Genomic DNA, 272,618 nt, shown 5'->3' on the forward strand with positions numbered 1-272,618 from the left:
GGAAGAAGCCACCAGGAGGCTGTGGCGTAGGAGCACGTTGCTTTCCTGTGCGGCCCCCTCGGATGCCACCCAGGAGGGACGGGTGACTGTCAGCTGTGCAGTGTGCCACAGCCTTGTCCAGCATACGGACTTCACTACTATCTTTGGAGTGAACTTTGCTGCTTCCAGTGGACAGAGGAAAGCTGGGAACTGAGCCACCAGGTGGCACGTGGCTCCTTCTTGGTGGTCAGATGGAGGCGGCAAGGTTGGGGTGCCCATTCTTTTGTCTCCATGGCACCCTGATGGGGTTTCCCTGGATGGGGCTTGGTGAGAGAGGTGGATCCCGGAAGCCCGCCAGTGAGGGGCGCTCTGTGCACCGGATGCAGGGAGGGGCAGGGGGAGTAGCAGGTGGGCTGCCCACTGGGGGCAGGAGCTGGGGGCATTTGGGCTGGCTGAGACCGAGGACAGAGGTGGGCGCTGCCAGATCACGTGGAGGGCGCCGGGCTCTTCCCAGGAATCTGTTGGGAGCACCCAGATCCCCACTGAGAACCACCTTCCCGGCAGCCTGGAGAGGATGGTCTGCACCACTTGGTGGGCCAGGGCCAAGTGTATGCCCACAGTCAGTCTTTGGGCTGAAAACGCCCAGGTAAGGGGATCTACCCAGGCCTGCCCTGGGCATCCTCGGGAGAGAGGGTGGCTCCACCCTGGGCCCTGAGGTGCCCTTGGGACTTTGGACCTGTGAATATCTTACCTGTTATAAGATCTTCCATCCAAACAGATTCAAATTCAGCTCTTGGACCAACAGCAGGTTCTCCTGGCCCTGCTTCTGTGCCTCAGAGCCCTTGGCACCTCTGTGCGTTGGGGCCTGGAGGGTCTAGTGGAGGGGCCGAGGGCTCCGGGAGGAAGGGGCCGCCAGAGGGGCCAGGCAAGGCCTACCGGTGACGGCAGTGGGGCAGAATCCAGAGAGGGTGGATTCGCCCAGAAACTCAGTGCCAGGGGCAGGTGGGTGACACTGGAGCGGGGTCCTGAAGGAGCGAGGCGCACGGTGGGGAGGCGGGACACTTTCCTGCTGTTGCGTACGTTCTAAACGTTGAGGGTTAGTTCCCTACCCGGTTGGGACGTGGGTGGGTATCGGACAGCGATACTGAGGGAGCCTGTGCTGCAGCAAGGCCGGGAGCGTGAGGGCTGGGGCTGTGTCCAGAGCCCACCTGGGGCTCACACCAGGGGCTCTGAGGGCTGGGTATGCAGGGGTCTGTGTGTGTGTGGGGGTCTTCCGGGCCATACCTGGGCCTTCTCTTCCTGGGCACCTGTGTGCATGCAGCCACGAGGGGCCCTGCGGTGTGGAGAGGTGGCGTGTGCTCAGGGGTCACGATGCTGAGAACACGTCACCCAAAGTGCAGAAAACTGGGCCCGCAGCCAGTCGCTGCCAGGCGGAACCGGGTCGCGCCGGCTCACACGCCAGCTGCTGCTCGTTCGTCTCTCAGGCATGGCTGTGTCTGTCCCGAGTGGCGTCCCCGATTTTGTGGGGTCACAGGCAGGGAGCCTCGAATCTCTCTCACTGCCCCTCGTGGCCGTGGCTTCCACATGGACTTTTTGGTCCCCTGCCCAAGTCACGTGTGGCCTCAGGGTCTGGTTTTGATGAAAGTAATGTTGCCACAACATTTCTGAAATAAGCTGTTTGTTTTGGAAGAATATGAGATTTACGGAAAAGTGTTGAAGACGGCCGGTTTCCCCAGACCCGGACACTGAGGTGAGCGCGGTGCCTCTGTCAGAACTAAGAGTGCTGTGTTCCTGTCGCCTACCCCCCAGTCGCAGATGTCACTCAGGTCCCCAGCGTCCCTGTCCGGGTCCCACGCTGCGCTGAGCGTCACAGCTCCTTTGTCCCCTCTGGGGTGTGCTGTGTCTGGGACTCTCTTGCTTTGTCATGACCTTGACGGTTTGGGGCGGACCGCACAGGTGCCGGGTTTGTCTGTTGTGTTTCCTCGCGGTCAGAGGGAGGTTGTGGCTTCGGGAAAGGACACCCCAGAGGTGGGGTGGCCCTCTTGTCACAGCCTGTCGGGGTCACGTGGGCCCGGTCACCTGGGTCGGGTGGTGCCCGCCGGGTGTCCCTCTGTCTTCCGGGGCGGCTCCGTTGTCACTGCTCCCTGCAGGGTGGGAATGGAGCTGTGCCTCCCGGTGCGTGGGGGGAGGGGGGCGCTGTCGGACTTGGAACCCGGAGGGAGGACGTGTCCCCCACGTGCGCATGTTGATCGGTGGCCCCTTCCGCCAGCGGGGGCTCCTGGGTGTTCGTCGTGCACCCGGGGTGCCGTCCAGCACTGCGGTTGTGCTGCTGCCCTGGCCCCAGCCTTGGCAGGTGGGGGGGGTCCTGCATGGGTCTGTTTGGGGGGCACCGCCTCACTTCCTGGCACTGCCGGCGGCTCCAGGTGCGTGTTGCTGTGCGGCCGCCTCCCCTGGGGGCCCCGGTGCCTTTCACCGGAGGGCGGTGTCGAGGCCCGGGCCCCGGGGCGGTGTGCGCCTGCCGCCGGCGCCGCTGCCTGGGTCTCGTCGGTGGACGAGCTGGCTGACGTGTGCATGCGTACTAACGTGTGCATTTGTAGGTGTCATGCACACATGTCCTGACATGTGTACACGTGTGTGCACTAGTCAGTGCACGTGAGTATTGCTAACTCATGCTTGCATGGGAGTGTGCTAACCCGTGCACACACGTGTACAAGCCACATTTGCTTCTCCATCTAGGCATCTGCACCCGCCATTGGAACATGACCCTGCTCTGGCTTCACCGCTCTGGTCTGGGCCCCAGCATCTGGGTTGACCGTGCGGCCTGCCGAGAGCCCACCGTGGCCCCCGGACGGTTGGGGAAGTGGTGCTGGGCTTCAGCTGCAGAGCAAACGCCAGCCTTCCCTGCCGCCCCCAATGTGCCCTGACGCCTCCGGCACCACCGTTGGGTAGAGTGTGTCCCTGTTCATGGCGGTGGAGCCCTGCCCGCCATCCTTGAGTGCGTCCGTCGGCCCACCTGGTCTGATGTCGCCCCTCTGCCCGCAGGGTGGACGTGAACACGGACATGAGGATCAGCGCCAGGGAGATGCAGCGCTGGATCATGGAGAAGACAGCAGAGCACTTCCAGGAGGCCATTGAGGAGAGCAAGGTGCACTTCCGCGCCGTGGACCCCGATGGCGACGGTATGGCCGATGGGACTCCGGCTGCCAGGAGGGGGGCGGTGCGCAGAGGGCAGAGGATGTGGGGTGCCCGCCGCCACTGCCCACGAGACAGGCCTCCCGGCTTGCGTGTCCCCTGCGGGCGAGGACGGGGTGCAGGGGACGGGCTGGGGCTTCAGGCCGGGGTCTGGCCGTTCCGCTGCTTCTGCTCCTGTAGTTGCCTGGCATCTGAAAACAATTACATACCTCTTTTCATGGATTTGTCCTTTATTTTTTTTGTAAGTTTACTTATTTATTTATTTATTTAGAGAGAGAGAGACTCTGTGCGCGCACGTGCGTGCAAGTGGGGCAGGGGCGCAGAGCGAGAATCCCCAGCAGGCTCTGTCCTGACCGCTCAGCGGGGCTTGAACTCCCAAACCGTGAGATCGTGACCTGAGCTGAAACCACGAATCAGATGCTTAACTGACGGCCCCAGCCAGGCGCCCCTGCACGCATCTGTGTCAGACTGTCCGTTGTCCAACAACCCTAGCAGTTGGTCGTTTCTTCTAGGCCGTGTGTCATGGGACGAGTATAAGGTGAAGTTTCTGGTGAGCAAAGGCCACAGCGAGAAAGAAGTTGAGGAAAAGATAAAGAATGGCGAGGAGCTGAAGGTCGACGAGGAGAGTGAGCACCCAGGCCCTGCTGCAAGCCTGGAGGGGGAGGGGCGGGGCCGCAGGGGGAGGCGGGTGGGGCCCGGCGTGTCCCGTTCCTCCTGCAGGCGGGGGCCACCATCCCCTCCCTTGTCCCATCGTGTCTTCTCTTGGCGGATGTGCGTGCGTGGGAGTTTCTCTGCGGCATCTTTGTGCCCACGACGTGGTCCCTGTTTGTCGCGTGTCTGCCAGCTGCTCAGGTGAGTGTGCTGGCGGCCTCTGCTTGGTGAAGGCTGCTGCTGTGTCCTCCCGGCCACAGCTGTTCACTGCCGTTGTGTCCCCAGATGAACGGTGGGTGCCCCTGCCTGTGCCAGAGTGCGTGTTTCTAGGCCTGGACCCCGTGTCCTGTGTCAGGACGGCAGCCATACCTGCTTTCTGTGTGTAATTTTCCTGTAGTCTTGAAGCCCGCGCACAGCGAGGAGTGTGACTGGCCTTCCCGCGTAACTTCTGTCCTGTGGTCTTGATGCAACTGCTTAGTGGTTCCAGGTCTTTGTCAGCATTTCTTGGTTTCCTGTACAGGCAGGTGTGACGTCTGTGAAGCAAGAGAGTGTATTTCTTTCCCCCCGTCTGGGTGTCTCTAACATCCCTCCCTTTCTTTTGTGTTTGTTTATTTATTTTTTAATGTTTAATTTTAGGGAGAGAATGTGTGCACTAACGTGGGAAGGGCAGAGAGCGGGGACAGAGGGTCTGAAGCGAGCACAGAGCCCGATGAAGGGGCTCAAACTCACAACCTGAGAGATCCTGACCTGAGCTGAAATCAAGAGTCAGTGCCTAACCGACTGAGCCCCCAGGCACCTCTTTAATTTCCTTTTCCTATCTTATCACATTGGCTGGAATTTCCCGTACCGTGTTGAAAAGTACCTTTTTCTTGTTCTGATCTTTGAGGCAAAGTGTCAATTTCCTCACTGCTGAGCATGACATGGGCTGTAGGGTTTTGTAGACGTTCTTTGTTAAGTTGAGGAAGTTCTTGTCTGTTCCTTGTTTGCTGAAAGTTTGGCTCACGAATGGGTGTTGGATCGTGTGTAATGCTTTTTCTGTGCTGGTAAGGTCATATGATTCTTCTTTTCCAGCCTGTTGAGGTGATGATTGTATTAATTGTTTTTTGGATGTTGAATCGTCCTGCGTACCTGGGGTAAACCCCACTTGGTCGTGGGATGTAATTCTTCTTGTGTTTTTGGATTCAATTTGTGGATATTTTGTGGCGCATTTTTGCATGAGAGACTCCAGTCTGTAGTTTCCTTTTCTTGCAGCGTCTGGTAGTGTCTGAGTTTCCAGCTGACTCCTGGAGGGCCGCCTGTCAGGGGCACCTTGTTAATGTCTCATGCCTTTATTTTTCCTGCTCAGTCCGTCCATGGGGAATGTGTAACGTAGAAGGGCCTCAAGGTACACAGCACAGAGGCTCCTGGACGTCCTGTGACGCCGGCCGGCCTTTCCCGCTTCCCCGGAGGTCATCCACGTTCCCGTTCTGTCCCTTTTAAACCCTGTACCTTGGACATTACTACTTTTTTCCTGAAATGGTTTCCCTTTTTCGTATCTGTTTGTGCTGTGTGTTCTCATGGTTTGTCCTGAGGTTCTGGCTGTCCCCCGAAGGTGTAACTTGGAGGCGTCTGGGCATCCCGAGGGGCCTCTGCCCTCTGCCAGCGTTGGTGACTTGGCACTGGCTTCTGCGGTGCCCGCTGCGGCTTGGGCTGCTGGCCCCCTGTCCTTGCCCCTCTCCGGAGCTAGTCTGTCTTCAGTGCCTTTCCCTTGGGTGTGTCTGGGGTCAAGACCCGTCCTTCAGGGGCGTGAGTTCTGTCACCTCAGCACGTATCTCAAGGTCCGTGTTCCCTTCTTCTGTCTGGGTGGGGCACTGCAGGTGAGGCGCAGTGCAGAGGGCCTGGGAGGCCGGGGGCGGGCCAGCCGGGGCTGCAGGCAGGCGTGAGGGGCCCCACGTGGTGGTCTGCCTCCTCCGGGGGCCTGCACTCGGCAGGTGGCTGTGGGCTCGTGGGGCTTGCAGGGGTCTGCGCCCGGCCTCCCTCCAGCTTCTGGCGCCGCCGGCATCCCTGCTGCGGTGGTGTTGCCTCAGTCTCTCATGCTGGTTTCCATGCCCACCTTCAGTGCCTGGTGACCTCACCCCAAGACCCTTAAGTGGCTCCAGCTGCATAGACCTTTCTCCAGGTCAGGTGCTCCTTGCAGCCCATGGGCCGATGGGGCAAGTTTGTGCTGACCCCGTCAGTCTCGGCCCCACACAGGGAGGTGGCCACCGGTCACCCCACTTTCCTTTAAGTGGATTCACCATTAAAAGTAGGTCACCGTGGGATCTTCTGTTCATCAGAAGGCTCTAAGACTTGAGATGACAGGTGCTGTGTGGGCTGCAGCCGTGTCCCCTGTTGCGATGTGCCAGGGCCTGGGGGTCCCCGTTCCCAGTGACGGTGGCGCGGGTGCAGGCCGGCCTCGTGCTTGAGCCCTTCCCCCTCGCCTGGCCTCGCCCTGGACCGCCCCTGAGCCTGCGAGGCTGCGGGCCTTCCCACGGAGGGAGAGTAGGGATGTAGTGAGAGTGTGCGGGGGATGCTTGAGTCATATCTGGAAGCTGGGTTTTCCTCCAGGGCCCTACTCTCCATGTACAGCGCACGTGAAGGAGATGGAAAGGAGCGAGGTTGTGCTTTGTTCCTTTAGGTGTGCGGGAGGGTGAGTCAGCCTATACTGTGCTTTCCATTGCTCCTGGGGAGCGAACAACAACAGTGAGCCGGGGCGGGGGGGGGGGGACTGTGGGGAGGGCTTTGTCTGGAGTGGGGTCAGCACCTGTATTTGAGGAGCTGTCTGTGTCTGGGGGGGAGGTGTCTGGATCTTGTGGGATGAGGGTCTGTGTCTGTCTGCCAGCTTTGTACCCTTTGCCTCCCTGAGGCCCGAGCTCGGCCTCCCTCGCTGCGGTGTCCTGAGCTGGCCCTCCTACGCGGGCAGCGGGCCCCAGCGCTCTCCCGGGGGGCCGGGGGCATGCGGGTGCGCGGGGGCCTCGGTCCTCACGGAGGTGCCTCTCTCAGCACAGGAAGTCCTGGAGAACCTGAAGGACCGGTGGTACCAGGCGGACAACCCCCCCTCAGACCTGCTGCTGACCGAGGACGAGTTCCTGTCTTTCCTTCACCCCGAGCACAGCCGTGGCATGCTCAAGTTCATGGTCAAGGAGATTGTCCGGGACCTGGGTGAGGCCCCACCCATGGCCCTAGCGCCCCAGGGTGGGGGTGGGGGGCAAGGGCAGCTGGGCTGGAGGGCAGGGCCTGTGGCACCTGCAGCGACCCTCCTGCCAGGGGCTGGCCGGGGGGTCTCCGAGGCTGTGTGGCCCCCTGGTGAGGGAAGGTCAGGGCTTGCCCTGTGCCATCTGACCTCCGCCAGGCTCCTGGGCAGGTCATGTGAGACGTACCTGTTTAGGGTAAAATTTAACAGGCTAAAAATTCGGTAGCAGACCTGTTTGGTTGACTTTCTTCTGGGTGAGCCTGGGTGGTCGCGAGCCCACTTGGGGTCTGAGCGTCCGCACCTCTGTCCTGCAGACCAGGACGGCGACAAGCAGCTCTCGCTGCCCGAGTTCATCTCTCTGCCCGCGGGCACAGTGGAGAACCAGCAGGGCCAGGACATTGACGACAGTTGGGTCAGAGACCGGAAAAAAGAGTTTGAGGAACTGATTGACGCCAACCACGACGGGATCGTGACCATGGCAGAGTTGGAGGTGCGCGCGGGTGATGGGGGGCGTGGGAGCACCCCTGGCGTTGGACACAGGGCCCTGAGTCGCTGCAGTGGAAAGGAGGCGGCACCGGTCCAGCTGGGACAGGTCACTCAGTGGCACCTAGAAGTGGGCAGGGCTGGCGTCTGATGGCTACAGGCTCCCTGGTGGTGGCAGGGGGTGTTCCACCCCACCAGCCTGGTCGCCTTTGACGCTCAGAGAGGATTCGAGTGGAAAAACAGGGAGCCCAGTGGTGTGCCTCTGCCTGCCCCCTGCTCGGGGTGTCTGGGATGTCTTAGCCTCTCGAGGTTCCAAGGAGCCACTCCCCAGTGGGCCGTGGGCCGCGTTGGAATCCACCATCTTCCCCTGAAGTGTTTTCACTGGTACCGTGTGGGCTTGTTTTTTCCCATTGCTGGATGACTCATTTGTTGCACCCCAGAATTCTCTGATCCCTGCTGATACCTGGCGGACAGACACCTTGGTTCAAGGATCGAACGGTGGCTGATTTGGTCCATGTCCCTGCCTTTGTCTGTGCCCCGCATGACCTGCTGTCAGGCCCTGGGGGGTGCCACGCAAGGCTTCTTGCGCTCCAGGAGAGCTTCCCCCCTCCTGTGGTAGGGGCTCCCTGGCGAGGACGGGGAGGTAGTGAGTCTCCCGCACCTGAACAGGTGAAGGCTGCCTGGCCTTGAGCCACTTGCAGCCTGATGTCTTCATTCCAGAACATTCAGGAACACACCTCTATCCCCTTCTTGCTGCTTCTGTGCTCTCAGCCAGTGGGGGGGTTTTAAACAAGGATTTGCTCTCTGTGGCTGTTTAGAGGGTTCAAGCCCTGCTGCCGCCTCCCTGAGGCACAAGGTGCTGAGCTCGCCGGCCAGGCATCCATGTGGGGCGGGGGCCTCCGCCTCGGGGTGGGGGGGGGGTCTCAGCTGTGTCACCACGCACCGTAGTGACGATGGCGCCTGAGGTCTAGGGGCCCCAGTGCCGCCGGGGAGTGGGTGAGTGGGGGAGGGCCCCGGCGGCCAGGGCCGCGGTGCTGACGCAGTGTCCGCGGCTGCCGTAGGATTACATGGACCCCATGAACGAGTACAACGCCCTTAACGAGGCCAAGCAGATGATCGCCATCGCCGACGAGAACCAGAACCACCACCTGGAGCCTGAGGAGGTCCTCAAGTACAGCGAGTTCTTCACGGGCAGCAAGCTGATGGACTACGCCCGCAACGTGCACGAGGAGTTCTGAGCCTGCGCCCCTGTGGCCTTCCCCCCGCACCTCGCCGGCCTGCCCCTCCTGGAAGTCTCCCTCCTCCCTGCCACCCGAGGCTGAGGGTCCGGGCTCCTTATACGTGTGCTTGAGCAGGCCTGAGCCCCCGAGGTGGGCCGTGGGCTGGCCGCCCCCGTACGCGGGGCCCCACGTGCCGCCGCGTCTCACTTCTGAGAAGCGGGTGCTGTTGTGCGAAGGCACCAACCGCAGTGGCGCCCTGTGGGCTCCCCACACCCGTGGGACGTAACGTGGCTCCTGCCGCTTCCTTGAAAACCGAGCGGTGGAGATCGTGCTCGAATGTGCTGCTGGTAGCCAGCCGCTAGGGGTGCCTGCCCTTCCTGGGGCGCTGGGGAGGGGCTGTCAGGATGTCTGGTCTCCAAAAACACAAACACTTGTGACAAGAATCTTATGAATTTACTTTAAAATATAGTTGCCTTTTTCTCCCAGCTTCTTTTATTTTTTTAAGCCCATACAACGATTTTGGAACATTTGTGGCTAGGTGGCTTCCACTTAGCGCTTTTGAGGTGGGCGATTTGGTGAGAACAGAGAGTTTGGTCAGGCAGGTGCGGGAAGGACCAGCTGCATGTGACGGATGTGTTTACCGGCAACGGGGACGTCTGGGAGCTCGTGGGAGACGGCTTTCGCAGGGAGCCGAGGGTCTGGGTGTGATCCCCTGGGAGGGGTGGGGGGGCCAGGGAAGCGGAGTTTCTGGTAGAGCAGGAAGGTCTAAGGACAAGCCCTCAGGGGAGGGGCCGAGGGGAGGAGGCAGGAGGCCACTGAGAGCAGCCTCGGAGCCCCCAGCCTGGCTGGTTGTGGGGGACAGAGCAGGGGCGGCCAAGGGGCCCAGAGTCTCGCTGAGCCAGTGGCCAGGGCCTGGGGACAGGAGGGGGGTGTTGGCTGAGGTCCCACCAGACCTGCAGTTCACGCTTGCTGTCCCAGCCCTTCCTGGGGGTCAGCTGTGCCCAGTGCTTAACTGGCGCCGGGGGCAGAGGGCATTGAACTGTGAGGTCTTGAGGGTTCCTGACCCCACGCGCCGCTGAGCTGCCACCCCCAGTCTGCCCTCCCTGCCGCCCCCCTCCTCGCTGGCCATCCCCTCAGGAGCCTTGCCCCGTGGTCTGTGGCTCCTCAGTGGGCAGTTCACCCAGCCAGTGGGTCCACCCTTGCCACAGGGACCCGCTTCCGAAAAGCGTGGGGTGGGGCTTTTGCAGAGGAACAAGGGCGCGGTGACACCAGGGCAGGTTTCTAGGCAAACAAGAGGAAAGACTTGAGAAGGGACGGAGTGCGTGGTGGGAGGGGCCCCCGTGGTGGCCAGGCCCACGCGGGTGCATCAGCAGCAAGCAGGTGTGTGACGCTTGGAGGAGGCGTGGGCTGAGCCCGGGGTGGGGGGGTCAGCTGGGCCCACAGGATGGGGGTGGAGCCTGTGGGTGATGTACAGTTGTCTGTGCTCCTTGGGTCACTGCGGACAAAGGCCCGGGCCTCGGGCCAGGTGTGCAGGGCCTCAGGCAGCGGAGGCAGCCCCGCCGGAGGGCAGGTGGCCCGGAGGGGAGCGCTGCCCACCAGACCCCAAGTTCCCTCAACCTCAGAGGCTCCGGTTTGTTTCTGTGAATTTAAGAAAAGGTTTCTCTCACCCCCTATGGGCGATGGTGCACACGTGCACACGCACACACGCACACCCGGCTGGCTGGACGCCCTGATCCACTCCCTTGTGTGGACCCCGTCTCTCACTTTGGAGGCACAGGGAAGGCGGGCCCTGCGTGGCCCCCTGCCCCTGGCAGAGCTGCCTCTCCCTCCGCACCTGCTGCCGTGGGCCGTGGCCGCCTCTGTGGCAGCCTTGCCCGGCAGAGCCCAGGAGGAATTTCCCCGCAGATGGGCCGGGGGCGCGCAGCTTTCTTACCTGTTCTTCTCGGGGAGGGGGGTTTCCAGCTCCTACCCCCTCATGTCCCGTCCCCAAGGGAGGCCCCTGCCTGAAACTTTTAAATTAATTGTTGAATGGTTAATTTCATCTCATGGTTACGATTTGAAAGGTACAAAAATGACACAATATAGCGTCCCCTTTCTCAAGGACACCCAGTGGTGTCAGAGCAGCGTGCAAGAGAAAATCACACATGTATGCACACGCATTCGTCTGGTGTGTGCACATGCATGTGTGTGTGTGTGTGTGTGTTCTTCCCCTTTTACACACCACAGAGGCCCTGCACACGGGCCCTTCCCGCCTGCCCTGGATCCACCTGGCTCTGTGTCCGAGGACGCCACGCACTCCGTGAGATCATTGCGGCGTCGTTCTAGTCTTTACTGTTGCCTTGGTGCTGTGGGGACACCCTGAGCCCAGGGTGGGTGTGGGGCGGGGCAGGGCGGGGAGAGCCTGATGTGGTCTCTGAAGTTCGTGGGGGCGGCAGAGCTGGCCCCTGCCCGGCCAGGGCGTCGGATCGGGTGCTGATGGTTGGTTTTCCCAGCACCCCCCCCAACACATACCTGGGTGCTCACACACGTCCCGGCACGTGAGACACACACACATGCGCCCCACACGGACACAGGTTCACACATGCTCCCAGGCACACGGTGCACCCAGGACACACCTGCAGGCGTTTGGTCTGTGGCCGTCCGGGCAGCGTAGCATGGAGGGGGCAGCTTAAACGGCAGTCCTGGGGGCCAGACATCTCAGGTCCAGCGTGGGCAGGGCTGCTCTCTCCTGAGGCCTCTCTCCTTGGTGGCAGATGCCGCCTTCTCCTTTGTCCTCACGGGGCCTCTCTGCAGTCTCCTGGGGTCTCTCCCAAAAGGACACCAGTCCCGTGGGATCAGGGCCGCGCCCTCTGACCCCATCTAACCCTAACCGCCCCCCCTCCAGGCCCCACCTCCAAACACAGCCACATCAGGGATCAGGGCTTCCACATGTCAATCTGGGGACACAGTTCAGTCCCTGCCACTTGGGGTGCTCAGGCAGTCAGCCGCTCACACACATGCTCACACAGCAGCACACCCCTGTGTATACACTCGCGTGCTTGCCTACACAGCTCCACGCCTGCACACGCTCACACGCGGGCCCCACACAGCTCCCGCACGCGCACGCTCACTGTGTGACCCCTGCCTTGCCCTGAGCTAGTTTTGGGCACTTGTGCCACAGACTGTGCTCTGGAGTCGGGCGCGCTGCTCTTCCTCCCCCTGAGCTGCTGCCAGTCGTGGGTCCAGGTGGTGAGGGGCCTGCCTCCTGACCCGGCATGTTGCCGCAGTTCACCCATGTCCTGTGTACATTCTTCTGTGAGGAGGCAAAGATTGGCATGAACGTGGCCTTTTGTGTGTGTGTGTGTGGGAGGGGGCGTGTGGGAGCAGTCAGCCACCCGCTCCCCGGGGGGGCCGGCCCTGCCCTGCGCAGGGAGAGTGGCCGCCTAGAAGGAGCAAGCTTTGGAGGGGTTCTGAGACTAAGCCTCTTCCAGGGGGCTTGGTTGGGCTGCGGAGGGGAGGAGGGTGTCCAGGGTGCCCAGCCAAAGGGGCTCCACTTCCCTGGTGCGATGGGAGCAAGAGGGGTCTGGAGTGGGGGGGGGGTGCAGACCAGATGCAGGCCCAGAAGGGGTCGGGGGGCTGCTGGTCCTCACCTTGGCCCCGGGGTCTGCCTGCTGCAGGAGGGCGTCCGGGCTGGTGCCCAGCCGCCAGCTGTCTGAGCCCGAGGTTGGTAGGTGTAGTTGAGGGGAGGGGGCCGGGGGCCCAGGGCAGAAGAGAAGCCCACAGCCTGGAGAACTGCTGCCCAGACAGGCTGCCTCCTGGCCCCAGCCTGGGTCAGGGGGTCGCCAGCGTGGGTCAGGGGTCGCCAGCCCTTCCTGGGCCTCCTTCCTCCTGGTACCCTCCTCCTCCCTCCCTCCCCACCCCTCCCCCGCAGCCCTTATAGCCACATCCTGCAAGGAAAACCCCCAGACTCCTGCACCACGGGCGGAGATGAGGAAGCTTGCGGAGGCTCGGCAGCTCAGGGCTCCTGGCTCGGCCATCCTGCTCCTGGGGCTTGTGCTGGGCACCGCGGCGAGGCTCAACTGCACCGGAGACACCTACCCCAAAGACGGCAAGTGCTGCAGCGAGTGCCCACCAGGTGAGTGGCCTGGCCTCAGGACTGGGGAGGGAGACACAGAGATGAGGTGGGGGAGGGGCACGTGGGGACGGGGACAGAGGGAGGGGCGCGGAGGCCTGGGGACGTGCAGATGGGGGTCTCGGGACACAGGTGTCACGGGCTAGTGGACTCAGGCTGGTAGAGTGGGTGGCCTGCACCAGACCCAGGCCAGTGGGCCGGCCAGAGGCTGGGCGGGCCGGTCTGACCCCCCGGCCCTGCAGGTTACGGGATGGAGAGCCGCTGCAGTCGTGACCAGGACACCAGGTGCCGCCAGTGCACGTCCGGCTTCTACAACGAGGCCGTGAACTACGAGCCTTGCAAGCCCTGTACACAGTGCAACCAGAGTGAGCGCCACCCTAGCCCTGACCCCTGGCCCCCCACCTGTGTCCCGCTGCCCCCCGCCCAGCGCTCTCCTGAGGCCCCCGGAGCCACAGAGCCGCAAACCCCAAACCACAGTGGGGGCCGAGACCGCGTGGAGCCAGGGAGGAGCATGTGGCTGCCAGGTGGCCTTTGGGGGTAATGGGCCTCGGGTCCAAGGGCCACGTAGGGTTCTGGTGCAGGTGGGAAGGGAGGCTGGGGCTGCCCCAGGGATGCGCCCCGGGGGCCAGGGGAGTATGGGCTCCAGGGACTGGGGACAGTCAGAAGTGCAAGCCAAGCTGTGTGTGGGGCTGCTGGTTCGGGGACCCTCGGCTTCGGTCCTCTGGCCTCTCTGCAGCCCTGGCTTCCCTGCCAGCTGCGTGCCTCACCCGACCCCCTCAGGAAGTGGGAGCGAGCCCAAGCAGAGGTGCACAGCCACGCAGGACACGGTCTGCCGCTGCAGGCCGGGCACCGAGCCCCAGGACGGTTACGATCGCGGAGTTGGTGAGCCTCAGGCAGCGGGCCGCGGGTGGGGGGCAGCGTGTGCGGGAACCCGGGAGAGGGCGGCCAGGGTCACGTGCCTGTGGGGACCTCGGGAGCTGTGAAAGAGGGGTGTCTCCCGCATCACGCTTCTCATTTCCCTCTGTGCCCCCATCCCACTCCGGCCAAGTTCCTTTCCCCCAACAAACGGGCGTCCGGAAGGGGGTGGGGCGGGGCACTGGGTCAGGGCCAAAGGGTGGAGTGTGGGCAGGGAGGGGCTTCCAGAGGCCACGCCAGGTGAGCGCCTGGCCCTCCAGGGCCGGCCCCCAGCGGCCGCGGCGTCCAGGTCCCTGGGGTGGCGGCACTGGACGAGACTGTCCTTGTCTTTGTTGTAGACTGTGCCCCGTGCCCAGCAGGATACTTCTCCCCGGGCGACGACCAGGCTTGCAAGCCCTGGACCAAGTGAGTGTCCTGCGGGTCTGGGGACCCAGGGGCCAGGCCTGGGAGCAGGAAGCTGCCGGCTGGGGGTGCTCCCGACTCTCCCCCCCCCCCCCCAAATGGCCCCTGTCCCCTCATGACTCCTGTTCCTCATGGCCCGTGACCCAGGGCCCCACCACGGCCCCTGCCTGCCTGCTCAGCCCTGGGCCAGCCTCCTCCCCTCAGCCTGGCTGCTGGGCCGGAGTGAGGAATGTGTGAGACTCTTTCCCAGGCCCCCTCTCAGCTGTAGCCGGGGACCCCACGGTGGGAGCAGGAAGAGAAGGGCAGGCGGGTGGTTTGAGAGGTCAAGATGTGGCTGGAGCCGGTTGGGAGGAGACGGTGTGGGGGGCAGAGGGAGGGGACATGGGGAATGAGGGTGTGAGCAGGTGCGTGGCCTTGGAGACCCTGCAGGCTGTGAGGTTCCCTGGGGGGGGGGGGCGGGGGGAGAGGGGCCTGGGCGGGTCTTTGGCCCTTCCCCGAGGCGAGAGTCTAACACACCCAAGGTGATCCAGTGTGAGGTCCCCATATCTCCCTGGTCCTGTCTCAGCACTGGGCCCATCCAGTCAATCTGGGAGGCGTCAGGGGAGGTGGTGGTGCGGACCTCTGGGCTGACCAGCACCCCCTGCCCTTCTCAGCTGCACCTTGACTGGAAAACGCACACTGCGGCCGGCCAGCCGAAGCTCAGACGCCGTGTGTGAGGACAGGAGCCCGCCAGCCACCGTGCCTCAGGAGACCCAGGGCCCTCCAGCCGGGCCCCCTACCACGCAGCCCACCACAGCCTGGCCTGGGGCCTCCCAGGGGCCCTTCACACCCCCTGCGGAGCCTCCCAGGGGTAAGGCGGCCTGGCCTCGCCCCAGCAGGGCCCTCCCCCACTCCAAAAGAGAAGGGGGTTGTGGGGAGGGGGGATAGGGGAGAGACGCCCTCTGCCCTCACCGGGGCCCTCCCGGGGCGGGTGGACCGCTTCCTCTGGCGGACCCACCCCGGCAGGCCCGCGTCCCCACAGGTCCGCAGCTGGCCGCCGTCCTGGGCCTGGGCCTGGGCCTGCTCGCCCCCGTGGCCGCCGCACTGGCCCTGCTCATGCACCACAGAGCCTGGCGGCCCCCTGCTGGTGAGTGCTGCGGGTCCCCAGCCCGGGCCGCTTCCCCGAGGGGTGAGGTCCCTGCCCACCACCCACCCCTTCCCTCCTCCCCAGGTGGAAATAGCTTCCGGACCCCCATCCAAGAGGAGCAGGCTGATGCCAACTCCACCCTGGCCAAGATCTGAGCAGCCAGTGCCCCCACCCCAGGCCAGGGGCCCAGAGTGTCTGCTAGACAACGAGGGGCAGTGGGGGAGCCCCCAGGCGCGGGCCGCCACACCCCACCACCCACCCTGCGCCGTTTTAGGTGCTCCTGGGCTGACACCCAGGGCTCTGCTACGTATGCTGTGTGTACTTCATGCCCAGGGTGGTGCCCCCCCAATAAACGACATTGGCACATGTGGGTCTCTGACTGGGCACTGGTAGGCTGGGGGCTGCACACCTGTGGTGCCAGGGGCAGTGGGAGCTGGCACTGTACCCGCCTCTGGCTGGAGAGGGGGGCTCAAGCTGACCGCTCAGAGACCCCAGGACCCTTGCCCTCACCCCTTCTCTGGGCATGCCCCAGCACCTGTGGTGGGGCGTGGGGGCCAAAATAAACATCCTGGAGGGGGATGGACACCCCAGCAGCTTGTTGGGGGAATCCAGGAGCTGCTCCTCCCAGACCCTAAACCTGAGCGGGCCTGAGGCACCCCCCGTGCCCATGGGAGCAAGTAGCAGGCCTGGGGCCCCGGTCCGGAGGGGACTTCTGAGAGCGCCCCTGCAGGTCTATGTGCTCCCCTGAAGAGAGAGCTGAGGGGCCGTTTGCTCTGTCTCAAGGCCCCTCCAAGCCCCTGCCCTGCCAGGCCTGAGTGTGCACCCCCGAGATAGCACTTTGGGGAACGAGGGGTGGCAGACTGCGTGGCATCTTTCTGTAAAAGGCCCCAAGGCAGAAAAAATCCAAATGCCGGTCGACAGTACAGTCCCACTGACCTCAGCGCGCCTCCCGTGACCACGGGGCCTTCCCGCTGGGGCGCCAGGCCACGTGGCCAATGTCCTTCACAGCTGCTGGGCGTCCTGCGGCCGACGTGACTGAGCCCTGGTTTCCGCAGAGCCTCAGCTCTGGCCACCAACCCTCCTTGTCTCCTGGGCCATCTTTCTCCCCAGCGTTGCCCCAGAGGCCTTTCCAACGTGTCTTCAAACCTCCCACGGCTCCGGCCCCGGCCCGAACTCCCCCAAGGGGAGACAGCGAGTCTCCACAGTCTTCTGGCGTGGGACCCAGCGGGGAGCAAACCAACGTAAACCATGCCCTCGAACAGACAGCAAATCCACACCACTGGTTTGGGGATCAGGGGTCCCCAGGACAGCACGGGGGCTGTGGAGGAGTGCTGTGGGGCCTGGTGGAGGGGCCAGGGTGGGGAGAGGGGAGGGGCCAGATCCTCAGGGCCCAGGGCTTCCCCCCCACGCCCCCCAGCTCTCCCCCCAGCAGGACACCCTGCCCTTGCTGGCCGCACCATCTCTGCCATTGGATGGAAAGGTGGACAGGGTCATCCTCTCTACCCTCAGCACACTCTCCAACACCTCCTCCCCCCGCCTGTCTGCTGAAGAAGCCCAGACGTTCTCTGCCCCAGGCCCCGCCTGGCCCCCAAGCCTGGGTGTTGAGCCTGGTGTGTCCCCAGCTTCCTTCTCCCACACGGCCCCTCCTCCGCGCCCCCGCCTGGCTCCCCATCCGGCCCACTGTGGGTGCACGTAGGGGCGGCTGTGAGATCCCCATCTCCACGCCGCCACCACCCACCCCTTTCTGGTTACTGCCAGGCTCCTTGAAGGGCCGTCTGCTAACAGGAACAGGAGTCACTAAGCTGGGACAGGTGGCTCTGCGGCAGTGTGGCAAGCCGCTCGTCAAGTGCTGGAAAACACAGACGAGCAGATAAAGATCATCCCTCGCCTCACTGCCCAGTTACAGAAACCCTACCCATCCTTGCAGCCTGTGGCTAGGGGTGGGGGGTGGGGGCTTCCGGAGGGGCTGGAACGAGAAAGCAGACGCAGGCACTGACATTTTGGTGACATCACTTTTGCCTTTTGAGGGGGCTTGCTCATAAGCCACCGGCTCCGTGGGCATGATGTAATCTGGGCCCTCTGATTTCTGTGTTCCTGCAGCTGGCAGCCACGGAAAATCCTTCTTCTTCCCACTCGGGCCCCTCCCGGGGACATTGGCTGCATAGAGCTCCTCCTGCCAGCCCATCTTCACCCCTCCCCCACTGCTTCCAGAAGTTTCTAACTCTACCCCTGCTTCCGGAAGCAACAGCTGATGCATGGCACGGGCCGACAAGCAGAGTTTTAGGGTATTCATGGTATTTGCCTGGGCCACTTAGCAGAACTGGGGTGACCCTGCGCTGCCACAGACGGGGGCCCTCAGGTCTTTGAAATGAGTGGTGGACGAAGGTCCAAAACCACCCTGTTCTGTGCTTGGAGCACCTTTACCTGGTGTCCCGTATGGCCAGCGTTCAGCTGAGCGGAGAGCTCAGGCTCCTAGAGAGGGCAGCCCTTATCTCAGCCCGCCCAGAGCCCCCTCCCTTCCCTGCAGGACCAGGCTGGACCGCCTGGGGAGGGGCTGTGCTTCCTGGGACTTAACAGGTGAATCACAAGCTGCTAATTCCCGTCATTTTCCTCCGGCCAGGTGGCAGCTGCAGGCCTATGTCACAGCTGTCAGCACACCTACAGGCCTTGGGTCACATCCCGTCCCCCCGAGAATTCCCAGAAGCCTCACCAGCTTCCCTGCCAAGACTCAGCTGGAGGGCTGGGAAACATGGCTGAGCTTTCCAGGGGGGCGTCAGAACCTCTCTGTGCCACTCGGGGATGTCAAGGCTCAGAGAAACAAGGGACAGTGAATTGGAGGCTGCGTTCTCTGTGGTTTGAGAGCTCCGTCAGGGGCTGCCTCCCCCACCCAACACTTCCCGGAGGACCCGGTTGTCTGGAGAGGCCTGGGTGGGAGCGGGCCCAGCAGGTAGAGCTGTGATCTGAGCGGGCCGCCTTTGGCCCAGAGCTTCAAGTGACTGGAGGCTCAATGCCCAGCCCTCTCCTTGCCAGCAGCCTCTCCCAAGATCTGAAGAGGTCCTGGGTTGGGAGGTGTGAGGGGCTCCCCTGGGGGCTCTAAGCCATGAGCAGGATGTCTGCACAGCTGCAGTCCAGCGTCCAGGGGTGTGTGTGTGTGTGTGTGTGTGTGTGTGTGTGTGTGTTGTAGGGTGCCACTGTGTGCATCTGCAGCCCATTCAGACCTTCTTGGCCAAGTGAGGGGGCTTGTCCTGACCCCTAGAAACTGTGTGTGTCCTGATCAGGGTGTCCTGATCCCTGGAAAGTGGGGGCCTCTTGGTGTGGGGCTGCAAGCTGAGGATCAGTGAGCAGGGCCATGATGCTGGTCGGTCTCTAGGATCCGGACATTTCACAGAGGCTGAGAGACTTCACTCTCTGGTGGTTGGAGGAGATCGTTATTTTTTATTTTATTAAAAAAATTTTTTCTAATGTTTGGGGCACCTGGGTGGCTCAATCAACTGAGCATCTGACTTCGGCTCAGGTCATGATCTCACCACTTGTCGGTTTGAGCCTCGCATCGGGCTCTGTGCTGACAGCTCAGAGCCTGGAGCCTGCTTCGGATTCTGTGTCTCCTTCTGTCTCTGCTCCTCCCCAACTCACAGTCTATCTCTGTCTTTCAAGAATGAATAAATGTTAAAAAAAAATTTTTTTAATACTTTTTCTTTGGGGGGGGGTGCAGAGAGAAAGAGAGGGAGACGCAGAATCCGAAGCAGGCTCCAGGCTCTGAGCTGTCAGCACAGAGCCCGATGTGGGGCTCGAACTCACGAACTGCAAGATCACAACCTGAGCTAAAGTTGGATGCCCAACCTACTGAGCCACCCAAGCGCCCTGAGGACAAGATCTTTAAAAGCCCACAGGGCCCTCCAGAGAAAGTTGGAGCCAGAGTAGGGGACCCAGCCAGGCATGGTGGGGACACAGTGGGGGTGCAGTCCCTGGCCAGACCATCCTACTAGGGGGCCCTTGCCCCAGTCCACCTGTGCCACCTGGCATCCAGCACCCACCCTTCCTGCCCACATCCCTCCCTACAGACCTGACAGGCTGCAGGTTTTGGAGAGAAAACTTTTTTTTAATGTTTATTTATTTATTGGAGGGGGGAGGGTGAGAGAGAGAGAGAGGGAGAGGATCCCAAGCCGACTCCACACCGCGCACCGTGAGATGGAGACCTGAGCTGAAGTAAGAGTCAGACCCTCAACCAACCGAGCCACCCAGGTGCCCTGAACAGAAAACATTTCTGATCCTCGCCGCAACCCCCCGGGTCCTGCTCCAGACATAGTTGGGGATGTGGGCTGTGTTCCATGCCCCGCTCAATACTCACACATTTGGGGACATATTTAGTTTCTGGGTAGGAATTCCTGGACCAAAGGGCATGAACACTTAGGAACCCCCCAAGGTCGCCCCTGGCCATGAGTCTCCCCGGGGGCCCCCACCCCTACCCTGTGTGGTTGGGCTCTTCCCTTCCTTTAGATACAGCTGGGCTCAGTTGACGTAAAAAAAGTATTACTAAGAGCAGTTTCGGGGTCACATAAAAATTGAGGTGCAGCTGCAGAGATACGCCACGAGCCCCCGCCCCCACCAGCAGCTTCCCCTCAGAGGGGCCGTCTGTGGCCCGGACAAAGGACATGGACGTGGCATCGCCCCCCAGGGTGCCTGGTCTACAGAGGGTGACTCGCTGCTGTGCCCTCTGGTTTGGACGAAGCTGTAATGACGTGCGGCCACCACTGGGGTCACACGGGGTAGCTTGACCGGCCCCCCAGATCCGTTGTGCTCTGCTCGCCCCGGCAGTTGAGTGGCCAGGGGTCCCGGGGCGTCCCGGTGGGAACAGGCTCTCTCCTCCCTGCGGCTCGGCCGCTGCCCCGGGGCCGGGGGCGGGGTCAGGGTGTGTCCGGATGGGGCGTGGCGGCGCGCGTCCCCTAAAGTCTCCTAGCTCCGCGCGCCGCGGGTGCCATGGGGGCGAGGGGCGCGCGCGCGGCCCTGTGCGGCCTGACGCTGCTCTGCGCGCTCGGCCTGGGCGAGCGCCCCGCCGGGGGTCCGAGCTGCGGGCCCGGCCGGCTGCTGCGCGGAGCCGGGACGGACGCGCGCTGCTGTCGCCTGTGCTCCCCGGGTAAGGCGAGCGCGGGCCGCTCCCTGCGCTCAGACTCGGCCTGGGCGGGGCGGCGGGCAGCCTTCAGGGTCCGGAGCCCTCGTTCCGGGGGAACGGGAGAGGGGCGTGTGGCCCAAAGGGGGAGTCAGGGGCTGGCGCGTGAGAGCCTTCCTTAAGGGGAGCCCTAGGTCCCAAGGTGGAGGAAGGCGAGTGGATAGTGAGCTCTTGGCCGCCTTCTGCCCCACCCCCTGCCTCAGACCTACCTGTGTGGGTGAGGGGCAGGTGGGACGCGCCAGTCTGGGAACGAATACTGCAGGGAAAACACCCCCAGAGAGTCACCCTGCGGAGCTTGGGGCTTGAGAAGGGGAGTCTCAGTGTGGCAGGCAGGGGACGGGCAGCCTGCCGCAGGGGCGGTGGCAGCGGCAGCGGAGGGCAGTGCAGGGTGGAGAGAGGAGGGGGAGTAGGCCCCCAGGTGATTGCCTTGTGCTGCAGGGACACGTTCTGCTCACCTGCCAAGTCACAAGCATCCCGGGTGAGAGCAGCCTCAGGGCAGCAGAGGACTCCGCCAAGTCACACGGGTGGAGGAGCTGGGTGTCTAGGGAGGAGGGAGACGGTTGGACCAAACTGGGGTCCTGGCTCCCAGACAGTTGCCCTCTGCCCCCTGGAGCTGCCTGAGGGTTCCCTGTCTCTCCCCCTTCCCCCCGCAGGGCCTGGGGGAGTCCTGGGGAGGGAGGCGCTTGGCCCAGCCGCTAACAGGGCTGGCCTTCCTCTCGTTCAGCTGAGGTTTGTCCTGAGGGGGACTGCACATGCGTCCAGCCCGAGTTCCACTGTGGAGACCCCCAGTGCAGCACCTGCAAGCACCACCCCTGCCCGCCCGGCCAGGAGGCTCGGCCGAGCGGTAAGTCGCTGGCAGCTGTGGCCAGAGCAGGTCAGGGGGTTTGGGCAGGGCCGAGCCAGAGCTCATGGGAGCAGCTGTGCACAGTGGTGTGTGGGTGTGGAAGGAACATGCGTGTGTGGAGGGTACAGACGTGTCCCCTGGGCAGGCAAGCACTAGTCTCCCGTCCTGCAAACCCAGGTGGGTGGGGCCGCTCCCCGATCGCTGCTGCAGCCGCAGCCCAGATATGAGCCCCAGCATGCATGGGGCTCCGGGGGTCCTTCCCTGTCACAGCCTGGGTTTCTCCATCCAGAGAGGGTCCTCCGCAGACAGGATGTGGGGGGCGGTACAGGTGTCCAGGGTCTGTCCGGCCCTTGGGCCCTGGCTCTGACTATGCCCAGTCCCGCACCTCCCCTGAGCGTCCGTGTGGGGACAGTCCTGACTGAGCGAGGCCTGCCCCTGTTGCCCTGTCTGGGGGTCAACCCCTTGCCTGGAAGGAGCAGCTCAGATCCTCCTGGGGCCTGTTTACCGTAGTGTGGACTGGGGTGTTGTGAGGTGGAAAGGGCAGGGTCCAGGGCCAGCTGGGCCACGAGCCTCGCGTCCTTTCTCTGGGACCCACACTGGCCTCTTTGCCCTCGAGGCTACTGGACCAGGCACAAGGTCCGTCCTGGTTTTTGCTTGGTGTCTGCTTCCAGTCCCCTCCACCCCCCTCCCCGCCTCCACCACCGGGCCCCTCCCCCTGCAGCCTCCAGGGGGCGGCCCGTGCCCTCCCCTCTGGCCCCCCTCTGGCCGTGCACCACACAGCTCTCCTCTCCCAGATCCCTCCGTTCAGCTTAGGGTCACAGCCTTGAGGGCCCCCCAAGTCTGCGTCCCCCGCAGATGCCTGCCCTGGAATGGGGCACACGTGGGCAGTGATTGATGCCGGGTCCCGGTCTTGTAGGCATCAGAGACCTCTGTCCAATGGAGAAGGTGTGTGTGGGTCACGCTGCCGTGGCCCCAGCTGGATCCCATCCCATCTACCCCAGCCAACCGGCTGTCTGTCTGTCTCCAGGGAATTTCAATTTCGGCTTTGAGTGTGTCGACTGTGTCGCAGGGACCTTCTCTGGGGGCCACGAGGGTCGCTGCAAGCCCTGGGCAGAGTGAGTCCTGGGGGGGCCTGCGGGTGGAGGGAGGTCCCCGAGGGAGGGGGCTCTCCTGTCCTTCTTGGTGCGGTGACCCACACACTCAGGACAGCAGCCACGCGGAGGGGCTGCCCCGGTGGCGGGGGGGGGGCTGACTGAGGGCTCCGTGTCCGTGTGTCCCAGCTGCTCCCAGTTTGGGCTTCCCACCGCGTTCCCTGGGAACAAGACACACAATGCCGTGTGCAGCCTGGGGCTGCTGCCCGCTGAGCCACAGGACCCGCTGACCGCCGCCCTCCTTACCATGGCCGCCTGCGTCCTGGTCCTGACCGCCGCCCAGCTCGGCCTGCACATCTGGCAGCTGAGGAGGCAGCGCGTGTGGCCGCCAGGTCAGTTGTGCCCTCCGTCGGGTGGGGGAGGTAGGCCCGGGGCTTGCCCGGTGACCGAAGCCCCTCCGCAGAGACCCAGCCGCTGCTGGAGGCGGGCCCGCCCGCCGAGGACGCCCGCAGCTGCCAGTTCCCTGAGGAGGAGCGCGGGGAGCAGCTCCCCGAGGACAAGGGCCAGCTGAGGGATCTGTGGGTGTGAGCCCTGGCTGTCCTCTGCCACCGTGGACCCAGAGCTGGACCCTCCCGGGGAAGCGGCCCAGGCTGACCCTCGGGAGCTAGGGCGCTGCACCCTGCTGTGGGGCCCCAGCCCGGGGCCCGGCCCCGCTCCCCTCGATGGCGGAAGTGGGTGTGGGTGGTGACAGTGACCGGTCCTCCAGAACATGCAGAAGAGGCAGCGGCTGTGGCCACACTCCGCGGGAGATACAGACACGGCCACTCTGCCTCCCTCCCTCCCTCCCTGGCCCTGTTGGGGTGGGTCTATGGGCCCTCGGCTCCCAGGACGGGAAGCCGTGCCCAGCGCGGGACCCGGCTGCAGGCCGTGCTCAATAAACACTTGTCCAGTGACGCGAGCGGACTTGTTCTGGGGAGGGGGGGGGGGGGGGGGGGGGCCAGGGAGACGAGGCTGGGGGTGGGGCCGTGCCGGCACAAGCACTTAGCCTGCTAAGGGACTTGGAAGGCTTCCTGGAGGAGGGGCACCATGAGGGACGCTTGCCCTCCGTGCCTCTTTGCTGCCCTGTCCACAGCCCCCCCCCCCGGCGGTCAGCGCCCCTGGCACGCTGGGACAGCTGGGCTCTGTGTCCAGTCTCTGGGTCACTGCTGCTCCGAACCCTGGGCAGGTCACACAGCCTGCTGGCTCCCGTGGGGGGCTTGTGTTTGTGTCGTTCCGGCCCCGAGTCCAGGGCGAGGTCAGCTCCAAGCCCTGCGGCCTGCCTTCACCACCTCCCAAGATCCTGCTCCCTCGGGCCTGGTTCCCGGCTCCCAACCAGGGAGGCGAGCACCCTTCTCCCAGCCTCCTGGCAGGGCGGCCACCTGGCGAGTTTGATGACAAGGGTTCCTTGGCACACCTGCCTGGGGCGTGGCAGGCAGGCCCGGGAGGCCGGTCTCCGCAGCAGCACCTCCAGGCGCCGGCCCAGCTGGCCACCGGCCCGCAGTCCCGAGGCTCCGGCTCCCCGACACCCCCGTCCTGCCCGGGAGAGCGCCTCGACTCCTCGGCCCTCAGCCCCGTCGCTCTCGGTGGGCAGTGGGCCGGATGCGCCCAGCTCACAGCAAGAAGGCGGTAGGGAGCCCTGCAAGCATCGCCCCCGGGCATCGCCCCCAGCCCGCCACACCCCGGCGTGGAGCAGCCCACCTCTCTCGTGGAAGGAGGGCCGTGGACGAGTCCTTCGTGTCCCACTCACATGGGAAACACTCGTGCTCCCTGTGCCTGCTGGGTCCCAGGCTCTCGGCACTCCCACAGAGCCCCGTTCCAGGCGAGCACCCAGGTAAGTTAGCTAATAAATGCGAGAATCCCGGGGGCACTGGCTGGGCCTCAGGAGACAGGGAGACACAGTGCCGGCCAAGCCGGGGGTGCCCCAGGAGGGCCCTCAGCAGACCCCCCTGGCACCTGCCAGCCACACCCCCTCACCCACCCTGCTTCGGGAAGCCGGCTGTCCTCTGGGCTTGCTCTTGTCACCTGGGTCACCTGACTGCTCTGCCCCCATGGGCAGGGAACATGGGGTGCCCACGGCTGCCCTGGGCCCTCCTGAGGTGCTGGCTGAGGCTGCGCTGGGGCAGAGGGTTCCCCAGCCCCGGTTCAGCTGTCCCTGCGATGGCGGCAGGGGAGTCAAGTCGTCTGCAGTCATGGACCTTCCTGACTGACACCCAGGTTCTGAGGGGCCTCTCGGGTCGCTGACTCAGCATGGAAACTCCCCAGCCCCCACCCCCCCACCGTGTGAGGCGACAGCGCCCCAACGTCAGCATGGGGGCGGCACAGAGCAGCGTGGGAGATTCCGAGGCGCAGGTGGAGTACGGGGAGGATGCTCGACTCAGGCAGCGGCAAGAAAGGGGGTGGGCGAGTGAGGCCTGGCTTGGGGGCCGGGGGCAGGGCTCTGGCACCCGAGATCTCAGGGCTTCGGGGGGCTCAGAGCAACACTTGTGGGTGCTGGATTTGCCCCCTTCTCTCCACCTCTCCCCCGCTGCCCCTCACAGAGATGCCCCCAGTCCTCATCCCAGGTCTGTCTGCCCACTCCTGCTCCCCTCCCTCCTTGGAGCCCCCAGAACCCCATGATCCGCAAGCCTGGCTTGGTCCTGAGGCACCCCAGCTCCGAAGACAGAGCAGGGAGGGGACACGTGGAGGGCTCCGCCTCTGCGATTCTCAGGGCAACTCTTCTGTGAAAAGGGTCTGTGCAGGGCCCTGGGGGCACAGCGGCTGGGCAGTCAGGTGGAGGAGACCCCAGGGCGTGGGTGTGCAGAGGGTACCGTCGGGGGGCTTAGGTAGGAGAGGCCTGAGCTAATCCAAGTCCTAGGAATGGAACTGGGTATGTGCCCACCAGCAGAGCCTGCCAGATCACCCGACCTGGGCCACCAAGCCCTGAGAGAACCCCGGCATGAGACTGCCTGGGGCCAGCTCCAGGCCCCTCACTGCTTCCCCTGGAAACTCCCACCCACAGGAGAGCAGCTCTCCAGCTGTTCCGGAAAACCGCAGCTCCTCCCCCCGGGGCGGCAGTCCACATTGTTCAGCCTTAGATAAGGGACTGGAGGCCGCTCTTGGTTCCCAGAAGTGTTTCCGCCACAGCAGGTCCCCACCAGCCCCCTCCCCTCCCCTTGCTGGAAAAGGGCCCTGCCTCGCCCTTTACTGAGATCTGGACTCAGCTAGACAGAGGGGTTGGGACCCATCTGAGACAGAACTGGACACTGGCTCCTCTTAGGCCACCCCAGGCCTAGGACAGCTGCAGTGAGCTGTCCAGAGTCCCTGGCTGCCCCCAGGTGCTGGGACGTGCGCCTGTTAAGAAGATAGGTCCCTGATGATGGGCCTGGCCACTCAGGAGCTTTGGCCAGGACTTGGGACTATCAGTGCCCGTCCCCCCCCCGCCCGCCAACCATGGTTTCCTGAACATTTGGGAGCAAGCCACTGTTTCTAGAGGGGTTGAGTTCGAGGTCAGAAAAGGACTGGGTCCTAGAAGGGCTACCTCTGTGGCCCTGTGGCCGCTGTGGCCGCCATGGAGGCATGACCACTTCCACCCTCATGTGTCATGTTTCCAGGAAGCTTTGGGAACTGAGGTGCTTTCCAGAAATCTGATTCGGGCCACGTCTGCTCCAGACCCCTTTCCCAGACACACATTCCACCGGAGACAGGCTTGGGGGTGTATGCGGGGGCTGAGTCTTCGGGGCTCCACAGGATCTTTGGCTGAAAAAGACACATGGCTGATGGAAGGTGCTCAGCCGACCCTGGGCCCAACGCTGGGTGGTCCTCCAGATGGAAGATGCAGGGACGGTGGGGATTTCCGGGTGAGTTCCACGCCCACCAGCAGGGCCCCAGGACTCATCCCTGGAGGCCAAGAGAGAGCCAGGGAGGGGGAGAGTGTGGGGGAAGGCAGAGGCATAGGGGAGAGTGGAGGGGGGAGAGATAGACCCTCAGCTTTCAGGAGCCCATATTCACCTTGAATTACAGACTCTAGATGGTGGTGGCAGCCCGTCCTAGCACTGGGCATGCTGTCCACTCTAGTGCCTGCTGCCCATCATAGCTTTTGAATATTGGGGTGCACCCGGTACCTCCAGATGCTCAGGTCCATATGGTTCTGGCCCACAAGGCCACTTCTGGGACCCGTGAGCACTGGGTGGGGCCAAGGGAGGATCCAGATGGGGGGCGGGAGTATGGCTATCACTCCTGGGGCAGGAACAAACAGCGGTGGTTCTTGAGAAACTCCCTTTATTGACATTTGTGCTCCTGTGGGGGTGGCGGGGACCCCAGAGCAGCAGGTGGCCAGGTGTTTGGAGAAGCCCCAGGAAGGGGCTCGGTCTGGACAGAGCAGCCATGCTGCCAATGTGCACGTGTCATCTTGCCCCCACTCAGGGCCAGAGAAAGCAAGCATGTCACTGAAGCCTCAGGTCACTCCGAATGCCACGCCGACAGGCGAAGCAGCCCCAGTGTGGTGGCTGGGGACAGCGGAAGTGCTCTGGGACAGCATTGTTGGGCCACCTCGACACAACACGTGGGGCAGATGACCTGGGGGCAGGGGCTTGCAGGCCGGATGCCATTCAATGCGAGGAGGGGGCAGGAGAGGCCTGTGAACTAAGACAGGAGGTACAGAGGTACAGAGGCCCCAAGGGGTATCAGGAAGTGCCTCTGCAGTGACATGGCTGTGTAGTGGCCTGGGTGCTAGCAAGGAACATGGCCCTGACCCCAAAGATGCAGGTGTGCATCTTACAAAGACCTGGGTGTACTCGGCCTGCCCAGGAGGCCACTGCACTCCCACGCCCACATGGAGCTGGTTTCCTTCCCTCCCTGGCCTTGGGGGGACAGCAAGCAGTGGCTGAGCTTGGCCCCTCGCAGACTGACCACAGACAAGCCGGGAGGGGAGTTAGGGTTCCCGGACCCCAGGCACATGGTGTCAAGTGTGTGCTTCTTGACTTGTGTCTGGGAACCCTGTCATCCAGGCCACAGCAGCAGGATGAGGGGCTGGCAGCAGAGTGCGTTGGGAGCGCAGGGGTGCGGTGGGTGGGCTGTGAGCGACTGGACAGGCAGGGCTGGCTTTTCTTTGCTCCCTGGCCCGAGACAGTGGTGCGCAGCGCCCTCTAGTGGGTCTTCAGCTTCCACTTTCCTGGAAAGGGAGCTGCCCTTCCCAGCAGACCTCTGGTGACCCCAGGTCCCCGCAGCACTCCAACGCAGAGCAGAGAATCGTTCCAGCAGCCCCTGACCCAGGTCAGGAGGAGGGCCCTTGTGACTCGGGGGTAACCATGGAGAGGTGAGGCAGGGTGCGTGCGAGGGAGCCAGTGAGGAGGATGCGTGCAAGCTGTGGTGGGGTTGCCCGGACCCTGGGGTCTGGACTGGGGAGGGTGCGAGTGGCTGTAGGACCGGCCCTGGTCACCTGGTAGTCGTGGTCGTAGGGGGCTTGGACACACCAGAGGCCCCGAATCTCCCCCAACCCGAGGGCTGGGCCCACGAGGGATGGGAACACCTGAAGCCATGTGTGCACTGGCCAGGGCAGGGCCAGTGCCGGCTCAGCACGTTGTCCTGCAGGGCTGTCCTGCCACGGCGGCGCCCCCTCCCCGACGGCCTAGGCGCTCCGGGGCTCTGCAGCTCCAGGCCTTCGGGAAAGTTGGGGCCCATGGAGGTGGTGGAGAGTGTGGGGCCCAGGTGCCCGCTTGGTCCAGAAAGGAGCTGTGCACAGGCAGGGTCAGGGAAGCCCCAAGGGGCAGCGTCTGTGGAACAATCTTGCGTTTGAGCAATCCTCCTTTCCGTGGGGATCCAGATCCTTTCCTGGGGTCACAGAGCCAGGCAGTAGGGCTTATGCGGGCTGTGGGACTGCGGGAAAGTCCTGGTCAATGAGGGACACAGGCTGATGGGGCGGGCTTGCGCGTGATAGGGCAGCCCCACCCGGGCAGAGCGGGCAGAGCAGGCGGCTGTGGGGAGCTCACCCCCTTCCAGTAGGACCCCCGCCCCCCGCCCATTCCTCCACCCTCTGCCTCCAAGCACAGGTCCCAGCAACCGAGTAGGGGCTTGTGGGGCAGAGCACCCCCCTCCCGCCGTGGCAGCGTCTTGGGGAGCGGGCGCTGGGGACGCCTGGGGCACCCAGGGGCTGCGGGCGGGCCACCTGACCCGCAGCACCGGCCGTTTGTAACAAAGTAGCCTTTATAGGTCCCGAGAGGGCGCTGCTGGCCCGCCCGCTAGGAGCCGCGATGGCCCGCGCTCCTGCGCTCCGCCGCCGCCAGCCCCGGGGAGGGCTCCCGCGCCGGGCCCCCCGCTCCCGCTCGCAGCCGCTCGGCCCCGGGCTCCCTGCTCCGCGCGCCGTCGGGACCGGGGCCGGGGGCGCGCGGCCGCCGGGGCGCCGAGGGGGGCCGCGCGTGCGCGCCGCCGGGGCCCCGGGGTGGTGCGGCCCTGCGCGCGCCCGGCCCGTCGGCGGCGCGGGGCGCCGGCGGCGCCGGGCGGTCGGCTTCGTCCGTCGGTCGGGGCGGCGGCGGCGGCGGCGGCGGCGGCGGGCGCAGGGCGCTCCGGGAGCCCCCCAGGCGCGGCCAGAGGTCCCCCTCGCCGTTGTGCAGGAGCACGAAGCGGCTCAGTGACAGCAGAGGCAGCATCTTCTGGCCGCGCAAGCTCTTCTGGAAGGTCTCAAGCGCCAGGTCTGGGGGGGAGGTGGGGGGTGGGCGTGGGAGAGGCCGATGGGAAGCCTGGGCTGGGGGCGCGCGAGGGGCGGGGACTCAGCCTCCCCAGCCCGGGGGCTGCAGGGCCGAGGTTCTGAGGAGGGAGGAGTGGTGAGGGGGAGACCCAGGCAGGGATGCGGAGGGTGGGGTGGGCACAGGCAGCTTTTTTCTGTTGGACGTGAGCCGAGGGGGTGGGGTTTCCACGCAGGGCCTCCGCATATTCGAGAGCTGTGGGGGGGCCTCCGAATTTGGGGAGCGGGTGGGATGGCGCATCCGGGGCCGGGCAAGCGTTGAGGGGCCGGTTCGAGGGCTCTCGGGGCTGCACGAGGGCCTCACCCAGGGTTTCCATGACCACGCCCGGGATCACCTCCTTCAGGACCTCACAGTTGGTGTGCAGGGCAGGGTTGGAGTTCATCTCCAGCAGCCACACCTGCGGGCACCCCTGGTTAGGGTCCCTCCCCGCCAACGCTTGGTCAACAAGTGGCTGAAGCCCTGGAGCCCGTTAAGTCTGGTGATCCTGGCAGGTCACTTCTTTTCGGTGGCCTCACTCCTACTTGGCCAAGGAGCTAAGAGTCTGACGGTTTGAGGGTCTGAGGGTCTACTGCCCTTCAGGAGCTTGGCGGGGGTGGGGGTGGGGGGATGGGGGAGTCTGACTGTAGACTCCACCCCAGGGCTTGCCTGGGTGGTCAGGGTATACACAGATGGCCCCTGCTTCCTTCCACCTGCCCACCAGGCCCCACTCACCCTGGGAAACCCCAACAGTACCTTGAAGTTTTCATCGATCAAGAAGTCAGCCAATGAGGTCGAAGTAGCCCAGCTTGCATTGGAGCTTGGACTTGACAGCCTGGAAGCAGTGAGCCATGATCTGCTGCATCCGCTTCTGTAGATGGGGCAGGGGGCAGCGGCTGGATATCACCCCTGCTCACGCCTCCCAGGCCTGGGACCACAGCACCCCTCACCTGTGCTCCCACCAGGTGCCCTACCTGCACAGCCACACTGCCCACACTTTCACGCGGAGTCACAGGCTCACAGCTAGAAACTGACTCACTCCCAGTTCACTTCTTCAGCAAACATGTGGAGCCCCTCCCGCACGGCACGTACTGGGCTCAAGAGTGCAGAGGGCTTTGGGCAGGTCACTCACAGCAATAGTGACAGAAAGCAAACGTGGCACACAAACCACTGTATACTTTGAAAATGAAAGAAATTGAAAAGAAAATGAAGCAGGGTTAGAGAGGGGGGTTCTGGGGTGGTGGTTGTGAAAAGGGGTATGGTGTGTTGGGCCTCACTAAGGAAATAGTGAGCAGACTGAAGACTGAATGGAGGATCTGGGGGGAAGGGGTGGGGAATTTGGGGGGAGAGCCACAGCTGTAAATGGGAGCATGCCTGAGGTGTCACACAGCAGAGTGAGGCTGCTGGGGCTGGAGCCAGCTAGGGGGGACGGCAGGAAATGAGTCCAGTTACATCAGGGGGGCATGGGAAGCCCATTCCCTTTCATGCTGGGATCAGAGCTGTTGGAAGGTGGGACACAACTAACTCATGCCCTAGTAGGGTCTGCTGGCTGCTATGCGGAGAGAAGTGCAGAGGCCATGAGGAAGTTGTTGTAATAATTCAGGTGGTGGGATGGATTCTGAATATATTTTGAGGCGGAGCTAACCTGATTGGTTTATGAATGGGTTATGAGCTGTGGAAATAGTTCTCCCTAAGTGCTTGGTCTGAGATTCTGGAAAGATGGAGTCCCTGTCAATTGAGAAGAGGAATTGAGATGTTTATGAGCTTGATGATGGGGTGTGGACGGGCCCTGAGATATAAGGCTGGGGAGAAAGATCAGGGCCAATGTTTAATTGTGGGGCCAGGAGACTTTCATCCCAGTGGGTGCAGATAAAGAGCAGAGCCCTGGGCCTCTAGAGAGCAATAGGTGGAACATGGGGGGCCAGCGCGAGGGGCCAAGGGGGGGCAGGCAAGGTCCTGGAAGCCATAGAGGAAGAGCAGCAGGGGGTGAGCAGTTGTGTCCAAAGTGGCTAACAGACCAGGGAAGAAGAGGAAGACTGGGAACTGGGTTTGGCAGCATGGAGGTCACTGATGATCTCAATGAGTATTTCAGTGACACACAAGAGAAGAAGCCTCGCTTGAGTGGGTTCAAGGGAGGAAAGAAGAACATCAGCAAAAATGCAGAGGAAGCACATCTGAAAATAAGCCACTAACCCCCCCCCCCCAAAAAAAAAAAAAAAAAAAAACCCTGGCAAAAACAATCATCAGAATCAACTTTTCCAGAACTCTGGAAATTAACCAAAGGCTTGCAGCAACCTGAGGCGTGCTTAGGAAAGAAAAGTCTTGAATCTTGGTAAGAACAGCAAGCTTTGTTCAGGTGTTTTAATTTGCCCTAGTTTTATCCTCTACTTCCCAGCTCAGTGCTGGCCTTGAAAAAGGCTACATTCTCAGTACTGAAGAGAGCAGAATGGACTTGACTTGCAAAGAACTGTAGCTCTTTGTTGTGATCTCTCTGCTGTTCCCCTCCTAACCCCGAAAAGACCTCACTTGGAACGAACTAAAGGAAAATACGAGAATGATTTCTTACCAAATGGAGAATATCAGGGAAGAGACAGAAATTATAAATGGAAACCACATAGAGATTTGGGAGTTTAAAAGCATAGCAAATGAAAAATGAAATTCACTATAGGGGCTCTACAGTACATTTGAGTTGTTTGAAGATGGGTCAGTTGAGATGATCCAGTCCAAGGAACAGAAACAAGGGAATGAAAATAAGCAAAGCTACAGAGACTTGGGGGACACCATGAAGCTGACAAACACGCATAACGGGAATCCCGGAGGAGAAGGGAGTACGAGACAGGAAAAATAGTTGAAGAAATAACAGTAAAAAAACTTCCCAAATAATTTGATTTAACAACAACAACAACAACAACAAAAAGTCTACATACCTAAGAAGGTCAATGAGCTCCAGTTAGGATAAACTCAAAGAGATCCCCCATACCGGAAGCGAACTTTCAAAAGACAAAAAGAGAATGTTGAAATCAAGAGAAAAGTGATGAGTCATAAAGGGTCCCCGATAGGATTAACAGCCAACTTCTCGTCAGGAGCTATGGATTCCAGAAGGCAGTGGATGACACATTCAAATGATGATGTGTGCCCATCAACATAGATTTAGAATTATTGCTTTATTTAGTTGTTTTTTAAATAAAAGAAAAGCAACTGCCAAAAAATACATTTGCACGGCCTTTTACATTTAACTATGTGGTTACCTTTATGAGTGCTCTTTATTTCTTCTGAATTCAAGCTACTCTCTAGTGTTCTTTCATTTCAGCCTGAAGGACCATAGGGCAGTTCTACCAGTGATAACTTCTGGTTTTTAAAATCTTAGAATGTCTTAATTTCTCCTTCATTTTTTGAAGAATAATTTTGCTGGATAGAGAGCTGTAATTTGTGACAACAACAGCTTAAAGGGACGTAAAGAACTATGAAAGAACAAAAGGGTTTCTGTGTTTTTTTTTAATTAAAAAAATTTTTTTTTAATTTCTGAGAGACAGAGACAGCGTGAACAGGGGAGGGCCAGAGAGAGAGGGAGACACAGAATCCGAAACAGGCTCCAGGCTCTGAGCTGGCTGTCAGCACAGAGCTTGATGTGGGGCTGGAACCCACAAACCGTGAGATCGTGACCTGAGCCGAAGTCGGACGCTTTACCGACTAAGCCACCCAAGTGCCCATGTTTTGGCTTTTTTTTTTTTTTTTTAATACTATTGAAATTAGCTTAGGATTAGTCCAAACTAAATTGTTATAAATTAAGATGTTAATATTAATCTTCAGGGCAACAACAAATAATTTAAAAATATATAGTAAAAGAAATGACATGGAGTGCCTGGGTGGCTCAGTTGGTTAAGTGTCTGACTTTGGCTCAGGTCATGATCTCCCGGTTCTTGGGTTCGAGCCCCGCGTCGGGCTCTGTGCTGACAGCTCAGAGCCTGGAGCCTGTTTCGATTCTGTGTCTCCCTCTCTTTCTACTCCTTCCCCACTCATGCTCTGTCTCTCTCTGTCTCAAAAATACACAAACTACAAAAAAAAAAAAGAAAAGAAAAAAAGAAATGACACTAGAAATGGTATGCTAGGAAATATGTATTTAAAGCAAAATGAGGCAGTAATGGAGGAACTGAGAAGCAAAAAAGATATGACATATAGAAAATAAATATATTAAAAAATTAAAACAAAAAAGGGGGCGCCTGGGTGGCTCAGTCGGTTAAGCATCCGACTTCGGCGCAGATCATGATCTCGCGGTTTGTGGGTTCGAGCCCTGCGTCGGGCTCTGTGCTGACAGCCAGCTCAGAGCCTGGAGCCTGTTTCAGATTCTGTGTCTCTCTCTGACCCTCCCTTGCTCACCCTCTCTCTCTCTCAGAAATAAATAAAAACATTAAAAAAAATTTTTTTTAAATAAATATAAAAATACAAGCTGTAAATCCTACCTTATCAGTGATTATATCAAGTGTAAATGAATTAAACTTTCCAATTAAACAACAGAGGTTGGCAGAATGCATAAAAAACCCTTGATATACTGTTTCTAAGAGACTCACTTTAGATTCAGAGACAAAGGTTGAAAGCGAAAGGATGGAAAGAGATATATTGTGCAAATAGTATCAGAGGGCTGACATGGCTATACTTATATCAGAGAAAATAGACTTTAAGACAAAAATTGTTACCAGAGAAAGAAAAGGGCACTGTATAATGATAGAACAAGAAGATGTAATAGTGATAAATATACATGCACCTAACAATACAGCCTCAACATACATGAAACAAAAACAGAATTGAAGGGCAAAACACACGATTCAATAATGATAGTTGGAGACTTCAATGCTCCACCTTCAATGATGGATAGAACATTTAGATAGAAGATCAAGTGAATGGAAGACTTGAACAACACTACAAACCAAGTAACCCTATGAGAGATGTCTCTAGAACACTCCATCCACAACAGCAGAATGTACATTCTTCTCAAGTGCACATGGAACATTCTCCAGGGTAGAAAATATGTTAGGACATAAAGCAAGCCTGATAATTATTAAAGGATTCAAATCATAAAAGTATGTTCTCTGACCACAATGGAATGAAATTAAAAAGCAATAAGAGAAAGAAAATTGGAAAATTCACAAATATGTGGAAATTAAACACACTCTTTAGTAACAAATGAAATGAAAAGAGAACATACAAAATTTTACAAAATGCAGTAAAATCAGCGCTCAGAGGGAACTTTATGGCTGTAAACACCTATATAAAACAAGAAGAAAGATCTCAAGTCAATAACCTACTCTTCAACCTTAATAAACTAGAAAAAGGAGCGAAAAGTCCAAAACAAGCAGAAGGAGGGGCGCCTGGGTAGCTCCGTTGGCTAAGCGTCCAACTTCAGCTCACGTCATGATCTCACAGGTCGTGGGTTCTAGCCTCATGGTGGGCTCTGTGCTGACAGCTCAGAGCCTGGAACCTGCTTCGGATTCTGTGTCTCCTTTTCATTCTGCCCCTCCCCAACTCATGCTCTGTTTCTCTCTCTCTCTCAAAAATACACATTTAAAAAAAATAAGCAGAAGGAAGGAAATAATAAAGATCAGAGTGGCTATAAATGGAATAGAGAATGGAAAACAGCAGAAAAAAATAAATGAACCCAAAAGCTGGAAAGATCAACCAAATTGATAAACTCTTAGATTGGCCAAGAAAATGGAGGTAGGCTCAAATTAGTAAAATCAAGAAAGACCTACACAGAGATGGAAATGGTTATAAAAAGGATTATAATTGTTCATAGAACAGTACGAACAGTTATATTCCAAGCAAATTAGATAACTTGAAAGAAAAGGACAAGCTCTTAGAAAGATGAGCTAACAAGCTTGAGGCGATAAAAAATAGAAAATATGAATAACCTATAACAAGGAAAAGTTGAGTTGGTGATAAAAAAACCTTCCTATAAAGACAAGCCCAGGATGAGGTGGCTTCACTGGTGAATTATTCCAGACCTTTAAAGAATTAACACTGATCCTTCACAAGCGTTCCAAGAATAGAGGAGAAAAGAAATATGTCTCAGACCAGACAAACATACAAGAGAGTGCTATAGACCAGTACTGCTTACATGTGTAGACACAAAAATACTCAATGAAGTACTAGCAAACTAAATCCAGCGGCACAGTCAAAGGCTAATATAGTATGTCTGAGTGTGACTTATGCCGGGAATGCAAGAGTGTGTCTACAAATGACAATCAGTCAATATAACACAACACATTCATAGAATGAATGAAGTGACAGCAATCAAAACAGTGCGGCACCGGCATCAGGACAGATGCGCACACCATGGAACAGAATGGGATAGAATAAACCCACACGTGTCTCAGCAACTGATTTTTGTCTCTTTGACAAGTGGTGCTGGGAAAGCTGGATACCCACACACAAAATAATAAAGTGGAACCCCTACCTCACACCACACAAAAATTAACGTAAAATGGAGCAATGACCTAACTGCAAGAGCTAAATGATACAACTTTTAGAAGAAAACACACGGGTACAAATCTTTATGACTTTGAATTTGGCAATGGATTCTTTTTTTTCTTTTTTTTTTTAATGTTTATTTATCTTTAAGAGAGACAGAATGCAAGTGGGGGAGGGCCAGAAAGAGAGGGAGACACAGAATCCGAAGCAGGCTCCAGGCTCTGAGCTGTCAGCACAGAGCCCGACATGGGGCTCAAACTCACAAACTGTGAGATCATGACCTGAGCTTAACCGACTGAGCCACCCAGGCGCCCCTGGCAATGGATTCTTATATGTGACATCAAAGGCACGAATAACGAAAGAAAAAAAATAGACAAATTGGACTTCACCAAAATCTAAAATTTTGAGCAAGAAAAAGGACATTATAACCAAAGCGAATCATGGTACAGGAGAAAAGATTTGCAAATCCCATATTTGATAAGAGTCTAGTACCCAGAATATATAAAAAGCTCTTATAGCCTAACAGAGAAGATGGGCAAATGATCTGAATAGAAAATTTTCTAAAGCAGACCTACAAATGGCCAATAGGCACATGAAAAGATACTCAACACCTCCATCATTAGGGAAATGTAAATCAAAACCACAATGAGACACAGTTTCACACCTGCTGGATGACTAAAAAAGAAAAAAGAAAAAGAAAGAAAGTAACAAGTGTTTGGTAAGGATATGGAGAAATTGGAACCCTTATATATTGCAGGTGGGCATGTGAAATATTACAGCCACTGTGGAAAACAGTTTGGCAGTTCCTCAGAAAGGAACTTAAACATAAGTTACCATATGACCTCATAATGGCATTCCCAGATGTATACCCAAGAGAACTGAAAATATGTTCATGCATAAATTTGCATGAATATTCATAGCAGCGTTACTCATAATAGACACCCCAAATGTCCATCAGGTGACAAATGTTTACCAAAGCAAATTGTATGTCCCTACAATGAAATATTGTTGAGTCACAGAAAGGGATAGAGGGCTGATGCATGCAGGAAAGACCACGTCTTGTATGATACCATTATTACGAGATGCCCAGAACAGGGACGCGTGGTTGCCAGGGCCTGGGGCGAGGTGACGAGAAGGGTCTGGTAATGGGTATGGGGTTTCTTTTTGAGGAATTAGGTGGTGGTAACTGCACACCTCTGTGAAAATATTACAAACCACTAAACTGTATGCTTGAAAATGGTGAACTTCATGTCATGTGAGTTATCGATAGAGAAAGAGAAGGAGAAAGAAATTGGAGCCCCCTCCGAGTGGCCAGCGTCCACACCCACAGCACACACGGACACACACTTGACGCACACTTTAGTGCAGATGCACGCCCCCGGGAACTACTGAGCGCCTTGTGCCCAGCGCCTGCCCCTCACATAGCATAAGGGGTCTTGACCCTGCGCCCCTCCCCCCAACAGGCTGGCACTGGGGAGAAGCACACAAACCGTAAAGGTAGTAAAGACCCAGTCCCTAGGGAGTCCCTTGGTCTTCCTGAATTTGTTGTTGATGTAGCGGTTGAGATGGTCCATACTCCACACCGTGTCCTCCTTGAACAGCATGTACAGGGGGCTCTTCTTCTGCATGAACTGGGGGTGGGGGGGCAGTGCAGCACCTGGAGACCACCCCAGAGGGCCTGCCCCTAAAGAGAGCCTCACGCCAACCCAGCTACCCTGTGGGTCCACAGAGGCCCTGCGCACCCCAGGACACCCTGCAGTGGCACTGCCTGCTGAGACCCTCCTCCAGCACTTTCTCCCATGAGACCCTCTCAACTGTCAAGCCTCCCACAGATCCTCACGGGAGGCCCCCACCTAGATCCTCTCATTAAGACCCTTCCAAAGAGATCTCTGCCTACAGGATCTCTCCACTGAGGTCCTCACAGAGACCTCACCCCACTCATTTTCTACCTCTACCCATGCCCCATCCACACTTAGAGGGAGCCAAACTGGGGGTCGGAGGCACAGGGTTCAGTCATCGGTCATTTCACCAGGATGCCCTTCCCTGGCTGAAGGTGAGAAGTAGTGCTGACCGCAAACAGCGCAGCCGGGGGCCACCTCCGGACCGGGCCACTTCTGGGTCTGAGCTTCAGCTTATAGCTGAACTCTCCTCTGTGTTCCCAAGGAATGATCTTGTCCCAAAGCTGTAGGAAAGGCTCTCATCTGTGGGGTGCCCTTACCTGGTTGGTCAAGTGGCCACTGAGGTCGCTGGAATGGGGGTCATAGAGGCTGAGGGTTAGGCGGGCATAACCATGACCAAAGAAGACCATGTATGGCATGGCACAGGCAATGAGCAGGTAGGAACGCACATCAAACTTCTTCCCATCCAGTAGCAGTGGGTTCTGGATGTACCTGGGGGGACACATGGGGGCTGAGCACGTGGCTAGCCTGTCCTGTGTCCCCTTCTCCACCCACCCCAGACCAGTTCCTCAGCACTACCTGTCCCAGCTGTGACCTGTGGGCCCTCTCTGCTGGCTGAGTGAGTGTCCCTCCAGTAAGGGGACATTTCTGAGCCTGAACAAGTCAGGGAATTGGGAAGGAGGGCCTGGCTCCTAAATCTCAGCCGACTGCATGGCCTGGGGTGCCCCAAGTTTTAGTTTTCACTAGGAGCCCTGAGGGTGTGAGCAGATTGGGGCTCTGAGGGCAGGGAGGATTGCGTGGAGGAGGGAGGGCTGACATTGGGCCTTAAAGGGTGAGTGGCTTCAGAGAGGCCGGAAGGACACATCCCAGGAGGAAGGAGCTGAGGGCGTAAAGACTCAGAGGGCCAGCGGGAGGGGAGGAGCAGGAGATGGTAGTTGTGGCAGCGGCCACCCTGGCAGATGGCGAGGTCCAAAGGAGCATTTTTGAGGTCAGATGCCACCCCATCGCCTCCCCCATGTGAGGCTGGGGGTCTGGACCCTGGCCAGAGGCACAGGGAGCAAGGGAGGGGTGGTCAGCTCTGGCTGCAGGCCTGGAGGCTGCGGCTGGTGGGGCTGCGGATAGAAGAGAGGCTGGCCTTCCTGCAGGAGCAAACTGACCAAACCCTCTCTGCCCCTCCCCCATGTCCAGGGGCCTGTGTGTGTGTGTGTGTGTGTGTGTGTGTGTGAGGGGGCATCTCCTCTTCAACCCGGACGAAATGTGACACGGCTACCTCTGCTGGCTACACAGGGGCCCAGCTGGGGGCACCGCAGCTTTCCATCTCCAAGGACCCTTCTATGGGCCTTTTGACTCCCCCCCCCCCCCCCCCCCCCCCCCCCCCCCCCGCCAGCTTTCCCGGGCACCAGTGGGGCCCAGGGTCAGCCCCCGTGGGGTGCCCATGCCCAGCACCTCTGCACGACCCGCGCCTGAGGCGCCCGGAACGGCATCTTGCGGTAGATGGGGTCATCCTCCACCATCTGGGTCTTGACTTGCAGGGCGGCGACTTCCTCCTGGCTCCTGAGCAGAAAGATGCCTTTGCCCTGGTTGGAGGCCGTGGGCTTGCAGATCCATACCTGATTTTCTGTGGGAAGGGCCCCCTGAGCTCCTGGCTGGCCCCGCCCCGTTATGACCACGCCCATCCCAGGCCCCGACCGCCCTCCCGGCCAGGGTCCCGCCCCCACCAGACTCCGCCCCCACAAGGTCCCGCCCACCGCGGCGGCCTGAGCCCAGACCACGCCTACCTGGCTCCAGCGCCGCCCCCCCCCCCACGCCCCGACCACCACGCCGCAGGCCGGGCCCCGCCCCAGTGCCACCGGGTCCTTGGTCCGTTCCCGAACCCATCTTCCCGGAGCGGGCCTGGCGTCCAGTGGCCTCTCACCATCAAAGAGACTGAAGAAAGCCTCTCTCTCGTCCCTGAGGTCCAGACGGTAGGTCTCTGGGAAAAATTCTTCCATTTTCAGGACCCTGGGGGAGCAGGGAGGTGGGGAAGACACAGGGAAGGCTGTCCGCTCCCCCTAGGCTAGGCCAGCCAGCCTTTCTAGGGGTGCGACCCGGGGACAGCTGGAGGGACAGTGTCCACTGGAAAGCGGGTGGCCTCTGCCGCCCGCCCCCAGCTGTTCCCTCTGCCAAGAGCACTCTTTTTGGGGCCCTTGCACACCTGGCTTCTCTACTGGCTGCAGGCTGCCTCTCCCACCTCCTTGCTGGTCCCCACACCCCCTCAGGCATTGTGAGTGGACAGTTCAGAGCTGTGTCCCCAGGCTACAACAGTGCCCAGCATGCAGTGCCCAGCATGGGTCCTTGAGCACCCCGGCCTAGTCCAGACCTCTTCCCCTGGCTTGGGGTGCCCTTTAACCAGTTTTCATCGACCGCCGGGCCATCCTTCAGTTTAGGGCAGAATGGCTCCTCCCAGCTGGGCTCAATGCTTCTACCTCTGTGGCCCGAGGAATCCTGGGCTGGTCCAAGTGAGCTCCTCAGGGGCGGATGTTGTGTCCTTTCTAGATCTGTACCCCAGGGGGACACAGAGCCTGGCCTGAGTGGCCACTCAGTCGTGTGTGAATGGATGGATGGGTGTCTGGAGAGGTGAATAAGTGGGGATGTGGAGAGGTGGGTGGTTGGATAAATGGCTTTTGGGTCGGTGGTCCGGTGGATAGACAGACGCTTGGAGGGAATTGATTAGGTTTATCGACAGAACCAGGTAGGGGGGAGGTGGACAGCTGGACATGTGAGGTGATGTCACGGATGGCCAGGTAAATGGGTGGGCTGCCTGCCTGGTGGAGGGTGGACGGGAGAGACAGATGGTGCACGGCTGGTTGTATGGGCAGGCAGATGAGTGGACGGTAGTTGGACGAATACCCACAGTGGCTCAGGCCCGGCGGTGTGGCGGGTGGGGGGAGGGGACAGTGGCGTGGGAGGCTCTGGGGAATGGATTAGGGTGGGTGGACGATGGTGGGTGAGCGTGCCGATCGCTGGCTGGTCCAGGGGGGTGGGCAGGTGGAGTGGGTGGCAGGTATTTGGGGGTGCGTGGATGTAGGTGAGGAGGCAGAGTGGTGAGCGGCCTGGTTCCATGGAGGGTGGTCAGGGCCAGCGGCTGACACGTCCGATGGATGGCCGTGCAGCTGCGCAGAGGGTGACGGGAGGGTTCGTGGGCCAGGGTGTGTGGATGGGGAGGACACATGGGTGTGCGGTGAGTTGATGGTGGGTGCCCAGGGGGCCAGGGCAGTTTTACCTGGCCTGGGCACACGGTGATATCTTGTGGGTCTTGCTCACAACCCTCGAGTATTCCCTCAGGGCGCTGAGCAGCCCGATCTTGGTGGTGAGGACCTTGTTGTTCGGGATCTGGTAGAGCAGCTGCTCACCTGGCAGCGGTGGGGGGGTGGGGGGAGGGGGAGGGACACGCAGAGGCCTGGCTGGCATGTGGTGCTGCGGGGCCAGGGCTTCCCAGGCCACCACGGCCTCCCCCCGTGGCCTCCGTCTCCCAGAGTAGAGGGCAACGGCACCATCTGGCCCCTGGATTTGGCCCGGGAGGCTCCTGCGGGCTGCAGACCAGAGCCTGTGGCCCTTCCTTCCCCGGCTACCTTCCCGAAAGCTGCAGTAGTTGTCTCTGCACTTGACCTCGCACCACTTCAGCTTGTAGTCCTCACGCCGGCTGTCCTGGATGCGCTGCCAGCCCTTGCTCTTGCAGTAGGAACTGATTCTGGGGGGGCACAGGGGCAGCGGTGACCACGGGGGCCTTGGGAGCCTGGGAGTGGGCAGGTGCGCCAGCGGAGGGGGCGTGGGGCCCTGGGGCAGTGGAGCAGGGCCCAGCCTGAGGCCTCCCACTCACATGGAGGCCCCGTTGGTGCCTCCGATGTAGAAGTAGGGCCCCTGCCCACTGCCGTGCAGCTCCCTCTCCCCCTCCAGCAGGTGCCTCTCCAGGAGAGTGGCCCGAGGCCTGGCAGCATCAGCAGCATCCAGGAGGTCTGTGGGCAGGTGGGGGGTCAGAGGCTCTGGCCTGGCTGGAGGGCTCCCGTCCCCTGGTCCTGCCCCGAGACCACCTGTGTCCTGGCCCAGCTGGCTTGGCGGGTGCAGGGGCTGGTCCTCTTGGCTGCTCCCCATTGGTCTCTCGTAGGCCCAGCCTGTGAACAGGGCAGGGATAGAGGGGGTGGCTGGGGTCGCTGTGAAACTGACCATCCTGCCCATTTCTAGCAGCCCCTGGGAAGCACCCCTGGTCACTGGGGCCCATTTCAGCCCAGACTGAGTCCTGACCAGTAGCCCTGAGCCTATCTTGGGCAAGAGGGGAGAGTCATCACCAGCCAGGGCCCACCTTGGAGAGGGCAGGGTCCCTGCGTACCAACAGGCTGGGGGCTCCATGCAGCAGAGGGCTGGGGTGAGGCTGCAGCTGGGGGGAAACGTGGTTCAGGCACATGCCCAGGAGAGTGGGGGTCACAATGTCTATCATGATGTCATGGGTGACCCATGTCAGGCAGGGGAGATGGGGCCAGGCATGTCCTGGACAGGGGCTGGGTTCTGGACCAGGCAGGGGTGGTGCCTCCAGACTGTGGAGTGCTGCTCTGTCCCCTCTCTGTGCCTTTGCAGACCCTGGCTCTGCTGTCCTCTCTCCTGCTCAGCTGGCCCAGACCCCACACCCAGTGCATGGCTTTCTCCTGGCCCCCCCTCCCAGGGAATGGCTACATGTGATCCCCTGATGGGAAAGCCTTCCCTGGGGATGGGGCGCCTGTTCCCAGGGAGGCACCGGCCAGTCCCAGGGCTGCATTCACCTGGCACCTGCGTGTGGCCCCGCCGGATTCCTGCAGTCCTCGGTCGCTTGCCCCTTTGCCTGCGGATGTGGGTCCTAGTGGGTGGCCCCCGACGGTGGATGAGGCGGGTGTGGCGGCGGGCTGCAGGCGTGGGAGCGCGAGGACGGGGACTCCTCTGGGAAGACACCACCCGCAGCCCTCTGTGGGACCTTTGGGCAGCCCTTGGCCCTAGCCCCGGGGAGGGGTTCCTCCTGGGCTCCTGGACGTGCGCTTCCGCTTGTGGCTGGCTCCTGTCTCTGTGCTGACCGTGGGGCCTGGTGTCCTGTGGAGGCAGGGCCATCTCAGCACCCTGTTTGTGCCAGGCGAGGTTCTCCCTGCAGGGACCATCTATGTGTCATTGCCGCGCTTCGCCTCGGTGGTGCCGGCTGTAAGGAGGTCTGCTATCAGGTCTTTGGGAGTCCGGAGGGGTACCCTGGCCCCAAGTGGGTGCCTCCTCAGAGTTGAGGGTGGTACCTGTGTCTGAGGTGGGGCTGGTCACTAAGGTGTCCGGCAGCATCTGCACAGCTGCCCGGGGCCCTGCCCCTAGACGATGCCTCCTTTTGAGTCCCCTTTCCCCGTGGCCACTCAGGGACATCTCAGGGAATTTTAGCTATTCTGTGATGGGTCCTTCCCAGTTTGGGGGCTGCTTGGGAGATGAAGACTTTGGAAAGGATTGAAAAAGACAAGCAAGGGAGAGGCAAGCTCACTGTGGAGTTGCCAAGACAGAGAAAGGACAAACCAGCTGCCGGCAGATCACTTTGCAAACAAACCAGCTGCCACCCAAGAAATACTTTAGTCCCCACTTAGGAGAGAAGAGGAATAAACTGAACAGCTGTCAGCATGATTATGGGAGGTGGGCTGGTGGCTGGGGCTGGGGGAGCCTCACACCTCTGCTGAGAGGTGGGCTGAGCACGTGTGGACACCCCAGAGTCCCCTGCCCCAGCCCTAGCCCACCCAGACTGGGAGGGCTCCTTGGAGGAGGCCGAGTGTGGGGGCTGGACCTGGTCCGGCATGGCTGGGGGGGTACAAGCCTGCCCAACACAGGGAGAACATGCGCGTGTGCGTGCGTGCACCCAGCCGCCTCCCACTTGGTTCCCAGAACCCAACAGCAAGTCCCAGGAGCCCTGCTGGGATACACACCTCCCCAAAGGTGCTCATGTCCAATACCATCCCTCCGCACTCTTGAGTGAGTGGCCATGGTGTCGACAGGCATCCGAGGGAGGCCCCCCGAGGTGTGAGTGAGTGTGCCACACACGCAGAGTCATGCACATGCGCACAGGAAGTGGAAGAGGCGGGGAGAATGGATGACACGGGAATGAAGGAAGTCACCCCCTGGAATGTGCTGGGTTGTGAATGGGAGAGTCGTCACCCCTGAAAGAGGGCCGGATGCCATCAGAACAAAGGGGCCCAGACTACAAATGAGTTTCTGTAAATAGAAATGCAATAGGAGGGTTGGAAATTCAAGGCAAGGAAATTGCCCAGGAAGAACACAAATATGGGAGTGGGAAGGATATCGAGTTAGGCTGGCATCTGTGGGGCATGTGACACTGGACTCACGGGAGCCCTGGGAGGCAGAGGGGTCAGAGGGGCCCATGCAGGGCATCTGGATGAGCATGGCCAGAAAAATCCCGGACATACCCCCGCGGGGGAATTCCTGGGTAGTTCACCTAATCTCTCCGTGCCTTGCTCTCTTCACCTGTAAAGTGGGCTGGCGGGGACAGCAGCCTGACAGAACTGCTGTGAAGACAGAGGGCTTGTTATACACAGGACGCGTGTCAACCTGGGTTAGTGGTGATAATGGCGAGGAGGACGTGGCGACTTTTGGGCACGACTGGAGGCCAGCCGTGCAGAACAGAGCGGTGGTCAGCTCCGCAGGGAGCGGAGTGTGTGCAAGAGAGCGAGGCCCACCCTCCACCGTCCACAGTGGACGGAGGACTTCTGCAGCGGATCTGGAGCCCACCAGCGTGTGCGCGCTCTGCGGAAATAAGAGCAGCCACCAGAGGTGGCCTTACGCCCCCATCCGGCTTCCCGAACTCTGTACGGGAGCCCCTCCACCCTTGCTTTCCCCAAGTTCGAGTTATCCGCCTCACGTTTACGAAGGACCCACGTTAGTACCTGCTTTTGCTAACTGAAAGAAGTCTGAAGAGGCCGTTTGCCTTTACAAAAAAAGGCGAAAAGAGAAAATAGCGTTCGGCTCTTTGGTTTGCAGCGAGCCCACAGAGGCAGTGGACAGCCCGACAGCCCGCACAGTTCCTTCCCGGGAACCACCCCCAGCGTCCCGGCGTCCAGCCCTACAGCCCTGAGCAGTGTCTGTAAGCATCTGAGCTTTATCTTGATTTGTATTGTGCATCCATTAGCAAGAAGTACCCTAAGGTATGAGAAAAGCCTAAGAAAGGTTATTTTTTGGGTCCGGATGTGCTAATATTTTTTTCCCAGATGCCTCTTTGCTTTATATCATCTTGGCTTACGAAGGGTTCATAGGAGTGCTCTACGGATGGTGGGGAAGCCTGCTTATTACTTTCACAAAGAAATAAGCCATGAGTGATCATTTCTTGTCATTCAAATTAACAAAGGGGGAGAAAAAAGGCCCCAGGTGTGCACACAGGTGGGGAAATGTGGCGTCTGTCTGCGGCTGGCAGGGCCGTGACCGGTGGGGGCGGGGGGGGGGTCGTCAGACCTCCCAGCCCCCCGAGCCTTCTCTCTAGTGCTTGCACTTGTCAGAGTTTCTCTGAAGGACGTCATTCTAAATACAGATGCAAAGCTTTATGCTCAAAGATGTTCACGGAATGCATGGATCACAAGAGCCACAGGACGGGAGCCCCCAGCAGCAAAGGATGACCACCGACTGCACGTGCGGCCTGCGGACGCAGGGACAGCACTGCCAGGGGCAGGCGAAAGCTCGACTTTAGAGTAAATTTTGAAATAAGCTTTTTACCTGGTCAGGTAAAAAGAGCGGCAGGAAGCAGCGCCCGGGTAGGATGGAAGGAAGCCCCTGGTGAACCTTCAAGGAAACAAGAGGAGGTCGGTGCCCTGCCACGCGTCTCCTCCCCGACACACGTCTGTCATCACGGGGTGCTCGGCGGGTGCTGACATTGTTCGATGGGCTGGTGCCTCCCGGCGGGGGGCGGGCTGTCTGGGAGGATGCCCTTCGGGGAACTGGTCCAAGGAGACAGCCCTAGTCCTGGGCAAAGGGGCTTGTCCTGAGGAGCCACCCCCCCCAGAAGACAGGCCCCTTGTGGCCTGGCCTGGGGGTCTGTGACCCTCACGCTGTGGCGCTGGGGGGGTGGGCCCTCTGCAGAGGGGGCTCATCTCAGCCAGGACGCCCCTCTCCTGACCCTCCTTCATCTCCCTTCTGCTCCTGGGCAGAGAGACTGAGAGAACCCACAGGCGGCCAGGTGGGGAGGGGGCACGGACGGCAGCCCCAGCCCTCACACTCAGCGAGGACCCCTGCTGGTGGCCTGCCTGTCCCTCTTACCTGCCCAACAAGGTGGTGTAAGCCCTCTGCCGGGGAAACAACAGTGGTGGCCTGGCAACCGTCTCTGGGCAACAGCCAGCCAGTGGCCCAGAGGCAAGCAGGTGGATGGGGAGGGGCAGGAGGTCAGGCTCCGTGGGGAGCTAGTCAGGGGGCCCTTGGTGGGAGGTGGGGGGGGTGGGCCTGTGGCTGGAGCAGGGGCGTTATGCGCACAGTCCCCATGTGGGCCTTGCATCGTCCACGTGATCACCCCCGAGCCTTCTGAAGACCCCCAAATCCATGCCCAGACCCCAGGGCCTGACCTTCTAAGGGTTTTTGTGTTCCCTATGCTTCGCATGCTCTCTCTCACCTCCCCTTACCGCAGCCACGTGGCCTTGCCACCCTCCAGAGTCTTGTGTGGGCCTCAAGGGTGTGTCTCTGCTTAGGGTGCCTTCACCTGCTTCTTGTAGGACTAGATGGTGTCCCCCCAAATGTGTCCATGTCCCGAGCCCCAGAACCTGCAGATGTGACCTTACTTGGAATAGGGGTATTTGCAGATGTGATTAAGGGTCTGGAGATGAGATCCTCCTGGATTATCTGGTGGCCCTAAATCCAATGGCCAGCGTCCTCCCGAGAGGGAGGCAACGAGCGGAGACCCAGGAGAAGTCACGTGAAGATGGGGGACAGAGGCTGGAGTGGTGTGGCCACGAGCCCAGAGATGCCTGGAGCCACCAGAGGCCGGAAGAGGCAGGAAGGACCCTCCCCTGGAGACTCTGGAGGGAGTGCGCCCCGCCCCCCACCTTGCTTTCTGACTTCTGGCCTCCTGAACGGGGAGAGAAGGCACTTCCGTTGCTTCAAGCCCTGCAGTTCGCAGGCATTTGTTATGACGGCCCCAGGAGGCTGACATACCCCTTAAACCGCTCCTTACTTTTGAGTGTCCCGTGGGTGACCCCGCTGTGCAGAGGCCTCCCTGACCCCACACAGAGGCTGAGGGCCAGCCAACCACCCTGGGTCCCTGTGTGTTCCGGGGAGGTGGCCCCTTGCCTGCACTGACACAAGAGCTCAAACTCCAAAACCTTGCCTAATAACCCGACAAACTGGATGGTGTGGGTGCCGCCCCAGCCTTTCCCACGATGGTAATGGCCTGGGGCCGAACGCGTCACTGTGCATCATTAACCTGCCATCACCGTGGGGGCAGGTGGGCAGCTGGGGGCCTCTGAGCTGGGGGGCGTGCTGGTGGTCCAGGGAACGTGGGGAAAAGCCCAGCGGTGGGTGGGGAGTTGGTGCCTCTGCTGGGGCGAGGAAGGCCTCCTGTCGGACTCCATGCAGCCTCTGGCCTCTGGTACCCCTGGTACTTCTGCTTGGCCCCTGAAGGTGTCCGCATGGTCCTTACTTGGCCATCTGCTCCCAGGGGACTTCCTGGGCCGCTCTTACCCTCCCCCACCCCCAGCCACCACCTTCTGGATTGCTCTGGCTTCTTCGACACTGACAGCCCTTGTAGTTGACGTGTCCTGCTCCCCAGCCTCATTGCGCCTGCTGGAGCACCTGCTGCCCCCTCTCAGGGACACCCCCTCCCCGGCGTCTAGAGCTGTGAAAGTTGGCCAAGGTGCTCAGGAAGTGGAGCTGGTGGAAAGGTGGCAGCCCTCCCCCAGGGCCCCCAGAGGTCCCCTCTTCCCCGACTCGGGCTGTAGAGCACCTGGGCCGGGCGCAGACCCTAGGACCTACTTGGAATTCTCAGGGGAGAGAAGGGGCTTTGGGGGGCAGCCGTGAGACTGAAGGTGGGGTCAACATCCAGAAGTTTGGTTTCGGGGATAGCTCTAGACAGAGGATGTCTCCATGAGCCTCAGTGGGTAGAGCAGAGGGGAGCAGGGACGGGCTGCGGGCGGGGGGTGCTGAGACCAGCTGAAGATTAAGGGCTGCCTGCCCTTCAACTCCAGGATGATGGTGTGGCACCTGCGGGCCACTCCCTGACTGACTGCCCAAGCCTCAGGGATGGGCCTGTGGGGACCTGGTGGGGTCCTGAGCTGAGGCCCAGGAAGGGAAGCAAAGGTGACCGGTACCCCTCCCCTGAGCTTCTTGCTCTAGGCTGAGGGCAGGGTCTCCACTCCAGCCCCCTCAAGGGTCCTGGTGCTGCCTGGGGTGGGGGACAGAGTGGCCCAGGGAGGTGGCCGAGTGCTCTTCCCTGCCCTGGGTTGGAGGTTTGGGGGTCTGGGGCTACTTCAGTCTTGTCCTCCTCAGGACCCCCTGCCTGGTACAGGTGAGGTGAGAGCGCTCTAGGTGGGGCTCCAGGGGGCTAGCTGGCTGCGGCCCCGGGGGTTCCTCTGGCCCCACAGCGGAGCCAACAGCATATGACACCCGCCTCCTCACAGACGGGCCCTATCCACCCACACACCTGAGATGAACAGAAGCCAGCCGCCTCCCCACCTCTCACCCTTTATTTCACCGACAATCCATTATGGCTGTGTCTCCATTCTGACCCGCTGAGGGGTCAAAGGGCTCCCCCACTCTGGGGTCTGGAGGCGGGGAAAGTCCTGCGCGACCCATGCCCTGTGGGGACACCCGGGTCCCGGGCCCGGGCAGGTGTGCACTGCCTGACTCAGGGCCACCAACGGGCCCATAAAGGACCACGGCCCCGCCCTCCACCCAGTGTCCCTCCGGGGCCCCTCCTCCAGCGGCGGTCAGGCCATGGATGGACGGCATTACCAGACAGTATTAGACAATGGAACCCAGATCTAACCGTGTCTGGTAAGACGCCCATCGGCAGGCTGTGGTGCAGGCAGCCTCCAGGCAGCGGCAAGGCCTTCCAGGACGGGAGTGCTCCGCCCATCCCGCAGCGCCCTGAGGAGGCCGTGAGACCCCTGACCATCCTGAGTCTGCAGAGTGGCTCCCAGAAGTCCCTGTGACCCGAGGTCTGGCTGGAGCCTCCCAGGACCTGCCTCGTCCCGGGGCTGCTCTGAGCGGGGCTTTCCTGTGGCCCTGAACCGCGGCAACGCTAGCACGCAGCGCCCAGGTGCGTGTGCTCGTGGGTGTATCTACGGAGCCAGCGACCTGGTTTCCCTGCACTTGAACCTGAGTATGCTCACTGTGGCACCCTCGCCAGTTTCCTGAATGGCTCTTGGTCGGTTAATGAATAACAGTGAGGCCAGGGGCAGACCCCTCTTCCCTCCCAAGAGGCCGGCTGGGACCCGGTGCAGGGTAGGGTTCCTGGGGCCCGGAGGGGCCGCCCCTGTGCAAGTCAGCTGGGCAGGTCTGGGGGCTGGCATCCTGGCTTCAGATCAAAAAGATAAAACAAAGGGCCATCCTGGCCTCGCCGATTTCGGACAATGGTCTCATTCTTGACCATGACACTGTGGAGGCTGGTGGGGGGAGGGGGAGACTCTGTTCTCGTTGGGAAACAGCACAGAATGTCTACTGCCTTCTGGCTGTGGGTTTGGGCCAGGCCACCTGGACACACCGCTGTCCTTCCTGCATCCCTGGTTGACCAAGAGAGTGAGTTCCCCTTCGCAGAGTAAGAGTCCTGGTGTGAGAGAGGCCCCGCCCATGGCTGGCCTCGCTTGACTGGGGCCTCTAAGGGCAGGGCCAGCTCCCAGAGGACCAGCCAGGGTGCCCGAGGACAGCCACAGTGGACGTCTGACCCGGTATGGTGGACAGGAGGGGCAGAGAAGGGAAGGGGCTGCCTGCTGCCAGCTCTGTTCCAGCCGGAAAATGCATTTCCTCAGGTGGCTGCTGACCTGGGCCCAGTCCCCGCTTCTGCTGAGAGCCCCCAGAGTTCAACCGAAGCAAACACATTGGAGCAAAGCGGGCAGGGCTGGGTGTGCGGGCCAGGACCCCAGGACGAGGCAACGTCCAGAACATGACTGGTGGCCCTTTTCCAGTCCTAATGTCCCAGTCCTAATGGTCTCTCCTGGGGGTCAGAGCACCCTGAGAACTCGGCTTGGGAGGGACCCAGGGGTCCCCAGCCTGGGCTTAGTGGCACAGCAGAGGGGTACCCACCTGCAGGTGGGGGCTGCCCTCATGGGCCGGGCCGCAGAGCTGAGACAGGCTGTCTGCCCAGCCCCAAGCCAGCCCTGGGCCTTGGCCCATCGTTGGAGTCCAGGAGCTCAGGACGGGGTGCGTCCTCGGGCCGTTTCCTGGCAGGCAGGCGGTGGGTCACCTTTGAACATCGTTACCAGACAGTGTTAGAGTCAAACCAAGAAATCCAGCACTGTCCGGTAAGATGCCCACAGAGGCCCAGGTGAGCCTCGGCCCGAGGACAGGGACAGACACCTGGTGCCCACCTGTGTGCAGGCAGGGTCCAGGCGGAAAGGGGTGTGGATCCCCTGGGAGGGGGGGGGGAGACACCCGAGCGTTCCTCCCAGCTTTCTCCGGAGCAAGACCTGGGGCTAAAGACCCAGGACCAAGGCTGGAGACATTGTCGGTCTGCAAGGTGGCCCGCCTGCCCCGGAGCCGTCTCCTGGCCGTCCAGGGGTCACCCCGAGGCCCAGGCTGGGCCTTTGCCCTCCAGAGCCCTTTGTTGTGGCCCACTCAGCCCACACCTGCCGGGGGCGGGTGGGGCGGCACCTGCTGGGATGTTGTGGGCAGGGCCCGATACCTGAGTGTCCTAATCCAGGATCACTGTCTGGGGGGGGCGGTGCTCAGTGCAGCTGCAGGGCACCTTTCACCCTGGGGGGCCAAGAAGGGGCACTCAGACATGCCTGGGCCCTGGGGAGGGGTCACCTTTCTGCCCCACAGCCCTACCTGGCAGGAGGGGATGGAGGAACTCTGGCTGGGTGGGCGGACTCAGGGTATCTGTGGGAGAGCTGGGGCCTGTGTGGGGAAAGGGAGGGACCTGGGGTCGGGCTGGGGGAGGGCGGCCCCATCGCTGCGTGCAGGGCCCCGCCGTCATCATTACCAGGCAGTATTAGAGACCTGACACCATCCAATGCTGCCCAGTAAGATGGCGATGGCCGCCCCCAACTGGGTCTGGGGGCCGCCCCACTGGGGGGGGGTGATCAGCAGCCTGAGGTAGAACCACGTCCATCCTCTTAGGACATGGAGGTGGGGAGGGGACCTGGAGGGGTGGGGGCTCAGGAGCGGCCCCGGACGTCCCGAGGCCACAGCGCCGGGCTGACCCAGGGGAGCCTGGGGAGGCTGGGCTGCAGCACCGGGAAACCCCTGAGGGCCAGGACCACGGGGTGACCTCCTGCCCGGCTTGGCGGGGCCATCGGCTCTGGACACGGCCCCAAGGAGGGCCAGGGTGTCCTGCCTGCGGGAGGCAAGGACAGAGGGGTCCTGAGGAAAGGGCTGGACATCAGGCCCTGCCCCCCTCGGGGTCCAGGTGAAGGTGAGTGTGTCTAGAACCAGAAGGGCTGCTGAGGCTGGACAATGAGCCTCTGTCTCCCAGACGCCGCCCCAATGTCTGTCTCCAGCCCGGCCCCCTGGTGCCCTTTGTCAAGGGCGTGGAAGGGTGTTGGGACAAGGACGGGGTGGGCCATGGCTCTTGAGGCAGGACAGCACTGGGGGCCCTCTCAGCCCCACCCCAGCAAGCGGGACGGGGATTCCCCAAGGCCCAGGCGCTCCACCTCGCTCACCGGCCAGGCCAGGGCTGGGTCTGTCTGCCCGCCCCACTGCTCCGTGGCGCTGGGCTTCTGGCTGCGGCTGGCTGTGGGGTCCGAGGATGAGACAGCGTTGGGCCCGGAGGAGAGAGCAAGGGGTACCCGCCCAGCCTGTGCCCGAGCACAGACCGCAGGAGGAGCCCCCCACCCCCACCCCGTGCCAGTGCAGGCCCAGCCAGTCCTCGGAGTTCAGAGTGGGGTCAAGGAACTGGACCACTCTGTGCCCACACCTGGGGCCCTGCCTGGATCTGAGAGGACCCTGGCCCCTGCCCTGGGGAGACTGAGGGGTCCCCTCCTCCCTCTCGCCCCTCCTCTGTCACAGGTGACACCTGGACCTGGAGAGCGGGCCAGAGCAGCTCCTCAAGTTTTCCAGCACCTTCCGCCCACAGAGGCTGTAGAGAGGGGGTGTGGGCCCCCTGCTGACTCCCCCCAGGCCACTCAGCTGACCACAACAAAGACTGTGTCCACCTGTCTGACCAAGGCCAGGTTCACCTGCTTCTCCAGCTTTGTTCTCAGGAACAGCCAGCATTTCTCAGAGGACCCGACGGTGGTAACACAGGCCCAGCGTTGGGGGGACTGGTGAGAAGCCTGTCCTCCGCGGGGGAAGGAGGCCTCACAGGAGCCTGGACCCTCCAGGTGACTATGTCCAGGCCCAGAGGGTGGAGTCTACAGTCAACCTCTTGCCCTGTACCCCCATCACCCTCTCCCCTCTTCTGGGATCCACACCTCACCTTTCCAGGTCTGTCCCACGGACCCTGTAAAATCAGTGTGCCTTAGGGATGCAATTCCACCTCTTTCTCAGCTACGTGAGACCGTCTCAACTTTGCTTTCAGAGCTGAGTTAAATTTCAGCTCTGCTCTCAGCTGCCAGGCCACAGGGGGAAGGCGGTGGGGGCTGGGGGCCCCGTGTCCCTCCCTTGTAGCCAGACCGCTGTGCACAGACTGGCCTCCCACTGTGTGGCCTCTGGAGCTAGAGGCTGGGGTGTCCCTAGTGTCCTTGGCCGCTCAGAGCCAGCCTGACTCGGGGAGCACCCGAGGCCCTGGAGACCCCACGGGCCCAGAGCTGTCCTGGCCGCAAGCCAGGCTCACCAGCCCTTACACAGTCACCTAGAAGGTGAAGAGGTACGCAGACAGATGCACAGACAGAGCTGGGGCAGGTGGGTGGGCAGCAGAATGCCCCCTCCTACGTTCCAGGACAGAATCCCACACTCTTCCTGAACTCAGAACCTGTAAATCCACAGGGAGAGACCAGTGCCTGGCCTTGGCCTCTGAGTGCAGCTCAGCCTGAGGTCCAGATCCCCAATGACCCTGCACCTGGGGCAGGGAGGAGTGGCAGCCCCGATGGGCATATATGAAAAGTGAAAATAAACCTTGTTTCAGAGCGACTACATGGTGCTTTCTCAGCCCCTTGTTGGCAGGGGGTGAGGCCGGCCTTGTGTTCCCAGATGTGGGGTCTGGTTAATCATCACCGTTCTGAGCAGGCTCAGCTTGGGAAAATCAAGGAAATGAATCAAGAGGCCCCGGGCAGCACCCTCCAGGCTCCTCTTTGCAGAGCGGGTGCCCCACCTGCCCAGCCCTTGGTGGGTCCCACCTATGCAGGCGTGGGGTGGGGTGAGGTGGGGAACGCGATCCCAGCGTGAAAAACTAACTTGCCGGTTAACCTGCCTGACGGGCCTTAATCAACGTTGAGGGCCGCACGGAGAACAAAGCGCTGAAACCCAACCTCTGTGTGCCGCGCTGGATGGGCCAGCGGGGCCCAGAGGCCGCTGGGGGGGCGGTGGGGGTGGGGGCGGCCGAGCGCGGGCCTGTCCACACGCAGGGCAACTCTCGCCGGCCCCCGGGGCCACGCGCCGCCCGGGCCGCCACTGCCCGCCATTTCCCCTGCGCATCGGGCGCGCGCCCACGCTGCCCCAACCGGAGAACAAACCAGACCCCCAGGAGGGGGTGACTCCTGGGCCGCTGCCCTCTCAGATTCACCAAAAACATTCTTACCTACCGGTTTTGCAGACGAAGTATTTGCAAATTACCAAAATGTTGGAAAATTAACAGTGGACTGTGTCCCTGTTTTACAGTTGCTTTGCACTTTCATAAATGAAATGTTCTGCACTAATTTTGGCTAATTCGGCATGCTGCCAATTGCCCTGACTCGCAAGCATTTCATCTGGGCTACTAGAAAAAAGCAAAACAAAACCGCCCCATTTTCCCAGATGCTCAGGCTAATAAGGCCTAAAATGCCCCCACTGGATTAATCAGCACGTTGTATACCTGTGCCCTCAGAGTTTTGTTCTCCAGAACAATGGAGTCTATATGAAGCCTCAGAGGAAGTTAGCTTTACATCACATCAATGTTATCACCTCCTAAACTTTAAGACTGTCTAAAAAGCCAACGATCTGGACTGTAAAAGCTGCTCTCAGGTAGCCACGCGGCAAGTTCAAAGCTGGGTGTGCACGGCCGAGGCAGCGAGGGCCATACTTTGCCAGAATGAAGTGTTCGTGTGCTGTGATTGTTGCTGCGCTGCTATTTTGCACTTAGGTAAGAACCTTGAGAAACGCTTTGGACCTGACCCTGAGTAATGGTGTCAGGAGGGGTCCGGCCGACACCTTCTCCAAGGTGCTTCCGGCTTTGCTGGCGCCTCAGACACAGGCGGGTGGGAAAGGGCCTGAATCCAGGCCAGGCTGGCCCTGGCCCCAAGTTCCGACCCTCACCAGTGTGGCCTCTGGCAAAGCCAAGCCCTTCCCGTCAAGAGCAAACTCCAGAAGCCCACCGCCAGAGCTGTGGGTGCCCTTGGGCCCAGGCCCCCAAGTGCCTCTTCCCCACACCCCGCTCTGGGGGAGTAAGGTACCTCAGGAACTGTCACATCAGTGGCCGATTTGCCAGGTTTCCAGAAGCTCCTGTCACCAGGTGGAAGGCAGGAACCCTTTACCGTTGGTGACCCTGAGCTGCCCCCCCCCCCCCCCGGAGGGCTAGAAGACACCCACTGCCCAGGGCTCATGCCTGCCAGACCCCAGCAGCCCTGGCCAGCCCAAGATGGCTCTGGATCCAACACTCGGCGTGCTCGGCCCGAGGGCCCACCTCCCCAGAGAGGAAGGACCACCCTTCCCCGTGTCTGAGCCCATCGGCCACCAGGGCTCTGTCCTCTCCGGGTCAGCCACTCAAGGGCCTCTCCCCACGGGGCGGCCTCGGCAGACTCCTCCGCCTCCACCTCCTGCGCTTACCTGCCCCGACAGGTTCTGCGCCTGGAGGAGGAGGGTGGGAGGCCGCTCCCGACCCCAGCCTGGCGGCCAGACCAGCACGTCCGGCACTGTCCCTGCACCCAGGACCCCCCTCTAGGCCTCAGGACAGACATCAGAGAAGCCTTGGCACCAGTCACCGCAAATACCTCTGAGCCCGTGGCGAGCGGCCTGGGTGCCCAGCCTGACCCCAACCAGGATCCAACCTTGGAGCAGCTTGGGAGGCCAGCTGCCCGCCTCCTGGAAAAAACCAGCGTCCTGCCTCCCGCAGCTGAGGCTCCTCACAAAGGAAAAACTCAAATTCACACATGTGCAGGTGGACAGCGGGCCTGGTCTTTCGTGAAAGTTTGAGAGCGACGGGGAACAATGGAAGCTGTGGCCGGGTCCTTCTGCAGCTGTGAAGGGCAGGGCAGGGAAGAGACGGTGGCCCCAGGCTCGCCTTACATGTAGGGCCTCACCCCGCCCCATGCAGGTGCCTGCTCCCTGCCGACCAATCTCTGCTCCTGGCCGCCAACAGGTGTGTCCCCCGGGCTCCCATAGGCCAGGAGGGAGGCAGCGACGTGACGCAGGCGCAGGGCGGGCGGCCGGCCCCGCACACATTCCTGCCCCCACCTCGCCCAGCCCGCCTGCCCGCCTGCCTGGGCCCAGCTTGAACAAAAACCAGGGAGCAGAGCCGTGGGGGCTGCAGTGAAGTGTGCAGGCCAGCTGCTGGGAGGCCCGGGGGGCAGCTACTGTCCTGGCCCCTGGGCACCGCCTTGCCCACGAAGACGGGGGTGGGGGGGTGGGGGGGTGGCGAGTGAGGTCACACCCTGCAGCCTCTGCTCTGCCCCAGGGGTGGCCCTGGCAACGGCTGTGGCTTCCATGAACAGAGGGCTGAGCCTGGACCTGCCCCTCAGCTCTGGGCCCCCAGCCCTGAGCTGTGGCAGCAATGGACGGGTCCCATCTGCCTGAATCTCTCAGAATCCCTCCCTTGGGTGCCCCCAGCAACACCCCTAGGACAGAAGGCCACAGAACAGGACAGGTGTTGGTTACGTAGACTCACATGCTGGGGGAGTGAGGCTGTCGGGAAGAGGAGCCCTCCTGGAGGGTGGGGGGCTGGTCTGGGGGCTGAGGCCGTGGCCATCCCTGCTTACCCCCATTTTGGAAGCCCTAGGCTAAGGGATGTAGGACTGCACACTGGGGTTTGGGAGGGCCTGGGGGCCACGGCCGCAGGGTGGGGAGGGTCAGGGCCCTGGCCCCCGTTTGGGGAAGTGGGCCAAGGGCACCCCCCACAGAAAGTCCCGCAAGGAAACGCAGCCCCACCTGTAATTAGCCCCACCAGCGGAGATCCCAAAGGGCCCGACTGTTTTCCATCGCAAACTCTGGTAGCTCCGCCTCAAGCTCCCAATCACAAAGGGCCTGTCCCCAGGGCTGCCTGCTCTCCGGCTCGCTCCAGCCCAGGAGCTGGGCTTTGTGGGGCCTCGTCTTTCTGAACTCGATCTGGGCTTTAGACCCAAAGGCTGTCCCGGGGGTGGACATGGCCAGGAGAGTGGCTGCTGCAGACGGCTCCGGGGGGTGCTGGCCACCCTCCATGATGGCCTCCTGGCCCCACACGCAGGGGATCCCAGTGGAGCAACCTGAAGTCCCTTGGGGTGGGATTCTGAGTCCACAGTCCACCCCAGTCCACTCCCCAGCCAAGCTCAGCCTGGCCTCCTGCCCCAAAAGAGCTGTGCTGGGGGTGGGGGCACCTTAACCAGGAGGGCTCACCTCGGATGGGGCAGCCAGGAGTTGGTCTGGTGCCCCTGGCCCCCAGCGGGGCATCTGGAAGCTAGTCCTGGGGGCATCAGTGACCTCTGACCCTCTGACCTCCAGCCCCTAGGGCAGTGCTGACTAGGTGACCCACCAGGCACTCCCCTCTTTCAGGACTGGCAAGAGCCCCACCCACCCAATGCCCACTCAGGGGGTCTGTTCCTGTGTGGGGCCGGGGTCAGGATGCACCTGCCAGTGGCATCCATGTTTTGGGGGAGACCGAGGCGTTTGCTGTTGGACGGGAGGGGGGTCTGCTGGCTGCTGACCCCCTTCTCAGGCTCACACCCTGCCTTCCGTCCACTGCCCTGTCTGCTTGGTTGCAGGACAGCTTAGTGCTGCCATGCTCAGAGCCACCTGGCTCTGCCCGGAGATGTGGGGTCGCGGCTCACGGTGTGTCATTGCCAGACTTCGGGAGCTCCCAGGAGGACAGGGGTGGCTGGAGAAGGCCGCAGCCAGTGCTCGCGGAGCCCAGGCACTGGGATGTGTTGAGGACCAGGTGAGGCCCCACTCAGGTTTGGTGTCTGGGACCGCAGGGAAGGAGCCCCACTAGGGCCAGGGAGGGGACAGTCCCCTGAAGAGCGTTGCGGGGAGGAGGGCACCTAGAGGGAGGCAGAAGGGAAGCCCTGCCGAGCGGCAGGCCCAGGTGGTGGCTGTCTTTTGCCTCTGTGGCTGCTGAAGCGGCCCCTGGCCTGGCCTGACTGCCTGGCCCTAATGCTGGCCGGGCGAGGACGACGCTGTCCTTTCCCATTGGTTCCAGGGCTCCACACTCGGAAACACCTGGATCACAGTGAACTCTGACTGGTGATCAAAGACCACACAGTTCTCTGTAGAGGCTGAATGAAGTGGCTGTCCTGGGAGGGCGCTGTGCTTGCCCCGGGCAGGAGCCCTCTTCCGCCCCGGGCAAGGGAGCAGCAAGCTCCCTGTCCTGCGAGAGGCAGCCCCCGCCGGCCAAAGCTGTGTCTCGGAGGAGTGCTCCTAGCCCAGGAGCGGGAAGGCCGAGCAGCAGCTGGGCTCCGTCTGAGTGGAGGCCCAGCCCTAACCCCAGCGCAGGTCGGGGGGGGGGGGGGGCTGAGGCGCTGTGCCGCACAGCCAGGTGGCTCGTGGCCAGTGAAACCTACACTGACTGTCTCCACTGGCTGTCGCTTTGAAGAGGAAGGTTCTGGTCTGGCTGAGCACCTGTTCTCTGACCCGGCCCTGATACTCACCATTCTCCTTGCCCTGTTCTGCTTGAGTCCCAAGGGGAGTAAAAATGACCCAAGTCACACCGTGGAACCTGCACCGTCTGCCACCCTGTGCTGGTACGGGGGCCCAGGAGGGCCCGGCGCACGGGCCGGGCCCTGCGACTCTCAGGCGCTTCTGAACTGTGCTGAGGGCCGGCTTCAAGACCCTGAGCCTGGGGCGGTCACTCCTGGCCAGGCAGCCAGCGCGGCCACCAGTTCGTGGCGGCCACAGGACAGCAGCTCCTGCCCAGGGCAGGCCTGGGGCCTTTGCCCACACAGGCCTCTCTGGGGGCAGCACACCCCCACCCGTCAAGGGCATGTGGGGGGGGGGGCCGGACCTGGAGCCTCTGGCGTCCTCCAAGGGGAGAGGCGCCAGCCAGGTGCCTGGGGCCACCCCGCACGGCACATCAGGCCCGGCCTGGAGGGCGGCAGCTGCACTCTGTGCCAGGATCATGGAGAACCAGACAAAGGTTCTGGCCCAGCCCACCTGCTGGGTGCGGGCGTTGCCATGGCAGCGGGAACGGGGTGGGACAGGAGACACAGGCTCTCTAGGGACAGGGAGGCCTGACCTGGGAGAGTGATGAAGGCCACCCTCATGCTTGGGGACACAGTCTGGTGGTGGCAGAGCTGGCCTGAGGGGGCCCCGCCTCCAGTCCCCCAGCCCCGGTGCGCCAAGGCCTGCCTGGGCGGGGCAGCGGGACAAAGGGCCATTGTGCCGTGGCTCCCGTGGCTCCCGGCTACTTCCTGCCTGGCCGCCAGCCACAGATGGCCTCAGGGTCTCTGCACCCGCCAGGGCCCCACTTTGGCCTGGAAACTGGGCTGATGGGGACTCCCACCTCCGCGCCAGGGGATTGCCAGCCCACTGGGGCTGCGCTGGGGCGGAGGGAGGGCCCTGGAGCCTCCAGAGCCTTGGATCAGGGGGCGGGGGGACTCTCCCAGCACGTGGCCAGCTCTGGGTTCTGAGAGGACCCAAGCTCAGAGACGCTTGTGCAGGTACCCGCACTGCTCCTCTGCACAGGCTGGTGTCCGGCAGCTCCAGGCTCCTCTGTCTGACTCACCTTCTGGCCAGCGCAGAGCAACACCTGGGGCAGGTGTGGATGGACACCTGGGACATGTGCTCCACTTGGGCAGCTGTCCCTGGGGTCAGGGCCCCTCACGGGAGGCGAGGGGGCAAGCGGTACCAGTCACCTCTCTCTCTCTCTCTCTCTCTCTCTCTCTCTCTCTCTCGGGGGTGTGGATCTGGATAGCCCCCCCCCCCGCCGGGCACTGCCCTAGAAACTGGAAAGAAGGCCAAGTCACAGACTCAGCAGAGCCAGATCCTTGTGTTTGGGGCTCAGACTTGGAGGTGCTGCCCAGGACAAGGGCGCCCCTCAGGGCACCGGCTCTGCCTTCTCAGGGTCCCCCAGTGGTGTCTTTCCCAGCAACACCCCCTTCCCACTCTGAGCTCACTGACCCCGCCCACCCCACCCCGGCAGGGAGGCTGAGCAGAAGCACTGTGCTCCGGAGAGGGTGGGGCCGCAGCACCCGGACTCCAGACCTGCCCAGCAGCCTGGCTTCCTGCCCCTGGCCCTGGGGCGCTATCCTGCTGTGCTGACGGAGAAGCACAGCCTGGTGCAAGCAGGTGGGCCTGCTGCAATTAGATGCTGCACCGAGGAGGTCCTTCTTCACCCACCTTCTGATTTCCACCCCTTCAAGCCCTGCCTCTGCTCACCTGAGACAAGGACCCAGGGACCTGCTTGCTACTCCAGGCTCCGAGCACAAGGGCGACGGCCAGAAAACCCCTCTCTTACCCCGAGGCACCGCTCCAGCCCTGCCTAGCTCAGCGGGAAGCCTGGTCATCACTTGAGGCCTCAGACCTGCCCACACATCGGGCTAAGGTTAGCTCCGCACCGGGGACCTCTCTCCAAATCTCCTGGATATGTCCTGGCCACCCCTTCCCCCACTCTCCTGCCCCAGACAGTGATCTCAGGCCCCAGTGTCCAGGCAGGGCCTGGCAGTGACACCCTCGGCACCCCCAGGCCCTCCGAACTCTGACGCGTGCTCCTGTAGTCCGACTCAGTCCTGACCTTGACCCCTGCTGCCTGAGGCCCTGAAGCACCCGTGTTGTCCCTGAACCCATCTTCCCAAGGGCCACACTTGGTCATGGCACCCAGACAACACCAGGCCAGAAGTCTGGAAACCTGTGACACTGTTCTTACACACAGCCTTCTGCTTGGTGACTATTTTTCCTGATTCTTGTTGTCCATTTCCTCCTTCCTAAGTACTCATCAAGAACCTGTCCCAGTCTTCCACAGCCACGGGCACTGAGGTCCCTAGGGGCCTTAGGGTGTCAAGTCCATTGCTCAGCCCTCAGACCTGCTTGACTTGGCCTGTTGGCAACTGGTCACTCTGTTTTCTCGGCATCTCTGCTCTACTGGGTCACCAGAGCCCAAGGCGTTCTGAGTCTCCCCATCTCTGGAAGGCGGTGGGTCAGGGTGCTAGTGCCATGGGAGGGGGGTGGGTGCAGGTAGAGACCAGGGGCCCGAGGACAGGGTCCTGGGCACCCCAACACCGGGAAGTTGGGGAGGACTCAGGACACTCTTCCCCGGTGTCCTGTGGTTTCAGCTCACACCGCTAGTTCCGATTAGGCAGGGGAACTGGAGTGGGAATTTTCCGAGCGGAGATTCCACACTGGCTGTTGGAAGTCAGCAGAGAACCCAGGCAGGAGATACACCTGGTGTCTCCTGCTGATGGTGGGAATGGAGGCCACAGTCAGGGTCCACCGTGTTCGGAGGAGTCCCAGGATTCCTGGTTGCAAAGTGGGCGGTGGACCCACAGTGGAGACAGAGGAGTGAGAGGGAGAGAGAGCCCCGTGAAGGAGAATGTGGCCAGTGCTGGGCTGTCTCTCAGCAACAGTGGGAGGCCGAGGCTCTCAGGCCAAACCTCCTCACGGAAAACAACCAAAACACTAAGCTATCTTAAAAAGCTTTGGTGAACCATGGAACTGGTAAGGGCATGTCAGGCTACTACTCTGGAAAATCGTGGCCTTGAGAGGCAAACGCACAGAAAGGCCACTGTCCTGTGAGGTCAGATGAGAGTTATTGTACTAACAGCCTTGAAGAGCTGGGGGACAGAAATGAAAGCTCAGGGTCCCCACTACGTGAAGGTATGGGTCTAACAGGACACCCTCCCCACAGGGAGCTGGGAGCCCCAAGGTTTCCACTGAAAATGAAGTGTAAGTGCAGCTTCCTTCAAGCTGCATGGATCTTTTTCAAGTCAAAGTGGTCCCGAACTAGGCAGGACCCTGGTGGTTGGCAGAAGGAAAACAAATCGAGAAGGCGCTTTCATCCCAGGCATCAAATGGTTCCTACAAATAACTTTTCAAGTACAATGACTGGCATACAGTCAAAGATAACCAGCCATGCTAGAGTATAAGACACCGTCAGCAAGACCCAGCAGAAACAACAGAGATAAGAAAGACTTGCAAAGACCTCAGATTTGGGAATTATCAGATACAGGCTGGAAAAAAATTATTACGAAGGAGAAGAAAAAGATAACAAGTTTAATATCTGCAAGCAGCTGGAACTTATAATAATTATATAGTAGATTAAAAAAACCAAATGAACCCTTAGGAATGAAAACATGTAGCAGCCACAGTTTAAAACTCTATGGACATGGGGCGCCTGGGTGGCTTAGTCGTTTAAGCGTCCGACTTTCGCTCAGGTCATGATCTCGCGGTTCGTGGGTTCGAGCCCCGCGTCGGGCTCTGTGCTGACTGCCAGCTCAGAGCCTGGAGCCTGTTTCAGAGCCTGTGACTCCCTCTCTCTCTGACCCTCTCTTGCTCAAGCCGTCTGTCTGTCTCTCTCTCCTAGAAATAAAATTAAAAAAAAAACCAACAACCTCTATGGACAGGCTTAGCATCAGGTTAAAAGGAGCTGAAAAGAAGGGACACCTGGATGGCTCAGTTGTTGGAGGCTCTTGATCTTGGGGTCAGAGTTGAAGGCCCACACTGGGTGTATAGATTACTTAAAAATAAAATCTTAAAAAAATTTTAATGTTTATTTTTGAGAGAAAGAGAGAGAGAGAGAGAGCGAGAGCGAGAGAGAGAGAGAGAGAACAAGAACAGGGGAGTGGCAGAGAGAGAGGGAGACACAGAATCTGAAACAGGCTCCAGGCTCTGAGCTGTCAGCACAGAGCCCAACGCGGGGCTCGAACTCCTGAACAGTGGGATCATGATGTGAGCCGAAGTCAGATGCCTAACCGACTGAGCCACCCAGGCGCCCCACCTTTTAAAGATCTTTTTTAAAAAAGTAGCTGAAAAGAAAATTGGGGAATGGAAGATAGGTAAGAAGAAATGTCCAGTATGGAGACTAGCAATGGAAAAAAAAGACAAGAAAACTACAGAAGGAGGGTAAGATATATAGGTAAAAGGTATATATAAAACATGCAGAATTCAAAGAGGAGATAGAAGACATTAATGTTTGAAAGGATAGTGTCTGAAAATTTTCCAGAACTGTTGAGAGACATCAAAATACGGATTCAGGAAGCCCAGTGAACCTCCAGTAGGATAAATAAACAGAACCCATGCCTTGCCATCCGAGTGAACCCTCCAGAAAACTAAAGACAAAACATTAAAAGCAGCCAGGGTAAAACAATACCGGGCAACAGTGGGGGTGGCTGCCCCTGTGGGGACAGCACTGATGGAAACATGACAGTGGAAGAAGAACCCAAAGTAACAACCAACCAGAAAGCCTTTCCTCAGAACAGAGATGGGACACAGCAAAACAGACAGAAGCCAGAAGAACTGGGAAAACTTGCCACCGACAGCGTCTGTAAAAGATCCACGAGCGCACGTATCAGCAGGAGAACGATTCCAGGGAGAAGGTTTGAGGTGTTAAACGTGGGTCCATCTAAATTTTCACGTTACACAACAATGATAATAACAGCGAGCATTCGAACTCAAAGAATATCAGAATTAAAACACGAGACAATAAAAAGCTCCCACGGGTGGCGGAACTGTAGCTGAGTGGCCGGGGCCGACATCGCGGTGATGAGTCTCCCTGACGCGACGTGGAGAGCAGGGCACCTCCGTGGGCCTCCCCCAAACCCGCCCCGGTCTAACCGCGAGAAACACATCAGGGCGGGTTCCACAAAACACATCGCCGGCACCTCCCAGAAGCGCCAAGGTCAACAAAAACAAGGGAGAAACTGTCACAACCCAGAGGGACCTACAGAAGTGTGACAACTAAACGTCATGTAAGATCCTGAACGGGATCTTGGGACAGAAGGTTGATATTTTGGGAAAACTGAGGAAATCTGAATAAAGTGTGGACTTTGGATAATAGTGATGTATCAACAGTGATAATATTGGTTCACTGGGACCGATGGATGATTCATACTGGTGTAAAATGCTCACAGTGTGGGGAATGGGGTGTAGGAACTTGGCACTATCTTTGTGACTTCTCTGTATATCTGAAAATATTGGAAATAAGAAGTTTATTTAAATACATTCTGAAGAGTCCTGCCAGTGACCTTGGCAGACGTCCCTTCTGTGGCCTGGAACCGAAGCAGGTTGCTATGAGTGAGGTGTCAGGGGAAGCTGAGGAGACTGAGATGGGGACAGGAATGGGTGCCAAAAATGAGCCCTGGGCCCTAAGGCGAGACAGTACTCAGAATGGAGCTGGGGGGCCTCTGGGTCTGAGGCCCCCTCTAAATCTCAGCTGGGGCCGTGAGGGAGGGCTGCTGTCAAGGTCCCTCCATCCCTCACCTGCCTGTGGTCAGGCTGGGTTTGGTGTGTGGAGCTCGGGGGACCCTGAGCCTCTGGTCTACTTTGACCTGAATGTTCCTGGGACTCTGACCTGACACTCAGCGCTTTCACGGTGACCCCCACATGTGGTCTGTTGGGACCATCACTGGGCAGCCCTGACACCTGGAGTCTGCACAGGCCCATGTCGGGAAGGGCTGCTAGGTGCGGCCCCTGAGAGATTGAGGGGGCCCAGGAGAGGCCAAGGGCAGCTGTGTGAGAGGTAACCCCAGGAGCAGAACCCCGAGGGACAGACCCGGGGAACCAGGTGGCCATTCGGCATCTAACCAGTGAGTCTTCTCTGCCTTCCTGTCCATGGGAATGTCCAGAGGTCGGCATCAGAAAGCAGACTCTGATGGGGCACACAGGCGGGTCCTCGAGCATATCCTGAGCTGAGGGGTTCTGGACAACGGTACCTCCAGACCAAACCCCTGGGACCGAGCCACGGACCCTTCCAAGGATGTGCCAGGAATCTTGGAGCTGTGGGCCCTAAGTGCCCCCCAGTCACCATTCCGGGGGCTCAGTGGGTTCACAGGTAGCACCTGCCAGAAACAGAACTTCCGGAATGGAGCCGGGCGGGGAAGTCGGGGCAGCTGAAGCAGCCGTGGAAACGAAGATGCAGACCCAGCATGTGCTCAGCCCTCCCCACCTCCCTGGCCTCCTCTTTCCCTCCCTTCCAACCTCCAGAGGGCGCCCTGGAGACCCAGGGCCTGAGTGGGGCAGGTGCTCCCCGCCAGCTGCCAGCCCCCACGGAGCCCTGGAGTCCGAGTACCCTGCACTCCCAGAGGCCTTGAGCAAAGGCTGGCCTGTGGTCTGAGCAGCTGGTGGGTGGCCCTTTTGTCCTTCAGAAGGAACAGGAACTGACCACCGGCCTGGGGCCTTGGTGTAGCAAGGAGGGTCTGCACCCTGTCTCCCTCATAGCCCCTCAGCCCAGGACCCCTCAAAGCCCCTCTGCTGGAGAAGGCTGCGGAGAGGCGATGGGGGAAGGCCAGCTCAGCCCTGCCACACTCTGACCTCAGCCAACCCACCCCTTGCCCTGCTGACCCCTGGCCTCCCTCTCTGTTGGCCCTTGTTTCCACTGCCCACTGGTTTGGCCAGCCAGGCCAAGGCTCCGTCAGGGACGGCCTCCCAGCCCCCACCTCCGGCGAGGTCACCAAAGCCGTATTTCCTGGTCATAACTGGCGGGTGGCCAGGGCAGACTCCTGGCCTCCCCGTTGTCTTTGAGGGAGACGACAGGGGCCAGACATGTGAGGCCCCGGATAGGACAGGGAGCCCAGCGTCCACGCGGAGCAAATGCTGCTGAGTGACTGAAAGGCGAGGCTGGGCCCCGTCCTCCCCTGTGGGCTGCGTGGGGACATCACATCTGCACAGCTGGGTGGGCCACCCGCTTGCTCTTGACCCTGCCCCCCACCAGCTGCAAGGAACCGCCTACCCAGCAGGAGATCAGCCTCCACCCGGGGGTCTCGAAGTGGTGAGGGGCTCCAGGACCCCAGCCCATGCTCAGCAGGCCCCAGGCATGGAGAGCCCCAAACAGAGCCAGCCTGAGGGGCTGGTGGACCCTAGGTGAGGCTTCCTTCCTTCTACCTTTTCTGGCCCTGGCAGCAAAGGTGAAGCCAGAGCTTGTGGGCAGGTGGGGATGCTCAGGGGGGACCCTGAATCCTGGCTCCTTCTGTGTCCATGGGCCCACAGTGCTGGCGGAGCAGGGCCCCGGGGGTGGGGGCCCTCTTCCTGAGGCATCACTCCCTGCCTGCCCTGCGGGGACCGGGCAGCCCAGACTCTTGCAGGTGCTCCGGACTCCACCTGCTGGGAATCTGAGCCCTGCCTGCCCTCTCCTGCCCTGCGGGGCCGACGCCAAGTCGGGCCTGGCCTCGGTTCTGGTGCTTAGGTGGGGCCGGGCCCCGTGGTTCAGTGGCCTCTCAGGAAGAAACAGGGAGCCTGGGGGCCCCGGGGGAACTTTTCCCAGATGTGCAACACGGCCCAGGCATCTGTGTTGGCTGCACAAACAGGGTGTGGCCAGAGGCCCGAGGTCACACACTTGCCCAGGGAGACAGGTGGCTTGGCACCGCCCACCCCAGCCTTGGCCAAAGCTGGAGGGTTATGAATGTCGTGTTGCCCTGAGAGCCCACAGTCCGCAGGCATCGGCCCCACCCTGGGCACTCAGGAAAGGAGTCCTAGTATAAAGGGGCTCCTATCTTCCAGATGCAAGGAGAGCCTTAGACTTGGGAACGAAGCGGGCTAGGGAGGCCCAGGACCCCGCCGCCACCCCCTGGCTCTGCGGAACTCTCTGGAAAAGGGCCTGTAGCTCTTGCACCAGAGCAGACCCACTGAGGCCCTCGTTTCCCCACCACACAGCTGGGTCTAGAGCAGCAGCGAAGAGCCTCCGGTGTACACTTGGCACCCTGGGGTGGGGGTCTCAGACCAGATCCCCAGGCCTCTGCCTCATTCAGGGGGAGCACCAGGTGCCCTCCTAACCCTCACAGCCCCGAGACCACTACAGCCCCCAAACCAACCTCTTCCAAACTCGGGATTCCCAGGTCCTTCCTGGCCTCACCCCCATGTGGTACTGGGCCCCCCAAGCTCCCAAAGCACCCCCCTTGCTGGTGCTCCCCTCCCGTCATCACCTCCTCACGCATCACCTGCACCTCTGGATGCCTTTACTCCCTGCTCTTTGATGCCACTGGTCCTAGCTGTTCAATGGTGTCAGTAACTGCAGCCCCGAACCCCAGTTCCCAGCCCCTCTCCACCACAGGCTTCCAGAATCTCCCAGAGCAGGGGTCCTCCCTCACTCCCCAAGACTCCCTTCTTGCCACAGGCCGACTGAAGCCTGGGGAGGGCCCAGCCATGTTTGGGACCTTATTTTGTTTTATCTTAAGTCTTCCCTTTGTGGCATTTTTTCCCTTTTTATTTTAAAATAATTTCAAACTCGCAGGAAAGCTGCGGGTACAATACTGTCTCAGTCCTCCTGGGTGGCCGTGACGCGTCGCCACAAACCGGGCGGCTTAGACAACGGACATGTGTTTCCCACAGTTCCCGGGCCTGTGAGGTCTAAGATCAAGGTGCCAGGAGATGTGGTGTCTGGCGAGGCCCCTTCTTGGCTCACAGGTGGCACCTTGTCGTGCTGGTGTGTGCAAGCAGAAAGGGAAGAGCTCTCTGTCCCTCTGTTTCAAAGGACACTCTTCCCACCATCGTCATGACCTCATCTAACCTGATTTCCTCCCAAACGCCCCCCTCCCAATACCAACACACTGAGGCGTTAGGGCTTCGACGTGCAGATTTGGGTGCTCTTCTAGGACATTTGAGGGTGAGTTGCTGGCTGGATGCCCCTCACCCCTGACCTACAAAGACACCCCCACCCCCGCCAAAGCGCCACAGAGCCACGGACCCCGGGAATTCTCGCCACTTGCCCCTACGCCCTCCCGCTGGCCTCAGGCCCTGTCGATGTCCCAGTGCTGTCCTCCCAAAGGGTCTGACCCAGGACCTTACATTGCACTGAGCTGTGGTGCCCCCTAGTCTCAGTAAGTCCGGAACACTCCTTGGCCCTTCCCTGACGCCTGGACCCCTTTGAAGGCTGCAGGCCCGTCCTTCCGCATGGAGTGCCTCCGTGCAGGGGTCTGACAGGCGGTGCGCCTCTGGCGCAGTCACAGCAGAGGCTGTGGCTTTGCTCACTGGTGGTCGTGACTGGCAATTTTCTCCTTCATGGCTCTTCTGAAGGAAAGGTGGTCCCCCTGCCCTCCCCCCATACCTCGCTAATACCCTCTGTCGTATCACCTGGGTCTGTTCCGGCCGGCAGGACTGCCAGGCTGGCTCCCTCCCTTCCACACTTTGAGCATCAGCCCTAAGACATGTCTTTCCCGGTAGCTGGGCGCCTTCCACTGGAGAGTGAGCCCTGATGGCTATGGGTCTCCTCCCGCCTCCCCCTGCCCACTTCCAGCACTTGGTTCTCAGCCACTGCCCTCCACCTCCTGCCCTTGACCTTCTGACACCATTGGTCAGCCGCCCCACCTGGCAGCATTTCTTTCATTGGTTTCCAGGGACACCCCCCTCTCCTGTCCTTGGTCATTTCTCCTTACCTTTAATCTGGCCAGGCCCCAGTCTGTCCATGTCTCTATCTCCCTCCCCCACACTCTCTCTGTTCCCCAGACTGAACAGCCTTTATGCCAACAGCTCCCAAACGTACTACCCACCTGCCACACCACGTCCAAGAGACATGACAGACTGGTCTGGGCCTGCCCCATGTCCACCAGGCTCCCCCCCCTCCCCCATCTCCTTGCACCCTCTCCAGCCCCAGCCCTTAGGAGAGCTGGCTGGACCTTTTCAGGGCACCCAGACCTGGGAGTCCTTCTGGCCTGTGTCACTGCCTGCTCTGACCACCACGGTCTCTCCTGGGTCAGTGCTGTGATCTTGACTGGCCCCTGCAACTGCCCTCAAAAGCTGTAGGCTCAGCTTCCCTGAAGCACAGAGACAGTGTGGAGACACATTGTCCCCTGCTCCCTGGCACGCCCCCTCCCCCGGCTCAGAATCCATCACAGCCGGGCCCACATCACCACCCCATTCCCCTGCCACCTTCCCGGCCTCTTCCTGGGGATTTCTCGTGGCCCCTCACCCTCTGGCTTCTTTGGTCACGTATTTCCTCTCAGTGAGGCCCCGACACCTGCTAACTCCAAGCAGGGCCCACACTCTACCCAGCACTTATTTGCCAACCACGTGCACAGTCTGATGCAGGTCTCACTACCAGGCTGGGGCTTTGTTCAGGGCGGACCAGGGGACCAGGTGACACACACAGATGGCAGAATGGATGAGTGAATGCCGCTGGGGTGTCTGCTCTGTCCAGGTCTCCAGGTGCACTGCAGGGGCGCTCACCTCTGGGCAGGGGGCATGCCAGCACTCTGGGGTCGGAGGGCAAGGGTAAGGTCTTGGGTGCAGGACCCAACAGCATCAGTTTTTGTGCCCCTCCCAGGCTGGCACCAGGCACCATTGAAGTCACTGTGAGCTTCCCCACATGGTGGCAAAATGACAGCAAAATGTCCAAGGTCAACTTGTAACCAGGGCTGGCTTTATTGAACAGTGGCCCTGGAGCTGACCCTGGTGCTGACCCCCTTCCTCTCCCGTGGGCAGAGGCTGCCTGGCTCTGGCCTTCGCAGGAGGAGCTGGAGCAGGAAGCCAAGCCCGCTTTGAGGCTTGGCCCAGGACCACAGGCACAAGTCTGTCACACCTTGGAAGGTGCCAGATGCAAGGGGTGACCTTGTGTCCTGGGGAACCCGATTTGGGGAGACGCCACCCTGACTCCTGGGGCCCCACCCTGCCCCCAGGGGCCACAGGATTGCAGGAGCATTTGTGTGGGGTTCAGATTTGAATTCCAAATCGAGCAGCTGCAGCTGGCATTAGCATCTAATTTGAGTGAAAATTGTCACATCCAAGGGAGAGGGTAGGGCGCCAGAGCCCACCCCACAGCTGGGCTAAAGTGATGGTGAGGGGCCTTTGCAGGGTGGGAGAAACTTGCCCACCAGCCTCCAGACAGTGCTGGGGGGGGGGCTCCCAGGGGATGTCCCACCTCCCTCTCACCCTCAGTGCTCTGAGTGGGGCCCTGGGCTCGCCAAGCCCTGCCAGGATGAATGTCTGTGGCCTCTATGTCCCCAGGCCAGCCACCGCCACCCCACCCCCCAACCCTTCCTGGTCTGGCTCAGCTGCAGTGCTTGTGCTGCTTCGTGGACTCTTCTCCGACCCCTGACCTGCCTTCGCCAGCCTTGGTCACGGTCATGCGTGAGGAGAGCCCACTGTCTGCAGCCACAGCCCCACTCGGCCTCCTCGAGCCTCAGCGGTGGTACAGGAGCAGCGGCAGCCCCAGCGCGGTGCCTGGCGGGGGAGCAGGTGCTGCCTGCTGCTGCCTCTCCGGGCCACTCCCACCCGAGGTCCTCAGTGGTTCGGGGGACTGCGGGAGACAGAGAGACCCCACGTGGCCGCCCTGCCCACTGACCGCTCTCTCTGGCTCTACCCGACCCCGCCTCCCAGCCTTGTCCCCCCTCTAGCCGTAGCCTTCCTGGGGGCTTCCCTGGCTGGAGACACGCTGCTCCTCTTCTGGAATGTTCGCCTTCTGTTTTACGGCTTAGCCTCTGAAACTTAGGGCACCTCACCCCCCAGCAGGCTGTGGGCCCCATGAACCCCCAGGTGTCCCCAGTGTTGACAAGAAGTGAAGGCTCAGGAAATCCTGATCAGAGGAAGGAGGGGGAGAAGGTCGGGTGGGGTCGGTGTGAAGGTCATGCAAGGTCAAGTGGGGTCAGCAAGAAAGTCAGGTGGGGTGAGGAGAGGTCATCTGATCGCAAAGAGGTCAGATGAGGTGAGAAGGTCAGGAGAGGGTCAGCCATGAGGCCAGGTGAGGTCAACGAGGAGGTCACCCCAGGTTGTGCCATCCTTTCCTTGGGGTCCCACCTGGGGAGGCCCCATGCTGCTCCTGGGTGGCCTCCTGGTTGTTTCTGTCTTGTTCCCGTGGGGGCCTGTCCTGTGGGGCTTCTTCTCAAGGTCCAGCTGGGGAGGAACTGGGAGCACAGGCCTTGTCCTGTGTCCCAGGTTAGATTCTAATACGACTCCAGGGTGCAGGGAGCTAAGGGGCTTGTCTAGGGGTGTGGGGTGACCCCTAAGAAGGAAACTAGGGGTGCTGTGGGTGAGGCCACTCTAACTTTCTGGGGGCCCAAGCCAGGGGGAAGGTCCTGGAGCCACAGCCAAGTCTTCCCTGGAGATGCTCATCTGCAGACAAGCAGAAATAGGGACGTCGTGTCCCCAGGTTTTCTGCTTCAAGGTGGCCAGAAGGTTCTGTGGGCTTTGGGGAGAGGTACCTGGGAGGTACCTCTCAGAGGGTGATGGGGAGCAAGAAGGCAGAAGGCCCCTTCTGCTCCCATGGAGGGTGGGCAAGGGGTCGGGAAAGGCCATGGCATTTGGCTCCTACTACGGGATTCCTCTGAGAGGGCTTCGGGGAGTCAGTGGCCTGTTTGGGAAATTGTTCTGGAACCAGTCTCTGGTTTGGCCTTGTCCCCGATCAAGTCTGAGCCGACTGCCTTACAGACCATGGAGAAAGAACCATCCGGAAACCTCATATTTATCAGCTAAGGCGGCACCAGGGGACAGATGGTGGCTGTGGCAATCCCGAAGGGGACAGAGCCCGACTCGCACAGCCAGGCGCCCTCACCACTGTGAAGCAAGGGTGCGGGGACCCTGGGCCTTCAGGGCGGGGATCGCCCTGTGCCTAAGGTGCTACCGGAGCCCCCAAGGGGCCCCTTGTCTGATGCAACCCCAGCACCAGGAAAGGCAGGCGTCAGCTGGGCTGTTGCCACGGCAGGGAGGGAGCTCTGCACTCCTGCACCCCCGGGCTCCCCGCCCCCTCCCTGAGCCCCCGGGGTGGGGCCTGCCCTTGGCTCCCACTGGCAGAGGCCTGAGCTCACCTGGGGGCCCTGGTGTGGTGATTTCCTTCTGCACCTCCAGGTCCTTGGGGCCCCGCGAGCTGCCTGGGCCGTGGACCAGCTGCCCTCCCCGGCCCCCCTCCAACAGAGAGAGCAAGCTAACAAGGCCATTGGGCCCAGCTATCCCCCTCCACCTGGGTAATTGGTCTCCAAAGGCAGGAAAGTGTCATGGAGATGCCTGAGGCTGCCATCAGGGATGGGGCTCAGGAAAATTACCACCCTCTTTTTCCACTCGTTGGAGTCTAATTGTGCTCTGGGGCCGCCCACCCGGCACCAAGCAGAGTTGTTTTTCAGACACACACAGGGGGGAAGACTGGCTTCCCTGTTTCCAGGGGTGCAGACGCCTTCCTGAGCTGAGCCTTCAGGGCTCCCTCAGACAGAAACTGTGGGGGGCAGCCGCCTCAGGAGTGAACGGGCCCAGTGGCCCCAAGCAACACCTGGATCCTATTCTGATGGGATTTGGTTTGATGGGGGACGTGTTCATCAAGAGACTATTTTTCAACTGAGGTGAAATTCACATAACATGAAACTAACCATTTTACAGTGAACAACTCAGTGGCATTTACTGCTCTCACAGTGTTGTGCCACCGCCACTGCATCTAGTTCCAGAACATTTTACCCCCGTGAAGAAAAACCCGCGAGGCAGCCCCCCGGCCAGGAGCCACCGGTGTGCCTCTGGCTCCGTGCACTCGCTGGTCTGGACACTTCCCGTCAATGACCCCACAACGGCACTGGCCCTGCACCATGCCTGTGCTGCTCAGCGGCTCCAGCAGGAGACCCCACCCTCCTGCCCCCCCCGCGGGTCAGGCAACAGGAGACGTGGACCCACCCATAGACTCTTTGTCCACAGTCTGGGCCCTGACACCGGTGGGCAGCAGAGGGGGAAGCCGGCAGGGCTGTGCCAGGGGGCAGTGCGCCCTGAGAGGGAGGGGTCTGCAGGGTGGACGGGGCCGCTACCAGGGTGGGTGACACAGCACAAGCCAGCTGGTGGCCTTGGGGCAGGGCCGGCGGGGCTGGGAGGACGCAGCTTTGGGTGACACGACGGCCGGCCGGACCCACTGGGGAGTCCGTGGCCCGAGGACCAGCTCCCAGGAGATTCTCGGGTAGAGATCATTTGTGAAGAGAATCTATGCCCTTGGGCAGCTCGCTGGGCAAGTGAGAGAGGCGGCTGGGGGAGGGGGGTCTGTGAGCTACTGTAACAAGGTGCTGAGGGCTCACCCCCGATGAGAAGGGTAGGGCTTCGCCGAGCCTTCTGCTGTGCTGACGCTTTGCTTAGGACAGGGGGGCTCAGTTGGTTCAGTGTCCGACTTCGGCTCAGGACGTGACCTCACGGTTCGTGGGTTCGAGCCCCGTGTCGGGCTCTGCGCTGACAGCCCGGAGCTGCTTCAGGTTCTGTGTCTCCCTCGCTCTCTGCCCCTCCCCCACTCATGCCTGTGTCTCTCTCTCTCTCTCTCTCTCTCAAAAATAAATAAACATTAAAAAAATAAAATAATAAATAAATAAATATTTAAAAAACACAAAAAAGACCTGTTGGTGGGACTTCTGCTGGCACAGGGCTTGAGGGGCTAGATCTGGCCCGGGTTTTCCAAGGCACCGGGTTACTCTATCCCAGGATCCTGGGCCCAGTGTCTGGGTGTAGTAGCCGGGAAAGAAGGGCCCTGGGGACCAGCCTGGGCCTGCCTGTCAGTGGGAGGAAGAGGAGGCCCACCTGGCCGCTGGTGCATGGGTGCGGGAAGCCGAGGAGCCCCAACAGCATCAGAGGAAAGCATGAGGCGGGGTGATGGGGGGCAGACCAGTGGGAGAAGGTCACTGTGACCTTGGCTGCAGTGGGAAGGAGCCAGGCTGTGGGTTCTAGAGGTGCTGAGCGGGGAGGGAGTGAGGTTTTGGGTTTGCAGAGAAACAGGCTGGAAGTAGAGACATCACTGTGGCCAAGCAGGGTCTTGTTTAAAGTATATTTATTTTGAGAGAGAGACAGAGAGAATCAGGGAGGGACAGAGAGAGACAATCCCAAGCAGGCTCCTTGAGTCAGCACAGAGCCCGACGCGGGGTTCGAGCCCACAGACCGTGAGATTATGACCTGAGCTGAAATTGAGTCGGACGCTCAACCGACTGAGCCCCCAGGTGTCCCAAGGAGGGTCTTGTTTAGAGAGAAGAGGGGTGCACTAGGGAACCAAGGGAGCTGGCACCTTCTGACACTGGGGTGGGGCGGGGCCCCCAAGGCTAGGGAGGGACAGCGTAGATGGACCCCTGTGGGGCACTGACCGGGGGCGGTGAGGGGATCACAGGCTGCAGGTCTGGGGACTGTTCATGGCGGCTGGCATGTCCCAGGGCCCGGCAGAGAGCCCAGCAAGCTGCTTTCCGTGAAGGCAGCAAGCGGTGGGAAGGTGTGGGAAGGCCTGTTAGGACAGAGGGTAGACCCTCGTCCCTGACTGGTGGGGACAGGAGTGGGTGCAGTGAGGCCTGTTTGAAAGCAGGGTTACGTGGGTGGGGGTGGAGGAAGTGGACGGTGGTCATCAGTGATGGGGCCATGAGCAGGGGCACGTGCCAGCGCTCAGCTCTGGATCTGGAGTCCAGGACACCCGGGGGCCTTTGGGGAGAGGGAGTGGGACAGCCTGAGTGAGAAGCCCAGGGCTGCTTTGATGACAGTGATTGGCCAATGTCCTCAGCCAGATGCAGCAGCTGGGCTGGGCGGCCCCTCAAGTCCTAACTGGAAGTGGATCCTGCCCCCATCCTGGGTCTAGGTGCAGTCTGGGGGGCAACACAGGCCCCTTTCTGGTGCCTGCACATGTGCCATGGGTGGGGCCACCTCTCCTCCCCCATGCTGCGGGCCTCTGGTCCGACCGAGGCTTAGGACCTGACCCCATGCAGTGCCTCGGGGACCCCTGCATCGCCTTGGGATGCATGATCTCCGGTCCCACACATTTCTGCCTCAGGATTGGGTGAGGGCTGGGCCAGAGTCCCAGGGATGTGGCAGCCTCTTGAAGACCCCTCGGCCCCATTTAATTGCTGACTGGCCTTGATTGATGGGCGTCCAGGGCTGCCAGGCATGACTACTGGAGCCAGATGCAAGGCGACTAGCAGACCTTCTGCCAGGGATTCTGTCTTTGGCGTGGGGGTGAGGGCTGGATGCTAAACTAACCTGTCAGGGGCGACTGGGCTGCAAAGCTGGGTTGGGCAGGATACCCCATGGCCTGTGGTGGAGACAGAGTATGGCCACATAGCCACTTAGGCTTCTGGAACCATCCAAGCAAAGGGCAGATGTGTCTGCACCAAGTAGTGATCACTGTGGAAGCTGGAGGTTACAGAAATCACTTACAAGCAGCTCTCAAGTGGTCGACAGGGAGGAGGCCACAGGTAACACGGATGCCGTGGGCGAGTCCAGTGACTAAATTTAAGGGAATGTCATGCCCTAGTAGGGCAATAAATGCTTATACGTTCTAATAAACAGCACAAGATAGAATGATAGAAACCGTCAAAGTGCTAATTGTCAGCTGGGCAAAGCACCACAGGACACGGAAAGGGCTTCAGGGACAGTGTTCAATTTTCAGCTAATGAACACCTTCTGGGCTTCAGGTCTCTCAACGAAAAAGTCTGGGGCTTTTCCATCCTCAAACCTGCCTTGGCCACACAAGGAGGCCAAAGGCACCCACGGCAACTCTGTCCAGCAGACCTGAGAGCTCGTGCTGAAGTAGAAGTCGCTGGGGGTCCCGGGGGATGGTCCCGGTGCCTAGAATGCTCAGCAGGGTCTCTCACCCTCATTCGGGCTTGAGCCCTGAAGCTGCTGCCTCAGAGATGGGCGCACATGGCAGAGGGTACCCCATGATCATCACCCTGGCTGCTTTGCTGCCCTCAGGGGGCCCAGGGCAGCTACCTGAGCCTCTTAGTCTGAGGACCAGACCTACCCCATGAAGGCAGTTCTCACCTGATGCGCAGGGACCCCTTGCCCCACACCCACTCCTGGTTCGCATCCTGGGAAGCTCCCCAAGCTCCAGCCCCACCTGCTCCCCGCAGGGGCACAGATCTCTCTCAGGAGTGTGCCTCGGGCTGGGGCCCCTGGGGCCACACACCCTGGAGAAGGGGAGAGACCCTGGGGTTCACGTACTCACCCCCGGGCCCCACCCCGGTGCACTGCCTCCCGTCCCCACAGCTCCCCAACATCGCCGTGCCTCCCTGGGGGCATCTCCCCTCAGACCTCACCCTTTGGACTCCCAGAGCCTCCCCCATGTGTCCCCCTAGCGCTGCAGGAGACTGGTCAGCTCTGCCTGGACGTTGAGAAGCACTGGGGTCACATGGGGGCACCCCAAGTCCTATTTCTAGGGTGGAGCAGTAGAGGGGGCAGCTCCTAGCCCACTGTCACTCAGCTGCCATCCCCTGGCCCAACTCCCTCTGGCTGCTCTCCCTTCTCACGGTCAGATGGGGGGGTCCTCCCTCCTCACGGTCAGATGGGGGTCCTCCCTCCTCACGGTCAGATGGGGGGTCCTCCCTCCTCACGGTCAGATAGGGGCCCTCCCTCCTCACGGTCAGATGGGGGGTCCTCCCTCCTCACGGTCAGATGGGGGCCCTCCCTCCTCACGGTCAGATGGGGGGCCCTCCCTCCTCACGGTCAGATGGGGGGCCCTCCCTCCTCACGGTCAGATGGGGGTCCTCCCTCCCCACCAAACACACTGCCCCTTCTGAGGAATTGACTTCTTCCTCATGTCTGGGTCTCATACCAGCGCTGCTCAGACATGACACACGTGTGACCATATCAGCACCCGTGTGTCCTGTGGACGGACTCAGGGAGCATCTGCGAGAGGCTTGTCTGGGGTCACAGGGTCCTGATCGGACTCTGTGTTTGGGGCTGAGGTCAGGGCTGGGATACAGGTAGGGGCCTCATGAGGAGAGGCTCACACATGAGTATGCAACACTGGCAGAGAAACACCGGTGAGCACATGGAGGAGGTAGACAGGTGTGTGACACAGGCATTCGTGTGCAGGGCTGCACACACATGTGCACACTCACTGTCCCTGGGACTCTCTCCCCTCTTCCAGATGTTAGCTGGTAACAGTGAGGGAGAAACTGCGTTCGGCCTTTGAGGACGCAGCTTTGCCCTGGTGCCTCAGAGGAGCGGGGCGGCGGGGGCTGGGGGCACCTGGCACGGGTCTCTGTGCTTCTGTCTGCTTGTAAAGGGAGGCTTTCTGTGTTCTTTTCCTCAGGGACCCCCCCGCCCCAGCACCAGAGGAGACCAGCTCGGACCTGGGGCCGTGGACAGGGGGTCTGTGGTGGCTGGGAGGGTCATGGCCACCATGGCCTCAGGAACCCCCTCACCCTGGAGCTGACGGGCGCTGCCCTTGGGCTTCTCATATGGGGCAGCCGTGAGATGCCTCCCAGAGGGGGCTTCCAGGGCCAGAGTGGGCCAGGAGGCAGCGGGGGTGGGGGTGTGCGGTGGGAGCTGGGTCTGGGTCAGCTCACCCCAGGCAGCTGGGGGGGGGGGCCCAGTGGTCAGATGCCTGCCCTCCCCAAGTCTCTCACACCCCAGTGCCATCCCCGTCCGGGCTCTGCCGAATGCAACATCCGCCAGGTAAAGGAAATGGGCAAGCCCAGTTGAGACAAACCTGAAAGGGAAGAACGGTTTGGGGACATCAGCCCTGACAGGCGTCCCGGAGGGAAGGGGCAAGTCCCCGCTCCTGGGAGATGCGGATGCAGGACCAGAAAGACAGAGGAGCGGACCCAACGGAGACCAGAGACAGACCCACAAGATGTGGGACTTCCTACAAGAAAAGGAGGGGCTGGTCAAGCACACCCTGGTGGGGGGGGGTGCAGATGAACACAGTCTCCCCTCTCCTGATGGATTCACAAAACAGGACACTATTCTCAGGACAAAATTCTCAGCGCTGCCGTGAGAACCGGTGCAAATTTAGAAGACCACATAGCATGTTGTATAATATAATACAAACAACACGGACACTCACAAAGAGGAAAAATGTCCCAGTAAAAGGCACTGCACGAAGAAAGACACTGTGAGCAAAATTAAAATTCAAGATAAGGCTGATAGAAGAGTTGCCACAAATCTTACAAGATCAGGGTTAGCGTGTAGAGCGTACCCTGCCTCCTCCCACCCCCTCCTCCCCTTCAAGGGCACCCCTAGGCACATTCGCTGGAGACGCCTGGGGGTGTCCTGTGTGTGCACAGGACCCAGGAGTCCTGAGGCCACCCCGCTGGGCCCTCCTTGCTAAACCTCCTCCCACGGGTGAGGGACACCTCTCCCCCTTCCCCTTCTCTGACTTTTGTCTTTTCCGAAGCAAATCCCAGCTAAGGGCCTGAAGCGAGAAGCAGCCATCAGTGACTGCAGCAGCAGGGAGCCCAGGAAATGCAGCTGGAGAGACCCTGCTTTGGTTTCTAGGCTAAGGCCCCGTGCTGTCAACGAGCTGTACATACATAGGAATGAAGCGCATCTCTGTCTAAACACAGAGCATCTAAATTTTCATCTGCGGTTCCTGACATCTTAAGTCCCATGTTCTCCACCGTGTGCCGCTCATGACCTAAAGCCAGCAGCCACCGCTCGGGGCGCCCTGCTGAGCTCCAGAGCCCAGATTCTCAGAAGCTAGGCCAGGGCCATCCGGTGACTTCCCCGACGGCTGCCCACACTCAGGACAGTGCTGACCCCAAAGCCAGAGAGAGCTGTGACCCCGGCTGGGCAGTGAGTGGACTCCTGGCCCACAGACTCCTAGTGGAGAGGGCAAAATGGGATCTCTCAGGTCAAGCCGGAGCCTGCGTTGAGCCCTGACGCAAGAAGTTAAGGGACCACAGCTACCAGATCTCCGGGAGGCCGGCACCAGCTGATGACACCCAGAACTGATAACAGGCAGAAGCAGAGGATATCTGCAGGGGTCCAGCCAAGACCGATTAAAAAGAGGGAAGGTTGGGGCGCCTGGGTGGCTCAGTTGGTTAAGCGTCCGACTTCGGCTCAGGTCATGATCTCACGGTTCGTGGGTTCGAGTCACACGTCGGGCTCTGTGCTGACAGCTCAGACCCTGGAGCCAGCTTTGGATTCTGTATCTCCCTCTCTCTGTGCCTACACCTCCCCCTCTCAAAAATAAATAAACAAATAAATAAAAATTTAAAAATAATAAAAAGGGGAGGGTTTTTGCAGCAAACTGACAGACTTCAGATCCCTCTGTGCCCGCCCACTTAACAAAGGCAGGCTGAGACCCCTCACTGCTTGAACATAATAAGCAGTGAGCACCGGGAGCTGACTCGGACGCGCCAACGCCTTAGCCCAGCTGTGTGCTCACAGACTGACCTGAGTCTGATTCCTTAGCTTCCTCCCCTCTGTTACCCTGTTTGCCGTGTGCCTTGTCTTATGTTCTGCTCTGTGTGCTGTATAAGAAGCCAAGTTTAATCACCTGGTTGTCATTGAGTTTGGAATCCTGGACTTGCTTTGTAATTGTGATCAACTTTGCTTTGTGATTGGATTGGCTGACACTGTGGAAAGACACAAGCGGTGTGTGCGCCTAGCATGCTCATGACGCCAGGCAGGACGGCCCCCCATCCTCCGGGGGCTACCGCGCAGGCCAGGAACACGGCTTTTGGCTACTCTCTGTCTCTCCCTTCAAAAAACACAGCCCTGGCCCCACTGTCCTGACTTTGGGGGCTAGCACGTATTTGTTTGACACAAAGGGCGTTACAAAACGCCGCCATCTACACTTGTCATTTTACAAAGCGAACGAGGCTTTAACACCCATCAGCAGGGAGGACACGATCCTGGGCTGAAGGATGATGCTTCCTTTAAATTGCACACACTTAAAATCAGCTTTCTGGAAAATTAACTGCATTCCATAGACTAGCAAAGCCAGGACTGGCCCTGTTTGCAGGGGTGGGGTGCTGCCTCGGCTCTGACAGCGGCCTGGCTGTGTGCCCCCTGTGCCTGGGCTCCTGCTCCCCGGACCACAGGGCTTGGAGACCCCCCTCCCCGTCTCTCTCAGGGGTTCCCCTACTGTGCCTTCCCAGAGAACAAGGTTGCTGAATTTCCAGAGTGTGACAGAAGCTCAGGGAAGCGGTCAGACCCAGGGAGAGGAGGGCCGCGCCCTGTTCCTGAGAAGGTGGAAAGCAGGAAGGAGCTCATGGCTTCCAGCCAGGTGGAGCCCGCGTGGGTGAGACTGGCCTGGCCTAGCCAGCCGGTGAGACTGGCGGCGGGCAAGACCGCTCCAGTCCTGATGAGATCCAAGAAAGCAAAGCCTGTAGTCTGAAGCCTTTTCTCCATGAGGCTGATGTAGTCTGTGTTGCAGCCTCCCGTGCCCCTGGTTCCTCCATAGACAGCAGGAGGCGTGAAGGCCACAGCTGGGGGATTGGGGGGGGGAAGGCACTCTGGAATTGAACGGGATGAGGGGTGGGTCACCCGGGACGGGGCCAGAGAATGCTGTGCAATGCTGTGGCCCGGCCCTGGCTGCAGGTACACCGTCCTGTGTGTGTGCGCACGCCTGTGGCTGTGCACGGGGTGGCGTGGGGTTGGGAGTGTGTGACCGTGTGCACATGTTCCTGAACACGTGTGTGACTAGCGTGATTGTGCCTGCACACGCATGCGGAGCCGGAGGAGGAAGGACGGGGACTGGAGGGGCCCCAGAAGAGCAGGGGGTGCAGGTGGTTCAGGCTCCTGACCCTCCGTGCCTGAGGGCAGGGAGATCCCAGCCCTCCTTCCCACAAATGCTGGCTGTGCCTCCCCTGTGACAGAAGACCCTGAACCCTTCCCCAAGGTCACGGAGATTTGGACTCAGACCCAGAGGCTGTGCCACAGCCCTGAAGCAGGCCAGGTGGGGGTTGGAGGAGTCCTTTGCCTGGGAAGCCCCTCCCTCTTATGTCCCCAAAGCCCGCAGGGGGATGCTCCTGCAGTCAGGCTGGGGGAGGGGGCACCCTGGGGCGCTGCAGGTGGTCAAGGCCCCAGCAGGACCCATATAAGGCACTCTGCAGAGGGCTGGGGAGCTGAGGACCACAGGACCCAGGCCCTGTGATGGGGGGGCCCATGACCCAACATAGGACTGGGGAGGCAGAGGCAAGGAGGGGCGGGAGAGCCCAGACGCTCCTGTGCCTGCCCTTTTCAGGAGGACTGATTTGGTGACAGAGACAGACAGATGTGCTGCGAGAAGCAAGCTTCCCTGCCGTCCCCAGGCCCCCCCGCCGTCCCCAGGGCCCCTCGGCGTCCCCAGGACCCCCCGCCGTCCCCAGGGTCCCCCGCCGTCCCCAGGCCCCCCCTGCCGTCCCCAGGGCCCCCCGGTGTCCCCAGGGCCCCCGGCGTCCCCAGGCTCCCGTCCCCAGGCTCCCCCCGCAGTCCCCAGGGCCCCCCGCCGTCCCCANAGGACCCATATAAGGCACTCTGCAGAGGGCTGGGGAGCTGAGGACCACAGGACCCAGGCCCTGTGATGGGGGGGCCCATGACCCAACATAGGACTGGGGAGGCAGAGGCAAGGAGGGGCGGGAGAGCCCAGACGCTCCTGTGCCTGCCCTTTTCAGGAGGACTGATTTGGTGACAGAGACAGACAGATGTGCTGCGAGAAGCAAGCTCCCCCCGCCGTCCCCAGGGACCCCGCCGTCCCCAGGGTCCCCCGGCGTCCCCAGGGCCCCCCGGCGTCCCCAGGGCCCCCCCCCGCCGTCCCCAGGGCCCCCCGCCGTCCCCAGGGCCCCCCGCCGTCCCCAGGGCCCCTGGCGTCCCCAGGGCCCGGCCTGTGAAGCTGCGGAGGGGCCCACGCAGACATGGGGCAGGAGGGCGAGGCAACCTTGAGACTCTTAGACCCCCACACTCGCGTCCTCCGGCTGGGGCCCCACCCCTCGCCTCCTCCCTCCCCCGCACAGGTCCGGGGAGGGGCGTGGACACGAGGGTCCGCCCCTCAGAGCCGGCCCAGGCCGGGGCGGGCCGCTGGCCTTTGTCGCCCGCACCTGGCGCGGCTCGGGTTTCCTCATGCAAAGCTGGGCCTCCCACCCACTCAGCACCCCCCCCCCCCCCCCCGTCCTCCCGGGGCGGGCCTGGTCCCCGGGGTGAGGCTGCCACAAAGCGCCCTGCTCGCTTTGTTAGCCGGAAAACCGCAGAGGCGGGGCTGAGGGGGCGAGGACAGGTGCCCGGACTCCCGAGGCCCCGGTGCCGGTGCCGGTGAGCTCGCAGCGGGGGTGGGCGGGGGCTGCCGCGGTCCCTCCCAGTCTCGCCGGGACCCAGCCGGCCTGCGGGCCCCTATCCCCAGAAAGGTGCGTGTGGCCAAGTACTCAGGGCAAATTCACCTCCTGGGCCTGGGCCAGACTTCTGGCCTTCTTGCCCGTGGGTCGGCATCCCTCCGCCCCCAGGGTCCCGGGCAGGTCAGGGAGAGGGTTAAGCTGGCTCGGGTGGCGCACCTTTGTTTGCAGGAGATCTGCACCTGCTCCCGAATTAATCTAGACAAATGAGGGTGAGATTGCATGAGTCCCCCCAGAAAAGAGATCCGCCCTCCTGTCTGTCTCTAGCTGCCTGGCCTAGGCAGAGGACCCCCCCAGAGCCTGCCCCCACCCCCTTCCGGGGCTCGGGCAGCAGGAGGCAGGCATCTGTGCACATCGGAGAAGTTTAAAGTTCCGTATTTGGACTCTGCCAGCAAGAGTGCAGCCTCAGCACCTCGCCCCACACCCTCCCACCGCAAGCAGCTGTCCAGGCCCGGAGCCCTGGGGTCACCACTGCGCCCCAAGAGCTGAGACCCCCATCCCGTGCTCTGGGCCCCCTTTGTTATCTGGGAGTGATCGGAGCTGCCTCTCCGGGTAAAGGCCCTCCTAGCACCCACCACACTGTTGCATCAGACACACACCAGAGACTGTTCGGGGCTCTCCCTGCAGCCTTTCCCGTGCAGACACCTCCGACCCCACCCCACCCCGCTACAAGGTGGCCGCAGCTGCCCACCACCCGCCAGGCCAGCCTGTCCCCCTGGTGTGCCCAGGGCACAGTCCTGCTGGCCTCCGCTCAGCCCCCACCTCCGAGGGCTGCCTCCTCCACGCCGCCATCCCCGGACCCCAGTCTCTCAGCTCTGCCTGCACCTCCCCGGCTGCCCCTGCCCCGCCTCCCTGGGGCTCAGACAGCTGCAGGATGAGTGGCTCTCTTGGCCTTGGACGGTATGTGCTGTGGACGCCGCCCCTTAGTCCCCTCCGTGTGCACCGTGAGCCCAGGAGGCAGCCATGGCAGGCCTCGCAGCCCAGACCGGGGCGTGCACCATTATCCCTGTGGCCACAGGCCACAAGGACCCCAAGGCCCCGCTTCCTGACCTGGGGGCACCCGTGCTTCCGTGTGGTTCGCATCCCACACAGGCTCGCGTCAGGAGGGCATGGAGCGCGCTCAGGAGGCGCTCCTCCGGGCAGATTATCACTCCTGCTGCCTGCGTTCACCGGCTGCACCCGACAGCTTGAGATCACGGTGGCTGTTTACACTGAGGAAATGGGCAAATGCCACAACCAGGTGCCCACTGCCCAGGGCCAGCTGTTAAACATTCACTAGCTTCCCGTGGCCTGGGACCATCCCACTCCCTGGACAGGGAGGTGGCAAGACCCTCCAGCCCCTGCCCAGGAAGTTGTGGACAGGGGTGTGAGGGCACTGGTCTCATGACCCAAATGTCGTTGGGCAGCCTTGGGCCTGGTCAGCAGGGCTGTAGGAGTAGGGGACAGTGGCCTCGGGACCTGGTTTTCCACGGAGCCCTGGGGGTTGGTCAAGGGCTGCCAAGCCTTGGGAGGCGGGGTCACGGAATGGGGTTCTCCCCAAACCCTCTGAAGCCACAGGCATGTTGGTCTGGGCCTCAGTCGGAGAAGCCCCCTGGGAGCACTGCCGGAGGGGGTGTGATCATGGTCAAGGGGCCCACCCGCCCTCCGTACCACTCTCTCCTGGCCTAGAGGAAACCTGGTTTTAAAAAAAGCCATGCGCCCTCAGAAATGGGACACCTGGAGGCTCGGACTTGAGCCAAGGTCCACGTCAGCCACAGATCTGGGCCCCAGCCTCCATCTGTCCTCTTCCCCGGCGTGGGTGGTCGGTCGACCCCTCCTGAACACCCTGTGGGCCCCACAACTTCTCACAGGGCCAATCCTTCTGTGTGGCTTCGCCCTGCCACCAAATCCCACATGCCACCTCTGAAGGCTGGTTCTCAGGGGCTGGTGCGGATGTGGGCCCCTGGCACAGACGCCGCTTGCAGGGTGCTCGGTGTGACCACATTCTGGGCACCTGTTCCCAGAACACGAGAAAGAGTTGGCCCCCATCCTGTGGGGGACCCAAGGGGTCCTGCAGACTTCTTCCCAAGACTGTGAGAAGTTCTCCGAGAGACCCACGGTGTGATGACAGCTCCAGGGCCCCAGAGTCACTGGCCTGCCTGTGTGGGGACCTTCCCTCCCTCAAGGCCACCTTGCCCGCTGGGGTACCACGCAGTGATGTCCTGGGAGGTAGGGACAGCTCTCTCGGATGTGGCTATTGGGATGTTATTATTGTTAACGTGATGTGAGGACTGGGTTTGTGGAGAGAAGCGGCTGATCTGTTCCGGTTTTCAGGCAGGTAGATGGGGGGGCGGGAGAAGACCTGAGAGGGGTCTGTGCAGAGAGAAGGCAAGACTGGACTTGGATTTCCCAGGGAGCTGATGTTCAATTGTGCCTCTGTTTCTCAAGAGAGAGAGAACCTTCCATGTCTTCCAAAGCACTAACTCTCAACAGGCCCGAGTAAGGGAACTCATAGCAAAGATGTGCAGATTAATCAAACTGTTCTTTTTCAGAAAAACCAAACACAGAATCTACACTCTAGGACACTTCCCTTTCCCAAGACCAATGACCCACTGGGTCAAACTCCAGAAAACTGTACGCTTGTCCAAACAGACCCAGGAACCCCAGCCTAGCCTGTCAAACCGTTTCGTGGACAGACACTGTGTGTCCCCAAAGCTCCTGCTGCTGACCCTGGCACAGACCTGACAGGTTACAGGGAAAGGCCATTGTGCTGTCTGGGGGAGGGGGGGGCGCGGTGGGGCCACAGCACACAGGTTTCCGCAGAAACAGTTAAAGCGCCGCCCAGGGTTAATGCAGCAGGGGAAGGGGCAAGACACTCCAACGCAAGGCCGGTTGTCCCACTGGCTGCCTTCCCACCGCTGCCTGGGAGCAGAGGCTCTGGATCTAAGGCAGGGGTCCCCGCCAGGAGCAGCCAGGGCCTGCCGAGCCCCTGGGCTAGTGGGGAGGGCACCGTGTGCTGCCAGCTCCCAGCCGCTCTCACTCACGGCCTCCCTGAGCAGTAGAGAAGATGACATCTGTGCACACAGGAGCATCACACTTGCAATGGCCCCATTTGAGAAGGGCGCATCAAGAACCAAGGACGGGAGACCCAGGCCCACCCCCAGGGGCGCTACAGACAGACCAGGAGCGCTACCAGGGCACCGTGGGCAGACTGCACACACTCAGCAGGCCCAGCCAGCACGTACACAGTGCCCCTCTGCCGCCCATCACACGCCGCGGGCGGCCACAGGACACCTCTGCTCAGGCCTCCTTGCAGGCTCCCCGAGGAGTGCTCCTGGCTCCTGCATGCGCCTCTAGAGCGATCGCTGCTTCACTTGTTCAGTTTTGAAAGTGCGACTCCTCCCAAGTGACAATCCACCTCCAGTGAAGCCAGGTGCCTGGCTTGCAACAGATGCGCAGCCCCCACTGCCCAGGGCTCTCAGCTGCCTCCTGGGGGTTGTCACCCTCCAAATGGTAACTGATACTCTGCAGCATAGCTTGGCCTGCTCCCCAAGGCCAAGACTCCTTCCCTTCCTGGTCTTGCTTCCCTGTTCCCTGAGGCACTGCTCCCCCCAATACTTTTCTTGCACAGGGTCCCCTGCCCCAGGCTCTGCTTCCAGAAAATGAACCAGTGTCTGATTTTTGCCTTCCTGAGAACTAGTGAATCTGAACTTTTCTCAAGTCTGATGGCTCATGGTTTGATCATTGGTTCACTGGGCCACACATAGCCCATGCCTAACCTTCCATAGAATATCTTGTGTTTTTCTTTCTTTTAAAAAAAAGTTTTAATGCTTATTTATTTTTGAGAGAGAGAGAGAGGCAGAGTGTGAGGAGGGGCAGGGGAGGGGCAGAGAGAGACCAAAACACAGAACTTGAAGTGGAGTCCAGGCTCCGCACTCTCAGCACAGAGCCTGACACCGGGCTAAAACTCACGAACTGAGATCAGGACTTGAGCCGAAGTCAGATGCTTAACCAACTGAGCCACCCAGGTGCCCCTATCTTGTGTTTTCCTTGACAATTTATGAGTTCTTAACTCTGATCCAACTCTGATTTAACTTTGATATAGTAGGTGTGACTGCAAGGAAATAGGTGGAAAAATATATCATGTTTCTTCAGAGTCTGTACAAGAGGAAGACTTAAAAAAGAAAGATTATTAATATCCTTAATGACATAAAAGAAAATAGTGTGACCACTATTAGATTAGAATGCTATAGAAATAAATATTCAGAGAACAAAAATGTACTCTTGGAAATTAATATTGCAGAAGAATGAAAAGCTTGATAAAGGAGCTGGAACACAGAATTAAAGCATTTCCTTGAAAGTGAAGTCGCAACACTAGGAAAAGGAATCAGGAAAGGTCATTGGAGGCCCGTCTAAGAGGTCCAAGATCCTAACACACCACAGAAAGAGAGAACAGGAAAAGGGAAGAGAAAAAATAATTTAAAATTAATAATTCAAGAAAATGTGTTGGAACTGAAGGACAGGAATTTCCAGACCAAAGGAGCCACTGAGCATCTAGCAAAAGGGATGGAAATGAACCCACACAAAGGTCATTTTCATGAACTGTCAGAGCACTCAGGACAAAAAGCAGCTCCTAAACACTTCCGGCAAGAAAAAACAAGCAGTTTTCCTACCACAGATCAGGAACTAGAACAACATCACATTTGCCCACCCTGGAACAAGGTTCTCACAGTATGGAGGGAAAATGGTGACTGTCCTAGAGTTTTATACCCAACCAAACTATCATGCGAGTGACTGATGGATTAAAGGTGTCTTAAAGCCACGTGTCTGCCGTGTGCCTTTTCTCAGTAAGCTACAGAAGGACATGCTCCACCATAACAAAGACTAATTAAGAAAGAGCAAGGCTTGGGATCCAGGAAAATCCAACCCAGGGGAGCAGCAAAGGGAATCTTTAGGACGAAGATCAAGGAGTTCTTGAGGTGTCAGCCCTGCCCCGGATGCAGGGAGAGCTGACCAGGACTGGGGCAGGGCAGAAGCTCCCTGAGGTACCTCCTTAGAAATACTCCATGTGTTTGAATTTAAGCCACTGGCAAGAATCTAAGGATGAATTAGTAATGAGCTCAGAGAAAACTCAGCAAGCACGAGAAAAGAAAGGTGATTATTAACTCCAAGGAAAACAACATGTGTGTGGGTGCAAACAATAACCATGGCATCCCACAGGCCTGGTGTGAATACACATCTAACCCCTGACTGCAGAGCTGACTAAAATTTTCACTCCATTGGAAACAGGAGGGTGCAAGTGTGGGGAGGGGTGGACGGGATAAATGCTATTGTCCGTGGAATGAATTCAGTAGATAAAACCTAAACCAGGAAGACTAGGAAGCTGTTGTGTAATCATTCTGTTACACAGACACATGTAAATAGAAGTTGTCTGGAATATGGAAGTTGTCTTTGGGGACAGCACCAAGAGTGACTGGGAGCCTGCGCTTGTCCAAGTGTCATAGGAATGTCTGACTCTTAAGCTACATACAAGTATAACTTTGATAACAAATGAAACAAGGGGCACCTAGGTGGTTCAGTCAGTTAAGCGTCCAGCTTCGGCTCGGGTCATAATCTAATGGTTCGTGAGTTCGAGCCCCACATGGGTTTGCTTCTATCAGCACAGAGCCCACTTCGGACCCTCTCAACCCACCCCTTGCTGCTCCTCTGCTACTTGTGCCACATGCTCTCTCTCAAAAACAAAGAAACATTAAACAAATGAAATAAAAATTCAGTTGGTATACTCTGCACCCCGTGAGGCCTGGCAATCGCTTCAGTAATGTTGGAATGACCTGTAATTAAAGCTAAAACTTGGCTGTGAACTTCTCTCCTACAATAAGTGACCCTGTCACACTCTCCACCTCCCCTTTTGATAGTTAATATTCGGTCCAGCACTCCCACCCTGAGCCCACCTTCCTGGGCAAGCGCAGTGTCCACCACGCTCTGCCCATTTTTCATGAGACCACTCAAGGCTTAGCCCTACTGGGGAACCGTCCTGGGTTTTAGGTCACGTCTTGTTCCATGACCTCACCTCACCACGATGCCCTGGGCTCCAAATCTCGGCAGGGTTCAATTTCAGCTTTGATGGAGGAAGCTGGCCCTACTCCAGCCAGCCATGAACTCTGCCTTTAGGGCAGTTACACACAGTACACGTGTGTCTTGTGAAATGGAATAAATGTGGTTTCCTTGTGAGCACTTTCTGGCCACTGTCATGTCTGGGAAATGTGAAGGGTCTCGGGCTTGCTCCCTTCCTCCTCGGCTCCCAGGGTTCCAGCTGTCATCTTCAGAGACGGCCAGGTCATAAGTGAACATTTCAGGGACTTAACAATCATTCTTTCCTTGAGGATGCTCGAAAACACCCACACCATTCACAGAGGTCAAAGATCCCCATTCTGCGGGGAGACCGTGGGTCACCTCAGGGCCTTTATGTGCGGCCACATGGGGCTGGATTTCCAGCGACTCCCCGTGCCATGGGATCTTGGGCAGCCTGCCTGGCCAGCACAGGCCCACTGCCCACTGGCACCCCCCGCCAGCTTTCCCAGATATTTTCTAACACTCCCAGAGATGGGCCGTGGGCACAACCCCTCCCCATCCCCCAACAGGTCGTGGAAACACGGCCAGCTCTCCGTAAGCCTCCTTCGGCTGACGCAGCCCTTTCCAGAGCCCCCCCCCCCCTCAGGCTCACGGGCCAGGGCCTCTCCCACGGTCCCTCATGCCTCAGTGCCACGGGCAGCACCGGGACATTGCAGAGACCGCGGGCTGGGCCACAGCTCTGAAAGAAAAACTTCCGAGTTGGTGGGGGCTTCAGGCCAGCGCCCATCAGAAGCGATGAGGTCACTGAAGACCCCACGAGACAAACCTCTCCCTGACGCTTTCCCGGAAGCCTCAGTCCTACCTGGTCCCCGTGGGGACAGCTGGGCGTCAGGGCAGCGTCGGCAGGCTCGGCTCCCAGGGCTGCCTTATCGTGGCCTGGCTGGGCGGAATGCGGTGGAAACCTTTGCCTGGTACAACCGGCCTCTGCAGCACAGCCCAGGAATTTTGCGTTGAATAATTTTTAACTTCTGCTCTGAGAGAAAACCAGGGCTGTATACAGTGTCTGTCTACATAGGAATGCCCAGCGGCTTTCACTTAAAAGTAAATGCCTCAATAATAACAAGGAAACTTGCCTTGGGGAGAAAAAAAGAGAGAGAGAGAGAGAGAGAAAAGAACAGAAAACAGAACAGAAAAAGAAAGCAGTCACGGGGGCTTAGGGACCTCACTGGCCATCGAGCTGGGCTACAGGCCAGGTCTTACCCCTCCGGCGGGCACCGTGAGGCCCAGTGCTGACTTCCCCCCTCGCACTTCTCTGGGAATAAAGCCCGCTTGGCGGCCGCGCCCCCATCCCTCGGCTCCCCCACCCCTGCCTCCCCGGGCCTGTAACCCCTCGCCCAGGACTGATTTCTCTCAGCAGCCTCAGATTTCGGAAAGCGCCCATGCGCCAGCGCTGCGGCGCCCTGCTGCCCATCCTCCTGGGGTTGGTCCTCGGCTCGTCCAGGGCCTGGGCCCGTCACCCTGCGGCTGCCCGAGACAGAGGCCGCATGCAGCTCCGGTGGGCCCTGGGGACGACGGCGGGGGGCCGGCCCTGCGCAGGGCAGCCATCATACAGCAAGCTGGGGCTCACAGCCCGAGGCCCGAGTTCTCCCTGGAAGCCCTCGGGTGTCTCCAGCTCCGGGACACACACCTTCGATGCCCCAGGAGAGGCCCACAGACCCACGCAGGAGGGTGCCGGGCCGCCACGGGGGTGAGGGTGGCATCACCATCCCCTGCAGAGGACGGGGGTCCAGGGGGCCCAGCTCTGTTCTGCCGCGGGGGCCACAGGCTCAGCTCCCTGGGAGTTGCCACGGGGAACCCTGTGTGCTGGAGGGTTCCGTCCAGTGCCTGGAGGTGGGGCCGAGCAGAGGGGCCAGATATGAGGGCCCTGAGCAGGTGGTCAGGAAGGCCTGGCTCCCACCACCCTTCCCCATATTGGCTCCCCAGCTTCTTCACAAAGCATCGTGCGATCCCTGGACACCCCCAGGCTTGCTCAGGAACAGCAGAAAGCTCACTCTGCAATGAGCCAGCTGTGGCCCAAGTGAGGCCACAGGCCTGGATCCCCGACGGTTGAGAGGTGACCTGTCGGGGTGTGGGGTCAGGCGGCAGGTGGCTGAGGCTCCTTGGACAAGAGAGCCCTAGTCCCCGGCATGGGTGAGGGGAGCGGGTCGTGTCCCCCCCCCACCCACATACCACACATCGCTGTGGGCCTGGGTGTTGTTGGCCTCCACGTGTACTGAGCTGGCTGACACTTCTTCCACCTCTGTTTATCCTGCGCCGGGTTTCAAGATGCATCAGTCAGCCCTTAGCTTCCAGAACAGCTCCCAGCCCCGTACGCTGCCCTTGGGGGCTGCCCACCCACGCCCCAGCACGTGGCGCCTGCTCCTTGCTGTCCAGCCCCAGCCAGGAGCCTCGCCTACACCTGCCCACACCCTCCACGCTGGGCAGTCTGATGGTGAATTCTTGTGATGCGCTTTGCGCCTCTCCAACGGCTAATGTGCTTGACCGTGTGCGCGCGCGGCCCTCAGGTGCAGGGCCTCCTCTCTGGAACACGCTCATTCATGCCTTTGCTCCTTCTCTCACTTTTCTGGGGGTGATATTTCTACCCTTTTCCTGTTAAATCGCAGAGTTCCTTATATATCCTAGATAACAGGCCCTTTGGGTTTACTGATTTCAGTGAACTCAGGTCCTGTCATGTCAGGAATCCCTGACTTTGATATAATCAAATGCATCCATTTTTTGCCAGATGATTTGTACATTTGAGGTTTTGTTTACGGTCTCTGTCCCTGTCCCTCCCAGGCCACCAGGCATCAGCGAGTTCTCCAGCCTGTGTGGCGTGCTGTGGTGGGGGGTGTCCAGCTGCTTTGCTCCATGGGGTGACTTGGCCCAGCTGACTTGTCCAGGGACCACTGCATTCATCTGCCGCTCCGGCCTCTGCGTCTCACTCTGCCCAAACCAACTGGTTTGTGAAGCTGTCACTGCCATGTACCCCTAACCCTGGAGGAGCGGGCTCCCCTTTCCCCTCTTTTTTCATATTTTAGTTACTCGTGCCTGTTCTTCTCATATCTAGTTCCGGAAAAGTCTCCAACTGTAATTTGCAATAGGGTTGCATGGACTTTGCAGATTAATGAGGAAGAACTAGTATTTGTATAATGCTCAGTTCCCCCATCTAAGAACAGAGAATGCCTCTCACCGATTCAGATCAGTGTCCATAGACTTTATCCGAGGTTTGCAGTTCTGTCCATAGATGCTGTGTATATTTTTAACTCCCAGATACTTTATTGTTTTCCTCGCTATTGTGAGCCCTTTGTTTTTCCTAATTGGTTAATGCTGGTTTATAGAATACTATTGACTTTTTTCATTGTTAAGAAAAAAATGAAGTGAAATTTACATAACATAAAATTAGCCTTCCTTTTTTAAAATTTAAGTAGATGCTATGCCCAATGTGGGGCTTGAACTCACGACTCTGGTATCAAGACCCCGATGTTCTAGCAACAGAGCCAGCCAGGTGTCCCTAAAATTTATCTTTTTCCCTCCAAATGTTTTAATTATTTATTTTAGAGAGAGTGCAAGTGGGGGAGGGGCAGAGAGGGATGGAGAGAGAGAATCCCAAGCACGCTCGATACTGAGTATGGAGCCAGATGTAGGGCTTGGTCCCACGACTGTGAGATCATGACCTGAGCCAAAATCAAGAGTCAGATACTCAACCCATTGAGCCACCCAGGTGCCTAGGCTCCCCGTGACGTATTACTTTTAATACACAGCTTCGTTTGATTAGTTGTGGAGGATTTCCATTTTGAGAGCCAAACCCTGCATCCCTGTCCCCACAGGCCAGCACAGTAGGGCCCACCTCCCTATGGCTCTGCTTGACCTTCCTCTGCCCTGACCTCCCCTTGGCCTTTCCCCATCTTGGGTTGGGGCAGGGTCCAGACACCGCGAAGTAAACACTGGCCTTCCAAGCACATGGGAGGGCCTGTGTTCTCCGCGCTGGGCACTGAGCGTGAGCACAGCGGAGGTCCCTTCGCTCCCATCCTGGGGGCATCATGAGTCCCCTGGGGCTCTGGGGGACCATCAGTCGAGGCCTTGGAGCAACAGCAGGTGTTACTGTCTTGTGAGATGTGGAATCTAATGACATTGAAATGCTTATGCAAGTCTCAGGGAATCCAGGGAACAGAAACATCTCAGCGTGCAGGGAACAGGGAGCACATCTCACCTTTTCCAAGGGAAAATAGAACAGAAAAAGAGCTGAGTGTCCCTTGCATAAGACATTTAAAGGACTGAGAAGTTAGAACTCTCAGGTTTTCACGACAACTCCTCTTCAAAAGAGGCACCCACAGGAGCCACGCTTGGGAAAATGTCCAGCGCCAGCAGTTAGAGAAACACAAAAGCATCAGACACCACGAGTTCAAGTTTGTTCAAACACTAACACTGCTGTGAGTGCCAGGGCAGCACCTGAGGAACCAGTAAAAAGCATACACCAAAGGGGGTGCATCCCGGGGTGTCTGCTTGCAGCTGTCACATCGGGAACCCTCACATCCATCTCTCAGGGAAGCTCACCAATGCTGCAGCAGTAAGATCACCCAGGGGACAGAGGGGCAGAGAGGAACCCCAGCCACCCATTGGACGGAACCTGCGAGCTCTGAGCGGGAGTGGTGAGCACTAGGCACCGAGGCTGTGTCTGTAAAGGACATAGACCGGGTCTCGGGAGTTGGGGGGCTCTAGTCAGGGGGCAACATGTGGACTGAGCAAAGAAAAGAAGGCAAGGGGTGAGAGTCTTGGGAAATGGCCTGGGTGAGAAAGTGGGCGGGCGTGAGGGGAGAAAGCAGGCGTCGTTTAGGAGGGCAGGCAAGGCTTCGGTGGGGAGGCAGGTGTGGCCAAGGAGCCGGTGCGGCGGGCGGCAGGCGTTGCTGGGGTGGGAGCAGGATCAGAGCGTGTGGGACCTCGGCGACTGGCTGGGGCCAAGGGCTGGATGTGAGGAAGCCACAGATGCACAGGGCTGGCAAAGGACAAGACGTCCCAGTCCCTGCCAGGAGTGATAGGTGGGGACAGCAAACAGGCCAGGAGGAACCACACTTCTGGGGAACGGGTCTGATGATGGGGGTGACAAGCAGGCCCGAGCCAGAGAGGGTCAGGGAGTGGTCGTTCTGGAACCCTGACCACATCCCCAGGCAGCTGAGGGGCCAGGAGGTTGTGTGTGCCTGCAAGCAGGGGCCTCTCAAACACCCAGAGTAGAGAAGGGCAGCACCAGCTGCCCGTGAGGAGTTCAGGGACGCCAGGGGACAGGCGTCCGACACCCACCGGCATGTAGGGTGGGGGAGACACCCCAGGCGCTGGAGGGCTGCCTCGGAGAGGGTCTGCCGGGTGTGCATGTGCATACATGCGTGTGTGCACATGCAGGTGCCTGGCCGTGTGTCCACACCCCCCCCCCCCACATCGCCAGGGAGGTGACGGAGGACCAGGCCCACCCTTTGCTGGGAAGCCTGCCCAGGTCCCAGGCAGCCTGGGCTTGGCCACAGGGTCAGAACCGTGAGAATCCGCAGGCTGGGGCAGTTGTGGGGACCGAAGCAGCCAGGCGGGCCGGAGGCCCTGGGGCGGGGCAGCTGCTGAGCGGCGGTGGAGAACGCCTCCCCCCAGGCCCCGCTGTGCCAGGCTTCTGTAGCCTCGAAGGTCAGGGGCTCACAGCTGACGCTGCCCATTCTCCTCAAGGTGGGAGGGGCACCTGTGACACGTGGGAGGCGATGAGGAGAAGTTTCCCTCCGGTGAAGTGTGGCTTCCAGGAGCCAGCGGGTTGGAACGGCACCAATCCAGGCCCATCTCCAATAGTAAAGAGGACGGCACCAGACGCACGCAGCCCACGCAGGGACGGGGACTCAGGTGAGCGCAATGCTGGCCGTCCTCGGCCCCAGGGGCGCCTTCCGGGGCCCGCCGCCCATCATCCGGGAGATGGTCAGGGGTCGGCTGTGGGAGCCAGAAGGGAACAGGCTGCTCCCAGCCGTTAGCCGCCTCCAGAACCGCACAAATGGCACAACATGGGCGGTTCACCGTGAGCTCTACTTAGAGCCAGCTCGGCCCGGACCCCGGAGCTTGGCCAGACCTGGCGGGAGGGGATGTGCAGGCCCGGGGAAGGCAGCACCAGCTCGTGAAAGTGGCCAGTAATTGCTGGCCCATGTTTCCCAAGGGAGCCCCTTGGCACAAGCCGGATCAGTCACCCGCTGGGGTCCCACTGGACCACAAAGCTGGAGGCCTCACCGCGCATGACGCGCCAGCACACGGGTGGGTTCTCCCTGATGACGTAGTAGTTACCCACTGGGAAATACATACAAGCGGAAGAAGAAAGTCTATACCAGCGCTGATCCACCCCCAACAAGCACCAGGCACTGACGCTTCGGGCCCTTCCTTATAAACTTTGTCCACACGTTGTGGATGCAAATGTGGGGTTAGAAACCAATCATGCTTTTCCCATTCAAGACCCTTCTGGGGGCACCTGGGGGGCTCAGTTGGTTGAGCGTCCGACTTCAGGTCATGATCTCACGGTCCCCATGTTGGGCTCTGTGCTGACAGCTCAGAGCCTGGAGCTGCTTCAGATTCTGTGTTTCCCTCTCTCTCTGACCCTCCCCTGCTCACGCTGTCTCTCTCTCTCTCTCTCTCTCTCTCTCTCAGAAATAAACAAAAAACATTAAGAAAAAAAAAGAAAATTATTTAAAAAAAAAAAGACCCTTCTGTATTTTCTCCCTTTTCTGTTATGACATACTCAGCAGACGTGGCTTAGTAGCTGCGTGTCATTATATTATCCACCCACAGCAGGGTTTGCTCAGGTTGGTTTCTGGGGTGTCAGGCAAGTGCCTTATCTCTTGTTTCTGGTTAGGATTCTAGGGACAAGTTCTGAGGGCCAGTGCCTTGGGCAGCCAGTATGCTGGTTTCATCTTACAGATGAGCCAGAGGGATGCCGAGTTGCTCATCCCCAGCTCCGGCCAGGGGCAGGGACTGAGAACCTGGTCCCAAGCTCTGCCAGTTGGCCGTGTCCTGGGGTCCCCATAGAGGGGAAGACCCCACGCCTTCCTGGGGTCACTGAGACCACCCACAGGACAGCACTCTGGGATGGCGAGGGTCCCCGCTCTCAGCCAGAGCTGTGGGGCCTCCCCCAGCCCCTCCTCGCCTGTGTCCTCTGCCTCCAGGCCGGGATCCACTTTTCTCACAAACGAGACAGCGGTATGGCTGCCTTGGTGGGTCAGGAACAGCTCCGGGATCTGCCACAGGCTTTTGCTAATTTGAAGGCGGCTGTGTGCTTCTTGTTTGCACCAGGGAACTGGGAGATTTTCTGTCAGCAGGAGAGCGACCCTCATCTGGGACCAGGCTCCTCACTCCCTGGATGGCACAGGTCTCCGGAGGAACGTGAGTCAGGCTTCCACGTGCCATGTCCTTTCCGTGTGCACAGAGAGCAGAGAGGCATCAGGTCCTGACCGCGTGGGGGGCCCCAGGAGATCCCCACGGGCCAGGAGAGGCCGGAAGCTGTCGAGTCCATGTGGCAGGGTCCCTAGAAGACACAGCTCAGCCACAACAGCCCCTGGCAAGGCGAGCAGGTGGTGCCACCAGGAGAGGCCTGCAGGGTGCCAGGGGCTCCAACCAGACACACCCCACTACCCCCTTCCCACCGCCCCCCAGCCCCCCAGCTCTGGGGAGAGGGCAGCAGGCTGCATCCTGAGCCATTACTTCACTGAGAGCCAGCCTCAGGCGTCTTTGCAAACCACGAGCCTCGTGGGATGAGGCCTCTGGGGCCACGGATCCCTTCAATCAGCTTCGCCTCCACTATCACACCATCAGCACACAGAGACTCGGCACCAGGACACAGCCTGTCCCCCACAGGCCACCGGCCACCTCCCAGCACCATGACGCCTCACACGCCTTCTGCACGGGGGGGGGGGGGGGGGGGGGGGGGGGGGGGCCCAAGCCCCCCCCCCCCCCCCCCCCCCCCCCCCCCCCCCCCCCCCCCCCCCCCCCCCCCCCCCCCCCCCCCGCCATGGCCTCCTGCTCCCCCTATTGGCGCCCTGATGCTGCCCTCACCCTGACAAACTTCCTGCTCGTGCGCTGCTGCCATGGCTCTGAGGAGCTTCTTGTGGCCTTCGTCCTGGTGAGCCCTTAATTGCCAAATAAATATTTACCCAGGGTGGGGCTTGGTGCTGAGGGTTACGTATTAAATGGGCCTAAAGTCAGAGGATCCTGTGGCAGCCATATAAGGGCCAGGGCAGCCATGGGAGCATGGGGGATGACAGACCTATCATGCCACATTCTGGGCCTCCCTATTTACACTGGAAGGCAGAGGTCACCCCTCGGCTGACCTGGCATCAGGCAAAGGCCGACAAAGGGACTGAGCAGAACAGAGGCAGTGGGAAATCAGGGGATGTGAGGTGCCCAGGAAGCCATCGTCCGTGCCTGAGGTCAGCCAGAATGTGGTGAACAGAATGCAGTAAAAGGGGCTTCCCCGACAACCGTCAGCAGCCTGGGTCCCCGTGGCTGTGTGAGTGACCTATCGCTGCCTAACAAGTGACTCCACATGCTGTGTGCAGGACAGGCACTTGCCTTCTCTTTCTGTGGCTCAGGAACCCAGAACCGCGGCTGTCGCGGGAGGCTGCACGGTGGTGTGGGGCGGGGCCGCGTCACCACAGAGCTCGGTCGGAGGCTCCCCGGGGGCGGCAGTCCTAGAGAGAGCCCGGACACTGGCTGCAGCCTTCTCAGAACCGGTCTTGAAAGCGCTGCCCTCCGAATTTTGTTGCATTGTGTCTGCTTGGAGGTTAAGTCCAGAATCGGGGAGGTGAGGGGTGGCACAGGGGACAAATACCTCACAGTGGGCCGCCTGCGGCATCTCGGAGGTTGCCTGCCGGCCATCGGTGCTTACACTGAGAACAGCCACTGGTCAGGATCACTGCCCACTCGGTCTTGTTTTGTTTTACTTTTTCCTGGAAGCCATTCATCCCTGTTATGGGTGTGCTAGTTTGTGATTGGTTGGTTGAGTATAAAGTGGGAGGAGTTGCAAAAAGATTCACATTTTAACTTGATTCAACTGGGGACAGGCCTTCTCCCCAGAGACCCCAGGAACCGACATGCACACTGAGGTTCCTGCTACCTGCTGTCTGACAACATCTTGTTCTACAGAAATGTTGGCACACATTGTCCTTATCTGGTCTTTTAAAGCATTAAACTTAATTTCATAAGAAGCCGCCCATGTTTGTGGTCATCCCATCCTGTCGTGCGGTATTTAAGTCACTCGGCAGCACCGGAGTCTCCAGGCAAGCCAGAGTCTGGGTTGATCTTGTATCAAGTTGGCTGGGCCACCAGGGACCCCAGATATGTGATCATACATTACTCCAGGTGATTCTGTGAGGGTGATTTTGGATGACATTAACGTCTATACTGCTGGACAGAGTAAAGCAGATGGTTGTCTCTGGGGAAGGCGGGCCTCGAGCCACTGAGAGCCTGAACAGAACAAAAAGGCCAACCCCCCCCCCCCAACTAAGAGGGCACCTCTGCTGCCTGATCACCTTCAGAATGGGATATAGGTCCCTTCCTGCCTCTGTACCTAGCCTGGAGCTAAAACATCAGCTCTCTGGGTCTCTACCTTCCCAAGTGTGTCTCGGGACTTCTCAGCCTCCACAATCTGACGAGCAAATTCTTCACAATTGATCTTATACAGGTACAACCTATCGGCTCCGTTCCTCTAGAGAACCCTGACCAGTACATACATGACACATATTTTTCCAGTGAATGAATGACTTTGGGTTGCATCTGGCTCATCTAATGGAGCAGAGGGGATGGTGGGCGGGCCTGCCCACCTCAGGGGTCCATCTATCCCACCCACACTGGCAACCTGGGTCAGAGATGTGTCAGCTGCTCTGGACCTGTGCATCAGCCTCACATCCAGGCCCAGAGGCTGGTGAGGGACTCTGGGGGGCGAGGGGCACCTTGGTTTCTCAGGTCATGAGAGGGACCTCGGCAGGCTCTCCAGCAGCAGGAAGACAGCTTCCCTGGAGAAGGAGCAGCCCTCACGTGCTCTGTTGATAATAAAGAAAATGAGGGTGCTCAGAGTAGGGGGAGGTGTGATGGCCCTGAGTTTGCCAGATCTCCTCTGAGGTGCTGGCAAGGGTTTGGGGGGCCCAGGAACCCACGATTCGGTGCTTTCGGATGTGTCTGGGACAGGGAGGTACTGGGTGTTACAGGCTGAAGGCAGAAACCCCTCCTCTCCACCAGGGAAGGGGCTGCCTCAGCGCCAACCTCAGGAGCACTCTGATATTCTTCAATGTGAAGGGGCCAACGTTCAGGTTCTGAGAACCCCCGTTTTAGCATCTCCCTGAGAAAGGGCCTAGGTTCTCACCTGTGCGACAGAATGGCCTGGGCCCACGGTCCCGGCTGGCCGCCCCCTGGACTGGGGCGCCACCTGCAGGCAGGCTTGAGAACGAGCCGCCCCTGGGGGATGGGCAATCCAGTGCATGGCCCAAGTGCAAAGCTGCCCCTGCCCAAAGGGAGGATGGGGTCCCATTTCAGACCCACAGCAGGTGCTAGGTGAGGTCCCGCAGACCAAGCATGGAGGTCACCGGGGCAGTAACCTGCAATGTGCCCGGGCCCCAGGTAGGTGGTGGCCGAGCCCTAAAGCCAGCGTGATCTGGGTCATAGCCCGCTGTGGAGGTAGGGCATGTTCTCCAGCTTCAGAGGCTTGCTAATAACAGACAGGAAACTGGCTCCCTCAAGGCTGGTTTCTTGGGTTTCTGAGGAAGTTCCAGCAAAGGCTGAAATGTTCTTTGGCTCAGTGAGTAGGGAGCACTCAGGGCCCAGGGGGCTCAGCTTGACAGGCCTAGGACCCATGAAGCCAACATGTCGCCACCCAGCCCTGTGCCTGACTCAAGACCTCTTTCTGTGCTTTGCCAGGTGACAAGTATTCACCCTGTGTCCTTGTAGCTCATGGCCCCCAGGAGGCCTGCTGGTGGCAAATGAATACACACGCGTCCTCGAGTGGCGGGCATCCCAGCAAGCCCCCCCGCCCCCGGCCCCCCCTCACACCCTTGAAAGGCAGAGATGGGGTGGGGTTTCCTCCCTGGTCTCTGCAAGGGTGCTCATCACGTACCCCACAGCCTAGGGAAATGGCCTGCTTGAGGAGAAAGGGGCGGCGTTGTAAACACAGCAATTAAGGCCTCTTTCTAACTGCAGAACAATTAATTAGCTGATAATTGAGCCTCTCCCAGCACTGGGCTGTCTGGGAAGAGCTAACAACCTTCACCTGCTCCCGGTGCTGTGTACATAGGAGGGGGATGGGGATGCCGGGCGGCCGAGGGTCCTGAGCCACATCCACACACATGTGGCTGTCGGGGTGCCTTCCCGGTAGGAGCTGAGGAGCAGGCCTGCTCCCTCCCACCGGGGGTAACGAGCCCAGGCACGCCTCCTCCCTCAGGCCAGCCCAGGAACCTCCTTCCCGAAGCACCATCAGAAAGGCCTCAGATGCTCCAGCCGACCCCTGGGGAGCCGGCTGTTTTGCTCAGGCTCCCCTGGGACGATCCTGGCCCAAGGGAGCACGGCTAGTCTGGGGCTCGGTTGGCAGCTTACCAAGGTTTCCCATCTTTTGGAAGCCGCAAGCCTCTTTTGTCCAAATAGCCACGTTAGAGGGAAAAGCTGAGCATAAGAAATGTCACTGGGTTTCAGGAGACAGAAGCAGAGACCCAGAGACGGTTGATAAGCGGTGGACGAGCTGCAGGTAATGGAGGAGCAGGCCTTGCGAGTTATCCCAGTGCCGGTCCCTCAGGACCCCCCAGTGGCAGGACCTTCCTAATGACATAGGGCACATCACGGTTGAGAAGACAAGCGTGTGGACTGTGAACTGGCCTGGGCACCTAAGGCTCCTCCCCCACCCCTGTCCTGGAGTGTGGGCTCCGCTGGCCTTCCCCTGCTCCCGGCCGCTGCTCCGGGACACACCTTTGAGATGGCGAGGTGTGGACAGCGTCTGCCCGTGTGACGGAGTCGCGGAAGGCCTCTATACACTTTTAAGATCTGGTGCACAGGTGCAGGGAGCCATCCGTCCCACTGGTGCCCAAGACCAGCCTCGTACCGAGTTCCCTTGTTTATTAAAGCTGCTGCCTCCTGCCCCTTTGTCTCTCCGCCCTCCGCATTCGGGGACAGTTTCAGATTTCTCCAGGGAGGCTGGCCAACAATCACCACCTGGGAGTGTGTTTATTCTGTCATTTTATCCCACGTGTGATTCCTGTGACCTCCCTGCAATCAAGATGTGGAGTGTTCTGCTGCACAGAGACCCCTCCTGCGGCCCCGGCCCCTGCTGGCCATCCCTGCCTTTCCTAACCCCTGGCAACCAGTGTTGCCTGTTTTCCACCTCCATAATTCTGTCATTTCAAGAATGACAGGTAAGTGGAATCACACAGCATACTGGATTGGATTTCCCCCCCAGCAAATGGCCATGAGATCCAGCTAGATTGCATTAAACTTATACACAGGTTATTCCAAAGCGTCTCTAACTTTTTCAACACTGGACGTAAGTTAGCAGGATGTCACCTTCCAAGACCAAGTCTGAGAAGTTTCGTCTTGTGGACAATGATTCAGCGGCAAAGCCGACCCTCTCCCGGGATGAGTTCTCTCCTGCCTTACAAACATAAAATGTGTCCTGAGTCCTTTTCAACGCCACAAATATTTGTGCACAATGACTTATTGACTCTCCCCGTCTTTCTCATACTGAATTTGAAATCTCTCCGGGGTAGAAAGGTGTTCATGCAGGGACACAGCCAGCCCAGCGGGCCAAGGCCGTGCCCCTGCTCTGAGATCTCTGCAGGACACTGGCGGGATCCACACCCTGACCGTGCTGGGTTTTTATGGGCACCAGCCCATGTCTCGTGCTGTGCTGCTCTCTGTCACCTGCAGGGAGTCTTCCCCACATGACTGCTGAGTGAGATTTTGCATTTCTGTGGCCCTTAAGGCAGTAAATATATTTATTGTTTAAGTCTAGAGACTTTTCTTTAACTTGATGGGCTCCTTAGGAGAAGTCCTTCTATTACCCACCTGACCTGCTAAAATCTTGCATTCTTTCATATTCTCAGCACTGTCTAGCTCACGGGGTTATTTAAAATGTTCCAAGAACATCTCTCTTTTCTGGGCCACAGGGGGCTACTGCCCACCAGAATTTTCACCTAATGCAGACTTTTCCTCAGTGTTCGCTGGTGCCCTCATGCTGTAATAGCTGCACAGGTCTTGCCGGGCTTCCCCTGCCCTAGGAGGGGCCGGCAACCCTCTGCCTGCCTTACACAAGAGGGAGTGGCACTGGGCTGGGGGGGGCAGGTGTGCACCCCCTTCCCCCCAAAGTTGCTTGGCAACCAGGACACCAGCTGGAGAGAATACTGCCCTCAGTGCCTGAATGAGGGAGAGGACAGGAGACACTTGTACAACAAAGCCACATGGGGGACAAGAGACAGTCACCCAGGTCCACAGCCAGAAAGCAGGGGGTGAGATGTAGAAGTAAATTGTTCTCTCCCAGGGGTCAGGCTCCCAAGGGATGCCCAGGAAGCCTGCGGAGGAAGGCTTGAGCTGGGAGGGAGGTGAGGTCTGGCAGGGGCTGAATTTAGGAGATGAGCTGAGGGGCACAGGGGCAGAGAAATGGTCAGCCCTGAGCTCTGTCCTGCCACTGAGCAAAGGGAGAGCCTGTGGGAACTGGGAGTGGTGGAGGAGGGGTGGACTGAGTGATGGGGACTCCTTCGGGTGAGGAACCAGCTGGCTGGCTGGGAGTCAGCTTGGTTTATAGCCCAGACCCCGCCAGGGTCCCTATGGTCAGTTCCTGCCCTCAGAGCCCTAAGCCTTAGGTGGATCCCAGGTATAGCTTCTGCATGGGACCTCTCCCCCGCATACCTCCACCAGCTTCCTGGGGCCGTGGGCCTAAAGAGGTCCAGGCCGTCAGTGGGTCTGACCTTGCCCTCTAGCTCGGAACCAATCAGGACCAGAATGGACAGAAAGCCTTTCTGGAAGCCTAGTAGGACCAGCCCACATTCATCTTCCCACAGCAGCCTCTCTGGCCCCATCGGCCCCTGGAGCTCTCACGGCAAGTCTGTCCCCGGAACACTGGCCTGCACACCTGACAGCTAAGCCTGTAGCACATCAACTCCTGCCACAGAGGCCCCCAAGGGGCAACCTGGGTGGCACCCCCACCTCCAATTAAAGAGGCTTGGAGAATGCTGTCCCCCAAGAAAGATACACAAACAGGACTCCCTCCTGTTCTCAATACTCTTGCTTGGAAATACCCTTATGCTGCAAGGCTGGCACTCTATTTTCACTGAAAACTCTGGACATTCAGGCTTGGGAAGGATGTCCTGAGGTGCATTCAGAAGGGAAGAGAACCCCCAGGACGCAGGCACGGAGGCCAGCTGGGAATGAGGTTGCGTGGATGTACCAGAGCCGGGAACCCGGGGTGCCAGAGTCCCGTGGCACCCGTGCCCCAGTACACTTGCAACTCCTAACCCTAACCCACACTCACCTCTCACTCAGACACCCCCAGGGAGGCTGACAGGCTCCAAACCCTTTAGCACACAAGAGGCGCTATTTACTGAAAAGCTGTGAGAGTGCAGGATGCACACAACTGTTCTTTTTTCCAGGGGCAGCTTCAGAAGCAGAGCCTGAGGCCACACTTGTGGAAATTCCATGGGCCACGGTGTCACCCTGTTGGGACAAAGCGAACCTAGCACACTAGACGGGTCAGTCACCTCCATAGATCCCACGGACTTTGGAACTAATTGTGGGGAGCAGTCACAGCCCCCTCCCCATCCGTTAGCCCTCATACCTGAGGGTAGTTTAGCGGGAAGAGTAACCAGTTTGACTGGCCCCACCGGCTCAGAGAAACTCCAGGTCACACCTGTTTCTTTTCCGTCTATTTCTCCCAACTAAGTACTAACCAGGCCCAATGCTGCTCCGCTTCCAAGATCCCAGAGATCGGGCGCGTTCAGGGTGGTATGGCCGTAGACTCTTTTCTGTGTGTTCCTATCCGTAGGGAAGTGGAACTGCACGCGAGGCCGGGGCGCCTCCTTGTGCCTGTGCTGGGCAACGGGCGCCCTTCCTGGTTCAGGCCGAGGTAGATCTCCCCGGTTCACTTACAGGCCCTTGAGGAAAACCAGCCCCAGCCCAATGGAAAAGCAGCCACTCTTTATTCACGATGACATCCCCTTTGTCCTTTCCTGTCTGCTGTGCTCTGTGGGGCCAACCCCAACATCAGGAACCTATAACCATGCTGGATGTACAAAGGGGAGCAGTTAGTCTTACTCTGTTTTCTCCTGGAAGCTCCCTGCCACACCTGTTCCCCAGGGTCCAGCTCTGCATGCCCGGGGGGGGAGAGGGCGGGCTTGAAAGGCCAGCCTTGGTGTGGACCAAGCACCAAGATATCCCATTTAATTCTGGCCCCACCCTGTGAGAAAGGCTCTGCATCACCCATAAAAGCTGACCAAGGTCTCCAAAGCGGCAAAACTGGTCTGCAAGGTAAGCTAAGAACAAAGCTTCCTTCCTAGGGCTTCACCTCAAGAAGTCCACAAAGAGCAAACATTTCAAAGGCCTGGTCTCTCCCCAGCTCTTCACTGGGGCCAAGTGCTGGCCTCTCGTCCAGACAGCCAGGACGCAGGGGTCGGAAAGGTCTTGAGGGGGCACCCCAGACCCGAGGTAAGAAGTGTCGATTTTACAGAGGACTTATTAGGAGACACGTCTTTGCTTCCCAAAGGAGTTTTTGCTTTTCAGTGGGTTAGTCGGCTTACTCTCCAGACAAATCATAAAATGGCATTGTCCTTTGCGGATGTTCCTGTCACGTAACCTTGTCATGTGTGTAAGGTCACACCTGTTCTCATTTTCTCTCGTAAAACCGAAAGGTAACCCTAAAATCAGCCACACATTGGAGCTCTCTATCCCCCGCCTAAAACCAACAGTATTTGACAAACGTCGTCGCCTTGGGGACGGACGTGCGGTCTTCATTTCCAGACAGTCTCCGCTAGAGCGGACGTGGGCCGAAGCCCCAGTGATCTCGGACTTCCTCAGGGGTAACGCGCCGACGCTGACTCCCCGCACCCGTACCGGCTGACGCCAAGCCGCGGAAAACACTGCCTTTCTTGCGCCGCCACCTGCTGGCCTGCATCCCTGAGCTTCCCGGTCTCCCGGCAACGCCAAAGATGGCCGGCGCGCGAGGACTCCTGGGGAGTGTAGTTCTTCCCTCCTTCCCACCTCTGTCCACGGTCAGCTACTAGGGCCGAGGCGCCCTAGACTACACTTCGTAGGTTGCTCCGCGCGCACCTCCCACCAGCCTCGCGAGAACCCTGTGCCGAAACCCATCTGGAGAGCGGGAACTCTCGCGAGGACCGCCGGTAGTTGTAGTTTAAGGCTGAAACGACTACAGAGGAGTCTACGAGGCTGAGGAGAGCCTACGAAGGCTGAGAGACTACAAGTCCCAGGGGGCGAGGCGCGCCCGCCTGGAGGGCGGGGGGTACGAAAGAGGAACGCGAAGGGCGCTGGGGTGAGTGATGGGCCGGGGGCGGGCGCGCGGTCTGAAGGGCCGGGGGCGGACTGGGGGCGGACCGGGGGCGGAGGCAGGGGCGCTGGGGGCGGCCTTGGGGCGCGGACACCCGGTCCAGATGGTCTTCCGCGCGGTGCGGGGCGCGGAGCCCAGACAAAGGTCCGGGGGGACCCGGTTCCTCTCGGACTACCGAACCTCCAGCGGAGTCGTCATCTGAGAGAGGCCGTGGGTAGCTGGACTTAGGACCCCTCCCCAGCCCCCGAAGCCGCGGAGCCCCAGGAGGTCTCGCCCCCAGGACCGAACACAGGCGGGGTGGGGGTGGGGGGGAGTGGAAGGCCGCCGGCTGTTCCAGAAGCCCTCTCCACGCTGGCGCTCTCCCTGGAGTTAGCTGGATCGATTAGTCCGTTTATCGCCACGAAACTGTCAAGGCTGAGTCGTAATGCTGGTTTTCAAGGAGTGTGTTGTCACCGTAACAGTTTGATCTATTAGTCCCAGTGTAACTTAAGAGCAGGTCACTTGGGTACATTTGGATACAGCATTTCAAGGGTTTGAAAGAATAGCATTTTGGCAAATGCAACTTCTCCGCCCAAAAACCTGTTTTCTGTCGATTCTTAACGGTTTTTGTTTCGTTGAATTTGAAGGTTTCCACCTTGGCTCCGTTTTTGGTTTTGTGTTTTTCTGAGTATCACTACATTATACGAAGGGTGCTGACCTAGGTCTTCATCTTTCTCATGGTTTTTAACCTGAGGAAGCCCTGGGAAGAGTCCCCTGACCGGGTGGTCAGGGAGCCCACCTGGATTATTCCCGTTCCCACTCCCAGCGAAGAGCCGCTGGCCAGTTGTTCGTGTTCAGCCAGAATCTTAGTGGCCACATTGTTTTCAGAAGTTCCTAGAAAAAAATAAAATCTGAATCATCCAGAAAGTTTATTTTCCTAGCACATGCCCGCCCTGGTGAAGACCTCCCCAAAGCAGAGCAAACAGCTGTATTGGTGGGTGATCACCTGAGTGGGCTGGTTCTCAGGCAGCACCCCAGGACCCCAGAGGCACCTCCCAGCCCTTCGCTGACTTTTGTCCTCCAGGATAAGCTGTGAGTTCTCATGTAACTCAGTCTAGTCACCACAGCGCTGAGAGTTCCGCATCCCCAAGGCCAGGGATGGTTTTGAGTGGTTTTCCAGCATGCAGACTCCAGGTGTGGGCTCAGGTGTGCAGACGCCACAGAACGGTGGGCAGGGAGTGCCCACATGCCATTCTTGGCATCTGCCATACGTGTCAACAGACGGGAATGTTTCATTTCTATCCAGATCATTGACAGCATTTATTTTCCATCACGGCACAAGATGGGATTTTTAAAAAAATTTTTATTTTATAGTTTACTGTCAAGTTGGTTTCCATATAACACCCAGTGCTCATCCCCACAAGTGCCCTCCTCCATGCCCATCACCCCCTTCCCCTCCCCCACCCCCATCAGCCCTCAGTTTGTTCTCAGTATTCAAGAGTCTCTCATGGTTTGCCTCCCTCCCTCTCCCCAACTATTTTTTCCCCTTCTCCTCCCCCACGGTCCTCTGTTAAGTTCCTCCTGTTCCACTTATAAGTGCAAACATACGGTATCTATCCTTCTCTGCCTGACTTATTTCGCTCAGCATAACATCCTCGAGTTCCATCCACGTTGCTACACATGGCCGGATTTCATTCTTTCTCATTGCCATGTAGTATTCCATCGTATAGATAAACCACATCTTCTTGATACAAGATGGGATTTTTAAAAAATTCTTTTAATGTTTATTTATTTTGGAAAGAGAGAGATAGTGCATGAGTGGGGGAGGGACACACACACACACACACACACACACACACACACACACAGAATCTGAAGCAGGCTGCAGGCTCCGAGCTGTCAGCACTGAGCTGGACGTGGGGCTCAGACTCACCAACTGTGAGATCAGGACCCGAGCCGAAGTTGGATGCTTAACCGACTAAGGCACCCAGGCACCCCGACAAGATGGGATTTTTAGGTCGAAAAGCATGTTCCTAAGTTCTCAACAGTTCTTATTTTTTCCTGAGAGCCAAATTCCACGTTGGCTTCCTTTGCTTGCTGAGAAGATCACCAGCAGTCCCTACTCTGAAGGGGGGGGTCCAGCGGGCTTCATCAGTGCCTCAGAGCCAGAAGCTGATGACCACCCGCCCCCTACTCTCCTGCCTTACCACAGCTGCCTGGAGGCTCTGGGAACAGAGCTGCAGGGAGCACTGGCGTGGTCACTCTGGCCAGAGGGCTCGTTTTCAAGGTCATCCGGCACTGAGTGGCCGCAGATAGTTCCCCCCAGGGAGCCCTGATGCGCTACTTGTTTAGAATCACAGCAGCCTGAGGCTTTATTTTTTCACTGAAACCAGTTCTTTTAAGGAAAACTGAGCTGTGAGAGAGCATATAGTACAATTTAAATTATCACCAAATTTGGGGTGCCTGGGTGGCTCAGTCAGTTGAGCTCCTGACTCTCGATTTCGGTCAAGATGGTCATGATCTCACAGTTCATGAGTTTGAGCCCTGTGCCAGGCTCTGTGCTGACAGCTTGGAGCCTGGAGGCTGGAGCCTGCTCTGGATTCTGTGTCTCCCTCTCTCTCTGCCCCTCCCCTGCTCAGGCTCTGTCTCCCTCCCTCCCTCTCTCTCAAAAATAAACATTAAAATTAAAAAAAAATTAATTCTCGCCAAATTTTTCATTACCATGTAGAAATATTTTTACCCAGTTATTTAACTTTTTGGCTCCAATATGATTTTCAAGACGCATCACATCTGTTCTGTTATTGAGGTGTGATTCACAAGTAGTTATTGACAAATGCATCCAGCTGTGTAATCTGTGCACCGATCATGATAGAAAACATTTCTGTACTCTCTGAAAGGTCCCTCATGTTGTGGGCTGAATGCTGTGTCCCCCAAATGCATATGTCGAGGCTCTAACTCACAGTGTTTCGGTATTGGGAGGTGGGGCCTGTGGGAGGCGGTCAGGGTTAAATGAGAATGAGCCCTGTGGTGGGATTAGTGCCCTTATGAGAAAAGAGAGAAATCTGGTCTCAGGCACAGGGAAGGCTGTGTGACACCAAAAGAAGGCACCATATGCAGGACAGGAAGGGGCCTGAGCCAGACACGGAATTTCCAGAACCTTCTGGCATGTTGGTGTTGTGTCTCCAGTCCCTCACGGCGCACTTATCAGCCCTGTGGTGGCGCTTGGCGGGGGTTCGTGGGCTCGGCTAATGTGTTTCAAGAGGTTATGGACATTGTTGTACGCATTTTCTGTAGGTGTGTTTCCTTTCTCTTGGGAAAATCCCTGGGAGTGACACTGCGGGGGTGGGTCTGATGAGCAGAGCAGGGTTTCCTGGTGGCTTTAATTTGCATTTCCTGGAGCTTAGTGAGCTTAGTGAGCTTGCATTGCCACGCACTTTCCTGACCACTCATACCTCTTTTCTGAAATGTCTCATCAAGCCTTCTGCCCTTTTTAAGAAATTATCAAGTTGTAAAAGTCTATATCTTCTGGTGTTGTGCCCGATTCGTGAGTCCCCTGAGACCCCCAAGGAGCCGACACCGATGCAAGTACAAAAGGGTCTTTATTACAAGCTCAAGCAGGGGCTCACCCACCTACCGGTGTCGTGGCGGCAGGTGAAGCCCCGAACGATAGCGAGCAGGGTTTTTAAGGGGTAAGGGAAGGGGGTGTTACAGTACGTGTAGCATCATCACATAAGCACCAGTTACAATTGTACAGCAGCACCCATGGTAACAGCTTTGACCGTTCAGTATCTGTGAGGTGTTCGTTACTTTTGGTGGGACCCAATCATGACTTTTGAGGATCCTTTGAAAATGACCAATTATGAGGTGAGTTCAAAGGGCCCTCGTGGGGTTCAGGCAAGCGGTGAGAAATTGGCCAGTTTGTACAGAATAACTGTCTACAGTTCCCAGCCCTGACTCAGACCACAGGAATGTTTTTTGATTAGCTAATCTGAGGGCGGTCCGAGGATGGCTTTAGCCTTGAGCAATCTGAGGACGTGGGGCTACGTGCACCCCGAGGGTGCTCTCAATGGAGGCCTTAACCTCAAAATGACGTTACTTAGGCTCTTCACTGGATATGTGGCTTATCAGACATATATTGCAGATATCTCCCATTCTTTGACTTGCTCATTCATTTATTAATGTTACATTTTAAAAATTAACTTAAAAATTTTTGGAGGAGTTTTAGATTTACGGAAAAGTGTTGAAGACGGCCGGTTTCCCCAGACCCGGACACTGAGGTGAGCGCGGTGCCTCTGTCAGAACTAAGAGTGCTGCGTTCCTGTCGCCTACCCCTCAGTCGCAGATGTCACTCGGGTCCCCAGCGTCCCTGTCCGGGTCCCAAGCTGCGCTGAGCGTCACAGCTCCTTTGTCCCCTCTGGGGTGTGCTGTGTCTGGGACTCTCTTGCTTTGTCATGACCTTGACGGTTTGGGGCGGACCGCACAGGTGCCGGGTTTGTCTGTTGTGTTTCCTCGCGGTCAGAGGGAGGTTGTGGCTTCGGGAAAGGACACCCCAGAGGTGGGGTGGCCCTCTTGTCACAGCCTGTCGGGGTCACGTGGGCCCGGTCACCTGGGTCGGGTGGTGCCCGCCGGGTGTCCCTCTGTCTTCCGGGGCGGCTCCGTTGTCACTGCTCCCTGCAGGGTGGGAATGGAGCTGTGCCTCCCGGTGCGTGGGGGGGGGGGGGCGCTGTCGGACTTGGAACCCGGAGGGAGGACGTGTCCCCCACGTGCGCATGTTGATCGGTGGCCCCTTCCGCCAGCGGGGGCTCCTGGGTGTTCGTCGTGCACCCGGGGTGCCGTCCAGCACTGCGGTTGTGCTGCTGCCCTGGCCCCAGCCTTGGCAGGTCGGGGGGGTCCTGCATGGGTCTGTTTGGGGGGCACCGCCTCACTTCCTGGCACTGCCGGCGGCTCCAGGTGCGTGTTGCTGTGCGGCCGCCTCCCCCGGGAGCCCCGATGCCTTTTACTGGAGGGCGGTGTTGAGGCCCGGGCCCCGGGGCGGTGTGCGCCTGCCGCCCAGGTCTCGTCCGGCCGCGGGTGTGTCTGTGGCCTGTAATCTGCAAGGTGCTTGTTTGCAACCTTCCTGCGAGAGCCTGAGAGCCTGGTGCCTGCCACCGCCGGCCAGTTTCTTATCTGTCTCGCCCAGTGTGCACATGAAGCAGTTTCAGAATTGTTCACCCACGTTCCACCCCCGCACGAAACAAATTTACCAAGTAGAGCACCTATTTACGTGTGGTTCTTTTGATCTTTCACTTCCTAGTCAAACACCATTCTCCAGAGGTGCTGAGGTCACCCCCTTCAGTGTATTGTCATAGGTTTGTGACACAGCTGGAACCATTGGTCACAGTGTGTGTTCTGTCTTGAGCTCCCTGACGTTCTGTGTGGGCTTTTTTGCATACTTTAAACTTTACTCCCTGTGATACAGGTTCCTATGGCTTTTGACAAATGCATAGTCTTGTATCCACCATAATGGTGTATTTTGATGAGCAGAAGTTTTTAATATTGATAAAGTTTAATTTCTGAATTGGTTTTCTTTTTTGGCTCATGCTTTCTGTGTCCTTTCTAAAAGTCTCTGCCTAACCAAGTGACCAAGATAATTCTGCTGTATTTTCTTCTAGAAGCTTTATGACTTCAGTTTTTGCATTTAGCTCCATGATCCATTTATAATTTTTTGTATGATATGAGGGCAGGTCCAGTTTTTTAAAATGTTTATTATTTTGGGGCGCCTGGGTGGCTTAGTCGGTTAAGCGTCCGACTTTCGCTTAGGTCATGATCTCGCAGTTCGTGGGTTCGAGCCCCGCGTCGGGCTCTGTGCTGACTGCCAGCTCAGAGCCTGGAGCCTGTTTCAGTCTGTGACTCCCTCGCTCTCTGACCCTCCCCTGTTCACGCTGTCTCTCTCTTCTCTCCTAGAAATAAATAAAACATTAAAAAATTAATAAATAAATAAAATAAAATGTTTATTATTTTGAGAGAGAGACAGACAGACACGAGCAGGGGAGGGGCAGAGAGGGAGGGAGACACATGATCTGAAGCAGGCTCTAGGCTCTGAGCTGTCAGCACAGAGACCGACGCAGGGCTCGAACTCACAAACCGCAAGATCGTGATCTGAGCCGAAGTCGGAAGCTTAACCCACTGAGCCACTCAGGAACCCACAGATCCAGTTTTTATTACATGTGAGTAGCCAGTTGTCTGGTACCATTTGTTGAAAAACTGGTTTCCTCCATTGAATTGCTTTGGCATCATGTCAAAAATCATCTGACTCTGTTATTTCTGCATTCTCTGTTTTGTTATATTGATCTGTTTATACTTTCATCAGTTCAACTATCTTGTAAGTTTATAAGTCTTCAGGTAAGGTGGTGTAAATCTTTCATCTTCTTTTTAAAAACTGCCTTGGCTCTTCTAGGTTCTTAGCATTTTCTTACAAATTTTAGAAACAGTTTGTGAATCCTCAAAACAAAAGGCTTCTGTGATTTTGACTGATATTGTGTGAAATATTAGATCAATGAGGGGAGTATTTACATCTTAATAATATTGAATTCTCTAATCCACTGACATGGATCAACACATGGGTTTCCATTACATACATAATGGTGTATGTAAGATATGCCATTATGATATATCTTTGTGTTATTTAGATCTTGATTTCAGCAGTGTTTTACAGTTTTCAGTATACAGACCTTTCATATTTTATTTTATTTTTTAATAAGTTTATTTATTTTGAGAGAGAGAGCAAAAGAGAGGGAGAGAGAGAGAGACTATCTTAAGCAGGTCTGCACCGTCAGCATGGAGCCTGATGTAGCGCTCGAACCCACAGACTGTGAGATCATGACCTGAGCTGAAATCAAGAGTCGGACACTTAACCAGCTGAGCCACCCAGCCACCCCTGGGTCTTACATACTTTAAAATACATTTATTTCCACAAACTATGTTTTTGAATGCCATTGTAAATGATATTTATTTGTCATTTTCCAAGTAGTTGTTGCTAGTATCTAGAAATAACATTGATTTGTATGTTGACTTCATATTCTTGGGGTGCCTGGGTGGCTCAGTTGGTTAAGCATCCACCTTTAGCTCAGGTTATGATCTCACAGTTCATGGGTTTGAGCCCCGCGTTGGGCTCTGTGCTGACAGCTAGCTAGGAGCCTGGAGCCTGTTTCAGATTCTGTGTCTCCTTCTCTCTCTGACCCTCCCCTGCTCACGCTGTGTGTCTCTCTCTCAGAAATTAAAAAAAAAAAATAAAAAATAAAAAAACTCATATTCTTAGAACATTGCTAAATTCACTTATAAATTATAATAGCTGTTTTCTGTAGATTTCTTAGGATTTTCCATATAAATAGTCTTACCATCTACACAGACAGTTTCTTTGTTTTCTTTCCTTATTATACAGACTAGCGCCAAGCATATTGGCTGTCCTTGATTCCTTCAGTCTTTAGGGGGAAATGTCCTATATATTTCACTGTTAATATGGTGTTAGCTGTAGGTTTTTTACAGATATCTTCTATCAGATTGGGGGTGTTTCCTTCTATTTTTCATTTGCTGAGAGTTTTATTAAGAATGAGCCTGAAATTGTGTCAAATGCTTGTCTTGCAGCTACTGAAAAGGTCATCTGATTGTTTTTCTCCTTTAATCGGTTAAGGTGGTGGACTATAGTAACTGTTGTTTGTATGGTCTTGTGTCCCTGAAAGAAGCCCATTTGGTCATGTTCTATCATTTTTTTTCAGATGTTGCTATATACAGTTTGCTAATATTTTGTCGGAATTTTTGGATTGATGTTCATGAAGGATAGTAGTCTGCACTTTTTCCCTTGTAATGTCCTTGTCTGGGTTTCTATCAGGGTTATGCTGGCCTATCTTTGAGTCTTGCTTGCTGGCCTTATAAGTGAGCTGGGACATGTTCCCTCTTTGTCTGTTTTCTGAAGGACTTTGTGTAATATTGGTATTTCTTCCTTAAATATTTGGTAGACTTCACCAGTGAAGACACTGTCCAGGTTTGTTGTTTTCTTTGTGGGAAGTTTTAAAATTGTGAATTTGATTTCTTTAATGGCTGTAATGCTATTCATATTTTCTTCTTCATCTTGTATCATTTTTGGTAATTTGTATCTATAAATAACTGAGACCATTTCTTCTAAGTTGTTGGATTTATTGACAGAGTTGTTTATAACACTGACTGATTACCTGCCATGTTTGTATGATTTATAGCGGTTTCTCCCCTTGCATTTCTGATATAGATCATTTGTGTTGATACTTTTCCTTGATTATTCTTGCTAGAGGTTTATCAATTTTATTCATTTGTATTGCAGGCGGCGCCGTCCTCATCTGTGCCCAAGCAGCACATCTACAGTCTCACTGACTATACCCACCCCCCGCCCTGTGGTACTTTCCACCCGTGTGACTTACTTATTTTGTAACTGGAAGTTTGTGCCTCTTAATCCCCTTTGTCTATTTTACCTATTCCCTCACTTGCCTCCTCTCTGACAACCACCAATTTTCTATATTTAAGAGTCTGAGTTTATTTGTCTGTCTCTTTTTTTCTTTGTTCCTTCATTGTTTTGTTTCTTAAATCCCGCATAGGAGTGAAATCATATGGTATTCGTCTTTCTTCAACTTATTTCACTCAGAATAATATGCACTACGTCCATCCACGTTGGCCGAGGAATATTCTGTTGTGCGCATGGGCCCTCCCTTCCTTATCCATTTGCTTATGGATGGACACTTGGGTTGCTCCCATATCTTGGCTGTTGTAAATAGTGCTCGGTGAGCATAGGGGTGCGTGCATCTTTTTGAATTGGTATTCTTGTTTTCTTTCAGTAAATACCCAGTAGTGGATTTACTAGATCATATGGTATTTCTGCTTTTAACTGAGGAACCTCCATACTGTGTTCCACAATTGCTGCACCAGTTTACATTCCCACCAGCAGTACATGAGGGTTCCTTTTTCTCCACATCCTCATCAATACTTAATATTTCTTGTCTTTTTTATTCTAGCCATTCTGATAGATGTAAGATGGTATCTCATTGTGGTTTTGATTTGCATTTTCCTGATTAGTGATGTTGATGTCTTCAAAGGTCCAACTTTTGATTTTACTTATTGTTTCTAACTTTTGTCCATTTTCTATTTATTTATTTCTACTCTTATTTTAATTTCCTTTCTTTTATCTAACTTGGGTTTAATTTGGTATTCTTTTTTTAATCTTCTTAAGATGGAAGCATAGATCAATTATTTTATGTGTGTTTTCTTTTTTTTTTTTATATTTTATTTATTTCTGAGAGAGAGAGAGAGGCAGTGTGAGCAGGGGAGGGTCAGAGAGAGAGGGAGTCACAGACTGAAACAGGCTCCAGGCTCCGAGCTGGCAGTCAGCACAGAGCCCGACGCGGGGCTCGAACCCACGAACCGCGAGATCACGACCTAAGCGAAAGTCGGACGCTTAACCGACTAAGCCACCCAGGCGCCCCTGTGTTTTCTTTTCTTATATAAATATTTAGGCTATAAATGTTCTTCTAAGCATAGCTTTAGCTTCTTACACAAAATCTGATATGTTGCACTTCATGATCTTTTTGTTAAATGGGTTATTTTTTTATTTATTTGAAAGAGAACAAGTAGGGGGAGGGGCAGAGAATGGGGGCAGAGGATCTGAAGCAGGCTCTGCGCTGACAGCAGAGAGCCCCATGTGGGGCTTGAACTTATAAACCATGACATCGTGATCTGAGCCAAAGTCAGATGCTTAACTGACTGAGCCACCCAGGCGCTCCCTTTCTGTTGAAATGTTTTGAAGTTACCTTTGTTCCGTACATGACTTGCTTAGAAGTCTATTGTTTAACTTCCAAATATCTGGAGATTTTCTAAATATATTTTGTTATTGGGATTTTTAATATAATTCCATTGTAGTCAGGAATATGCTCTATGGTTTTGGTCCTTTGAAATTCATGGTATTTGTTTAAGGTTTAGAATGTGGTCTCTCTTAGTAAATATTTCGTTTGTACTAAGAAGAATGTATATTCCATTTTTGTTGAGTGTCATGTTCTACAATTGTCAGTTGAGTTAGTTGATAATTTTACCCAAATCTTTTATATCCTTACTAATTTTGTTGTCTGCCTAATCAATTATTGAAAGAGGAATGTTAAAGTCTTCAACCATGGTTATAGATTCGTCTTTTTTCCCTTTCATTCTGTCAACTTATTCTTTATGTATTTAGAAGCTTTTTATTAAGTGCACACATATTTGAAATTGACTTATCTTCTTGGGGCACCTGGGTGGCTCAGTTTTTTTTTTTTTTTTTTTTTTTTTATAGTTCATTCATTTTTGAGATAGATACAAAGTATGAGCAGCAGAGGGGCAGAGAGAGAGGAAGACACAGAATCTGAAGCACGCTCCAGGCTCTGAGCTATCAGCACAGAGCCCAACAGCTCTGTCAGGCTCAAACCCATGGGCTGTGAGATCATGACCTGAGCGGAAGTCAGCCACTTAACTGACTGAGCTACTCAGGCATCCTTGCTTTCAAGATTTTTAAAGTTAATCTTTGGTTTTCAGTAATTCAAAAATTATGTGTCTAAGGGTGGCTTTATTCATATATATCCCGTACGTGTCTTTCATCAAATTTGGAAAGGTTTTAGTCATTATTTCTTCACATATTTCTTCTGCCCTCCTGGGTGTTTCTTCTCTTCTGGAATCTATAATTACCCATGTGCTAGACATTTCATAGAGTTGTAGTGGCCCCTGTTTCCCTGTTGGCGCTCTTCATGGTTTTCTCCCAGTCATTTCTCCTTTTTCTTTCAGCCTGGATGATTTCTATCAATCTTTGATGTTACCAGTTGTTTCCTGTCACTCCCATTTTACTAAGCCCATTCAGTAAAGTTTTTATTTCAGATGCTATATTTTTCAGTTAAAAAATTTTCCATTTGACCCATTAAAAGTGTACGTTTGTGTGTGTGTGTGTGTGTGTGTGTGTGTGTATACACATATACATGTATATCTTCTATTTCTGAGATTTCCTATATTTTTATTCATTATGAGTATATTTTCCTTTATCTCATTGGATATAGTTATTAAGTCTGCTTTAAAGTGTTTGTTTGATCAACACCTGAGTCATAATATAATTGGTATCTGTTGTGTGTCTTTTCTCTTGAGAATGGCTCATATTCTGGTTCTTCATATGTTTGATAATTTTGGATTGTATCCTATATATTGTAGATGTTATGTTGTAGAGACTGGATTTGATTATATTCCTCTGAAGAGAGTTAATGTTTTTGCCTAAGCATGCAACTACTTTTATTAGATTCAGAATGCAAATTCTGTCACACTTGTGATAAGTTCTGGCTCAGATCTCAATCAGATGGCTTCTTAGCCCGGCCTGCACACAGCACAGACAGTTGAAGACTTGGCTGGAAATCCGAGCAGAGTTTATTCACAGAATTCCTCTTTCTGAGATTTCTCCTCTCACTCTTCAGCAGCACTGTTTGCCTGGCTCATTCTCGTGGTTTCTCTAACAAGAAAGATAGTGGACTTGCTACGAGAGTTTTCCTCACCCCACACCGCCACTGTGATGACTGCGCAGGCAAAGACATGAAAACAGGAAATGCATTCTGTTCTGGCTACTTCCTTTGAGTTTAAACTGCCCTCAAAACATGCCTGCTTTTGTTCAGAGCCTTCGGGTAGCTGTTTTTGTGCAGAATGTATCATTATCAGTGGAAGAGTCATTTTGTTAGAAGCCAATTCTTCCATATTGGAAATAGAATTGCATTGCGTGGCTTTTATATTCAGGAACCAAAGCAACATTAGTTTCCAAATAGGGGGCTCAGGTGTTGTTTCCTATGCACCACAGCTCTCCCAGCAGCACACTTGCCGGGAACCATTGTGCCTCTAGAGTGGGCACCTTCAGTGGGCAGGAGATCGAGAAATAAAGACAGGCTTCATGTGGGCCTCAGGACAGCAAATGAAAGATGCGTGCTAAAACATTCTTATGGGATAAGAATGTGAATCTTATTGCAAAAAGGTAAATTTGAGATAATAAATTAACACTTACATTACTTTAATAGCTCCTTTCACCTTTAAAGCACTCTTCAAAGAACAACCAAATTAATAAATAATATTCTGACATTTATTCTCCTATGAAATGTAATTTTAAGTCCCTAGAGACTGTATGTGAGGCTAGGGCTGGACTTTCATGCCATATTGGTTTGAGAAAAAAATCAAGAAGTCTCTTTTTGTTGGGGTGTCTGAGTGGCCTAGTTGGTTAAGCATCTGACTTCAGTTCAGGTCATGATCTCATGGACTAAGAGTTTGAGCCCTGTCAGGCTCTGTGCTGACAGCTCAGAGTCTGGAGCCTGCTTCATATTTTGTGTCTCCCCCTCTCTCTGTCCCTCCCCTGCTCACACTTTGTCTCTCTCAAAAATAAATAAACATTTTTTAAAAAGTCTCTTTTTCTGTAGATTCTCATTCTCCAAGGGATGTGAACCTGTTCACTAACAACAGCAAGAACAATGCTTATATTGCACTGACTGTGTGCCAAGCACCACTCCGAGTGATTTACATACAAGAACTCATTTTACCCTCTCAACAATGCCTCTTATCATCCTGTTTTAAAGAGGAGAAAACAGGTTTACAGGAGATCCCACAGCAAGTACAGGACAGGGTAAGGAATGGGCCTGGCCTCTAGCTCTAGAGCCTCTACTCACCTATCATACTAAACTAGCATCTAAGAGTTTTTCAGCTGGAGCCAATGAATATGGCTTGTTTTACAATGTTGAACAAATAATGTTTTGCACACCTGGCCAAGTATGATACAGTTCCACAGAAATTCTCAATTTAACAAATGAAAGTATCCAAAATTATATATAATACATCTTTACTTTTAAAAGACTATTAACTGAAGTAAAAATAGTAAAAATAATAACAGTCTGTTGTAGAATTGTCTCACATATGTAGAAGTAAAATACATGCCATCAAAAGCACTACAAGTAGGAGGTGGCCTGGGGCCTGCTGTAGAAGGTCCTCACATTGCTTGTGAAGTACAAAAATATTTTTTGGACCAGATAGATAATGATGAGTTTGATATGCATATTTAGTCTCTAGAGGAACCATTAAAAAATAGCATAAAAAGGGAGAACTAAAAAGTCAGTAGAGGAGATAAAATGGACTTTAAAAAACTTGATTCACCTGAAAAAAGGGGAGGAAAAACAGGACAGATGGGAAATGTAGCATTCAGACCTTAAGACGGTAGATTTAAACTAACATTCAGACCTTGAGATGGTAGATTTAAACTAAAATACTCTAATAACGGCATTAAATGTAAATGGATTAAATACTCCAAATAAAAAGTAGAGATTAACATCTCTAATCATTGGGGAAATGCAAAAATGCTACTTTGCACCCATTAGGATGGCTACTATAAAAAAACAGAAATCACAAATGTTGACTAATGTTTTTTAGCTACTATAAAAAAAACAGAAATTACAGGGGCGCCTGGGTGGTTTAGTCGGTTGAGCGTCCAACTTTCACTTAGGTCATGATCTCGCAGTTCATGGGTTTGAGCCCCGCGTCGGGGTCTGTGCTGACTGCCAGCTCAGAGCCTGGAGCCTGTTTCGGAGTCTGTGACTCTTCTCTCTGACCCTCTCCTGCTCATGCTGTCTCTCTCTTTCTCTCTCTCCTAGAAATAAATAAAACATTAAAAATTAAAAAAAAACAAATTACAAATGTTGACTAATGTTTATTTATTTTTGAGAGAGAGACAGACAGAATGCGAGTGGGAGAGTGAGACACAGAATCTGAAGCAGCTCCAGGCTCCAAGCTGTCAGCACAGAGCCCGACGCGGGGCTCGACCCCATGAACCGTGAGATCATGACCTGAGCTGAAGTCAGACGCTTAATCATCTCAGCCACGCAGGTGTCCCCTATCCCCAATTTTTTTTTAATCTTGAAAGGAGAGAAAAGCAACACATCACATATAGTATCACATTGCAAAGACTGAATCAGGGACCATGGAGGCCAGGGTCAAGTGGTATTGCACCCTAAAATACTGAAAGAAAGAACTGTCAACACAGAATTCTGTACCCTCCAAGAGTGAATGTGAAATAAAAGCATATTTAGAGAAAGGAAAACTGATAGAATTTGTTGCCATCAGATGTGCACTGCTAAAAATGTTAAAGAAGTATTTATAGACTGAAGGTAAATACTGAAGTGAAATTCAGATCTTATGAGTGAATGATGAACATCAGGAATAGTTTTCTTTCAAGTACATATTTTTAATTAATTAATTGATTTTTAATGTTTATTTTTGAAAGAGTTGAGAGTGCAAGTGGAGGAGGGGCAGAGAGAAGGGGACAGAGGATCTGAAGCAGGATCCACTCTGATGGCAGCAAGCCCCATGTGGGGCTCGAACTCACAAATCTCAAGATCATGACCTACATGATCGGATATTCAACTGACTGAGCCAGACGGGCGCCCCTCAAGTACATATTTTTTTTTTTAAATTAAAACATTTCTTGTGTTTGTAATGTATGCAGATATAATAGGTATGACATGTAGCATAAAGAATATAAAGGATACCCGAACCTATACAGTTGCAAAGTTTTCTAAGTTTTTTAAAAAGATTATTTATCTTGAGGGAGAGGAAGAGAAAGTGCAGGGGAGGGGCAGAGAGACAGGGAGAGAGAGAATCCCAAGCAGGCTCTATGCTGTCATCACAGAGCCTGATGTGGGGCTCAGTTTCATGAACTGTGAGATCATGACCTGAGTGGAAATCAAGAGTCGGATGCCTAATTGACTGAACCACCCAGGCTCCCTGCAGAGTTTCTACATTTTAGTAGAAGTGGTGCCATATTCTAAGTAGCTGTGAAAAAGTAAGGATTGTATATTGCAATCTCTGTAGTAACAGCTATAAAAATATGCAAAGAAGTATAACCAAAAAACCAAAAGATAAATTGAAAAATTTTTAAAAATACTCAAATAATATAAAAGAAAGCAGGAAAGAGAAGAGAGGAATAAAACACCAGAGAGACCAAAAGAAAACAAAATAGTAGCCCTAAACCCACCCATATATTTGCCAAAGCCCATATACACAACATCAAGAGTGACTATAAGGGTGCCTGGGTGGCTGAGTTGATTGAACGTCTGACTCTCGATTTTGGCTTGGGTTATGACCTCATGGTCTGTGAGTTTGAGAACAGAGTTGGGCTTTGTGCTGACAGCATAGAACCTGCTTGAGATCCTCTCTCTCCGTCTCTCTGCCCTTCCCCATTCACACGTGCACACATGTCCACACACACACTCTCTCAAAATAAATAAGTAAACTTAAAAAAAAAAAAAAAAAAGGAGTGACCATAGGGTAAATATGGACTTTGGGTGACAGTGATGTGTCAGTATAGGTTCACTGATTATAACAAATGTATAGGATGTTGATAGTGGAGGAGGTACTGTTGTGGTGGGGGCATATGGGAACTCTCTTACTTCCTGCTCAATTTTGCTGTGAACCTAAAACTGCTCTAAAAATATTTCAAATATTAAAACAAAACAAAATAGAGGAACAAGTAGAAAACAATAAAATGGTAGACCTAAGTCTAATGTTAGTGATAATTACATTAAATGTTAATGGACTGAACTTTCCAATTAAAAGGTAGAGACTGCCACAATGGATAAATAAGCAAAACCTACTACATACTGTATATATGACATTTCACTTTAAATATAAAAAACACAGGTTGAAGATAAGATTATAGATGCAAAATATATCTGTAGGTCTAAAATCCATTTATTCACCTATCTCTCTTGGAAACACTGAACATAAGAAGACTGCACTGGGTATATTTATATTGGATAAAACAGATTCCAGGATATTGAATTTTACCAAAGATAAAGGGGAAATATCTAATGATAAGAGGGTCATTTCTTCCAGAAGACACATCAATTTATGAATGTGCATAATAACAGAGCCTCACAATAAATGAAGTAAAATTGGCAGAATTAAAAGGAGAAATACCTAATTCCATGATTATAATAAAAGATTTTAACATCTCTTTCTCTCATCAATTATTAAAACCAAAAAAAACCAAAAAACAAAAAAAAAATAAATTAGTAAAGACATAGAAGATCTGAACCCTACCCTCAGGCATCGTAGCCTAATTGATATTTGTAGAAAGCTATACTCATCAAAAGCACAGTACAAATTCCTACTAAGAGCACATTGTACATTCTCTAACAGACCAATTGCTGTGCCCTAAAACAAGTTTCAAAAAAAAAAAAAACAAACCTAAAGAAGTAAAGCTGTATTTATTTGCAGATGACATGATTATTTATGTAATAATCTAAAGAATCTATAAAAAGTGCTAGAACTATCAAGTGAATTTAGTAAGATTTCAGAAAGTAAGACAAATGAACAAATTTTAACTATTTTTATGTACTAGCAGCAAAGTATTAGAAAGTGAATTTAGAAACTCAATCCTCTTTACAATAATACCAAAAAATAAAATATTTGGCAATAAGTTTGACAAACTCACTTACTAAGTGGTCTCAGCTCATGTATAGGACTGGCTAATCCAGAACCCCATTCTTCCCAGGACCACCTCTTCACTGCAAACTACAGAACGTTGCTGAGACAGCTTAAAAGAAAATGTGAAGAAATGGAGAGTGATAGATCAGAAGACTCACTATTGTTAAAATATCCATTATCCCAGCCAAACCTCCACCAGGCTCTTTTGTAGAAATTAACAAGATGACTTTTAAAATACAGAAGTGCATATGACCTAGACTTGATGAAGCAAAGCTTATGCTACTGGTTTCCAAGCTTATAGTAAAGCTTTAGTAATCAAGACTGTGGTGTTGGTGAAGGACAGACAGATAGATGCATGGGGCAGAGTAGAGAGTCCAGAGATAGACCCATACATACACACTCTGTTGATTTTCAACAAAGATGCCATGATAGTGTGAGAAGGAAAGTCTTTTTTTAAGTTTTTTTATTTTAGAGAGAAAGTGCACATGAGTGGTGGGGGGAGAAAGAGAGAGAGAAAGAGAGAATCTTAAGCAGGGCTCAGTCGCACGACCACGGGATCCTGACCTGAGCTGAAGTCAAGAGTCAAATGTTCAATCAACTGAGCCACCCAGGCACCCCAAGAAGGAAAATCATTTTTAAAAAAAAATCCAAGGGACAGGTAGGCTGTTTTTATTTTATTTTAATTTTTTAAAATGTATTTATTTTGAGAGAAAGAGAGAGAGAGAATGAGTGGGGGAGGGGCAGAAAGAGGGAGAGAGAGAATCCCAAGGAGGCTCCAAACTTCAGTGAGGAGCCCAGTGCAAGGCTCAATCCCACAAACTGTGAGATCATGACTTGAGCCCAAATCAAGAGTCAGATGCGCAACCAACTGAGCCACCCAGGTGCCCCCATGAAGGAAAATCTTTTTATCAAGCAGTGCTACACCCCTGGACACACATATGAAAAAAAATGAACCTTGATCTTTGCTTCCTGCCATACACAAAAGTAACTCAAAATGTAAAAGCTACAACTCTAGAACTTCTAGAATTAAACACAGGAATGACCCTGAGGTCAAGGCAGAGATTAACCTTAGGACACAAAAAGCAAGAAACATAAAAGAAAAAACGGATGTATTGGATTTTATCAAAGTGAAAACATTTGTTCTTCTAGATACCCATGTGAAAGTGAAAAGGCAAGCCATAGATGGGAGAAAATACTTGCAAAATACTTACATCTGAAAATACATATATCTGACAAAGAACATGTGAAGAGCTATTACAACTCAGTAATAGAAGGACAGACAATTAAACAAAATGGTCAAATGATTGAAGAAGACATATAAACACATGAGGGTGAAGAACCATCATTAGTGACCAGAGAAATGCAAATTAAAGCAACAGTGAGCTGCCCACTGCACAGCCACTGACACAATGCCCACTGTTGGCAAGAATGTGGAGCCAAAGAACCCTCATACCCTGCTGGCGGGAGTGCATATGGTTCCTTGGAAGACAGGTCAGCAGGTTACGCTCCCCTTGACCCAGTTGCCCCAGTCCTGAGTACTGACCCAAGAGAAACTAAAACAAACGTCCACACAAAGACTTGTACAAAAATGTCCACAGTAGCTTTGTTCATGCCACTAAAATCCAGAAACAGTCCGTGTGTCCATCAGCAGGTGGTTGGGTAAAGGCAGTGTTGCATATCATCCCCCATAAAAAGAACAAAGTACAGATGAATCTAAAGATCATTATTTCAAATGGAAGGAGCCAGGCACACCCGTGCACACACTGTATATTCATTTACATGGAATTATAGAAAATGCAAGCTGCTCGGCAGTGACACCGATTGCCCCCATGGGTGCACGAAGCCAGGGTTGAGAGAAGGACTGCAGAGGGTCTCAGCCGTCATCTGTGGGTGGCAGAGATGTCCTGCACAATGTGTCCGAACTCACCGAGTTGTGTGCTCTACATGGGTGCAGTTTGTTGTGGGTAATTTATACCCCAATAAGTTGACTAACTAGCAGATGAAAGTGTTTTCTAGCATGAAGCGGATAATAGGACAGAGCCCCAGCCCCTGTTCCTATACCGCTCTCCTGCACGTGTCATCCAGCCCCGTGCTCGGAACACCGGGGCGCACAACACCCGGGGCCTGTCAACCGTCCCCAGCACCGGGTCTCTTCCCCAGGACCCCAGGCAGGAGCTCGCCCACCACCTGATGGGCCCTCAGATGGGCCCTCGGCTGGCTGAGGGGGTGGTTTCTCATTCCTCGGCCCCAGATGTGTTCCTTGCTGACCCACCTTGCCAGCAGAAGCCTCATCTCCAGGAACCAGAACAGGTTCCCAGAATAGCAGCTTTTTGTCAAGTAAAAAGCCCTTTTAGGGGTGACTTTTCTATGTCCAAGTATTTAGCCAGCCATCTTTTGGACAGATTGTAATTATGCTCACCACCTTGCAAGTTAACAGAAACGTGTTCAAAACTAACCATTCACTACAGGGGTTGTACAAGTTAGAGGGTTTTCTCTGACCACATTTGAAATGTGGCAGCTTAAGCGCTCACCATGGGCTGCGGAGTTGTGAGTTTGCTAGTGTCAGGAAACTCACCTACCCCGTGGGGCCCCATCGCCCGTCGGGAGTCCTCTGCTCTGGAGTTGTCCTCAGTCTTGGTGTTAGGTGGCCCTTTATCACCCAAGCTGACTCCTTCCTGCAGCTCCCGTGACAAGAGCAAGGTGAACAGTAGAAAATTATAAGCCGGCCGGTCCCTGACTGGCCCGTGTTGGCCCCAGAGGCATCTCGCTGCCTAGGAGTTCTGTGTCTTGGTGAAAACGCTTGAAGTGGGGTTTTCCTAGGGCAGAACATGGCAGATGGACACCACCAGTCCGAGCTCATGAGTGGGACGGGCTTGTCCAGAACCCCCTTGTGCTTAGTCCTTTCGGGAGGCAGTGAATGGCTGAAAGCTTTGGGAAAGGAGTGAGTCTATTCAGCTCCAGCTCCAGACGGATTGAACACAGCTGCTCCAGTCCCCCAGCTCAGGGGGCTCCGTATGGTGAGTCCAGTCGACCTGGGAACAATGGGCCTCACTGTCTGCCTTGGTTTGCAGGCCTGGGACCAGGGATCTGTGGCTTCTTAGCAACCCCTCCCCGCCCCCCGAGCGCTGGGCGACAGGCTCTGGATGTGTGCAGCTCCCATCCCAGAGGGCCAGGTAAGGGTCCTGCACCCGCCCCCCATGGTGCTCCAGAAGGAGGTGCCCACGTCCACACGGTGCCCCTGTCTGTTGCAGACCCTGTGCTCTGGAACATGGCGCTCCAGCGTGCCATCCTTCTGGCGGGCCTCCTGGTGGAAGTTGCTAGCAAATCCTCAGAAAATGTGGTAGGTGACCTGTCACAGGGTGGCATGGGTGCCAGGAAGTTCCCAGTTCCCAGGTGTTCCCCCAGAGGGGCCTCACCCTTTGACCTTCAGGGGTCACCCTTGCCCTGGCCCCAGAGACACGGACAGTGCCCTCTGTTGGGGTGAGGGAGGCCTGTGCTACATGGAGGGCAGCAAACACACGCCCCCCAACTGTCACCTGTTCTGTTATGCCCCCTAGAAGCTGCTTTTTCTGCCAAAGTGAACCTGTTGCTGTAGCTGAAATAGGGCCTCTACAGAGCTGTTCCCCCCCACCCCCACCCCCCTGCTGGCCCTGAACGGAGCCTGTGAGCTTTCTGCCCCGCAGAGGGGTGCTTGAAGACTGCTTACTCCGGGCCAGCAGTGGCATTAGGCAGGGCCTGCCGCAGCCTTCCTGTGCCCAGGTACCCCGGCTCTTCCAAGCTGCACATGATTCCGGCCGGCAGGGCCTGCCGCCACTCTGCCTCTGCTAGGGTTGGGTGGAATGGGATGGCTGAGGTGTCCCTCGTGGGCTTGGCCTCAGCTGTGAACTGGCCTTCGACCCCTCCTGTGGGGGCATGGATACTCTGTGCCATTCCTTTGACGTCCTTTACTGTTCACTGTGTTCTTATCACCAGAAACAAAAGCTCAGCTACAATAAACACACTGAGCCAGGCTCCCCTTGGGAACTCCTCAAGTCTGGTCCTGTAAATGCCAGCAGTTGGCATATCCATCCCCCGCATGGTGCGTTCCTGTGTGTGAGTTCATACCCCACAGCCTGGCCTGGCCTGGCCACTTCCTCTTCGAGGCCCAAGCTGAAAACCCCTGGTGGAAGGCATCTATAGAATTTCTGAGAACATCAGTGGATCAACCAGGACCTAAGGGGTGACTATTTTGTTGGATGTGAGGGGCAGACACACCTCAACAGCGAGGCCAGGGATCCCTGAGTTTATCTTCATATTTTATTACAGTCTAAAAAAACGTGTGTTTCCTTTTTTCATGAAGGAGTCGAGGCCCTGCAGTAGGGTTTACTTAGCACCTTTCATTGTCTCCAGGTGGTGAATGAGATGTAGGCACACCTCATTTTATTGCGCTTTGCAGATGCTACTTTTTTCCTTTTTTTTTTTTTTTTTAACAAATCAAAGGTTTGTGGCCACCCTGCATTGAGCAAGTCCATGGGTGCCATTTTCCCACCAGCGTCTGCTCACAACATGTCTCTGTGCCACATTTTGGTAATTCTCACAATATTTCGACTTTTTCATTACTATCACATTTGTTATGGTGACTTGTGATCAGTGATTCTGACCCGCTGAAAGCTCGGGTGATGACCCGCATTGTGTGGCAAAGTATTTTTAATTAAGGCACATACATTGTGTTTTAGACACGATGCAGTTGCACGCCTAATAGACTATAGTATAGCGTAAACGTGACTGGTACACACATGGGAAACCGAAAGACTCCCTTGATTCGCTTTATTGTGGTCTGGAACTGAATCCGAAGTACCTCAGAGTAATGCCTGTCAATCATTTATTGGACTGATGTGCCCCCTGCATAGCTGCTTGTGGCCCACGGGGCGGTCGGCAGTGGAGGGAACGACTACACACCCCTCGGTCCTGGACGCGTCCCCAGGACCGCTCCCCGCCCTGCTGCGCTGCCCCGGGCCAGGGCCTCTCCCAGCCTGCCCCGGCTGTGGGCTCGGGAACTCACCGCCATCTCCTCTCTAGGGCCAGCAGCCTGAATGCTGTGTGCACTTGGGGGATGTCAACACCACCTGCCGGGGCACAAACCCGTGTGGCCCAGGTAAGCTGCTGCGGCTCGAGCCGGCCTTGGCCAGCCCTGGTGAGGGACAGGCTCGTGCCACCTCTGCGGAGCTCGCCGCACCTGGTGCGGGCAGGAGGGCCTCGGGCCCCTCAGGAAGGGTGCTGGCGGTGCCCGGGAGCTGGGCCAGGGGCCTGGGGAGCGGGCGGCAGCAGCAGGAAGGGGATCGCGTCCGAGCCCCCCTCGCGGCCAGCAGCCTGGCTGCTCTTTTCGGGTGGAAGGGGCAGAGGAACCTGGCTGGGGGGGGTGGGCGGTGTGGGGGGAGCGAGACTTCCCCTCTCCGTGCTGTGGGGTGGCCGGCTGGGCGGTTCTCGGGGGACAAGCCCACAGCCTGATCGACACAAGCTTCATGTGGCACGGGAGCCTCATGATGGCACCGAGACCGGAGCGCCCGTGTGCCAGGCTGAGCAGGGAGAGGCGACTGGGAAGAGCAGGCCGGGTGGGGGGTGCAGGCGGATGGGGGCCACCTGAACGAGGTCCGCCGGACCCGGGTCCCTGGCGATGAGCGCGTTTCTTCCCGCCTGCTGCGTGGGCCTCCTCCACGTGGGCCTTCGTCCCTGCTTCTCAGGGAGAGAAAGGGACTCAGAGCCCTTCTTGCTCCTGCTGACTGTTAAGGGTCTTCAGCTGAAAATAAGTTTTGTGTGAAAGAGGCATATTTTGGGGTGACATATTCTGGTTTCCTCAGTCCCCCGTCTGAAACTGTTTCCTCAGAAAGTTTCACGCATTCAAAGCCAAGCTGGTGGCTGCAGAGAGATCTGGTTGGAAGCTGTGAGAGGAAGGACCCGCAGAGGGCGAGGAAGAGCATGGACGAGGGGGCAGGAAAGACCGCGTCTGAGCACGCGGCCCACGTCCCGGAGGCCGCCGCGCTGGCGTCCGGAGCCGCTGTGCAGGCGGGCCTCTGGCCGCGGCGTGACGTGCGGGCAGCTAAGGGCCTCTCTAGACGCGGGACTCAAAGCCTGGTTAGGTGGAGTGAGGACAGCAGAGGCGGTCTGACGGGTCTCCTGGGTGGCACTGCGGTGAAGGTCTCCGGTGAGAGGGTGGGGCTTCTCGTGAACTTTCTGAGGGACCCACACAGCAGCAGGCGCCAGACGTCAAGGTGATTTCTCCAAGGTTTGTGTCAAGACCTCCAGCGTCAGCTTGCGGGGCTTTGGGAAGAGGGCGTCTTAGTTCTTTTTCCTCTTTCTTTTTTCTTTTTTTTTTTTTTAAATGTTTATTGCCTTCCTGGGCGGCTCAGTCAGTGAAGCATCTGAGTCTTGATTTTGGCTCAGGTCATGATCTCACAGTTCGTGGGATCGAGCCCCATGTCAGGCTCTTTGCTGACAGTGAGGAGACTGCTTGGGATTCTCTCTCTCTCTCTCTCTCTCTCTCTCTTTCTCTCTTTCTCTCTCTCTCTCCCCCTCTCTTTCTCTCCTTCTCTTTCTGCCCTTCCCCTCACTTTTGCACATGTGCTCTCTCTCTCCAAATAAATAAATAAACATTCAGCACAGAGCCCAACGTGGGGCTTGATCTCACACACCGTGAGAGTATGGCCTGAGCTGAAATCAAGATTTGGACGCTCAACCAACTGAGCCACCCAGGTGCCCTGAAATGAATTTGTTTTTAAAATAAGTCTAGCCTCACTGAACTTGGCCCAATTATCTACCTAAGTGCAGCAAGAATAGTGATTAACCATTTAGACTTTTAAGTCTGCCTTGCTGGACGTTTGCACAAGGAATCTTAGATTGGACTCTCGAGGCTGGGAAGCCAAGCAAGGACTCTCCATCAGACACTACCTGCAACACCTATAGATGTTGGTGAGTTCCTCCCTTCTTTTTTTTTTTTATGTTTATTTATTTTAGAGAGAGGGAGAGAGAGCGAGAGAGACAGAGCACATGCGAGCAAGGGAGGGACAGGGAGAGAGGGAGACAAAGGACCCGAAGCAGGCTCTGCTCTGACAGCACAGAGCCTGACGCGGGGCTCAAACTCATGAACTGTGAGATCATGACCTAAGCAGAAGTTGGATGCTTCACCTACTGAGCCCCCCAGGCGCCCCAAATTCCTCTCTTCTCAAAGTCAAAATACCCTAAGTTTCCTGGATTTGCCAGGAAGTGAGCTTCCTCACTCACCTGTAAGTGAGGCTGGGAAGCCAGTAAACCAGGCACCAGGTGGTTTTTCTTTCTCTCGTTCTCTCTCTCTTTTTTTCTTCCTTCCTCCCTCCTTCCCTCCCTCCCTCCCTTTCTTCCTTCCTTCCTCTCACTCTTCCCTTTCCTCCCCTCCCTTACCCTCCCCACTTCCCTTCCCTTCCTGATTTTATTTTTAAGTAATCTCTACACCCATCATGTGGCTTGAACCCACAGCCCTGAGTTCAAGAGTCGCACGCTCCATGACCAAGTCTGCCAGCCGCCCCTCTGTTGGTTTTTCAAAGGGGCTTCATTGGCTTCATAAAGTTAACCTTAGCTCCTTTGTCTGGTCACCAGTCCTGGCTCTCTAGCTGTGCCTTGTCCCTGCACACAACAGCCCAGCTCGGGGCCTCCTTGGGGCCGGCACCCCGCACCGTGTTGCCGAGTTAACCTGCAGCCAGTTGGAGGGGTGCCTCTCAGGAGAACCGCTGCACTGGTACCAAGTCTGTCCTGGGAGCCCGTGTCCCCTGGGAGCTCCCTGTGTGGAGCTAGGCCTGTCTGCCGATGGTGTCACAGGAGTAACCGCTGGTCAGTCTCCAGGCCCGACATCCACTTGGTGTCATCTCACAGTGACACACTGTGTATGGAGTCAGCATCGGACCTGTGGTCTATGGCTTGTCCCTGGACGCTGCCCAGTGGCCAGCGCTAGCATTCAGGCCCAGGTCAGCACCTGCAGTCGAGCATGTGTTTGCTTAGCCTCTGTGCTGAATGCTGGGGATGTTAAGAAGAAATGAAGGTATAAGACACAATTCTTGCCCTTAAGGGGTGCCCTGGCTAGCTGGCAAAATGGAGTGTCTGAACCAGTGAGAGCTGGGCTGCTCTCAGCACCGAGAGAGGGTGAGGCTGCCGGCCAGCATATCAGTCTGGCACCTCCCCAGGGAAGGGCACAGAGCCCGGGGGCACCACGGGGCAAGGGTCACACCCGGGCTGGAGGCAGTGCCCCCGACGAGGCGGGTGGGGGCCGGCAGTCAGGCCGTCACAGGCCTCGCGGGGCACGCGGGGCGCCTCCCTGCAGTATTTTATGGGGTGTCCGGAAATGGAGCCCACTGGAGCCCCCAGGTGAGCGAGCTCGCTGTGGCTCCCATCGAGTTTGTTCCTTTGTCTGAAAGCAGGTATGCCGTTCCATCTAAGCTTTCTTGAACTAGCTCTCATTTCACAAACTCAAAAGTACAGAAAAGGCCCCTGAAGACAGCTGGCGCGGGCCGCTCGGAGCTGAGTCACTGTCTCTTGCACAGGCTGCTACCGGCACCAGAACGAAGACGGCAGCATCAGCTGCATCCAGTGCGGAAACGGCACCCACCACAGGGCCGAGTGCAGAGGCCGCCCTGCGGCACCCCCCACCAGGCCCACCTGGCCTGCTTCCCACCGAGGGGCCGCGTCTCCAAGTTCTGGAGGAACGGGTGGGAGTTGCTTTCTTGTTCACACAGCAGCGGGTAGCCCACCTCACCCTGGACCACAGGCCGTCAAGTGAACGCCCCTCTGTCCCTAAGTCCTTGTCTGTACAGGACAGCCACGGGGTGAGGGCAGCTCTGTCTCCATGGCCCCTCCCTTTCTGGTTTCTGGCCCGCGGTTCCGCACTGGGCTGCGTCTCTGGTCCCTGGGAGTCCTCAGCTGGGTGCCCATGCATGGTCCAGACCTGCCTGTAGGTCTGGGCTGCCCAGCAGCCCGCAGCACTGATGCCTCTGCTTCCCCACAGTCACTGGCTGGGGCACACAGTTCCCGGTAAACAGGAGCACGGGGACACCCGGGCGGCCTGATTTCGGTAAGTCTCTGGCTCACCAGCCCAGAGCAGGGCTTCTGCCAGGTCTTGGTGGGGGAGGGGGTCATCGTCTGTGCCATTCCCAGTGCCCATGACCACTTATGCTGGCCTTAGCAAGGCCACGGCCATGGCCAAGGTCAGACTGCATCCCAGCCAAGATGTCTATGTGCAAGAACCCAGCCTGATCACAGAGCAGGGCTGCTGCAGTCAGCAGCCCTGGGCACTGGGGTCAGTGGGCACAGGAGGCCTTTGCCACAGCCCTCACATGTGCCCCCGAGTGGTTCTAGTTACTGGAAGCCCTTACAGCTGCACGCCTCACCTGTGGCCTCAATCCTGGCCCACCCAGCCCCGCAGTCCGCGGGAACTCAGGGTGTGCGGTCCTCTGGAGGTTGGAGGACACCCTGAGGTCCCTTGCCCCCATCCCCTGCTGCTCTTCTGAGGGTACAGGGTTTGGCCTGCAAACGCCGCGTGCCAGACCGAGGAGCCCACCACACCACCTGGCCTCGGGGGCAGACACAGGGCCCTCCTTCTGTGCACTCTGTCCTCAACCTGCTCCTGATTACGGGGCATCCCATCCTATCTGCGATGTGACCCGCCCGGCCAAAGTGGCCACACCAGTCAGGGAGCAAGACACGCCCCAGGAGGGCTCACCTCCTCTTCTGGGGTGGCCAGGTCATGGTGGGGTCTTGTGACCCGCAGACACTGGGCCTGCAGCAGAGGACATGCTGTTCGTGACTGAGGGCTCCAGCCGTCTGCAGCAGTTTCAGGACCAGAAGCAGGTGGCCTTGTGCTGGCCTGGACCACCGAGGCCAGCCACCAGGGGAGGAGTTGTAGGGTGGGGACAGCACAGACGGCCCCACCTCCTGTCATAGATTCCGTGCTGGGTCTAGCAGTGGGGGTGCTGATGGAGGAAGACCGCGGGGCTGGCTGTTGGGCCCGTTTTCATTGCAGCAAATTTGGGGCAGGACACCCTTGCTGAATTAGCTGGAATTCCCCACTTCTAGGTTCCAATATGGCCGTGGCCATGCCTCATGCCTGTGTCTCAGGGTCAGAAAGTCACCTCCCCACAGGCAACCTAAGAGCACTTTCCCCACAGTCACCATCCAGAGCCCCCAGCCATGGGCCCAACCAGCCTGTCCTGACCCCGTGTAAGTAAAGATGGGCTGGCATCTCGTCTGGTGACTGGCACCACGCCCCCGGGAGCTGAGGGTGTAGTGGGAACCCCGACCTCCAGAGTGCCAGGGGCGTGGGGCCCCGCAGTCGGTGCTGAGTCTTTAGGAAGGAGATGGGGACCCAGGGGCCTGGTGTTCTCAGGGGCTGGGATCCTTAACCCTCTCAATAGCCCACCTCCCCGTGAGAAGCCTGAGGCCAAGGGAGGTTAAACACCTCAGACCCCACAGCCCCCGTGTGTTCAGGGGACAGGGGTCTGGGGAGGTCCTCTGAGGCCCCCCAGGCTTGCCACTGGCAGCCACTCATTTTGCTCACAGGGGGCCCTCAAGTGGCAGCTTCCCTCTTCCTGGGGACATTCTTCATCAGCTCTGGCCTCATCCTCTCCGTGGCTGGGTTCTTCTACCTGAAGCGTACGAGTAAGCTCCCCAAGGTCTTCTACGGAAGAAACAAAGGTATTTCCTCCTGCCACCGTGGCAACACATGCCCGCATGGAGCCACGGGTTCTGCCCAGGGGGCACAGGAGTAGGGGCTGCGGTGGCGAGATACAGGGTGTCCAGCAGTGAAGACTCCTCACAGAACAGGAAGGGGACAGGGTTGTCACGTGTTTCCTGTGTCATAGAGTAAGAGGGACAGCCACTTCCTAGGGAGGCTCCCGTGTGGATTCTGTGGGGCTGTCAGGGTAAAGGTGTTGGCGTGACTCCACCTCGGGGCATCACAGCGGGGTCATTGATGAGGGGTGGGAGAGGTGTGGGGAGGAGGTGGCATCCCTGGTCTTGGGGCCACCTGCCTGCAGCTCCTCCAGCCAGCTGTGTCCTCTCCCCATCCTGCCTCCCTGGGAGTGGGGACAGGCGGGCTGGCGCGGGGACAGTGGGGCCCCGCGCCACTCCAGCTTACCCTGGGCTGGATGCCCGACCGGCCTCCCTCCTGAAGAGACGGGTGTCACGCCTGCTGTGCCCTCAGGTGTGCCAGGCAGATGGTCCGGCCAGTGGGTGATTAGCTAGAGCCCCCTTACCTGGCCTCAGTGAGACCCCATCCACCCGCCGTTAGCCAATGCTGGTGCCTCAGTGGGGCTGTTGTAGCTGAAAGGTCCTGAGAGGCAGGGGCTGGGTTCCCGTGCCAGTCGGGCTGGGCACTCCCGAGGCCGCTGTGGGAGGCTGCTATGCTGCAGTGGCCACAGAGGTCCTGGCATGTCCATGCAGTGGCTGGGGCGCTCCTACTCCGTGCCTCCTCCCTGCCACCCCCAGAGCTGGGCCTGGGCAGCCTAGGTGCCCACCAAGAGTGCAGGGGTGCATAGCGACCTGCCCGGTGGAGGTGAGAAGTGGGCACTATGGTGGTCTGCTGAGGCGGGTCCCCAGCCCTGCGCCTCCCCTGGGAAGTGCAGGCAAGGGTAGAGCCTTCTCTGTTTTCCTGGCGGTGCTGGAGACCAAGAGAAATGTACCTTCTGAGGGATGGCTTGTGGCTCTGCCAAGAGGGCCTGGGAGGGCGGCTCCCCTGGGATGCTGGGGACCCACCACCCCACGTGCAGGTGGGACGTGTTGCAGGACAGTTGGCCGGGCGGAGGGCACTGGTGGGCAGGCTTGTGGATGTGGGGCTGGGCAAGGCTGGGGCTGGGCGGAACCTGAAGCTGGGCGGAGCTGGGGCTGGGCGGAGCCGGGGCTGGGCGGAGCCGGGGCTGGGCGGAACCTGAAGCTGGGCGGAGCCGGGGCTGGGCGGAACCGGGGCTGGGCGGAACCGGGGCTGGGCGGAGCCTGGGGCTGGGCGGAGCCCTGGCTGGGCGGAACCTGAAGCTGGGCGGAGCCGGGGCTGGGCGGAACCGGGGCTGGGCGGAGCCTGGGGCTGGGCGGAGCCCGGGCTGGGCGGAGCCGGGGCTGGGCGGAGCCGGGGCTGGGCGGAGCCTGGGGCTGGGCGGAGCCGGGGCAGGGGAAGAGCCTCTGAAGGCTCTTGGGACCCGCTTCCCAGGCGAGGGACCCCTGCCCCAGGTGAGGCAGCTGTGTGGCCTCCAAGTGACACCTGTGTTTGCCCGCAGCCCCTGCCCTGCAGCCTGGCGAAGCTGTAAGTAACCAGAAGGATGGGCTGAGTGCCCCGGTGTCGTGGGCCTCTGTGCTGGGGGCCATCTGCACTTCTCACTGTGCCTTTTCTCCTTTTCAAGGCTGCCATGATTCCCCCGCCACAGTCCTCAGGTATGTCAGTCCTCATCTTAGGGTGAAAATTTCAAAATTGTCCCGCCCGTGGAGTCAGCCACACTTCAGGGACCAGTGCAGGACTGGGCTCTGCAGGCATCTGGCCCTGCAGTTCTCGGGACACTGGCCAGGCGCCCCCCATAGTCAGCCACAGCTCCTGTGCCTTTTCCTTTTTACCCAGCGAGGGTCTGGGGCCATCACCTGAAACCTTCGCTTGGCCCTCACCAACTCCCAGCTCTACCTGGCTGGTAGGTGCAGGGAGCAGGCTGGCCCCTCTGGGTGGCTGGCACTTCAGTTTTACTGGGTCAGGTGTGCGCCACCTCGGATGATCAACCCTGTTTATAGATGACATCATGGCCACAGAGAGGTTAAGTGACTGCCTATGGGCACACAGCTGCAGGCTATGGAGCAAGAGTCTCCTGGCCTTCCCAGTCTGTTCTTCTGTGCAGAAGTCTGGAGTGGGGACAGGGGAGGATGTCCCTCTTCTTTGGGGACAAAGAAGTTACTTGGTCAAGGCTAGATCTTCCCTGTTCCATAGAACACTTGTCTGTGATTCTCTAAAGCAGTACCATCTACAGGCATCATGAATTTAAGTTCCCTGCATTAGCCTCCTGGGGCCGTCATAACAAATGCCTGCGAACTGCAGGGCTTGAAGCAACGGAAGTGCCTTCTCTCCCCGTTCAGGAGGCCAGAAGTCAGAAAGCAAGGTGGGGGGCGGGGCGCACTCCCTCCAGAGTCTCCAGGGGAGGGTCCTTCCTGCCTCTTCCGGCCTCTGGTGGCTCCAGGCATCTCTGGGCTCGTGGCCACACCACTCCAGCCTCTGTCCCCCATCTTCACGTGACTTCTCCTGGGTCTCCGCTCGTTGCCTCCCTCTCGGGAGGACGCTGGCCATTGGATTTAGGGCCACCAGATAATCCAGGAGGATCTCATCTCCAGACCCTTAATCACATCTGCAAATACCCCTATTCCAAGTAAGGTCACATCTGCAGGTTCTGGGGCTCGGGACATGGACACATTTGGGGGTCACCGTCCACCCCATCGTGTATCATGGGACCTGTTGCCTCTGTGTTTCGGGAGAGCAAGGCCAAGGTGCTTGGGATGCAGGGCACCAAGTGTCCGGGATGAGCAGAGCGTTCATCATAGAGCCTCTCCTCAGCTGCAGCCACTCGGCTCACAAGCTGGAGCTCAGTAGGGTTTCCTCCCCCTCAGCTGCTCCACACCCCACTCCCATGACACCGGGGGCCATTTCTCCTGTCCCAGGCCCCCCTCTGACCCTGCCTGTTTCTGACCGTTTCAGTGAGGAAGCCGCGCTACGTCAGACGCGAGCGGCCCTTGGACAGGGACACAGGCCCCACTGCCATCTCCTCGGTGGAGGCCCGGGTCAGCAACGTCTGACCTGGGGACCCACCCACAGCTCTGCGGTGACACCGCCTTGGAGAGAGGCCAGCACACAGAGGGCAGGCGCTGCCCAGCAGGGCCTCGGGACAGGTCTGGACACGGCCCCTGGCTCAGCTTGACCGTCTCCCAGCGACAGATGCTGAGTCAGAACCAGCCCAGCTGCCGGAAGGTGCTTCCTCCCGCTCCACAGCTGCTCAGGGCAGTGGAGGGAGAGGCGTCCCTGAGCCAGGCTCCAGATCGTGGCCACGTGGGGTCTGGGCCCCTCGGGAGGGATGGCTCCCAGCGGCCAAGAGCCTACAAGGACTGTGAGGCCCCTCCGTGCTTAGCAAGGCTGGGGGCTCGGCCTCTCTGCCTTTCAGAGCCCACAGTGGGCAGACCTCCCCCACAGCACCAGGCCCGTCGGCCTCCTGGCCTTCCCGCCCGGACTGTGTCAGGACCAGGGGAGGTGGGGCAAGGGAACTGGCCCCTGCAGGGCTGTGGCGCCTACAGGGCTGGCCGGCAGCCCAGAGCCCCTGAGCCCAGCAGCGCAGATTTCCCAGAGCCGCAGAGGAGTTTCTTGGTTTCCTACTGACTTCGGTCAGCTCTAAGCGGTAAAGCCGGAGAAGCTCTGCTGTCCTCGTCTGTCTCTTGCTGATGACCTGCTCCCCACACTGGGCCCAGGTGCTGCAGGGTCTTGTCCACCCAGGAACTGGCCTGAAAGCTATTGGAGACAAAGGCCAGGCCCCTGGAGGGACATGTCCCCCCAGGGCCACATTTACCTGTGACTGCTGCCTGGGTAGCCTGGTCCTGATGGACCTGGAGAGCGTGCTGTCCAGGGGTCCTGACCCCGCTGCCCCGGGCCCGGAAACGCGTTTCCTGGCTGGTTGCAGACAGAAAGGGGTTCCCGAGGAGAAAGGAGTGATCGTGGCCACCTCCCGCGCTGGGCTGGGCGCTGACCGTCCTTCCCAGATTCTCAGTCGAGACTGATGTCCCCTTCAACGCCTGGTCCACACCCCGGGGTCCCAAGGCAGGGCCTGTGTGCTCAGCTTCTGTGCTGTCCTGTGCTGCGGTGCCTGTCCTACGCATTGACAGTTTGTGGATACGAGCTCATTCGCCGAGACTTGAACCCACGGTGGGTCCAGCACTGAGAGGGGGGCTCCAGCTTAGAATCAGTGTCAATAAACTATTCAGGGCTTTCCCATCCTCACTGCTCCAGGTCCCTCAGTTCCTCAGTAAGGGCGAGGCCCCGCCTCGGCCCGGCCCCACCTGCCCCACTGCCGGGGAAGCCTAGGGGTGCTGAGAAGGGTGAGTAGTCGCCCACGGTGGGCCCCGTCTGCCAGGCTGAGGTGGACTCCTTCACTTCACCAGGATCAGTGACGTGTCCTTGTGGGCACTGCTGTGCTTTCCTCTGTCCCCTTGGTGTGAGGAGAAGGGGACCCAGATGGAGGTGGGGAGACCAGGATCAGGGTCCCCGCCGGCCTCAGGGACCACAGGGAAGTGAGATGACACTCAGCTGCTCATGTGTGCTGACCTGGGAGGCCGGGGTTGGGAGCCAGGGGAGGATGTGCAGGGCCCTCCGGACTCCCTCGGTTTCTGCAGCCCCCGAGGTCAGGGCGCCTGGCCCATCCTGTGGGTCTTGTGGGGAGGGAGGCAGACGTGGGGAGACACTCGCTCGTCCCTGTTAGACGTTTGCACCAAGCCCTTGCTGCTGCTCATCTGGGGGACAAAACAGGAAATGTAGAGCCATGTTCGACCAGGATAGCAGGTACAGCCAGTCAGGCGCCGGAGGCCCAGGCTGGACACAGATGCCCGCGCCCCCCCCCCCCCCCCCCCCCCCCCAGGCTTTCTCTATTTCCTCCCACCCTGAGCTGCAGACTGGAAGCCTGGGGCCATTCCAACATCTCCAAGTCCTGCCCCCAGCACCCCGGCCCCCAGCCCCAGCGTTTGCCCCATCCCTGGCAGCAAAGACAAGTCTGTATTTCACCTGCAGCTTGCTCTGGCTCCTGCACTCGAGATGACCTTCCCCTGACATTCAAGGCCTGGGTGGCCTGGCCTTTGTGGCCCTCAGCCATGCCGGCTGAGCCCCCAAACCCAAGAGCACAGATTTCCAGGAGCCGCTGAGGCAAAACTCTGACACGGGGCACCTCTGGGCCTGCGTGCCACTGTCCTTTAGGCTCCCATAGGGACTGGGGTCACTGGACTTAACCAGACCCATGACCCTGATGGGCATTCAGGCTAGAAAGCATGTGAGTGGGTGCAGTGGGGTACAGGGGCACGTGAGCTGGGGCTGGGCTAGCCGGCCGAGTCAGGGTGTCCACAGTGGGGCCCTGACCAGCCGCTCCCATTTCTTTTTTTTTTTTTTTTTTAATTTTTAAATGTTTTTTTATTTATTTCTGAGAGAGACAGAGACAGAGACAGCATGAACAGGGGAGGGGCAGAGAGAGAGGGAGACACAGAATCTGAAACAGGCTCCAGGATCTGAGCTGTCAGCACAGAGCCCGACGTGGGGCTCGAACCCACACACTGTGAGATCATGACCTGAGCCAAAGTCGGACACTTAACCAACTGAGCCACCCAGGCGCCCCCAGCCGCTCCCATTTCCATCCCGAGCTCCATCCTCAGGCAGCCCTTATCTGGATTCCAGCTGTCATGTAAGAGCCCAAAATGAGGCCTATTTATGGGGTCATTGGCTCAGGCCAAACGCAGGTGGGGCACCTGTCCCCTCCTGATCCCCCACCACATCAATTGCTTTGGGGCTCCCCCTCACCCTGGGAGGTGAGCATGGTGAGCAGTTGGTACAGCCCCGGGGTCACAGCTGGCAGCTCATTCATTCATTCACTCAGCTCTAGGAGAAGCACTGAAAGCCGGAAGAGATGCACTGCAGCAGCATTGGGAAGTGGGTGCGTCGCAGAGCAGGACCGAGTGGGGCCTGAGGAGATAACGTGACTGCAGGGGTCCTGGCCGGGGGCCTGGGCACAAGACCTCAGAAGGAGCTGGCCGCAGCAAGAAGGGGGAGGGCTGGCCGACTGACCTCAGGGCAGGGGCCCATCTCCCCGTGCTGGGCGTGGGAGGGACAGGACTGGCCGAGCCCACTGATGTCCTGGCAGGCTGCCTCATGCCTGTAGGGCAGTGCTGAGCCCATCAAGAGCCCAGGGCCCGTTTTCTGTCCATGTCAGAATCACGGCCTGGATGTGTCCCAGGGCCTCCCAGATCATTGTCCCCAGCTGGCAGGCGTGGGGCAGCAGAGCAGTTGACAGATCACCCAACACTGGGCAAGTAGGGGTGGGGGCTCAGCCCTCACACCCCCAGGCCACCTGGGCCCCAGATGAGCCCTAAAGGCCTCTTCGTGCAGTGGCCCTTGTGTGTGCCCTTGGCAGCACTTGGGGTTTGAAGCCCATTCTGTCCCAGTCCTGGGTGTGGTGGACCATAGCCAAGGTGGCCTTTGGGGTACAGTCCTCTCTGCTCGCCTGGCCAAGGACAACGTCTGTGTCCAGCCCAGAACTCCTAGGTGTCTCAGGGACTCAGGACCCCACATTTCAAAGCCACAAATGGACAGGGGTGAGGTGCTCATTAGGGACTTTGTCTTCTGCCCAGTGCAGTGAGTCCCCAGGCCCATGGGGTCACACACTGAAAGCCATGCTCCCTGTACCTGAGAGGCACGCATACTCAAACACAGCCAGGTGTCAGCGCACACACACCCACTTACACGGAGAGCACAGCTGCCCGTCACTGGCTGCAGTGTGAGCCGGTGTGTGGGGACCAGGTGAGTCAGCCAGGCCTTGAGCCGCCAAGATCCCCGTGCCAGGGTCTGGACCCTGGTCCCGTGCAGTGAGGCCTGGCCACCACCCCAGATGGCACATTCCTCGGGTCCTCCCTTTGCTTCTGGGCATTGACTGGTCCACTGAGGAGCTCAAGTGATCTCAGAGCTTGGATATTCCCAGGAGCCCTCAGGAGGGTGTTCTCAGAGCAGATGGACAGAGGACACTTCCTGGAGGCAGCATGTGACCCTGAGTCATGATCCCCTTGAGAACCAGAACCCCTGTCATGCACCGGCTGGGCCTGGCCCACACAGTAGCTCCCCACATTGAGCCCCCAGCCCTCTGAATTTCCACCCACTCTGGGTCCCTGCCTGCCCGAGCTCCCCCTCCCATGGCCAGCCAGCACACCTCCGTGCACGAGCTGGTCTCTGGTGGGCTTCCCACTATCAGAGCAGTGGCGACATGGCTGTAAGGGCCCCGACCCCAGCCCCCACATCCTCTAGGGCCCCTGCCTTAGCCCCAGGCCTTTGCATAGGCTGGCTGGGGTCTCCGAGGGTCCCACACTGGTTGAAATCATTACCCCTTTCCCCAGGAGGATTTCCAGACCCCCTGGCTATGTTGGGGGCTTCCTTGTGCTCCAGCGTCCCTGCCCCGCATGTGTAACTGAGGGTGTCCCCAGCGGACACTCACCCAAAACAACTCCTATGGCCGGTCTGATCCCTGACTTGTCCTCGCCCCGACTCTACCCCTTGGGGGTGCCCAGCCCTGACCTCTCGCCCCACTCCCTGGACCCAGAGCAGGAATCTCCCTCGTGTGTGTGGACATTGGGGTGGCACACACATGTAAGTGGGCAGTGTGGATGAGGTGGGGGCTGACAAGCTAGGCTGAGATTGGGGGTGGGGGGCTCCTCGGAGAGGCCCTTCTGGGAGCCCCACCTAGGAGCTCAGGTGCCACCAGGGCCTTAAACGGCGGTAGTGAGTGGATCTGTTTCTGGACCAGTGGCTCCAGCATCCCAGGACCTGCTGCCAGGGGGGAGGTTTTACCCAGGCACCCGGCACCCCCAGACCCGCCCAGGCCATGGAGGCCTACACCAACCCCCAGCCTCACCCCAGACTCCGATCCCTCACCTCTGACTTCCTGCCCTCCACTGCCCAGCCTGCCAGGGTGAGGACAGGAGGCCAGCCAATCCCGGAGGCCCCAGGCCACGCCCCTGGCCTGCATGACCTCGAGCATATAAATATACCTGCCAGGAGTCCACACCCAGAGAACTCACACCTGCTCAGACAGTGCTCTGCATCTGGAAGAGCGCACACACTCCCCTGAGCCCCACCTGCCTGGGACAAGAGAAGACGGCATACTTGTCAGACCAGTGCCACCAAGATAGCTGCTGGCAGCCTCTGCCGAAGGGGGACGACTGCCAGGTGGAGCACAGCCCGCCCAGCCCGGGGCAGAGGGAGCAAGCACTGCTGGGGAGAGAGCTCAGGGCCTGGCCGTGACCCAGCCAAGAGGATCATGCCCAGGCCTCGCTGAATCCCGCCCACCAGGTAAGGCCAGCTTGGCTGGCACTCACCCCTCACTGGTACAGGCTCATGGTGGGGGTGCCTCCGAGGAGGGCTGGGACCTTAGTGCCAAGGAACTGGTTACGTGGGGGCACGCTGGCCTGGAAGCGGTTGGCCTGTGGTCCTCCGCCAGCCTATGCTGAGGCTGCTGCCATCCCCCAGATGTGGTGACCTTTCACGTTGCAATGCTGGGAGCATTCGTGACATCATAGTGACATCACCATGATTCACGGTGGTCACAGTCATCATGCAGCAACACCAAGACCTTCAGGTGCATCACCACAAAGTCATTCCACTGACCCACCTGGATTAACCAGCAAGTCAGGGTCAAGGTCACGTCTCGGGGGGGTCCTTCTGAGCTCAGGGGGGTCTGTCCACTGTCCTCTTGGCCTTTCCTCCTCCAAGCAGAACCCATGTGGCAGGACAAGAGGCAGGGCTGGGCAAGGCCCTGGTCAGCAGGCAGGTCACCTGAGTCTTTCCAGGGAGACAGAGGCCGCGTCTCCTGTGGAAATGGGAGTGTGTCCGGAGGGTGGTGGCTGTGTGTGTATGTGACCCTGCAGGGGCTGGACTATCCCGGAGGAGGGCTGGGGCTGAGGGGCATTTCCAGGCCCCAAGGGCCATCAGAAAGCGCCCCCCGCCTGCCAGACAAGCTGGCCCTACAGGTTTGGGCGAGGCTGGTAAACAGGCCCTCCTTAGGACAGCAGCCTCCACCCCTGCCAGGCCCTGCTCAACTCCCCACAGCCTCCCGGCTCATCCTGGACCCCAGACCAAGTCCGGACACTCACCCTTCAGGCCTGGCACCCCACTGTCATGCAGCTGCCTGAAAACTTGGTGTGTACCAACCAGATCAGATCCCCAGATTGGGATCCATGTTCAAACCCACTTCGTCCGACCTAGAGTCACACTCTTGCAGTGAGAGCCCAGGCCCTGCTGGCCTCTTGGCGGGTGACCCTCCTGAGTCACCCCACCCTCTAAAGCTGCCTTTTTTATGCTGTGGCTCTTGTGTGTCACATGACCTGGGCCCAGCATCAGTGGGCCCAGATGTTAATAGTAACTATTGTGGGCCATTGTCATCAACTTTATTTCTGCCCAGATGGCACAGCCAGGTAGGACAGGCACAGTAAGTGGTGCCCTTGTGCACATGGACTCCATCGTCAGACCATCTGTGGGCTGGCCAGACCTGGAGCGCCCCCACCCACCCACCAATTCTCACCCCTGTCTTGGCATGTGAGGAGGCGGGGGAGGGCAGGATTACATCTTGAACAGAAAGACCTTGACGTGGGTATGGATGGGACTTTCTAGAGTTACCCTAGCAGAGGTCCTTAGGGCTGATTCTGGGCAAGAGAGACTCAGGTGAGAGCAGCAGACTGTGCAGGAAAGGGGCAGCATGCGGTCACCCACAGTGCATTCCATTCTGTTTGTCCCACAGCTCAGAGGCATGTCGTCAGGCCAGCAGGTGTGGCATACAGCCATACTGGCCCCCGCTCGGACCAGCCCTACAGCCACAGTCCCCGGGTCCCCCAGCTCAGCTAGCAGCCCCAGGTCCCCCAGCACCCCAAGCTCAGAGAAGGTGGCCTCCCCACTGGAATGCTCCATCTGCTTCTCGGGCTATGACAACATCTTCAAGACGCCCAAGGAGCTCTCCTGCACACACGTCTTCTGCCTGGAGTGCCTGGCACGGCTGGCGGCTGCCCAGCCAACAGGCCGGCCTGGCAGCGAGGCTGTGCCCTGCCCGTTCTGCCGCCAGCCTACGGCTGTGCCTGCTGCTGGGGCCCCCGCACTGCGCACCAGCCGCCAGCTGCAGGCCAGGCTGCCAGCGCACCTGCGGCAGGAAGAGCCCGTGTGGCTGGAGGGCACTAAGCTGTGCTGCCGTCCACCGCCCTCCCTACCGGGCCTCACCGAGCCCGGCTTCGTGTGTGTGGATGTGGGCCTGAGCAAGCCCGCCGAGCCCACCGCACCCCTGCCCACGCCAGGCCCCGCCCGCCCCCAGGGCCGCCTGGCCCGCTGCTGGGCCCGCTGCGGGGACTGGAGACGTGTGGCGCTGGTCACCTCCCTGCTGCTGGTGCTCTTCTGTGTGGTGCTCTGGCCCGTGCAGTGCGCTCTCAAGACTGGGAACTTGCGCTGCCTTCCCCAGCCCTCCACTGCCACCACCACCGCCACTGTTTTCTCTCCTGGGCCCCTGGCTGACAACTAGGGTCGGCCACCCCTGCCCCAGCTCTCCGTGTGGGCCCCTGGGCCTCAGCTGGGTCATAGGTGCAGCAGCTGTTGGGAGCTGGTCCCCTAGAGGAGCCCCAACATCTCTGAGGACCCCATTTCCCATTCAGCTCACCTTCCTCGCACTCTGTGGAGCCAGGTCCTGATGGCAAGAATAAAAGGGTCCCTGAAGCCTCCAAGAATCACAGGCTCCCACGGGGTCCCAGAGCCCAGCTTCCTCATTCCCATGATGCAGATGGAGACACAGGCCCAGGAGAGACAGACTTGGCCAGGCCCTCTCCCCACACACTGTGAACCGCCTGCAATGGCGGCCCTTTGCCGAGAAGGGAAAGGACTCACTATCTTTATTTTATCTTCACATTTCACCCACAGCCCCCTCCCCAGGCAGGGCTGGCCCTTTCCATGGATGGGGGGGGGGTACCAGGGGGACCGAAGGCAGCAGCAAGAGGCCTGGTCCCTCAGTGCCCATCCCCCTCTCCTAAACTGTACATTTTTAAATAAATTATTTTGTATCCACATTTGCTAAGGGGTCCTTACCCTATAAGCCCTCCTCCCTGCACCACTGGGCCTCCCCATCCAGAAAAGCCAGGCCTGCCCCTGCCTCAGAGAACTTTAAGCCAGAGGACACCCCCACTGACTGAACTCCCAGCAGCCCCTAGGGCAGATAGACAGCCGGGTCTAGGTGTCCCTCTCCTGTTCCCTGGGCTGTGGACGGGTTGGAGCAGTCCTGCCTTCCCCTTAGAATTTTGGGGCTCCCCCAGGAAGTTGGGGAGGGGCCAGGGCGGGGTGGGGCCCTGGCATGGTTCAGAGCCCTCCAACACCCTCCCACTATGGACACAGCAGGTGGCACCCCCAAGAAGTCACAGAACCTCAGGACTGAGCTCCTGGGAACCAAGTCCTAAGGATGTACAGAAGCAGAAGTGGTGACCCCTGAAGTGTGTCCTGACCCCGAAGATCTCCCACAGACCCTCCCTGGGCCGGGCCTGGCCAGTGAAGCGGCAAGGCGCGGTGGCTCCAGGGACGGGCAGGAGCCCACCCGACCCGCTTCTGCCACCGGCCCCAGGAACCCTGCACCACCTGTTAGCGTGGTGAAGAGAGGCCAGGCTGGTTCTGGCTCGCCAGGCCTCAGACTCCTCACCCCACACCCCAGAGCCCAGTACTTCCTGTTCCAACCAGCTGGGTTTCCGGCTGGGCTGGGATAGGGAGGGTGCTCAGGGAGACCCTCGAGAAGCTGGGCCCCAGACCCCAGCAAAGACACAGAACTGAGAATGAGCCATTTTATTGAAAATACCACAAAGCCACAGAGCCTTCCGAGATGGGAGGGTGTGACCACAGACTACATGCCAGCGACATCACACCCATCACACACACACCAGTCATGCACACATGAGAGCCTCCCCAGGCACATGATGGTGCACACGCACTCACATGGGCATTTTGCACATTCCCTAATTAAATAGGCATTTATCCACATGTAGCCTGTGCTGTGGGTCCAGCTGAAGACCAGCTCTGAAGCGGGAGGTTGGGGGGATGCTCAGGATGCGCGGAGCCAGACACACACTGGTGGCTACAGTCAGGTCAAGCACAGACTGGCCAACCTGCTCATCGGTCACTCGTGTCACACATACAGGCAGACACTCAAACGCGGCACACATGGGGTCACACTGGTCACTATGTTGTGCAGGTGGTGACTGGTGGCCGCCCAGTGAGCGACAAACCTCCGCCCTGAAGCCCTGCCTCCCCCTCTTCCCGCACCTGGGAGCCCCAGAAAGGGCAGGGGCACTCCCAACTGCCCCTCCCCGTTTCTAGGCATCCAGGCCTGGGCAGGGGGGGTCTGAGGGTTCCTGGACCCCTCCCCCGGCCCTCAGGGATAAGCTCCAGTCTGTACAGCGCTAAACACAGCCGTTTTGAGGAACGCTGGCTCCTAGCCTCCAGCGCAGCTCCAGGCCCTCCCAGGGGCGCGCGAAGCCCTTCACCGCCCGAGGCCCCGCACGTTCTCGTAGACGCTGCCGCCGGGGCCCTCCGGGGTCCTGCGGGTGTAGACAGGGTTAGGCCGGCGCGCGGGGGACCCCGCCCCCCCCGGGACTGCCCACTCCCGGAGAAGACGCTGTCCGGCTCGCACCCCGGGACCCTGGCCGGGTCCCGCTCCCTGACGGCCCCACTCACGCCGCCGGTGCCCGAGACGATGCGGGTCCAGGGCTGCGGCCGGGGTCTGCGGACGCGACGCCCACGTTCAGATAGTCGTGCTCTTCGGACGGCTGGCGCTGGGAGGCGGGGGTCGGGGGTGGGGTGGGAGGCGAGACCCGCCGGTCACCAACGTGCCGTCCGCCCAGGCCCCGCCCCCGCCTGGCCCCGCCCCCGCCTGGCCCCGCCCCCCACCTGCTCACGCCCCCTCCTGGCCCCGCCCCCGCCCAGGCCCCGCCCCCGCCTGGCCCCGCCCCCACCTGCTCGCGCAGACGCAGCTGTTCGCCCTGGATGTACCGCTGCAGCGCCAGGTACACGAATTTATACTGCGCCTCGGTCTGCACCATCCCCGAGCGCTGCTGCCGCAGCAGCTGGATCGTCTTGGGCACATCGATGTCGCAGTCCAGACCTGGGCACGAGAGCGCTCAGGGCGGAACAGGGGCAGGGGAGGGGGAAGCGGGGGGCTGAGGCGGGGCCGGACCGGGCCGGAGGCGGGAGCCCGGCACCGCGGAGGCAGAGGCGCAGCTGGGAGGGGCGGGCCTGCGGGGAGGGGCCGGGGCCGCTCACCCTGCCTGCGGATGACGTCTACCAGGATGTCGATCACGATGATGGTGCCAGTGCGTCCGATGCCGGCGCTGTCGGATGGACCAGGAGGCCCGTGGCGAGTTTAGGGGAGGGGCCGCGGCCCCGCCTCGGGTTGCACCCGCACTGCCCGCCCACTCCGCCCCGGATCGCACCTGCAGTGCACCACCATGGGTCCGGCCCCCGGCGTGCTGCTCTGCGCCCTATTCACTTCTTCCAGGAAGCCGAGGACACCGGCCGGCTCAGCAGGGACCCCGTGGTCTGGCCAGCTGAAGTACTGGTAGTGCCTCACTACGCGCGGTGGCTCCTCCTGGGCGGGGCGGGCTGGTGAGCGTGGGCCAGGCCAGTCTGAGGAGCTCCCAGGTGGGGCTAGGCCACAGGGTCAGATGGCACTGCTGTGACCCCGCACCCCCGGGGTGGGGGGGGGGCACAGGGCATGAGCTGGGAGGAGGCAGGGTTTGCCATAAGGAGTGACCAGCAGGGTCAAGGCCGAGCATAAGGAGGTGGGAGGGAAATATGGGATTCAGGGCTTGGGGCCCATCAGATTGTCCCAGGAGGCTCAGGCCTCTAGGAAAGGAAGAGGGAGTGATGAGGTGAGGGAGCAGGTTTCAGGGACAATGGCCCCCATTTGGAAGAACCAAAGGGATGGGGTGGGGATAGGGCACAGGAAAGGATCTGTGCCTGACACAGAAATAGGCACCACTGGCATATGAAGCACACTGAGCCTGCTGAGTTGGCCCAGGGAGAGACTAGGGAGGGAGAGGCCATGTGGGTGTGAGGCTACCCTGGAGCCAGGCCCCTAGTACCAGGGGCCTAAGGTTGAGAATGTGGCCTGCCTGTGAAAGCTGCCCAGTGGAGCCCAGGCCTGGACTATGCCCACGGGTTGAGGGACCTGGATACCACCAAGGCCAATGGGATTGGGTAGAGCCACGTGGGTGGGTGGGTTTTCTCCCAGCACAGGGCTCATCCCCAGCGCAGACCTGGGGACCTCCTGACCACTGTGACTCTGGCCCTGCATGTCTGTGGCCCTCTAGGCTCACCTGGTCTGGCCGCCACACCTGCAGTTCCCGCACACAGTAGCCCTGGGCCTGGTACTCAGCCAAGTTGCAGACGCTCACACGGCCATATTCTTGGCTGCCACGCAGCTCTGGCCAATATCGGAAGCATTTGTTCTGGGAGGGAGGGCGCGTCGCATCAGCTGTGCTGGAAGACCACCAGCACCCTTGCCCCTGTGCCCTGTGGGGACCCGTGCATGCAGCTGCATACACAGGCGCTCTCCAGAGTTCTCCCCCACACCCCTCAGCTTCCCAAAGGCTGAAGGAGAAGAAAGGATGGGCCAGCCACCAGCACAAGTCCACATGAACATATGGTGGGGACGGGGCTGTCAAACCCAAGCTCATACCCGGCCTCGCTCCACCTCTCTTGTGGCCATGACAATGACACGTGTGTTCTCCTGGTGCACCATCGCCCAGAAGGCAGCCACTGTGGTCTGCAGACAGCCCTGGGTAGCAATATATACCTTGCCCAGTCCATGGCCTGGCTTCTCTTCTGGATCACTCTGTAAGGGGAGGGGGGCTGGGTGTGTGCAGGTTCCAGGACTCAAAGTGTCAGAGGACAGTGCAAGTCTATGCAAATAATGTGCAAAGTAGCTCACAGACAGGCTGAGACACTCAGTGTGTCACCTCACTGCCCTAGGTGAGGGAGGAGCTTAGGACCACTATTCGGTCCAGCCCACTCTGAGGACCCCTTGGAAACCACCACAGTCCCTCTCCAACAATGTCTACTGTCCTGTCTGGGCCCCTGGACTGCTGGGGCACCTGGGTCTTCCTGGGCCTGCCAGAAGGAGTTCCAGGTTCATGATAGGGGGATGGGGTGACTGGTGTGTCCAGGCACAGCTCAAGAGGTCCTGTCAGATCCACGCTAGACCACACATACGGCTGGCCACGCACACCTGTCTCTTGCACACCCACCCTGATGTAGTTGGCGTTGATGTAGTTGGCTCCAGGCACACCGTCGTCCACGTCATGCAGGGTGACACGGGTGGTATCAACTGGGGAGGGGGAGATGCTGCTCAGATCTCCAGAGGGAAGGAGGGGACTCCACCCGCCTCCTTGCCTGCTGGCCCCATGGTGAGCGAGATGAGGGAGGAAGGAGCCCCGAGTGTGCAAAAGGGAATGTCACACCAGTGGTGGGAAGTGACGCCCTGTCTCAGCCTGACATCCTTGCCGGATGGGCCCCACGTGTAATGGATAGAGCCCTGGCCCCCAGCATAGCCCCCACCCTTGGCCCTCACACGGAAGGATGTTCTTGTAGCGATTCTTGGGTTTGTTCTCCGGCCGCTGTCCCTCCTTCCGGGGATACAGGAGTCGGCATTCCTGCTGCTGCAGCATCTGGAGGTGGGGGGCGGGGGGCAGAGGCGTCATCCCATTGTGCCACCCTTCCCCAGAGCCTTCAGTGACTGATCCACCTCCCCCAAGCCACACCCCTCTGCTGGCCCTCGCCCCAGCCCCAAAGGACGGGAGTCGTGGGAGAGTGGGCAGTGGGGGAGGGGCGGGCACCTCAAACTCTTCCCAGAAGCCCTGCTTGGCCTTCTCGCTGGCATCAGTGGCCCTGCTGAGCTCCTGTACTCGGCTCTCGATGCTTGCAGCATTGATCCTCGTGGCCTTGAGGGGCTGGCATGGAGAGGCCTGTGTCCAAGCTTAGCAGGGTCCAGCGGCCCCCCGGGAGCCCTCCAGCAGGGGCAGCTGCTCTGGCCCATATGCTTTCCCGTGGCCACCCTGCCCTCAGCACTGCCAACCTCTTTCCTGGGTGCCAGTGCCCCTTGGGCCCTCCCCACCCCAGTGGTGAAGCTCACTCTGGATCCTCGGGGCCCTGCACTAAGGGCATACCTGCTTCAGGTGCACCACAAGCCCCGACTTCTCCACCAGGGGGTTCTTCCTGTAGCGCTCCACCAGGTCTCTGAGCGTGTCGAAGCGTTCCCCGCCGCCCACATCATACATCCCGTCCGGCTGTAGGGGCGGCAAGAGGGGCCTGACCACTGCCCGCCTCCCGAGTCACACCCTTACCCCACCCCTGCTGCCACCTCCCACCTGGAAGCGGATCATGATGTGTGTGACCCGCGGCCGGCGGTCTGCCTTGTCCAGCTGCTGCGTGAGCACCGACAGCACAAAGTCCCCAGGTTTGCTCTGACTCTCCCGCACCAGGAAGGTGCCCGGACGTCCTTTTTCCATCAGCAGCTGCTCGGCCTCCTTTCCAGACAGGTGGCCGTGGTACCACCTGGCCCAGGGTGGTGGACGTGGGAAGGAACACAGGTGAGACTGGAGGCCATGGCCTGGCCAGGTGAGGGGACAAAGACCCACATGCATCCAGAAGGCTCCAAGCCAAGACACAGACACAGGGACAGACAGACAGACGCACCCAGACGTCAAGGGCCCAGACAGTACACCTGCCCAACTCTCCGACTCTCCCCCTGCCTAGGAAGGGCGGGAGTCAAGACAAGTGGGCTCTGCAGGCCCCAGGGTGGCCACCAGGTGGCAGCCTGGTCCCCAGCAGGGAGGGGCAGGGCCACCCTCCCAGACCAGCTCCATGCCCCCTCCCTAGCAGGTGCAGCTTCTGCGGGCCTCAGCAGTGCAGGCACGGAAACTGAGGCTGGAGGAAACTGCTCACTGGAGTCACCAGTCAGAGGGAAGGTATAAGGCTGGCTACAGAGTTCGTGCTGTACGCTGTCACCCCTGCAGCGAGTGCCCGGGACCTAGAGGAAATGAGGCCCAGCACCCCAGGGGAGGGGTGCGTGAGGACACTCCCTCAACGTTGCTGCAGCCTTGCCCAGGTCCGAGCCTGAGCCACAGAGGGCAGAGGACACCCAGGGCCATGCCCAGCAGACCCCGCACCCCTCGGACACACAGACGCTTACAAACACGCAGATGCCTTCTGCTCACCGCTCCGATATGGGGTCCTGGCAGCCCAGTGGGTGCCGGAGCTCAACGGGGGCCCCACTACGCTCGCGGAGCAGCCCCCTGTGCTGGCCCGTGTAGTGCTGCACCAGTTCGGCCAGCGTTGCAAACTTCTCCCCTCCGTAGAGGTCGTAGTAGTCGCCTGTGTTTTGGATCTTGATGTGTGTCACCACGTCATGGCGCCTGGAAGGGCGGCTGCACCAGTCACTGTTGTGTGTGTGTGTGTGTGTTTTGGGGGGGGGGGGTTCTGCTCCCACCAACCAGCCAAGGACAGGCCTCTCTGGGCCAGCTAGTATGAGGGCCCCACCCCGGGGTGGTGGGCACCCGGCCCCTGCTGCCTCCTGCCCACCGTGCAGTCAGGACTGGGCTTGTAGACCACAGGCCTGATTCTCCCTTGGCCTGGAGGCACAGGCTGAAGCAGCCCTCCATGAGGGGCTCTGCCTCACCCCAGACCACCTGCCTGGGGGCTCCAGCTGACTGGGAACAGGGCCCTCAAGATAGCTTCCCCAGGGTCACAGCATGCAATGCTACCAGTGAAACCCCAGGGGAGAAGCTCAGTCTCTCCAGGGTGAAAGAAGTCCATCCGGAGGGCTGGCCTCATGACGCCTGCTGCCTCAGGATTAGCAGAGAAACTGGAAAGATCTAGAGACCTTTTGGAAGCCCCCTTCCCAGATCACCACTCTGCTGGTTGCAGCCCTTTCCCCTTCCTCCCCCAGCCAAGCCCCCTGCGGGCAGCAGTGGAGAGCATCCCCAGGACATGGGATCATAATCACGGCCATTGAGGCCCCCTGTCCAGCACACCAGGCCCCTCAGAAGGCAGGAGGGAGGTCCAGTCCACCTCACTGGGCCCTTCTAGATGACTCCCTCCTGCTCAGAAGCCGTCTGGTCAGGAATGCCAGACTTCCACCCACCCTTGCCAAACCGCTGGCTCCCCACCCCCCACCCCCACCCCCGACAAAACCCAGATTCTTGGATGTCCAGCTCCCAGCAGGAAGCCTCACTGCCCAGGATGATGCCCAACGCCCCTCTGGGAAGAGAGGGGAGACTGATCCCCACCTGTCCCCCTGCTGAGGGTGTTCAGATCACTGAGGCCTCCTGGAGCCTCAGGCCTGTTCACATGTGGCTGCAGCACCTACCCACCTTCACCCACCTGACAGACAGTGTGAAGCCCCCTGGGCAGCTCCTGCTGGGCCTTGCCAGGAAGCTCCCATGCTGGCCCCTGGACATTAGCAGCCTCTCTGCCTCAACTCCGCTGATGTTGGGGTGAAACCACCTAGAATGAGGACCACAGGCTGGTGATCCCAGAGAGCTGGGGTGACCCTGAGTACACTCTGGGCCCCCTGAAATCCTGGCCCCCATCCAACCTTCACGCATGGTGCCTGTTTGGGCCCCCAGGCTCAAAACCTGCTGTGGGTAATGACCACAGGCCTCAGGGAAGGAGGTGGGGCAACGGGGTCCTGGGGACACAGATGAGCAGCTCCCTGCAGCTGGGCGTGGCGTGGGACAGATACCCTCCCGCACCCGCACACAGCCACCATTAGGAACCTCACCTTGAACTCTGTGTCTGATCCCTCTGGCCTTGCCATGGCATCCCAGCTATAGGCCAAAGGCACTTGGGGTGCCCCAGTGTCACCCCGGGCTTCCTACCTGCCCTCACGGCCCTTCAACAGACCCTGCAGCTCCATCCCTTCTGGTGTGATGCTGGCTACCACCTTCTCCCACGGGGCACTCCTGTAGCCACAACGTGTTAGTCACTGAGCCCCCCCAACCGCCCCTGTCCCCCGCCCCAGAACAAGAGCACAGCCTAGAGGCTCACGTCCACCCTCCACCCCGACCACTCTCCCCAGCCCTAGCTCCTCGCTCACTTGAGGTTATTCACCACAGGGCCTTAGCTGTTCTCTGCTCCCCTGGCCCACATTCATATGGCTGAGAGGTGCCTCTCATTTCTCATTCTTTATCCCTTATTCTACTTTATTTTTCTTCATAGTATTTGTCACCTCCTTGACATATATTTACTGGGTTACTGTCTATCTCCCACTTACAGACTTAAGCTCCAGAGGGCAGAAACTGTTCTGTGCAGTGCTGTATCCCAGAGGTGAAAACAGTAGCTGGGTATTAATGACTTTACTTGAACTAAGAAGTGAATGACTACATAAGTGGATGGTGGGGGTGCAGGTGGATGGATGGGCTACACTTGAGAGAAGGGCCAGGGAGGCTGCAGGTCAGGTCAGGAACTCAGCCTTCCTTCTGCCAACAGTGGGACCTGGTACAGACTGAGGCAGGTGTTGGTCAAGGACTGGTGGGCGGGGGGGTGGGGGGGGGAGGCTAAGAAGGACTGCAACCCAGCCTTCACTCCCTGCCCTGCCTCCCTGGGACTGTCCTTCACAGGGTCTGCCATGAAATGGGGACAGGCAAGAAGGGCCCTCACTGAGGGCTGTGCATGAGCCCATGTCCAAGGTCATAACTGCTGTGTTCTTAACCCTAGTAGCTTTTGTTTCCTCTATTAGGGCAGGGATTTCTGGCCCAGGTTTAGATCTGGCCCAAGAGATAGGAGCAAGGATGATTCTGCCCTGTAGAGATTTTTCTAGAATGGAAATTAGACCATGTGTCTAAAGCCACCCTGGACCCTTCTTCCTCCGGGCCCTTCTCTTCCATCAGCCGCCTTTTATCCTGCCTTCAGTGGCTGTCACTCCTCCAAGGAGCCGTCTGGGGGCACAGTTTGTATCTGCGGGCCCAGCACAGCAGCCCACAGCGTGTGTGAAATGTGAATGTAAATTAATTAAAATTCCACAAAATCAAGACCTGGCTCCTCAGCCACATTTTACTGCTGTGGGTCACATGTGGCTCCAGAGACTGCTGACAGTGCAGGTAGGAAGTACTTCCACTGCCACAGAAAGTCCTGGTCTGTGCACACTCCACTGTCTGTCCTTGCCTGAGTCCGCACAGACCTGCTTCCCTCTGCCTCCAGCCCTACGAGACCCCAGCTCTCAGGGTGCCCATCGGGCTCAGGGACCTGTGGGCAGGTCTCTCCTCAACAGCATTTGACTGACACAGGCACCATGCCTCCTTCTAGAAACATGTTCTCTGCTCCCCCTTGGTTTTCTGCGTCCCTGGCCAGGACCCTTGCTGGGCCCTTCCTTTTCTGACCTGTCAATGTCAGAGCTCCCCACCTTTCCCTACATGTGTCTACACATCTGTGTGCCGTCTACACCCCCAGCCCCACCTGGGCTCATAGACACTTCTCTCCTTGGCATCTCTATTTGGAAGCATAACAACATTTCTATTTTAACATTTGCAACACTTAAACCTCCCGGCCATGCTCACATGCCCCTGTTCTTTTACACGGTCCTCACTCAGTGAAGGGAGCCCCCAGCTCAGGTCATCAACCCGCAGCCCCATGCGCTCTCTTTCCCACCTTCCAAAAGCACCCAGAGCCAACCACCCCTGCCGGGCATGGCTCACATTGTCTGCGCTGTGCTGCAGCCCCACTGCTGCCCCACCTTCCACACAGGACACTTGCCACATCCATGCTCTTGTGTCACCCTTGTCTTCGTGGAGGGCAGGCTCGGTTCTGACTTTGATGGCTCCCCAGGGTTCACGTGTTGGTTCAGAGAGGCCTGGAAGCTGCCTGGGGCCACCCAGCCCGAGCAACACTCCTGCTTTCCCTGGGGGAATGGGGGACACCGCCATCTGGCACTGCCTGGGCACATTCTGAGCCTAGTGTTTTGAGCCCTCCCTGACCTGGGTTTGTAGAGGAGCCAGACCTGGGGGCATTTTTTTTGGTCAAGTGGTCCAGCAGGTGAGGCTGCCAGGGAAGGCTTCCTAGAAGAAGAGGCGCCACACGGTGACCTCCAGAGCCCATCGCGGGAGAGATGAGGCCACCAGGAAAAGGGCAATGGCTTTGTGCTGTCCCTGGACCCATGAGGAGACACTGTGGGGGGTGGGGGGAACTGGAACCCAGAAGAAAGCTTCCAGCCACCCCTCCACCCAGGGCCACCTATTCTGCTGAACCACATCCTGTGCCCAGATGCCTCCTCCCCCCGGCCACAGCAGCCTCAGATCCCAGTCCAAGATGGGCAATGCCCAGTGTGGGGACAGGGGCAGAGGGTGGAGCCCAGAATCAAGGCCACAGAGCGGATGAAGGGCACCTTGTTGACCTTTCAGGGACTCTCAGTCACACTTTCCATCGCCCTCTCCTCCCCACAAACTGCCGCTAGGTCTATCAGGTGGAAATCTCCAGGGGTGGGGCGTCCCGAGAGGCTGCGGCCGCTCTTGCCACCGCCCTCCAGAACGCCAGGCTGAGGCAGGGCCTCGCATCCCCCCAGCCAAGCCTGGAGGTGGAGCCTGCTGCGCCCAAGGGGGTGGGAGGAGGTAGGGAGGCTACAGGTCCCCAGTTCTGATTCCCACACCCTCTCAGCGCCAGGGTCCAGGGTCACCTCTGTGCCAAAGGGCTCCCTGCTCTGTGATGGGTCAGTGACTCAGCTCTGTCCTGGTGACATGCCCTTGCAGGCCCAGGGAAGGGGGGCATACTGGGCTCCCAACAGGTCTAATGGCATGGCTCCCGAAGGCCCAGCTGAACCCAGTCAGTGCTCGGGAGCCCAGGGACAGCCCATGTCACCTAACGGATCAGCCTGAACAGACTGGCCTTGCTCCAACCTTGCAGTGCTGGAAGACACACGAGTGGCCTGTCAACACACCTACACACATGATATGGGGGCTGGACACTCCTGCAGGGTGGTCTCCTGCCAGGCACCGGCAGCCTCCTTCCCCATCTCCCTGCTCCCAGCTCCCAGTCTTCAGACTCTGACCCTTCTGGTCCAAGAGGAAACTAACCCAAGGCCCATCCTGTCTACGTAGAACTAACTTAACCAGAGATGCACCTTCCTCTCCAACTCCCGGAACAGAGGGTGAGCCTGAGGGGGTGTCGCAGGCCCACCACGGGACCCAGCCCCTCCCAGGCACCAGTACCAATGCACCTGCACCCAGCCATGCTCATGGTGCCAGAGGCCCCTGAGTGAGCAGAGCTGGTGGAGGTGCCCATTGATCTACACGCCAGAGGGCGATGGGAGGGGACATGAGGTGGAGCTGGGCACAGGGGGAGAGATTTTACTTGGGATTTAGTCAGACCTGCCCAGGCCTGACAAGGGTGTGGGCAGGGGCCCAGGGGCCAGAGAAGTGACAATCCAGATGGTCGTCACAGGGTGGGGCAGAGAGGGGTTGGCAAGGGCAGGCAGAGCCCTATTTGGGGCTTTCCCAGGCTGGAGCAAGCTCACATGCCTGTGACACAGACATGGCCTTCTCTGAGCACCAGGACTTGCCTGGAGGACAATTAAAAGTGAGGGTGAGGTGAGTCTGAGAGGTCATTTCAACCAGACCTCAAAACCTCCTCCTCCCGGAATTTGGGCTGTTATCACAGAGCTTTGGAGCTGACAAGTTCTTGAGATCCAACCGATTTCCACCACTCCTGAGCCGAAGAAGGCCTATGACCTTGATGGAGGCCACTGTGCCTGGCTGCTTCCTCACCACATCTCTCATAGTGGTCCCAGGACCCTCATTACTGAGGCGCTGCTGGTGGGAGATGGGGGGAGGCAGTGACTTCCGCCTTGGGCTAAGGGTCTTGCTCAGGTCCCGCATACGCTGAAGACCAGACCTTGTCCAGGCCCTCCTTCATCTAGCGAGTCACTCAGGGTCCTGGCATGACCCCTCCTGTGACCCCTGGCCTCACCCAGCCCCTGGTGATATGTGTCTCACACCTGTATGGCCCCCGCTGACACCCACATGCATGCTAGAGTGTGAGCTCACACGCGTGTGTGCACACATCCAGATAGCAGGGGTCCAGCAGAAAGGGCAGGAAGTGCCCAGTTCCTGTCACATTTCCCATTTTCCCTCTCCATGGGGGCAGGAAGCTGCTAGGCTCTCGAATCCCTTCTAGGAAGCTTGCCCCCTAAGCCTGGCCCCGGGAGGGTCTAGAGCAAAGACAAGCCTGTCCAGGGAGAGCTGGTCCTCACAGTTAGGCGGGGTCAAGGGACCAGGTCTAGAGCCGGGGAGCTAGACCCTGCAGGGCCCCTCAGTGCTACCGCCCCGGCTTTCAGGCCTAGGGGAGAGGTAGCCCCCAGCTGGCAGAAAACGACTCCGGCGGCCAAAAAGGAGCCTGGAACGGGCAGAGTCTACACCTGCTGCCCATTCTAGGCTCCAGCCACTGTTCCCCACCTGCAGGGCATGCTGTTCCCTAGGGTTAGGCACCTCTGACCTCCACCCAGGCTCAGCCCCTCCCCTCCCATTTGAAAGGATCCTCTCATTTGCCGGGGTGAGGCCCAGCCTCAAGGGCCTGGGACCCAGGCGTCAAGCCCTGGCTGTGGAGAGAGGTCTGCGCAGGAGGTCAGACCTGGGCACACGTCTCCGCTACCCGTCGGTGCCCGTCGGACCCGAGGCACATCTCCAGGGGTCGCGGCGTCAAGCCACCTAGCGTCCCTGGCTCACCTGCGCGAGGTCATGTCTGCTCCGCGCCGGGCGCTAAGCGGGGTCCAGGCGGCCGCGCCCTCGGGCCGCTTCAAGAAGGCCCCGCCCCATAGCCCCGCCCCCCGGAGCCCCGCCCCCGGGGCCCCGCCCACGCGGAGCCCTGTCCCTGAGCTTCCTTAAAGGCGCCGCGCCCACAAGTCTCTCCGCGCGTGGGAGAAGTTAGGATAAAAGCAAAAGTTTTCGAGGGCGCCCAACTGCAGAACTAGGGGATTCACGCGGGGTCCCGGGCTCGGAGGGCGAGGGAGCCGGGCGGCCGGGGTCCAAGTGGCCCCCAGCCTGGCCGCCTCCTCTGCTCAGCGGCCGTAAACTTGATAAACAGCGGATCAGTCGTGGCCCCCGCGTGTCCCAAAACCCGCAGACCTTTCCCGCTTTGCCTTCTTAATGGAGGGGAGGGGCTGCGCTTCCCTCACGGGGAGGTGGTGGGGGGGGGCGACTCGGAGCTAGAGGATGGGTTGCTGGGCCCAGTGCGACAACCAGATCCCCCCAACCCTCCTACCTAAAGGTGGCTTCCCTCTCTTCCTCCCCACCTCTGCCACCCACGCTCTCCTCACCTCCTAAGTGATGCCGACACCCCTTCCCTCAGGGCCTTTGCTTCTGCTACAGCAGCCCCTCATCTGCCTGTTTACTGCCCCCACTGGCCAAACCACCTTTCATAAGCCTGGCGCTGGGGAGGATCACCCTAATTTATCTGGGCTCTCAACCTTGAGGTTCCCTCTTTTGGAACCTTGGGACCCTCTTCTCTTCAGCTCCCCCCTACTACCTTTTCAAGGAGTGCTACACACACGAAGGCATGGAACCTTCTGCAGCTTCCAACCCCTGGTCCTAGATCCCCACCCACCACTGCAGAGAGCAGGTCAGCTCTGGCTACGATGCTTCCTCTTCCGCTCACCCAGGTCACCGCACCTAACCACCTGAGGGTCCTGACCCTCAGGAGCAGTTACCGCGAGAGCCCGTCCTTCTGGAAGCATCAGCCCCCAGACTCTCTGGGTCTTCCCGGCCTCACTGGTCCACCTTCTCCTTGACCTCCTGGTGTGAAGTCCTCGTCGCCCCTCGTTTGACTTCCAGAGCAACCCACCTGCTCCCTTATGTGCTAGACTTCAGTTCAGCCTCCCTTCTACCTGGTACTACATGGCTTCCTAGGCTCCACTCAGGTGGCTCTCAGCTCCTCAAGCCCAGCCCCTCCGCATGAAATCAGGGTGGTGCCCCCCAGGTGCTCCAGTGCCTTCATCAGGGTCCCCTGCCCCCCACCCCCTGCTCAGCACAGCACAGGCCTATCCACTCTGCTCCAAAATCCCTCTCTTCTCTTTTTGAGAGAGAGAGAGAGACAGCATGTGTGCACATGTGGGGGAAGGGCAGAGGAAGAAAGAGAGAGAATCTCAAGCAGGCTCCATGCTGTTAGCACAGAGCCCAATGTGAGACTCAATCCCATGACCCTGGGATCATGACCTGAGCTGAAATCAAGAGTCAGATGCTTGGGGGCACCTGCGAGGCTCATTTGGTCAAGTATCCAACTTTTGATTATGGCTCAGGTCATGATCTCAGGGTTTGTGAGTCTGAGCCCCTCGTCCAGTACCATGAGAACAGTGTGGAGCCTGCTTGGGATTCTCTGTCTCTCTCTCTCCCTCTCTCTCTCTCTGTCTCTCTCTCTCCTCCTCCCCTGCTCTCTCTCAGAAAAAAAAAAAAAGTTAAAAAGAGTCAGATACTCAACTGAGCTACCCAAGCGCCCCGCCCCTCTTCTCTTTATTAGTGCTTCTGCCCCAGCACTGTCTCACCCAGCCGGAACCCTTCTCATGAGGTCTGAGCACCTCTGGCTTCACCCCCGCCCCCACCGGGAGCTCCCTGCAGCTCTGCCAGCAGAGCCCCAGCCTGGCCAGTTTTGGCCAGGACCCCCGGGACCAGAGCCCCCTGGTTCTGTCCTCTCCCCCCGGGACCAGGCCCCCGGGTTCTGTCCTGTCCCCCCGGGACCAGGCCCCCGGGTTCTGTCCTCTCCCCCCGGGACCAGGCCCCCGGGTTCTGTCCTGTCCCCCCGGGACCAGGCCCCCCGGTTCTGTCCTCTCCCCCCAGGACCAGGCCCCGGGTTCTGTCCTGTCCATCTTCGCCTCTCCTACCCGCTGGCCTGTTGGCCTCTCTTCCTTCACATGCGGCCTCCAGACATCTGGGCTGGCCCTGCACTTTCTCTTTCTGCCGCAGGGTCCTTGCACTGATGTACAGATGCCTCCCGCCCCACCTCGGGCCTTCACACCCTTGCTCCACCAACTTGCTCACCCTCAGGCCTGGGTCTGAGCACCCAGGTCTCCTGGACCTTCCACAGAGCCCCAGGCTAGTCCCACCCTCCTTTCCTGCATCTCACCTGCTTATCCCTCCCAGCACTGGGGGTTTAGGGCTGTTCTCCCCTCCGCCCCCAGTACCTGACAGGTGATAGGCACACGGTATCCACTCCATACACATATCCTGAACAAAAAGGTCAAAGAATAATGGAAGAAAATGTGACTGCCCAAGGGCTAACAGGCCACCTGGATCTTGAGTGCATGGGTATTTTTATTTTCTTATATTCATTTTGGGCTTTTTTCTATTAACACAAAACAAAAAGATAGCATTTAGTTATCTTTAATAAAAGTCAGGAGTTCCCAAGGGAAGGCCACTCAACTCTCCCTCTTCCCCCGTTGCTCTTTAGCCGCTCCCAGCAGGCGGGGCTGGTCCTTCACAGCTCACAGCTCCACGGGACCAAGGGTCTCAGGCTTCCTGCTTAGGGTCTCTCAGTAGGGCCTACGTTGCCCTCCCACCTAAGCCAGTGAAAAGGGCTGCCTGCCCCACCCACTGACCCTGGCTGCCCCCTCAGGCCCTCCTCCCTCCCCACCTGCCCTGCGCCTCCCCCTCCCCTCCCCCTCTCCTCACAGCCCTCCTTCCCAGCCTGTGCTCACAGATATGCACATGTACATGATGTGTGCAAATATGCACACACACACACACACACACACACACACACACACGGCGTTGCTGTCTGCAAGGTGTCACATCCAGGGGCCCCAGCCCCATCATAACCACGAGCACTCTGCGAAAACCAGACCTACTCCCCAGTGCAGGGCCCTCCCCTTCATCCAGAGCCTCCTAAGAGAGCTTGAAGCCTGTGCTGTCCCATGAAGTTGAATGAGAAGCCACTGGAGAGGAGCCAGCCAGGTGGGTGATAACCTGGCCAGGCCGCGCTCGGGCGTGGTGTCTGGTGTGGACAGATGCCAGCACTTCTTTTAAAGTGTTCAGACTTTAATTCACGGTGATCGACACAGACACAGACTGGGGTTAGTAACATGACACAGTCCCTGCTGCGGGGGTGTTGGGGCTGCCACCCCCACAGAGGGGAGGGGGGGTCAGGTGGGATGCGGCGTAATGTTGCAGTTTTATTCTGCTGCCTCTACACCCACCCCTTGGCCTTGGTCAGACATTCGGCTGACCCCTGGTCCTTCTTGGACAATGACAACTACTCACACCAGAACCAGAGAGGGGGTTTGCTGTGCGGTGTCCTCGGCCACCCTTGGGCCAGGACCGGAGAACGATGGCCCTGTCACCGCAGGTGTCAAATAAAATCAATGCATAAAGGTTGGTGGCCAACCCGAACATCCAACCTTGAGAGGGGGATGCCAGCTGCCCGAACAAGCAGGCAGTGGACACCAACCACATCACACAGCAGCCCTGCTCCCTCTCAGGACTCCTCCTGGGACCTGGGGTATCAGGGAGGGGACACAGCTATGTCCAGGGTGGCTGGATGGACAGGCAGGGCCAACTAAGTGTCAAGGTGCCTCGACCAGTCCTGGGCCTGGCCTCTGCTTTCCAGCACTCTGGGACTGGTGGACATAGCTGGGAGGAAGGGTACAATATACAGCCCCGACAGTAACATTGCTTCTAAGTCACAGTATTGGCACAGGAGGCCTGGGAGGGGCAGTCCCCGCTCGAGGAGAGCCCCGGCCTACAGCACGTGCCGGGGGCGGGAGCAGCTCAAGTGGGAGCCTCGAAAGGCCCCTTGGAAGGGCCCCCCCTCAAGCCCCAGCAGCACCTTCCTGCTCTGGGGACACAGGCCCGGCACAGGTGGACGGCACCAGGGACCGGGCCGGGGGGGCCCGAGGTGGAGAGGCGTGTCCTGAGACTACAGCTGGAGTCCGGGCCTCCACACTGCCTGCACCATCTCCCCGTGCAGGTCCCTCGACACAGAGTTTGTCTCTGTAGCCTGTCTGTCCGGATGGTAGGGAGGCCGGTCCAGCAGTCCCTCTGGCCAACATATAGGCAAGAAAACCATATCAAAAAAGCAATGAGTTTACAAAAATAGAAAATAATGATGGCAGGGTGGGTGGTGGGCTGTGGCGTGTGTCTCACGGGGCGGCACAGGGCCGAAGCTCCGGCTTGGTGACGGCATCTTCCAGCAGGTGCAGTGGGCGCTGACCCACCACTACGTCCCGTAGGCAGCCCACAAAGCCTGTGCCGTAGGCCTTGGGCAGGGCCTGGCCCATGGGCAGCTTCTCTAGGCCGCCTGCAGGAAGACAGAAGAAAGGCCACCTGGTTGTGACTCATGGGTGGGCAATCTGGGACACTAGCCAGCAGACAGGCCCACAGGTACTGAAGAGGCCAGGTGAGCTACCTAAGGCTTGTCAGTGCCCGGGGGGGACCGTGTGGCCAGGAGGCTGGAGCATCTCTCCAGCCTCCTGGCCCATAATTGCACAGGGCCTAAGTCAGGAGGGGACAGGACTATCCCAGGCAGTCGGTCTGCTGTCCTGGATAGGGGACTCAGGGAGCACTCTCGGTCGCCAGCCCCAAGAGATGAGGTCTTCCCTCAGATTCTGACACCCCTGGGTACCCCTCCCCTGGCCTCCCCCAAAATACTCACCCAGCCATAGGGCTCCATCTGTGTCGAGCTGCGTGGCACCCAGCGGGGAAGAGCCAGTCACAGGGGCCTCATTGCCCACCTGGAGGGATCCTTCCCTTTGTTCCCTGGGGGTGTGGTGGGGTGAGGCCATCAGGTGGCTCTGCAGGACACACCCTGCCACCCCTAGACTCTGAACCCCAAATCCCTCTCACCAGAAGCTCTGCCCCAAGGCCCACTGCCATCACCCCAGGGGGCCAGAATGGGGTGGCACTGATCCCAAGGAGGGCACCTCGTGGCTAGGGCAGGGGAGTCTCATGTGGGTTAAACTTTGCTAGAAGGGATGGCCAGGCTCAGACCGTATGTTAGGTCTCCAAACAGCATCTGGGCAGAGCACGGACTCCCTTTTCAGATCAGGGGTTCCTTGGCCATAACTGCTTCTCCCGTGTGTTCTTGTCCCTCCCCCCATCACCGGCAATGACCTCGAGTGAGGCAGTTAGCCCTGCCCCCACCTCAAACCTGTGCCCTAGCGACAAGTGACTGGGCACGCCCTGGCTGGGCAAGTCCAGGCACCACCCGCCGCTATTCCTGGCGTGCCCTGGGCTTCTCGCTGACCTATGTGCCCTGACCCGCAACCAGCGGTTGGTGTTGACCGGCACGGTGGAGCGCAGCACCACAGGCTGGGAGCCCAGGTCATAGGTCAGCTGCAGGCGCCCGTCCACAATGGCCAGTGCGACATAGTCTGCCCGCTCTGTGGCCTTGCCGCTCCACAGCACCAGCCCCTGTGTGGCCTCTGTGCGCAGGCTCAGCTCAAAGTGGTTGCTCCGCACGGCCTTCTCGCTGTGGGGCAGAAGGCTGGTCAGCGCCTCCAGGAGGGGATCCTGGGGGGCGAGGGGGGGTGTGGGGGGGCAAGGGCTGTGACAGCAGCTGTGATGAGACCTGGGGAGACTGGACAGGCAGGTGTGTGGACAACCACAGGGGACAGATGGGCTGAAAGATGGATGGTAGGAGGTGGGGCTGGACAGGCAGACACACAAGCAGAGGAACAAGGTGGACGGACAGCGGGGGTTGGGATGTCACTGCTCACCTGGGAAGGGCCCCGGAATCCGGAGCTTCAGGACTTAGAAGCCAGAAGAGAGGGGAAGCAGGTGAGCAGGGGACAGACAGGCTGTAGTGCAGGTCGGGGGGGGGGGGGAACCGGAAGCCCCTCCTCATGTCCCCTTTCCAGCAATGGAAGGGAGAGCAAGCACCCACAGGAGATACACAGGACCCCAGGGGACTGGCTCTACCCACCACAGAGCCGGAGCAATGACATGTGTGTACGTATGCGGCTGGCGGGCATGAGCCAGGCCAAGTACTGAGAGCAACAGGTGAGGCATGGGGTGGCGTGGAATGAAGACTACGGGCTCACCCGCCCGGGAGAGGCCCTTGGATGTCCAAACACACGTGTGCACGTGTGTATACATACGCGATGTACACGTTCACACACACAGACCCGTGTGCGTCCACATACTCAGACACACATGTGCTCTGATGCACACACACACACGTGCACACACTGCTGGTGCCTTGCGTCAAGGGCAGTGGCTGCCGGGGGTGGATGTGGTGAATGGGCTTCAGCACATGTCCCAGCAATGGGTGACTTCCCACTTCCAAGCTAGGAAGTGAAGCCTTCCACGGCACAAACAGTCCCCCAACCCCACTCTCCTCCACCAGGGGTGGAAAACCCCTCGGTAGGGGTGGGGCGAGGGACGTGCTACCAGCGGATGAGGAGCTGAAAATGGGTGAGAGTGAAGGTGGGGGTGGGGGCCACGGTGCTACTTACGCTGGGATCTCATTGGTCAGCTCGCTTGGAAACAAAGAGACAGAGGTGGTGAGAGAGAAGGCGGGTGGGGGAAGGTGGCAGGTGGCTGAGCCGGTGGCCGCTGGGCCTTCCCCTCTTGGTCACAAAAGCTGTGGGTGGGTGTGGTGGGTCCGGGCGTCTTACCCAGCACGGCATGCACAGACAGGACCAGACATACAACAGAGTGCGGAGGGGGCGCCCCACTCCCAGGCGGCATGTTACCTCTCGGTCACGGCATTGAGGTATTCAACGTAGGTCTGTCCGTCAAAGGCCAGGGCGCCCAGATCTCCCGCCGACTTCTCAATCAGCCCTGAGAGACAGTCGGGGTGAGGGTCACCTCGGGCGGGGCTCCACCCCATCCAGCCTCAGCCAAGTGCCGAGCAGGGCTCACCCTTCTCGCAGTGAAGCCCCGTGAAGCCCCCAGGACACAGGCACTCATAGGAGGCCTCCCGAGGGAGGCAGGAGGCCCCATTGAGGCAGGGGTGGCCCGAGGCCTGGGTACAAGGGTGGTGTGCAAAAGACGAGACGTCCACTGCCCGCACCACGTGCTCCTGGGTCAGCAGCTGGTGGCCTTTCAGGGACACCTGGGGAGACAAGAGGTAGAGGCCCTCTGGCGCCCTCCCTGCCATGGCAGCCTCCGCCCCAGGACACAGGCAATCTCTGAGATGGCCAGGGGTGGGGGCCCGTGCTCACGACGCTACCACCCCTACCACTGCAGAGAGCCCCGGGCTGGGATGGGCCCCACCCCCGCCCCCGCCCCACGCACCAGCTGGATGACGCCGTCGAAGCCGGAGGACACTGCGGCTGCCCGGGCCAGCTTGCTGAAGTCAGGAGCCCCTCCGATGTAGAGTGGTTCCTTCAGGTTGAGGACTGTGTGTGGCACCTGAGGGGAGGTGCTGGGTGAGGGACCTGAGGAGCCTGCTCCCGGGGCAGAGACTCGGACGCAAGCCCTGCTGGCCTGCAGCGATCCATCCCCTCACCCGCAGCCCACCCAGGAGGCAGTTAATCACACAAACGTGGGCGATGTGGGGACTTAGTGGGGGTAGTGGCTACTCTAGAAGGTGAACGAGCAGTATGAGAGCAGAGACCAGTACCTTGCGGGACTTCTGGTGTCCGAAGGGCAGGGTGGGGGTTGCAGAGCAAGGGCCAGAGAGCAGTGGGGGCAGAGAGAAGACGGACAGACAGAGGCACAGGACGGACGGGAGAGAAAACAGTTCAGTGAGAGCCAGCTGTGGGGCGGGGGCTGCCGTGTCTCCCAGGAGGAGGAGGAGGAGGAAGGAGGCAGGGGCGTTGGTGGTGGGAGGCCCATAGCCCCGGGGACACTCACCGGGGACTCCCCCAGCACTCGGGGCCCATCACTGACACGCATGGCGCCCTTGCGGCCATTGCGCTCCAGTGAGACCCTGGTCCAGGTGTCCAGGGCCACTGGCTCCTTGCTCCTGGTGAGGAGGGGGTACCATGAGCGGGCTCTGGGCCCTGTCAGCCTGCCCATTCAGGAGCCTGAGTGACACTGCCTCGTGTCCCCAGCCTCCCCCCCATGCCCACCCAGGAGGGTGCACCTGATGACCGCTGCCCCCTTGCCCAGGTCATAGCGGAACTCCAGGAATCGATCATGCAATGCCAGTGACACAAAGTCCCCCTTGCCGTCTGTCTTCTGCCCATTGTAGAGGAGCAAGCCGCCAGGGCCACGGGCCAAGAACACCACCTCCAGCTCCATCTTCTCCCTGGGGTCACACGGGGTCAGGTGGGGGGTGTCTCAATGGCTGGACGGGGGGGGGATGCTTCCCCTCAGCCACCCCTCCACTCCTACTGACCCTAGATCTCGCGCAAAGGTATGGAGGCCTTGCAGCTCCAGGTAGGAGAAGACGCTGAAGTCGGCCAGGAAGGGCCGGGGATAATCCTGCTTGGAGACTGTGGAAGACGAGAGAGCAGTCACACAGAGGGCTAGGCCCTGAGCCCTGGGGTTCCCTGTGACCCCACCAATCTATGTGCCCCAGGCCTAACTGAAGCCCTAGCACTAATCGGAGTTAGCGCTTTAATCCTAACCCCAAACAGAACCCACACCCTAATGCCTAACCTGAAACCCCCGCTCCCCACTCTCCTCCCAGGCCTGACAGCCCAGTGCTCCCACCTGTCTGACAGAGAGTGCCTCCTCGTCCCTGGGGGCATTCGCACTTGGCCTCGCCCTCAGGCAGCACACGGCAGGGGGCTGCCCCGTGGCAAGGGTTGGGCTCACAGGGGTTCTCCCCATCACCACAGGTGGGACCTGGAAGGAGACAGGAAAGGGTCCCAGGAGGCTTGAGCCCTTGCCCACAGCCACACAGGTGTGCCCCCTGTCCCAGCACCTGGCTCACCCAGGCTCTGCCCTCACCGAAGTAGCCCGGTGGGCACTGACAGCAGAACATGCCAGCCCCCAGCACCTGGCATGGGGCCCTGCCGAGGCAGGGGGTGGGCAGGCAGGGGGTCCTGCATTCACCCACAGCCCGAGGCAGGGGGCCAGCAGGCAGGGCGTCTCGCACTCACCCACACCAGAGCTTCGGGTTACTATCCCCTGCCAGCTGCTGAGCTCCAGCCGCTGGTTGTTGATGTCCAGAAGGCGGATGCAGCCCCTGAGGCCAACACTGACGGAGGTCCTTTCAAGCACCCTGCCACCAGGATGAGGGTCAGGGATCAGCGGCCAGAGACCTGAGGCAGCCTGTCTACAGCCAGCTGGGGCACTGCCCCCTGCTCACCCAGTCAGCCAGGATCAGCGCTGTTCCCCATCCCACCCCCATCCCCTCTGATGCTTACAAGATGGCCAGTCCCACAAAGAGGACAGAACCAAGAAGTTGGTTGAGGGTCAAGGCTCAGGGCTGAAGGTCAGGGCCAGCCTAGCCCCTCCTTGGTGGTAACACAGCAGCCTAGTCCTCGGGGATGCCACCCCAGGGATGACAGAATAAGGGTCAGGATCAAATCAGGGTCACTGCCATTGTCCACGCTCACCCTTCCACCCACAAGAGTCAAGGGTCAGGACCCAGGTCAGGGCTCCAGGGTCAGGGGTATCCCACTCTCCTTGATACTCACACAGAAGCCTGGTCCGCTGGGACACCGCCCACAAAGAGGTCTGTGTCCAGGTTGAGACCGTCTGTACCACTGGGGCTGTGGCCCACAACAGGGGTCTCACCATCCACTGAGAGGGTGCCCCGGCGCCAATGCCGAGACAGCTCCAAGCGATGCCAGCGGCCAGGCTCGACAGGCACTGAGCTGGTCAGTACCGCGGGCCCCGAGCCTGTGTCAAACCTGGGGGATGGGAGCAGGCGGTCAGAACAGCGAAAGGGAGCCAGGTCCACTGCTCAACCTCAGCCTCTCACCCTAACCCTGAGGCACCTCACTTCCATTCCTAACCACCCCCACCCCAGCATGCCCTGGCCATGATCCTCACCCGCCCCCCACCCTGGCCTAGGCGGCCCCCCCTGCTCACCTGAGCTGCACGCGGCCCCTGAGCAATGTCAGCGACAAGAAGTCCTTGCCCCGGGCGTTACCATTGTAGAGCAGCAGCCCCTCCGGCTCCTGCGTCCGGAACTCGAGTGCCAGGCGCAGCATGTGGTAGGCACGGAGGGTGGGGAAGGCCAGGAAGGAGTGGCCCCCGAAGGCTGGCACGGAGGGCGGCCGTGCTGCAGGGAGGCCGGGAGGGACCAGCTGCAGGGTGCAGAGGACCCTGGCCCCGCCCCGCATGGTCCTCCAACCGGAGACCCCCAGCTCTGTCCCCAGCTCAGGGCTGCCTAGCCCCCAACTCCTGATGGTGGCTTGGTCCAGCCCCAGCCCTTGCCTCCACTCGCCTGCTTGCCTCTCTCCAGCATGAATGACCCTTACCCTTCTCACAGGTGGCTCCCCTCCTGCCCACTGGGCAGCTACAGGTGAAGCCTCCACCTGAGTCCTGGTCCTGGCAGGTCCCTCCGTGGAGGCAGGGCTGGGAGTCGCAGGGCCTTGGTGGCCGCTGGGTGCCTGGGGGCAAAGGCCAGCGTCCAGGCACATGACGGGGGGCAGTGGTGGGGAGCAGGCGTGTCGTGGGCGGGGCTGTGGTCCTGCCAACAGGCCGGCTTGTGTGACTGGGGTAGAGGGCCTGCTGGGTCACGGCAGAAGGCAGGTGGGCCACAGCGGTGGCCCTGGTCGTGGCTGCGGCAGGTGTGGCTCCTGTGGTGGCTCCCGTGAAGAATGCAGGAAACCAGTCTGAGGGTTAGGGAGACGGTCAGGACACCCAGAAAGCAGAGCACAAGGAGGGCCAGCCGGGGCCAGGGCCCTAGGGGTAGCAGGGCACAGGGCAGGCGAGCCTCTGCGCTTGGCCAGACCGGGCACTCACCAAAATCCATGAAGCGCACATGCTCCTGCAGGGGCCGCCTGACCCCCAGGGACCGGCGCCGGGATGCCTGTATCTGCCGCAGCAGGGCCTGGCCCACATCAGGCGCCCTAAAGGTCGTGGCTGAAAAGGAGGAGACACTGAGCACAGTGGAGCCCCACACAGCACCCCTGTCGCCTCCTGGGAGGGCCCGGGGTGGGGGACTCACCAGGGTCGAAGTGCACGTCTACGATGGCTCGGACAGAGCTGCCGGGACCCAGGTCCCGCAGGCGGACGCTTCGGAAATCCCTCTTAACATCTGAGTTCCGGAAGAGGTCGTCCAGCTGTGGGTGGGGAGCAGTGAAGGCTCTGGGGAGCTGCCCAGGCCAGGCTGTCAGGCCCTCCCGCCACAGTGCTTCTCTGGGTCTGTCCTGGGAGGAACGTGCAGCCCTGCCCTGTGGGCCCCACACGTACTGCGCTCTCAATGCTCCTAGCGGTCTCCCCAAAAAGCTCTGACTTGGGGTCAGCCATCTCCGGTGTGTAGAACAGCTCTTGCCCCTCGACCCCCTCAAGCTCCAGCACACCCTGGAACGCCTTGGTGGCTGTGGAGTAGGGGGGAGTGAGGCCCTGCCTGGCACCTGCCTGGCCTCTAAGCCAGCCATGGGCACAGGCGCCAGCAGCAAGCCACACGGGGTGCAGGGCAGGTGGTGGTTAGTCAGATGGTCATGAGGTTAGTGGGGACCCGGGGCAGGGCTGGCATCAGTTACCAGGTAGACTTCTTGGAGCAGTGCCCCAGGCCGGCTTGCAACAGGAAAGACAAGTTAGCCACAGGGTCCTGGGCACCCACGTGTGTGTGAGGGCCGAGACCACACGTGTGCATGCCTATGCTGAGTCCCCAAGACCACACACGTGTGTGTGCCCAGATCAGAAGTCTGTAAACCCTGAGTGCCCACCTGCTGGACAGGCCTCCTGTCTGGGAGGGGAGACTGCATTCCTGGCCGTGTCCAGGCCACCGTTCACGCTCCACCCCAGCCCCCAGCTACCCACTCACCAGGACAGTTGGAACCTTCTGCGTCCAGCGAGGGCGTCCTGCCATCCGAGCAGCAGCCCAAAGGTGAGTTGTAGCAAGAAGCCCTCTCCAGGGGTGGCCCAGGGGTCACAGCACTGCCACCTTCCGGGGGCTCGAGTCCTGGGGAGGTACAGTCTAAGCCTAGCTCCAGGGGTAGCCTCTTGGACCCTGGCCCCCACATCCCTGGGCCCATGCTCACCCCCTGAGCCCATCCCACTAGCTTCCAGGTCACCGCTAAGTTCCTCATCGCCGCTCCCATCAGCACTGCCAGATTCGCCAAAGGCAGATGTGGCGAGACTGGCTGCTGTGGCGGGGGCCGTGGGGGGCATGGTCAGCACGGGCCTTGAGGTCGTCCTAGGGATGCGAGCAGTGGTCCAAGGCCCTGGTGAAGGTCGAGGAGTGGGCCGGCTGTGAGGGGTGCTGCTGGGGGCCAGGGGGAGGGCGCTGGGTGGGGGTGGCAGCGCCCTGCTCACGTTGAGCCCTGAGGTGGGCACGGGGGCAGATGTTGGGCGGGCTCCAGGAGCAACAGCCTCTGCAAAAAGACGAGAGTCTGAGTGGAGGACCAGGTCAGGTGGTCAGTCCAGGGTCAGGCCTTCTTGGTCAGTTCTGGGGCGGTGGGTTGGGCCTCACCCTGGCATGGGCCGAGGCTCTGGATAGAGATGTCCAAGCCCTGGCGGCAGGCGATGGTCCTCAGCTGGCACTCATTGCCGTAGGTGACTCCATCCGACCCACAGACCTGGGGCATAGGGCAAGGATGCTGGGGGAAGGCCCCTCACCTCTCCTACCACCTTCCACATGCCCCACCCCTCACCTTGGTGGCGCTGGCCCCTGGGCAGGTGGGTGTGGGGCACACGCAGTGGGCAGAGCCAGCTTCCTCCACACAGGACGCCCCAAACTCACAGCGCATCTCAGCACAGGTCTCAGGCGGCAAGGAGTCTGGGGCAGACACGGGAGGCCCTGCTGGCTCAGGAGGCCTGGCCCCTACGCCGGCCCCACCCCAGCACAGGGAGCCAAGGTCTGCCAGGCACAGCCCTCACCTGTTTCACAGCCAGAAGGGCCCAGGCTGTGGCCATCTGGACACTGCCCGCACTTGGGTCCGGCCACCCCAGGCTTACATGAGCACAGACCCGTCATCTGCTCACAGTCGTCCCGCACAGCACCCCGGGGGTCACAGCTGCAGGCTGGGAGGCAGGGGGAAGAACCTGAGGTCTGCGCCTGGTTTCCCCACTGGCTCCAGAGCCCAGCCCAGCTCCCGCCTGGTGCGGCTCAGGCCAGGGTCTGAGCAGGTGAGACGAGGAGCACAGCAACAAGGTAGACGGGTGGGAGTGCCCACCTGGGGACTGACCGTCGCCCCTGCAACTCACGAGTGCAGCCGCTCCGGCCATCGGTGACAATGCCACGGAAGTTCCAGAAGCCAGGCTCACAGCGGTCACACTTGAGGCCCCCGACTCCTGGGCGGCATGAGCACTGGCCTGTGGCTGGGTCACAGGTGCCACCGTAGGAGCCGTGTGGGTTGCAATGGCAAGAGCCTGCAAGGCCAGGGCAGGATAAGGTCACCGCAGCTACAGAGCCCCACCCAGCTGTGGGTCAGGGCCGGGCTTGGATACTCACTGGGGCAGCCAGCCAGGCCCACACCCCGGGCAGCAGTGACGTTGTCCTGGCAGCAGCCGTAGGGGGTCTGGGTGCAGTGCGGGGGAGCTGCAGGTGGCAGCGGGGCCAGGGTGGGGCCTGCAGGGAGGGGCAGAGGGTTCAGGCATCATGCACTGCCTGATGCCCACCTTGGGCCTGGTCACTCCGCCTCAACCTCCCCCGGCTGTCGCCACTCAGCCCTCCTGATGCCAACTCCCACCAGGACCTGGGTACCTGAAGCTCGGATCACAGGTGAGGACACCACACCACTTATAAAAACACATCTGGACACGTGGGACCAAGAACGTACGTAACACCCAAAGGTCACATACTTAGACATACAATCAGAACCAGACATGCGTAGAATAGTATGCTTTTACAAACTGGCAGACACGCATACAAAAACACACACGTATGCACATTCGCTCATGTTCCTCCAAACCCACACACAGTCAAACACACCCACAGACATGCACGGGCACGTGTGCATAAATCCACACGCACATACCCACGGGCACTCGTGCACGTGTAAAAGTATGGTACACATGACGTGTTCACTGGATCGCCATCAGCCTCCCAAAAAGGAGTGTCCAGAGCTTGGGACTTCCTAATGTGCGGCCTCCCCGCACCACGGCCCAGCCTGGTGCATAGTAGGTGCTCAGGGCACCCACTGCACATTTAAAGCACTTACACTTGTACACATCCCACACAGCATACACGCGTCACTCGTGAAGGCTGCTGCACACACCCGACAGAACCCGCGTGCCCACTCACCACGGCAGGCTCCCTGGGCTGTGACGTACAGCTCCTGCTGCAGCTCACACCTGGCCTTCTTCAGCTCACACTCAGTGCCGTAGGTGACCCCGTTCGAGCCACAGACCTGGAAGGCTGGTGTCAGCGTGGGCGGCCATAGCCACTTCCCCGCTGCCTGCCCAGAGCCGGGGAGGTGGGCGGGCCTCACCGGGCTCCTCAGGACGCTCTGGCAGCTGAAGTCACAGACGCAGGGCCCATCTTCCGAGTCCTCGTCCCAGACGCCACCATGCTGCCGGCACAGCTCCTGCTCACACTCACCATCCTCTCCGGAGCCAGAGCCCCCAGAGCCGCACTCCACTGTGGGGAGGGCACGGGGTCACCCAGGGGGTCCTGTCCAAGGCGGGTACACAGCAGCCCATAGCGGTCATCCCCGAGCCTACCCTGCTCACAGGGCCCCGCCCGGGCCTCCTCGATCTGTGTCTGCTGCTGGCAGGCAGCCTCTCGGAGCTCACAGGCGCTGCGGTAGGTGACACCGTCACTGCCACACACGGGGCCGGGCGGGGGGTGCTCACACCGGGGACACACACACTGTCTGGCCAGACACACTGCCCCAAAAACACACACTGTGTCTCCGCAGGTCTCTGTAGAGGGCGAAGCCAGGCAGAGGTCAGTGGACTGCAGCTGAGGGCGACATGGGACCCAGCCTGCCTGCCCCCACAGCCTCACTCACGGCAGTGTCCAGCTGAGACCACATGTAGGCTGATCTGATGTGTGCAGGCGTGGACGTGCAGCTCACACTCGCTGGCATATGTGTGCCCGTCAGAGCCGCACACAGGCTGGGCCAAGGCCACACACTCAGAGGGACACACGCAGCGCCCAGTCTCAGCCTCACACAGAGCTCCAAATCGACACTGCCCACAGCGGTCTGGAGAAGAAGCTTCATCACCATGGCAACCAGGACCCACAACCCACTAGCAAGACCCACTTGCCCACCACTGACCACAGGGTCCTCTGCGAGCCACCCGGATCTCCCGTCCAAGGGTGCAGGCTGTGGCTTCCAGCTCACACGTGCTGCCATATGTGACACCATCACTGCCACACACAGGGTCATAGATTCCCGAACACGACTGCTGGCACACACACTCAGCTTCCCCGTTCTTCACAGCACACGTTGCCCCAAATGGGCACTGCACCCCAAGGCACGGGGACAGGGGCTGGTCTGGGGAGAACACGGGCACTCGGTGAGCTCCACGTGCCCCCCCCCAGACTTAGGCACAAAGCCCCCAGCTCCACGCAGCAGACCCTCTCCCAGCGTGTGGACAGCAGAGGGAAGGTGGGCCAGGAGAAGGGCCGAAATGCTCAGGACGCAGCAGAGAAAGGGACAGACACACGGCAGACGCGGACAGGGACACAGACCCAAACAGCCTCAGCTCCCCGCATGAGTGCGGGGAGGGGCCGTCCCCAAGACACAGGAAATTCCTGACTGCCCACCATGGGCTGAGGGAAGGCCAGGCTTTACGCAGCCCTCCAGGCCACTGACCCCTGACCACCAGCAGCCCTGGGACACCCACACAGGTAGGGGGCTCTCTCCCCATGGGGGGAGGAGTCTGCAGCCCACAGTCACACCCGGGGCCACAAGGGGAGGAGGTGTCTGTCCACTTGCTCTGAGGACCACGAGGCCAGGCAGCAGCGAGCCACCCCCCCCCCGCTGTGCCGGGGGCAGACCTCGGGCTGCGGGCTCCTGGCGGCAGGCGCGGTACCTCATCCTGCCAGCAGGTCAGGCTGGAAGACACAAGATGCGGAGCCGAGAGGGAAGGAAGGACAGAAGAGAGAAGACAGACGCAGAGAGAGAGAGCGGAAGGACGGACAGACCGACTGACGGACACGGAGTGGGGGTTGGTGGAGCCACAGCAGCCCCCGCCCACACAGTATATGCCATCCCCACCCTCCACCCTCCACCGCCGCCCCCACCCCGCCTGAGCCCGACTGAGACTTTGCCTCCACAGGGCCCAGGAGACTGGAGGGCAACATGGCCCCAGGCACATGCCGGGAGCCTGCATAAGACCCTGGCTCTGCCCACTCCCCGCTGGGCACCCCAGGCGCCCTTGGAACAGAATGCACTGCCCCAGAGCCTGTTGATAGACAGCTGCCCTGCCAGGCCTCCCCCATGACCGGCCCCCACCCAGGACCCCAAGAGAAGCATGACTCAGGATGGAGATGGTGAGTGATGGCAGCGGACAGGGACCCATGCAGGACCAGCCCGCTCACAGCATGGGCCCCACCCTCTGTGCTCACCACACGGGCCCTGGTGCTTGGCGGGGATGGTGCGCTGTTGCTGACACTCAGCCTGCTGCCGCCAGCAGTCACTGTCATATGTGTGCCCATCGTGGGCGCACACAGGTCTGTAGGCCCCGTCGCAGACGACACGGTCACAGGAACAGCGGGGGCGGCCCCGGCGGGACAGGCACACGGCATTGAACCTGCACACATCTGGGCACTGGTCTGGGCGGGCAAAGCAAGGAGGTCAGAAAGGCCAGAGTGCCACCTTGGGAGGGGCAGGGGGTCCATGGGCACACAAGCTGGTGAGTGGGCACCAGTGAAAGTGCAGGAGAGTGTGGGGACGCTCACACCGAGTGGCAAAGCTGGGCCCGCCCCCTGAAGCCACCCACCTTGAGGCTGGCACTGGCCAGAGCGCACTTTCTGGAGGAGGAGGCCACGGGCAGCTCCCGTGCGGCCCATTATACAGTCATTGTCATAGGTGACGCCGTCGTCCCCGCACACGGGTGCTTGACGAGGGGGGCAGCTCTCTGGCCGCAGCAGCATCTCAGGGTGCCGTGTGCGTGGGTTCACACGGCAGACAAGACTTAGGTCATTTCGGGCGCCCTGGCAAGGGTCTGGAGGGCAGGAGGGCAGACGTCAGGGTGCTGTGCTGTGTGCACACACACACACACAGTTGTGCTACGCGCACAGGGGCAGGGCTCACCACAAGGGCCGTCGAACTTCTTGAAGATGTTCTCTTGGCGCGCGCACGCGTGGCGCAGGAGCTGGCACTCGCTGGGGTAGTCAGCGCCATCGCTGCCACACACAGGGCCGTCAGGGGGCCCCCGGCAGGCAGCCGGGCACAGGCACGTGGCCGTCTGCCCATCTGCTGAGCGCACACAGCTGCTGCCGAAGCTGCAGGTCACGTTGGAGCAGGGGTCCCGGGAGCCTGCGGGTGGGCCAGGGGTGGGGGATCACAAAGCCATCCACTCTGCCCTCCAGGCACCCACCCAGAGCCCGCACTCACCGCAGGGCCCGCGGCTGAGCAGGCGGATGCGCCGCTGCTGGCTGCACTGCGCCCTCTGCAGCTCACACTCGTTGCTGTAGGTGGAGGCGTCGGAGCCGCACACAGGGGCCACCACAGCCGGGCAGGCACTCTTCTTGCACACGCAGGAGGCTCTGCCTGAACCTTCTGCATTGGGCTCACACACGGCGCCAAAGCCACACAACATTCCTCGGCATGCTGGGTGTGGGGCAGAAGGGAAGGTCAGGGCCCAGACTCTGCTTGCCACCCCAGCCCCGGTCACCTGTGCACACTTCCAATGTCCACACATCTGCAGAGACCTCACAATGCACATGATGCATTCATTCATTCACTGACCCCCACGGACACATGCACCCGTGCCCATGCATGTCCACACATGTTCACACTGGCATGCACAGAAATGTGTGCGTGTCCATCGTGGCCATGCACACAGGCACTTGTGCATGCTGACAGGGCTTGTTCCCTCCCTCTCTCAAAGCCCACCCACCACAGGTCTCCCTCCCATCAGCCCCAGGGCCTTTTCTCATGGTAGAACCTTCTCTTTCCTCTCCCCCCACACCCCACAGCTGTGGAGGAAGCCATCTCCCAGATCTCACACCAGCACCAGGGAATCAAGTCACCTGTTCCTGACCCACCTCAGTGGGGGACCCTGCGCAGAGCCAGAAACATCCAACCAACCCCCAGGGCAACTCTCTCACAGGGAAATGGCTCCAGTTTTGCTTAGGAGCCCACCCTCTCTCCATATCATAATCAAAGCCCCTCATCTGACCCGTGACTTACCCCTCCGAGCCCTGGCCCTGGCCTCTTCCTGGGAGCAGCTGCTCCAGGGGCCAAAACTAGCCCAACCCTGTCACCTCTGGCCTGAGGTCACGCGGTTTTAAGGCAGGTGGGTGGGAGGTATCTGGGGTTCAGCCACATGCTCCACACTCTGGCTCTGGGCCCCTCCTTGGCCAGGAACCTGGGGCCCTGACCCCAGGCTTTCCCCGCATGTTTCCCTTTCGTCCCACATCTTTTCCCCGTAAGCTCTACCCCTCGGGGTTTTCTCTTCCCAACCCCCTCACCTCCCACACCTCTCTCAGGACCCCCAGCTGTGGCTTCCTCGCTATGGCTTTCTCCAAGGTTCCTGGCCCTCCCTCCCTCCCAAGCCCCCAGCTGAAAGCTGACGGGGGATCTCTCTCTGAGGCCTCTCGGGCGCTCACACACCTCCCTCTCCCCCATCTGCCCTCTGGAGCCCCCACCTCAGTGCATGCCCTCCCCCTGCTCGGGCCCCCCCAGTCCTGCTGGCCCGCCTCACCCTGTGCACAGAGCCCTGCGGAGGCTGAGCACAGGGCTCTGCAGGCCTGCTCTCTGCAGCAGCCCGAGCAAGCGGCCGAGGGGCCACAGGCTTGGATGAGGCGGATGAAAAAGGCTCTTGGACATTTAAACCCAGAGCCGTCGCACATCGCTCCTCCTGAAAAGAGCCAGGCAGGCTGACTGCTGAGGACCCCACCGGACCCCCACCGGGACTGCACACCCACACGTGTGCAGGCCCATTATTGGCTGCAGCTGTTTAGACCTAATAAATGTTTAACTGGTTCTAATTATCATTAATAAGTTATGGTGCAGAGGGTGGGGTGGCTCCCCCCATCACCTTCCAGCAGGCTCAGGAAGTGGGGCAGGAGGGGGAAGCACCTCCATTCTGGGGAGGGCAGGGGCCCACAGGGAGCTGCAGCCAGCTGTTGCCACAGCAACAGCCCACCCGAGGCTCCTCCGAGTCTGACTGGGCATCCCTACCCCCACCCCACAGGGGCTGAGCGAACAGAGGCCTGAGGCAAGGGTGGGGCCGGCAGGGACACCCCAGCCCGAAGTCCCTGCAGCCACCGGTTCTCCCCTCCCACCGACACTCCTGTCTTCCTCCTCCCCACCTCGCCTGCGCCCCTGCTCCCCCAGGGCCCAGAGCCAGGCCGCCTCCAGCTCTGCACTCACCCCGCCTGGTGACCGTGGGCAAGTTATCACCTTGCCATGCTTCAGTGTCTCCTTCTGTGAGTGGGGACAAGGGGACGTGCCTCCCAGGGTTACCGTGGGGCCGATATCTGCAGACGTGCAGAGGGCGCCCAGCAGGCAGCTCTATGTGCAGCATCAGCGGCCACGGTAATGACGGTAACAAGAACTGTCATTATTACATGGGCCTCCCCCGTGTCCCATCTCAAACCAAACTCAAACCCTGTCTGCCCGTAAGCCCTCTACACACAGTCTCCCTCCATCTCTCCCTACTCCCCCCTTAGCGCCTTCCTCCATCCTCCTTGCCCAAGGCCCCTGGGACCCCCCCAGGCCAAACCCACAGGCACTTGCTGGTACCCAGCTGACTGTTCTGTGTGGCTTCAACTGGACCTACTGACCAAGGTCTCTTCCAGGGTACTGGGCCCCATGGCCAGAGACTTGGTCATCACCTCATTCCACCTCTGGTTCCTGGGCTGGCTGCTGTGGATCTGTGCCCCTGGTTTGAGACTTCTCTCCCTCTGATCATCCTCAGTGCGGCCAGACCCCTCCCAAGGCTCCCTCCCTTTGGACAAAGACATCTACCCCTGTTCCTTGCGCGCCAAGACCTGCACCCTCCCTCCACGGCCCAGGGCTCTGCTGTGTCCCCCCGAGACAGCAACTAGCGGGGGATGGCGATGTCGACAATGGCAGCTAACTCGTGACAAGCAAGGCTAGGGCATGGGTTCAGGTGCAGGAAGGGTGATGGACTGGAAGGTGAGGGGCCAGGGTGCCTCTGAGGCCCATCAAGCTGAGGCCCCCGCACTGACTCCCAAGTCAGAGAGGGAGGTCCAGTCCCAGCCCTTCCCCCTCCCACCACTTTGGGGAGCCCACACCACTGCCAGAGTGGTGGTCCACCAGGGGCAGTCTCCTGGCTGCAAAGTGGGGGTAGATCTCAATGGCTCCCAGGGCAGCTGCAGCATTTGGTGAGGTGATGCGGGCAAAGCAGAAGCCTGAGTACACGGCACTCATCTCCTGTCCAGGCTGAAATGGTTTCCCTCCCCAGACGCACGCTCAGGCTGTCAGGCTCAGTGAGGGCTGCTCTGGTGTGTCGCCCTGATGCCAGCTTTACAGCTGCCCGTTTACACGTCTGCTGCCCCTGCCCCCCAGGACTAGGGAATCAGAGAGGCTCGAGACAAGTGTCTTGAGTGGACATAAAACATGCACAAGTACACATACGTGCACACACGTGCTGGCTCAGCTCATCACAACAGCCATGCCCTGTGCGTGACAGGCACCACTCAAGTCCTGTCTGTATCAGCCTTTAATCACCCCATAAACTTGCCCTCATAAATGCAGACAGAGCACCTCCATACCCATGAGCCACACGCCCTGCCACATCCGCCCCAGGCTGGACTCCTCCAGGAGCCTTTCCCTGGCCACTCAGCTTCCCTGCACAGCCTTGCTCCCTGCGTGCCCAAGGGCTCCCTCATGCGTGCCATGCTGGAGGCGGCAGTGGCTTTTTATAACCACCGGTTGGAGTGGGTATATTTAACTCCTCTCCTGGTCTCGGTGGGGGATGGACTGGATGCCCCAAGCCCTGCCCATGGCCACAAATACGCAGTGTGTCTGCCTAGGGGGGGATGATGATGGCCATGGCACGTAGCTGTCCCCAAGTGTGCAGCAGGATCAGAGAGTGGGTGTGGGGGCCCACATCTGCAGCTGCAGGGGAGACCAGTATGTGTGTAAAGCAGAGATGCCCCATGCTTTTAAGGCTTCAGGGAAAGAGGCTGAGGACACTGGGAAAGGGGAAGGCGCCATCTGACCCAAGCCCGGTCTTTAAATCCAGACAGTTCCAGAGGTCTTTCCCACAGCCTGTGGGAGACTCAGTCGAGTCCCAAGCCCCCAGCCCACCACAGACATGTCTCCTCCCACAGCCCATCCCATATACGGATACCCTTGTACGTGTGACTTCTTATGAACTTGGCCTGGTGCCTGCCCAGCAGGGGGCCCAGGTACTGACAGCAAACCTGGTAGCTCTCCATGTCCCCACCCAAGGAGAGAACCCCAAGACGCCCTTTCACCTGGTGCTAGCAGCTTCCTCCCCTCCCCCTCTCGCATTAGCTTAATTACAGCGGCCCACAGACTAGCAGGTCTCTCAGGAGGGCCAGGTCCCATCCCTTAAAGTGAGTCAAGAAGGCCAAGCCAGGCTGTTCAGTCTCAGGGACAGGCCCTCCAGTCCCTCCTCAGTCTCTGGTCCTGCACGCCCACTCCCTGCCCTGAACATGTGGTCTGACTTATCTTATAGCTTGCAGGCCCCAGGACTTATTCCCAATTTTTTCAGCCAAGAAGTCCAAGGCCCACAGAAGTTAGAGACATGCTTGTGTGCAATGGCCCTTGGCCAGGACTGGGCCAGGCCCAAGGACCCCAGACCTGACACGCCCTCCACCTGTCCACCACCGTCAACATCCCAGGAAGGACCCAGGCTCCCTCATCCAGCCTCATCTCTGTTCCAGATACACCATGTCTGGTGTGGACACCCTAAGAACGACTCCTGACCCCCGAGAGTGCCACTGTCCCTCTAGACACAGTGTCTCAAGTGCAGCCTGTCACCATCTGAGGCCCCCACTCACTCACCGTCCGGAGGCACTGGAGGTGCTGGTGTGAAGTGGGTCCCAGGTTTGTCTGGAAAAAAACCAGATGTCTGAGTTAGGTCTCACTGAGCAGGCTTTTCCATAGCCTGTCCCTTTGCCCCGTCTGGAGGGGCCACCCCTGCACACACACCACACCTGCCCTCTATACCTGTGCCCACCCCCATCCCTTCCCTGGCCCCATCCTGAGCCCTGAGGACTGGCCAAAGCCTGTGGGTAGACAACAGCAGAGGCCCTTGCTTCTTCCTGCCTCTCCAGCTGGAGGCCCAGACACCTGCCAGTGGGCCCCTATTCCCCAGAACCAAAGCCCCCACTTCCAGCGTATTTAGCTGCTCCCTTCCTCCCCAAGTCCCAGAGAAAGTTGTCTCTGCAGCTCAGGGTGAGGATCAGCTCCCCATTAACCCAAGGTCAAGCTTTGAGTGGCCCGGGGATCCAGAGAATGCCCCATCCTGTCCCCGGAAGACGCAGGTGGCCCATAGGAGTGGCCTCTCAGCTGGTAGCCTCTATGTGACCCTGCCTCTCCCCCAGTCTTTGGTAGCGAGACGGGGAACTCAGCCCGAAGAAGGAGGGTCACACGAGCCTGCCCGGAGGGGGCAGGGGTGGCCATGCCCACAGCCACGTACAGTTGTTGAGGAAAAGCAGCACCGCGAAGCCCAGCGTAGACGTGGCCAGCAGGATCAGGCAGACGTTGCAGGGGATCATAAAATATCGCACCAGCAGGGAGACCCCGCGCTGCTGCCGCGGGTCCCTCTCCAGAGGTAGTGGAGGCATGGCCCTGGGCTCCTCAGCTCCCACTCTCAGGGTGTGGGGGTTGCTCAAGGGGCGCCCTTGGGCCTCTTCGGGGCAACTCCCCCCATTCTGGGACCCCCGGGGCAGCTGACAGCAGCTCTGTTGTCAAAGTTCAGCTCCGGTCACAGCCCAGAGAGAGCCAGGACCCCTCCGCAGCCCTCGAGGCTCATAATGGGAGGTGTGCAAAATTCTCCTGGAGTAGAATCCCAAATGTGGGCTCAGGGGGAGGCGGAGGAGAAACTGAGGGCCAGCCAGCGGCCACCCCGTGTCCACAGCCCGGTAGCCGTAGGTGCCCGCAGCTCTCCGGCGTGCTCGGTCTTTCCGGGCCCCTGGGAGCCCCCGGTCCCGCCCGCCCGGCGACCCCGGAAGGGCCAGTCCGAGGGCTGCTGGCGGCGAGGGGCCCTCGGCCGGGGGCGGCGCCGGGCGCGGAGGGCTCGGTCCCCGGCAGAGGCGGGAGCGGCGCAGGCGGCGGCGGGAGCGGCGCGCGCGCGTCGGGAGGGAGAGAATAAAGAGCGGGTCCGCGGAGGGCCGCGCCTCGGCTCCCGCCGCCCTCGCCGGGGCTGGGCCGGTGAGTGAGGGGCGAGGGGCGCCGCGGCGGGAGGGCGGGGAGCGGAGACAAAGGAAGACGCCTCCGGGGACCCCGGTGTCCGTGGGGAGTCGTGGCTCGCGCGGAAGGGGACGGGAGGGCGGCGGCACAAACGAGGACGCAGGGGCGCGGGGTGGGGGTGAGGTGGGAGCCCGGGCCGGCGGAGGAACAGGGGCGGGAGGAGAGGAGGCAGGTGCCGGGGCCGGGGGGGGACTCCGGCCGGGGGGCTCGGGACGGGGTGGGCGGAGCCAGAAGGTGTGGGGCGGGGTCAGGGGCGGGGCGGGGCCCCGACCGAGCCCACCCGGCTACGCGGGGCCACACTGCGTGCGTAGGCGGCGGAGGGCTAGGCGGAGGCGCTCCAAGTCCAGCAGCGGGGCTCAGGCCCGCACGCGGGACCCCCCTCCACGCTGCGGGGTGCGCGTGCCCCTGTGTGCTTCTGGCCCCGCCCCTGCGCTTGTGGGGGGGGGGTCCCCAGGTACACACACAGGTGGGGCGTGTGCGGGGCCCAACACGGAGGGTGGAGGCAAGATAGGGCGACCCTCCCGGGAACTGGTGGCAACACCTCAGACCACCCGCGTAGCCCCCGCACCTCCCCTCCCCGCGGAGAGAGAAACATGCAAATGAGCTCCTTGTGAAGAAGTGTTATGCAAATAGCGCGGGGCGCCCGGCGCGGTCCCGCGAGCCTGGAGCGCCCCCCGGAGGCCCGCGGGGAACGGCGGGGCCGTGACGTCACAGCCGGGCCAGGGGCGTCTGGTCCCTCCCAGAGTCAGGCCTGCCCACGTACGCCTCCAGAGGGCGCCCCTCCCCTAGGTCCCGCCCACCGTCCCCACCATCCACAGCAGCCGCGTCCTGCCCTCCGCGGCCAGGATGCCGTTGGTGGCCACCCGAGTGACCAACACCTTCGCTGCCCTGCAGTCCCATCCCTTCACAGTCCTCTGGGGGAGGCGCCCACCGCCACACCCACCACCGCTGGCCGCTGCCAGCCCGGACCTGGTCACAGGCCCTTGAGTCTCTGCAGCGACCTCCGTCTGTCCCCGTCTTGGAGCCGGCCAGCCCTTTCTGAGGAGAGAGGGAGAGGAAGCTTGGCCTCCAAGGCAGATCAGGCCTCCCCCCCAGCCCCATCCCAGGGCCCCTTCCGGTCCCTATCCCAGCGGAAAAGATGTTAATTGCACCACTGCTTCCCCCTCCCCACCACGTGCTCAGTCACGCCCATCCACACTCCACAGACTCACACACCTGCCCCCTCGCTCAGACCTACACTCACACACACACTGAGGGCTCCACAGGGTTATCTGTATGTGTGGTCAGCAGGTCCCCCTTTTCTCCAAGCTGCTATTGCCACAGACGCCAGCGCCACCCCTGGTCCCTCTTAGGTCTCATCTCCATCTCCATCTACCTCTGAAAACAAGCACTGGCCACACCCCCTTCCTCCTCTGCCCTGGAACAGGCCCTTCCCAGTGCCAAGTCCCCACTCATCCTAAGTGACGCCCCCCCAGGGCCCCAACAGTCGTCACAGTGCTCAGCTCCCACCAAGCCTCCAACTGGACTCTCCCGAAGGTCCCTCCACCTTGAATGTATTCATCCTTGTCACAAACATGTTCTTAGCCAACCCCACAGACCCCCCCCCCCCGTCAGGTAGGCTCCTCCCCCCCCCCCCCCCCCCCTTCCCCCCCCCCCCCCCGCCACTTCCTCAGCAAGAGCAGCCACCCCCCCCCCCCCCCCCCCCTTCTGCCCCCCCCCCCCGCCACTTCCTCAGCAAGAGCAGCCACCGGCACCCGGCAGCTGGCGACCAGTTCTATGAGGTCCATCTCCTTTGACTCCTTTCCATCCAGGGGCCAGGCACACCAGTGCCACAGGGTGAGCCCATCCTGTCAGGGTCCCCCATCCCCAACAGCAGAGGCTGAAACCTGAGTCCTCATGAAACTTTGCAGGAAAAGCCAACAAAGTGGTTTCCTCACCCCACAGTGCATTGGACCCAGAGCAGCAATCCATCAGACCACCTGGAGACCCCAGCCCCTGGTCAGCCTCACCTTCACCTCAGGGATGCCTCCCACCCTCTACCTCACCTCACTGGACCTTGGCACCGCTCACATCACACTGATGGTGCCAGCAGCTCCCCAGGACGCCACCCGGGACTGGGAGCACCCAGGGCAGGGTCTGACTTTTTATCTTCTCAAGGCAGGGCTTGGCTCAGAGCCCAAAGACTCGGTGTGGTGAGCCCAGGCAATTCACACAGTTTCCCATTTACCACCTACGTGTCACTGCAGCTCGCCCCGGGTCTGCATCCGTCCCTAGGCTCAAAAAGGGCCCACGGACAGTCCTGCGGCCAAACCCCAAGCAATGTTCACAGGCCCACAGTGGACCCTGTTTGCTGCTGCCATACGTCATGGGTGGGCTCTTCAGGAGGAGGGGCATAAAGGAACCAGGGTAAGTCCAGGGATCAGTGTAAACCAGGGGTGGGGTGGGGGCCGGCAAGGGATCGTCTCCGCGGGCAAGTGGGCTGGCCTTCAGAAGCTCATTTCAAGGGGAGAGACTGACCTCCGGGCCAACACAGTGGTGGGGCTTAGGGCCTGGCTTGGGGGAAGGGGAAGCGGCAGGCAGCCTGTCCTTCCTGGCCCCAGGCAGAGTCTGAGCCCCCCACAGGGGCTCTCCGCCTTCAGAGAGACAAAGGGCCATTGAGGCCCCAGGCCCAGTAGGGGGAGGGGAGTGCAGGCTACCAGAGCTATTTTGGGATCTTCAGACTCAAAATCATTCAGCCCTGACCAGCCCACTCAGGCACATGCCCTAGGAAGGAACGGAGGACATTCAGAGCCAGAAACGAGCCCCTCTGGTCTCTGGGCTCACACGCAGCAACACGTGACTACAGAGGTACACGTACACATCCAGTGTTACAGGTGTCACCCACGCAGAGACCCAAGTGCACCCACTCACCCGAGTTTGCACCAGCACTGGGTGTTGTACAAGTGCACAACTCACGGGCGTGAATACACGCTGGCTGTCTCACACGCACAGGCCCACCCACACCTCTAATGCCGAGGCCTCTGTCCCCCCACCCCTTGCCAGTGCCACCTCCAGTCTGTCTGCCCCCCCCCATTAATCCTTGGGGATCCTGAGGTACACACCACACCTGTAGTAAATGCAGCTGCCGCCACATGGAGCAAAGCAATAGCGCACAGGCTACCTAGCGGGCCCAGAATCACAGGTGTCTGGCTGCCCTGGTGGGGAAGGGGAAGAGGACCAGACAGAGCAGCCCCTACTCAGCTTCCTGATGTCAGCTCTCAAGCCGCAGCCATTCCCTCTCCCTGGGCCTCAGCAGACAATGGGCATTTCACAGCGGGATGTCGCTGCTGGCCCGGGGCCAGCCACTGGGAAAGAGGGCTTGTCAGGCCCAAGCCGCAGAGTCTCACCTCAGGTGCAGCCAAGAAGTACCCATGTTTGATTCTGCAGGCTGTGTGTCCACCCACCCGGCTACCAGGCAAGGCCCACACTTCCACTGGGTAGTCCACACTGCAGGGTGGTGGCATTAAATGACAGTTTTGAAGAGGGACTCAGCAAGGCTGGATGCTTGGAAGCCAGCTGCTTGCCCAGCAGTCTCTGCACCCATCCCTCACTCCTTACCTATTATTGCTCATGGGTGCCCTGGGCCCTGTACGCACTGGCCCATCTGAGCTCTTCCACAGGGAGGGCTGAGTATATCCTGCGTCAGATAGGCTCTCTGCCCTCAGGGAGGTTACCGTGTAGCAGGGGGCACACTAGATTGGAGGGTCTGAGGGATGACATCTATACAGAGACTTGGATGATCCAGAGAGGGATTTGCACAAATCAGTAGGAAGAGCTTCCAGAGGTGACTACAGAGACCAAGTGATGCCAGTGTAGTGAAGCCTGAAGGTGACAGGGATTAGGGGTAGGAGATAAGGAGCCAGAGGGGCAGACCCTCAGGCTGGGGAGCACTGAGGGATAGAGCCCCGCTCATGGCCTGGACACTTGCCAGGATGCCAGCCACAGTCACCAGGGGGCGCCATCTGAATAGAGGAGGAGAGTAGGTGCCTGTAGAAAAGGTAGGGATGGAGTGAGGCTGATCTGTCACACTCCATCCCTCTTCTCCAGGACAGCCCCAAATCCACCCGTTCTTGGTGAGGCCCTGCCCATCTCCAGGAGGAAAAGACAGCTGGGGGAGTCAGCGCGGCACCCAAGCGTGGACAGTGTGTGGTGAGTCAGGGAGTGTTACTGCTAAGCGCCTGGCTGTGTTGAACTGGGCACCTTGGGGAGGCAACAGGGGATGCACAGACTGGCACCAAGTTCTGAGCGGGGGAGCTTTATGAAGGTGATGACTGCGTGGGCATCACGATGCACAGGAGTGGCAAACACTCCCGTGGATGGGGAGAGACAGAGAGAGGTTCGGAGAGCAAAGGGGCAGAGAGACAGACACCCAGAGGAGAGAGCTGCAGACAGAAAAGCAGAGGCAGTAATGGGAGTCTGTAGGCAGAGCTTCCTCCCAGGCAGAGAGCAAATGGGAATCGCACTGAGGGTGCTGTCATCAGGCGGGAAGGCTCGAGGTCAGAGGGGGGGGACCAGCTTGCTCTCTCAGCCGCAGGTCGCCCTCTCTCCTGCACATGCACCCCTCACTCAAGCTGTGCGGGCACCTGCTGTCCCCTGCACCCACTGAACCCGGTGCTGTCTTCTCTGCCCAGAACACCCCTCCCCCTCTGCCTTCACCTCTCAACACCTCGCTCACGCCTGGCCTCCCTGGGAAGGCCCCCAGCAGGGCCCTGTGCAGGTGGCAGCATGAACCCCTTTCTAGTGAGGGTCTGGTGCTGGGCTGTGAGTGGATGCGTGGAGGAAGGGACCACTGGATGGCTTCATGAATGGGCGTAGCCTCACTGCCTCCCTCCAGGGAGAGGGGACATACCCTCTGCTCTGGCAGGTTGGAACAGGCCACCATCTGGCCCAGATGTCTGTGCTTTTATTCCTCCAAGATGTGCACTGGAGCCTCTCATACCAGTGGACAGAGGGACAGGCGCCTCCAGCAGCCACGCCAGGCTGCCGGCTCCTCCCAGGGCAGGGGCAGGGCGACTGAGAGGAGGAGCTGGGAAGACTCCGGCCCACCTTGGCCAGCCGCAGACCCGGCCCTCCTGACACCCCGCTTGACTCCCCAACTGCCCTGCCACCCCCACCACCCTGTGTCGGACTCAGGGTCCCACAGGCTCATGCTGGGACAGTGAGCCTGCGCGGCCCCCGGGGCCCTCTCCTGTCTCCACAGCCCTTTCATCTTATCGCTGACGAACCACTGTGGTCACTCTCAGAGGACAGCCTGCGGGAGGAAGTGTCCAGTTCTCTGCCAGGCAGGAAGTGGGACAACCAACAGCAGGCAGAGGCCAGGGCCCTGTTCTAAGGCCCGCGAGTCACAAGCAAAGGCTGCCTGCAACCAGCCAGTTGGCAGAGCACCTGCAGGGCCCCCACCCCAGGAAGCCCAGGGAAACAAGGGTGGCACAAACCACACGCACCAGCTGGGGCTAATACTCAGAACTGTCACGTGCCCAGATCAGTATGTCTGTGGCTGCAAGGCACCCATGCACACATGCATACAAATACACGCGCGCACACACGTGCAGGCCACACAGCTGGAAACAGCTGGCTGCATGTGAGGACAGAAATTTCCCCCTCTCCAGAGCCTCTACTCTATGTGGGGGGTGGGGGGGGCCTGCTTCCCCTTCCCAGGTCCAGCTGTAAGCAGCCCCTGGCGGGGGGTCTTCCTCAGAGGAAGTTCTCAGGATCTGCTCTGGGTGGAGAGGCCCCTCTAAGGGAGGCTGGAGGCTCCACCAGAGGCCTAGGTCACCCCCTCTCCAGATCCGAACCACAGCCTCAGGCTTGAACGTGACCCCTCCTAAGCCCCAGTGTAGAACCTGGGGGCGGGGCACGTTACCCTCCTTCACTGAGCTGTCACTATCATTAGGGTAACTGTCACTGGGGTGCTGTCCTGTTTCTCTGAGCCCCTTTTTCTTATCAGTCAGCACCTCCAGTGAGAATTGCCTGGGCCTCTAAAGTGTACAGGACTCCAGGTTACCATGGTGATTGTGCCTGCAGCCGCCAGCCCAGCCCCAGCCAGGCCTCAGGGACCTGGGAGGGGAGCCTTGATTCCCCTGTTCCAGTGGCAAGGGAAGTGCCAGGGCCCGGAGGGCAGAACAGGAAAGGGAGTGCATTCTCTACCCCGCCCCCAGGCCTCCGGGCAAGGGTAGGACTTGTGGGGCTGGGGGGCACACAGGGTGCATCTGGCCTGGGTCCCACAGACAGAGGCAAAGGACTGGGATGGGGGGTGGGAAGAAGGCCTGTTTCCACAGCTGTGTTCCACCCTCCTGTGGTGAAAGGGGGCAGGCTTTGATTCTCATGGGGTTGGGGGTGGGGGTTAACCCTTCTGGAAGGAAGCAACACAGCCACGATGGAGGAGGCTGTGCTGGACCCTGGGCCCCTGTCCCATTAACTTCCCTGGGGCGGACCCGTCCTCCCCTCTGCTACCCTTGCATTTAGCCTGTGAGGACAGGTAGCCGCCAGACCTAGGCCAGCTAGTGTTGACCAGGTGATCTCCCGTTACCTCTGTGCACACGGGTCCCAGCACCCAGAGATGCTGCAAGGGCATAACCAGCCCCACGGGAATGTGCTCGGCCCAGCACAGCCCGGGGAGGCCCAGTGAAGAGAAGGAGAGGGGAGGACAGTTCCAAAACAATCTTTTTTTTCCATTTCCAATCTGCAGGGGCCGGGGCTCCTCTCTGGGTGGGGAGCGAGGGGGTGGGTGGGGTCTGGAAAAAGCCAAGAGCTGTTTTTACTAGCTTAGCCCTGCCCAAAGGGAAGACATCCCAGGGAAGTAACAGGAGAGCACGCAAAGCCCGCCCCTGGGACTACCCCAGCGAATGTACACTAAAATCAAAGCCAAAGCCAGCAGGTGCCCCAAGCACCTGACTTCCAGCCAAGGACTCCCCAGGTGGGGGCAGGACTGCGCAGCGGGGGGTCATCTCTCACCTGGGCAGACTCCCTCCCCCCAGCAGCGGAACGGAGGAAGAGAGAGTAGGGCAGACAGCCTCCGATCCGGTCCAGGCCTGCCTTCTCTCGGCCCTCTTGGCTGACCCGCCTGGGGGAGGGGCTCAGGAGGACACTGGGTGGGGTCTGCAGGGGGTGGGGTGAGAACCCAGTCAAGAGGGCAGAAGAGGGAACAGGGAGGAGTTACCTCCCACTTCAGCAGGGAGGAATGTGGGGGGAGTAGGGTATGAATGGGGGGGTGCGAAAGCCAACTGCCCAGAACCCTCCCCTGAACACCTACCTGCCCCCACACTGCGGAGAGCTGGGCAGCGCGTGTCTGCCACCCCCACCCAGCTCCAAGGCCCGAGAGAAGCCAGAGGGCCCAGGACCCACTGCCTCTCTGACGGGACCTGTAGCACAGCCCTCCTTCAGGCCCAAGACAGCTGGCCTGGCAGGGAGGAGAGGACAGTACTCACTAGCATCAGGCCTGCCAGGCTGGGCTGGGGATTGCTGCTGCCAGGACCCCCCTCAGGGCTGGGCAGGGCTGGGCCGGGCCAATGCCAGACTCACTCTGACCCTGTCCCTGAGCCAGGACCCCAGCCCTTGCCAGGCCCCAGTGAGGGCAGACAACACTTCCTTTCTCTGCTCCAGGCTCCCAGTGGGGAGGGAAGGGCCCCAGACCTCCATGTCCCTCCTGGGGGCTACAGAAGCCCCAGGACCAGTCTTCCTGAGGTGCGGGTGGGGGGAGTGGGGGGAGTGCGCGGTGGTGTCCAGACCAGGGCAAGGTGGCCGAGCACTGGAGGAAATGGCTGCTCAGCTGCCTGGGCAGGCTCGCAGTGCGTGGGCAGCTGGCACAGGAAGAAGCCAGGCTGCTTCTCTGACAAAGCAGGGGGCAGGGGTCTTCCTCTGGCAGAGGCTGCCCCAGAGCAGCAGGCCTCCCTCACCCAAAGGTGGCGCACAGGGAGTGACACATACCTGTCTCAGTTATGCCAGGAATGTGGTTCCCCAGGCAGAGGAAGGGAGGAGGAGGAGCCTTCCTGGGGGCTGGAGGCTGGGGAAGGGGCCTGACCTGACAGAGTCAGGAAGCCCCTGGAGGCCCTGGGCGAGAAAGTGAGAAAGGTAAGTCCTAGAGATTGTGTGTGCTGCCCAGCAGCAGGTTCCCCTTAGGGACACTGGCAGGAGCAGTGCCCAGGCAGTGATGGGGGGGAGCAGGCCAAGGGTATACCCAAGGGGGTGGACCTGGAGGGACACTGCCCCCCACTTTGGCTGCTCTGGGCCTTTAGGAATGGGGGGAGGGGTGGTATTGGGAGGGGAGTACACTAGGGATGGGGTGTCCTGCACACAATGGGACTCAGTGTGACTTCCGAAGATTAGGGGCTGCTCAGGCTTCACCCTGGGCCCTATGGACCTGGGGCGATGGGGCCGCTGGGAACAGAATGGGATCAGAATCAGATGGGGAAGGGTCAGCTTAGCTCAAGTCCTGTCCATCCATCTTCCTCACTAGGGTGAGTTCCTTGATTCCCAGAGAGCCTAGGGTGGAGTCCCGGGGTGGGGTCCAAGGTCCTTATCTCATGAAGAAAAGGAGGCGGGCCAATCTCCCACCCTCACCCAGCTTGGAAAGGTGGGCATGGGATTAATACTTCCCCAAGCCTGGACCCAGTTCCTTGAGATCTTGTGCCTCAGGCCTCCGGAGCCTCAAGGGGGAGGCACCCCTTCACCCTGGGCCACTGGGATGCATCAACCCTGACCTAGCACCTGGCCCTCCCAGCCCGGCCCCCATGGCACCCTGGTCTGCTTTCAAAGCAGAGATCTGTGTCACCCAGCCCAAAACTTCCAGGCACCTTTCCGTGGGACCAAAGCTCCTCCGTCTATACCGCCCCCCTCCCCAGAAGGCTCTTCCCCTCCACCCCACTCCACCTGCAAGGCCCCAAGCTATAGTCATAGCTAATGCCTTTCTCTGCATCTCCTCTCCCCAAGACCATCCTCCCTAGCAGGCCCGCCCCAGTGCTGCCCACTGGCATACGGGTCCAGCACTATCCCATCTCCAGCTAGAGCTCAGGTCCTGGCCTGGTACTTGAGTGCTGGGTGCCCAGGGCACACAGTAGGTCAAGTCTCACCCAGTCCTGGCTGGGGGGCTCTCCTCGGGTACCTTCCTTTCCAGCTGTCCCTGTGCTCAGCCTGGCATATACAGAGCCAGGGGCTGCCATGGGTAGAACAGGCTTTGGCAAGATGCCAAACCTTGTTCTGCCCAGGGTGGCCCTCCTACCACATGCCCTCTGACCCCACAGAAGGCCACAGTTACTGAGTCACAGACCCTCAGGCTGGACCCGCCCAGCTGTAGAGTTGATAATTCACTCTCTCTATCTTATAGGGACAGGGGACTTTCCGTACCCTGACCCCTCTTCTCTAGCCTCTCCTTAGCCCCCGCTCCCACCCCCACTTATCCCCCAAACCGGGTATCACCATCCCACAGCCTGGAACTCAAGCACCCAGAGCAGGGCAAGGTTGTAAGGTGTGAGGGCCAGGCTGGGTCCCCCTCATCTGAGCCAGTGCTGGGAAGGGGCCAGGAATACACAGCCCTGCCGGCTTCTCGTGTGATGCTGTGGCCCAGGACCCTGGGGCAGGCCCAGGAACAGGTAACCGTAGGTGGGGCAAAATGCCACAGGGCTCCCCATTTCAGGCCCTGCCCCTACCCCTGCGCAGTCCCTCCAAGACCACCGTCCAGGATCCCACAGAAACCAAGCCAGCATCTCAGCAGTAAGTTAGATAGAAGGTGGGACTTCCCTGCTGGTCAGAAGAACAAATCAGAGGGACAGGGTTGCCTTTCCGAGAAAGGAAGTCGCAGACCCTTCCCACTGCCCTGAGGAGGAAATGTTCTTTCCACCCCCGCCCCCCCCCCCCTCCAATGCATCCCTTCCCAGGCAGCCATGAGAGGACAGACAGGAAGTGGGGGCGAGGGGCAGTTCCTACATTCTCCCTGCCACATCCCCCAGCAAAGGATCTCAGCCCCCAACTGTGACTCTCTTGGGGCAAGGCCTCCCCCCAACGCCCACCCCCACCCGCAGGGAAGCCATTGGTCATGATTCCAGCTCACCTCCCAGAGGCTGGGCTGGGGGAGGGGTGCTCTTGGGCCATTCAGAATAGCCACGTGCTGTGTGGACAGCAGACAGGGAAACACTCTTCGACTCAATTAGAGAATTCCACACCCACTCAAACCCCTAGAAGCCCCCTCCACACAAATTCCCCCTTCCAGAAATGACAGGCCTCTTGGAACGCATACGGAGCCAGCCCCTCCTCCAATCCCTATGCCCCACTCTGAGGGGTTTGCTCAACATCGGGGGCCGTCCAGATAGATGTTTGGGCCCCTGCAAGAACACAAACAGCTGGTATTCATTCACCTGGCCCACTCCTCTCACTCAAAAAAAGACCAGGAGGGAGAGGGTGAGCACAAGAGGAGGAAGCCTGTCCCTTTGCAAGACAGGGACTCGCTTGGCCCTAGGACAAAAGATGGTGGCATTGTGGGGCAGGGGGTGCTCAGTGGGGACCCCTGCAAATGTCAGAGATTGGAGCTGACCTTGCCATGGCCAGATTCAGCTGGGAGTCCTGGGAGGAAGGAAGGAGATCTGATGACCATAAGACACATGTGCTCTAGCCTACGGCAAACTCTCCTCTGCACTCCAGGGCATGACGTGGAGCTCCTCCAAGCCTGCCCCTGGTCAAGTCCCCACATACCTTCTACACAGTGCTCCACTTCCTCCAGATTCCGCAGGGTGATGCGCATGAGGCTGGAATTGAGCATCAGCTCGTTCTTGTGGGCTGGCCACAGGTTTGGGGGTGCAGGGTTCACAAAGAAGATCCTGGTGTCCCCAGTGGACACCTGGTTGTCACAGATGAGGGGATCCCCAAAGCCGCCAATCACCACCTTGTTGCCACCGTCAAGCAGGCTCTCTTGGGTCACCATGTGTTTGCCCTTCAAGTACCGCCAGACCCGAACCTGGGGTGGACATGGGGGGAGGGGGGAGCGGGGGAGGGGGCAGGTATCAGTGATTCTCTTTCCACTGGGGAGAAGAGACCACAGAGTCCAGGAACAAGTACCAGACTGGGTGCCTGGGCTTTTTCTTCTCTTCCCACCTCAGTTGCTCAGGCCAGATGTCCAGAGTAGACTCAAAGCCTGGGCAGAAATGTGCGGAGATCTCTGGATCAGCCCCCAGGAGGGGGCCTCAGGGAAGCACACACACTGGATGGATGCCACGGCCTGTGCATGTCACACAGAAGGACATGCACCCTTACCCAGGAGGCAGTACTCCCACTCGCTGGGTCTAACCGACCTCAGCCACCCCAATTCCTATAATGTCCATCTCAGCTCAGGCTGGAAGAAATGGGAAGGGGATCCACCCGGCCTGGGTGCCTGCTTTCCATGTCCTTACTTTCTCCGTCTACCCACCCCTGGGGAGAGCCCAGAGCAGCTAACATGGACAATGGAGTTGAACAGCAATGGGCTCTGAGCTCAGGGCTCTGGGCCAGCTTGGCTCCTTACAGCCTTGTGGGTGGGCTAAGACACCCTCTCCCCCCACACACCCCAGGAGGTGAAAGACCCCTCCTCCTGCCAGGCTCCTACAGTGAATGCAGTCAAGGCAGCCTTCGAACCACAAAATCAAGTTTGGGCAGCACAGGGCAGCCCCACCCTACACACTCTCACTCCTGGGGCCCTGAGGGTACCTGCTCTGACAAACCAAGCCCTGAGACAAGCCCACAGCCCAGGGGGGTGAGGGGGGTGGGTGGGTACAGGGGGGGTCGCAGGAGCTGCAGGCTGTACCGGGATGTTCCCAAGGAACAGATCCATGGGGACATATGCACTGGGGACATGAGTTCACCACACACTCCCTGAGAAGAAGCCCCTTTCTTTCAGGAGTTGAGACTTCTGGAATGGGTGATGAAAGACAATGGTGGCCTGCCCACCTGCCAGGTCCCTGCTGGGAGCCTTGGGAAGGCAGCATCTGTGGGGACTCTCCACCTTCCAGTGGCCCAAGTGTCCAACCTCATCCCTCCCAACCCCAGACACACAGTAGGCTCTAGAAGGATGATAACCAGCAGGGAGAGGGCTGGGCTGCTTTCATCGCCTCCCCCCACCCCAGCCACACCCAGGAGCAGCGGGGAGGAAGTCGGGAAAATCCTGCAGGGACTTGGCAAAGTGCCCTGGCGTGGTGGAGGGGAGGGGGCTGGGCAGGGGATCCCAGCTGTAGCCAACACAGGCCAATCTGAAAGAAGCTGCCACCCCCCCCCCTCATCTCCATGGAGAAGGAATGATCCGATTTCTGGTCAGGGAGGTGGTTTTAGGGGCCAAAGCAGGGATGGGCCCTGGATCCCTTGAGCCCTCCCTAAGAACGTATTGTGGGGGGGAAAAAACCCCACCATACCTATCCCAGGGGACTCCCAGATCCAACTGAGGGAGAGGCCAGGCAAGGACCCCTCTCCTTGTGGCCAGGGGGATCCCATTCTCCTAGGAGCATGATGGGCACCTGTCCCTGCACCCCTCCACATCTGAGGCTCGGCAACGGCCCCACCCACTTTTCTGCTCCTGTCCCCACACCTAGTCACTGCAGCACCCCCCCATGAGGGTTCCTGGGGTTGGGAGATTAGATGTACACTCCACTCTCTCCTGACCCCCACCCCTTACCCTAGTAAAGGCCTCTGGGATGGAGTGACAGCACTAACCACAGGCCAAATTCCCACTTTCACCCCAAGCAGAAGGCATCACCTCCCCTCGTCCCCATTCCTTTCCTATGGCTTATGGGGAGGGGGTGCGATAGCCATACAGTTTCCCTGGGGGGCGGCGCACTTGTTTCCAGTAAGGTAGTGAGCTCGGGGGTTGGGGGGCAGACACGGTTGGGTCTCCCGGGCCTGGGCACCACGAGGTGGGCCTGCAGCAGTACCGCAGGAACTTTCCCTCTGGCAGTCGTGAGTTTTCCAGGACCCCGCGCCCCACCCGGGGGCTCGGCGGTCGCCAAGGGAGCGGGAGCGGGAGCTGCGGAGCGTCTGGTGCCCGTTCCCACGGCCTGGGGCGGGGGTCTCAGTGGGGCGGCCAGCATCTCGAAAGGAGGGCCTCCGGGCTAGGGGCGCAGGATGGCAGAGGAAGAGGCCCCCAGCCCCGGCCTCCAGGAGGGGCTCGGGGGGGGAGGGCTCGGGGTCCCGCCGGGGGCGCACCTTGCACGAGTACGTGTGCTGCACCGGGTCCACGTTGAGAATCTCCTCCACGGTGCCCGTGAGCACCACGTTCGCCTCCTCCTCCCGCCGCTCCAGCGCGCGTTCCGGGCACGTCCCGTCGGCGCTGGGCAGGGCGCGCGCGGCCACAACCAGGAGCAGCAGGAGCGGCTGCAGCAGGGCCGGGCCGGACGGCCGCAGGGTGGCCATGGCGCGGGCCGAGGACGGCGGAAGGCGGCCAGAGCGAGCGCGCGGGCCTGGCCGCGCCGGGAACGGGACTAGACAGGACGGGACGCAGCTCCCGGGAGGCGGTGGGAGCGGGGGCGGCGCGGGGGCGGCACCCGGGGCGGCCCCGCCCCCTCCCCGCCGCCCCGCCCCCCCCCCCCCCCCCCCCCCCCCCCGGCTCCGGAGGGCGCGCAGGTCCCCTGCCGTGGCGGGGTCCAGCGACCCGGGTAAGCCGGGCACAAAGCGCCGGGAGGGCGGCACCGCGCGCTGGCCGGGCCGGCGGGAGGGAGGGGGCTGGACTGGGTCGGGCCGCGGTGGGTGGTGCGACTTGGCAGGGCGGGGGGCGGACGGGACAGGGGAGTGGGCGGGCCCGGGGGGGGNGGACAGCGGCGCCGGGCGGAGGCCGGGCCGGCGGGAGGGAGGGGGCTGGACTGGGTCGGGCCGCGGTGGGTGGTGCGACTTGGCAGGGCGGGGGGCGGACGGGACAGGGGAGTGGGCGGGCCCGGGGGGGGTGCTCGCTCTGCTGCGGCGCACCCCCCTGGATGCCCCTCCCCCACCCCTCACCCCCGCCCAGGAAATGCGGCTGCAATCGGGTTAATGCATAATCTGGAGGCGACGTGACGGGACTTCCAAGGGGCTCCAGGCTGCGCCGGGCCAGCGCCGCGGGAGGAGGGGGCTGCCAAGTCCCGGGCCCGCTGCCCCTCGGACCCTGCAGGGCTGCGCCCCTCTCCCGGCAGGAAGAGCCCCTGTGGGACACCACAGCCCCTGGGGACTGAAACTCGCGGGGGCCCCGGACCCCCGGCCGGCGCAGGCGAGAACGCGGCCCCAGCAGGCCGCGCCCCCGGCCGGCTCGGACCGGCGCGGGCCGGGGGCTGTGGTGATTGGGCAGGAGGGCGCGCAGGCCCGCCCACCGCCCGGCCCGGCTCGGCCCCAGCCTCCGCGCAGAGCCGAGGGCTCCCTCTGCAGTCCGGCCGCCGCAACGCGCGGTCGGCGGGGCGCCGCCAGCCACGCCCCCTCCCGGCCCTTAGGTGCGCGCTTCTCCAGCCAGCCTGTCTAGGTTCATCGGGTAAACGGAGATCCAGAGAGTACAAATTAGAGCCTAGCTTGGCTGAAGGTCGCGGGGGCGGGGGAGGAGACCCCTTCTGTCCCCCCAGAGCTGAATGTGTGGCACCCCCCCCCCCCAAGCCCGCCGCAGATCTCTGAGCCAGAAGCAGCGGAGGGTGAGTGGTGCAAGCGGCCCCGCCGGTGAAGGACCTCACCGTCCCCGACCCTGGGGGGGCGGGGGGGGGGTCAGGGAAGGAGGATGGCGCCAAGGGTGTATGCTCACACTTGCCAGTCTGACACTTGACGAGGTGGGGACCCAGGAAATGAAGCTGGAACCCCTCCCACACACATACACACAGCTGCCTGTCTACAAATATTGGTCACAGATGAGCAAGACCTAGAAGCCTCTCAGCCCAGATACAGACCCCCACAGACCAGAAAGGGGCTTCTGGGTCTCCAGCCAAATTACCCTGAACACCCTGAAGGCTGAGGGCTGAGTGTTCCGAGAGTCGTGGACCTTAGCCCAGAGAAATGTGTATGTGTTCTCTATGTCTCTCCCCACGCCCATCTTGCCTGTGTCCAAAGCTGACTCAGTCTGGCTCCCATGGAATCCTTGGGAAATCGGTACAGAAAGAAACATTCTACCTGGAAGCAGGTGTAGTTTGTGTCAAATTCGGTGTGCGCCCTCCATCTGGGAGAAGCGCTTCCATATTGGACTGGAGGAATCCCCCATTCTGGGAGGCCCCTCACCTGCTGGTCATGGCGTCTCCGTTAAGGTGTACTTGTTAGCGAACAGTCTCCACTCAGCAGCTTGCAGACCAGTGCAGGCTGGACAGGGCGGGCTGGAGGGTCTCGGAGGACCTCGGGCAGGAGTGGAGGAGCCTGCCCCACAACCCAGCCCGGTGGGCGCTAGGGCCTCACCCGCCCAGCACTTCCAGGGGTGCTGGCCCTAGTAAGAACCTGACCACGCCTTCCCTCCCCAGTACCGTCTGCTGAGCTAGATGTGGGGGATGGGAACCAGTTATGCAGGGGCTGACTGGGGCTCAACCTGGAGATAGGGGTGGGCGCCAGCAGGTGTGCCTCTCTTCTTTCTCTAGAAGTTAATTTCCCAAAGGTGAGGGGACATCTTCAATTTCTCCGAGGAGTGGCGGGGAGGGGGGTCACTATTTTGATCTCATTAGACTTGTCCCTTAACTTAGTTGACAAATGCAGCCTAGTGACCACCCAGTGGCCCTGGGTCTCCTTATCCCACTTCCTCCTCTGCCTCTCCTCCAGCCTCATCAATAAGGGTGCAGAAGTGAGGGTGCTGGGGGAAGGAGGAGGGCAGAAACGGAAGAAGCCATTCAATTTTGTGTCAGCTTTTATTACCCGCACTTGGTCAGGAACTTGGGGAGCTCTCAGCGCTGCTGTCCTGGTCCTGCCCGCCCCGCAGGCGCAGATTCATGAACACAGTGCACTGGGGTGTGAGTGCATACTCCCCAAGCTGGTGCTGGTCCTCCATGGGCTTCCCCTCGAAACTCAGCCAGAACAGATCAGCCTGCACATGCTCCTGCAGGCACACCTGCCGCTTGAGCTCAGCCACCGTCTGCGTCAGCCGGACCTCGTAGGCGATGCTGCGGCCCTTGTTGTTTCTCACCAGGATGCTCAGGGGATCCTCGCAGCTCTGCACCACCAGCAGGATGGTGCTGCCGGGACGCAGGCCCTGGCTGAGGAGGGGGACCCCTTCCCGCAGCAACGTGCCGGCAGGGTGGGTGGCCAGTCTCTGCTTGAACGCAGGCACGCCAGTCTTCTGGGCTATCTGCTGCTTCAGCTCCGCTGCCAGCATGTTGTCTCTCAGGGGCACCAGGAACTCCTCACCCCCCAGCATCTTCACCTTCAGGTCCCCGGCCTGTGGACATCACACAGACTCACAGACCCTGGCCTCAGTCCTACTGAGCTACCTGCATGGCATTGGCCACAGGGCAAGCTCCTAGGGGCTGGGGATGCCGCTCTCCTCCCCACCCACCAGGAAAGGGACCCCAGGCGCTGAGGGCAAGGGGCATTTCCAGAAATGGAAAGGCAGCCACTGGCAGCCATCACCTCACCCCCCGTAGCCCGCTAAGATGCCCCTCTGTGCCAATGCCAAGGATCTCAGGGTTGAACACTGGGGAAAACCCGCTTTCCAAGACCAAGACCCTGGTGTCAGAAGGAGTTCTCTCCCCCCCCCTCATGATTAGGGACCCAAGATTAGAGACCCAAGGGAGCTCTGAGCATCTCCACTGGTCCTGCACACAGTGAGGGCTCCACCCCTGGGAGACCCCAGCGGTGAGGGAGGAAAATCAACTGGTACAAAGCCCACCTGCCCCACCCCCCTGTCAAACCCCCCTCACCATGGCTGTTGGCTCTGGCACCGGGTCCTCCACAGGCGCAGACGAGTTGGCTGCCTCTCGGCTTCCAGCTCTCCAGATGCTCAGCCCTTTTATGAAGGGCTGTACACGTCAGGGGGCAGTGTCGGGAAGAGAGCCTCACCAGTGGTTGAACTCAGATTCGGTTTCAGTTTCCTTTTCCCAAGGTGCGCCCCAGAGAGCGGCAGAAACAAAACAGAATGATGAGTAAGAGCCGGGACTACCCACTTCCCCAGCACTCAGGACCCTGCCCCCGTGTGCGTTCAGAAACCTCCTAAATGTCCATTCACTTCAGGTCCTTTACATGATGCATAGAAGTGGTAATAACATGAGCTAGCGATTAGAACTTTCACTTTCCATTTACCGTTTTGCAAAATTAGAAAGTTTCGAAAACATTGCCACAATTAATTCAGAAATAACAAGAGTGACAATCCAAACTACGCAGAGATAGTCACCATTGGTTTAGGACAATATTTCTTCAGGTTGTTTTTTCCTTCTTTTAATGAAGGAGATGTATCTCTTATTTTCTATAAAAATGAACTAATAATGCACATTATCCTGAAGGTGAAAAGATTATTCTCAAAATGGAAGAAAATGTTTGCAAATCATATGTCAGATAAGGGTCTAGTGTCCATAATATATAAAGAACTCTTATAACTCAACCATAAAAAGATAACCAACTCAATTAAAAACTGGACAAATGTTTGAAAAGATATTTCTCTGTAGAATATATAAATGGTAAAAACCACATAAAAATATGCTCAACATCATTAGTCATTAGGGAAAAGTCATTACGGAGATTCAAGTCAAAATCACAATGTGATATTATGTCCCACCCATTACTGTAGTATGACAATAATAATAATAATATATTACTATAACATAATAATAAAAATAATAACAATTCAAAAAGAACAATAATAAGTGTGAATGAGTATGTAGAGAAATTGGAACCCTCATATTATTGCTGATGGAATGTAAAATGGTGCAGCCACTGTGCAAAACAATGTAGTCACTCCTCAAAAAGTTAAACAGGATTTTCATATGACCCAGCAATTCCATTCCTAGGTATATACCCAAAAGAATTGAACACAGGTGTTCAAACAAATATTTGTACCCAAATGTTCATAGCACCACTATTTACAATAGACAAAAGGTAGAAACTGTGGGAACAACCAAATCCATCAACAGATGGATGCATAAACAAAATATGATACACCCTTACAATGGAATATTATTGAGCCACAAAAAGGAATAAATTACTGAACACTGCTACAACATGAATGAACCTTGAAAACATTATGCTAAGTGAAAGAAGCCAGACAAAAAAGGCCACATATTATATGATTCTATTTATATGAAACAGCCACAGTAAACAAATCCATAGGGACCAGAAATGATTGCCAGGTGTTGGATGAGTGTGGGAATGGTGAGTGATTGCTTTATGGATATGAGGCTTCCTTTGTGGGTGATATAAGGTTTTAGAACTAGGTAGACATTGGGGCGCCTGGGTGGCTTAGTCGGTTAAGCGTCCGACTTTCACTTAGGTCATGAGCTCGCGGTTCGTGGGTTCGAGCCCCGCGTCGGGCTCTGTGCTGACTGCCAGCTCAGAGCCTGGAGCCTGTTTCAGAGTCTGTATCTCCCTCTCTCTCTCTCTGACCCTCCCCTGCTCACGCTGTCTCTCTCTCTCCTGGAGATAAATAAAACATTTAAAAAAAAAAAAAAAAGAACTAGGTAGACGTAATGATTGCACAACGTTGCAAATATATCGACACTAAATTATATACTTTAAAATGGTTAAATTTTTGTTATATAAATTTTACCTCAAAAAAAAAAAAAAACAAAAAACAAAGTTAAAAACACACATTGGGGTGCTTGGGTGGCTCAGTCTGTTAAGTGTCAAATTCGGCTCAGGTCATGATCTCACGTAAGTTCGAGCCCCGCGTGCCGACGTCAGGCTGTGTGCTGACAGCTCAGAGCCTGGAGCCTACTTTGAATGCTGTGTCTCCCTCTCTCTCTGACCCTTCCCCTCTCACACTGTCTTTCTCCGTCTCTAAAACAATGAATAAACATTAAAAAAACAATTTAAGCAATAGGAGCACCTGGGTGGCTCAGTCGATTAAGCATCCAACTTCTTCGGCTCAGGTCATGATCTCAGTTTGTGGGTTCCAGCACGTCACCAGGCTCTGTGCTGACAGCTTGGAGCCTGGAGCCTGCTTCAGAGTCTGTGTCTCTTTCTCTCTCTGCCCCTCCCCCACTCGTGCTCTGTCTCTCTCTCTCAAAAATAAACATTTAAATATTTTATGAATTTTTTAAATGTTTTTTTATTTATTTCTAGGAGAGAGAGACAGCGTGAGCAGGGGAGGGTCAGAGAGAGAGAGGGAGTCACAGACTCTGAAACAGGCTCCAGGCTCTGAGCTGGCAGTCAGCACAGAGCCCGACGTGGGGCTCGAACCCATGAACGGCGAGATCATGACCTAAGCGAAAGTCGGACGCTTAACTGACTAAGCCACGCAGGCACCCCTAAACATTTAAATATTTTAAAAATATGTTTTAAGGAATAAAGAAAAAGGAATTAAAAAGGTTAACACATCCTACTCTCACCATTTTGTAAATGCTTTATTCAAAAGAGTATATCATAAACATTTTTCCATATTAATAGATACTTTTAAGAAAAAAAAATTTTTAATAGCTGCATATGTTCCCCATAGCATAATGAGTCCATTATAGTATAGAGGGGTATTTAATCAATCCCATATTGTTGAATATTTAGGTTGTTCCCAAATTTTTCTATTACAAATAACATATAACAGGCATAAGTTAGCTAAAAATAAATAAACTTTAAGTAAATAAGAAAATAAATAATTTTTGAAATAAAAAGGTAAAAGAATGGAAATAATAAACGTTTTGAATATGAATCTTTCCCATTTAATTTCCCCATTTTCACCACTCACCCCCAAAACTTCACAGGACTCCAAAATTGTGAACACACAAAAAACAGAGGGATTTAATTTTTCTTCTTTTTATTATTTTAAGTTTATATCTTGACTCATTCCTTGCATAAGTCATATTGGTATTGTAAAAAGAAAAAACACAAATGTTTAGTGAAATAAAGAATACAGAATGTGAAAACCCCACCTCCAATCTCCCCCAGATGACCATTATTAAATATGGTATTGATGTCTTCTGATTTCTTAATACTGACATATGGCACTTTGTTTTCTTTTAGTTACTTTATCCCATGTCACCAGTTGTCTTCTTGCCTCTGACAGGAAGAACTAAATGCAAAATCATTAAGGAAGCATACTGACAGAACCCATCTCAGTTTCTGGGTCTGTCATAACAAACTACCACAGACGGGGGGGCGGGGCTTGAAACAATGGCAAGAAGTCTGAAATCCAGGGGGACTAAATGACCAGTACTGTCAGGCTGGTTAAAAATAATTTAATTTTACGTGACTTACAGAAGATAGGAATCATCTGAAACACAAGGATACAAGAAATTTGAAAGTAGAAGAATGGGAAGAAACATACCACATGACTATTAACTAAAATGAAGCAGATGTAGCCATATTAACAATTTTATTAACATATCAACAAATAAATTTTATATGCAAACTGTCACAGAGATACAGAAGGTAATAATAAAAGGTTGAGTTCAATGGTAAAAGAAAATAACTTTAGGGGCACCTGGGTGGCTCAGTTGGTTGGGCATTCAACTTTGGCTCAGGACATGATCTTGCAGTTACAAGTTAGAGCTCCACGTCGGACTCTGTGCTCACAGCTAAGAGCCTGGAGCCTGCTCTGGATTCTGTGTCTCCCTCTCTCTCTGCCACTCCCCTGCTCATGCTCTGTCTCTCAGAAATAAACACTAAAAATTAAAAAGAAAAAGAAAAGAAGATAACTTTAAACATGTACGCACCTAATAATTTGGCCGCAAAATATATAAGTTCTAGTCAGAAACATTAATATTCTACTTATGAAATTATAATGGTCGCTTATAAAAGGGCCTTCGGTTAATATCTTCTCTCATTTACAAACTAACTTAAACTTCCTTAAACCTTAAAAACCTTTTCAAGGCATTTAATATATTTGATTTTATCTTTAAACCCTTCAACTATCTAAAAACTGCAACAACAACAACAACAAAAAGACCTTTCAAAGAATGTCCACAGTCCTTACTACTTACACCTCACAGAGGTTTTAGTCTCACAGTCCAGATTCTTCTGTTGGATGCAATCTACCACAACAACACATCTCTGCTCTCATTCAGATCTTATTCCTTTCCCCCACCTTTCCACCTGGCCAGTCACTGCTCCCTGAGACCATCATCCTGGATGACATCTGATTCGCTAAGGACCTTTGGTCCCAGCTTGGAGGTCACCCTAAGGCACTGTGAAATGATGAGGGTAGGCTGCCCCCACAGACCTTCTGATGGATAGATGTTGGGAGCCACAAGCACACCATGACTTGCTGAGAAAGTGGCACAGAGCCTGCTACTCACTGTGGCTGACCAAGAAAAGTTGTCAGAGACACTGGGTGGGCCAATTTCTTAAGGAAGGCTTATTGTTGAAGTCTAATTAGTTGTAAATATCTGATGATGGCTGGACTCATTAAATGGGCAGCCCTCTCCTTTCCATGTTCTCTGAGGGAGAAGTGTCATTCTGTTCCTCCACCCAGCACTAGGAAGGCTAAGCATCCCATGACCTGGGCCACAGCCTCACTGTCCTGGGCCCCATCCCTTCCCATGCAAGAGCCTCACCACCCACTTGGTGGACACATCCTTCTCCTCACCACAGCCCCTTGTAATGAGTGTCTAGGGAAAGCAGGACTCAGTGGAGGACAGGGAGTCCAAATAAAGCTGTCATGCCCACACTGACCAGCTGTCCTAGCAGGACGCTCAAACAGCCCTATGTCTGGTTCTCCCCCAAACAGATTGGGGGGGGGGGGCTTGGATCTCAGGAAAGTCAAGAGATAGTCTGCAGGTGAGAAAGATTCCTTTTGCTGCAAGGATGGCCTGTAGGGAAGGAGAGAAGTAGAAGGCAGACCTGAGGTGCAGAGAGTTGTTCTAACCCAGGGGAGGCAGTGAGTTAGGGCTGTGGTATGGGAGGAGCAAGGTGAGGGGCACTGGACTTAGTTCAAATCCACAGGACCTGGTGAGGGCAAGGAAGAAGCACAGCTGGACTCTGCCCCACATGGCCCCAAGGGCAGGACACACCCCATAATCCTATGTGGTCACCTGTGTGTTAGGGACAAGCCTTCTGAATTTGGGACCATGTGAAAACAAGGCCTGGAGTCTGCAGTGTGGAGGCCCAGGGCTCTTTGTGCTGGAGGTACCGTCAAGGGGAGCAGGGGCTGCGACTGGGCCCAACCAGGCTCCCTTAATGTCCCTTGCCACTAAATGACACTTTCATCCCTTCACCCCAGACCCAGCAGGGAAGCAGCAGGCACCTGACAAATCCAAGGCTGATGATGAAGGACACAAAACAGAAAATCCAGTGGATGCATCTGCGGGCCCACCTATTCCACACCCCCTTTTGAGGGAAGAGGAAGGGGCGGGGAGGGAAGAGAAGGAAGGATCGGCCACCTTATCCTCCCTTTCTGCAGGATTCACCTCAAGACACAAAGCTCTGGTGCCCCATGAAGTCTAGAGCCCTTGCCCTGAGCCGTACCACACCATCTTTCACTTCACCAGGTGGGGATCTGGGCCTTGGGGCCAAAATGGGGAGAAGGAGACTCAGGTGGGATGGTTGGGGGAGAGGCCACCAGCCTCTAGTGTTAAAAATATTATCTCAAACTTGGAAATCCGCACAAGGGTCCTTCTTATCCTTGAAGGTCTCTCTGGAGGTGTCTTTGCTGATATTTTGAAGTTAGGTTGATATGGTATAGACATCCGTCGGACAAGACACAGAGGACTTCAGTCCTGGAGAAACACGGTCTTGCTGCCACATGTGGCACCTGCCAGTGTTGTGCTCACCTGGACCCCTCCCTCAAAGCCTCTGGGAACCTGTTGGTTTCCTCATTGGTGAGCTAAACAAACACTTGATTGTGCTCTCTCTGTATTTGTATGGAAGTTGCATTTTGTTTTTGCCTTGAAAATCATATTTTGACATCAGATATTGGAAGACATGCCTCCATTGCTCAGATACCGGTGGGATGGTGTCACCACACTGATTTGGGGAAAACATGGTACCATTGTCTGGATGTTGGGGAGATGTCATCTCTGTCATTCATTCATTTGGTCAACGTGTCTTTACAGAGTGCAAGACTGTGTGCCAGGTACTATTCCTGGACAAAATGGAGCTCACGTGGACAGACACCATGTGAGATAAGGAGGTGCAGAAGGCATGTGTTGTTGCCAGGAGTAAGTACGAAGAAGAAAGACCATGGGGCGCCTGGGTGGCTCAGTCGGTTAAGTGTCTGACTTCGGCTCAGGTCATGATCTCATAGTTCGTGGGTTCGAGCCCCGCATCGGGCCCTGTGCTGACAGCTCGGAGCCTGGAGCCTGTTTCAGATTCTGTGTCTCCCTCTCTCTCTGACCCTCCCCTGCTCATGCTGTCTGTCTCTCTCAGAAATAAATACAACATTTAAAGAAAAAACTGGTGCTTATGTGATGATGCTACACGTACAACGTGTGCGCTGTAACACCCCCTTCCCTAACCCCTTAAAAACCCTGTTCGCTATTGTTCTTCGCTTCACCTTCTGCTACTACACCGGTAGGCAGGTGAGCCCCTGCTCGAGCTTGTAATAAAGACCCTTTTGTACTTGCACCGGTGTATGCTCCTTGGGGGTCTCAGGGGACTCACGAATCAGACACATTTGGGGAATTGTCTAGGATGCCCCAAGACCCCCAGGACCCCCGAACCAGAGGGCCAGCCAGCTGGTAAGAATCTCTTTCTGTTGTGTTTATCTATGTAACTCTGGTCTCGAGACAAATCTGTATTAGGCGACCAAAATTGGTCAAGGCAGACGCGCTGGGGGCCACGGTTGCGGGAGACCTGGAAGACGTTCTGGGCTCCTTCTGTATTGGAGGGGACAAAGTGTCCAGCGGACTGTCCCTAACCTGTGTTCTGTATTGGTTCAGAGGGACAAGGCAGGTTGTGCCCACGATCCAACCGAAAGCCTTCGTCCCAGTTCCAGTTTCAGTTTCTTTGCCGCGGCGTGAGCAGCAAACTTTGTTATCTGTCTCTCTGTGTGTGTGTGTGTGTGTGTGTGTGTGTGTGTGTGTGTGTGTGTGGCTGTCGGTTGTGTCTGTTAGACTTTTATTAGTGGGCGACTGAGACTGACGAGATGGGACAGACTTCTGGGAAACGGGCGCTGTCCCGAAAGGCTAAGTCCCAACAACCTGAGTCTAAACCCTCGGCTTCTTTTTACCCCATTTTGCAAATATTGGTGCTAGGCTGGAGATAATAGATTAAAAGTTTTCGGGGGCGCCTGGGTGGCTCAGTTGGTTAAGCGTCTGACTTCGGCTCAGGTCATGATCTCACAGTTCGTGGGTTCGAGCCCCACATCGGGCTCTGTGCTGACAGCTCACAGCCTGGAGCTGCTTCAGATTCTGTGTCTCCCTCTCTCTCTGACCCTCCCCTGCTCACGCTGTCTCTCTCTCTCAGAAATAAACATTAAAAAAAAATTTTTTTTAAAAAGTTTCTTGGGGCGCCTGGGTGGCTTAGTTGGTTAAGCGTCCGACTTTCGCTCAGGTCATGATCTTGCGGTTCGTGGGTTCGAGCCCCGCGTCGGGCTCTGTGCTGATTGCCAGCTCAGAGCCTGGAGCCTGTTTCAGTCTGTGACTCCCTCTCTCTCTGACCCTCCCCTGCTCACGCTGTCTCTCTCTCTCTCTCCTAGAAATAAATTAAAAAAAAAAAACCATAAAAAAAATAAAAAAAAATAAAAAAAAAAATTTTTAAAAAGTTTCTTGCCTCCACAGAAACCTGAGGTCCTGGCGGTCGCTGAAAAGGACCCACCCTCCCAGGCTTTGGAGCCGCCGAAAAAGGAAACTAAACCCTCTGCACCGCTCTACCCTATCTTACAGGGTGGAACGGAGGAACAATTAACTTCTTCCCCTTCCTTATCAATCCCCTCCACAGGGCCCAGCAGGAGGGGCAAAGGTGCCACCCAAACCACCGGTGCCCTCTGTCCCGCTGGCCCCAGCGGCCCACCCAAGGGACCCGAAGCTGCCGTGGAATGACGACTGAGAGACTGGACTCTACCGTCCTGCCCATGAGGGCCACGGGCCCCTCTGATGATCGAGGCAACCAGCCCCGCCATTACTGGCCCTTCGCCACAAGTGATCTGTACAACTAAAGGTCTCAAAACGCTCCGTTCTCGGAGAATCCCCGCGCCCTTATTAACCCATTAGAAACTGTTCTGTTCACTCATCAGCCACCTGGGATGATTGCCAGCAATTGTTGCGGGTCCTGTTCACTGCTGAGGAGCGGAAAAGAATCCAATCAGAAGCCAGGAAATTGGTTCCTGGGCCCACTGGAGTTCCCACCACTGACCAGGCTCGAATGACGCTGGGGTTCCCCTGGCACGGCCACATTGGGACTACAACTCGACTAAAGGTAGGGAGAGTCTCAGTCTACCGCCTGACTCTACTGGCAGGTCTCAAGGCTGCGGCTCGCAAGCCTACAATGTCAGTCAGGGACCAGAGGACAGCCCCGCAGCGTTCCTTGAAAGAATAATAAAGGCATCCCGCCCGTGCGCCCCTGTGGATCCAGAGGCTCAGGCAAACCTAGCTGCGGTGGCTTTTATCATCACTCCGCCCCCGACATTCGGAGAAAACTTCAGAAACTAGAACGTCTAGGGAAAAGAGCCTCCAGGATCTAGTGCTCGTGGCACAGAGGGTACACAGCAACAGGGGCAGTGCAGCGGACAAGCAGGTACGAGCTGAGAAGAGACAAAGCCAGGGCTTGGCCAAGATCCTACTCGCGGGAACTGCGGGACCGGAGGACCGGAAAAGACGCCTCAGACAGTTGGCTTCAGGAAAAAAAGAAGGTAAAGAGAACTCCCGGCGGCTCGAGGGGCGCCCCCACTTAAGCAAAAATCAATGCGCCCGCTGCAAAGAAAAAGAACATTGGGCCAAAGAATGCCCCAAGAATAAGTCTAAAACTCCCATTCTAGTAATGGGAGATGACAGTGACTAGGGGAGACGGGGTTCAGCACCCCTCCCCAAACCCAGGGTGACCCTAAAAGTAAAAGGGAAAATCCACCGAGTTCCTAATGGACACTGGGCTCAACATTCTAAGGAGCGCACAATAATAACATCAAGGCCGCTCACACCCCTGCGGCGACTCACCCGTCGCCAACCACCACGAGCCTGATGGCCTGCCTGAAACGCCACTGACACCAGATGCGGGATTTAACCTTCGCTCCAGCAGCTTGTGAAGCTCCTCGTCGTTGCAGATGGCTAGCTCCGGGATCTCCACGGTAAAGTAGCGGCCCTTGATGAAGAAGAACACCTACCAAGTAGCTGAGGAACCACCGCCCGCCGAGCACTCCCAGCCAAACATGAGACTGCCCAGATCGTGGCCAAAAAAATTCCTAAAAGACATCTTCATAAGGTATGGCTTTCCTCAGATGATAGGGTCAGACAACAGAACTGCATTTGTGTCCAAAGTAAGCCAGAATTTAGCCACGGCCCTGGGGATTAATTGGAAATTACATTGTGCATACAGACCCCAGAGTTCAGAACAGATAGAAAAAAGGAATAAAACTCTAAAAGAGACCTTAATTAAATTGACCTTGGAGACTGGCGGAGACTGGGTAGCTCTCCTCCCCTTTGCGCTCTATAAGGTGCGCAACTCCCCCTGCCAGATGGGATTAACTCCTTTTGAAAACATGTCTGGCCTGAATTGCATGCCCTCTATCCAAATAGAATGCATGATTACCGAACATAGGTTTGTGTTTTCAGCTTCCTATTGCAGAAAAAGTAAGACTATTTGGGCCTTTTAAAAAGATAGTTTAAAAATTCTAGTATAAACACCTCTCAACTGTTACTAAGTTCTCAATTGGAGACTAAGGTTTCCTAAGTTAAAACTCTGCTAAGTGAACTTAAAACTGATGGAAAATAAGGAAAGCAATCTTGTATGTAGGAAACTGAGAGATACATTAAAAAGATGTAAAAAATAGAAATACATTTTTATTGAGAGTAAAAGAAAGTAATTTTGTCCTGGGGCGCCTGGGTGGCTTAGTCGGTTGAACGTCCGACTTTCGCTCAGGTCATGATCTCGCGGTTCGTGGGTTCGAGCCCCGCGTCGGGCTCTGTGCTGACTGCCCGCTCAGAGCCTGGAGCCTGTTTCAGTCTGTGACTCCCTCTCTCTCTGACCCTCCCCTGCTCACGCTGTCTCTCTCTCTCTCTCCTAGAAATAAATAAAACATTTAAAAAAAAAAAAAGAAAGTAATTTTGTCCTAAATAAGACTGGTTTTTAGAGAAAAATGGTTTTGAGACAAAGCTTAAAGGCAAAGGAAGGTGTAGAAGGTCCATGAAGGGAAATCTTTAAAATTTATTCTATGTGTACTCAGGATAAACTAAGGTTGAGATGAATGGAATTTTAAAAATACACTGGTATAAAGTTAAAACTCTGCTTTTCTCTCTAGTCAAAAGACAAAGTTTTCTTGGATTGTAAATCTACTCTTGATAAGACAATGTAAACAAAGGTTTTCTCCTTTTACTGCCAAGAAAACCAAAGCTTTAGGTTTCATCTTTATCAGGTCTTTGATTGCATAATTAAAACTTCTCAATGTTAAAGGAGCTAGGTTTTCCTACATTCGCCTTTCAGATCTTTTATTGCCACTTTAGTTGAATTAAAAAAAAAAAAAGGTTTTAATGATCTGTAATCCTATTTAGGATACACTTTATAACTTCCTAAAGTTTTAACAAACTTCCCAGGATTTAAATAGTAAAAAAGGTCTTTTGGCCAATTTGAGATGCTAAGTTACTTGGAAAAACACTATGTACAACAGTAAACCTTAGGTTGTATTGCATGGGTAAATGCTATAACTGCCCAAATATATACGGAAATCCTAAAGTTTTAATGTTTTAGTATAAAGTTATTATATGTCACGAAAATAACTGAATTTCTTCGTCAATTGCATAACAATGTCCATCTGAGATTCTGTCATATAAATAGATTGCTTGCCTTCATGCAAGAACGTCTGGGGGCAATACAACCCATAATACTTAGGGCCCAGCACCACCACCGTAATGCATGGGACCCGACCGAAGACCCATGATTGGGCCTTCCAATACACAAGAGAAGGGGGAAATGAAGAGCCTAAGTAACGTCATTTTAAGATTAAGGCCTCCATTGAGAGCACCCTCGGGGTGCACGTAGCCCCACGTCCTCAGACTGCTCAAGGCTAAAGCCATCCTCGGACCGCCCTCAGGTCAGCTAATCAAAAACATTCCTGTGGTCTGAGTCAGGGCTGGGAACTGTAGACAGTTATTCTGTACAAACTGGCCAATTTCTCACCGCTTGCCTGAACCCCACGAGGGCCCTTTGAACTCACCTCATAATTGGTCATTTTCAAAGGATACTCAAAAGTCATGAATGAGTCCCACAAAAAGTAAAGAACACCTCACAGATACTGAAAAGTAAAAGCTGTTACCATGGGTGCTGCTGTACAATTGTAAATGGTGCTTATGTGATGATGCTACACGTACTGTAACACCCCCATCCCTTACCCATTAAAAACCCTGCTCGCTATCGTTCGGGGCTTCACCTGCCGCCACGACACCGGTAGGTGGGTGAGCCCCTGCTCGAGCTTGTAATAAAGACCCTTTTGTACTTGCATCGGTGTTGGCTCCTTGGGGGTCTCAGGGACTCGAGATCGGGCACAACAGGAGGTGCTTCACTCACGGATTTGCTGAGACCACTGGGCTATTGCTGCAACACCTACTCCAGGGCTTTTTGTGCTACAGGGTCTCCTCCAGAAGATTCCTGCCTGACTCCAGCTGCTTTCCAACACCGCTTCCACTCCTCCGGCATGCTCCTCTGAGGCTGGAGAGGAGAATGGATAGCCTCATCTGGGTGCCTATATGTGATTGTGGGCGGGGGGGACTTTAGCTGCCCCCTGCCCCATCCTATCACCCCATGTTGACCGCAGGGGACAGCGACAGAGGGCAGGAGCAATCTTTGCCTGGCACTAGACTAGAATTAGCCTCAGAATAGGAAGAAGGCCTTTGGATGGGGCACCAGAGTGGGCCCCTGGGAATGGGGGTTGGGTCAGGGGTCAGCACCGACGAGACTCTACGTAGACCCACAACAGTGGAGGGGGCCCTTCTGGAGTTGCCATTTGGCTCATTCCTCTGCTCAGAAAAGCCGCCTGAGACTCTCAGACCCTTCCTGGAGCCAGAAGCCTCCAGGCCCCTGTGTCTCTGCCTGCCCCTCCCCCCCTTCCTTGGCCCCTGCAGTCCCTTTGATCGTGGGGATGCCGTTCCCTCAGTCTGGGGCCTTGAAGAGCTGCATTCTCTCCATAAGATCCCACCGTGCAGTAAGGATGGAAAGTAAGATTTCCTCTATCCCAGCAGCCTCCACGGTTCTTTTTCTTTTTTTTTAATTTTTATTTATTCTTGAGAGAGAGAGAGACAGAGAGTAAGAAGGGCAGAGAGAGAGAGAGAATCCCAAGCAAGATCCATGCCATCAGTACAGAGTTCATTGTGGGTCTTGAACTCACAAACTGTGAGATCATGACCTGAGCCAAAGACAAAGTCAGGCGCTTAACTGACTGAGCCCCCCAGGCGCCCCTTCCCATTTCTTCCTGTGCTTGCCCTCTCCTCCACCAGATTCGAAGCCCCATGAGAGGCTTTCCCAGCCCCAAGGGCTGGCCAGGCCTGCAGTGAGCCTCAGAAACGTCTGTGGGATGGATACAACACTGCCACCAAGCCACAGAGGACTGGAGACTCTGAGTACTCAAAAGACTATAGCCCAGCAACATAATTCAAAATGAAAATAATATCGCAGTGCCTGGCTGGCTTAGTGAGTAGTGCATGAGACTCTTGATCTCTGGGTTGTGAGCTTGAGCCTCACCTTGGGTGGAGAGAGTACTTAAAAATAAAATCTTAGGGGCCCCTGGGTGGCTCAGTCAGTTGAGCGTCCAACTTCGGCTCAGGTCATGATCTCACAGTTTGTGGGTTCGAGCCCCACGTCGGGCTCAGTGCTGACAGGTAACTCAGAGCCTGGAGCTTGTTTCGGATTCTGTATCTCCCTCTCTCCCGTCACTTCCCTTTCTCACATTATCTCTCTCTCTCTCAGAAATAAATAAAATATTTAAAAAAAATTTTTAATACAAAAAAATCTTAAAAACAAAAAAACCCCCGAACAAACAAAAAACAAATCAACAAAACAAAACCCACCATAAAGCCCAAAACATGAAAATAACATGAAACAGGAAAATAAATATAGTCTTGTTTTTCCCACTATGCCACTTTGAAATAAACAGATGCTTTTAAGGAAAAAGAGACATTTTTTAATGTGTTATTTTAGTTTTTGAGAGAGACATAGTGAGAGCAGGGGAGGGGCAGAGAGAGAGAGAGAGAGAGAGAGAATCCGAAGCAGCTCCAGGCCCTGAGCTGTCAGCACAGAGCCCATGGGAGACTGGAACCCTCCAACGTGATCATGACCTGAGCCTAAGTCCGAAGCTCAACTGACTGAGACCCCCAGGCGCCCCTGAAATAAGCAGATTTTAGTAATTGTTCCTCATTTTTTGTGAGCGCTACTTTGCTGTTGGGTAATCGAGACAAATGTGACATCACCAGCCCTGTGACATCCCCTTATCTGGCTTCTATCACCACATGCCTTCCCCAGAGACATCACGTCTGTCTGGTGGCATCGCCAGCCAGACCAGGTGACGTCCTTTCCTGCGTGACGGTGACGTGGCTCCGCCTGCCGCAGCACCCTCACCGGTTCTGTGCCACAATTTAAACGTCCCGAGACGCCACCCTGCCTGCTTGACGAGCTTGGGAGCCGACCCCTCTCCTACCCAGTGGCTCGTGTTCCACGTTCGCTGTGTCACGGGCCTTGGGGAAGTGCGCAGGCCGAGGGAATCCAGCGAGGCTTAGCGTGCGGCCGGTGGGCTGAGACCGAGGCCCCGCGGCGGCCTGGCGATGGCGGACGAGGCCTGTGGGCCGAGGCTCGCCTAGTCCCCGGGGCGGGCGCCCGACCCGTTTCCCCCGGCGACCTCTCCTTTCCGATTTCCCGGGCCGCCCCCCGGGGACTCCGCGCCCCACCCGCACCCCGGACCCAGCCGAGCCTCCACCTCGGTGAGAGCCTCGCGACTCCGCCCCGCCGGCGGAGGGGGCGAGGTCGGTCCGCCGAGGCCCCGGGAGGCCCGGCGACGCGGCGGCAGAGGCGGGCGCGGTCCCGGCCAGCGTGATGGGCCGCGAGCCCAGGCTTGACTGACGGCGGGGGCCGCGGCGGGGGGCGGGCCGTCCGGTGCGGAGCCTGCGAGGGTGCGGGGCGGGGGGCAGGGGGAGCGCAGCCGCTCATTGGCTGGCGGGAGCGTGGGAAAGAATGCGGAGCCGAGTTCCCACACCCCGCGGCCGCGCCGCCTCAGTAGCCCGGCGGCCGGCGAGGCTCCGCGCGGGCCCGGAGGGGACGCGGGTCGCCGCGCGCCCGCCAGCCCCCGGCGCTCCCCGCCCGGGCGCGGGGGCGCGGGGGCGCACCATGCCTGCGGACGCCCCGGGGACGGCCCGGAACGCGGCGGAGCACCGAAAGGTGGGGACCTGCCGGGCGTGCGGCAGGAGGCGTGGGGTGGGGCGCGCGGACGCGGGACTCAGCCGCAGCCCGGCCCGCAGCCCTCCAAGCCGGGCATGGAGAAGCGGCGCCGAGCGCGCGTCAGCGAAAGCCTCGCGCAGCTCAAGGCCCTCATCCTGGACGCCTTCAGGAAGGGTGTGAGTCGGCGTCGGGAGGTGAGATCGAGGGGCGGAGGTGGGGGGCGCGGGCGTCTCCGCGCGCCACGGGGTTGCAGGCCGCCCACCCCGCCCCTGCTCCCGGAGCTGCCGCCGTTCGAAGCTGGAGACAGCGGACACCCTGGAGATGGCCGTGGCGCACTTGCAGAGCCTGCGGCGTGTGCAGGTGACAGGTGAGGCGCGGGCGGCGGCGTGGGCGGGGGGCGGTGACGCGAGCGCCCAGGGCCTCCGCTGCGGGAACCGACCGCCTGTCCCCTGCCGCCCCCGCGGCCGCGCTCGGCGCAGACCCCGCCGTCCTGGGCAGGTACCGCGCCGGCTTCAGTGAGTGCCTCGCGGAGGTGAGTCGCTTCCTGGCCGGCTGCGAGGGCGTCCCGGCTGACGTGCGGTCTCGCCTGCTGGGCCACCTGGCGGCCTGCCCGCGCCAGCTGGGGGGCCCTCGCGCCGCCCCGGCCGCTCGCCCCCCGCGGCGGAGGCCCCGGCGTCCCAGGCCTACCGCTGCCCGCCGCTCGCGGCGTTCGACGGCCCTTTCCCGCTGCCGCGCCCCGCGTCGGCCTTCGCGCAGCGGCTCCCGCCGGGCCTGACCAGGGCGCCCCTCGCCGCCCCAAGGGCCGGCCTGCAGGGCCGGGGCGCCCCCTGGAGGCCGTGGCTGCGGTGAGGGCTGTAGCGGAAGCTGCACCGCGTTCTAGGGCCGCGCCCTTTGCTGCGAGTGGACCAGAGGGTATTTGTTTCCAGGGGCCGCGCCGTGAGAGTTTTAATCTTTTTTTTTGTCTTCGTGAAGACTCTAGTCTGCCATTTCTTTCAGCGTTTAGCTCGGGGGTGGGGGTAGGGGTCTGCTGGTTACTTTGCGCTGGACTTCGGGGGCAGGACTTCGGGTGGCCCTTCCCCAGGGTCTGCGGCCCCGGGTCGGCCCTTCCCTTACCGCCCCTCCCCCCGCCCGGCTGGCGCGCCTGCGACTGTTGAGAAGCCAGCCCCCCTCCTAGAAGTGTGTGGGGTGTGAGAGGCCCCTCAGGGGGTTCGGGCGGGAAGGTGACAGTCACCATGTTTCCCAGAATGTATCCCAGTGTGGGGGAGCAGCTGTGCAGCGTCCTTGGGCAAGATATTTGTTTGTTTTTTAAGGTGCTTTACCCCACTCCCACTCCTGTGGACTTTGGAAGGTGGAGACATAGTCACCCGCCTGTCTTCTGTCTTGGGTGGCTCAGCTGTGACCAGAGCCTGAACCTTGCCCTGAAGCTTTAGTTCGGGCCTGGTCCACTTCCTAGTTTGTTCTCGTGGTTCATTCAACACAAAGCTGCCTGGACTGACTCTGCCCCAGGCCAGTGTCTGCTCAAGAGAGGGTGTCTAAGTCCTGGGGACAGGGAACTGGGGTCAAGACTGGCAAAGAACACTTAGTGCCGGGAGAGGGGGGGCTCTAGGGGGGGCTCTGGGGGGGCTCCCACTCCCCCAGAGTCCAGCCTTGCTGTGTCCCCTGGGAGGGGAGGTCCCTACTAGTGGGAAAAGACTGGAGGGTGGTCCTGCCCATGCCTTTGTCCTGAGTACCTACTGTGTGTCAGCCATACTGTGCCCAGCAGTGATACTAGGCAGCATTGGACATCGGCCCTGGAGTCACTGTCCTGAGGTCCCAACTCTTCCTGAGCTGCTGCGGGGGGCTGTGCTCTGGGTGCAGTGAGGGGGTGTTCTGAGTCATATAAACTGAGACTGGAGTATCTCATCCTGAGCCCATCTGAGGCTGAGCCAAGATTCATTTCCCAATTGCAGCCAAGTTCATCAGATGGTTGCCTGCCTTCTGCCTGGCCAGGGCCCGTCAGGGGGAAAGAGGGTGGGTCACCACCAGAGGTTAGTCTGCTGCTCTTCCAGTGGCCTCCGTGGCTGTGTCATAGGCGGGGGTCACCCAGATTCTCCCCTACTCCGCCATGCTCACCTGACAGGGACTTCCAGGTCCCCACCAAGCCAGTCACCCCCTGACCTCTGACTACCTTGCACATTTCCCTGAGAGTCAAGGGCCTGGGTCAGTGGTCCTAGATGGTGGCAGCCACGTGGCCCAGGTTGCATACCCTTGCACATACACACATTCGGTGATCCTGGCCCGGGGGGAGGCTCAAAGTAGTCCCTCTGTCTTCGGTGCTGTGGCTCTGGCAGGGCTGTGGGGAAGGAACAGTTCATAAGGCCTGGTAAGCCCTCTTGGGCAAAAGACTTGCCCAGGGTCTATTGCTGGACCAGGATGCTCCCCTTGGTTGGGGGAGAGCAGTTGCTCAGGGAGGGCCTCAGTGCAGAAGGGGGGTGGGGTGGGGATGTGAAGCCTGGGGGTGGGTAGGGTTTGTACAAGGTTGGGGCCCACATATCCTGCAGGAAAAAAGAGCGTCCTCACTACCTGTGTGGCCAGATGAAAAAGAGCCACCTGGGGAAATCACCTGGGACTCAAGGCCGTCATGCTCTCCCTTCCACGGGAGGGCAGCGTTTACTCTAGGCCAGACCCCGGTCTCCCGTTCCCTGCCTGCCTTACTCCCTGTCGTTCCCACCCCCACCCGCACCCCCGTTCTACCTTTACTTCCTATTTCTGGTAATCGCTTCTCAGCGCTATTGCCAAAAGGAGCTTTGCAGTGAGGACCCTCCAAGGATCTCTCAGGCGCTGTCGGGGACCACACACAGTTCCTTAGCCACGCAAGCTCTTCCTGGTCTCTGTCTCTTTGAACTCAGCCTCCTGGCTGGAATTCTCTCCCCACTTTCCCTCTGGAGACAGGCACCCCGCTCTCCGTGGGCTCCAGAGGCCACGTCTGTGTCACCCAGCCTTGTCCTCACAGCTGCTTGGAACGGCTCAACTCATACTGACTTGGTTAATTTGAATGGAGTCAGGAGATTTGGAAAGTGCTTCCTGTTATTTTTAAGGTATAGTTGACATACAATGTTGAATTAATTTCAGGTGTACAGCATAGTGGTTCACCAGTTCCATACAGTGCTCGCTGTGATCGGAGTACTCACCATCTGTGAGGGTACAAAGTTATTACAGTATTATTGACTGTATTACCTATGCTGTACTTTTCATCGTGACTTATTTATTTATTTTACTTAAAAATGTCTTTAATTTATAAAGTATTTATTTATTTTGAGAGAGAGAGAGAAAAGAGTAGGGCAGAGAGAGAGGGAGAGAGAGAATCCCAAACAGGCTCTGCCCTGTCATCTTGGAGCCCTACACGGGGCTCGAACCCACAAAACTGCAGGATCATGACCTGAGCCAAAACCAAGAGTCAGAGGCTTAACTGACTGAAGCCATCCAGGCACCCTAGGGACTGATTTATTATATAACTGGAAATTTGTGTCTCTTAATCCCCTTCATCTGTTTCACATATTCCCCATCCACCTTCCCTCTGACAACCACCAATTTGTTTCTCTTTATTTGAGTCTATTTTTTTTTAAGATTTTATTTTTAAGTAATCTCTACCCTCAGCATGGGGCTTGAACTCACAACCCCGAGATCAAGAGTAGCATGCTCCAGTTAAGTCAGCCAGGTGCCCCAAGAGTCTATTTTTTGTTCATTTGTCATGTTTTTTAGATTCTACCCATAAGTGAAAACACATGGTATTCATCTTTTTCTTCTGACTTATTTCATGTAGCACAACACCTTCTAGGTCTAACCATGTTGTCACAAATGGCAAGATCTCATTCTTTTTTATAGCTGAGATGGATGTCATTCTTGCTTAGATTAGGGCGGTCTGAGGAAGCACAGGCCAGGCTGAAGCTGGCCCCCTCCCCAGGCTGCCCCTCCTCAGCAGCCGAGGGCACCTGGTTTTTAGAGAGCACCCTCACCTCCAGCAGTGGAGAGAATCGGCCCCTCCCCACGCCCAGCCTGGACACCAGCCCAGTCCAGTGGACCCCTCCCGCAGTAACTACAAGGCCTCAGTGACTCCAACTTCCTGCGCACCTGCCCAGCTATTTATATTTCAGTGTTTGTCTTGCAGACACTTCCTGCTGAATAATAGATGAAGCACCTTCTCCTGGCCGGGCCAATATGGCAGGAATGGGGAAGCAATCAGGTCCTCCCCTCCTGGGGAGAGGGAGGCTGGAAGTCCTGCTGGTCAGTTCCCCTCCATAGGCAGGCAGAGTCTCATTCAGTATCTGTGTTTCCTTCTAGCCCAGTTCCTGGAAGGGACCGAGGGTCAGTAAACGTATGCTGAATTCGTGTGCACGGTCAGCAGAATTGCTTGCCTCTGTGGGTGTGGGCGCCCTGTTTGTCTGGGCCCCATCTGCCTGTGGGGCCAGGGCTGGGATGCCAATCAATGACAGCAAATCACAGGTTTTTGGAATTTGAACAAAGAATCCGTCCCTATGGTGACAGAAGAATAGGCCCACGAAACTTCGGTCAGTTGGAAATTCAGAGTAGGGGAGGGGCTGGGCTGTTTGGAGCCCTGATTTGTGAGAGGTGAGGCCTCAGCTCGCACACCAAAGCTCCAGTGGCCCCGCTGATTGTCTCCAGGCCCCAGAAGCCGCCTGCCATCAGCCAGCAAGCTCTCCCTCACCCTGACTCCAGGACCTGCTCCTTTGCAGAGGAGAAAGCGGAGCTGGAAGCCCCCACAGCTGTGTCTGGCTGCTGTGTCTGCTCCCAAGAGCCCTGGTGACAGTCTTCATCCTGGGACGTCTCATGGTCAAAGAAAAAGGCCTTGGAGTCGACAGGTTCCTGGAAGGCCACCAGCGGTCCCCTCCTGGTTTGTAGCCTTGTGAATGTGACCGATAAGGCCCTGTGGAAGTGATGCGATGTCTCTTTAAGGTTAGGCTGCACGTACCTCTTGTTCTCTGTCTGTCTGTCTGTCTGTCTGTTATTCACTCTGGGGGAGGCCAGCTAGCCTACGATGGAGAGGCCAACACAGTGTGGACCTGAGTGAGAGTGAGTTTAGAAGTAGATTCTCCAACCCACCGAGCCTTCAGGTGAGTTACCAGCCACTGTCAACATCTTGACAACAACTTAATGAAAGATCCTGAGCCAGAACCACCCAACTGGGCAGCTCCTGGATTCCTGTCTCTCAGAAACTGTGTGACACAGTAAATGTTTGTCATTTTAAGCTACTATAATTTGTTATGTGGCAATAAATAACTAAGTTGTATGTAAAATAAATAATAGCAATAAACAACTGTAGTCACCTCCACCTGCCTTCCTGACAATGGAATTGTGGAAAAGGTTGGGTGGGAGTGAGGACTGGACTTTTGGTGAGAGTAACCCCAGAAATAGTCCCTACAGCTGTGGTCATAAGCAGAGGGTGGATTGATCCTGCCTTTGATCACTCTGACTTTAATCTGGAAGCAGTTTCCTAGCAAGCCCCAAGCGGATGGGTGCAGCGACAGCTCCAGGGCCCTGCATGGTGCTGACCAGCCACAGCCCGGGCCCATCCCTGAGGGATCGGGGTGAGGCTTGGGATCATGTCTGTGGCGGTAACTGACAGGGCACCGGAGTCAGAGCATGGCGTTGGGGATTTCCAACAGATGAGAGATGCTTCATGCTGAGAGCCACAGTATGCAGCACCCTGGATGGGCAGCTCCCCCTGCCACCCAGAGCACGGACGTGGCGACGCTCTTGGGCCACACTGCGTTTCTCCTGGGTGGGGTGCATCCACTCTTTTGGCAGCTTGGTAACCATGGTTATCAAAAAGCATCTGGCTGCTGCTGCCTCAAAGGTGTCTCCACCTGGTGTCCAACCTGACACCCACCTACCTGGTGGCTTTGGGCTCACTTCCTGGACCTCCACTGTCAGCGAGGAGTCCCAGTGTCTATGTGGAGAGCTAGGGGCTCAGCGAGGAGTAGAAGGTCAGTGTTGGATGCTTGAAGCCCTGGGCTTGGTCCTCATCAAGCCCTGAGCTTAATGTAAGGGAGGTTCACACCCCTGAGCGGGCAGGAACATCCTACCTAGCGGGCCTGGAGGGGGAACCTCCCTGCAGCTGCTTGTCCCAGCCAGAGCCGGTGGAGAAGACGGCTTCTCCAGCTCTACCTCTCCCCACACTCACAGTCCCGCCAGCCCCCCTTGCCCTGCTTATTGTTTTTAATGTTCATTTATTGTGAGAGAGAGAGAGGAGGGGGGAGGAGCAGAGGGAGGGGGAGAATCTCAGACTCCATGCTGTCAGTGGAGAGCTTGACGCAGGGCTCCATCCCACCCGCAAATCCGACCTTTTCCCCAAATGCAGCAAGGCAGCTTCTTGCTGGGTGGGGAGAACTGCATGCCCAGTGTGAACCCCAGGCCCCTGGGGAATGTCTGGGCCACCCCAGTCTGGAGCGTGGGAGGGTTGTATGAAATGAATGAAACAGTGTCAGAACGTTCCAGTCCCTAAAAGTGCTTGGAGCTGGCAGCTGTGACTACACGGCCAGTGGCTGCAGCTGCGTGTGCACATGGTAACCGGGTTGTGGGTTTCTGGGCCACCACCCACTGGAGTCTGGGGGGCACAGTCCCCTCAGGCCTGCGATGTGGTGTCGGGGGAGGTTTGGAGAAGGGAGGGGGAGGGAAGCAGTTACCCACTGCTCCTGGAGCGGCACCTGCCTCCGGGCTTCCAGACGGTGTCTGCCCAGAACGGGGCTCCCCTGGGGCGGACAGGTGAGGACAGGCACGCAGCACCAGAGACACACGGTCCCATGGTCAGAGATAGAGACCGAGGTGGGTACAGAGGTAGAGACCCCCTCAGAGGCGGCCAAGGCCTTTTCCACTTTGACATACAGATTCAGACCTTGTCTCCTATGTCCTTGAACTTCCTTCAGTGTGCTCTGTGTTTGGGAAGGCCACAGACATGCATCCTGGACCCACAGTCTCTGGGTGGAGCACCCACGTTGGGTACCCCCTCAAGGTCTTGTCAGTGGTTCAGGGAAGGCTTCAGGCACAGATGGATATTGAGTTTTATTTCAGCTGTCACTGCTGTGGGCAAGTTACAGAATCTCAAATGTAAAATAAGATTAGTAACAACACCTATCGGTAGTGCTGTGTGGTTGAGGGATTAAATAAAATAAATAATCTGCATAATGACAGCTGCTTCCAGCATAGATGGAGTAGCAGGACCAGATTTACTTTCTTGCCTGAAACAACTAAAAACTGAACAAAATATATGAAATTGTAGGCTTGAAAGACGAGGGTCCCTGAGAAGTGGGAAACAGTTGAAGTGAGCCCTGTATTGCCCCAACTGACTGTCAGAAGACAGTGTTCAGGCCTTGACTGCAGGGAGGGGAAGTTAGGCGGAGCGTAGCAGCCTTCCCGAGTCAAGGAGGCAGAGCTGACGCGGTGGGGGTGGGGAGCCCACTGGCTAGAATTCTGGGACAGAGTAGCAGCAAGGAGAAGGAAGCCAGAGGCAGAACTCCAGAGGGTTGCCGAGGGTCTCCCTGAAGGCTGACTGGATCGTGCTGGGAGGAAACTCCTTGAGGCCATGGAAAGAGCCTCCAGAGGTGATTAGGGAGAAGACTCCTCGGAGTTTACACAGGCTCATCTCTAGCCAGATTGGAAAAGCCCATAATTCATAGGGCACACGGGAGAGTATTCAGAAGGACTTGTGCCAGTAGTGAGGGATAATTAGCCTTACAGTGAGTGCTGCTCCTCACAAGGTTTATGAACAAGACCCCAGGGGATCGAGCTGTCTCCGGACAAAGCTCCAAACAAAGCCCAGGAATATTGGAACACAGAAATAGCCAGCACCCAACACATTAATGTTCATGATGTCTGGCAGCCAGTAAAAAATTACCAGGCATACAAAGAAGCAGGAAAATATGACCCATGATAGGAGAAAAATCGGTCAATTGAAGTAACCCGGAAATGTCACAGGTAATAGAAACAGTAGACAAGGACATTAAAATGGTCATTACAGGGGCGCCTGGGTGGCTTAGTCGGTTAAGCGTCCGACTTTCGCTTAGGTCATGATCTCGCGGTTCGTGGGTTCGAGCCCCGCGTCGGGCTCTGTGCTGACTGCCAGCTCGGAGCCTGGAGCCTGTTTCAGAGTCTGTGACTCCCTCTCTCTCTGACCCTCCCCTGCTCACGCTGTCTCTCTCTCTCTCTCTCTCTCTCTCTCCTAGAAATAAATGAAACATTAAAAAAAATAAAATAAAATAAAATAAAATGGTCATTACAGTCATGCTTCATATGTTACAGCAAAGATTGAAGGTGTGAGAGACCTTCATAGAAACCCACTGAGCTTCTAGACATGGGTGTGATGGCAGATTAGACACTGAGGAGGAAAATACTGGTAAACTGCAGGCATACCAATAAAAACTACTCAAAGTGAAACAGAGACTTAAAAAGTAGAAAAGAAGCAGAGACGAGACAAGCACATTAGTTAGCTGTGGGACAACTTGAAGTGGCTTAATATACATGTAATTGGAGTCCCAGAAGGAGAAGGAAGAGGGAAAAAAACAAAAGCAAAACACAAACAAAACAAAACAAAAAAACCACTGAAGGAAATAATGAGTGGAATTTTTCCAATCTTGATGTAAACTATAAACCCACAGATCCTCAAAGCTCAATGAAACTCGAGCCCAAGAAATTTGAAGAAAACTACGATAAGGAGCCACATAATCAAACTGCCGCAACACAGGGACAAAGCAAAAGTGTCCGTTCTTGTCACTACTGTCCGTCAGCGCAAGGAGTCCCAGCTACGCCAATTATGCAAGGAAATGACAAAAGTCACCCATATTGGAAAGGAAGAAGTAAAACTGCCTATGTTCAAATGACATGACCTTTAAAATTTTTTTTTTCAATGTTTTATTTATTTCTGAGAGAGAGAGACAGCGTGAGCAGGGGAGGGTCAGAGAGAGAGGGAGATACAGAATCCAAACCAGGGTCCAGGCTCTGAGCTGTCAGCACAGAGCCCGACGCGGGGCTCAAACCCACAAACCGTGAGATCATGACCTGAGCCGAAGTCGGACACTTAACTGACTGAGCCATCCAGGGGCGCCTCAAATGACAGGACCATATATGCAAAAAATCCAAGGAAATTCAGTAAAACTATTAAAACTAACACATGAAGTAAGCAAGGTTGCAGGGTACAAGATATTTTATTTTTTTGTCTTGTTTTGTTTTGTTTAGTCTTGTATTTGGAGATTTCTCACTCGTCATTTTATTTATTTACTTTTTAATGATGTCATTAGTGATTTTTTTCCCTTTATAGTTTATTGTCAAGTTGGTTTCCATATAACACCCAGTGCTCATCCCAACAAGTGCCCTCCTCCGTGCCCATCACCCCTTTTCACACCATACACAGAAATTAACTCAAAGCAGATACTACGCATAAATGTAAGGGCTACAACTTTTATGAAATTTTTAGAAGAAAATTATCTTGGGTGATGAAGGACCTTAGACAAAGCCTTTTTAGGTATGATACTGAAAGTGTTAAGGGACAAAAGAAAAAAGACACATAGAACTTTGTGAAAAATAAAACTTGTGCCTCAATAGACATTATCCAAAAAAAGTGAAAGACATAGGAGAAAAACATTGCAAAACATGCTTTAATATATAAATGTGTTATATATTAATAGGTATTATATATATTTAAAATATATAACTTTCAACTCAGTAATAAAAAGACAACCCAACTAAAACAATGGGTAAAAAATCTGAACAAGCATTTCTCCGAAGATATATAATTGGCCAATAAGTACCTGAAAAGTCACTCGACATCATAGCCATCATGGAAATTTAAATCAAAACCACAATGAGATACCACTTCACACCCACTAGGATAGGTATAATTAAAAAGGGGCATCTGGGTGGCTCAGTTGGTTGAACGTCTGACTCTTGATTTCAGCTCAGGTTATGACCCCAGGGTCCTAAGATTGAGCCCTGCACTGCGCTTCACGCTGAGCTCTGAGCCTGCTTAAGATTCTCTCTTGCACCCTCTGCCACTCTCCCTCACTGGTACTTTGTCTCTCTCTCTCTCTCAAAAAAAAAAAAAAAAAAAAAAGACAGAGGGGCGCCTGGCTGGCTCAGTCAGTACAACATGTGACTCTTGATCTCAGTGTCATGAGTGCAAACCCCACACTGAGTATAGAGATTACTTTATTATTTATTTATTCATTTTTTTTAAACGTTAATTTTTGAGAGAGAGAGAGAGAGAGCGTGAGCAGGGGAGGAGCAGAGACAGAAGGAGACACAGAATCTGAAGCAGGCTCCAGGCTCTGAGCTGTCAGCACAGAGCCTGATGCCGGGCTCCAACTCACGAACTATGAAATCATGACCTGCACTGAAATCAGACGCTTAACTGACTGAGCCACCCAGGCATCCTGAGATTGCTTTAAAAAATAATAAAATTAAATTAAAAAAAATTTTAAGGTACAGATGGAGGTGTTAGCAAACTGTGGAGAAATTAGAACACTTTTTTTTTTTTAATATTTTTTATTTATTTCTAGGGGAGAGAGAGAGAGAGAGAGAGAGAGAGAGCGTGAGCAGGGGAGGGTCAGAGAGAGAGGGAGTCACAGGCTGAAACAGGCTCCAGGCTCCGAGCTGGCAGTCAGCACAGAGCCCGACGCGGGGCTCGAACCCACGAACCGCGAGATCATGACCTAAGCGAAAGTCGGACGCTTAACCGACTAAGCCACCCAGGCGCCCCAAAATTAGAACACTTTTACGTTGATAAGAATGTAAAATGGTGCAGCCATTTTAATTTATTATTTATTCATTTGGTTTTTTCTTTTCTTTTATTTACTTTAAAAAATTTTTTTAATGTTTATTTATTTTTGAGAAAGAGAGACACAAAGTGTGACCAGGGGAGGGTCAGAGAGAGAGGGAGGCACAGAATGTGAAGCAGGTTCCAGGCTCTGAGCTGTCAGCACAGAGCCTGACACGGGGCTCGAACCCACGAACTGTGAGATCATGACCTGAGCCAAAGTCGGCCACTCAACCGACTGAACCACCCCGGCGCCCCGGTATTTTCTTTTTTAAATTTATTTTTTGTGTTATGGTTCAAGCACAATTCGTTTTTGTTTTTGTTTTTTGTTATCCAAGTTAGTTAACATATAGTGTAATAATGATTTCAGGAATTAGAATTTAGTGATTCATCACTTACATATAACACTCCATGCTCATTCCAACAAGTGTCCCCCTTAGTACCCATCACCCGTTTAGCCCATCCCCCAACTCAAAACCCCTCCAGCAACCCTCGGTCTGTTCTCTGTGTTTAAGAGTCTCGTATGGTTTGCCTCCCTCTCTGTTTTTATCTTGTTTTTTGCCTTCCTTCATGTTTTGTTTCTTAAATTCCACATATGAGTGAAATAATATATTTGGCTTTCTCTGACTGACATTTCTCTTAGCATAATAGTTCTAGACAATGTCACCTAACTATAGTTACCAGACGCAGACTGATGATTACCTTGGGAGCAGGGAAAGGAGGTGTCACCAAGGGCATAGGAACCTTCGGGGGTGATGGGCATGTTTACTCTCTGGATTATGCTATGGCTTCCTGGGCACCACAAATGTCAAAACTTAGCAAATTTTATACTCAAATATGTGCAGTTTATGTATGTAAATTATACCTCAATAAAACTATTTTTTTAAAAGTTAAAAGCTCATAATTTGTATAAGACTGCTTGGCATGTGGGGTGCCTGGCTGGCTCATTTGGTAAAGCATATGAATCTTGATCTCAGGATCTCAGCCTCGTGAGTTCAAGCCCCACGTTGGGAGTGGAGTCTACTTAAAATAAAAATTTTTTAAAAAGAAAAAAGAAGGCTTCTTGGCTACTCATTGAAAATTGGCTCTTACTTTCTACTGCTTACTGTCTCAGTTCAAGGGCTCAAAGGAGGCTGTATGGCTTCAGGAAAGGGAACCCAGCATCCGGTAAGTGTCCATCCCCCGAGACACGGGCAAAGGCCGGAAGGGCTGCTCTCTGTCTGCTTCCAGTGGAGCTCTGGTGCCCCCAGGTGGTCATTGTGGGTACAGCAGGCCACCTTCTCTGCTTCCCTCTCCCTGCTTGGGACTGTGCCCCCCCCCGCCCCCATGGAAGGTCTGTCTGACTGCCCATCTATCCATCCACTAGCTCCCCCTGGCCCGGGCCTCCACCAAAACTTAACATCCACTGCGGAGAGCTCTGCCTGGTTTCCTCATCCTACACCCAACATCCGTCTGCTGCCCCACCCCCCCAACAACAAGGTCCTCCAAAATTGGGTGGGAGAGAGCGGAAAGGGGAGCCTCAGAATAGAACTCAGCCCTCACATGGCCTCACCCCAGTCCCCTGCTCCTTCCCCACAGTCTCAGAGCTGGCCTCCCTGCCTCTCCCAGGGCAGCCAGGGCAATGGTTAAAAAGCCCCTGTCCCAAACCCTCTAAGCCTCCTCACCTTTTGGGGGTCCAACCCCATGTGTTTGTGTGCTGCCTTGCCCCTTAGACAGATAAACCCACACATGTGTGCCAACCGAGCGTTGCCATGGCACTGGGGCAACTAGGTGCCCACATGGAAACAAAAAAGTGTGGCAGGACCTCCCATCAATACCAGGCGGGTTGCAGGTACAATTTGAAAGGTGAAACAATGAAGCTTTTAAAAAATGTGCAAGGATATCTTTATGAAATCGTTCTGACTTTGGGGCAGGCAAAGAGTTCCTTAAAAGAAGAGAAAAGCTGATAACATAAAGGAAGTTGTTGATAACTTGGACTGTATTAAAATTTAAAACTTCTGATTACCAAAAGGCACTGTTAAGAGATGAGCAGGTGGGACTGAGGGAAAGATATTGATAATAAAGACATCCGTGAGGAATTCTCATCCGAATGCACAGTCCTACAAATCAATGAGGAAAAGGCGTATGAAAGCAGCAGAAGCACCAGGAAGACACACCCTCATGGAAAAAGGAAGGCCACTGGCCAAAGGGAATGTGAATTAAGTGGCAGGGTGGCACCACCGTGGAGCCTCCTGAGCACCGAGTGACAAAGCCAGTGGTCCGTGAGGGTGTGCACACAGAGACCACCTGAGCAGAGACACAGCCACTCGGGAAGCCCTTGGGTAGTGGCTTCTGACGCTGAACAAGCACACCGTCTGCCCCAAAGCTCTGGGATGTTTGCAGCTGCCAAGTGGAAACAGTCCGAATCTCCATCCACAGAAACCTGAGTCAGAGATGAGCCCACTGTTGGTGAAACTGACCACCGCAGCCCCCGAGGCGCCTGACTCCAAACCATGTTGAGGCTCCAAGGAGGCAGACTTGAGACTAGAAAATTCACATTCGTTTCTGCCCCCCAGTTACTGGCCCAGAGCTACTGAAACGCTTGTAGATTCTTAAGTGCTAAAAGCGCCAAGACCATCTTCTGTTCTAATGAGCCAACTCTGGGTGGGATCTTGGATAGGGATTCTCACCAGAAAGACCAGCCGTAATTAGAAGCTTGGAAATTTCAGCCCCAGCACCCCCTCTCCCAGAGAGGGGAGAAGGGCCAGAGTTGGAGTTAACGACCCATCATGCCTGTGTGAGGAATCCTCCGTAAAAGCCCCATAGTATGGGGTTCAGAGAGCTTCCAGGTTGCTGAACACGGGCAGGTGCGGGGAGAGGGGCAGGATATGGCCCCTCCATGCCCTTCCCACATAATTCACCCCACAAAGCTCTTGCAATCCGGCGGCTCATCTGTACCCTTTATCATACCCTCATACAATAAACCGGTAAACATAAGTAACTGTTTCCCTGACTTCCGTGGGCCGCTCTGATAAATTAACCAAATCCAAGGGGGAAGGGTCATGGGAAATTGGTTTGTAGCCAAGTTGGAGGAAGTTGTGGGTAACCTGGGGACCCACTACTTGCGACTGAAATCTGAAAGGGGGCAGTCTTGTGGGACTGAGCCTTTCGCCTGTGGAATCTGAGGCTGCCTCCAGGTAGACGGTGTCAGAATTGAGTTAACCTGTAGGACACCCGGCTGGTGTCCGAGAAGCAGAGGTAGTACAGGAGACTCACAGGAGAACAGTGCAAGAAGGAAACTAGTTCTTCTTTTTACACAGATGCGGAAAGGTTCTTACAGTACAACTGCCCTGATATAAAGTTCACTCCGGGCCAGGCTTGCCGGCACACGGTGGCCGGGCGGCAGAGCCCAACAGGCAGGGGCGCGTCTCCACAGCTGCTCCCTCACCGTTTGTGCCCTTCCTGTGCGCCTCATATATTGACCAGTTTGCTGGGAATCGAAGCGCCCCAGCCTTGTTCATCCTGCGTGAAGCTGCTTCCTCCGCCAGCACCCTCACAGCCCCGGCCTCTCTGTCTCCCACCCACGGAATCTTGTCCCTCAGGCCCTCAAAGCCCGTCTAGTCCAAGGCCCTTTCCTCAGAGAAGCTCCAGCCCCGCCAAGGCCCCCTTCTCTCCATAGTACTTCGTCTTTTATGCTATGTTGCTGTCGGAAATGATCTCCTCTACCTGTTTGTTTAGATGTTTGCTGTCTGACTCCCTTACTGCCTCTTCATATCCCTTATAGCCTGGAAGCCAAAAGTGTGTGTTACAGTGACCTGTGTGGGGATGGGCAAGATCAGCCCCGAGGTCAGGATGGCCTGGAGCACAGCGAAGGCCTTTGGGGCCCAACTCTGCCGTTTGCTAGCTGTGTGGTCATGCACACGTCACTCTCTGCGCCTCGCCAAGCCCAGTTATGAAAACAGGATCTTCTTTGTGCCCCCTGCCAGGACGGGTAAGTTTTGGGAAGATTGCTCAGGGAGGCCAGGCCTAGGAGGTGTTACTCTGGAGGCCCATCTCCGAGGCACTGTTACCCCCGCCTGCCTACTCAGTGACTGGTGTGCTTGGGGGTAGCAGCACCAGGCCCCCTTTCTAGAAGGAATAGACTCTGCTCTGCCTCCTCCTTCTTGGGCCCATCTACAGGAGTCTAGGTCAGGAGACATGCTGGTGGAGAGTAACCCACTTTCGTCCTCTGAACCCTCCCAACCCTCTCTAGAGGCCCAAAGCCCATCCCCGTTTGGGGTGCTGACTACCAAGAGCCCCGGTGACCCCCACCAGCAGGCTCCACAGTGCTTCCAGGGAAGGGGCCAGTAGCCTCTTGAGACCAGAGGAGTGAGCTTTGCTCCACTATTCCACCCCCAGTCAGCAGCGGCCCTCTTCCAAAGGATCTATCTCTAGGAACATTCTGGAAAGGTCATTTCCCACTGATCACTCAGTAACCCTCTCTACTCCACACAGACGACAGGGTAAAGCCCTAAGACCCAGACAGGACTGGGCTGGTGGGAGGTGGGGGGCAGAGATGCGAGCAGAGGGCTGGAGGTTTCATAGCAGGTGGGACCACTTTAAGAGGAAGAGTCAGCCTGGGCCAAGAGATGGAGTGCAGAGTGGCCTTCAGCTTGGGAAAAAGGAGGCCCGTGCAGGACTGATTGCAGGTCAGCATTCTCTGGCCAGCATCTGACCTGACCAGGAAGGTGTCCCTCACATAGCTGGAGGCCCCTCAAATGCCATCTATTTGTGGCCTGGACCTTGACGGCTGGCAGGAGACATGTGACCGCAGGGATGGGGTATTTTTGGTAGCGGGGGCGGGGCCTGTGCAGTGAGCCCAGCGCCATGCCGCTCTGGGACAGGCAGCTCAGACATCCAGCTCCACTGCCCTGGCTGGCCACGGGGTCCCAGGTATGACACTGCAGTCCCTCATTCCCACCCCAAGAAGTCTGAAAGTCAGCCCTGGAGGGACTTCCCCAAGGGCCAGAGAGGGGGACATTTCAGTGGGTCAGGAAGGTCTGGTCTCACGGCATCTTCATCTTAGCACTGGCCTGACCAGAGCGACCTCCTACCTTCCTGGGGGCAGTGGTGGCTGACCAAAGGCCAAAGAGCACCTCCCACAGGAGGCTGGGACACTAGGGGCTCTCAGGCAGTTAGGGTCACCTTTGTTCACAGAGATGAGGCAGAGGAGGGGTCTCTGCCAGCTAGGCAGGACTGGGTGAGGGGCACAGACCTTGAGGATGGCTCTAGAGTCCAGAGGGAGTTAGGAGGCTCATTTCTGTGACCTCCTGCCTAGGCAGGAGACAGAGCCAGATGCTCCCTGGTGACCTCCGAGTGGCCTCTGGCCAGCACTAGTGTGACCTTGAACTCAGGGGAAGCCCAGAAGCCTGTCCCAGTCAAGGCTAGTGGAAGGTCATTACCAAAGGCTGGTCACTTGCTGGACACTGCCACCCCTCCTCCATGGCCAGCTGCCACCTGAGGCACGTGGGGACAGACCAGGGCTGACCATCCCCCAGGTGAACTGACTCCCAGCGAGTGATCTTTGAAATGGGTTTTGCTGTATGAAGTTTACCTTGGTGCCCACAACTCTGAAGGAAAGCTGGAGGTGGTGAAGCTGACCTAGGTGAATAGAAAATACTCCAAGATGTGAAGAAAACCACTTCCGGGGACAAAAATTCAAACGCAAGGAATCCTATTTTCTTGATGTACTTCACTAATCTAAACCATATTTGATTTTCAGAATGTAACAATATGTCATTACGCGGTTATTATCTGGGGTCAGTTTGGAAATACGGAAAGTGGGAGCTGCGGGTTTTGTAACTTGGAGGAGAGGTCAGGTTTGACAGCGCTCAGCTTCCCTCGGGATTCCCTCGTCTGATCTCTTGCAGGACATAGATGGAGTGCTGGCCCCCAAGCCAAGGAGGTGGGGGGCACCCCAGGGACTGGGCAGGGTAGTGGCAGCGTGTGCTGGCCTGTGGCCAGGACCTGTGCCTGTGAAGATCCCACCTGGCCTCAGGCTCTGCTGCTCAAGTGCCTTTCCTGACCTGAAATGGAAAATTTCCAGTATAGCATCCAGCTGAGTGACCAGGACTGGGCTGAGTTTTCAGCTGCAACTGAAGAGTGTGGCCTCCCGCAGGCCAGCCTGGCCTCTGGGGATGAGCTCTTGTCCAGTGACATTGACCAAGGGGACAGCAGTGGCCACAGTCCCTCTGGGCCTCCACCCCTTCTCGAGGGGCAGCCGGCTCCTGGGGGGAGGGGCTGGCCTGGTATCAAGAAGGAGGACAAGGCAGCTACCCGGCCGCTGGTCAGCAGGTTTGGGCTTGAGCCTGTCTTGGCCCTGGAGGCTGATCAGCAGATGCCCAGCACGTCCGCACAGTCAGGAGCTTTGCTGTCCCTCCAATCCGACACCGCCTCTCTAGAGCAGAGCTCATCGCTCCTAGGGCCGGTGTCTTCCGGAGACGAGATGCAGAGGCTTCTGCAGGGGCCAGCCCCCCGGGACCCTGGCCCTAGTCCCCCTGGGGAGCCTCCTCAGAGCCCCGAATCTCCTGGCTGCACCACTGCTCCCCAGAGGCCCCCCGGAAGTCCTGGAGCCCCGCCACGCAGCCCTGGCCGAAAGAAGAGGCACGCTGCTGGAGCCAGGGGGGGCAGGTGCTCGAGTACCCCAGGCTCTGCTCCCACCCAGCTGGGTTCCCTGTTGCTTGCTGAGGTCAGGCCCAAGGAGGGCCTTGGTCTGTCTGGGTCCAGGGGGAAGGATCTCTCAGCTGGAACAGCAGAGCGGACAGCAGACACCAGGCAGAATGAACTGAGTCCAGAGTCTGTAGGAGCCCCTGTGCAGATGACCAGGCAAGAAACAGATTTGGATCTGTCTACACCAGTCCCTACGAATGAGCAAGGTACAGACCCACTCAGAATGACCCCCAGAGCTGAGCCACACACCGTGTCCACACCTGCCCAGGAGACTCATCCAGATATCGCAATAGCTAAGTCAGATGTGACTCTGTCTACACTCACCTCCAAGCTTCAACCTGACACACCTCTGTCTACACCTGCCTCCAAATGTAGACTGGACATGGACCTACCTGTGCTGGACCCAGTGGTTAAGCCAGAGATGGACTCATCTACACTTGCTCTGCCTCAGCTTGTTTCCAAGGCCCAATCTGATGTAGGTGTGTCTGCACCTGCTCCCATCCCCCAGGCCAGGCCTGACTTGGTGGAGGTGGAGGTTGCCCCAGTGGCCAAGCTGTGTTTGAGCTCTGTTGTGTCTCCAGGACACCAAGAGAAGCCCAGAGAGGAGCCTTCAGCAGGTGCCCCTGGCCGTCGCTCAGGGGAGCCCCCACTAGGCTCTGTTCGAGCACCCAAGAAGAAGAAAGTGCGATTTTCCATGGCTGTGCCAGGCCCTGAGGAGCCAGGTCTGGGAGAGACCTCAGGCCCACCCTCACCAGCCACAGCCCGGCCCTCACCTCCCAGGGCAGCAGCCGGGGGCCGAGGGGGGCCTGGAGGCTGGGATGCCACGGCGGTGGGGCCCCGGTCTCCCCAGCCTCGGATCCTCAAACACCTGCCTCCCCCTACCCCCTCTGCCTCGGTGGGGCCTAGGCCCAGGAGCAGCTTTGCAGTGACCCTCCCAGAGGCCTACGAGTTCTTTTTTTGCGACACTATTGAGGAGGAGGATGAAGATGCAGTGGAGGCAGCAGAAGCTGACCAGGCCTGCGAAGTACAGTGGCCGGACACGTGCGAGTTCTTCTTCCAGGACTGCCGAGCCCAGAGGTCAGGGCACTGGGGGGGCCAGTCTGTGGCCCAACCCCCACAAGCTGAGCCTGTGCCAGCCCGCCCACCTGGAGACCCTGTGCCCATCTCCATCCCTGAGGCCTATGAACACTTCCTTGGGGAGGACGCATCAGGGGGCATGCTAGACCTGGCTGCCCTTCTCCAGCTGCAGGCCACAGAGCCCCCCCGGCTGGTCCCCTGGGGAGCGGGGCCTGGAACCTCACCAGAGCCTAGCCCAGTCACAGCAGAGCAGCTCAGTCTGGCAGTCCGGCAAGCAGGTGAGTGTTGCTTGGGACCCATGGGCCGTCCAGGTCCTGGGAACATACTGTCCAGGGAGTTCAGCCAGGAGGGCTGTTAGGGAGGGGCGGCCTAAGACCCCGAGTCATGAGCCAGTAGGGGAGCCTTAGGGATGATCTGGGAGGGATGGACTAGCTCCTGGCCATCCCAGGACACAGTCCAGGTGGGGTGGGCTAGGCCAGACACCACAGCCACTCAAGAACTTGTCTCTGCACTGACCATCATTCTGTATTCGGGCCCAGATGACAGCAGTGCCCTGCCCCCAGCCTCTAGCATAGTAGACTCTGGGACAGCTCACACTCGGGCCTTGCTGCCTGCTAGGTCAGGCCCTCAATAGACTTTGTCTCACACTCCCCCTGCAAGATATTTTACAAACCAGGAAGTGGTACTCCAGACGCAAACCTGCTCACGTGAGCTTGACTCACCTATGCCACACACTACCCTGTGTCTTGGGACAGGGTACTATAGGGGAGATGTGACTCAGACAGCACGCCTGGGACAGACCGGCCTGAGTGGAGCCGGAGCACAGAGCAATGCCTCTTTTTCCTAGGAGAGCCCCGAGGCCCTCTCACCTCATTTGCCTTCAGCCAGGATGACATGTGCCTGGTGTTCGTAGCCTTTGCCACCTGGGCCGTGAGAACATCAGATCTGCATGCCCCAGACGCCTGGAAAACAGGTTTGGGGGCTCGTGGTGGGGGAGTGGGTCGGCGCCCAGGATGACGGCCAGCGTCGTCTCAACTGCTGGCCAGCAGGGATGAGGGGTGCGTGGGGAGGCACAGATTTCTCCCCTGACTTGCTCTTCCGTTGCTGGCCCACCCCTTGTCCCGTTGGCCTCCTCCTGCCCTTCGAGGGCCAGGTCATGTAGACAGAAGGTGGTGACCAGGCCACGATGGGCCAGCACTCAGGAGGCCCCCTTGTGCTTCTCTTGCAGTCTTGTTGGCCAATATCGGTACCATCTCTGCCATCCACTACTTCCGCCGGCAGGTGGGGCAGGGGCGCCGCAGCCGCAGCCGCAGCCGCAGCCGCAGCCCCAGCTCATAGGACCCAGGCTTGGTCCAGGAAGACAGAGGACAAAGAAACGGCCACAGGGGCTCAGGACGAGGTGCTGCCCTCAGGTCTTGCCCTTTGATCCCTGTGTTCTGTGGCGTCTGGGAAGGAGCCAGTGTCCTTGGTCCTGGCTCCCTTGGATTCCACCCAAAGGTCTAGCCAGTGGCTGAGGCCAAGGGTGTGCTCCACACCTGGAAGGAGGGAGATTCTGGAAGGCTGGGTGGGTAGGGCTGAGCAAGGAGCTGGTTAGTAAGGTGGCCAGATTAGCAAATAAAAACCTAGGGTGTCCAGCGAAACTTGCATTTCACACATGCAGTATTTGAGATTGTACCAAATTATGTGTGGCTTATCTGAAATCAATGTAACTGGGCGTCCTCTACTTTATGTGGCTCGCTGGGTGAGAAGCGGACACGGTGCTGGGGACTGGAAGGTGTCAGTGCGGCAGCAAGGCCCCAGCTGGGAATCCGGGCAGCGGGTGAGGGTGAGGATACTGGGTGGCCTTCAGGTGGAGGGGGGTGTCCCGGAGACTATCTGCCCTGTTGACAAGTGGGCTGGTGTAGTGAAAACCTCTGAGGCCTCTTTGACCCCTGAACCCCAGGGGCTTGTGGCCAAGGGCTTCTCGGCTCCTGCCTACGCCAGTGAGCAGGGACCCATAGGGGCCTCCGGGGGTCAGCCCCAGCGGGGGGCGGGGGGTCCTACAGGGCAGAGGCTGGAGCCCCTCCTCTGGGGAACCCTGGACGAGGTGCAGAGGCAGAATATGGTGGTGTCAGATAAAGGCACTGAACATTTGGGGTTGTCCCAGGGCTTTGAGGAGCCAGAGATGGGGCAGGAAGGTGGGTCGGAGGCTGGTGGTGGCAGAGCAATGAAGGCTACCAGGCTGGGTGCCGGGTGGGTGTGTGCACTGGGTCCCCAGGACAGGGGACTTCTGGCTGCTGAGTGGAAGACGCGGGGACACGTAGCGGAAATAAAATCTCTATCTTTCTTGTTTAGTCTCTTGTCAGTTTCTCCCAAGTGGCCCCAGGCCTCTCACATTTACCCAGAATACCCTCCTACCTCTGCTCGCGATGCCTCACACTTGCTGACCCCCTACTCTGTGCTCTCTGACCTCACGTGCTCTGACCCTCACTAATCTTTCTCAGCCCTCTGGCCTTCACACCTACACTGTTCTCCCACCCCAGGTAAAGCCTGCACCAAGTGGCCTCCCCCATTCCTTCCCTGGAGGAAAGGTTGAAGTTTGGGGCCTCCACGCATCCTGCTCTGATCTGTGGTACGGCAATGTCGCCAGGCCAGCTTCGGTATGAGGCCTTCTGCCTGGCCCCTCCAGAGCCCAGGGAGTCTCAGAGTTCTGGAGACCCCTGCACCCCGCTGGGGTCAGACGCTGACTCAGCATCAGCTGGGGTTCAGGTACTGGGTGCTGGTCAGCCTGTGGCTCTACAAAGAAAGACCCAGGCTCTGCGGCAGACCCCCCTCCAGGGTTAAGGCTGGCAGGTGGTCCTGAGGACCAGCCGGCCCAGGGGCCATCAGATCCACTGGATGAGCCCCCCACCAGCCTCAGGTGCGCGGGGCCACCGCTTGTGGGAGGGAGATGAAGCTTTGTCCCAGGCGTTGTCGTAGCTTCTGAGGGGACGGCCACCTGGTGGGGAGGAGAGAGATGCATGTGCCTTCAGGAAGCAACACACGGTCACTCGGAAGAGGCAAGGGCCTTCACTCACCTGAGGGAGGCAGCAGCTGGTCAGGCGAGACTTCTCTCACTGGGGAGGCCTGGGGACCCCAACCACAAGTCTCAGATCTGAGCCCTGGGGGAGGAGGCTTGAAGACCAGCCCACGAACCCGCCAGACCCCCCCCCTACCCTTTCCTCCTAGTCCTGCATCTTCTCTTCCTACAGCCCCAGCCTCTGCTGCTTCCTGCCCTTGCCCCGCCCTGTCTTGCGCTGGCTCCCCCTGTCCTGCTCCCCCAGGCTTCCCACCTGCCCGCACAACTCTGCCCCGCAGGGCGGGGGGCTGCTACTCACATGCTGCGGGGAGGCTGCGGCTCCTGGGCCCTGGCCCTTGACAGAGCTTCGGTGCCGCTGAGAGGCTCGGGGCTGCAGGGCTCCCTTCTGGGAGAGCAAGTGGGGACCGGGGAGCCCAGAGCTGGGGGCGGAGACAGGCACAGACACGGGGACCGAGGGGAATGGGCTCGAGGACTCGGGTCCAAGTGAGCTCTGCATTGCACTGAGGAACTGCCAGGAAAGAGTGGGGACCTGAGGCTCTGGACCAGAACTTCCACAGAGCTGAGGGATCCCTGTCCCCCAACCCCCTTGGCCTCTCATCATGACTGAGCAGACCTCAGGCTGTGGACCTATCCAGCCCCTTCCTTCACCCACAGGGAGCTGACCTCATCCAGGCCCTGGACGTCTGTGATCTTGTGATAGGAGGTAGCAGGTGGGGTGTAGGGATCGGCATAGAGTGGGAAGTGTGGGGTCTCCGGAGGCTGCTCTGGGGTCTCGGGGTTGCCCTCCGGGCTCAGCTGCAGGCAGGAGGCAGAAGAGACAGGGCCCCTGGAGCTGGAGGTGGCCTGAGTCCTCCCTTCTCTGCAGGAAGGCCTCTAGGCGGCTCCAGGATCACCCAGGCCTGAGAAATGGAGGCCAGGGAGATGAAGGCAGGATGGAGAACTGGGTCAGCGTGCTGGGCTCACCTTGGTCAGGTCCAAGAACAACGAGGTGGCCAGGCCGGGCCCTTCGCCCCGAGCCTTGCTCCTGGGTGACCGGCTGCTGCTGCTCCGTCTCAGCTCTGCCCTCTGCCTGCTGATGCAGCCAGGGTTGGCCTGGTCCTGTGGGGACCAAAGACTTCCAGAAGGTCCCCTAGGGCTCTCACCCACTTCAACCCTCGAAGCTGCACAAAGTTCCCTTCGGTCTGTGTCTCCTCCCCTGAGGAACTAGGGTCCTGCTTGGAATGGGGTGCCTTGGGGATCCAGGCTCCCCAACACAAAGTGTCCTCATGACTCCCTGCCCACTTCTTCTGCCTGCCCTACCCCACTCCCAGATACTCACGGGCGTGGGCTGGGTGGGGCAGCCTGTGGTGGACGGCACTGAAGACTCAGGGAGAGAGTGGCTGGTGTGTGTGGAGGGGGGTGCTGGGTACCCCGAGTCCCAGCTGGTTCGTCCCTCTGAGGAGAGTGACCCTCGGCCACCACCCGTGACCTGGACACCGGGGGGGGGGGTGAGACAGACAGCAGGACCCCTCTCCCTACCTACCTATGCCACAGATCCACCCTTCTGCCCAGAACCCGAGATGTGGGGGCCACATCTCTCCTTCTTGACCCCTCACCTGTGGGGACACCCGCAGCCCTGGGAAGCTCTCGGGGCCGGGCAGTGCGGGAGCTCCATCCCTGCGGGAGACAGTCTGCAGGCAGAGCAGCCAGTGGCTGTAGTCCTCGTAGCTGGCACACAGCACACGAATAGTGTTGATGAGACGGCCTAGCACACAGACACTGTGAGGGGGCCTGGCGAGCAGGAAGCCCCCTGCAAGGCCCCACGGAAGAGCTGGGGCACCCGTGAGGCCCGTGCCCTCCCTCCCGGGCCAGGCCTCCACCCACCTTCGATGAGGAAAGAGCGGATCTGCTTCTCCTTCTCCTCCAGGTTGATGTGGATGGCGCTGAGTGGGAGCTCCCCCTGTGCGGGCAGCGATGAAAGATGGAGCCTCGGTCTGGGGCGGGGGCAGCCCTGTGCCTCTGCCTGGGCCCGTAACTCTGTCTCACCCTCCAGAGCTGGGTTGGGCCCTCAGGTCGCAAGGCAGGGCTGAGGCTGACACCCCTGAGGGAGGCCAGCGCTCCCCATCTGTCCTGAGGGACACCTTTATCCCTGGACTCCGGGTAGGGCCTTCATCAGCCAATGGCAGGCACAGACGGATGCTTCTGGGGACTGGTCCCCTGGGTCACCTATTAAGACTGGGGTAGGGTGGGAGGGATCGTACGGAAGAGCCCTGTATGCTTCTCAGTGACTGAGGCTGTGATCACCCCCAGAGTAGAAGGTAACTGTGACGCACACAACAGACACACTCCAGCTCCAGAGGACGGACGGACACACACACACACACACACACACACACACACACACACTGGAAAATGTCCACGCAGAGGGACAGGCTTCTCTCGGAGATACTGGGGGCCAACACAAGAGTGCCCCCCAGGAGCGGTTCTGCCCCCACGTCACCTGCCCCAGGTGACCGTCCTGCTGGTGGTGGAGGACTCTCTAGGATGATAAGGGGTCCTACGCAGGGGTCCCTCCTTGGCCATGTCACAGCTGAGACCAGATTGACCAGGGCAGTGGGCCGGGTGGGTGGGGCCAGCACACTCTGTCCCAACAGGCCCCGAAATACAGGTTCCTCCAGAGCCACTGCCCTCTCCCACCCCCACACACAGGGCGTCTCCCCGGGGCGGCTCCACCACGGGGAGGGACCCACCTTAAAGCAAAGCCCATCTGCTTCCTCAGAGAAAATGGCCAGGGATGTTGGGTACAGGACCAAGAGCCGGTCCCATTGTTCCTGCGAGGGAGTCAAAGGCAGAGTAGGGGCTTGACCAGTGCGTGCCAGGGCCTGGACCCCATTTGCCACCTGAGCTCCTCTCCCATCTCCTCACCCCTCTCCCATGTTGTATCCCCTCCTCCACGCCCCTCCCATCCACCCTGTGCCCCCATGTCTTCACCCCTGTGGCCCCATCTCCTCTCACTCCTGGGTCCCCCCCCCACGCACCTGTGAAGGCAGATGCTGAAGCTTGACCCTCGAGGCACAGATGGCACTGCCCACCATTTGACGCCCCGATGCTGTCCGCAGCCGGGTCAGTCTGCGCTGCAGAGTCCAGGGCAGCTCGTCTTCTGGGGGGCCCTGGTGAAGGGGGGTCAGGGGCAGGCGGAGGGTGTGGACACAGGCAGGGAAGGAAAGAGGCGTGGGGGTCCCTGGCACTTACCTGTGGTGGCGATGAGAGGCAGTGCTGCCCTCCCACGAGGGCCTTCTGTTTCTCTAGGTGATACAGCCAGCGGCCCAGCTCAGCCTGGCTGGGGCAGAGCACGAGAAGGGGAGCGGGCAGCGGGCCTGGGGGTGGAGGGGTGCAGTGGGCTGGGCCAGCAGCCCACAGGAAAGGCCCTGCCCAAGGGATCCGTGGGCACCCCGAGGCCTGGAACAGGAGGGTCCTGTGACACCATCTGGGACAATCGGCCACTAACAGGGCGGCGTTCACAACTCTGGAGGTCCCTACTACCTGCTGCCCTGCACCCCCGCCCTGCACCCCCTGCAAATGCTCATGTGCCCACTGGGGGAAAAGCCAGTGCACTCAGGGTCCCTCCGGTGTTCCAAAGCTCAGCCAGACCGAGGCTACTGAGCAGCCCCAGCTAGAGGTCCCTCCTGGGGGCCGGGTCCACTCATGCCCCCCACATACCTGTGATCTGGAAGGCATGCTCTCTGGAGCCCTCCAGAGGGCAGACACTCAGCTCCATCAGTGGTAACAGCCCCTGCCAGAGCACATGGGGGAGAGGAGGGCTGGGGGGCCCCTAGTGGGACACGGATACCCATCTCCCAAGACGCTGCTCTCCTCCTCTACCCCTGGCCTCCTCCCTTTGCCTATTCCCCTCACCTGAAAGGTGAGTCCTTTGGAACCATGGGCCTGGAAGTAGAGGTAGGAGGGGAACAGCTCCAGATAGCAGTCACTGATGTCCTGCAGGAGAGCAGGGCTGCCTGTCTGATGGGCCGGGGGTCAGCCCCCAGGCCGGCACCCGAGCACACCCCCCCACTTGGTCCGGCCTGGCCCCACCTGGCTATGCTGGAACCGCAGCTGGACTTTGGCATAGTGTATAACCTTGCCCAGATTCCTCACAGGCACCCTCCGCCGCCCCTTCTTGAACACACTCAGGAACGGCTGCTCTAGATTTTCTCGCTGGCTCTCCAAGTCTCGAATGTCCTGTGGGGAGCAGAGCTCAGGGGAGGGGGCCAGACCTGGGGCCAGCTGCCCCGCCCACACACACCCCTACAAAGGTTAGGGACGTACATACACCATCGCTCATAGGTACAGAACCCCATACGCTCTCACAGCCTCTAAACATAGAAGTAGTGGAAGCACACACACACGAGCAAACACTGCCTGCCAGCCATAGAATTACGTGGTCTAGTGGTAGAGACAGTGAAGTCTGAATTCAGTGGAGATTCAACCCTTACTTTTGACATTTCCTAAGTCGTGTACCCTTGTTTCAATTACTCAGCCTCCAAAGCCTTGTTGGTCAGGGGGGTTTCAGGTGTCTGAGGAAGACGATGCTAAAACACTCCCATGCCTGTGGTATTGACTATAAATACTTAATACCTAGTTCTACAAGGTGGGTGAGGCAATGTCGACGGAAATACCCCCACCACGGCTCCGCATGTCAGGGAGTGGGGGGCTGGAAAAAGATGCAGCAGATCAGCCCTTGAGACTCTGTGCCCGCCGCTTCAGCACACCACAGCGGGCCCCTTAACCTCACCCACTGAGAGGGCCGAAGTCCTGGCAACGGCTCAAAGGGTCCTCTGTGATCTGTCCCTCCTCTAGTCCTGTTCTCTCGTATCGGGCATAGGCTGCCTTTGTACTTGTTATTCCCTGTGCCTGGACGACTCAGCCCAACTCTCTTCTCGCCCATCGGGACTCGGCTCCAATGTCACCTTCTCCATGAGATCCTTTCTGGGTAACCTCCAGCTGGGTAACCTCTGCACACCTTCCCTCCTTTACTTTTCTCCTTAACACTACCACATCTGACTTCTTGCATCTTTTACTGTTATCTGGCTCTGTCACAGGGATGGGAACACCATGAGAATGGGGTCTTTGTCTATTTTGCCCACTGCTGTATCCCCACAGCCTAGACCAGGCCTGGGATGTGCTAGAGGTTCAATGCTTGTCTGCTGAGGGGAGGGACCATCGGTGCCGACACTCAGCTAGCCCTGGCACACAGGGAGTCCTCTACAGTCGGGGGGCTTGCTCATCAGATTGAGAGTCAGATACGGATGGGTGTTGACCTGACACCCTGGCTGGAAGGGCTGAGGTCTAGGGGCTCAGGGGTGAGTTGGGGCCATGCTTCATTTGGGTGCTGGCGGAGGCTGTCTCGAAGGCTGCTGAGACCCGGCCAAGCTAAGCCACCCCTTGGGCAAGCCCAGGAATGTGAACAGACTCACAGCTTCCTGGCCTCCCTGACTCTGGGTGGGGCCTCCTGTACCCACACCCAGTATGGGGAACAACTCGGGGATAGGACCCATGAAAAATAGGCCGTGGAGCAGGAAGGGCCATGCAGCTGTCCCTGTGCCCAGCCTTGGGGCCCAGGGAGGCGTCAGCTCAGAGCTGTGGCAAGGCTGGTTCCTTGGTAGGTATAGAGCCCACCACAGGGCAGGGCCCAAGAAATGGCTCCTTCCCTGGTCCCACCTCCCAAGGTTCAATCTGCCGGGTCCCCTTTCCTGCTATGTCCTGGCAAAAGAGAACCGCCAGGGCCACCGTACCTCACGTGATTCCACTCTGTCTCGGACAGAGAGAGTTGAGGTCCGAGATGCAACCTCACGAAGGGACTCCAGCCCAGCCCAGCCAGACCGGGACAGAGTGGCCTGTCCACTTCTCTGAGGCAACTTGGTTTCTCAAGCCAGCACTTGCCTGCAGGGCGTCCTGAGACCACAGAGGGCAGGAGAGGGGACAGGTGTGTGCTTCCCAGCCCGACAGGAACACATTGGAAAGGTGGACTCTGGAAGATCACCCCAGCTAGGCCTCACAGGGACAGTGCGAGGCTGGAGGAGTGCAGGGTAAGGGCCCTGGCCCAGGATCACACATGTTACTGCTTCTATGTCCCCCAAGACCCAGGGTCACACATGTTACTGCTTCTGTGTCCCCCAAGAAGTTGGAGGATTGTTTCTCTCACATTCTGGGGTCTCTGCACGTAGCAGAGCCTCACCCCTACCCAATGCCATCCAAGCTGGGAAAGAGGGCTCGGGGTCTCTCCCCACTCAGCTAACCCTTAGCCTCACAAGGGGTGGGCGGAGTGAGAGGGTGTGGTGCTCAGTTCAGAGGTGGCCTAGCACGTGAGAGCCACATCCCCGCTGTGCGGCCTTGGTGGGGAGGACGCAGCCGGCTGCTGTGGAATGAGGCAGCAGTGGGTGCCGAGGAGACACCCCCCGGGAGAAACTGAGGTCTGGCTCCCTGTTCACCTAAAGCCTCTTACTCTCTTAGAGTGATGACAGAGGGTGGGGGATCACAGACACACCGTCAACACGACACCCACGCCCACACAGCAGCATAGATATGTGTGCTCAGTCCACCTCAAGTGTGTCTGGATGTGCAATCCCGCACCCAGGTCCTGGGGGTGGGCAGACACCACAGGTATGGCTCTGAGTGGACAGCCTGACCGTGGTGCCCCCTCCGGTGTAGCGGAGAGACTCCTGGACGCCCCGCCTATGGCCCTCCCCCGCCAGGTGCTCCCTCACCCCACTGACTCAGTGTCTCTCAGTTTCGCTCTCCACTCAGACTTTCGGCCAGATGAGCTCCCTGGGGTGGGGCAGTGTCTGCTTCCTCACCTCACTCGGGATCTGATCCTCCCGCCCCCCTGGCTGATGGGGGAAGACCCTGCGTCGAGTGAAGATAGGAAAGGCACACACAGTCACACAGAGACCACCGCCTCGCACCCCTGTGAGCTGGGACACGCCCACCCGCCTGCTCACCGTCCCAGGGATGTAGCAGAAGATCTTGTCGGCGGTGGCCTCCTGGTCAGGACCGGCCTCGGTGCCCAACAGGCCAGCCAGCTTCCTCGCGCCGTCCTCTCTGGGGACAAGTGAAGGGGGGCTCACAGCCTGGTCCCAGAGGCAGACTGAGGGGCACCCTGTGACCCAGTGTCCGAGGCTGAGCTCCACACCCCCCCCTCACCTATTTCCCTTCAGCGAGGGCTTCCTGGAGAAGGAGGCCCGGAGCCTCCTAGGGGCCTGAGGGACGCAGTGGCTGTTCCCCATGGGCGGCGGTCGAGGCGAGCCCAAGTGAAACAGGTCTGTGTCCTTCTGTACTGAGCCTCAGGTCCCGCCCCCAGGCGGGGCTCTGGGAAGCCTTGCCCTATACCTAAGGGCGGGGATGAGGGTGGAGCCTTTCTGGGAGGGACCCAGCCCTTACCTGGGCCCAAGCCTTCCGGCTCTCCGACCTGGATCCTCCACACACACAGGCTAGGCTGGAGTCGGGGTAGGGTTGGGGGAAGAGTCTTCTCCTGGGGTCCAGCCAAGAGCACCCATCTCTGTCTCGTCCGTACAGGAGTTGCCTTAAAGGCCTGGTTTATGAGCATGTGGCCTGCCAGCACTCCGGCCGTGGTCGCTTGGGGCTGGAGCTCTGTGAGCCCAAGGGTACCCCCCTCCCCACGCGATCCCTCCCCACCGAGAGCACACATCCTGCTTCCACCTAAAGGCCACTGTCTGAGTCACCACTGACTAAGGGAGTGTGTGCTTACTCTCAGCTGCTGAAACAGGAGTTTGCAACTTTAGGGGAAGGGGAAGCCAGGACCCTCCCCCAACCTCTCCATCCCTGGCCAGTGTCCAGGAAGTAGGCCACAAACCTCCTGGGTGCACCCAGGACCATCGTGGTGAGGCAGTGCACGCCGTGTACGCCCACCCCCCTCTCCAGAGCCGGGGACGAAATGGGACCGTGCTGACAGCAAACCACGCTCCTGGTTGGGTGCTCGTCCACAACATCGCAGCCCTGTCCCGCCTGGATGTGATAATGCTGCCTCACAGCCCTCAGCTGCCAGTGCAGAGCCTTGCCCAGCTGCACACCTGTCCCCGGGCCCTCCTGGTCATTCCAAGCAGGACCCCAAAGGGTAGAGATGTACAGTCAGCCACAAGCCCACAGAGCCCAGGAAACATGTTTATTGTTCAAGTTGGCTCATATTGCTGTGTGGGGTCTATGGCACGCTTGTGCTCAGCTCAGTGCAGGATCCAGAAAAGACACCATGCCCACGAGAAGGAAGCCCGCTTGCTTCACGCCTTCCTTGGGAGTGTGCCTGGCTGGGCAAGGTAGGGGTGGTGTGCAAAGCCCAGGCTGGAAGGGTCTGCACCTGCTCAGAAAGCCCCCACCCCACTAACCCTGGCCTGTTGCTCTGCATCTGCCCCTCAGTCCGTTCAGGTCTGCAGAGTTTGAGTTCACCCCTGATGCATCTCCCCCTGGTGCCGCCAGTGGGGTGGGAGGACACGGGAGAAGGCAGCTTGGTCCCAGAGACACAGGACACTTCGAGGGGAAACGTGTAAACTGGTAGGTGCTGCACTGCTCCTCGATCAATAAATAATGAATAAATAAACAAACCGTGAAGTAAATAAACGGTACCCACATAAACAAACACTGAGGACCGAACATGGAAACGGGCAGCCTCGACGCAGAGACAGGACAGACGGGGCAGGACTTTCCCGGTGGGGGCCGAGCACCCCGCCCCCGACACTCGAGGCGCTGGGGCCGCCCCTCGGGGCTTAAGGCATGTGGGAGGCCGCGGGCCGGGTCTGTGCGATCCGCGGCGGCTCAGAGGCTGGTGGACGACACTGACAGCGTGGGGGAGGAGGGCGGCGGGAAGCTGAGCAGCTCGAGCACCGCGGCGCCCACGCTGCTGCGCCGCGTGAACATGCAGGACGCGGCCACCCACTTGTTGGTCCTGGGGTTGTACTTCTCAATGGAGTTGAGGCTGGAGCTGCCATCGTTGCCTCCCACCGCGTACAGCCAGCCGTCCATGGCCACCAGGTCGTGGGTGCTCCTAGGGGCGCGGCGGGGATGGTAAGCCTGGGGACTGGGGGAGTGGGGGAGAGCCCCTGGGGCGGGGCCCTGGAGAGGGCTGGGGGGTACGGGTGGGAGGGGCTGGGTGTGCCACAGGGGTGAGGCCTTAAGACCCATCTGCCCGGCTCTGGTAGGTGGTGGTGATGACCCCCGTGTGGGGGGGAGGGGCGGGCGCACCTTCGGATGTTCATGGGTGCTACGCTCTCCCAGGCACCCGCCTTAGGGCTGTATCTCTCCACAGAGTTGAGGCAGCTAGTGCCGTCATTGCCGCCAGCCACGTAGAGGGCCCCCTCCAGCACGGCCACCCCCGCTGAGCTGCGTCGGCTCAACATGGAGGCCACGGGGGTCCACGTGTTAACCTGTGGTTGAGGAGAGCGGCTGGGGGCAGACCCACCACCGGCCTCCCTTCTCCATAGTGCAGACCCCTACTCCAGGGCAGGCTATCTGTGGGACAGGGATGGGATGTGGAGGGTTGACCCTGTGGGTGATGTGGGTGACCAGAGTGATAGCCTCAAGGGAAATCAACGTGGTTGGAATTAACGTGATGTTGCGCACCTGGGGCTCATACTTCTCCACCGTTGCCAAGTGTGATGAGCTGTCGTAACCACCCACAGCGTACAAGTTCCCATCTGCAGAGAGTCAACATGCCCGTGGTGTCCTTGCTATATGTGGGGCCCCGGGGGAGGGGGGGCCGGGGGGGTGGGAACTACACAAAGCAGTCCGGGTCACCCACCAAGCATGGCCACACGCACATATCGCCTCCGGGTGCTCATGGCAGCGATGGACGTCCATGTTCCCGTCAGAGGATCGTAGCGCTCAGCACTGTGGACACCAGGTCTGCTACTGACCTTGAGCAGTGGCAGAAAGGCTGCCCTGGTTCCTGGACCCGCCCTCCCCTATGGAATGACTAAAATCCCATGCTGGGCAGTCACAGAGACTGACCCCCGAATCCCACTGGAGCAAGCAGGTCTTCTGGGTGGGCATGGGCCACTGGCTGGCTGCCTGAATGATCCTGGGCAAGTGTCCGTGGGGGCCCAGCCCCTGGGCTGGTGGGAAGAACTTGAGAGGAAAAGAAAAGGGCAGCTGCGCTGGTGCAGACGAAGAGGCCCAGGGCACCCTGGTGACTCGAGTCAGGTGGGACCCCTCTTCGCTCCCCTTAGGCATAACTTTTGCAATCCTGATGCAGCCAAACCTACAGCCAAACCAACCCCAAGATGCCACCCGGCCCTGAACCCGGCCACTACCTGTTGAGGCAGGAGGCCCCATCGTAGCCACCAGCTGCATATAGGAGCCCGTGCAGGGCGGCCACACCCAGGCAACTGCGCCTTGTGCCCATGGACACCTCAGGCTGCCAAGTGTTGGTCACAGGGTCGTATGACTCTACGGTGGCCAGGTCTGAAGTCCCATCGTAACTAGGGGAGAGGTCCATTGCCGGTCAGGACTGGCCCAGCGAGTATATGCTGAGCCCCTAACCCAAGACCAGGCTCCACACTTACCCACCCACGGCATACAGCCGGTTCCCAACTGCTGCCACGCCCACCCGGGCCCGGCGTGTGGACATGGAGGCCACCACGTGCCAACGGTCAGTGCGTGTGTCGTATGCTTCACAGTCCCCATGGATGGCGAACAAGCTCCCACCACCTAGGGATGGGGAGGTGACGGGACAGGACAAGGGGCCCAGGGAGCCAATGGGCCGGGGGACTTTAGCATAGCTCAAGGTTAAGAGTTATGGGGTCTCCAAGGGTAGGTGGGGATGAGGATGGGCGAGTGGGTCACACCACACACAGTCCTCCGCAGGCTGACAGAGGAGCAAGTGTGGGGTGATTGCAGGACGTGACCAATGTAACATGGGGTAGGCTCGTGCTGGCTTATGGATAGAAGTCACAGGTCAGGGATGGGAGGGGAGAAGGAGGTGACTTGGGAGGCCTGGACACAAGGGGACATGACAGGTGAGCATACCCACAGCAAAAAGCACAGGACCAGCGCCCTCACAGCGCCGGGGCCGTGTACGGCTGGTGCCCAGAACGCCTCTCTGCTCAGGCAGCAGGTGGAACTTGAGGGCCTCAATGAGCAGGTCCTTGCAGTCAGGGTGGTGCCTCACCAGGCCCTCGGCATCCACGTGGCCCAGCAGGAAGTCACGGCTCAGCAGGGGCAGGCGCACACACTTCATCAGCTGGGGGTGTACAGGGGTACCATGGTCAGGGGGCAGGCCCGGTGAAGAGAACCACCCTCAGACACCGTGGACCCTTCCTGAAAGATGCTCGCATCACTCCTGTGAGGGGTCTCTGGACACGGCAGAGCCCAGGTGCGCCCAGGCCCTCAGTGTATCCCCTCGCGGGCACACTGGGGCCCCCCAGGCGCTGGCCTCACCCTTGGGACATGCTGCCTCCGAGCATCCACATCATGCTTGACCCAGCTCAGGACGGCGCGGTAGACATCCTCCTCTGAAGGCACGTTCAGGCTGTCGCTAGAGACCAGTTCCAGCACCTGGGGGTGGGGACCCTCAGACCTGAGATCTGGGGAGGGTCTTGGGGGCCCATGGAGCCCTGAAGGTGCCTGGGAGGGAGAGTCCGATAGGGAGCCCAGTGTTCCTATGAGAAGGGGCCAAGCAAGGTCAGGAGCCACAGCTTTGGTTCCCGGGGACTGAGGCCCAGAGCAGTCCTGGGGACGTGGACTGTAGGCAGGGACGTGGTCAGGGCAGGATGGGATCAGAAGTCAAAGGCTGAATGCTTGGGTGGGCCAGAAAACGAGGGTGAGGTTGTGGGGTTTGGGCAGGGGATGGGTAGTGAGGCTGGAATGTGGGTCAGAGTTGGTAGGGGGGCAAAGGCCAGGTCTTAAGGGCCAAAATGAAGGGAGCCAGGGGTCTAAGGACTGGGTCTGGGGTCCAGGGTCTAGGGCCCAGGTCAGGGTTGAGGCTGTACGCCAGCTGGCACGTTACCTGCTTTAGTGGCAACAGCATGAACTCTTCGGTCTTGGCCACATCCACGAAGTGCTGCAGCACATACCTGTGTGCTGCCTTGAGCAGGTCACCGCACGAGTGTGTGTCAGCAAAGCCCCGGATGCCCAGACAGTTGGAGGGGTCGAGCTGACTCAGCAGGAACTTGCAGCAGGCGTCACGGACGCCATTCAGCTGCAGGAGGCTGGCGGCTGGGAGCAGAGTCTGTGGGGTGAGATGACAGAGAGCCAGGGGAGCAGGGACAGAGAAACGGGATGTGAGGAACTGAGGGACAGGGAGAGGCACAAGAAGATGCTGGATGTCGGATGTGAGACGAGGCAAGCTCACCTGCACGTTGCCTTCGCCCACAACGATCTCGGCAGTGTACGCAAACTGCACCAGTTGGTCCAAGGCCTGAGGGTCAATGTCGTGCAGTGTCACATGCGTCTGGCGGCTCTCACTCATCTCATCTGTGGGGACAGCGGGTCAGGCCGGTCCCCGCCCTGTGAGATCTGCGGAGCCCCCAAGTGCCCAGACTGGACGTGGTGGTACTTGCTTGTGAACATGGCGTGGAAGTAGGGGCTGCAGGAGGCTAGCACCACCTTGTGCGCTCGGATCTCCTTGGCCGCCACGTGCAGGACGATGTCACACAGGAGGCCACGCTGCCTCATGCGGCTCATGGCCACGAAGGCGTCGTGGTAGTGCCGTTTGGAGTTGTGGGACACAGTGTGGCCCTCACGGCTCAGCAGCTGCATTGCACCCTCCATTGGGGCCGTGGGCCGGGCCTGCCGAGGACGTGCACGCTCTGCCTCTGGGCTGCAGACGGGCAGTGCCAGGTCAGGGTGCACTCTGCTGGGAGCTGTCCGCCCACCCCTGAAACCTTAGGCAGGGCCAGGACACCCAGGAGGCCACCCCTCCCTCCAGCAGCCTGTACCTGGCTTCCATCAAGGACCACCCCCCTAGCCTTTCCTCACATACAGAGAGCCTCCTCGGAGTCCAGCAAAACTGCTCCTTACCTGCGCCTGGCATGAGGTTCAGTCACGCGCCTGACATCGACTGCCGGACCTATACAGCTTCCTCTGCCAGGATCCCTCCTGGCACCCCACTCCCCTCTGCCCAGGAGTACCCATCAGAGCCAGGACCCCCTCTGCCCGTGACTCCCATTAAGAACTAGGCTTCCTCTGCCCTCCTTGGGACCGGGTTCTCTTCTGTCTGGCTGGCCACCCTTCCTGCTCCCTTTGAGTCCGTGTCCTCCGCACCAGCTGGGCGCACAGCACGTGAGCCTGGCTAACGCTGTATGACAGCTCTGAAGAAGACCCCTATCTATGCCCACCAGCAGGCCTCACCTCGCTTGACCCTCCGGAGCTCCACCCGCCCCTCTCCCCCACCCCACTCCCGCCCCCCACCCATCCTGCAGACAAGCCGCCTGAGTCTAAACAGCGCAGCCGGAATTCAAGGGCGGCGGGAGAGGACAGAGCCTCCGGGAGGAAGCCACCGCTGGACGTCCTGTCCCACGTCGCCGTGTGCGCTCTAAACGGAGGGAGAGTTGTACCCTCCACCGGCCCGCCGAGACTGCGGGGGAGCCGAGCCCGCCTCCTCCGGGCAGCCTGCCAGGGTCGGCGCGCCCCTCCTTGTCTCCTTCCCGGACCCGGTCAGCCCCAGGTCTGGCTTACGGTCCCCAGCCCCTCGGCCCACTCACGCCGGCGGCTGCGGCGGCGGCGGCGGCGGCGGCGGCGCCTCCGGACCGGGCCCGGGGCTGCCGTGCTCCGGGCTTTGTGTCCTGCCAGCCGGGCGCTCGCTGCGCGGCTGCATGGGCTCGGCTGCCGGACCCGCCGCGATCCGCGGAGAACGCACGGATGAACGGACGCACTGACTGCTGGAGGGCTGCTAGGCGGCGGCGGCCCGCTCAGCGTCCCCCGGTCCCGCCGCCTGCCCGCAGCCTTTGTTTCTCGGTGCCGCCCGCCCCGCCTCCCGTGCAGTCCGCGTCCTTAGGGACTGAACGAGGCACTCTGATGCTCTCAAAGTATGGGCGTCTGGGCCTGCCTCCTCTACCAGGAAGCCCCCTGGGCCCCGCCCGCCCCCTACCGAGGAGTAGCCTCCCCAACCACCATCCGTCCCCGCCAGTTCTTTCGAGAGGCCCCGCCCCTGTGAACACCCCGGACCCCCTGGGGCCCGAGGCAGCCGGGACCTCATCCTCCCTGACCCTTTGTGACCCTGGGCAGACCGCTTTGCCCGTCTGGCCTTTGCTGAGTTCGCTGCATGAACCCCTATCAGTACCGGCCTTGAACTGGGCGGGGCGGGGCAGGGGAGCTTGGCCCGGGGGACCCGGCTGTCCAGGCCCACAGACCCTTGCCTTTCGGTGTGTGGCTGGAGGGAGAGAGGGCGTAAGCTGGCTCTCCGGCCCCTTTCTTCTCCAAGCAAGGCAAGCTTCCAGCCTCTGGGCCTTTGTGCCCGCTGTACCCGGGACGGGGCGAAGGGAAAGTGGCCATCCATGCGCAGCCGCACACTGAGGACTAGGGACTCGTGTGTTCAAAGGCAAGGCCCCGGCAGAGTCGCCGCGCCCTGAGGGGCAGCACAGGCGCAGCACGTTCAGGAAGATTTCGCCGAACTCCGGGACGTGTCCGTTGCCTGCCCCACCCCCTCCCAGCCCGCGTGATGTGGGCTCTCCGGTGACAGTGTAGTAACTCTCATCATTCTCAGCCTCATTTGATGTAGATGAAACTTGCTTGTCCATCAGGGTGTCTTTTTTTTTTTTTTGGGGGGGGGGCGAACTGCCCGCCCAAGGCATTGCCTTTTCAACTGGACCATTTTTCCTCCTAGGTTAGTGGCTTTTTATTATTGATTTGCGAAAGCTTGTTGCATAGAAGTCTTATCTATCAAGTGTTTCCATCTGGATGCATCCTGCCCGCCGGCGGCGCAGCGGCATTCTCACAGGCACGTGCTACGGAGCTCCAGGGAGGCTGTGCGCAGCGCTGGCGAGGGTGCTCCGGGTCCCGGGCCTCATCTTCCCTCGGACGGGCACTGCCATTACTGTCTCTTAGCACCAGGAAGGACACAGCTTTGTGAGCAGCAGGTCAGGATCCGTCCTGTGCAGTCCTGCCCGATTTTCGAGAGCTACAGCTCGGCACTCGGTGATGTGTGCGGGGCCCATGACTGAACCAGGCCTGCGCCATGAGCCCCAATCCCGCCTACCATCGAGCCCGGAGCAAGCAAGATGTGAATGCGCCCTCCCGCCTGGATGCCTCCGGAACCACGGTTGGAGAAACTTAGAGCCACCGGTGGGGCGCGGAGGGGCGGTACTGGGGGCGGGGCCCGCCTGGAGGAAGTGCGGTTAACGCACGGCATTCTGGGGCCGGAAGTGGGGCGCACGTTGAGGGCTGGCAGTAATGGCGGTGGTGCGGGGAACCAAGCGGTAAGTTGAGAATCTGAGGATCGATTCGGCCTTCCAGTGGATCCTTATATTTCAAAGGGAGTCTCCTTGAGCCTGTACGCGTTCCTGGCGCAGCAAGGCTGGGGCACACCGGGCTGGCAGGGAGCCTTGATTCGGATGTCGTAACCCACAGGCGCCTGGCGGAGCTGACGGTGGACGAGTTCTTGGCTTCGGGCTTTGATTCTGAATCGGAGTCGGAGCCCGAAGGAGCCCCAGAAGCGGAGACGCGGGCGGCGTGTGGAGCCTACCGAAGCCTGGATGAGACAGGAGGAAGCCCCTCGTCCAGGTGAGGGGAGCGTTTCCCACCGGACGTCTGTAAATCCAAACCCGTTTCACCGCCCTGGCCCACCCGTCACGTGGATGTTGACCACTCCTGGGGCCTCAGGACTGAGGCCTAAGGATCTCTGACCCCTTCCTCAGGCCCTTCGCCTTATTCATTCTTTTTTCCAGTGTTTGCTGAGGTCCTGTTCTGTGACAAACCTACATTGGTGAATAATAGAGAGGTCCTTTTCTGGTGTAGGGGAGCTCGCTCAGTCTTGGGTGAATCACGACGTATGTTATGTTATGTTGGAAGAGATAAGTGCGGCAAACAGGAAAAACAAGGGGTTAGAGAAACAGGGAGCATGTTGGGGGACAGCTGTTTCTGTTTAGTGGAGAAGGCTCTTTGAGGAGGTGGTAATTGAACAGAGACCTGAGGGAGGAAGCCACGCAGACGTGAAGAATGTTTTGCTGTTTCTGTTTCGTGTAGCAGGAACAGCAAAGCGCCTGAAGTGGGGGCAGGTCTTCCGCAGATGTGTGTATGGAGGAGTGAGGGGGAGAGTAGTAGGAGGAGAACCGGGAGAGACGATAAGGTCAGATTTTGTAGACTGTTTATAAGACACACCAGTAAAATGGGGAGTTACCTCAGCGTTTTGAGCTGTGAAGTAATGTGACGTGACGCGCAACACAAAGGGTCACTTGGAGGCTGCAGGTGGTGGGTATGGAGATAGGGAGAGACCACTGTGGTAATTGGGAGAATTGAGAGCTGGTGCTGGTTTAAAAAGGAGGCCTGAGGGGCTTTGAAGGGCTTTTGCTAATTAGATCTCATGGCACATCACATACCGGGTACGAGAGATAGAGGTTGTTTTTCACCTGAGTACCTGTAAAGATAGCGTTACCAGCAACTGAAGTGGAGCAGAGTGCTGGCAGAGCAAGTTCGGGGGAAACCACAGGTTCAGTGTTGTATGTGGGCTTGAAATGCAGGTGTTGAGGCAGTTGGATATGTGAGCGTACTGTTTGGGGGAGAGAGGAATCTGCTGGAAACTTACTCCTGGAAACCCCCCTACCTTGCTTGTGGGTAGCTGTTGTGGAGAGAGAGCAGATCAAGCCCTGTAGTTTCTCTGTGGAGGCTGGCAAGCTTATAGTGTGGAGGACAGGAAGCCTTACCCCACATCCCCCAGTCCCCAGCCCTGTGGGCTATGCCTGTCCATTGGACTTGATGACCCCTGCCTTCTCAGCCGGCGTAAAGGTCGTGCATCTGAGCATAAGGACCAGCTCTCTCGGCTGAAGGACAAAGACCCGGAGTTCTACAGGTTCCTGCAGGAGAACGACCAGAGCTTGTTGGACTTTAGTGATTCTGACAGCACTGAGGACGAAGAGGAGCAGCTCCACTCTCTGCCGGACATGCTGGAAGTGAGGGCTTAGGCAGAGTTGATGGGGGCAGGGGTGCACTTATGGCCTCTACATCCTGCTCCAGCCTGGTTCTCTGTGTCTGGTGCAGGAAGCAAGCATGGAGGAGGAAGATGAGGATGAGGATGAGGTCCCCGGAGGACTGAAGGGGAAGAAAAGGGATTCCGTTCCTGTGACCCTAGCCATGGTTGAGAGGTGGAAGCAGGCAGCAGTGGTGAGAAGTAGCATTGTGTGGGCAGCTGGACACCCCCCCCCCCCCACTTTAGGAGTCTGCTGTTGTCTCATTTCAGTTACCTGGGTCTGTGCAGATGGGAGGAGCCCCTTCTCTGAGCACCAGACCCTCATGTGAAGAATCTCATATGGTTCTTTATGCTAGGAGGCTCCAGGATTGCATCCTCCCCTTCAGTCAGAGATTCTGGGGGCTCTTCTTGGTCTCTTCCACTCACTTTCTCTTTCAGGCTCCCTGTTTCCTGAGATCTGTTGTGGGTAGGACATAGTGTCTGCTTTTATCAGTCAGTGGAGCCAGAGCCCTTCTTCCAAGGATTTTACGTTGGTTTCTGCAGAGAAAGGAAAAGACAGAAGGGAGAATCCTAGAAACCACGTGGCTCAGGCCACCATCCAGATCTGGGACCCTTAGCCTCTCCCGTATAGCCCCAAGCCAGGTTCCCTGCCCTTCCAGGAAGATTCTGGACTGTTTTTTGTTGTGTTTTTTGATTTTGTTTTTTGTTCCATGCACGTGGCTCCATAACACTGCCTCCTCTCCATCTCTGCTCCGTGTCTCAGAATGTGGGCAAGGGGTGCCTTTCTGTCACAGAGCAGGTTTCTGGGGCCCTGGTAGTCTGTTGCTCTGTCCAACACAGCTGACTGCTCCCCCAATGTTCTGGGTCCTCTCATTCCTAATTTAGCAGCACCTTACTCCAAGGCTGTTCCATGAAGTTGTGCAGGCATTCCGAGCTGCTGTGGTCACCACCCAAGGAGACCAAGAAGGTGCAGAAGCCAGCAAACTTCAGGTCACAGACAGTGCTGGTGAGCTGGGGTGAGGGGACCTGGAATACAGGCTGTCTGTTCTGTCTTCTGCCCTGTGAGTGGTACCTGTGGTCCTCTCATTGCAGTGTTCAACGCTCTGGTCACCTTCTGCATTAGAGATCTCTTTGGCTGTCTCCAGAAGCTGCTGTTTGGGAAAGCCCCAAAGGACAACAGCAGGTGAAGGGGAGGGGAGGTAGGAGGGTGTGGTCCGGACCCCACACTGGGGAAGGCAGAACCCTTGTGGTCTAGCGGCCCGCCCCCTAGTCCAGCCAGCACGGAGGGATGTTAAAGACAGAGCCAGGCCCTTTGCCAGGCTCCGTGGAGAGACTGGGCAGGGCCATTTGGGTGACATTGTCCTTCTTCCTTTCTCTTTTCTTTCTGAAAAGGTATATTCTGTGCCCAGAATTTCTCAGGAGGCCCAGAGTGTGTGGGTGGCTTTGGACTTCCGGTTTCTTAGGTCAGGATTCTCCCCTTTTTCACTCTCTTTTTTGTCTTTAAGTGGATATTTCATCTATTCTTTTGCTGTTTGCTCTGGGGATGGTGTGCATATCTGTAGTTAGGGACCTCATCAAGGAAGCTGACAGGTGATGGTGGAGGGGGATAGCCATTGAGTGAGTGGGCATTAAACACGTGTATCGTCAGTGGTGCTGGCGTTGGCCAGGCACAGACTCTTGTTTGAAGGGGGTCCCTGCACTGGGAGAGCAGTCACCATGCAGCGTGGTGGGCTCTGGCAGGAAGTGTGCAGTGTGGGGTGGGGGTGGGGGGAGTTCACTCAAGATTGGGTGGTTTGGTCTCTTGCAGGGTGCTGCAGCCGTCCAGTAGCCCGTTGTGGGGGAAGCTCCGGCTGGACGTCAAGGTCTACCTGAGCTCAGTCATACAGGTGCGGTTCCGGTGGGGAGAGGGCCTTCCGTATCCCGCGAGGCCTGGCTGAATCCAGCGGTCTAGTCCTTCCTTGTTTCCCAGATGTGAGTGTGTTTCAGGCCCCACTGACCTCTTCTGCCTCCCCAGCTGGTGGCCTGTGTGACGGAGGCGACTGTGGCGGCAGCTGTGCTCCAGCACGTCAGCAGTTCCGTGCCGTACTACCTGACCTTCCCCAAGCAGTGCCGTGTGCTGCTCAAGGTGTGCAGGTCCCTCCCTCTGTCACCGGTGGGAGGTGCGCGTGGCTGCCCCTCAAACGTGCCCCACTCCTAGCCGGAGTGGAGGTGGTATCTGCCTCCTGCAGGGCTCCGTTTCAGTCAGCTCTCTGTCCTCAGTGCCGCAGGCCCACTTGTGCAAGGCAGCCACCTTCTGACAAGAGCCATAGCGAGACGTGCTTTTCTTTCTGGGTACATGCCTGACAGAAAAGCTGTGTTTTCATGGTCCTGCCTTCGGGGAGAGCATTGTATTATCTTTCGTGTTTTTGCTACTTTTTCATTGAGGAGTAATTGTAGTTCTGTCCTGAGGTGCTGTGGGAACGGCTGTCTGTCTCCTAGCAGTGACCACAGGGTCCTCTGGCTGGGCCTGGCTCTCTCTTCTTTTGCAGAGGATGGTGACCCTGTGGAGCACAGGTGAGGAGACACTGCGTGTACTGGCGTTCCTGGTCCTCGCCAGGGTCTGTCGGCATAAGAAGGACGTCTTCCTGAGTCCTATCCTCAAGGTAGTGTAGGCCCCCGGCTCCTGCCTCTGATGCCCCCGAGTCTGTGTCCACTAGGGTCTTGGTTGGCAGTCTTGGCCTGAGGACTGGGCGGCTGCCTGTGTGGTCAGTTCAGCTCCTCTTGCTGACGCTGTGGCTCTGGGGGCTGGCCCAGGCCATCATCGCAGTTCCCTCCCTGGGAAGTGGGGGACAGTGACAGGCATGGGAGTTCTTGGTCCCCTGGTGTCCACATAGACTGCTCTGCACAACTCTCCCCTCAGAGGATGAGAACATCAGGTATGGAGAGGGACAGGGACCCTGCTGCCCGGCTGCAAGCCTGGGGTGATGTGTCCTACGTGGCGACCCTCTAGAAACCCCTGTATGGGCCTGGCCTGTAGCTGGGGCTTTTCTGCCTCCCTCCTTCCCAGTCCCTGCATGGTCTCCTTGCATCTTTCTGCAGTTATTTGTGCTGCAGTTTTCTTGGTGCTCCACCCTCCTTGTAAGTCTCCTGTTCTCTGCCCTGTAGACTGTGTGCGTGAGATCAGTGGGTATACACGTGTGGAGGCCAAGCAGCAGGGGCCCCAAGGAGCAAGCGCCTTGTAGGGGGAGAGGTCTGCAGCAGACATGGCCATCCTGTGGTTCCCACTGAGGCAGCAGCTCTGAGGGAAAGGCCAGGTGTCTGGCGGTGGCTTGAAGCTGGGTGAAGCTATACAGGGCCCTGGGAGCTCAGGTGGCTCTGACTGGGATCTGTCTGGCAGCAAATGTACATCAGCTACGTGAGGAACTGCAAGTTTACCTCCCCCAGCACCCTGCCCTTCATCAACTTCATGCAGCGGACCCTGAGCGAGTTGCTTGCCCTGGACACTGGCATCGCCTACCAGCATGCCTTCCTCTACATTCGCCAGCTCGCCATCCACCTGCGCAATGCCATGACCACACGCAAAAAGGTTCATGGTTGGGCTTGTGGGGTGGAGGTTGGCGCCTGGGGCCTCCTGGAAGCCTCCCCCTCTAGGGAGAGACAACCCAGTGCCTGGGTGGGGTCAGGGTCTTTGCTGGTGGGGGCTTTGGGAATAGGTGGAAGGTACGGGCAGCTCTGAGGGCGGGTGGTGAGGGGATTGGGTATGTGGTCACTGCTGCTGCTGGCAGGGACCCTGTGAACATGGTGGGGGAGGGAGGGCTGGACCATTCTGGGACCCCTGGGCTGACCTGGAAATGGACTTCACTCTGTGTCCAGGAGACATACCAGTCAGTGTACAACTGGCAGTTCATGCACTGTCTCTACCTGTGGTGTCGCGCCCTCAGCACTGTGCACCCCAGCGAAGCCCTCCAGCCCTTGATCTACCCCCTCTCCCAAGTGGTAATTGGCTGCATCAAGTGAGTCAGGGATGGGCAGGGCACCCTGAGGCCCAAAGGAGGCCAGGGCTGGGGTTACAGGGGCTGTTGTGGGGGTCAGGGTTATATAGACTATATTTGGACAGGGTGATGGGAGGCTAGTTTGGAGGTCAGGGTTACACAGGGAGGCATCCTGGAGGGTCAGGAGGAGCTACCTCTCCAAGGGTAGGAGCCATCCCCGGGCCCTGGGGTCTGTTGCTTGGCAGTGCCTGAGGGGAAGGGCTGGGGTGGCACCACCTGTGGCCCAGAGACCAGCATGGGAGGATGCCCCAGAGTTGTGCACTCTGGTGGATGCTGGGTAGAAGGGACTTAGTGCAGTCTGAAGGGAGTTTGGGTGTCTTACCATGGGGTTCTTGGACACCAGGTCTGGTACAACATGGCACGTTTCCCTTGTACCGTTGAGCTTTGGTTTCTGGGGGCGGAGAATGGAGAAGCTGCATGTGGCCAGGTGGCTACCTTTGTCAGCCAGGAGGGGGCGCCCCTGTGCTCCTGTAGGGAAAGCCTTGAAAACAGGGAGCAGGGAAGAAGGCAATTCTTGAGTGACCCTCCTGCGTTAAAGTGAAATTAAGTTAAAAGCTGTATGGGGTGTTTCCTCCCCCTGGTAATTGAGTGAGGAGGCAGGTCCTTAAGACTGGGATTTCAGTCATGGGCTTTTGTTCTGGCCTATTCTGCCTGGAGGAATCAGATAGGACAGGTGTGGCCACTGAGCCTGACAGAAGTGACTAAAAGGGGCCCTTTCTGAGGTTCGAGCCCCATGGGTGGGAATGGGTCACAGGGAGCCTGGCTCTCTGCTCACTCCTGCCTTTCTGTGTGCCCAGGCTGGTTCCCACTGCCCGCTTCTATCCCCTGCGCATGCACTGTGTGCGTGCTTTGACGCTGCTCTCGGAGAGCACTGGCACCTTCATCCCAGTGCTGCCCTTCGTACTGGAGGTAAGGGGGCGCCTGCGGCAGGATGGGTGACATGATGCCTCCGTGCTCTGCTCGGAGGCGCTCCTTGCTGTGCATGGACTGCATATCCTGAGATACAGGATAACCCTCCTGAGTGCCAGTTTTCTCATTTGTAGGGCAGATTTTGTGAGGACGTTGTTCTGTGCAGCACCTTGCTACCTGCCCAAGCTGGGGTGTGTGCCGGCAGGCGAGTGGCAGTGAGGACAGGGACAGCTGCTTTGCAGGGCTGGCCTGAGGGTGCTGGTTTTAGGACACGCTTGGGTCTGTCAGGTCTCTCCCAGTGAGCAGGAGAGCTGGGCTGGAAGCCTAGATCTGATTCCAAAGCTGCGTTCCTTTCTGCACGTTCCTCCGTGTGCGTGCGTGTATGCGCACATACTTGCACATCTGGGGTTAGGCCCCAACCCGCTGTATACTTAGGACTTCGTCTCTCTCTACGAGAGAGGCCCTTAGTGCCACCTGCTGGATGGGCCAGATTCGTGTCTCAGCGCAGACCTGGGCTCAGGTCTGCACGTGTTTACTAAAGTAGGGGAGAGACGGGAGCCCCTGGAGTGTTTTCTAATTTCGTGTTTGATCTTTGCACAGCCCTTGTACTGATCCTTGCATCCGCGTGCCACAGCTCTCCTGGCATGTCCTTTTTACACCCATGGGTGCAGGCCTGTGCTTTCCAGAGAAAATAAGTCACAGAGGCAGAAGGAAAGCTCTTTGCCTCTGGGGAGTTTTTGCCCTTGCCTCCCTGGGTGGGTGGGAAGGGGTGTTGAGCCCCTCAGGCTGAGCCAGGCTAGAGAAAGGGCAGTACTCCCCTAAGGAAACCCTTTGTTACTATCACAGTCATGCGCTGTTTATCTGGAGCTGTGCTGAGCTCAGCTGTGAAGCAGCATCCTCTGTTCTGGTATCTTCAGCATTGGCCACCCATCCCCCTCAGGACAACCTTCTGGATCACCCCTGTGCAAGGGTGATGAGGAGGGGCCAGGCACGGCTCCCGCTCTGCTGCCCCAGGGCAGCTCGCAGCCTGCGGACCCAGGGAGGGCTTCCCTGAGAGGTAGAGACTGATGTGCACGGCCTGTGGTCTCCATGGAGGATGAGGCCCTTGCTGAGTCCCTCTGTCCATTGGCATATCACCCCTGGCATGCAGCCTTGGGGTTGGGACCAGGCCTTGAGGGTGTCATCCTGGGTAAGGACGTTGCAGTGTCAGTGACCCTGTACACAAAAAGACCTTTCTTTTGTTTCCAGACACCGGTTCTTAGGGCTTCTTGGTCTAGTTTTAGCAGAGGGTCAGAAGCCGCATGCATGGGTGTGCTCCTGGTCCTGCCCCCATTGGTCAGAATCCCACTCTGCAACGAAGTCATTTTCTTGGAGGCCATAGCTTTAGAAGGCAGGGGGTCTGTGGGTCCACAGGACTGGCACTGCATGTAGCTTCCTCTCCCTGGTTTTAAGATGGGTCTCTAAGGACCCAGGGTACAGATGGGGAATGGGGTGCAGTGGGGCATAAGGCACAGCAGGCCGAGCTGATGCGGCCTTTGGGACAGGTTTTCCAGCAGGTTGACTTCAACAGGAGACCGGGGCGCATGAGCTCTAAGCCCATCAACTTCACTGTGATCCTGAAGCTCTCCAAGGTCAACCTGCAGGAGAAGGCATACCGAGTAAGGCTGGCCTCTAGGCCTCCCCATGGAGGGGGTCAGGGGAATGCCTTGGGTGGGGTCATAGCAGAATGTTCCAGGGCACCGAGGTCAGGGTACAGGGTGACTAGAGTCAGATTAGTGTGGACAGAAGGGGGCTTGCTGCTCTCCGGAGTTTGTGTGGGCCCTTCATGGGTCTCTCGGTGGGGAGGTGGTCCTCCTTGGCCTCAGCCATATTGAGCCTGGATGTGGCTTCTGGAGAGGCCGTGGAGTCGTAGCCTCCGATTTCCACCCCGGATGGTAAGCTGACACATCGGCTTGCGCTGGAAGGCGGCTGAGTTCCCATCTCCCCTGACTTTCTCCTTTCTTCTCTGCCGCCTCAGGACGGTCTGGTGGAGCAGCTGTATGACCTCATCCTGGGGTATCTGCACAGCCAAGCCCACAGCATCGCGTTCCCCGAACTGGCACTTCCCGCCGTCCTGCAGGTGTGCGCCAGCTGTCCGGCTCCCCCTTCCTTTCCCAGGTCCCTTGGTGGTGTGCTTTACAGCAGACTAGGCTGTCTCTACGGGCCCAGCTTCCCATTTACACAGGGGCCGGCCAGAAGGAGGGCCGCACAGGGTCCGTAGCAGAGCCTAACTTGCTAAGGGGTTTGATGTTGGCACTGCCTCAACATAGGTAAGACGAACATAGGGGCGAGGAGCCCTGAGGAGTGGGGCTGGCTCAGGCAAGTTAACAGGGACCCTGGGACTCACCTGCTCCTTCCCAGGTCTGCCACAGCCCAGGGACCAGACCGGCCAAGCATTCTCTCCCAGGAAGAGTCCCGGTGGAGCAGGCTGGCCCCGGCCCCCCAGCCCTGGGTCAGGCTGGTCTCCCGACTGTACACTTTCCCAGGTGGTCCTGGATGTAGTTTTGGGACAGGAGGAAGTCCCTGTCAGCCTTACCAACGACCCTGCCTCCGCTCTCCTTCAGGTGATAGAAGGGTGGGGTTGGAGTTCTTTCTCTCAGAAGTCCCTTCTGGGCCCGCGAGAGGTCCGTTTGCTCTCAGCCCAGATGTTTCCCATCTCAAGGAGGCAGGTGCCTTTCACGGGAAGGGCCAAGTCCTGTCCCTGTCTGGCTCTGGTGGGCAGAATCAGCAACGCCCTCCCCCCCCACCGAGTTGTAGGCCTGCTTGGTGAGTAGGGGTGGGTGGGCTGCCCTCACCAGAATTGCCCCTGACTCAGAGGCCCATCCAGACGCATGTGGCTGTGTCTGCAAGGCTTTGTTTCTGGACTCCAGGTCCCAGGAATCTTGGTCTAGAACAGGGGTCAGTCAACCGAAAGCCTAAATGCTATTTTAAGCTTTGTAGTCTTGTGGTTTCTCACAACTACTCAGGTCGCTTCTTGAAGTACAAAAAATCCACAGTAGCGCATAAGGAGTGCGGATGTGCATTGGTACAACTTTACTCACAGAGACAGGCTGAGGGTGGGATTTGATCTGGAGGGTGGACCCATGCTGCCCCACTGCTGCCGCCTGTTCTTCAGCCTGGCCCGTAGGGTGGGCCGTCTGCTCCCCAGCCCCCACAGGGCCCAGGCACCGGGGGTCATGCAGGCCCCCCCCCCATACCGGCATAACTGCTGTGTACATTTGGGGTCTGTTCCCCAACCGTGTGTGCTAGGGCTGTGAGACACATGAACCCGTGTTTCCTGCTCCCCCATCACCTCCCTGTGGTCATGCGTGGCCCAGGCAGATCATGGGGTGCAGAGTAGCTCTCTGCCTGGACCTAGGCTGAGCCCCATGCCGCCCCCACTTCCTTCTGCAGTTGAAATCCTTCCTCCGGGAGTGCAAGGTGGCCAATTACTGCCGGCAGCTGCGCCAGCTGCTAGAGAAGGTGCAGGAGAATGCTGAGTACATCTGCAGCCGCCGCCAGAGGGCCTCCTTCGGTGTGGCTGACCGACGTGCAGTGGTCAGTTGGGAGCTGGTGCCTGGGCGGGTGGGGTGGGCAGCACTGCCTGAAGACACCAGTCAGTGTCGTGCTGGGCTTTGGAGGTTTCCCCAGGTTCAGGCGAGCCTGAACCTCTCCCCATAGGATACCTGGGAGAAGCAGACCCGAGAAGAGGGGACACCTCTCACCACGTACTATAGCCAGTGGCGGAAGCTGAGAGAGCGAGAGATCCAGCTGGAGATCAGTGGCAAAGAGCGGGTATGTCTGCGGGGGTGGGAGGGGGGGTTTGGAGGGGTTGTGGACATGACCAACTGGTTCATTCTGAGACAGGGATCTAGAAACCTGGCTGTAACTTTAAGACCAGAGTGAGGAGGGGGCTTGTGGGAGGGAATAGTCTCAGGGACGATGTCACCAGGATGGTTGGGGCCTGTCCTATGGCTGCTCTGAAGGGGCAGACGTCATGCAGAACTGGGTGATCAGGCGGCTTCTCTCATGACCCCCAGGAGGAGGTCACTGCCCTTTCTCCAGCCTGACTGTCTGGGGACTTCGGGGGAATAAGTGGCTCGACTGACCTTGTTTCTCTGGGCAGCCTGTGGACACCAGGAGGGCAGACAGGGAGGGGCAGGAGGAGCTGTGCCTGGCAGTGGGTGTGGCATGGTGTGACTTGAGGGGACAGCTTTGTGCTGGGTGGCATGCCTAGGACTGTGTCCCTGTCCTGGGTCTGCAGTCTGCCCTGCGAGTGACGACTAAAGACGTGGAGACACAAAAGTAGGGGTAGGGGGCTAAAGCTGGGCCTCCAGCCAGTGGATGCGACTAAGCATTTGATGGCAGTGTGTGTGGCTGGGGCCTCCTCACCTGCCTGGCAGGGTGGCTGTCCAGGAGCCCTACGCAGTGATGCTGACCGAGTTGGCTAGAAAAGGGCCAAGCAGAGTCTGTGTAGAGGACCGGTTGGGAGGCGAGGCTTGAAGGGAAATGGAAAAGTGACATAGGGTTTGGGTAAAGTCTTTTTTTGGGAATGCGAGGGAAGGACAGTAGCTGTCGTCATGGCTCTTGCTGCAAGGTGCGTGATGTGACCCAGCTGTGGCTGAGAGCTAAGCCTTGAGGCAGAGCGTGGGTCCCAGGGCTGAGACGGAGGTTGGGGGTTAGGCCAGGTGGGCTCTCCCATGGCCACTTGGCCACCCTCACCTGGTCTGGTTTTGGGTCCTTCCAGCTAGAAGACTTGAATTTCCCAGAGATAAAGCGGCGGAAGGTGGGGGACAGTAAGAATGAAGACAGAGTGGAATTTAAGGACCTCTTTGATCTGGACAGTGATGAGGAAGATAGTACCATGGACTTCTCAGCGAGAGGTAGGGGCCTGGACTCAGCCTGAGCTGCCTGTGGGGAAGGGGTGGGTGACCTGGAAGGCTTCCTGAGACACCGCATGTAATCCGAAGAGGGTGCCTGCTTCTACCTTGCTGTTCGTGTTTGCTGTGCCCCTTCTCCCACCACTCTGCTTGCTTGGAGGTGAGCACCTCCTGGCATTGGAACCCGTGTCCCAAGACCTTATTCCCTCACCCCTACTGCTTGCTGGGCACTTCTGAATCCACCTGTACAAACAGGGCCTGAGGGCGGGCTGGGTGGGTGTGGGGCTGTGAGCCCGGCCCACACTCTTACATTAGCTGTCCCCAGTATGTATTTGCTGGTGGGCCCACTCCCATGGGCTCTTCTCCTTGGTCCCCAGGGATGCCTGGGTCCCCGAGGGCTCGGCAGAGGGTGGAGGAGGAGGAGGAGGAGGATGGCAGCCCCAGCAGCCAGGAGGGAATCAGCAATTCAAAGGGTAAGTGGTTCCTGGGAGTGGGGGGTGGTGCTGTGGCCCTTTGGGCCTATCTGTTCAGGAGCCCAAGGCTGTCATGGGTGTGAGTGGGTGGGTGGGTGGGGCCACTGAGGGGGAGGGTGGCTCTGGCTGGGCCCACACCCCTCCGTGGGGCTGCCACACCAGCTGCTGTGTTCCTGCTGGCTCTGGCAGCCAGTAACAGTGGCACCAATAAGTTAATTAGGGCTGTGATTAATTAGTGATGAGTAATCTCCAAGGCTGGCTTCTTCCTGATAAAGCAGAATTTATGTAGCCTCGGTCTCTCCCTGCAGATGGAGGCCCAGACACAGAGGCGGGGCCGGACCTCGGGGAGCTGTGGCAGCTGGCCCAGGGACCGGACGATGAGTTGCAGGACCTACAGCTCTCTGACGAGGACTGAGGGCTGCGAGCCCGGGGGGCCCGCGGGGCCTGCCGTGCAGCGTTCCCGCCTCACCAGGCAGCCGGGCTTATGTCGTGGCCAGTGCTGAGCCCTAAGGCCAGGGCCCGTGCAGTGGGGGGAGGGCAGTAGATGGTGGACCGGGCTTTATTTTTACAACACGAAAGACCAGAAAGTACCAAGCCCTGTGCAGATCCCTGGAATGGCGGCTGTGGGGATGGAAACCAGCGCCGTGGAGCCTGCCTACCGCCGCACGCCGCAGTGCTGGATTAGAAACATCAGCCCCGTGAGGGAAGCTGATCTGGAGCGGTCTCTGCCCTGACCTCTCACCCAGTGGCAGGATGCTGAACACCTCGCAGAAAGCCGTCCCAGTTCCAGAGAGCGCCAGCAGGCGTGGCCAAGGCCAGTGTGGCATGATGTGCCTTCTCTGTCTCCTTTGTCATTCTTTGGTTTGTCTGCAGGTACCCAGGATACCGAGTCCCCGTGCCTGGGCTCAGGTTTGAGTCCCCAGGCTGTCTGCACCTGGCTCTACTCCCAGAAAGTCTCAGAAACTCTTCCTCTGAAGTCAGCGTTTTCCTTTTAAAAAAATCTTTGTTTTTACATCCAAAACCAAAAGGAAGATGAGCTGTGGAGTGGGTTCTTTGTATCAGAGCTGCTGGCCCTGAAGGGCTTAGGGGATCAGGGTGGTTCTGCCACCAGTTCAGCATAGAGGCTGGGAGGGGTCTGTAGGTCCTGGGAGTAGAGCCACAGTTCCATTCTCTTGCTTGGGTGAGGCTCTCCCAGCAAGGGGGTGCCCCCCACCATAGGGGGAAGGGGCCAATGCCGGAGACAGGGCCTGCTCCCCAGAGGTGAGCTCCCGCTCTGCGGCCCGCAGTGTTGGTGGCTGTAGTGGCAAAGCCACAGGGAAGCTGGCCATGTAGAAGACTCGGCCCAGGCGCTTGGCCACCTGCGGAGAGATGGGCCTAGGTGGGGGCCTGCCGGGCCAGCCCTGCGGCCATAAAGAGCCTCAGTGCTGACCCACCATTGTTTGGAGACTACTGTCCCCCGCTGGTACTCACCTGGGCCCGGATCTTGAGAGCAGGCCCAAGCTTCAGTCCCATGGTGGTCAGGAGGTGCTCCTCGGTCAACAAGGGCAAGGTCTCCCCGTCAATCCCCTGTTCTCTGAAGACCTGGGGTAGGGAGAAGTCATGGCCTGAGTGCTGGGACCAGTGCCTGCCCACCCTGCTGGGTCCCTCCAGCCCACCCAGTACAGAGTGTCTGGGGTTGCCTCAAGGCTTTCCAGTGAGAAGGGGCCAAGAGAAGCTGTTGGTGCAGTTTGCCAGAAAAAGTTGCAAATGAAAGGGAGATCTTTGTGTTGAGCTTATATGTGCCAGCGTTGGAGGCAGAGCCACTGATGTGGCAGAGCGCAGGGGGGAAAGCATGCAGACAGCATCTTCCCGCCTCCCCACACTGTTGTTGAGGGGAGATGTGGAGTGGGAAGCGGCACTGGGGAACGGAGAACATAGAGCCACCTCCGGAAGGTGTCCCCCCACCCCCTCACCGGTGCATATTCTCCACAGCCAGACAGGCCCCCCACAAAGCTGCAGACATCGTCCACCGTCCACTTGCTGAGGTCCTCAGGGGCTGTGGCCTCCTCCCCATCCATGAAGAGTCCCCCCATGGTGCCTGTGTTGGGGGGGGCGGTATTACTGGGACTATGGCCAGCTCTTTCCTAGGTTCCCACCCTTGTCTGCTGACCTTTGCCCAAATATTTCAGAGGTTGGATTGACCACCAAAAGGGATTTTTTTTCTTCCCATGGACCCCCTCCCTAAGACTGGGGTGGGGGTAGTGGGGGAGAGGGAGAAGCCAGGATTCTTTTCTCCCCATGGAGGAATCTAAAGGATGGAGAGGGGATGCCCACCTGTGTGGAAGTAGGGGCTGACGGTGTAGGGTAAGCCCAGGGGCAGTGGAGGGGGCAGCATGGACCCTGAGAGAAGCCCCTTCCCGTCAGGGCTGGCCCCTCCAGTTGGGGCTTGGCCCAGGGTGGGGCCCTGGCCCCCAGCAGCCACCATCTCAGGGTCCTCTCCTTCTGAATCCTTTGGGGGCTCATCCTCAGAGCCATCTTGTGCCCAGAGCCCAGCCCCGGTGGTCTCCTTGGACTCACTGGAGTGGGCTGAGGCAGGGCTGGGTCCCCCCTTCCGAGGGGCTCGGCGGACAGGCTCCCGGGGAGGGGTGGGGGGGCCGGGGCCTGGGGGTCCCTGGGGGGGCAGGGCCAGCAGCGGCGCGGAGCTGTGTCTCAGCACCAGCATGGCCCCGCGCCGCTGCAGCTCCTCTGCGCCGTCGGCCGGGCGCAGGGCGGCTTCGGGCGCCAGCAGCTGCGGCCGGTGAGCGCTCTCCAGCTCCTTTTGACGCAGCAGCTCTGCCGACATCTCCAGTCTGGACCAGGAAAAGCAAACAGCGGTGTGGGTCGTGTAGCTCGGCGAAGCCGCCACCTCCTCACCGGTCGCCATGGCACCTACCGGGCCAGGTTCTGCTTCCGCAGGAGTTCCTGCTGCCGGGCGAGCATCTCCGCCTGGGCAGGAGGCAGGAAGCCGTAACCTGGTGGGAAGGGGACAGACCACGAGGCCAGGTGGCCGAGTGGTCTAAGGCCGCCCAAGCCCACCTGGTCTGACCTTGGCTTCGGCAGGGGGGAGGAGAGGTACTACGCGAGCACTCGTGGAAACCAGGTCGGTCACCGGCAAACCTGGATACACCCACACCTACGGCCTTCCGGCGTGCGCGCTCACGAGCCCCTTAGGACAGGGTCGCACACCCGCCTGCTCCTCACCTGGGGTCTGGCACAGGGTCGAGGGCACCCCCAAAAAGGGAGGCCGAAGGTGGGGGCCCAGGGCGATGTGAGGGGCATTCTGGGGCGACAGCAAAGGGGGCGGCTGCGACAGCTCCCTGTGGACGACGAGGTAAGCGGTGAGCGCCGCAGGGCCAGGCCCCGTCCCCGCGCGCCCCCTCTATTCCCGGAACTGCCCTGCGCCCTACCCCCCACCCCTTCCCGCCGCCACCGCCGCCGCCTTTTACTAATTGCTGGCCCCGCGGGCGGTCGATGCACCCACCGCTCGTTACGGCTCCGGGTCGCGCGCCGCCCCCGCCCCCGGCTGGCGGCGCCAATTAATCTCGGCGGCGGCGCGGAGGCGCTGACCCGGCGGGCGGCGGCGACTGCAGCGGTAATTACCGCGCGGGGCGCGCCGGGCCCCCGCCTCCCCGCTCCCCACGGACCCTGTGCGGCTGGGGGCGGGGGCGCAATTAGCTGCAACCCTGGAGGCGGTGGAGGCAGCTGCAAATAGCGCTGGCAGGGGGTGGGGGGCCGGAGGGCTGGGGACGCGGCGTTGTTAGGGGTTGTACCCTGGGGCCCGGCAGGAGACTTCCGAGAGCCGCCGCAGCCCTTCCCGCCCCGTAGCTCGCTCACCGCTTGGCCTCTGCAGGTGGACCAGCGCGGGGGGCGGGGGGGAGGGTCCCTACCCCAGCTCTCGGCCGACTCCAGGGTTTCCAGACCTTGCGCTGCTCCCATCTTCTGCCTTCTGCTCCCTCCACACCCTCCTCTGCACGGACTCCCCCAATCTGCCACTAGCCCCCTCACCTACCTGTTGCGGGAGCAAAGCCTTCTGCTGTTTCTGGAGCACCTGGATTCAGCCAGTCCCACAGTTGCTCAACAGAAAGTGCAGTCCCCCTAGCACCCTGCCCAGAGGAGTGGTCACCCACACACATTCTATTCCAGGAGCGTTCTAGGCCTCTGACCAGCTCCACGGGTGTTGGAACCCTTATGCAGACCATGAACCTAGAGCCAGCACACTGCCTGGCACACTCTCTGTGCCAACATGACAGCGTGTGACTTTGATGGGGGAGGAGAGTGTGCACAATTGAAGGCAGATATAGGCTGTGGACGTGACCTGCAGAAACCAGGTGCTAGGTGTATCTGAGAAACAAGCAAAGAGAATATGGGGCCTTTTCTGATGTGGGCACCCCAGTACCTCTCTGAGAAAGATGGGGTGCCAGCTGGCACGGTGCCCTCTCGGTGCTGAGCCAGGCCCTGCTTTCGACGCTGACCTGCTGTGGATGAGGGTAGGTGGACTTCCAGGCCACCGGGGCTCCTCACAGATGCTGCTGCCACCTCTTGCCGGACCCTCAGGAGATCTGGGAGTGGGGTGGGGGTGGTCAGTGGTGGCCCAGAGGCCAGGCTCCCCCAGGGCTCTCACTACCCCAACCCTGGTGAGCAGAGAACACTGGCCAAGGACACCAAGGAGACCAGGAGCTGATGAGAGCATGTCCTCAAAGCGACCTTGCTGTTTGGTCATGGGGACAAAAGGATGAACAGAAGGCCACAGGGCAGGGGAGTCCCAAACCCCTACAGTGCCACTAGCTTTATATGGTGCTGGGAATGGGGGTTGGGAGGCACTCACCTGTATTGAGAGAGGGGCAGGTACACATTTGAAAGGGATGTGGGGATGCCAGTAACCAAAGTGCAGTGGGGGGAAGGGAAAGGCCCCCCTTTCAGGGGATTCTGTGGTGCCTGAATGTTGGTATTGACAGGAGTTCGGAGGTTATGGAGATCGAGGCTGCGGAGAGCCTTGAGGGATGGCGTTGTGCAAAGACCCAAGAGTGAGGACACAGGCCTGCTCCTGGAGGCGTAGGAATGGGTCTCCGTCCCTGGACAGACGATGCCCAGGTGACTCCCTTCCTGGTAACAGTGCACGCTCGAGGCGTCTAGCACTCTGCTCCCCATCCGGGCCCCTCCATCCTGCTCGGGCCGGGCCTCTGAGTCTTCCCCCACTCCCACCCACCCCTCTCCCAGCGCAGCCCCAGCCGCGGCCCAGGCCGCCGCCGCCTGTTTATAAATTAATTACCCGAAAAGCGGAGGTGGGCCCTGCCCGGGCCGGGTGCCAGCCCGCAGAGCCCAGCCGGCGCGGCCGCCTGCATCGATCCCAGCGGGGCCCCTCGCCCCCGCGCCCGCCCGACGGCCTCGGTTATTTACAGTCGGCTCCGCGGCGGGGGCGGCGGCGGCGCAGGGCCATGATTGACAGCCCGGCTCCCGGCGCTGCTCCCCGGTGGCCGGCGCCCCCTCCCCCGTGCAGGCCAGCCGAGCGGGCCCCAGGCAGGGCAGGGAAAGCAATTAAAAAGGAAGATTTTTAAATTATTAACATTTGGTGAATTATTCAGGCTCTCAGTGCCTCACTGCCCTGGGGGACAGTGCCTTGTGTAAGGAGAAGTCCTGCCCCCTTCCCAGCACCCCTCACCGCCTCCAGCCGGAAAAGCCAAGCCCGTGGCAGCACCCGTGGGCTGGGGTCTGCCAGGCCAAGGCGCAGCTGGTCGGGTGTCAGCTGGTGGGTGGGTGAACGTGTGTCCATGAGAAGCAGGAAGGACAGATGGACAGAGCACAGGGCGAGGAACCAGGTGGGGCAGGGACCACACCTCCAGCTGGAGCTTCTCCTGAGCACCAGTGAGGTCCTGGCAGCCACACCCCAATTGCTGCCCACTCTGCCTTCTGGGTGTCCCAGCCTGACTACGGCCCTGCTCTCGGTCCCTCCTGCCGAGAGGCCCAGGCTGACCCCGGGTGGGGTGGTTAGCACAAGCTCACACAGCTGAGTAGGAAGGCCTACCGCATATGGACCAGCGGACAATGAGAAGCTGCATGTCCTGGAGAGGGGCAGGTGGGCCTGGTTCGACCCCCACCTCCCACTCTCACTGGGGCTCACCTCAGACTCCGTTTCCTCACCTGTGAAATGACAGTGCTTATGTGTCACAAGTGAGGCGTGGCTCTGCTAGAGTCTGGGAGACAGTGGGGGTTGACTATGGGGATATGGAGCTGGGGAATCCCCCACATCTACCCAAACAAGTGGCTGCCTGGGCAGAGGGAGGAGGAGAGTCACTCCTCACTGCCCACCTACAAGGGGCTTGGAGAGACTGAGGGGCCTACAGACCAGCATCCAAACCCAGCTTTGGTCTCAGTAGCCAAAGACCCCAGGGCCTCTTTTCACACTGAGCAGAGGCCTCCAGGGATAGCCAGAGCCCAGCACACGTAGGTATACACTTGGTGGGGGATCATGCCATGGGGAGGGGGCACATACCGTGGCTGGGGAGACCCAGGTGGTAGAGACGCTGGGGGTCCTCAAAGGTGCTGGCCTCACTCAGGGCAGACACAAGCCGGCGGTAATGATCCTCAGGGGCCATGCTGGGCCCTAGTTCTGGCAGCAACAGAGTCTCTGTGTTGGGGGGAGCATAAGGTGAGGGGATTCTCCTTCAGATACTGCCATGGGAAAGAGGCAGGACCTTGTCCTGGACCCTGCTGTGGGGCTGATTTTGCCCAGCAGCAGGGTCTGTTATCCCTCCCTCCCTCCTCTGGGACCTGTCCCTCCACCTCGAAGTTGAGTTCCCACCTTGGGGTGACTTGCTTCGTGCCTTCTTCTCCAATGGGCAGTCACTGCTGATGTGAGGGGAGCGGCCTAGCCTCTTGCCCAACAGGTCACCTAGGGGAGGGTAGAGTGAGCCCCATCCTGTGTCTCAGGGCTTGGAGGGGATGGAGGCTGGGAGGGCCAGGGGCAGGGAGGGACCCAGCCCAGGCCTCAGTCCCTGCCAGCCTTGGCTCAGTGCAGAACGAAGTCTGTCATTGCTCAGGTGCCCTTGGGTCCTGGCCAGGTCAAAGCCTTTCCCAGCCCAGGGTCCCAGGCCTTCAGTCAAGGACATCTTGCCAGGCTTTGGACAGGTCAAGGGACAGTTCTGATCTGGGGCTTTGGGGCCTACGTGTCTGTGACGGGGGATTTGTGGGAGCAGCCTCAGCCGGCAGCTTAGGGCTCCACAGGCACCCTGCTGCCCCTACCCATCCAGACTAGCCTCCTGCGAAAATTAATGGTCCCTCCTGATCATTCTGCTGGAGAGGAATGGAAGGCTTTGGTTTAGACTGGAAACCACCTTCCCTCCCCTAGCGTCCACCTGCTCAGGGAAGTCCCTAAGCAGCAGGCCCCCAAGCCCACCTTGAAGTCCCCAAGGTCAGGCACACCTGCCACATCAACTCCTGGGTAACTCTACCAAGGCCACACCCCTCGCTGCCCTCAGAAGGCCTAAGCCAGCATCCTGGCCTTGCCTGTCACATACCTGCCTACCTGCCCAGCCGGGCTCTGAGCTCCTGAGGACACCCCTGAGCAGTCTCACCTGCTGTACACAGCCTGGCCCCACTCCTCTCCTGAAGGCCTCTCTCAGGTCCTACATCTAAAGCATACTCTTCTGTCTCCCCAAGGCAGCCCCTTTCCATCCCAGCCCCTCCTTCCTGAGCTCAGGGCCCAGGGTGGGGGTCTCTACTGAACAGCTCAGCAGATGCCCTGGTCCCCCCGGGCCCACCAGAGTGCTGGCCTCCAGGCCAGATCCGGTGCTCTGGCCCCCTCTCTAACCTGAGAGGCTGCCTGGGTGGGTGGGGTGAGGGGGCGACCCCCTCTATGAACCAGGCCTGCCGAGACACCTCAGCAAGGCAGGCTTCCCAGAAGCCTAATTCCCAGGGCCTAATTCCTTTCTCTTATTCCCTTAATCTGTCATTTTTATCAGGCTGGGGAAGTGCGGCAGCAGTGAGAGGCCGATCAATCTCCACTTTACAGCTGACAGAATGGTGCTAATAACTTATTGATCTCAGCCACCTCGCTGCCACCGGCCTGGGCTCGGCAGCCCAACCCCAGGCCCTGCCCTGGGAGAGGAGGCCCTCACTGCTTGGTTGAAGGGTCCCCACCTCAGTGACCTGGCAGGACAGGTAGGGGGCACAACCAGCATGAGGGCCAGCCCCCAATAGCCTTGGGGCATCAGGGCCCAGCGGGCAGGAGGGCCACAACATCCAGCTGTGCCAGGCTGGGAGGTGGCTTTGGGCTGGCTCCAACCCCATCCTGCACACACCCCTTTTGGGTTTAGCAAAGAACCCAGCACCCTCACTTCCCTGAGTTCTGTTTCCCATTTTCCACAGTGGAACCTTCCCTTACCCTTTCTGTTGGGGGATGAGGGCTCCTTTCTGTCTAGGGGAGGTGCTGCTGGCGGCAGAAGGACCCACAGTGACACCCGGCCCTGTGGCTGCATAAGGTCTTGCCATGGAGATCTGGGGGGTTCACTGGCCCCTGATGAGGGCCACATTCACTCAAAGACCCACAGTCGTAAGATGCCAGCACGGACCCCAGCTGAGCCCCCCACAGTCCTCCATGGCCCTCCCTGTCCAGGATCCAGGGAAGGACCAGGGCTGTGGCTGTGGGAATGAGACTGACAAGCAGCTCCTGCGGAAGCAAGAGGAGGTGATGGCAGGCAAATGTCCCCTGAAGGGCCCACAGGAACTGTAGAAGCCGATGGGGGACTGCGGCCCCGAGGAGAGGGTGATCTCTGACAAAACCTGGACACGGTGCACACATGTGACTCCACGCAGAGCACCTGTGACCCCCGACACCCTTGCACGCCCGTCTCAGCATAAAGTGAGAGTGAGGACACAGGTGTATGGCACAGTGACACCCAGACATGGGGTGGGAACTGGGTGCGGGGCCACACTAAGGCCCCCAAGCACGCAGCCCAGCTGGGAGGAGGGCGCACATGCACGCCCGTGCGGTAAACTGTGAGGAGGTCTCCGTGCATACGCGCAGCACGGGGAGGGCCTGCTGGCTCAGAATATCTCAATCACTGTGTGGCTCCCGCCACTCCGCTGGATCGATGGGGCAATTAGATTTTATCAGCTGCCTGCTCAGCCGCCTCCCACAAGGCTCCAGAAGCAGCCCCCTCACACCCACCCCACAAAGGCCTTCCCAGGCACAGGCACGCCTGGGGGCACTAATGGGGGATGACCTTCTTCTCCCCAGCCTTTCTGAGAGCTCTAGCCACTGCTGGAAACTTCCCTGCCCAGGGTCCATAGGACTTCAAGGGACCCCTGCCAGCTGCTTTTACCTCCCCTCCTTCCCCTTCTCTGCAGCAAAGCCTTATAGTCAAGTCCCCTCTGGGCTACTCCTCTGGAGGAGGGTGGTGTCCCCCAGCTGCCCCTCCCTCTGAACTCCTGCCGCCTCTAGGAGCCGTCCCTCTGAGATGACCCTCTGAGATGACCCCAGGAGCTTCTGAGCCAGCACTCTCCTGCCTCACCCCTGCAGCGGTCCCCCATCTCTTAGGCAATGGACCTCTTTCTTCCAGGTGCCTGTGCTCCATGGGATTGGTGGGCACTCTTATGCTTGTAGAGTATGTCCCAGCCCTCAAGTGAGCCATTCAGGATGTGCATTTCTGAGCCTCTGTGAGGCCTGCACATCCCTGACTGTCCTCCCTGCTTCTGCTCCTATGGGAAGGGGGTAGCAGTGGCCTTAACCACTCCAAGCCGACCCCAGAAGCAGCCACGGTGGAGCCACTGCCTCTGCCTCCTGTCTGCCCAGCTGGCCGGGATTAACACAATTACCATCACATGGAGCCCCAGGGGACAGCCGGCCTTGCCACCTCCCGCCTCCGCTGGCCTCCCTGGCTGCCAGCCAAGGCTGCTGGGGGTGGCGGCATCCAGAGCTGCCGAGCAGAGACACTGGGAGGGTGGCAGGGCAGGCTGTCCTCAGGCGGAGCTGTGGTGGCCCTGGCGACCCTGTTCTCCCCCCCCCAGCTCCTCACCTGCGGCCCCCAGGCCAATCTCCACACCACCTCTCTGGAATTCACAGCGGCTCTGATGCTCGGGCATAACGAGGTGGCGGCTGCGATGGACACTGGATATGAGGGTGGGCAGGTCACTGTCCTGGCTGCAGTGAAGCAAGACAGTGAAGGTGAGACCCCAAGAGGCTGTGTGCCCAGTGCTGGGCACCGCAAATGCCTGAGCTCGAGTGTGGGCACGCATAGAGCCCGAGGACAACATATAAGTGTGCAATGCCTCCTGCACACCTCTCTGTGGCACGCATGTGGGCAGCCCCACAGCCAGTCTCTGAGGACACATCTAGAGGGTGTGACCTATCCAGCCCCACCCAAGACCACTAGGACCTGCCAAGTGTCTGCCTGGCGTGGGGCCTTACACTCGGGCCCCGCCACAGTCCCCAGAGCGCAGGAGCGCAACTCAATTTTGCCGGGCTTTCCCCAGAGTGACCGGAGCAATCACCAGACAAGGGGGTGTCTGCTCATGAGGACCGGTGTCCAGAGAGGACGCATACTGCCAGACGCACACAGACCACTTATCTAGCACTTAACTACTGTGCCAGCTGCTTTATTAAGGAAGTTGCACGCACTATTTCAACTAAAACTCGTAACCACCCACAGACCCCCAATTTCTTCAAATAAGGAAACCAAGATTCAGACCAAAGTCCTGCAGCCCATGAAATGTGGGCACACACAGGGGCACGTGCACCCTCACATACGGGCCTACGAGAGCACGCACCTACACACACGCGCACACACACACACAGACGTCCAACGTGAATGGGGAGCCTGGTCCTCCCGATGTGCTCGCGACCCTCTGCTCTCCCCAAGGCTTCCAGCTAAGAGCCTCTGCCACCAGGCACGTGTGGGCCTGGAATAAACATGTATTTAACTCTTTTGTCTCCTCATTCCTCTTCCTGCTAAATCAGCTAAATCCTACAGAGTCCCAAGAAAAGATGGAGTGAGGTCTCAGTGCAACTGTGTGTGTAAATGGCCCCCTACCCCATCTGCCCTTGATGTTCTTGGCACAGAGAAGGGTTGCCTGCCACCTCACAGATACAGCCTGGAGCGACAGGAAGTCAAGATAGAACAGAAGAGGAGCAGAGAGGGCTCTGGGCGCCCCACCCTCCCCAGGACCCTTGTGCCCTGGCCCACCTGTAACAGAGCAGCCTCCCAGCTGGGCCACTGCTAGAGGGCCTCCACGGAGTGACCTGGGCACCGACCCTAAACCTCATTAAGTAGCCCCCAGCCCCCCTGGCCTGGGCGGCTGGAGTAGGCTAATCCAGGCTGGCCCCTAAGCAGATCAGTTTCAGCCCCCAAAGACTCCAGGGCTGGGCTCTAGAGCCTTCTGGGAGACCCAGATGTGGCTTCTCTCCCCACCCCCACACCCTCTCCCAGGAGGAGAGAAGCGCCCCGCCCCCCCCGCCCCCCCCCAGCAAACAGGAGTGCAGGTGGGGTGGGGTAAGTACTTTATGGGATTAATTGGCAGCAATTCTCATCCCTCCATCATCCTCATTGATGCGAAGGTGTTGAGGAGAGAACTGCTGTCCTCAGCACTGGGGGGGAGGGGTGTCTAGAGACTGCCTGCAAGTGCTTCCCTGAGGGGATCCAATTCTGGTGTCCCCAGAGCTCCTACAGGAAGTGAACCAGCTCCCGGCAGACTGGGTGGGTGAGGACAGGGCCCATCAATTTGTTCCCCATGAACCCTTAGTCCAGTTCATGCCACACAGGGACCTGGGACTGTACCCCCGCCGCCCCCAACCACCATGGCCATCAGCTCTTTCACTCCACAGGTCGGTTTTTCAGGCACTCAAGTGGTGCTGGGGCACCATGGAAGTGAGACCTAGTGGGAATCAGAACACTGCCACCCACCACACCCCTGCTCTCTGCCTTGGGGGTTTATTCCATAGGCCCCAAGACAGCCTGGCCTGGCCCTGGAAAACGTTCAGCCATCTGACCACTCACTCAACCAATTATGCCAGGTTTTATATAAAGAACTACAAAGAAACGCCAGGGTGAAAATGCATAAACCTTGCGTTTGGCCTCCCAAGTATGAAGTTCCCATGACCATGAAAACACCCTCTGCATCCTGCTGTGCACAAGGGACAAAGCCCCTAAGGGACTTGGGAGGCTCTCTGTGGCACCGTGGAGTGGAGCTGTGTGTCAGGTGAGGAGGGAGAGCCCAAGTGACAGAAAGGCTACATGGAGGAGGGTATGCCACGAGGGTGAGGGAGAAGGGTCCGGCGCCTTGGACCCAACCTCCCTCTAAGGGGCACCCTGGGCTCCTCCAGGCTCCCTCGGCGACTGTCATATTGTCAAGTCCTTGCTCATTTCATAGCCAATCCAGGGGCCTCAGGAGGGCAGGGACCATATCTCCTGCCTGCTGCCTGGGGTGCATGGCCACTGAAGTGGGAGTTTTAAGCAGGCAGGTGGGCCAGTGGATGGAACTGATGGACAGATGGATGAACACACAGATGAAGACCAATGAATGGAGACAGACAGACAAATGGAGAGTAAGAGATGAGGACATATGAACAGACAGGCACTATCGAATGGATGGATGATGTAGAGACAGAAAGGATGAGAATAGCAGAGAGATGAAGGGACAGAGCCTAGAGAATAGACAGGAGACTAGAGATGAAGGACAGATGGACAGGGCCAAAAGGAGCCAGGAAGAGACAAAGACAGAGCTGGGGTGGGGGCAGTGTAAGGGCAGCTGGGCTGTGTGCCTGGCCAGATGCCGAGGTGCTGCATCAGCAGGCAGGGGGCGGATGGGCAGATGGGCCCTAAGTCCTCTTGACCATGCTATGCCTCTGCCCCAAAACTGCAATCTCACCACTGGTAAAATCCAGAAAGTCATCCCAGCCACCTCTAGGGCCTGTGCAAGAGTGAAGGAGCCCATATGCACTTGGACTTGGCCTCTTACCACGGGCCCCCTGTGTTTGGTCACCTGGGACCTTCTCTCACTTTACAAGGCCAGGGGTGAGTGAGGAGGGGGCTGCAGGCAGGAGGAGTCATTCTAGGAATGCAGGAACCTCCCTTGGGTTCCCTATAAGCTTCACTGACAAATTTATCCTGTAGCTTCCCAAGTAAAAGGCTCATAAAATGTCATCAATGTTCATGACGGTTCATAAAAATGATCAGTTGAGTGGGCAACTCCAGAATGAGGTGGAAATAAGATTGAAGATGTTTTTATTGTAATTCAGCTCTAGGACCCAAACATTTTCAGAGATGTAAATAAGAACACATACGGTACAGGGCCACCCTGGGAGTGGGGAGGGCAAGCTCCTAACCTGATGGGTTGGCCCCTTCCTCTGCCCTCCTTGCAAACCCCATGGTAAGACCTGACTCCACAACCAGAAACCTCAGCCTGGGCTTCATCCACAGACTGACCATCCTCTGGCCCTCTGGAACCTGGAAGTTGGGCCTTCTCCATGCCCCCCAACCTCCTCATCAGGTCCTCTCATTTTCTCTCCGTACTAAGTCTTGGGTTTACAGCCCCACTGCCCTCCATCATGCTTC

The 272,618-nt window shown here is 58.3% G+C and overlaps 15 protein-coding genes and 1 long non-coding RNA gene across 30 annotated transcripts in view; 9 read left to right on the forward strand and 7 right to left on the reverse strand.

Annotated features, from left to right (window-relative positions):
- The window catches only part of SDF4 (stromal cell derived factor 4), a 13,542-nt gene extending 4,321 nt beyond the window's left edge, over positions 1-9,221 (forward strand). The window contains exons 3-7 of the mRNA XM_039248417.1: positions 3,022-3,158; positions 3,684-3,797; positions 6,844-7,002; positions 7,348-7,523; positions 8,578-9,221. Of these exons, the coding sequence (XP_039104348.1) occupies positions 3,022-3,158; positions 3,684-3,797; positions 6,844-7,002; positions 7,348-7,523; positions 8,578-8,754 (763 nt within the window). The 3' untranslated portion in view covers positions 8,755-9,221. The remainder of the gene's footprint in view (positions 1-3,021; positions 3,159-3,683; positions 3,798-6,843; positions 7,003-7,347; positions 7,524-8,577) is intronic.
- A 3,257-nt stretch (positions 9,222-12,478) lies between these two features.
- Positions 12,479-15,656, forward strand: TNFRSF4 (TNF receptor superfamily member 4). Of its 2 annotated transcripts, XM_039248435.1 has the most exons (7): positions 12,479-12,850; positions 13,090-13,212; positions 13,628-13,729; positions 14,101-14,167; positions 14,818-15,014; positions 15,186-15,290; positions 15,375-15,656. In XM_039248435.1, the coding sequence occupies exons 1-7, from the start codon at positions 12,703-12,705 to the stop codon at positions 15,443-15,445; spliced, it is 813 nt and encodes a 270-aa protein (XP_039104366.1). In that variant the 5' UTR covers positions 12,479-12,702; the 3' UTR covers positions 15,446-15,656. The 2 variants fall into 2 exon arrangements, with proteins under 2 accessions (XP_039104366.1, XP_039104365.1); XM_039248434.1 differs by having other exon boundaries at positions 15,186-15,656.
- Positions 15,657-20,267: 4,611 nt separating this feature from the next.
- On the forward strand, positions 20,268-23,252 carry TNFRSF18 (TNF receptor superfamily member 18). 2 transcript variants are annotated; one of them, XM_039248425.1, is made up of 5 exons: positions 20,268-20,424; positions 21,182-21,301; positions 22,218-22,416; positions 22,582-22,784; positions 22,856-23,252. In XM_039248425.1, the coding sequence occupies exons 1-5, from the start codon at positions 20,268-20,270 to the stop codon at positions 22,978-22,980; spliced, it is 804 nt and encodes a 267-aa protein (XP_039104356.1). In that variant the 3' UTR covers positions 22,981-23,252. The 2 variants fall into 2 exon arrangements, with proteins under 2 accessions (XP_039104356.1, XP_039104357.1); XM_039248426.1 differs by having other exon boundaries at positions 22,329-22,416.
- Positions 23,253-28,593: 5,341 nt separating this feature from the next.
- On the reverse strand, positions 28,594-47,135 carry TTLL10 (tubulin tyrosine ligase like 10). The gene is given in 17 exon segments (XM_039248314.1): positions 28,594-29,098; positions 29,454-29,547; positions 29,883-29,910; positions 29,912-29,997; positions 37,082-37,222; positions 37,810-37,981; positions 38,936-39,107; positions 39,405-39,490; positions 39,955-40,026; positions 40,752-40,881; positions 41,101-41,219; positions 41,349-41,484; positions 41,560-41,640; positions 42,283-42,583; positions 45,236-45,301; positions 45,776-45,839; positions 47,098-47,135. Coding segments are annotated over 17 exon segments (2,238 nt in total). The 3' UTR covers positions 28,594-28,646.
- A 56,388-nt stretch (positions 47,136-103,523) lies between these two features.
- CUNH1orf159 (chromosome unknown C1orf159 homolog) lies at positions 103,524-134,551 on the forward strand. Of its 4 annotated transcripts, XM_039248286.1 has the most exons (11): positions 103,524-103,618; positions 123,196-123,297; positions 123,376-123,464; positions 125,183-125,258; positions 128,671-128,835; positions 129,132-129,197; positions 130,199-130,342; positions 130,682-130,816; positions 132,391-132,416; positions 132,514-132,544; positions 133,842-134,039. In XM_039248286.1, exons 3-11 carry the CDS (start codon positions 123,393-123,395, stop codon positions 133,937-133,939), a joined length of 813 nt encoding a protein of 270 aa, XP_039104217.1. In that variant the 5' UTR covers positions 103,524-103,618; positions 123,196-123,297; positions 123,376-123,392; the 3' UTR covers positions 133,940-134,039. The 4 variants fall into 4 exon arrangements, with proteins under 4 accessions (XP_039104217.1, XP_039104215.1, XP_039104218.1 ...); XM_039248284.1 differs by having other exon boundaries at positions 132,391-132,544; positions 133,842-134,551; XM_039248287.1 differs by lacking the exon at positions 130,199-130,342.
- Positions 134,552-137,593: 3,042 nt separating this feature from the next.
- RNF223 (ring finger protein 223) lies at positions 137,594-141,849 on the forward strand. Of its 2 annotated transcripts, none has more exons than XM_039248416.1 (2): positions 137,594-139,223; positions 140,668-141,849. In XM_039248416.1, exon 2 carries the CDS (start codon positions 140,677-140,679, stop codon positions 141,430-141,432), a length of 756 nt encoding a protein of 251 aa, XP_039104347.1. In that variant the 5' UTR covers positions 137,594-139,223; positions 140,668-140,676; the 3' UTR covers positions 141,433-141,849. The 2 variants fall into 2 exon arrangements, with proteins under 2 accessions (XP_039104347.1, XP_039104346.1); XM_039248415.1 differs by lacking the exon at positions 137,594-139,223 and adding an exon at positions 139,978-140,069.
- Positions 141,850-142,715: 866 nt separating this feature from the next.
- Positions 142,716-154,703, reverse strand: LOC120242567 (tyrosine-protein phosphatase non-receptor type 11-like). The gene is made up of 15 exons (XM_039248406.1): positions 154,652-154,703; positions 149,322-149,444; positions 148,157-148,354; positions 147,308-147,494; positions 147,107-147,226; positions 146,777-146,890; positions 146,512-146,608; positions 146,189-146,268; positions 145,621-145,776; positions 145,259-145,390; positions 144,374-144,528; positions 144,204-144,271; positions 143,897-144,045; positions 143,619-143,716; positions 142,716-143,482 (listed from the first exon to the last, which is right to left on the reverse strand). The coding sequence occupies exons 1-15, from the start codon at positions 154,663-154,665 to the stop codon at positions 143,425-143,427; spliced, it is 1,749 nt and encodes a 582-aa protein (XP_039104337.1). The 5' UTR covers positions 154,666-154,703; the 3' UTR covers positions 142,716-143,424.
- A 3,227-nt stretch (positions 154,704-157,930) lies between these two features.
- AGRN (agrin) lies at positions 157,931-191,929 on the reverse strand. 2 transcript variants are annotated; one of them, XM_039248395.1, is made up of 36 exons: positions 191,650-191,929; positions 189,178-189,439; positions 177,046-177,093; positions 172,435-172,650; positions 172,132-172,356; positions 171,818-172,042; positions 171,444-171,650; positions 170,149-170,367; positions 169,879-170,073; positions 169,589-169,789; positions 169,357-169,505; positions 169,170-169,275; positions 168,378-168,494; positions 168,131-168,295; positions 167,804-167,947; positions 167,578-167,702; positions 167,397-167,502; positions 166,966-167,298; positions 166,749-166,886; positions 166,172-166,299; positions 165,927-166,041; positions 165,722-165,841; positions 165,235-165,591; positions 164,843-165,035; positions 164,446-164,661; positions 163,906-164,027; positions 163,514-163,648; positions 163,197-163,293; positions 162,942-163,106; positions 162,710-162,821; positions 162,149-162,265; positions 161,774-161,966; positions 161,605-161,692; positions 160,155-160,379; positions 159,564-159,667; positions 157,931-159,209 (listed from the first exon to the last, which is right to left on the reverse strand). In XM_039248395.1, exons 1-36 carry the CDS (start codon positions 191,854-191,856, stop codon positions 159,052-159,054), a joined length of 6,033 nt encoding a protein of 2,010 aa, XP_039104326.1. In that variant the 5' UTR covers positions 191,857-191,929; the 3' UTR covers positions 157,931-159,051. The 2 variants fall into 2 exon arrangements, with proteins under 2 accessions (XP_039104326.1, XP_039104325.1); XM_039248394.1 differs by having other exon boundaries at positions 166,966-167,316.
- LOC120242561 lies at positions 178,354-201,725 on the forward strand. The gene is made up of 4 exons (XR_005531112.1): positions 178,354-178,416; positions 200,906-200,993; positions 201,134-201,323; positions 201,558-201,725. It is a non-coding gene; the product is annotated as an uncharacterized LOC120242561 (long non-coding RNA).
- On the reverse strand, positions 194,258-195,444 carry ISG15 (ISG15 ubiquitin like modifier). The gene is made up of 2 exons (XM_039248396.1): positions 195,285-195,444; positions 194,258-194,803 (listed from the first exon to the last, which is right to left on the reverse strand). Exons 1-2 carry the CDS (start codon positions 195,285-195,287, stop codon positions 194,294-194,296), a joined length of 513 nt encoding a protein of 170 aa, XP_039104327.1. The 5' UTR covers positions 195,288-195,444; the 3' UTR covers positions 194,258-194,293.
- An 8,090-nt stretch (positions 201,726-209,815) lies between the features above and the next one.
- On the forward strand, positions 209,816-214,965 carry HES4 (hes family bHLH transcription factor 4). The gene is given in 6 exon segments (XM_039248401.1): positions 209,816-210,019; positions 210,022-210,206; positions 210,310-210,376; positions 210,474-210,634; positions 210,637-213,089; positions 214,746-214,965. Coding segments are annotated over 5 exon segments (696 nt in total). The 5' UTR covers positions 209,816-209,961; the 3' UTR covers positions 210,862-213,089; positions 214,746-214,965.
- Positions 209,958-230,913, forward strand: PERM1 (PPARGC1 and ESRR induced regulator, muscle 1). The gene is made up of 4 exons (XM_039248398.1): positions 209,958-210,012; positions 226,705-228,858; positions 229,428-229,553; positions 229,809-230,913. The coding sequence occupies exons 2-4, from the start codon at positions 226,866-226,868 to the stop codon at positions 229,916-229,918; spliced, it is 2,229 nt and encodes a 742-aa protein (XP_039104329.1). The 5' UTR covers positions 209,958-210,012; positions 226,705-226,865; the 3' UTR covers positions 229,919-230,913.
- Positions 230,914-231,014: 101 nt separating this feature from the next.
- PLEKHN1 (pleckstrin homology domain containing N1) lies at positions 231,015-238,925 on the reverse strand. 2 transcript variants are annotated; one of them, XM_039248400.1, is made up of 16 exons: positions 238,818-238,925; positions 238,616-238,715; positions 235,710-235,856; positions 235,533-235,613; positions 235,338-235,410; positions 234,870-234,994; positions 234,656-234,787; positions 234,368-234,448; positions 233,502-233,577; positions 233,234-233,382; positions 232,957-233,106; positions 232,602-232,736; positions 232,302-232,433; positions 231,937-232,146; positions 231,637-231,685; positions 231,015-231,557 (listed from the first exon to the last, which is right to left on the reverse strand). In XM_039248400.1, the coding sequence occupies exons 1-16, from the start codon at positions 238,898-238,900 to the stop codon at positions 231,445-231,447; spliced, it is 1,836 nt and encodes a 611-aa protein (XP_039104331.1). In that variant the 5' UTR covers positions 238,901-238,925; the 3' UTR covers positions 231,015-231,444. The 2 variants fall into 2 exon arrangements, with proteins under 2 accessions (XP_039104331.1, XP_039104330.1); XM_039248399.1 differs by having other exon boundaries at positions 235,533-235,637.
- An 852-nt stretch (positions 238,926-239,777) lies between these two features.
- Positions 239,778-246,189, reverse strand: KLHL17 (kelch like family member 17). Of its 6 annotated transcripts, none has more exons than XM_039248438.1 (13): positions 245,978-246,189; positions 244,181-244,440; positions 243,973-244,094; positions 243,628-243,849; positions 243,060-243,176; positions 242,649-242,862; positions 242,186-242,330; positions 241,934-242,101; positions 241,632-241,748; positions 241,423-241,511; positions 241,245-241,318; positions 240,867-241,048; positions 239,778-240,669 (listed from the first exon to the last, which is right to left on the reverse strand). In XM_039248438.1, the coding sequence occupies exons 1-13, from the start codon at positions 246,115-246,117 to the stop codon at positions 240,441-240,443; spliced, it is 2,079 nt and encodes a 692-aa protein (XP_039104369.1). In that variant the 5' UTR covers positions 246,118-246,189; the 3' UTR covers positions 239,778-240,440. The 6 variants fall into 6 exon arrangements, with proteins under 6 accessions (XP_039104369.1, XP_039104367.1, XP_039104368.1 ...); XM_039248436.1 differs by having other exon boundaries at positions 243,060-243,245; XM_039248437.1 differs by lacking the exon at positions 245,978-246,189 and adding an exon at positions 245,324-245,621 and having other exon boundaries at positions 243,060-243,245.
- Positions 246,190-246,979: 790 nt separating this feature from the next.
- Positions 246,980-259,643, forward strand: NOC2L (NOC2 like nucleolar associated transcriptional repressor). 2 transcript variants are annotated; one of them, XM_039248403.1, is made up of 19 exons: positions 246,980-247,036; positions 247,188-247,340; positions 248,551-248,725; positions 248,814-248,936; positions 249,628-249,748; positions 249,835-249,925; positions 250,550-250,628; positions 250,757-250,867; positions 251,271-251,384; positions 252,119-252,307; positions 252,595-252,734; positions 253,571-253,682; positions 255,227-255,340; positions 255,700-255,801; positions 257,115-257,258; positions 257,382-257,495; positions 258,448-258,583; positions 258,958-259,053; positions 259,362-259,643. In XM_039248403.1, exons 1-19 carry the CDS (start codon positions 247,011-247,013, stop codon positions 259,466-259,468), a joined length of 2,247 nt encoding a protein of 748 aa, XP_039104334.1. In that variant the 5' UTR covers positions 246,980-247,010; the 3' UTR covers positions 259,469-259,643. The 2 variants fall into 2 exon arrangements, with proteins under 2 accessions (XP_039104334.1, XP_039104336.1); XM_039248405.1 differs by having other exon boundaries at positions 249,631-249,748.
- A 500-nt stretch (positions 259,644-260,143) lies between these two features.
- The window catches only part of SAMD11 (sterile alpha motif domain containing 11), a 20,790-nt gene continuing 8,315 nt past the window's right edge, over positions 260,144-272,618 (reverse strand). Inside the window, exons 5-14 of the mRNA XM_039248402.1 lie at positions 269,085-269,209; positions 265,871-265,960; positions 265,562-265,696; positions 263,468-263,630; positions 262,273-262,388; positions 261,965-262,043; positions 261,367-261,881; positions 261,006-261,130; positions 260,524-260,634; positions 260,144-260,411 (exon numbers count right to left, since the gene is read on the reverse strand). Coding sequence (XP_039104333.1) covers positions 260,166-260,411; positions 260,524-260,634; positions 261,006-261,130; positions 261,367-261,881; positions 261,965-262,043; positions 262,273-262,388; positions 263,468-263,630; positions 265,562-265,696; positions 265,871-265,960; positions 269,085-269,209 — 1,705 coding nt within the window. The 3' untranslated portion in view covers positions 260,144-260,165. The remainder of the gene's footprint in view (positions 260,412-260,523; positions 260,635-261,005; positions 261,131-261,366; positions 261,882-261,964; positions 262,044-262,272; positions 262,389-263,467; positions 263,631-265,561; positions 265,697-265,870; positions 265,961-269,084; positions 269,210-272,618) is intronic.

The sequence above is a fragment of the Hyaena hyaena genome, unplaced genomic scaffold (assembly GCF_003009895.1).
Source record: "Hyaena hyaena isolate Hyena2069 unplaced genomic scaffold, ASM300989v1 scaffold_308, whole genome shotgun sequence".
In the NCBI taxonomy this organism is placed as follows: Eukaryota; Metazoa; Chordata; class Mammalia; order Carnivora; family Hyaenidae; genus Hyaena; species Hyaena hyaena.

Coding starts and splice junctions, on each gene's coding strand:
- PLEKHN1 (XM_039248399.1), bottom strand. CDS start 238,900: ATGGGGAACAGCCACTGCGTCCCTCAGGCCCCTAGGAGGCTCCGGGCC. Junction 238,716..238,817: donor CCCTCGCTGAAGGGAAATAG/GTGAGGGGGGGG, acceptor ACTTGTCCCCAG/AGAGGACGGCGCGAGGAAGC. Junction 232,434..232,601: donor TGTTCTTGGACCTGACCAAG/GTGAGCCCAGCA, acceptor TCCTGCCTGCAG/CTGAGCCCGGAGGGCAACCC.
- RNF223 (XM_039248415.1), top strand. CDS start 140,049: ATGCAGCTGCCTGAAAACTTG. Junction 140,070..140,667: donor TGCAGCTGCCTGAAAACTTG/GTGTGTACCAAC, acceptor TTTGTCCCACAG/CTCAGAGGCATGTCGTCAGG.
- LOC120242567 (XM_039248406.1), bottom strand. Junction 147,495..148,156: donor CAGGACCCCATATCGGAGCG/GTGAGCAGAAGG, acceptor ACCCTGGGCCAG/GTGGTACCACGGCCACCTGT. Junction 144,272..144,373: donor CCCATGGTGGTGCACTGCAG/GTGCGATCCGGG, acceptor TCCATCCGACAG/CGCCGGCATCGGACGCACTG.
- AGRN (XM_039248394.1), bottom strand. CDS start 191,856: ATGGCCACCCTGCGGCCGTCCGGCCCGGCCCTGCTGCAGCCGCTCCTG. Junction 168,495..169,169: donor AGCCCAGGGAGCCTGCCGTG/GTGAGTGGGCAC, acceptor CCCTCCCTGCAG/GCCCCACCCTGGCCCCGCTG. Junction 167,317..167,396: donor GAGCCTCGGCCCATGCCAGG/GTGAGGCCCAAC, acceptor TCCTCCACTCAG/ACTCTCGTCTTTTTGCAGAG.
- CUNH1orf159 (XM_039248284.1), top strand. CDS start 123,393: ATGGCGCTCCAGCGTGCCATCCTTCTGGCGGGCCTCCTGGTGGAAGTT. Junction 123,465..125,182: donor GCAAATCCTCAGAAAATGTG/GTAGGTGACCTG, acceptor TCTCCTCTCTAG/GGCCAGCAGCCTGAATGCTG. Junction 125,259..128,670: donor CACAAACCCGTGTGGCCCAG/GTAAGCTGCTGC, acceptor TCTCTTGCACAG/GCTGCTACCGGCACCAGAAC.
- NOC2L (XM_039248403.1), top strand. CDS start 247,011: ATGGCGGTGGTGCGGGGAACCAAGCG. Junction 249,926..250,549: donor GCCCCAAAGGACAACAGCAG/GTGAAGGGGAGG, acceptor GGTCTCTTGCAG/GGTGCTGCAGCCGTCCAGTA. Junction 258,584..258,957: donor CATGGACTTCTCAGCGAGAG/GTAGGGGCCTGG, acceptor CTTGGTCCCCAG/GGATGCCTGGGTCCCCGAGG.
- PERM1 (XM_039248398.1), top strand. CDS start 226,866: ATGGAAAATTTCCAGTATAGCATCCAGCTGAGTGACCAGGACTGGGCT. Junction 228,859..229,427: donor TCTGGCAGTCCGGCAAGCAG/GTGAGTGTTGCT, acceptor TCTTTTTCCTAG/GAGAGCCCCGAGGCCCTCTC. Junction 229,554..229,808: donor CCCAGACGCCTGGAAAACAG/GTTTGGGGGCTC, acceptor CTTCTCTTGCAG/TCTTGTTGGCCAATATCGGT.
- KLHL17 (XM_039248436.1), bottom strand. CDS start 246,117: ATGGATGGCCACTTTCCCTTCGCCCCGTCCCGGGTACAGCGGGCACAA. Junction 243,246..243,627: donor TGCTGTTGCCACTAAAGCAG/GTAACGTGCCAG, acceptor TCTCCCTCCCAG/GCACCTTCAGGGCTCCATGG. Junction 242,331..242,648: donor TCCTGTGCTTTTTGCTGTGG/GTATGCTCACCT, acceptor CCCCATCCCTAG/GTGGTGGGAGCTTGTTCGCC.
- TNFRSF4 (XM_039248434.1), top strand. CDS start 12,703: ATGAGGAAGCTTGCGGAGGCTCGGCAGCTCAGGGCTCCTGGCTCGGCC. Junction 13,730..14,100: donor CGGTTACGATCGCGGAGTTG/GTGAGCCTCAGG, acceptor TCTTTGTTGTAG/ACTGTGCCCCGTGCCCAGCA. Junction 14,168..14,817: donor GCTTGCAAGCCCTGGACCAA/GTGAGTGTCCTG, acceptor TGCCCTTCTCAG/CTGCACCTTGACTGGAAAAC.
- TNFRSF18 (XM_039248425.1), top strand. CDS start 20,268: ATGGGGGCGAGGGGCGCGCGCGCGGCCCTGTGCGGCCTGACGCTGCTC. Junction 22,417..22,581: donor CGCTGCAAGCCCTGGGCAGA/GTGAGTCCTGGG, acceptor CGTGTGTCCCAG/CTGCTCCCAGTTTGGGCTTC. Junction 22,785..22,855: donor GCAGCGCGTGTGGCCGCCAG/GTCAGTTGTGCC, acceptor GCCCCTCCGCAG/AGACCCAGCCGCTGCTGGAG.